At 42.9% G+C, this 285,362-nt stretch overlaps 20 protein-coding genes, 1 long non-coding RNA gene and 1 pseudogene across 32 annotated transcripts in view; 13 read left to right on the top strand and 9 right to left on the bottom strand.

Moving 5' to 3' along the window:
- LOC105896139 (vacuolar protein sorting-associated protein 13B) overlaps positions 1–739 on the top strand; it is a 338,344-nt gene extending 337,605 nt beyond the window's left edge. Inside the window, 1 exon segment of the mRNA XM_042709212.1 lies at positions 1–739. This exon segment is cut by the window's left edge and continues 947 nt beyond it. The gene's annotated coding sequence lies outside the window, so the exon portion shown is untranslated.
- Positions 740–3,300: 2,561 nt separating this feature from the next.
- Positions 3,301–15,288, bottom strand: LOC105896138 (regulator of G protein signaling 22; the record flags this gene model as incomplete). The annotated part of the gene is made up of 21 exons (XM_031575916.2): positions 15,038–15,288; positions 14,932–14,960; positions 14,630–14,692; positions 14,320–14,499; positions 14,091–14,176; positions 13,136–13,259; positions 12,711–12,765; positions 11,849–12,317; positions 11,511–11,672; positions 11,162–11,339; positions 10,748–10,849; positions 10,472–10,573; positions 8,978–9,172; positions 8,595–8,687; positions 7,950–8,116; positions 7,524–7,686; positions 6,486–6,644; positions 5,886–5,939; positions 4,507–4,677; positions 3,857–4,036; positions 3,301–3,435 (listed from the first exon to the last, which is right to left on the bottom strand). Coding segments are annotated over exons 1-21 (2,883 nt in total), but the record flags the coding sequence as incomplete, so codon positions are not given.
- A 205-nt stretch (positions 15,289–15,493) lies between these two features.
- fbxo43 (F-box protein 43) lies at positions 15,494–19,340 on the bottom strand. Its single transcript, XM_012822907.3, has 5 exons — positions 19,228–19,340; positions 16,584–18,076; positions 16,382–16,484; positions 16,063–16,242; positions 15,494–15,951 (listed from the first exon to the last, which is right to left on the bottom strand). Exons 2-5 carry the CDS (start codon positions 18,023–18,025, stop codon positions 15,703–15,705), a joined length of 1,974 nt encoding a protein of 657 aa, XP_012678361.2. The 5' UTR covers positions 18,026–18,076; positions 19,228–19,340; the 3' UTR covers positions 15,494–15,702.
- A 1,252-nt stretch (positions 19,341–20,592) lies between these two features.
- spag1b (sperm associated antigen 1b) lies at positions 20,593–34,136 on the top strand. The gene is made up of 17 exons (XM_031576912.1): positions 20,593–20,624; positions 21,159–21,178; positions 21,346–21,418; positions 21,500–21,612; positions 21,701–21,806; positions 21,991–22,121; positions 22,391–22,497; positions 22,718–22,829; positions 23,716–24,144; positions 25,969–26,068; positions 27,701–27,853; positions 28,466–28,623; positions 29,532–29,673; positions 30,656–30,782; positions 31,154–31,312; positions 31,604–31,942; positions 32,396–34,136. Exons 1-17 carry the CDS (start codon positions 20,593–20,595, stop codon positions 32,522–32,524), a joined length of 2,430 nt encoding a protein of 809 aa, XP_031432772.1. The 3' UTR covers positions 32,525–34,136.
- An 832-nt stretch (positions 34,137–34,968) lies between these two features.
- On the bottom strand, positions 34,969–64,168 carry LOC105896168 (E3 ubiquitin-protein ligase RNF19A). The gene is made up of 10 exons (XM_031575915.2): positions 64,016–64,168; positions 48,321–49,280; positions 41,268–41,476; positions 40,802–40,946; positions 40,421–40,583; positions 39,688–39,802; positions 39,177–39,338; positions 38,632–38,845; positions 38,062–38,205; positions 34,969–37,819 (listed from the first exon to the last, which is right to left on the bottom strand). The coding sequence occupies exons 2-10, from the start codon at positions 49,010–49,012 to the stop codon at positions 36,967–36,969; spliced, it is 2,697 nt and encodes an 898-aa protein (XP_031431775.1). The 5' UTR covers positions 49,013–49,280; positions 64,016–64,168; the 3' UTR covers positions 34,969–36,966.
- Positions 64,169–71,244: 7,076 nt separating this feature from the next.
- pabpc1a (poly(A) binding protein, cytoplasmic 1a) lies at positions 71,245–82,965 on the bottom strand. Of its 2 annotated transcripts, none has more exons than XM_012822890.3 (16): positions 82,756–82,965; positions 81,918–82,157; positions 81,440–81,633; positions 81,110–81,225; positions 79,853–79,992; positions 77,266–77,360; positions 77,034–77,171; positions 76,491–76,586; positions 75,759–76,031; positions 75,379–75,472; positions 74,975–75,091; positions 74,432–74,571; positions 73,831–73,915; positions 73,516–73,646; positions 73,225–73,321; positions 71,245–71,672 (listed from the first exon to the last, which is right to left on the bottom strand). In XM_012822890.3, the coding sequence occupies exons 2-15, from the start codon at positions 82,114–82,116 to the stop codon at positions 73,232–73,234; spliced, it is 1,908 nt and encodes a 635-aa protein (XP_012678344.1). In that variant the 5' UTR covers positions 82,117–82,157; positions 82,756–82,965; the 3' UTR covers positions 71,245–71,672; positions 73,225–73,231. The 2 variants fall into 2 exon arrangements, with proteins under 2 accessions (XP_012678344.1, XP_031431953.1); XM_031576093.2 differs by having other exon boundaries at positions 75,379–75,469.
- Positions 82,966–91,977: 9,012 nt separating this feature from the next.
- Positions 91,978–108,035, top strand: LOC116222398 (opsin-5-like). Its single transcript, XM_031576231.2, has 9 exons — positions 91,978–92,695; positions 92,905–93,034; positions 98,376–98,526; positions 99,369–99,508; positions 100,421–100,559; positions 102,758–102,872; positions 103,225–103,305; positions 104,092–104,611; positions 107,083–108,035. Exons 2-9 carry the CDS (start codon positions 92,908–92,910, stop codon positions 107,376–107,378), a joined length of 1,569 nt encoding a protein of 522 aa, XP_031432091.1. The 5' UTR covers positions 91,978–92,695; positions 92,905–92,907; the 3' UTR covers positions 107,379–108,035.
- Positions 108,036–108,856: 821 nt separating this feature from the next.
- iffo1b (intermediate filament family orphan 1b) lies at positions 108,857–121,035 on the top strand. The gene is made up of 9 exons (XM_031576165.2): positions 108,857–110,309; positions 112,784–112,844; positions 114,105–114,200; positions 115,597–115,737; positions 116,045–116,232; positions 116,401–116,527; positions 117,867–117,959; positions 118,255–118,385; positions 119,418–121,035. Exons 1-9 carry the CDS (start codon positions 109,300–109,302, stop codon positions 119,518–119,520), a joined length of 1,950 nt encoding a protein of 649 aa, XP_031432025.1. The 5' UTR covers positions 108,857–109,299; the 3' UTR covers positions 119,521–121,035.
- Positions 121,036–123,921: 2,886 nt separating this feature from the next.
- si:dkey-260g12.1 (tumor necrosis factor receptor superfamily member 3) lies at positions 123,922–129,930 on the top strand. 2 transcript variants are annotated; one of them, XM_031576166.2, is made up of 11 exons: positions 123,922–124,505; positions 124,748–124,817; positions 124,950–124,977; positions 126,134–126,244; positions 126,841–126,993; positions 127,186–127,291; positions 127,489–127,610; positions 127,797–127,910; positions 128,164–128,195; positions 128,358–128,481; positions 128,951–129,930. In XM_031576166.2, the coding sequence occupies exons 2-11, from the start codon at positions 124,749–124,751 to the stop codon at positions 129,208–129,210; spliced, it is 1,119 nt and encodes a 372-aa protein (XP_031432026.1). In that variant the 5' UTR covers positions 123,922–124,505; position 124,748; the 3' UTR covers positions 129,211–129,930. The 2 variants fall into 2 exon arrangements, with proteins under 2 accessions (XP_031432026.1, XP_031432027.1); XM_031576167.2 differs by having other exon boundaries at positions 123,922–124,817.
- A 1,527-nt stretch (positions 129,931–131,457) lies between these two features.
- On the bottom strand, positions 131,458–134,227 carry LOC116222451. Its single transcript, XR_006152686.1, has 4 exons — positions 133,737–134,227; positions 132,794–132,929; positions 132,283–132,411; positions 131,458–131,644 (listed from the first exon to the last, which is right to left on the bottom strand). It is a non-coding gene; the product is annotated as an uncharacterized LOC116222451 (long non-coding RNA).
- Positions 134,228–138,739: 4,512 nt separating this feature from the next.
- Positions 138,740–146,240, top strand: tnfrsf1a (tumor necrosis factor receptor superfamily, member 1a). The gene is made up of 10 exons (XM_012822871.3): positions 138,740–138,908; positions 139,369–139,464; positions 139,696–139,864; positions 140,971–141,093; positions 141,541–141,690; positions 141,879–141,960; positions 142,799–142,884; positions 143,242–143,411; positions 143,524–143,647; positions 144,215–146,240. The coding sequence occupies exons 2-10, from the start codon at positions 139,399–139,401 to the stop codon at positions 144,508–144,510; spliced, it is 1,266 nt and encodes a 421-aa protein (XP_012678325.2). The 5' UTR covers positions 138,740–138,908; positions 139,369–139,398; the 3' UTR covers positions 144,511–146,240.
- A 637-nt stretch (positions 146,241–146,877) lies between these two features.
- LOC116222428 (pleckstrin homology domain-containing family G member 6-like) lies at positions 146,878–157,463 on the top strand. Its single transcript, XM_042709211.1, has 13 exons — positions 146,878–147,409; positions 148,776–148,995; positions 149,457–149,588; positions 149,857–149,994; positions 150,585–150,733; positions 151,112–151,169; positions 151,212–151,361; positions 153,518–153,667; positions 154,225–154,362; positions 154,467–154,586; positions 154,973–155,105; positions 155,425–155,540; positions 155,750–157,463. Exons 1-13 carry the CDS (start codon positions 147,390–147,392, stop codon positions 157,175–157,177), a joined length of 2,952 nt encoding a protein of 983 aa, XP_042565145.1. The 5' UTR covers positions 146,878–147,389; the 3' UTR covers positions 157,178–157,463.
- Positions 150,760–154,830, top strand: LOC116222394 (pleckstrin homology domain-containing family G member 6-like). 2 transcript variants are annotated; one of them, XM_031576212.2, is made up of 6 exons: positions 150,920–150,966; positions 151,212–151,361; positions 151,498–151,608; positions 153,518–153,667; positions 154,225–154,362; positions 154,467–154,830. In XM_031576212.2, the coding sequence occupies exons 1-6, from the start codon at positions 150,922–150,924 to the stop codon at positions 154,707–154,709; spliced, it is 837 nt and encodes a 278-aa protein (XP_031432072.2). In that variant the 5' UTR covers positions 150,920–150,921; the 3' UTR covers positions 154,710–154,830. The 2 variants fall into 2 exon arrangements, with proteins under 2 accessions (XP_042565040.1, XP_031432072.2); XM_042709106.1 differs by having other exon boundaries at positions 150,760–151,361.
- A 1,406-nt stretch (positions 157,464–158,869) lies between the features above and the next one.
- Positions 158,870–163,530, bottom strand: LOC105896134. The gene is made up of 8 exons (XM_012822857.3): positions 163,282–163,530; positions 162,854–162,992; positions 162,287–162,489; positions 161,599–161,829; positions 161,034–161,390; positions 160,606–160,860; positions 159,977–160,101; positions 158,870–159,499 (listed from the first exon to the last, which is right to left on the bottom strand). Exons 1-8 carry the CDS (start codon positions 163,319–163,321, stop codon positions 159,380–159,382), a joined length of 1,470 nt encoding a protein of 489 aa, XP_012678311.2. The 5' UTR covers positions 163,322–163,530; the 3' UTR covers positions 158,870–159,379.
- A 9,174-nt stretch (positions 163,531–172,704) lies between these two features.
- On the top strand, positions 172,705–179,204 carry mrpl51 (mitochondrial ribosomal protein L51). The gene is made up of 4 exons (XM_012822894.3): positions 172,705–172,867; positions 173,303–173,392; positions 173,483–173,590; positions 178,852–179,204. Exons 2-4 carry the CDS (start codon positions 173,308–173,310, stop codon positions 179,046–179,048), a joined length of 390 nt encoding a protein of 129 aa, XP_012678348.2. The 5' UTR covers positions 172,705–172,867; positions 173,303–173,307; the 3' UTR covers positions 179,049–179,204.
- Positions 179,103–181,663, bottom strand: tfpt (TCF3 (E2A) fusion partner). Of its 2 annotated transcripts, none has more exons than XM_031575908.2 (6): positions 181,444–181,663; positions 181,109–181,333; positions 180,790–180,860; positions 180,610–180,679; positions 180,100–180,252; positions 179,103–179,971 (listed from the first exon to the last, which is right to left on the bottom strand). In XM_031575908.2, the coding sequence occupies exons 2-6, from the start codon at positions 181,331–181,333 to the stop codon at positions 179,897–179,899; spliced, it is 594 nt and encodes a 197-aa protein (XP_031431768.1). In that variant the 5' UTR covers positions 181,444–181,663; the 3' UTR covers positions 179,103–179,896. The 2 variants fall into 2 exon arrangements, with proteins under 2 accessions (XP_031431768.1, XP_012678347.1); XM_012822893.3 differs by having other exon boundaries at positions 181,438–181,658.
- On the top strand, positions 181,638–183,203 carry ndufa3 (NADH:ubiquinone oxidoreductase subunit A3). The gene is made up of 4 exons (XM_012822895.2): positions 181,638–181,732; positions 182,140–182,211; positions 182,401–182,478; positions 183,013–183,203. The coding sequence occupies exons 1-4, from the start codon at positions 181,723–181,725 to the stop codon at positions 183,102–183,104; spliced, it is 252 nt and encodes an 83-aa protein (XP_012678349.1). The 5' UTR covers positions 181,638–181,722; the 3' UTR covers positions 183,105–183,203.
- Positions 183,204–183,266: 63 nt separating this feature from the next.
- Positions 183,267–199,817, bottom strand: zgc:158689 (uncharacterized protein LOC791177 homolog). 6 transcript variants are annotated; one of them, XM_031575903.2, is made up of 16 exons: positions 199,264–199,817; positions 197,061–197,183; positions 196,671–196,746; positions 195,821–195,907; positions 194,406–194,467; positions 193,465–193,536; positions 192,140–192,277; positions 190,792–190,944; positions 190,175–190,354; positions 189,491–190,073; positions 189,070–189,292; positions 188,525–188,602; positions 187,786–187,972; positions 187,172–187,212; positions 186,834–186,874; positions 183,267–186,737 (listed from the first exon to the last, which is right to left on the bottom strand). In XM_031575903.2, exons 2-16 carry the CDS (start codon positions 197,106–197,108, stop codon positions 186,697–186,699), a joined length of 2,010 nt encoding a protein of 669 aa, XP_031431763.1. In that variant the 5' UTR covers positions 197,109–197,183; positions 199,264–199,817; the 3' UTR covers positions 183,267–186,696. The 6 variants fall into 6 exon arrangements, 5 of the variants coding, with proteins under 5 accessions (XP_031431763.1, XP_031431766.1, XP_031431764.1 ...); XM_031575906.2 differs by having other exon boundaries at positions 188,537–188,602; XM_031575904.2 differs by lacking the exon at positions 199,264–199,817 and adding an exon at positions 198,257–198,339.
- Positions 199,818–204,365: 4,548 nt separating this feature from the next.
- LOC105896131 (neuronal pentraxin-1) lies at positions 204,366–215,394 on the top strand. The gene is made up of 6 exons (XM_031576542.2): positions 204,366–204,518; positions 207,897–208,835; positions 211,255–211,657; positions 212,169–212,419; positions 212,943–213,122; positions 213,605–215,394. The coding sequence occupies exons 2-6, from the start codon at positions 208,173–208,175 to the stop codon at positions 213,812–213,814; spliced, it is 1,707 nt and encodes a 568-aa protein (XP_031432402.1). The 5' UTR covers positions 204,366–204,518; positions 207,897–208,172; the 3' UTR covers positions 213,815–215,394.
- Positions 215,395–225,241: 9,847 nt separating this feature from the next.
- Positions 225,242–227,330, top strand: LOC122133318 (kinetochore protein NDC80 homolog). Of its 3 annotated transcripts, none has more exons than XR_006152685.1 (3): positions 225,242–225,498; positions 226,717–226,818; positions 226,923–227,108. XR_006152685.1 is itself a non-coding variant. In XM_042709249.1 (3 exons), the coding sequence occupies exons 2-3, from the start codon at positions 226,839–226,841 to the stop codon at positions 227,261–227,263; spliced, it is 351 nt and encodes a 116-aa protein (XP_042565183.1). In that variant the 5' UTR covers positions 225,242–225,498; positions 226,717–226,838; the 3' UTR covers positions 227,264–227,330. The 3 variants fall into 3 exon arrangements, 2 of the variants coding, with proteins under 2 accessions (XP_042565183.1, XP_042565182.1); XM_042709249.1 differs by having other exon boundaries at positions 226,717–227,012; positions 227,087–227,330; XM_042709248.1 differs by lacking the exon at positions 225,242–225,498 and having other exon boundaries at positions 226,353–226,818; positions 226,923–227,012; positions 227,087–227,330.
- Positions 227,331–227,542: 212 nt separating this feature from the next.
- On the top strand, positions 227,543–232,031 carry LOC105896156 (annotated as a pseudogene).
- An 11,089-nt stretch (positions 232,032–243,120) lies between these two features.
- LOC116222510 lies at positions 243,121–254,958 on the bottom strand. The gene is made up of 10 exons (XM_031576911.2): positions 254,830–254,958; positions 253,977–254,105; positions 252,196–252,327; positions 251,984–252,005; positions 249,745–249,798; positions 248,968–249,021; positions 248,485–248,548; positions 248,196–248,249; positions 247,744–247,765; positions 243,121–243,195 (listed from the first exon to the last, which is right to left on the bottom strand). Exons 2-10 carry the CDS (start codon positions 254,100–254,102, stop codon positions 243,121–243,123), a joined length of 603 nt encoding a protein of 200 aa, XP_031432771.2. The 5' UTR covers positions 254,103–254,105; positions 254,830–254,958.
- Between the last annotated feature and the right edge of the window lie 30,404 nt (positions 254,959–285,362).

The raw sequence follows: 285,362 nt of genomic DNA, 5'->3' as shown, positions 1-285,362 counted from the left end.
ACTCCAGATCTATGGTGACCGAACTCCCCATCACCCCCATGAATTATTCTAGAACACTCAACAGAGAATGTAGAAGACAAGAAACTAAGACGTTGGCTGGATAGAAATCTCTAATGTACAGATCACCTCACGCTGAGTCTTGTGTTCTCGTGCCCTTTCAACACTAACAGCGGGGGAGTTCAGGAGGAGGAGGAGGTTAACCAGGGTTGGTGCTCAGTTCCCCTTCAGATGTGTGTCAGTGTCAGCATGTCACCTCTCTCCTCCTCTCGCGTTGAGATGGTTGTCCTGTGCGTTTAAACTTCGCCCGTGCTTCAGCGTGAGGAGCCCATGCCAATGTTTGTGCAATAAGTGTGTGTGGTTAAGGCTCGTGAGTCTGCGCGTCCTGGCAACCAACCAAAAGCTGAGTGAGTGTATTCCTGGGTTTTGTATATTTCCTTTTTAGAAGACGTTACTTAACTGATGTTTGATTTTTATTTGTGTATTTTTTTTAGATGACATGACCTAACTGACGTTTGATTTTTATTTGTTGTTGTTTTTTTTTCATTTTTGTACTCATTCGTCTCTGCCAACATTGTCCTTTTGCTAAAATAATGTTTTAATATTAAAAAAAAGCCTTTTTACTAGACCCTGTCAACTTTGTGGAGGAATCATCCTTTTGTAAGCCATCTGAAGCATTCGCAATGCTAACGACTGATGTATCAATAATGAAATATATCATTCTAATAAAATATTTAATTAACCTGATTGTCATGTTTTCCTTCCACGGAAACCGATATAGAGTATGTCGTCACGAGGCATCTCACACCGCACACAATGTCATTTTCAGTTGCTGCTCACTTTTAGGCAGAGCGGCCAGGCGTCTCCACTGGGGGACGACAGAGAGCAGGCTCCTCTTCAGAATGGCCCCCCTCTCGCCTTAGACCCTCAGGCAGACGTCAGCGGCCTGAAGCACAGTTGAACAAGTGAATCAGCTCCTGACAGTCAATGCAACCTTATAAAGCAGAACTGGAACATAAATCATGTAATAGTGAGTCTCTCCTGCACCTGTTCAGTGTGTGTGTACCTGTGAGTGTGTTGGCACCAGTGGCCTCTGGTTGTGTGTGTGTTCTTGGTGTGGTGGCAGGGTTGGGGCCTGGGGGCCTCCTACCGACCTCTGACCTCAGGCTGGGGGTATACAAGGAATCTGCAGGACCAGGAGGGGGATACAATTATACAACATGCACAAACACAGACAGATGAACATAAACACACACTCTTGCAGAGACTGTTTCGGTAAGCATGAACACCAGCGTTCACACTCACATATAGACAGACTATGACAACCAGAAATACCAATGAACACACACACACCATACACACACAGCAAAGACACACACACACATACACATCCTGCTCTGACAGGACATAACACAAACACACAGCCTGCTTTGAATAGCATTAACATATACACACACCCAAACGTCTATGGCAACGAGCATGCGCACACACACACACACACACGTGGCAGTGGTGGGCATTGTGGTGATGATGATGATGACCAGCTGTATGTGCAGGCAGGGCCCCTCCTGCGAGTGCCATTAAAAAGCCATTGGCAGCACGCTCCATTTAGCGCCCAGTGTTGAGTAACGACCCGAAGAGGCTCATTCAAGCACTTTATGTATTTTGGAGTGTGTGTGTGTGATGGCATCTGTAAACCCTAACCCACAGGTGGAAGACTACATGTGTGTGAGACACATTACAGTATATGAGCCTTAAAAATGCCATCACCCACACACAGCCCCGTGTGGCATTTGTAAACTGTGTGTGTGTGAGAATGATGGCATTTGTGAGACCTGCCCCACAGGTGAAAACACTGTCTCTGAGTGTGTGTTGCCTTTTCCTACCTCTTCCTGTGCTAAAGGAGGCATGAGCTTCTTCCTGCAGCATCTGCTTGCGTATCAACACAGACTCCCTCTCCAATGCTGCCATGTACTTGGAGTAGGACCAGGACAACTGGCAAAGACAGAACTCCATCATAATCAAGCACACAAAACATGAAGTTAAAAAAAAAAGTTAATAGCTCTAGTAATGTAATAGATTAAAACAAATACAGAGCTATTTGTTTAGTAAACAGAATGAATGTTGCATAGTCTGAAGCTTGTGTTACAGTGAAACTGCAGATCAGATACATGATAGTGTCTCCTGTACGTCGCTTTGGACAAAAGCGTCTGCTAAATGTAAATGTAAATGTCTGTTCCATGGATGCTAGGGTGAGACTCTCACCTGATCTATTGAGTAGAGTAGCTCATCATCCTCTCTTCTACCATCTCCATCCTCAGTAAGGCCTCCACCCTCACCACCCGTCTCCTGAAACAAACTCGTTTGGTGCCTGCTCAAGCCCTCCTGCAAAAATAGAGCCATCATTGTTACAACCCACATCATAAATGTCTGTGTTGTCCATGCATTTAAACAGTGACAGAGAGAAGCTAAGCACATTTAGTACTGAATTATTATTTGTCACTTTAGAACATTTAGAATATTCTAACCAAGACATTTCACCAATGTATTATTTATAAATAACAACCGGTCTGTATCCTTGATGTGTATCCAAAGGTTGTGTTGTAAGGGATAATGTATAATCCGCCGGTCAGTATTGGAAAATAAATCCTGACCCGACGAACAGGACGCACAGCGGAGGGGTCTTGTTTACGTCCTGAAGTGATTTATTTTCCGATACTGACCGGCACACTATACATTACCCTGCTTACTATATGGTTTCTTGCCAAAACGATAGAAGACATTCTTCCAAAAGACCTATTTTTAATTATTATGTTGCCGTTTCGTGACTTCCGCTAAGAAAAATAGTTTTTCATACAAATAGAACATTAAAGTTCCAGGTGTTGCATAGCGAACCCATTACTTACTGTCTTCAAGTTACAATGAATTTCCGTGACGTTAAGTGAACGGACCAATTGCGGAATGATATGAAAGATGTGAATTAGAAGCACAAAACCTGTTGCCAATGGCAGTGGTCATTAATCTTTTGCAGCGCACAATAAAAAGAAATATCAGACCTCCGAACGTTGGTCAATTGAGCTTTCTGCAAATTTCTGTGGAGCCATATAATAAATACCGATAAAAGCTTTGCAAGCAATAACAGCTTTGATAAATTACCAAGTAATAAGAAGGATACCGCCCACCCAGCTATAACAATATCCAGTTGGCTGTGCATTACCCCTTACTCATAACACCATATTACAATCCCAGACAAATATGAGAAACCTGAGCCTTCCTCTCCTCCTCCACTTCCTCCTCTCTCCTGCGCTGCAGTTCTCTCTCTCTCTGCCGGACTCTCTTCCTCTCCAGTAGCGACAGCAGGTCCTCCTCCTCTCCCACCCTGCTCTTGAAGTCCAGGAACTGTGGCCACAGCTTATACAGCTCCCCAAACACAGACATCTACACTCATGCCACACATATGCAGACACAAGTAGACATACCTTTAAACAAGCACACAGCACACGCATATACAGTATAGTACAATTACATTCAAGTTTTGTGCCTTTTACCCAGAGCAGCGTCTATTGGAAGTAATGTATGTATGTGCATCCATGTTACAGGAGCTTTATTCCCAGTGTAATATGCACCTTGCGACCTAACTCAAATGTATGCTGTCATGTACTTCCATTCTTTTATCTTAATGTATACATCCACTGTAATGTCAGTATGTCAGCATGTATGCTGTCTTGCCATGCAATTCATAACCATAGAGTTATAAGGCCCTTTCCACCAATTAAACAGTTCAAATTCTCCTTTACGGCCAGCAGCGATTAATATACACTGAGTTCATTTCTGTGTTCCCTGTCCTGTGAGAGCAAACCTGGGCCTCTCTGAAGACGTATGGTCCCAGCTCCCTCCTCCTGTCCAGGATGGTGCGCGCCTGCTCGGGGGGGATGCTGATCTGCAGGGCGGGGGGCACAGACGAGCTGATGAAGCAGGTGATTATGGTGCTGATCTTGTGCTGGATGGTGGCCTCGTCACAGTGCGAATGACACAGGTCCTGAGCACACCAGAAGGAGAGGAGGGAGAGAGAAGTTAGCTATTCAAGCAGGTTAACACAGATTGCTTTCCCTTTACCCAGGTCAAAATGGCTCGGACAAACTGAGAAAGGTGCACCAGTGTTAATGTGGCATGTCTGAAGGAACTGGTGAAAAACATAACTAAAATATGTTCCTGCAAAGGGACACATAATGAGAACAGGATGTTTTAGTTCTTTTATGATAATTGCTAGTTCACTGTTGGCAAGTTGAATAATTCTCTCCAGACCATTTCCCAGCTGCAATAAACTAATTGAAATGCTATGATTAATGCTACAATTGACATTGAAGTTAGTAATTAACATAATGCAATTTGCCAATTACTGATTGAAACATTATGAAAACCTTGATGATGACCTTTAGTGATTCAGCTTAGGCAATCTGATCATGTGTGCCCATGTGGGAGAGGATTAACTGACTGACTGGTCCTTGCCTTGTATCTCTGCACCTCCAGCCAGAAGAGCACGTCATTGTCGTAGAGGTCCCCCTTCAGGGACACGAAACGCTGAAACTGCAGGCTGGTGACAGGGTTGAGGAGGGCCTGCCGGAAGCCCAGCACCTCCCTGGAGGAGGCCATCCAGGCACCATCCGCCTGCTGAGAGGGCTGGGGTGGGTGGAATGAGAATACCCAAAATAACAGGTTACTGATTCTAAAACGTACCTTGCCCAGAATGTGGCATTGGGCAGGGCCAGGTCCATTTCAGCTACTATATGACAAAACACCCTCAATCATACAAGCAGTCGGTTTTAAGAGTGGTCATTCAACTGAAACCGTTCTTTTATCTGTGACTGAAGCATTGGGAGTAGCAAAAGCATCTGCTCAGTCATCAGTTCTGATTTGACTAGACTTGTCAGCAGCCTCTGGACCCCTCTTTTCTATCTACACAACTTCCTTAGGTGAGATCATCCTTTTGCATGGGTTCTCCTGTCACTGTTATTCAGATTATACTCAACTTTATTTGTCCATCCCCCCGGATGAATCCACAGTATCAGCTCAAATTTCTGCATGCCTCAGTGATATTTCAGTTTGGATGAGGAATCAACACCTCCAGCTCAATCTTTCAAAAAAGTACCTCCTGGTATTCCCAGCCAATCCGGCAATCCCACAAAATATTAACATTCAGCTTGGTTCATCTTCATTGACCCCAACTAAAATGGCACAAAACTTGGGTTTTATATAATTGATGACAAATTTAATTTCTCTGAGCATGCAGCTTCTGTCTAAAGGTCTTGTCTCAAGCTCTTAAATGCCATAATTCAGCGCTATTTATCCTCTCGACCACTTTGCTCCTCTGATGAGTGTCTGTTGTCTTTGCCTTCTCTCAGCAGCCAGAGATCTCAGTCAAGACTCTTTGCATTCGTGGTACCTCACTGGTGGAATGATCTACCTAATGCTGTCCATTCCAGTGACAGCCTTCTTACATTTAAAGCATTTATCATGTTTAACATTTTGTTATATATATACATAAATCTAATAGTATTATTTAGGATGTAGTAGACAGCAAACAGGTTTGCAAAGTTACACAAACAGGTTCATTAACATAACATTTAACAAGATTTGACTGTTATCCATCTTGTGCTCCTAGAGTAAAGACGATAATATAGCAGGCAACCCGATAATATAGCAGTTATTGAGGAACACTGTCTAAACATACAGCACAGGCATGATCACAAATGGGTCACCTCACAGACAGGGCTGTTAAAATCTCCAGAACATCAGAGCATCTGGTGAATCAGACCAGTTTCTGTATATTCTCTCTATCTTAGTGCTTTTATGAACAAACAACTGCAGCCAAAAAGAAGATGTCGTACCTTCCACAGCTGCTTCTTCCTGCGGTATCTCCTCCTGCGCTCCTCCACCTGGGGCTGGACACACACACACACACAACAGACAGCAGATCCAGAGTGACCACAGCACTACCTAATGCCCTCTTCAAACACTGATACACACTCAGGCAACACTACACCACAAGCTCAACATTCCCTTCAGTGCCTCTCAAACCACCCCCACCCTTCTCTCCCTCTCTCCCTCTCTCCCTCTCTCCCTCTCTCCCTCTCCCTGTCCTTGTCGCTGTCTCTGACTGAGTTAACAGCATCCCTGATGACCTGTAATGCTCCCTCATCTTCTAATGCTGGGCATATCAGTGTCTAAACACAGGTATACATGATAGCGTAATTAACACGACAGGGGGAAACAGGAGTGCTATTTAGGACGGCCGTAGGCGAAATGTGAGGAAGAGGCATTTTGAGGTTTCACGTTCGGTGACTGATAGACACAACAAAACACCACCAGCCTACACTAGTAGTAGTCCTTAGTCAGGTAGTGCAACATAAATGCTTAAAATAATGGATTTGTGCTCCTCTTTTGAAATGACATGAGAGTGGGTGGGTGGAGGGATCCGACAGACAGACCTGCAGCTTTTGGCGCTCAGTGAAGTCAGGTGTGGACAGGTAGACAGGCAGCCATTTCCTCTCAATGCGGTGCATCACAAGGTTCTGCATCTGCAACAGCGCATCACCTGATAGACCGCTCTGCAGGAGCTGGCCCCTGCCACCAGCCAGACGGATGACCTGAGAACGAACGAACGCGCGCACACACACACACACACACACACACACACACACACACACACATAAAGAAAGAGAGACACACATACAGAGATATACAATTATGTTTTTCATCTGAACACAGACACACACACACACACACAATTAGCTTTTAGTAGTCTGATACATGATATACATATAGCATTACAGAATGAACACCATAATGTGCCGTTAGCAATAGCATTGGCAAACACTGATACAGGGCTCGTAGTGGACATGGTGGAGACACATGTGAGCGACTGCTGCAAAGTCAGACAGGCCCACATAATAGACATTACTGTCATGACGACCCGCAAGCCAGCAGATGATTGACGCTGGCATCGGCGGGAATGCCGCACATATGGAAAGCCCCTCAGACAGGCCATCTCAAAACAGGAAGCCCACGACTTGCTGCTCGCCCCTCTCTCCCTTCCCATGCAGGACTTCCCTGCTGTTACCGTCTCCTTCCAGAACGTTCTGCCACTGCCAAACGCCCGTGGCTGTCAGTGTGTGTACTCTGAAGGACTGTCAAGAGCGCTTTTTTCCCCTTGAAGGGCTGGTTGAAGTCGGAGACGAGTAGCTGCTGTGATATGTGATCTGTTTTTTTTTCAACATCTGCGATTGTTTTGTCTTGCCGGCTGGCAACTGGTAGTGGTGAGTCTGCTTGCAGACAAATCTCTTTTGTCTGATGTCTCTTTTGTGTCATCTGTTTTGGGCTTTGGGGTTCTGTGTTTTGTTAGAAATGTCAATAAATGTTTGTTAGCAGAGGGGAGAGGCGGAAGCGGAGGAAAATCTGCAGGCAAGGAGGGGTGGGGACAGTGGATGGGAGCGGGCGATGGGAGATGGGGGGGGGGGGGCACAAACCTCCTCCTGCTGATGTTTGGTGGCGGGGCTGCCAGGCCCGAAGAAGTACTTCCTGTTGAGGTACTTGGTCTTGATGGCGTGGAAGCGCTGGGCTCTCTGCTCCTGCTTCTGGCTGGAGGTTCTCTTCAGCTGCTCCAGGTCCAGCCAGCACAGCAGGTCCATGCTGAACACAACACAATACCATCAAGGGACAGGCTTTATTTTTAATGGTGACACTTCAAAGGTGGGAAAATGGCAAAACACACGCATCGCAATATATAATCTAGTTATGACTTTAGTGTTGCCCTAGATTTATAATAATGATTTGAATAGCTTTGTAGGTGATTTGTTTTTCCATCAGCTTACTCCAGATTTGAGTCCAGATCAGAATTGTAATATAAAGAGAACTGATCCTAGACAACCTGGAAGTAGACACCCTGAGCTCACCTGGCAGAATTGTCCTCCAGGAAGGCCTGAAAGTGCTGGAGCTCCGTGCGGTTCCGGAGCACAGACACCAGACGGAACCCTCTGAACCGTTCCGGAACCTGTGCCCACGAGTCTGGTTCTCTAGGGACCTCTGGTGGCAGAGGGGCAGACTTGCGCTCCAGAGCCAGCTGTGGTGTACACAGCGGAAAGAGGGATTAATGTCTGCTGAAAACCACTGCTATGGGAGCAACCATCATCAGCAAAATATGTGACACGACTCCAGACTTGAGAGGGCCATAATGTGTTTACTCAGAGGCAGCAGTGGGCATTTCCCCAAGATGCCAGCGATGGTACAGATAGGAAACAAGTCTGGGTGCTTTTCATTCCAGCTAGACAAAAATCCTATTAAATAAATCAACCGGCATATTACAGCTGCCTTCAGTCTTCCCCCCCCCCCCCCACACAAGCCAGACAGAGATGTGTTTGCTTTAAACTTGCGGTTTGGTTCCTGGATGAATAAAAGGCTATCAAAACCAGCCAGGGTTGACAACATGAGTGTGAGTATAAGTGTTTTCATGTCATTGTGTGTGTGTGTGTGTGTGTGTGTGTGTGTGTGTGTGTGTGTGTGTGTGTGTGTGTGTGTCTAATATACTATGTCTGACTGACCTGTTCCACCCTCTGCACAGACTCTCTGTGCAAGGCTTGGAGCTTCCTGTAGTCTTCTGTGTCAACATGACGGGTTTCCTCCCACAGGTCAACCTGAAGGCCAAAGCCGTGTACACAGTTAGACAGTCAGACACAGACTCAGGCACACAAATGGCCTAGCAAGACTGCACAGAAACATGGGCTCATCTCTGAATCCACCCACATGGATTTGGAGCATATGTTTAATATAATATACAAAAACTGTGAATATACTATAAACTGCAGCATACTCCTATTTAGATTAAATTGCTATAATCAGCAATACTATCTGTAAATCCACTTCAATGATGATTAGTTATGATCAACCACACACACAGACTTAGACAGGCAGACAGAGAGCGGACCTGTTCATAGATCTGTGTGTCCTGCGAGGTGAGGAGAGTCCAGGGCTCCAGCAGGAGGGTGAGTGTGTGTTCCTCTGCGCTGTCAAACAGCTCCTCAAACGGAGGAGTCAAGCGTGCAAACACCTGCCTCCTACACTCCTCACTCACACTGATGCTTTCCTGGGATGTACTGCACAGGTAGGTCGAGTACAGCACCTACACACACACACACAGACACAGAGAGAGACAATCAGGCATTCGGCACAAATATTTAATAGGTAGAGAAGCACTTTCAGATATATAGCTGGCAAACTCAAACATAGCACAGCACAAACACACACAAACTTGGAGCAGTATAGACACACACAGACACACACACACACACACAGGCATATGAGCTGAGGCATATGAATTGGTCGTGGCTCATCTGCTAGCCTCAGCAGTGGCATGTCAGCACATAGCTCCCCATCAGGGAGGGCCATCTGACATCCATAGAGAGCCCACGCCACTTTCCCAGCCTCACGCCACGCCAGGCCAGGGGGGGTGGGCACCCTGGCGAGTGCCACAGCTGCCCCTGATGAGGTGCGGAATTCTCCCTGGCACCGCTGGCAGGCGTGTGTGCCCGTGTGGGCGATCAAACGGCCCTGGCTCCTTAGTGGCCCCTGGGGGCCGTGGCATTTGCCAGCTCCTGGCTCGCCTCAGGACACGCCAGCAACACTCAGCCTCATTGAGCACTACATCAGCGCACTCTCTTTCTCCCGCTCACTTCCTTCCATCTTCTTTCTCCAACTCTCTCCTCAGATCCCTCTTTCTTTCACTCTCATCATCCCACACTTTCTCTCTCTATCTCTCCTATCTCTTTTCCACTCCTATCAAATTTCGCTCATTCTCTCCCTCTGTGTACCTCTCCACTCTCTCTTTCTCTCCATCTCTTTCTCTCCATCTCTCTCTCTTTCTCTCTCTACCCAATGTTCAGGCTCACTGCCTCCTCTGTGTAAGGACAGAGTGACTGGTCCTGATTTGCAAAGTGCTTTGCTCTGTTCCTCTATTCTGATTTATGGGAGCTGGCCTGAGTCTCACTGTTTGCCATATGCCTGGTCTTGTGCCCAGACTTCTCTCCCTCTCCATCTCTCCATCTCTCCATCTCTCCATCTCTCTGTCACCATCTCTCTGTCTCCATTTCTCCATCTCTCTCTGGGCTCCATGCCATGCCCCCTGCCTACGTCCCTCAGGACGAATCACTCCTGTGTTCATGTGCCTGTGAAGGCGGATGTGTGTGACTGAGGACTGAACAGCACCACTGACAGGATGGAAGGAGGGGGGACAGTATGAAAGAGAGTAAAAAAATTAAATAAAAAAAGCATGGCACACCATGGACAACACATGAAGGATGAAAGAGAAAATAAAGAACAGAAAAGTAGTGTGCTCTTGTATATTGCTTTACGAAGGAAAGATGTAAAGATGGAGAGAGTAAGAGGAGACACCCGCGCTCTTTGGGGAGGTCAGTCTCCTCACCTGGGCCTTCCTCTGGGCTCTGTAAGGGTCCAGGCCGCCCTGGTAGAAGAGCTGCTGGTACTCCTGCAGATCCGCCCAGAAATGAATGGCACTGTCCCACAGCTGAGAGACAGAGGACAGAGAACAGAGGCTCCAGTCTCAGACACATGGACAGGCACCCGGCGGGAAGCCTAAGAGGAAACCGGACTGGACCAGACAGGCTGGCTTTGTGGTGGTGAGCCAACATGTGCCAGCCTGGTACGGCATTCGCCAGAAGGAGTGTGTATGTAATGGTACCTTGTTTCCTGAGAGCTCACAGAAGCGGGTGAAGTAGAAGCCAGTTCTGGGCTCCACGTGTAATGCCTGCAGCATCCTGTCCATGCGCCTGCCAGACAGTGGCTGAGAACACCCCACACACCCACACCCACACCCACACCCACACCCACACCCACACCCACACCCACACACACACACACACACACACACACACACACACACACACACACACACACACACGAGAGAGATCTGTAATCCCAACAACCTAGAAACAGAAGGAATGTGTAACCAAGCAGTAACAAAACGGTTTTCTAACATTCAGGCAACACAATGTGGATGAGACCAGATGTGCATCCACTGTTCCTCAGTCCCCTCTTCAGGGCCCAGAGTGTGACTAACTACGGGGAGTGGCGGAGAGGGCAGCCTGGGCTTTACCTTTCCAGCAGGTGTGGGTGGAGCTCTAGGGGCACAGGAGTGGGGATGCACAGGAGGCAGGGGGAGGTAGCTGGGGTTGGGCCCTCCACCAGCAGCTAAGTACAGATGACGCTTCTGCTGCCGGTCCACCAGGCCTCGCCTTTCACTGGCAGAGCTCACCAAACAGAAGAGTGGGCCCCTATGATGCAAACACACACACACACACTCTAGCAGCAGTTCGGCAGTTTTATTTTAGTAGTCAGTATTATAATGTGCTCCACCACAGTCACATGAACTACACAAGAACAGGTATAAGGAACCAATGTAATGGTGTGTTAGGAACCGGTGTCGTGTGGTTCCCCTCCCTCACCAGTATGTTAGCAGGGCCTCGGAGAGACAGGGCTGTATGTGAAGTAGTTTGTCCTCTCTCCAGCTCGAGGAACTGGCCAAGCCAAGCCTCAAGAGCAGTTCAGAACTTAGGGCTCTAAAACCACTGCTCGGCATGTACTGGTTCCGCATCTTCACTAAGTGCCTAAAACACAGAAGAAAAGACATTTCTCAGGTGAGTAGAGGCAGTAATTGTTTCATGTATGCTACGACATGAAGCAGAGTTGCACAAAGTTGTGGCCTGGTCCATAGACGGTCACTTAATCGATGGCACTGATTATTCAGACTGGGAACAGCAGACCAGCTGATGTCTAACATTACCTGTTTTTGCCCTTTGAGCTCTGTAGGGTCCTCAGTCTCTCGATGTCCATCCACAGATGCAGGACCTTCTCCCCAGGGGTGCCCTGTAAAAACCTCTTAAAATCCTCCAGGGACTGTCTGGAACCATGGAAACGCAAACAGCGACCCTTTCCTTCTATGGGCTCTCCCATCACACTGTTGTTATTGAAGGCATTCATTTCAGCTCCCACACAGTCTGTGTGCGTCAGAAGCTCTGTTGCCCCTGGTGCCTGTTGAGGGGTATCCAACCCAGCCTTGGCACTGCCGACCTTCAGCTCAGACACTGCCACCTGCAGGACATGGTTTACCAGGCTGGCAATGAGATGACACTCCCCAGTACCAGCTGAACCCGGGGGCCTGGATGGGGTCGTCTCCTTCCACTCTTCAGTCTCTGTGACGTACAAACAGGCCTCGGCCTCAGCTCTCCAGGCCTCTTCAGGTCTCTCGCTGCCTGTGGAGGAGGAGGAGGAGGAGGAGAGGAGAGAGGGGGTGAAACCTCAGGAAGCCTGGGACAGCGGCCAGCCCTGGAGTCATGTTTTTATGGCAGCCACATAAAAGAACAGACCCCCCCCCCCCCACCTCCCCTTGTGCAATGATCAAAGCGATGTACGGCTCTTTTCTTAGTTGTATTATATTTTTTCCCTTTCTGGTGACATTTGCTTTTTCTTTTCACGTACAAATAGCACCTGACAGGATTTATGAATGGTGAAAACATGTGATAGGTGAGCTGTCAGCCGTGTCATATATCTGACACCCTGGGTGAAAAATGGCACCGCTGTTCGCGGGCGAAGCTTCCTGACAGCTTTCAGAAGTTTCTCATTTCCTCTCTGGGCTCCTCACTTACCATTCCTGTACTCACAACCGGCTGAGTTTCCCTCTTTGATGAAAGACAGTCGATCCTGTGGGAGAAATCACATAATGTTTGTATGAGCACCGACACCCTATTAGCCTACTCTTTCATGTAACATAATCCACGTTCTCTTCTTGTGCCATCCTTGATGGAACACAAACAAAGTCTCACATACCTAAAAGTAGGTCTACCACAGCACATCAAACTCCAACACCCATAAGGCAAAAGGTTTGGTAAGCTTTAAAGCACAGAGCCCTCTTGCCATCAGCTAATGAATTGTGCTTTAATAATGTTTACGCTCTGTTAACTTCCTACAATTACATGGTAATCATTACATGACATCACCCCGATCAAAAGACTCAAACCCAAGAGGCCCGGCTTCATTAGTCTCAGCAAGATGTGACGAATTTCATGAGAACCTTGTTAAGAGCGTGTGCTGTGCAGCGAGGAGGGGATGGTGGGTAGACGGTGCAGGGAGCAGGGGTGGTGGCATCGTCCTGTCTCTGACTTGGACAGACCAGCTGGGAGAGGAGCTTCACCAACCTCAGAAAAGAAAGAGAAACAGTGACTGTGTTTAAAATGGACAATTACCTGATTAGGATGAAGAGTTCTGGAAGTATTTATCTTCTCTCTGGTCCCCCGATATGATAACAGGGCAGAAGAATATGCTGCCATTCGGTGTCATCCGATCTTAAAATTACGACAGTTGTGGCTTGTTCAGACATGCAAGTGAGATAAGCTGCCTATAGGCACATGTGTTTCGATTCATTGTGGGAAACCAGAACGTGGAAATGTAAAGGGGGTTACGTATACAGCTCATGATTACAGTGGCCTTCATATCATGCTGTACCATTACTATCAGTAAACTGTGAAGACAGTCACACAATTATGGGTTACGCTAAGGGATTTCTACTTTAGACACACATTCTCACATAGGCTACAGAAAATCTTCCTTTCATGTGACTGAACATGAAAATCCACATGACCCAAACAGGGACACAATTCCCAGCCTTTTCCGGAGTAGGGTCACACATTCAATGTAAATATAACCACTAACCACAAACCACACTACTCCAGTTTAAGTAACTTAGTAACAGTTCTCAAGAGGCAAGTTAATTATTACATTTAGACAGAGGAGGACTATGGTTTCTTAGAGGTTACAGCTGCCACCAGGCATTGAATGGTTGTGGTGGACTTAGACTAATACTGAGCCAAGTCAAGCCTACGGGACCTGAGCAGCTCTGTTAACACAGAAAAAAATTCTTAATTTTTAATATTTAAAGCACATCATAAAGGAAATAAAGTAAACATTACACAACTAACTTAAGACACACGTTCATTGAATGTAGCAATAATAATAATACATAATATTACCTGTATTCAAAGTAGTAGTCGCTTTGTAAAAACAAGGATAGTCTTGATTTCTTAACCCACTGCATTCCTTTTTCTCGGTCCAAACACTGGAAAATTGGACAATTTTTCATGTGGACTTTTTTTCCATGATAATAAAACTTACCACACACCACAATACATTTCTTTATTCATATGTTGACTCAAAGTACCAAACTTGTAAATATTTCCACAGTGAACATTAATCTCTCACCAGAACTGTGTAAGAGTTGTCAAACATGGGGACTGCGGTGAGCCGCGGAGAATCAGAGAAGGACTTGAGTTCATGTTCGTGCAAAGCTGCTCGAATTCGGCTGTGAAGGGAATCCGCTGCATCGCTCACCACCTCAAAAGCCCCAGTCTCCGTATTGTATTTTATGGTTTCGGAAAATGCCTGAAACGTACAGATAAATCACAGAAGAAAAGCGCAGCAATAGGCTCTCCAATGTTAGAGATCAACAGAGTGTATGTAGACTAGGTTACACTACTATTTGTACAAACAAAATCTTGACGGATTTCCTTACTGGGAGACTTAAAAATTCATTCAGGAAGTCCACTAGAGCATAGTCGTTGGCTAACTTGTCTTCCTACAAAAAGAAAACAACTGTCAAATAGCCAAAGACCAAGCTTTTTCATAAAATCAGATGCACGCGTTACCCATCACTTCACGTCCAAACACAAATAACACAGTAAATGTTTTCTTTCATGATTAATAAAGAAACAATTACATTTTGCCAAGCAAGGTTTTTCTCTATTTAGATATAGGCTATTTAATCATACAAAGTGTAAAATACAGAACTTGCAAACAAAGCAACAGGCCACTTACGAGAGCGCTGTTCAAAAGTGTCGATGAATCTAAAAGGGACGCAAAATATACGCAATCAGAACAGAACACAAAATAATGAAGTGTCATTGTTGGATGCGCTGCTCACCTGTATTTACCAACATCTCATACCAAAATGTAGTCGGGTTTTTAAAATGTTACGTTTGTCTACGGCTCTGCAAGGAATGTAGTCGCAGTTGTGATTGAACTAACTTCACTGAATTGGAATCACCCAAGTGGTTAGCCTACTTTCACATTTGAAGGTTGCCATGGAGGTAAACTCAATCACAAGAGGACCTGGCAAAAAGGATTAGGCAGGGTAAATCAGGTTTGTGACCAGCAGATGGCGCGGTTACCTTGTTTTTTTTTCTTACAATTTTACATGTCAGACGCTTTTACTCAAAACGATGTACAATTGGGATGAACTTACATTCCAAGGAAGAGTAGATTAAAGAGTAACTATTGAAAGGTGTGATTAACCAAAGTTTCAATTCCAGAATGTAGTAACTGACATGCAACACATGTGTTTAAAAGTGAACTTTATTAAAAGAATCTATGAAGAGCTGTTTAGGCATGAAGTCAATATATACATACACAAATACACATATAAAAACTCTCCACGGTACCACCAACATTCAATTGTGCAAAATAGCTGCCAAGTTCATTAGCGTCATCAGAAAAAATAGTGGCAAAATATTCTTAATGTCCATAAAGTCCATAATGTAAAAACACGTAAAACAATAGGAAAATAAATCTTCATCAATTTGACACCCGTCACAGTCGCTTGATGTTGCGTTTGCTCTGAGCGCTACCAGGAAGCATGTCTCTTTTGCTGCGGCGTTTGGCAGAGAGGTGGGCGCATTCTCTGGAGCCGTGGTAGGCGCAGAGGCACGCTGTGCAAAAGGTGAAGCCGCAGTCTGCCCTGCAGCACACGCCCTCCCTCTTTACTGAGTGGCACTTCGCAGGGTGCTGGCAGTGCGGACAGGGCTTCAGCCACTCGTCGCGGAAGAGTGTCTTCGCCACCTGCAGGGAGATATAATTGTAGATTAAATATAAACAAAAACAACAGTTTAGTAAATCCATTATCCTCATTCTAGCCACCATAGTCTGCAGGGTCATTATTGGAGGTCCCACCTGAAGAAACTCCTCCCGTTTACTTGAAAACTTTGGGTTCTGCTGGACCGGAGTCACAGATGTCCTCCCCGATGGAGTGGTGCATGGAGTCTTGGACTGGGCCTGGACCGACCTTAGCGCTGACCTACACCCCAGGTTCAACCGCGTCTCTGCATCTGGGACATGAACAGCACCGCCCATCTACAAAACGTGAGAAAGCCATTTAGAACCCTACACCGGAGAGCAGATACACAATTACACTCACTTCTAGCAGTGAGTAGTAGCAAACTCTAAACGAAGCCAGGGAGATGTAAAAACACAAATAGGCCTACGGCATTACCTCATGGTTCTTCTTCAATTCTTTCACATGAGATTTTCTCCTGTGACGGGCCTTCTTATCTTGTGTAATGATCTCATCCCAGTCATCAGACACCTGGCCAAAACTGATTCAGAGAGGTAAGAGACAATATTTAGCAAAACAATTTCCAAACATAACTATGAACCAATTATGATCAGACAGATTAACTGATGCAGTAACTCACTTGTGAATATCCTCAGCTGACAGCTGGTTCAGTATCACTGCCAGGATGTGCCTGAGGTTTCTGTGCTTGAGTTCAGCCATGACATCCATCTTGCCCAGGCCCATCTTCCTGCCAATGAGCCCTGCCAGTGGCATTTTGGGCACCACTTGGGCATCCTTCTCTGCAGAACGCAGAAGTTCGTCAAGGCTGGTCTGCTCAGGCAACATCCTGGCGCTGCGCTGGCTCATTGCGTGCACCACCTGCAGTGCGGGCGTCAGGGACAGGTCCTCCAGCCTCGACCTGGTGCTAAGTGGCGTCCTGTCCAGGAAGACGCCTTCTTCACTGGACAGGAATTGGGGTTGAGGTCCATTCGGCGGGGGTAGTTCTGTGCAGCTGGTCGCGTAAACGTCATCCTCGGACTGAGAGCCCCCTTCTTTGAGCGTGGACAGCCGACGTTGGCGCTCGAGCCGGGAGCACCGTTTCACCTCAGCCAGCCGCAGGGCCTCCTTGTCCTTGGGGGTGACTGATGGAACCAGCTCCTGGAAAGAATCATAGTCCAGAGAAGAGTTCTGGGACTTGTCCAGGCCCAGGGAGCTGAAACCGCTATCAGCACAAGCAGAGCTTTCAAGCTGGGAGAAGGGGGAGAGTGATGGGGTGCCCAAGATGCTCAGATTTTCAGAGAAATTTGTTGCCAATTTGTTGATGGGAGTTTTGAAATTGTCTTTGGCTGCTGGCATCAATTTGCCAAACTGAGGTGTCTGGGGGTCATCAGTCTCGAGTAGACCAGAAATGATACTTTCGTCAAGATCAGCATCGGGGACGATGTTGGAGGGCTTTCTCTGAAAAGGAGAGTTGGGGATGATGAACTCTCTATCTTCTAGAGTGGAGGTTCTCACATGAGAGAACATGGAACGCCAGCTTCTACCACACAAAGTAACAGTCTCAACTTTCAAAGTGCTTGTTGCAAAAGGCTCTACCATGCCTGTTTCAGGAGAGTCAAATTCCAAACAGCCTTTAAGCGGCCCTTCCTTTCTGGACCGGACTGACAAACCAAGGCAATGGCTTCCTGAGGCCTTTGAGCTGACCATTTTACAATCTGTTGCCGATTTGAACTCAAGCAAGCGCCTTCGTAGTGATGCATCTTTCTTGGAGACCTTGGGAGTCTCACACCAGCTGGTTTTAAGTGCATGCTCCTTGGAAGCATCTCTCTCTGGACATCTGGAGAGATCCCTTGACCTGATATTTGGCGTGTTGAAAGAGAGAGCAGACAAGCAACTGAGGTCGAGATTTTCCTTTGGTGTCTCTAATTCGCATTCCACTGCATAATGTCCCAAAACGTTATATTTGGCTCCAGTCATCTTCCGCACCGGCGTATGCAATGTGTTCATGTAGGCACTGTTGTGAGAACCTCTATGTTCACCATTTAAGCCCTTGGAATAAGTAAAAGCCTGACTGTATTCCATGTCCGCGTGTTTTACTTAAAATGTGCTGTGAATTATTGTGATCAAAGAGTCCTGCGGGGAAAAAAGAAATAAGGAATTAGTATCACACACCGATAACGCCATAATATTAAACTTGGCTATTTACAATTTACAAAATGAGCCAATTCGAAGAACGTAACATATAAAAGATATAAAGCATCACAAAAGATAAGCTATTGATTTTGTTATTTCTTTCTAACCCTAGTCACCCGTTAGCCTGCTGTTTTATTTAGCAAGGCAAGACTACCTAGCGTATCGCTAGTTTGTCAACCTCAAATTAGCCAGCAATAAATTACTATTTTCGTGACTTCATTCTCGATATGGGCAAACCTTACCCTGCAGAAATCAATTTCAACAATGTGAAATTATGGCAAAATGTAAACTTCCACCTAGTGGTAAACTTCAGTTTTGTAGTGGTTGGCTAACAGGAGGAATTAATATTGTTTTCAGTGCGCGTTATAATTTGGTTATGGCAACATCAACAACTCATTACTATGGTTATTAAAGAGCGCGTGCCTCAGAACCTAGTAGACTTGGTCGCTCGTGTCCTTTTAAAATGTGCGTCCACAGAATCCCCATGACTCCCAGCATCCCGCTCAAACTCCACCAAGGAGCGCCAAAGCCAGGCTATCCCCAGACACGTCCCCAGGGTGCGACCCACCAATAGCAAAACAAGACAGGCGGCGTATATAGCTTGCCAACTACTTAAGCTAATGTGTTTGTGTGCATTTCACCGACAAATACACATGTGCATTATTACTGGCAGTAAACAGAGCCACTGTATTGAATTGACGTATGACCAGTTTGGCATGATAAATGCCTTACTGCTGCTACATGCTTCGACAAGCTAATCGGAACCAACACTAACGTAACGTGGTCTAGCTAGTTGTGCTAGTGATGTAACTGAAGTATTTGCAAGGTATCCTGGGTCATACAAATTATCTGCAAGAAATAAATTACATGATTAACCGCTAAGCTATTAGAACAAAACTCTTCAGCCCTGTGCATCTGAACCACATAAGTTATGAGGTTTCGAAAATGCTTACGATGCTAGCTAAAGACACCACCATGTTTCCGCCTTCAGAACTGTGACATAAAGCAAATGTTACTTGAAGATACTGCGCAAAACAAAGAAAGCTAAAAGTAATGCAGATATTACTAATGTTTCAACTTCGTGTACTTACATGACGTGAAAACGGTGTTAAAAGACCAGTCTCAATCCCCTGCACAAGAACGATGGAATTGTTTGTGCAGACTGCACAGGGTACTTCTTAATAACAGCCCCTACAGAAATGAACCTAACAAGTCAGGAACGAACTGCCTTTCAAATTTGGTGCGGATAACTCTGATTGGTTGTGTGACGTATTTCCGAGTGTGTGGTTTCCAAAGAACATCCCTCCTACAAAGTCACATAGTCAAGAAGACCCAATGAAGTCTAAGTTTGCCAAAAGAGACTTTTCGGTGAAAAAATGCTGCAACATTAAAATATGTTTCTCGACTTGTCTGTTTCAAGCTTTTAATTCACCCTGTTCCCCCAGTTTTACCTTATTAAAACTTCAAGAAAAAAATGTACTGCATTGACTAAAATTTTAGGTTGTGTACACATTAACTCTTGATGTTTCAAGTAGCAGTGCTTTTACTAATAAAATGGTTTTACTGAAGCTCATTGGACGCAGTGGAAGGCACCAGGAAGCGCTCATAATTAATTCAGGTTTCCATAGAAACATCACGCTGTGTGGCTACTTCAAGGTGCGTTTAGCAGAAGCTAAGAAAAATTGTGTCCTTTGAACAAATCATTTTGGTATATTCAACATACACCAAAACCAATATTAACACGTGACAAGGGGCAACCGTATCCTGGTAAGTGATAATAACATATGCAGCTACTTAACTAGCTAGCAAGATAAGCGTTTCGATACTTAGCTGTTAACGTTACAACGACAGTTAGCATATGTTGTTAGCTAAGCAAGCACGACCTAACCGTAGGCTAGATTTAAAGGCTGGATCATCATATATGCGTTATTTTGGTGTTTATATTAATTAACCTTACACCTGACTGTTTAACTAATACGCAACTTATGTAATCGTATTTTTTTTTATTTTAATAGCTGCCATGAGTGCTGAAATGGTGAATAGTCTTCTGAACACAGAAGTGATCTATTCAAGCAAGATTCCAGTGGAACACCTGGATTATGCTTATATTGAGAAGTGCACTGACCTAGGGTACTTAGAAAAGATTTTAAAAGTTCTGGGGTGAGTGAGAAACAATACACTACTTGAAGCAAGCTGTCTAGAAAAGTTTTGTAGTCATGCTTCACCTGAATTAAGACAATTAACATGTACTGCGACAATTTATCAGTGCTAGCGTTAGTACGTGATATCTGCCTAATACATTTTTCTGCCATGAATTATTTAATTAAGTTCTGGAGAAGAAGGCATTTACCCTCATCTTATTGAGTTCTGTGAGAAACACGTTCAGAAGCTCAACCCCAAGAGTCGTGCCCTCCGAAAAGACAAACCTCCAGCCTCAGCTGCATCTCTCCCTAAAGATGAATGGAGTCAGATTTCTGACGAACTCAAGGTAGTTTTACATGATGTATATTATACACATACACAGATACACACACATACACACATTTGCACCCAATCCCACTCATGCACTTGTTTCACTCACATAGACTTGCACATTCTTACTCATTCTCAGAATCTAGAAAAAGCATTGTCAAGAAATACTCCCATCACTATCTCATTTGATACTGTGTATGAATGTATTTTGCCCTCTGGCTTTGTATTTGTAGGTATTCTATTGTGATGCACATTGTGTACATTTTTGAAAATAACAAATGTTTACTGACTTATGATGTGGGTGTGTACACGATGAGTACATAGTTAAGATATGACAAACATAATGTCCACCACATTGTCACAGCTTTAAGGAGTCATTGTCCCTTGAAACGGTCTTGTACTGGGCATTACAATATATTCCATTGATGTGGGTGAAAATGACCATATGTGTGCTTTGGACAGAGCTGGGAGACAGAGATGAGGGTGGGGGAGAAGCAGCTGAAACAGCTTCCCTTGTTCAGCGATGACGAGAATGTGCCGCCCATCCGAGGCTCAAACTGCTCCGTTCAGGTGAGCTTTTGTCTTCCAGAGTGTTCTGCTATGTTGAGGAAAGCAGGGGGTTGCCAAGGTAATTAGCACATAAAAGCAAATGTTAGGGATCATCCTTTAAATGCAAGGTAGTTGTTAAAGTCCCCTTTTATCAAAATGTAACAGCTAAATCTCACTTTGGTGAACAGAGCACATCTGCAAGTGGAGTGAAACAGATAAAAACAAGGATCCTGTTCCTCGTGATTACAAGGACTGGGACAAGTGAGTTGGATTTGTTAATCACTCCTTTTTTCTCAACGTGGCTGTTGAAACCATAGTAATGTCTATTACGTTATTTTGCAGATTTGATATTGAGAAAGAATGTGCTAAAGTTGATGGGGTGGTCACAAATAACTCTGCCCCTACAATCATCAACCGTGGCCTACCAAAAGTCCTAAGAAAACTAGACACAAGTGGTGAGATTGAATATTAATTTGATGATTAAATGATATCCTCTATGTCTAAAAATGTGGTGAATACTGAGTTCATTCTTACATAATCCAGCGCTGACTGAGCAGGAAAGGATGGTTTTGGCAAACCGTGAGAAGGACAAGGGCAATGAGGCTTTTAAAACCAGTGACTTTGAGGAGGCAGTGGCATATTACACAAGGTCTGTCTAATACTTTTATCCTCAGCACTTTTAATACACTTTACAGCAGATGTGGCGTTGTGATGTCCTTTCATCCTTTTCATTGTAACTGAATAAAACTGACAATTCTTCATATCACATAAGTTATCAGTCATCAGATGAGAGTGATGAATATTGATAGGGAATTGGGATGTACTGTCTGCAGGAGTCTGTCGGTATTACCAACGGTAGCCGCATACAACAACAGAGCCCAGGCGGAGATAAAACTGCAGAACTGGCACCGGGCCCTCAGCGACTGCCAGAAGGTCCTGGAGCTGGAGCCAGGCAATGCCAAAGGTAAGCCTCTCTGCAAGAACATCACAGACTGTACCCTTCTTAAAATATTTGTTGTTTTGTTGTTATTGTATTGTCAGTGTTGGTCAGAAGATGTTTTGTACAATAAAAACCTATATTAACAAAAGCAAACAAAGCCGATGGACCTACAGTGTAGTGTGTGTATATAATACACATACAGTGTAAGTATTGGACCTATTGTGTGGTTGATGGACCTGCAGTGTAGTTGACAGATGTAAGATCTATAGTGAGATGGCTGTGTGGATTTGCAGGTCTGTTGCGTCGTGCCACTGTGCAGAAGCACCTGGGAAACCTGCAGATGGCCACTGATGATGTCAACGCTGTTCTTCACATAGAGCCCCATAATGAGATTGCAAAGGTAAACATGTTCTCTTTTCAGGAAAGGAAATAATTCTTACCAAAATGAATAAAAGTTAGTTTGACATAGCCATGCTTTTGATTTACCTTTGTTGGCCACTAGATGGCAGTATATACTCATACCATATCTTGTCATAGTCATTGTCGTCACAGTCACAAATGTATTTAATAATATATATAACAATGATAATAGGTGTTCAGTAAGACTATTATTCCTTTAGAAACTTCTTAATGAGTTGAATAAGAAGATGACTAAAAGATCACCTGAGAAGCCAGCTAAGGGAAAGACAATCCTGATAGAAGAAATCGAGGACGAAGAGGAAGAGGCCAGTGGTGAGTGTTTGGGTCAGAGTCAGACCATCTCATAACAGCAGTACTTCCTGCTCAACTTTCACGCTTCGTCTTTCTCAGCAAGCATTCCTTAGAAGTTAACACACCTTCTCTGAATATTTACCCCAAGGCATACGCCCTTCCACATGCTACATGAAGCAAGCCTAATGTTTATGAGGTGGTGTTTCATACATGAAACATGAAATACTGTGGTGAACTTTAATATTTTAATTAAATCCAAGTGGTTTGTATAGTTGTGAAACCCCTGGTTAACAATGCAAGTCTACATGAAAGCAATGTAACAGGCCAGGCAGTTAAGATACAACAGGAAGCTTATATCAGTATTATTTTTATCTTTGTGTTCTAGAAATCTGTCTAATTGTAAAGCAGACAGGGAACTTGGGCCGCTGTTCACAACAAAACGGTGACTTTCCTGTTCCACTTCTCGCAGAAGGGCTGGCTGTGGGATTTACCCACTAATCCAACAGCAGAGTCAGTCACTCACACTAATGGACTGCATTAGCTCCACTAATGTACCCACTACAGCCGTAGTCTCTCTGTACCGCACAACTCTAGTTCATTGTAACACCAGCGGTGTTTCAGGACTAACAAGCCAGATCCTGCCCCTCCTCCCTCCCTCCCTCCCTCCCTCCGGTCCCCAACTTCTTGCGTGTGTGTGGTACATAGGAGTGCTCTCCCAGAGCTCCCTCTGAAAGATTTTCTCCCTGCGTCAGGCCCTTCCCCCTCCCTTCCCTTCCATTTCCGACCTCTCGCTTCTCTCGCTCTCCCTCCCCCAACCGTGATGTAATCACTAACTGCACTAACCCCTCCTCCCTCTCCCTCTCCCTCTCCCTCTCCCTTTCTCTTTCTCTCTCTCTCGCGCGCGCAGACGGTGCAGTTGAAAGCAGCAGTCAACAGAGAGTCGGTGGGGAGAGCTGCGCGGCAGCCGCTGCAGGAGAGGAGAGAGCCGACATGGGCAACGCGCAGAAGAAGCCCCACGGCAGGGGCGACGGCGGGGGAGCCAGGGGCAAGGGGGGCAGCGCCGACAAATACACGGTCACACCGCCCGGGCAGGCGAGGGACAAGGAGCGCCCGGCAGGGAGAGGGCTAGCCAACGGCAACAGCACGGCTCACCAGGGGGAGAGCACCAGCAGAGAGGGGGGGGAGCAGAGTAAGGTCAACCTGGACGCGCCGGCCGGGAACCTACCCCCGCAGCTGGCCCGCCTCAAGAATGAAGGCAACCACCTCTTTAAGAACGGACAGTTTGGGGATGCCATTGGAAAGTACTCTCTGGCTATCGACGGCTACACAGAATCAGGTAGAACCCCCCCCCCCTCTCCCAGCTAAGCTAATCCCGTGTGTGTGTTGGCACTTGTGAGACCTAACACAGTTGACTTTGAGCCGGGGCGTTGGACTGAATAAGGGAGATATGATGCTGTTGTTCATTCTTGGGTAATTCAAGGGGAAGCTTTGACATGCAGGGGCATGCTGGGAGGTATTCGTCAGTTCCTGGTTATTTTTAGAGTGGATGTTTTGAAGTGACATTACCAAACAGATTACATCCCTCTGTATGCTCTCTATCAGTGTATAGTGAACATCCATGACCATTTTTAAAGCACATTTTAGCCTGTCTGTTCAGGGTAGTGAGTCCTATAAACCAAATCAAAGGTTGAGTTTAGCACTGGCAATAAATATGATACTGCCACATATTTCAGAGAAAGCATGACTAATACCATTTACAATGAAGGGTAAAGAGTCCTTTGGATGTAACCTGTGTTCATTGACAGCTAGTGACCTTTTGAGCCCCTGTTTTGTTCTTATAAAATAATAATAGTGGACTATACACTAAAAAACATTTGGACATATGGCTTACTGAGCCTGTGGGGATCTGAAGTAAAACATGTTTTTCCTGCTAGAACAGTCCCATCTGGTGTAAGGCAGCAATTTGTATTTATTTATATATTTCTTTGGTTTATTTATTTATTTATTTATTTTTCACATCCGCGTTGAAGTCGTCCCCTCCTGAGCCTGAGTCATGAAAACAAGCTCGGCGCTGCAGTTCTCTCAGAGGTCATGTGACTCCTGACCGCGCAGCGTGAAATGAGATCGCCCTATGGCAACCGCAGCCATAAATCTGCCCCCTGTGCCGCCCACTCCTCCTTCATCAATACCCATCAGCCCCTACATCCGCACCCCCCCTTCCATCACCAACACCACTCACTCCTGGCATACTCAGACTTGCCATCTAATTACCTAAGCCTCTCCTTATCTCTCTGGAGTGAGTGACAGAGCATGGGAACCTCCATCTCTTTAATACAGAACCACTTTATATCCACCAGACTGGTTTGGTCAGGACAGGCTGGCAGGAATGCCAGTGAGGTGAGAGGTCATGCTATTGTGTCGGGAATGTTTGCATGTCAAGTCTATTAGCATGACCAAACTGGTTTTCCAGGCGGGAGGAGGGTGAGGCTCGATTACAGTCCCAGTCTAAGCAGACCTGACTCTGGCCCTGGGTGCTGAGGGCAGGTCCAAACATCAGCTTCTGAAGAGCAGAGGTGCCGACACACACGCACACACTGAGTCATCTGCCTCTTTCCGTACATACTCAGCGCTAAGTACGCTAAAGCATAGCCGTGCATCCTGGAGGTGCTGATGGGTTGCAGTTTGTTTGTTTTTGTTTGTTATCTTAGTTCATTAGTTACTTGTTTGTTTGCTTGGTTGTTTAGTTGCTTGGTTGCTGGTCGGGTGTTTTTCTGGGGTCAAAGCTGGCCCATCTGGGTCCAGGATTCTAGTCGGGTTCAGTTCCACTACGCAGAATCAGGCCTGGCTATGCTACAGAGCTCAGGATGTCCTGCCACTCCCACTCATCCTCATCCTCCTCCTCCTCCTCCTACCCTTCTATTGAACATTCAGGTTATTATCCAAAAGGCATACTAAGTGAGGCATTCCCTGCAGTGCTGCCAGTTCATTTCAGGACACAGGCCCAAGGCTGCAGAGCGTGTATTTAACAAAGAGATAGCTGACTTTTTAATACCTCCCTAATATTATATGGAGCTGGTGGGCGGAGGATGATTTGTTTTGTTTATTTCTTTGCTTGTTTATTGAGTGCCATTGTTTATTTGTATGTTTCCCCCCTGTTTAGGCATTGACAGTCCAGAGGACCTCTGCATCCTGTACTCCAATAGAGCTGCCTGCTACCTGAAGGATGGGAACAGCGCAGACTGTATTACAGACTGCACAAAGTAAGCCTCTGAGACTCACACTATTGCAGTGAGGGGACTTTGTTTCCAAGGGGTTATGAAATGCAGCTATTACAAAAACGGTTGGGGTTTCATAATTTTATTACCACAGACATCAATACTTACAGCAACATGTCAGACATATTTGCAAGTGGCAAATGCTCCCTGTCTTGTTAACAATATATCAAACCTATATATTCAAACACAGCTGGTGCTGGCCGAGGTAGTATACCCCACTCTTTGTAAAGAGTGTGTTGCTGTGCTGAGTGGTATTGTGGGTAAACCTCTTACCTTTGGGTTAGAGTACAAGGCTGAATGGAGAGGCAGAGATTAGGCACACACAGCAGACACAAACTGCACCGTGCCTCAGACTAGCAGGGTACAAAGAGCTCTGATTCACAGAGTCCACTGGGGGACATTGGGGGATCGGTCTGTTTGACACCACAGACATTTAAAGCAAACTGTCTATGTCATTTGTGCCGGTAACATCAATTAATGAGCATACATTACTTGCCACATGGAATATGTTTGGGCCTAAATTATGTGTGAACATGATGGGCCAAATTTACAAAGGGTGTGTTACTCTTAGATGCGGCTAATTGCACACTGATCAGGTGTTCAAAATGAATCACCAAATTACAAAGGGTGATAATCCAAGAGACCTTGAAATGTTAGCCACCGGTGATTAAATGACAGAGATAAAGTTTAGATGTCCATGGAGGCTTGTTTAATGGGTGTCTGGGTAGTGGACAAAATGGATGCATTGTGAATACTCAAGTTTGCTCAAGAGACAGAAGAACAGGTGATTCATTTTGAACACTTTTGATCATCGCTCTTTAGCTGTGCTCGTACGAACACGTTTTTATTAAGTGTTTGAGGGTTAGATGATGGCCAGAAAAACACAGGCTAAACACCCTTTGTAAATGTTATGTTAACATATTGTTAGTATAGGTGTCCTGAAAGCTGTACAGTACATTTGTCATACACATAAAGTATTTTTCAGACAGATTGAGAGATACACAGACAGGGTTTATTTATGTATTTCTGTCAGATTGCGGGTGTGTGCCTGCAGGATTTGAGCTCCTAGCTGAGGATTAACAACTAGCAGAGAAAGCCAGTTTTCCCCATTTTTATATAACATCCATTTAAGCCTCATCATGATGTTTTCCTACGTCTTATTGACCCGGGCTACGTATTGCTACCAGGAGAAGCAGCGGTGAGCCAACAGTTTAAAGGAATTGCTGTTCTGGGTAAAAACGTATCTGTCACTCGCTCAAGTGGCAGCGGTGGCATCTGAGCAGTGTCGTGTCAAGCGATTAAGACAAACACGCAGACACCAACACACGCCGGCCAGTGTATGAATGAGAGTCAGAGCTTAAGCAGTCTCAGTTGCAGCTTTGTCACACACACACACACCATACACACACACACCATACACACACACCACACACAAGCACACGCACACGCACGCACGCACGCACACACACACACACACACACACACACACACACACACACACACACACACACACACACACACACACACACACACACACACACACACACACACACACACCCACACACACACTCAGATAGGGCGTTGATTGATCCTCTCGTCCTGTTCTATTAATACCAGATCCTTGGAGCTGCAGCCGTTTTCACTGAAGCCTCTGCTGAGGAGAGCTATGGCTTACGATTCGCTGGAGCGCTACCGGAAAGCTTACGTCGACTACAAGACCGTCCTGCAGATCGACATCTCCACCCAGGCTGCCCACGACAGCGTCAACAGGTACTGGGCCCCTTCCCACAAGCCACTGCAAAGGCAGGGATGTTAACACACGCAAGGAAGGAGAGCGATCTGTGCTGGCGCCCACAGGCTGCTTCTGCCAAGATTCTTACCAAGTCTGGGTCTATGCCACACTGGTTCTATGGACATACTCACTTGGCCAAAGATCTTGTCTCAGCTGTTGTGTGGGAGCATACGAGTGAATGTGTGAGAAATGTTTCTCAGTGTGAATGAGTAGTCAACTCAGTTGCTATTCATGGTATGTTATTAAGCTCATACAACCACCCCCCCACCCACACACACACCTCCCCCATCTTGTCAGGCTCTCTCGACCACACTGAATTAGTCAGGTCAGGACTCAGGAGTCAATCTGCAAACACCACAAACGACCACGAGTGATAAGCTCCCGACGTGGACAGAATTACCTGCTGTCCTCTACGAGGCTATTTTGAAGAGCAACCACGTGTGTGTGAGAGAGAGAGCGTATTACGTAACGGTGTACAAGGATAACATCCAGTGGATAAAAGGTGTTTCTGTCCCCCCTCCCCCATCCTCTGTCTGTCTTCATCTTTCCCCTTCTCTATCTGTGTGTGTGTGTGTGTGTGATTATGTAAGGATCACCCGGGTGCTGATTGAGCAAGACGGTCCCGGGTGGCGGGAGAACCTTCCGGATATCCCACTCGTGCCCCTGTCGGCCCAGCAGCATCGCAGAGAAGAGCCGCCCAGCGCAGAGGAAGCCCAGGCCCGGGCCGAACGAGCCGTCCAAGACGCCGGTCAGTGTCCCCTCCGTACCCCCTCCAAGCAAGGCCATCCTGCTTCTGTGGCTGTCGCTGGGTTAACACAGAGTATACTGTATATAGCATGTCGTATATATAGCCAATGATGAGAAGACATCACACAACCATTCATCTGAATGACTCGACACAAGCAGCCCAGTGAATACAATGCAATATTCTGTATACGAGTACATTAGGGAATGCTGCTCACAATAACAGTAGGTGAAGGTCACTGAGCCGCATACACGATACTAGATATTCTTCTGTGTATATGCTATTATACAAGAGCACACCAAATTAGTGCTTATAAAAGTGTTTTAAAGAGCCCATAGAAATACTCACTAGCCCCCAAAGGACTCACTTAAGATCACTTAATTTTTTTTATGCCTACAGCTCAGATATATTTTTAGTAATTAAAAAGATTGATGCTGTAATTAGCCAAATGTGGGTCCCCGGGAAATCTTGCTCCTTTTCTGCATCAAGAAAGTAATTTAGTTGAGAGCCAAAGAAGCGGTATTCCCTGACCAAGCACTTTACCCCAAAGCCTCGAGGCCGTGCTGTCGTCTCCCATCAGAAGGAAAACAGTGCTGGCAGCCTTTGCTCCGAACTCACTATCGTCCCCATTGATTACCCGCTCCACGGTGACTAATTGCTCACATCCTGTGGCTGGGAACTAGCTAACGCTCTGAGCTAATGTCATCTAGCAGTGGAGAGAAATGGGCTGTTGGCCCAGAGGTAGTTTTGGTAAAGGGTTGAGCCCTCAGGACTATTGATTGCAGTTTTCAGTAGAGAATGGATGCAGTGGCCAAACAGAGTGTCTAAGCAGAAGTAGTGCGCAGACACAGACCTAGTCTGTTCTCCACGTCTCTTCCTCTGGTGGTGATGTACTTCTGCTTTCCTTTCAGCCCGGAAAGCAGAAGCGCGCTTCACGGTCCTCAAGTCAGACGGAAACGAGTGTGTGAAGAAAGGCCGGTACGAGGACGCGGTGGGGAAGTACAACGAATGCGTTAAACTGAGGTCCAACGAGTGCACCGTCTTCACCAACAGGTACGTGCCTCAGCCGCCACGACACCCGGACACACCTGCCGGAACATAAAACACACCCGTGCACACCCGCACAATACAAACGCGATGCATCTGATAAACACAGCTCAACATCTCTCATGCAGATTCATAGAGAGGTAGTGCAGCAGCGTGTTTATTTCCTGTCATTTTCATGTATGCGTTGTTAATGGGCTGGATCGCTCGGCGTCTACCTGATCCCTCCACCTGTCCCGTCAGGCCTTCGATTTCTTTGTTTGGCGCTCTAAAAATGGCAGCTGTGTGTTGTCCCTGGTGACAGAGAAGGGGCTGTGTGTCCGGGCCTTCCAAGGCCTGCTTAATCCACCCCCGCACGGCTCACAATATCAGCACTGTGAGGAGCCTGTGTGCTTATGGAGGAAAGGCTATTCACATGAGTCACCGGCAACGCCTTTGTTTCGCGTCCACAGTGGGTTGACTGACTCTATGCACAACAGCTTGCTTTGGAGTGTGTGTGTGTGTGTGTGTGTGTGTGTGTGTGTGTGTGTGTGTGTGTGTGTGTGTGTGTGTGTGTGTGTGTGTGTGTGTGTGTGTGTGTGTGTGTGTGTGTGTGTGTGTGTGTGTGTGTGTGTGTGTGTGTGTGTGTGTGTGTGCAATGCATACCAAGGCCAAACAAAGAGAGGTGCAACATAAAAACAGGGAAAGGTTTTTTTTCCACACAGCACCCTTGGAGCTGTTTTTTTCCATAAGCACAGCCAGCATGGTTTCCTGATAGTGAGGCAACGTCCTTACTTCTAGGTCGGAGTTTAATCCAGTGGAAAATGTCATTTTGTCATGTCAAGGTCACAATTAAATTGCAATTTCTTGATTTTCTTCTTATTTACCTGATTATTTTGAATTGTTCTGTTATGATCAGCTTATGAGTATGAATATATGTTTTTGTTTGTGGTAAAGCCCTTGTTTGTTGTGGAGTCTTGGTGGGTGATTTGTTCCCCTGTTTGTGGTGCAGAGCTCTGTGTTATGTGAAGCTGGAGCGTTTCGCTGAAGCTAAGCAGGACTGTGATTTGGCCCTGGCCTTGGAGCCCGAGAACAAGAAGGCCTTCTACAGACGAGCACTGGCCAACAAGGGCCTCAAGGTAACTCAGCCAAATGTCTGGGTGATGTTTTGCAGTGGGAACCTCAAGCTGCCCAAACCTTAGCTTGCAACTCTGTATACATTCCGTTGTATGGACAGACTCTGCCGTAGGCATACCAGAATCTAACACACTTCAACGCGTGATTTGGGGGAAATGGCTAACCTCATTCCCCATATTTCATGTTGAGTCAAATCTGTTATGAACTTTCCACACATATTCTGCTATCTGCAAGCATACATTTGTAGAGATTTTATACCTGAAAATATGAACTTGCTTATATCAACCTACAACTTCCCTATGCTGTGTAAATGTGTATCTGAATGTTTTGTGTGTTTGTGTGTGCCCGTGTACGTGTGTGTGTGTGTGTCTAGGACTACCTGGCATGCAGTACGGACCTGCAGGAGGTGCTGCGGCTGGACCCCAGCGTTCAGGAGGCGGAGCGGGAGCTGCAGGAGGTGACGGAGTTGCTCAGGCAGAGTCTGGCCGCAGCCTCACCAGGCAAACCCCGGCGGAGCGTCCCCATCACAGAGGTGGGCCTCCACAGGCCTCTCACACAGCACTCAGCCATCCACTGTCTTAGCAGTGTGCGGAGTTTTGGTGTATATCTAGAAAGCTTACTAACAGCCAACAATCTTGTCTACATGCATACAACAGCATCTCAGATTTAGACGTTATACAGTTATGCTCCATCTGAGTTGAGCAAAATGCCTATTTTAATCATTTCTGAGAAATGTTCATTTTCTTAAATACACACCCAAATATGATAATGAACAGCACCATAATAACTCGCCATAAACTCCCTCCACCGTCTCGTCCTCCAGGTGGATGACACAGAAGAAAGCGCCTCAAAAGGAGAGCAGGACTCTACAACAGGACAGAACCACATGGACCAGAGTAAGCCAAGCGCCATCACCCAGCCGGCCAACGCCTATGAGTTTGGACAGGCTTTAAGCGCAGCCCGTTCCCATGACGATACGGAAGCCTGTGCTAAGCTCCTCCACCTCGTCGCCCCGGAAACGCTCCCGTCTTACATCAGCAACCATCTTGACGGTCACACCATCGCATTTATTATGCAAGCGCTGGACGGTCACCTCCTGGAGAAGGCCCCCAGCCTGGTCTACCAACATCTTAACCACCTCCACACTGCAGAGCGGTTCTCGGTATGTACCGAACATCTCTGTCCTCCCAGGTTCTGCTGTATATCTTCATGCTTGGATTCAGGGTTTGACTAAGCCAAAATAACAACTCTGTAAATAATGAGGATAGCTGTAGGTCCTCAGGGCATAAGTACTGTAGGTTGGTCAGCACCAGACCAGATGAAGTTTAGTAGGCTAGGGTATGTTTTCGACATGTGGCAAAGGAATAGAAAGAAGTTGTGCCAAGATGTCATCAGTGCACTGACATTCCCTGCCACTACCTAATTTTCTAGTGACACTGAACTGAATGTAGTTATTTTCTGTGTCACATGCCAAGGTGACTGAATATTGAGACTGGTCTGGAGAATAATATGACAACCACCCAGGAACCTTGAATCCATGTCTTATTTCCTGGTGCCAGTAGGCCTAGAGAATGACACTGAAATCTGAAGACTTTCTTTTTCTTTCCGTCTCCAGGTGGTGCTGATGCTTCTGGACAAAGACGAGCGTCGGCAGATGACTCAGCTGTTTGAGCACCTGTCGGCGGTGGAGAGTGAGGACTTCTCTAAGAACGATGTGCAGAATCTCGCTAATAAATACATCTGACCATTCCCACACCCTCTTGCATGTGCTTCACCACAGAGGGATCTATGCAAACAGACCATCAAATCCACCTACAGCCACACAACGCGCCCAAAGCAATAAAAAATAACTACAAGACGCATCAAGATACTATAAACAACATACCTTCATAACCACAAGAATTTGAACTTACAAGACACAGTGTCCTGTGTGGACACTGTCAGTGGATATTTGCACACCAAATGAACTTCGCAGAAAGAAGCCATGTCTGTGTTAAGCCATGCTAAAGAAGCTGTGGTGGGGAGTGCTCGGTGAACAGGCAGGGGGAGAGAGAATGGACACTTATGGGACAGTGTTCTTTGTCTTCTCATGTGTCGTACAGGATGGGGGTAAGGCAGTGAGGTGGAGAGGGTCAGGAAAAGGAAGAACTCACGTGCAGGAGTGTAGCCTGGAGAGAACAGGAACCCAGTAAGGGAAAAAAAAAAAAAAAACACATTCAGGAAGAAAAAAGAACTGTGACTCCATTACCCATAGTTCAATTTCTTTTCATGTTCGTCTTGATTTCCATGTGGTTGCCCCCTTGGCTAAGAACCTTCCAGAGCCCTACTCCAGACTACACATCTGACTCTTCCTCATAAGAAGCAGCTGGCTGGCTGGGGTCCAGTGCTGATCTGGTCAGCTATAAGGGTCTTCCTCACTTGTCAACTTTGCTCCAAAGGGGACCACTCATGTCCTACGTCTGTCCATAGCTATATGGTTGATAAGGCACTCAACTCCACTCAGAGCATTCTGTACTGTCCATGGGATCCTGTAGGAACCCTGCCAACACATCCTATGGCTAAGGCCTTGAAATTTGGTTCAGGTTTGTATGTTTAACGTGGTCACAATCTTTAATTTGCATTAATCTTAAATCAATCACTTAGCTGAAGCATTTTTAGTGAGGGCCCAGAGGCTGTGAACTGATTTATCCGAACGCTTTCATTTCTTTTGAAAAAATAACCCCAAAAAAAACAGGCAAGGAGCAATCTGATCATTATATTTCTTTTAGACACCGCAGGGTCAATTCTGTGGAAGGACGAGTTCAGTGAGGAAAAGCAGTAGTGCATAATTTAATCCATACGCACAACAGGAGGAGATGAGCAGCATCCATGAGATGTGTGCCTTGAACCCTACAGGCTCAGCACGCAGGTTTCAGTACGCACCCCTCCCCCAACCCTCTCTGTGGAGATGCAGACTTTACATGTTTCATGAGTCTGTTTAAAATGAAATGGCAGAATGAAATATGTGTTTGGATGGCCGTTTTATTCCTGCTGAATGCACTGGGACTGAGGCGAGATCACAGAGGCTCACAGAGAGAAGCTGCATGTTGGCAGGTTTCTCGCTGTATTCATACATTCTTTTCTCCACTGGTTTTCAGTCAAACGAGTTCATTATATTATGACTGTAGCTTTACAACAAATATGTTTTAAAATTGTATTTTAAAAGTGCAGGTTTAAATTGTAATTTAAGGATACACTGGAATAAAAGATTCTTTATTGAGTCATATTTCTATGTACGACATGGACGTTTCAATGCATAAACCACTAAAGTTATGCAGTTGTGGTTGCCACAGAAATAAAAACATTTTATTTCTTGATATCCATTGCTTTTTTTCAGTTTACCTTGATAGTATTTTAAGGTTTAGAGTTAATAAGGATATGCCATAGTAAATAATTCAATGTATCTTATAGATACCTAGTTGTAACTGTTACTTTATTTGGAGATGTGTGAAATGTAAAACTTCTGATGTGTATTCTGGACCTGCCCTACATGAGGTGTGAGATAGCTACTATGACCTGGCCGGGAGGAAGTGAGAGCTGAGGTGCCTCGGCCTCATGCATAGATGATTTTGAGTTCTTTGATCATGGCTGGAGCTCTGAAACCCATTTGCTGTGTGAGCAAATGGGTCCTAGACTTCACGCCTCCCAGGTAATAATTGGATACATATTCATGAAGGGATTGACCTATGGGGTGACACCCCTTGTTTTAGGAAAAGGATAAAAGTCTGTATTGTTACTTTGTTTCCGCGACTCTTGGAGGCCGAGATTGCATTATGCTTTTTGACACAGGCGCGTTTGTCTCAATAACTGACCTTGCTTTACCAATAACACATAGGATTAACACATTTGAAGGGTTAGGTGGTTGTCACATTTCATTTGTCTAAGCCCATTCCATGACTTTTCCTCCTCTAGCTAAAGGGTTCTGGGTTCAAATTTAGGTGAATCCTTCGAGTGAAATAAGTCACTAAGTCTCTCTCCTCTGGTGTACATCATTGCAAGATTAAACCTGAATGGCTGATCATACCTCAGACTGTCTCCAATATATGGTATAAAATGAATACTATCAACCTGACTCTATGCGTTTCTGTGAAACTGTATTTGTCCGATATCTCATAAGAAAAGATAAAAAACAGAAAAAAAGACATCAAATTCTTCCTTAAATTTATTTCAGATATGCATTGACATGCATATTGTAAAGCAAAATGAAAAAAAAAAAAATCCAACACCATAAGCTTTTCTGAACCAATATTAGAAATGATACCAGGGGCTGGAGCACATAGCACTGCACATGAGCATGATGGGGAAAGAGTGGGATCCAGACGCGGAACAAACCCCTATACCAGAACAGCTCGGACCACAGCCTGTGGCGTTCACACATCAACCCAGATCAGGTAGGACAGCAGCACCAAGATGGCTACAAAGACTCAAATTACAAAATAAGGGTTTCATATAGTCTTCTCCACCCGGCCTGCTTTTGAGACGCCTCTAGTACGGAGATTACAACATCGGAACAAGTGAGCAGTGCAGATGTCTAGGCCGTGACATGGCTTCACAGACTCTCAAGCGGGCTTTGGGAAGCTCGTAAAAAAAAATACATGTCAGGCGTCAGGGAGTTTGTTTCAGGTGTTGCCGCAGCTGTGGTGTGCTACTGTCAGTCTCTGGAGGTGCAGACTGGCCTCAAGTAGTAAGACTGGGCAGAGGGCCTGAGCTGAGCTCTGTCTTTGGTAGGCGATTTCACGCACGAGTCTTTTTTTATTCAAGATGTCTGAGACAGGAACTGTTGGTTTCCAAACATTTGTTAGTGGGAGACATTCAGCTTAAGTGTTTTCTTCTTTTCTTTTAAACTGTTGCAAATTATAAGGAACAGACAGATGGGGAAAAAAAAAAAAAAAAGTTACATTCCAAAAGGCACCATGAATTTGCAGATATAGAAAAATCAGAGTTTCCGGAGATTCAGCAGAAACTAAACATCTTCTCTTTTTTTTTTGCATGTGGCAGAGAAACAGGCAGGTTTGGTCGTCATCTTATCTAACTGTGCCTGGCCACTGGAGAGTCACTGCTACCCTGAAAGCCTTAGAGACACAGGTGAACAATCTGTCCATCTCAGTCTGCCTCTGCTAGAGAGGTGGTGGCGCTGCTCGCTCCAGAAAGCAGTAGCAGCAGCTGGCCCTGAGGAGGATCCGGTACTCATCCGCCACAGATCTCTCCTGCTTTCTGGGTCTTTCTACTCCTCATTGTTTTCCCCACTCACCACCTATGAGGTGCATAGCCACATGTCAACCACCATTAAAAAAAGTGTAATGTAAAAGGAAACAAAATTAATAAATAAAGAGATTATGCAATGGACTTCACAAAAATGTGGAGATCATTTACAAAAATGAAAAAAAAAAAAGAATACCAACAATGACATTTTTTTCATCATAATAACAACAAAAATTATTGCGTGGTCCCTATGAAGATTAACATGGAGCCTGTTTGGGAGAGAGCTGAAACATGAGGGTCCTTGCATGTGTGTGTGTGTGTGTGTGTGTGTGTGTGTGTGTGTGTGTGTGTGAGATCTGCCCCCAACGGCAGCCTTAAACATGTGTGCATGTGTACGTGCGTGTGCGTGCGTGGCTGCTAGCAGTGGTTCTCTATCCAACAGAGTGAAGATGGCACATCCTCCAGCGTCTAATACTGTACAGCACAGTGCCCCAGAGTCTGCCTGCTACACCCTGGCATCACCACACCTCCTCACCAAATCTCACAGCGTCCACAGAAGCACTGCACTTGCTCTCTTTTTTATGCTTCCTTTGAATCACCATGGAGATCCCCGATGGCGACAGCAATCATAGCGTATGTTAGAAAGGAGGCGCTCTGCTAAGGACTCGAGAGGGCATGAACAGTGAGTTAGAAATGAGGGATTAAAGAAGCAAACCAGCTGCTGCACCCCATCTGTAAACCAGGGTGGGGGGTGGGTGGGAGCTTAAAGCTCAGTGAGGCACTGCAGTGCTGTCAGTCTGTGCAGAGATGGGACACGCGTGCGTGCGTGTGTGTGCGTGCGTGTGTGTGTGCGCGGGTGTGTGCGTGCGTGCGGAGGGGGGATGGCTAGTCTTTTTACAGCACTTGTGGTGTGTGTGTGTGTAAGTGTATATTTTCAAGTCTGATTCAGAGTTCGCTCTGAATGCAGCTGCCCCTGCCAACCCGCAGGTGGCGCTGTGGGCTGGGGCTACTGTTGTTGTCGTCTCCCCTCTTTTGCTCCTCGTGGCCTGCCCAACTGCGGGATTGCGGCTCGGCCGACAGCACCATACTCACATTCTCTTCCGCGATCAGGCACAACACGGGCGCCTCAGGGGAGCGGGGGGACCCCGATGCAGCCGGGAGAAGGACCCCGCCACCAGCACCACAACTGGTCTGTTCCGGGCAGCTCTCCAGCCGGTCGTGCTCCACCTCGGGCAGGGGGCTGACGGACGAAAAGCGCCCGTGCTGCTGCAGCTGTGCTGGGGGCCGAGGGTGGGGGGCCGGGGCTGGGGCTGGGGCCGGGGCGATGGAGATGGCGATGGCGGGAGCGTCAGGGCCGAGCTCGGAGGCGGCGCTCAGCTCGGACAGCTGGCTGCAGTGGGAGTCAGCCACGGAGGGCAGGCTGCCGCTGAGCGAGGGTGAGTCTGGGCCGCTGGAGTGGACACTGTGGCGCTCCAGCAGGTGGGCGTCCGGCTCCTCCCGCGTCTCGTTGATCTGCGTTCCTCCGCCTCCACCTGTGCTGCCTCCACTCTTCTTCCTCAACTTGCCTTTATGCTTCTTCCCCGAAGAAGACGAAGAGGAGGAGGAGGAGGAGGAGGAAGAGGAAGACGAAGAGGAGGAGGGATCTTTGGCCCAGCGTGCAGAGCAGTAGGAGTTTGCAGTGGATGATTGGCAGGTCCAGGCACAGCGGGTGGTGTGGTTGCTGCAGTCATCCGCACCGCTGATGTGCTGAGGCTTCTTGGTCTCCACGTCCACCTGTACCTCAACATTACTGCTGTCTCTGCAAACACACACACACGATTAAAAATACAACTATAGAGTATATTATTAAAAATGACTAAAATTGCTATAATGTATGTTCCAATGACTTTCTGACACGCGCGCACACACACACACACACACACACACACACACACACACACACACACACACACACACACACACACACACACACACACACACACACACACACACACACACTCGTACACACACACACACACACACACACACACACACACACACCTGTCCAGAGGTGTGTAAGCGTTGAGGATGGAGCCAGCCATGGCTTTGGTGCTGGCGTTGTCGCTGATTGTCCCGAGGCTGACCGTGGCCGACTCTCCACTCAGGCTGCATCGCTCCTTCTGGACATCCGCCTGCACCTCCAGCCTATCACAGGAGAGAACAAAGGTCAGGTCAGGTCAGCCACACCTACTGCTACCCGAGTGTGGTCATCTCACATTAGTGATCCCATCATGAAGGCAAATCAAACAGCTATTTGGCATCAGGATGCATCAAGTCTCACAATGTAAAGGGAGTTTAATTCAGTGATAAACCGACAGCAATATCGGCAACAAGGGGGTCAACACACCACAGGGGAATGTGAAAGTGTTCAGTGAATATTAGGCACCACCACAGAACACCTGGTCACTGACTGCCTTTTGTAGCTCTAGATAGATTCTGACTGAACTCTCAAAGCTCTACACAACTCTGCCATGATATGGATTGTAATGTAAAGGAACGGACACACACACACACACACACACACACACACACAATACAGTATTTATGGCTGCAGAGCTTCTCTCTCCTGACCTGTTGTAGCAGTTGACCATGGCGCTGCCCGACAGGCTGCCAGTGATGCTGGCCCCTGCCAGGGCGGTAGTGCTGGCCGTCTCGCTCAGGTTGTCCCGCATGGCACCCATGCGCTCCATGTGGCTGCCACTGGCGCTCAGGCTACCCGTCAGGCCCCCCACACTGCCCTCGCCCAGGCTGGGGTTGTGCCGCGTATCCGCCACCGACGTGGTGTCTGTACGCAGGAGAAGAGGGGGAGAGAGAGAGAGACTCAAATAGATGTTACAACATGTTGTATTAAGTGAGCCTTGAGTTTATTTTTTCATCTCCAAAAGGAGACTGTTTTACATAACATAATCAATCAATAACACGTTCAACATAACATATCAAACATGAACATAAAGATCTGGAATGACACGTATGTATTGGATCATCACATTTTTTTTAATAATAATTAAAATCATAATTTTGTCTGTATGGATATGTTTTTTGGATTAGAGCTACAATCCAAATGTTCCCCTATATAAACCCAAAGCTTCAATATGTCTGTGTGCTTCTGAACTCACCAGTTGCAGCCACCCCACTGCCGACGTTCATGTCATTCTCGTCGTCAAACTCGATGCGCACCCCTTTGCCGTTGCCCGTCGATACGCCACAGCCCCCACTGCGGCACAGCGAGATGGGCACCACCCCGTACACATAAGCCAACATGATGGGCACCCCAATACCTACACACACACACACACACACACACACAAACACGTAGCACAGACTCCATTAGACTTCAAAATGACCACTAGAGGCCAGTGTTTCATCAAGTGAGGGCTAACGCCGGGGAAGACAATCTCCTTTACTTTTGAGGAACACAAGAAAGAACAAACACGTCAAGACAATGGAGTTCTGTTGATGCAGTAGACAAACAAACAGAGTGAGTCATGCAGCTGCAAGACCTCCGAGGGCAGCAGGACCCCCCCCTCTGCAGCAGGATAGAATGCTCGAGAGGGTGTGGGAGAGATGACTGGGGTCGGTTAGGTTGGGTAGAGAGAGAGCACATGACAGGGAGCGAGTAATACTCACCGACTGTGACTGCAGCGACAACCGGTGACACGATGACAGACAGGGTCACGCCGCCGGCAATCACCAAGTTCCTCTTGTGGTTGGAGATGTCCTTTCCCTCGTATCGGTTGTGGATCTGCGTCAGTGTGAAACGCCATGTTCAGACATTACAAAGAGAGCTGAGACTCAGCTAAGAGGACAACAGACACGAGCAGATCAACGTTGGCTACAGAAACACAAACTCCGCTTTTTCAACTGGGGTGATTTTTCCATTGCGTGTTCATAATGTCTGGCAGCGATCAGACGGCCTGTTTTCCACTCCACTCATTTACAGAGAAGAGGCCCTGCCAAGATGAGAGCACATTGTGTTGTTGTTTAAATAAATAAAAAGCCCACGTGTAGTGCGCCAAAACTAAAATAATGTGTGTGTTTTGCACTTGGCTCTCTTGCGCCGACATCAACTGTAGAAACACGGCCCTGATGTTTTTTCATGTTTTTTGCTCTGACGTGAACGAAACCAGGCTGGAACTGGATGACTATCGTTTTCTTTTTCTTTCTTTTTTGATGGCAGTACTCTTTCGGTAGGAGAATGACTGGAAAACCACACATTTTAAATAGAGTAAACATTTTCCCCCTCAGCAACCAAAAACAGACTGAGGAACTGGTTCCTGCACGAACACAGTCGAGCATGATAAAGGTCAAAAGGTCATGAACATGCTCACTGATGTCTGAGAGGGTACTGGGGCACACTCACCTTCCTGCCCACGTAGACGGGGATGCCAATGATCATAGCTGGGATGGCGATGCCCGCGATGAGTGCGATGCCCACAGGCGCCCCCACCAGCGTGCCCAGTTGCCACAGGATCTTCTTCTTACGGCTCCACGGCTTCTTCCCCCAGAAAGTGCAGCCTGAGGGACTGGCAGGTTCAAATAAAGACCCTCAGTTAGTCTCAGTCAAAATGAAAGATCTAACACTATACTACAACACTGCAAACTGAACTATGGACAAACTCAGGATGTTCAATACTCCTTAAACTACAACATCAAGTGCTGTAAGATTAATGCACCACACATCAAATACAGTACATCTCTCTTACACACACAGAAGAGGAGTGCGGTGGGTAAGGCGTTTCACCTGAGATAGTGCAGGTCGGAGATCTCCTTCATGCAGAGCCAGCAGAACTCACAGCCGCACACGGCACACGTCATGTGATTGCAGCTCCCGTCGTTCATCTTGATAATGAAAGCAGCACAGCGAGGACAGGGCTTGATGTCATCAGCTGGAGACGAAGGCACAGCAATGTTATGAGGTTAGACAGGGCACATCCATGTTTGTGATCAGAGTTCCTGTATGTATGTATGTATGTATATATATATAAATATAATGTAGGTGTGGCTGCCTAATCCCAAGAGAGATATTCTAAGATCTATGCATTTGTGAGTGCTGGTATATATGGGAGTGTGTGCACATGTTTCGTACATGCAGAACTGCTCTCCTGGCTGGAGGCGAGTAAAGACAGGTGAATGGTCATAAGCCGCAGGTTCTGTGCTCTCTGCTCTAGGTGTGTGTGTGTGTGTGTGTGTGTGTGTGTTCTCCTTACATGCAGCGCCACTCTCCTGGCTGTAGGTGAGTGAGGACGAGCGGATGGTCCTCAGCCGTAAGCTCTGTGCTCTTTGTTGGCGGGCGGCATCACAGGTCTGGTTGGGGTGCCACAGCTGCTTGCAGTGATAGCAGAACTCCGTGCCACAGCCCTCACGGCCACATGTGATCTTAGGGCAACTGGCACAGCCAAAGGCAATCACGGCATACCTGCACAAGGGAACAGGTACCAGAGCATGAGACCTGTGCGGTTTTTCATCAGCACTGTTAGCGTTGCATCGTGCTAATTTGCATTTCCTTCTACCACATTGAGTGACACTGAATTAACAAAATCCACCTCTAAAGATACACTTTAGGAGAGGAGACTGGTATACACATACCACTTGTATAAACATAGCTCAAGCTTATAACTATGGGACCAAGTTATCTAGTTTAGTTGGCTACCTATCGATAGCAAATTAACTAACATTCTTTAACAACGTGACAGATGCCAGGCAACCCTCAGCCTCTCAAAGCGGTTCCTAAGTGGGATCATGGCTGCAAATAAGGAACTTATTATGGGGTGCTGCAAACTATTGCATCTTACTATATCATCAAGCTGAGGAGTACACAGATGTGGCAAATGTTAACTTGACGAACACCACATGGACAACACATCCCTTCTCTAAAAACATTCCATTTCATAATACAGTTAATTACTGTCGTCCTATTTACTGAAGGCATACATTAAATTAGTCCTAATGTAAGAGTCTTCCTGCAGCTGAGGTCTGTGCTGCATCTGTGGGAGTTTTTCATGTCCTGAGCAGGACCGAGGCATCGGAAGGAAGCCTTCATTACTCGTGTGGTCGTTACAGCCTGGCACTAATGGCTGAAAAATTCAATCTCGGGACAGTGAGAGATGGAGCTCCCGCTGTAGGCACGCTGACAGAGCTGGCCGCCATCCCACGCCGCCAGCAGCGCCACTGCTTAGTCTCTGGCTTTACCATGGCAACATCACTCATTTTTTACTAGCTGCCAGCTGGATCTTAATTGAATTGGTAGGTGAACTACATAACTAATGGCTTCTCCAGACATATCAGCAGAGCACTGTGGTTAGGGCCTCAATGAAAGTCTGTGGTGATTTGAGATGGAAATTAATCTAAATGCTGGTTTCTTTAGTAAGGTCAGGTCAGTAAAGTAAACCAAATCACAACCTGGTTTTTAAAAAGGCAGAAAACCATACCCAGGGTGCTTATGAGGGACGCGTATACCACAAACAATTTTGAATTTCACTCCACTGACTAAGGCAAGTTCTTAAGAAAGAGGTGTTAACCCTGGATCCCTGAACTCTAACAGGTGTCCTAGCGAGCGAGCGAGCGAGCGATCACCCTCAGACATGTTGTGCGTCACAGTAATGTGGATACAGGACTCCGTTTACCCTTCGTAAATTTGGCCCACTATGCACAAGGCAGCGATGGCAGTATCCATCCATCTGCTGTGAAGTGACCGACACCGCTGCCTCCTCAGACGACATTACAGCCCTGCAGCTCCACACTCAGTGTGCCAGTGGGCACAAGCAGCAGCCGCACACAGCCACCGCGCCCACACCCAAACACCCCGCCATATGCATCTGCCAGTCACACTCGGCTAATACCCAATATGCCGGCATCGCAGACACCACAAACCCCCACCACCCTCCCCCAAATCCACCAATCCGGCGTGGATGGCTGCAGTCTGACCTACATACTGTCCTCAAGAAGGAAAAGCGATCATTAATCCTGAGTCCGGTTCACAGTATTCAGGCACCGGCAATGTTCCCGGCAGCATGTGAGTGTCTGCTTGCTGAGTGCCGCCCTCGAACACTTCCAGGACCATGGGACAAGCTCCAGCTGTTTGGCCTGGCCTGGCCTGGATCAATGTTTCATGCGAGGCTGGGGAAAACTCCCTCTTTTCCTCAGCTTTGCTTCTCCTTCTCTGACCCCTCCACTCTTCATCCCCATCATCCTCCACTTGCTCTTTCCAGCAAATTTCTCCATCGCTCTCTCTGTTCCCCTTTCCCACTCACTCATGCTGCATCCTTTCTTTCCCTCTCTCCCCTCAACATTCTTTCCTTAGTGCGTTCATGCCTGATGTCTGTGGGAAAGCAGGACATGTGCTCAGGCTTCTGGCACGGGGAGGACGGTTGGGAGGAGAGGAGCAGAGCAGCCAAGAGTGGAAGCAGGTCTGGGAAAACAAAGAGGACCCAGTCTGACATGAGCACAAGGGCTGAATGAAGGACTACGCTTACTGGCAAGCAGGCACACATATGCACATGTACACATACATGGATGCACGTGCACACACACACACACACACACACACACACACACAATTAAAAAAAAAAAAAATACTGCCATTTCACTCCCCTCAATTCCTCACATCCTCTCCACAAACTGGGTGATGGAACATTAAAAAACCGGCGCGAGCTAACATGACTGACCGTGTTATACCAAACGCTGGAGTGTGAAGTGGATTTATGGTTCAGACACATTCATCTGCTGGGAGAGATGAAAGTGCTGGTTAGACGCAGAGCCTTTGGATGGGTGATGGCTCAGAGCCGACGTGTGCATTAGAGTCAGGCAGATGGAATTGATGACATGACCTTGTGTGTGAGTGAGTGTGTGTGTGAGTGAGTGTGAGTGACAGACACACACGCACACACATCCCAGAGACTGCTGTGTCTAGGGAACCAGTTCTAGCCTAGCATAGAGCCAGACGTGAGAGTTCCCTTTCTCTCAGTGGTGGGAGCGTTTGTGGCTCAGGTTAAAACCTTGGCACTGCTCCTCCCCACAGAGTGTCTGGGATGCATGGCTGAGGCAGAAACACTAGCAGAGCTTCACAGCAGATGAGCAGCGGTCAACTCTGTCAGCGGTGAGACATCAGTCATCTTTCAATGGTGAACATGTTAGGGCTTCAGCCTAGAGTTTGGCCACTGGCGCAGAGCAATGACCTGTTACGCTTTGTAGATTCAGTGTCAAGAGACAACAAGCGAAGGTCAACAATGACATCACGTGGGGCAGTGGAAGCTTTCTACAGTGAACATGGTAAATTAACTGCATTTATATAGCACTTTTCTACTCAGAGCACTCAAAGCGCTTTACAGATATCTACCCATTCACACACCGATGGCAGAGGCTACTATCTAAGGTGCCGACCTGAACATCAGGAGCAGTTGGGGGTTCAGTGTCTTGCTCAAGGACACTTCGACACTTGGTGAGGTGGTGTCGGGATGGGACTAGCAACCTTCCGATTGCTGAACAACTCCCCTACCTCCTAAACCAAGGAGATTAAGAACTCTGCATGTGGTTGAACTGACCAACCTTGTGTCCTGTTGACCCATTTACTGAAAGTACCAAATATTTGAAAGATGACTTCTGCCCACACTGTGGCCTTTTTCATGACATGCACCTCATCCAGATCATGGATGGATATTTCACAGAATGTGAACTAGATGTTTACTACAACATGCGTCCTGTACGTTTTAAAACTTGCCTAAGAAGTTACCCAGGAGGCTTAAATTACTTGAATTGAATGCCAACCCTGTTAAGTGACAGCATGCAGTAAAAAGCACAAAGCACCATCACTCTCCAAGGCCACCTGTGTCCCCCAGTGCCTCTTTGGTCACCCCCTCCTCCAGAGCCTCTCCAGGCTGTGTGCTGCAGTGGGTGGCCTGGGCTTTAGGCGGGCATGTTGACTGAAGAGTCTGCTGATGTGCTGATGGAGACCATCACCACCCCTCTGCCCCGCAGGCCTGGTGCTGAGCGTCTGGGTCGAGTGAGCTCACTCTGCTGGTGCTAGAGGAGGGGGGGGGGGGGGGGGCGTCTCAGTGAGCACAGGGTAGTGCCCAAGTTGAGCTGCTGCTGCTGTTGACGGCGATGACATGCTGCTCAGAGTCGGGTGGAGAATACCAGCTGACCCCTGGGCACAGGCCATCGCTGCTGCAGACACTGCCTGGCACGCATCCAAATGCTCAGGCCACCAGCGCAGCAGAAATGGCTTGGCACAGAGACAATGCCCCAGCACAGCAGCAGAGGGAGTGGTGAGAGCAGAGCAGTGTGACAGAGGAGGGAGAGAGTTACTGCAGTGCACAGCCACACACACACACACACACACACACACACACACACACACACACACACACACACACACACACACACACACACACACACACACACACACACACACACACACACACACACACACACACACACACACACACACACACACACACACACACACACACACACACACACACACACAATGATGAAAAGTGGTCAGTCTTTAACACCCTGACCGAATACTAGTATAGTATAGAAAATAGTATAAAAAGCTTCTAGCTAGTATAATTTAAATGATTTTAGCATAATGTTGCAACATAACAAAAAGTGAAGGGGTAAAATTCTTGTGAGTGCAGGATTTTTGTACCAACATGATGGGGCTTTGGAGGAAAAACTGAACGACTCGAGTGCCAATCCCACAGCAGACACAAGACTGCAGACATGAGCTTTCCTCCTCTCCGTTTAATATTTCATTCAAGCGTGGTATGAGGAAGGAGGAAAATGAATAGGCAGGAAGTATTAAAAGCAACAGCTGCTGGGACCCAAACTTGACTTCTGCCGAGTTTTCCTTGAAATAGATGGTCCACTGAATTGTGAGAGAGTCTGTGTGTGTGTGTGTGTGTGTGCGTATGCATGAACAAGCCTTCATTAGTGCAGGTGTGTGTTTGTGTGAGTGTTTGCGTGGACATGTCTGTGTGCTGTAGCATGACTGATTATTGCGTGTGTCATTATATTGGCCTCCAATCACAGCATCTCTGTGGCTCAGCTGAGGCAAATCTTAGCTGTGTGGTGGGAAGACTCAAGGCCTAGATATGCCGGAACAGGAGCTCTGGCTTGACTCTCCCCTCGACAGCTCAAGCCCAAACCCACAGAAGCCTGCGGCACAACGATCAATTCCACAGCACCGCCGAAGGACCACACTGTAGCCCCAGTGAAAGATGTCACCACCACCGCCCCCCCCCCCACCCCCCCCACCCCCCCCACCCATGTCTAAAACTGAAAGCACAGCAATCCTGCTTGTGGTTTTTCTTCTTGACAAATGACACAAGCAAACACAGCGACTGTTTGTTTAACTGTAAAGCCACAGAAGAGATTGGCTGGGGTTTAGTTTTGCTGGAGTAGCCAGAGGTGTAGTGGAGAGCCACTATGTAAAGTGTGTACACAAAGCTAGGGATACAGCAGGTCATTGGGGGGGGGTGCATGTGAGATTCCCAGTCTTCATGTGAGGGAGAGCCCTGCTCAGATCCTCTCCTTCAGCAACACTTGGCCCCTGCCACCACGGCAAACCGTGACCTTAGCCCAGCCCATGGGCAGAAACAGAAACAGAGCGTGCTCAGACAGCGTTGCACTGGAGTCCCCCGGCAACCTCCCAGCGCTGCCTGTGGCCTGCATGCCACTGCTGCCTGCTACTCTGGAGCAAAAAAAAAAAAAAAACGTACCAACAGAGGAACGCTGTCTGTTTGCTCGTGTGTGACTGTGCGTGTGTATCGAGCTTAATCTCGAGGTCAGAGCCAAGGTTGACCTGATAAGGTTTAACACAACATTATATAACTCAGTCAGATGTCAAATAAGATGAATTTACGTTGCCTTATTGAGCAACCCTTCATAATTTCTTAAAGCAATAGTGGCCAAACATCACATCTGGTCTTAAGTAATGACACACAGACACACTGTGTTATGGTGTGGAAATAGCTGCTAAACGTTTATGTCCAATTGTTACTCAATTCCCTGGCAACCTAGTACCATGAACAATTATCTTCTGACATTCTTGCATTGGGAATTGCAATTCAATTAACGTGATTGAGAAAGGTAAGGGGTAGGGGTTATTTCTCCCCACTCATCGGCTAACATTATATTGATATCAGAGTAAGGCCTTGCTCTGTGGATGTCCCATTATTTGTCCCAGAATTGTCAATGTGAAGCCATTTAACATCAGCTAGAAGTGGTTGTGACTAGTTTGAACCCAAGACTGCCTTTTATTGGTGAGCAGATTTTGAGAAATTAAACTTTGTGTTTGCTGGTTGCTATGGTTATCTAGTTGCTATGCTAACAAGCTAGCTAGCTAGGGACACTTTTTAATAACGATAAAAGGTTTAAATGGAAGAGTCCATTTGCATGAAATGATAGCTAGTTATCAAGCTGATGTTATGGTCTTATCGATTTAACTTATAATACGAAAAGGTAGCATGCTGGCAGCTGCCAACTGTTAAGATAGTTCCATAAGCTAGAGATAGTTAAGATAGTTAAAAAGCTATGAGCGGTAGAAACCCTCTGGGTGCCTGTGTAGCTTCATATTAACACAAGTTCATATTCACTTCGTATTAAAAAAAAAATCATATTACACACCTTAGCAACTACAAACTGTTACTATGGTTACCTAAGCTAGAGATAGCTAGGATAGTTCATAGCCAGGTTAACTGGCATGAGACCTATCTAGCACACCACTTGCGGAGGTTCACGCTCCATAGCATCCGATTACTTACAGTCTGGTAGGAATACACAACACCCCTTACTTTATAATTATGGAAGACCGAATGGGACAGTGTGAAAGAAAATGTGTCATCTATCCAATGTTGTTTCTCCTATGTGAAAGAGAGAGGGAGAGACCCCTTTATCTGGTAGTTACTGTGTGTGCTACTAACTATCAGGCGAAAATAACTGCATTGCCGTGTATAGGACGCACTCGAGTATTAAACGCAGGGCTGTAGAAATTTAGCAAAATCGGTTAATAGCCTGGAAATTGTGGTAAAAACACACAGAACATAGCTTTGCTGGGAATGGGAATGTCAATTCTCCACTAAGAATTCTCTCTCTAAGTACCCTTCTTCAGTCCACCCTTTCCTTCTTAATTCCATGGTCTTAGCCCAACTGAAGAGAATCTCTGCTGATATACCAACTCGAAAAAGAGGAGCCCTACAATCTGAACGCTCTAAGATGATGGTGGTTGTGTGGGGTGGGGTCATGTGCCCTTGACTCACCCGCAGTCAGGGGCGGGGCACCAGCGGCAGTCGGGGTCAGCCACGAGCCAGCGGCGCAGCATGAACTCCTCGTACTTGTCCGAGAGCGAGACGTCGGCGAGGATGGCGCGGATGTCGTTGGGGTTGAAGCGCTCGGCGCACTCAGGGCAGGAGATGTTGACGCGGCTCTCGCTGATCTCGATGCGCAGGTACTGCCGAAGGCAGTCGGCGCAGGAGCGGTGCGGGCATGTCATGATGTCGGGGAAGTTGTCGCGCGTGTGGCGCAGAAGGCACAGCGGGCACTCCAGCAGTTCCGCCTTGGACGAGGAGGAAGAGGACGATGATGACGCCGCCGAGGACGTAGAGGCGTGGGAGCCACCAGTAAAAGTGGAGGCCACTTCTGCCGCAGCCGGAGCTGCAGCCCCGGGCGGAGCCGCAGGCCCAGCCCCGAGGGCCTTGTCATGGTAAGTGTCCGAATGGATGCTCTCGATGCTGGCAATGCCCTCCACCCCTCCAACAGAGGCGGCGCATCCTGCAGACAACACCAAATCACGGGGTTTTCGCTTGGGCTCCCGGGGGCGCCGGCGGAAGAACGCTCCCAGGGAGAGGCGTCGCTTCTTGGGCGCCTTCTTGACGGAGGGTAGGCTGATGGAGGAGGCGGTGGAATGCAAGTCCCGCTCTGAGCCCAGTTGCATGTGCTTCTGCAGGCTCATTGCTCCGGCTTGGTCGCCACACCACTCACATGTGACAGAGATGAAGTGGGGAGAAGAGGAAGAGGAGAAGGAGGAAGAGGGTGAGGGGAGGTGGTGTCCAGGAGGAAGGGGAGGGGGGGGGGGGGAGTTGCAGGCACGCCGTGGGTTAGGACATGGCGTGGGCTCTCTGTGAATTAGCTGCTGGGGCCATTCGGGAACTCTGTAGTCTGTGAGAGGGGCTGAGGTGTGGGGTGGGGATACGCCCGCTCTCGCTCTCTACATTCAGCACCTGAAACACAAAAAAAATGTATTATTAAATAAACATATGGCCCTTAATTGAGCATGAACTGGACAGAAGATCATAGACAACGTTCATTGCAGACAAAGATGAGCTAACACAAATGAAACTAGCAATGTCTACCTCAATGTCCAACACAGATAGCATAGCTAGAAACAAGAAACATGATACCTGAAGACACCCACACCCGCCAATTAGTGTTCCTTAGGTGATAAAAGCCATATTTCAATGCAGTAACAGAGAAGGGGAAGACATTGATGTTTGTAAATTATCACACAGGGAGTGTTAAAGCCAGCAAGTAGACATTATCCGTACTTAATAACCAAACAGATGGCTTCCAATCATTGCTACATCTTTTCAAATAAACAACTTAATTGTATCTTTTTCCCCACATATATATATATATATTTATTTATTTATTTATTTATTTATACATACATACATACACACACACACACACACACACACACACACAAACACACACACACACAGACAGAGCCCCAACACCACCCAAACATCTAAAACCTGCTCACAGCTTTACCAGATTATTCTCACACCCACCAATGCAGCGCCCTACATGGGTCAAAAAACCATTCAGATATTTTCCCAACATAACTCAACAGAAAAAATGTATAAAAAGTGAGAGTGACGCAGGAAACACAATTCTGAGATAAAAACCGAAGCACTTCATAGCTTGATAAGACGTACTGGCAATATAACAGTACAGAACACTGTAAACCTGCGCACACTCTTGCCCTGCCATTTATCAGCTCAATGAAGCAGTCATAATGTCGGCTGACCTACATAAGACAGAGAGGAGAGAGAGAGAGAGAGAGAGAGAGAGAGAGAGAGAGAGAGAGAGAGAGAGAGAGAGAGAGAGAGAGAGAATCTGGATTCCAGTGACGTGTGGACAGAGACGAGAGTGACATCAAGGATCTCCGTTACCTGGCAACACCACTCGGTCCAAATGCAACGCAAATCGGTGAAAAAAAATGAGGCTAACCAATCTCCAGTCAACCATAAGCTGAGGATGCAAGTTCGGAGATGAAAGGTTGACTTCTTTGATGGCATTTACCAAATAAATGGATGACAATTTGATGTTGGGTTTTCCCCTCCCCTGCCTTCTCTTTTTTATTTTGGTAAAGAAATGGCCTTAAATATGTCACAACCTCTCCGTTCCTCTTTTCATCAAAACAGTCAAAGTTCTGTGACCTGACCCAGGATAAACCTGCTTGCGGTTGAGGTTGAGCAACTGGTTACATTAAAGGGGAGGGCCATGCATTGACATGGGTTGCAGTGACAAGATATTTTCCCAAAGTAAATTATCTTAACCAAGAAGAGTGAGTGAAATCGGTATGACTTTTAGAAAGCTTTGAGAAATAAAAGTGTAAGGCTTTCAGGGTAGTGGCAAGTAATACATTAATCAAAAGGTCTTCGAAAGGAACTGTTGGTGAGGTGAATCTATTGCAGGGGGGCGCTCAAATGGCTTTTCAAGCTCCAAACCAGGAAGCAGACCTACAGGGCACCTACACAGATTTCACCTGGAGGAGACAGAAGAGCATGGGAGGGAGATTTGGCCATTGCTACTTTAAATGTGTCATACTGTCTAAAGACAGCATTTGAACTCCTATTTTTTCTGAAACATTAGCCTTCAATATGACAATCTAGTCCTAGATTATGATGTATCTAATTAGAATGTTTTCTAGGCATCAACTATGACAAATGGAATCTAACCAATTCATACAAAAAGTTCATACACATCTGGATTAACGCAAAATTCATTTTATGAATGAACAAATTTCACCACACGCCTCCACTCAATGGCTCTCTAAAATTACTGTTTAAACCTCAACTCATTGACAAGAAAGTGTCAGACAGATGAATTATTACGACAAACATACAAACATCCAGTATCACAGACAGCCAATGAAACCGTACCAAGACTTGTCTACACAGTCCAGTCTGATATGGTGAGCATGTGTGAAAATACTTATATCCTGCACGGTGTCAACACTCATCTCTCAGTGCTATTTAGATCCCCCCCCCCCACACACACACACACACACCACACACACACAGACACAGACACTCTCAGTCTCTCATCACTTGCACTTGAGACTTCACACCTGAGGTGTAGCGAGACACTGGATAGCGGGGAGGGGGCGGGGTGTGTGTGTATTTACATACTCCCACCTGTTGAATCTAAGCCTTGTCAAAACAATACAACCAGCAACCTTTTGAATCTTCCTTGGAGATGAACTCAGTGAAAATGTCTCTACTCCTCTACTTCTTCTTCTTCTTCTTCTTGGTGCACTTCCCTGTGTTTCTGCTCTCTCAGTCCTTCCTCCCTTTGCTCATGTGAGTCTTGTGAATCCAGCTGGACAAGTAAGAAACGCCAGTCAGGAAGGCAGAGCCTGAGCTGGAAATGAATACCCATGAACACTCGAACCAGTTGACACCATCGCCACGTAACACTTGCCACATCAGAGAAAAAGAGCAGATAGTCAGCCACGGTATATGTGTGTGTGTGTGTGGGGGGGGGGGACGAGGAAGGAGGAGACCATTAGTAAGGGCTGATGGTGGTTCAGCAATCGGAAGGAGTGCTCTATGAGTATAAAAGCGCTATATAAATGCAGTCCATTTACCATTTAGTAAAGCAGAACAGTGATGGAAGGCCACTTGGGCAACACAGGAGAGTGGACATGTCCATGTAAACGGCTTTGTGAAACTCACAACTTCACAGGGAAAAGTAAAACCTTTCACTCAAATCAGAGAGCCATTTTCTTATAGACAGCCCAAACCACACTGAGCCGTGTAGTGTGAGGTGGTCAGAGGTAGGGGTGTAACAAAATATCATAGGGTTTGACTTTGTGTTGTGTTTAAACCCCGACCACTAGATAGAAATGTTGTAATCAAAGTTTATCATAACGCCAGATTCTTACCAATACACAGCGCTAGTCAGAGGACAATGACATCCATTGGGTTCAGTGGTCACTGATACAAATGCCTTGAAGCCTTTCAGAATTTCGCCATTTCCTTACAGACATGTCTGTATGTGGGTGGGGACTGGAAGTCACAAATCTTGCTCTTAGGGAGTACACACCTAAGCAAGAGTATGACATTGCCTGAGCCCAACACAAGTGCAAGGTTTCCAGGGGAACTCTCAAAAGAGGCCCAAAAGGTACACAGTTGGTGTAGCCTGTGTACTGAGCATACTAAGTCTGCGTTCAGGCCAAACACATGCCGCCAGATACACATGCAGACACCTGTGTACTGCAGCTTGACCTGCTGCTCACGGGACAAGTCAGAACCACACCAGGTTCAGATTTCACACATCTACTCAGCAGAGCAGCAAACACACATACACACGCACACACACACACACACACACACACGGTTGGGCATGCACTGCACTGTGCTTATAGGGCTCAAACTCAGCCTGCTGCCAAACTACACAGAAACGGAAAAAAGTCTTAAGTGTAGAACTGTCACATTGACACACCACTCGCATGTATGCTTGATGCCAAAACTGAGTCCAAGAACAAAACACACATTCCTCATACACATGACAGATAAGGTAGTGTAAGTGTATGCAGCTTTTAGGAAAATGCCTGACGCAAGCGTATCTTGGCAATGTTGAGAAACAAAGGGGGTGAGGTATAACGCTCACAGCTTCTCATGAACCGTCAGCCAAATAGCTAACATTAGCTACAATAACAATCTCTCATGACAGACTAAAGGCTATTATCACAATCTCTCATGGTGGACTATTCAGCGCTTTCCCTCAGCAACAGTATTTTCCCGACCATAAACCACAGTTTATACATTGATTTTGTAAAATATCTGCATCCCTGCGGTGCGGTTAATAGTCAGGAAAATCCGGTAGTCTTAGCTGTAGTCAGCCTTGGTTGAGACTGACTAGCTTTGGGCTCACCGTGACAGCCAGAAGTCAGGCTAGATAACCCTCTCAGCTGTGAGGACAAATGGCAAAAGCATAACGCTGTTGAAATAATCCTCATTTTCTAGCTTTGATATGCAAGAGGTGGAGAGATTTGGCAAGAGATGGTGAAATTTCAGTGCATTTGGGAGTGAAGGCAACGGGAAAGGGCCCTTATTTAGAGTGGTATTTGAAAAGTGCCTCCGGAGAGGATGATCTGACTGCGTGTGTGTGTGTGTGTGTTTTTCTCTTCTGAAGAATACCGAAGAGGTGTTGGCTTACACCTTACGTCAGCAAGGTCAGGACTATGTAGAGGTGTGTCTGTGCACGTGTGAGTTGGTCTGTGTACAGACTTCCAGTGTTACAGGTGAGCTCAGGGAAACAATGGGGAAACTTGATGCCACAATATGAAGTAGTAAAGCAATGAAGCAAGGCCACAGAAAACAATGATTCAGCCCAAGGGTAGTCCTGAGCAACTGAAATCACACAAAGCACAACAACAACAACAACAACAACAAGCAACACATTTCACACCAAAGACACAAAACCAAACCCATGGCAGCTGCCATCTTACTTGGTAGAGACAGACTTGAAGGGCTTGTTGTTCAAGGCCAGGCTCCAGAGAGCGCGAGCCACAACAGGAAGAGGCGCTGCAGTAGCGCTGCTCCAGGCTGCTACAGTCTTTTAAAGGCCCACGCTAATTTCCTGTCTTCTTTGGTGAATAAGCTCATCAAAGAGACCTGCTACAACAAGCCCTTCAACCCATTACTGTAATTCTGCTGACTGACTAGTCGAGAAGCATGCTCTTTTAGCATACAAAAACAAAACGCATACATGCGTTTGTGTTATTCGATTTAGAGTACACTGTTCAGGAAAATACATGGTACACTAGTAATCGAGTGGTCTCACATAATTTAAAATCGAAATCTCTAGGCACACTGCGCTGAAAAAAAAAAAAAAAAAAAGCACGTAAGCAAGTGCATTTGTGGGCATGTTTCCACTTGTTAGCATGCACACACAGACAGACACACGCACGCACAGGGAACAAAATTGTCACCCGCCGATGGCTTATAGATGTCTGTGTTGCTGGGGGAATGATGGTGGTTACAGCATCATTCTGGTGTGTGAAATAGAGGTACCAAAAAAAATGCTTGGCATATCTACGCGACTTCTGAAGAACTTCTACCGCTACCGCTGATGTTATCTGTAAGGCAGTCTTTAAAGATCGGTCTGAGTCATAGTAGAGTATTTGGTAGCTCACTAAACTGTATGATGCAACCTTTATCTAAACAAAGGTTAAGATTGTCTGAACTGTACGAATTGTATGATGAATTCCTTTTAGCTAAATAAATGACAGCCTATACTGAAAATAAAACTAGTCTAATTTAACTTCAATCTATTCCATATGTGGTTTACAATGAAATGAAACTTACACGTGATGGTAGTATATTACAGATACATACAAATTGTTATGGAAAGCCGGTTTGCCGGTTAAAAAAAAGAATGTGTGATATATATATATATATATATATATATATATTCTTATATTTGGCTGGTAGAACCAAAAAGTTAATTTTGTCCCCTGCACACATACACACTAGTGCCTGCCGAGCCCTGTTTGAGAAGAGTGGCCAAAGGGCCTAGCAGTGTTGACCTCCAACCTCAGCAGACCTCACAGCAGCTCCAGGTACAGCTGTTGGGGCCCCCAGCTATAAGCAGCTACAGTCTCACTGCTTGTCAAAGGCCTGACTGGCAAACGCTGTTCTGTACCCACAAACTAGCACACACAGTGTTTAAGCAAAGACGAAACTGAACAATTTGAATAGACAAACTTAACAAAACAACCTCAAACAGGCACAACTGAAAAACCATCGATTATTGTTTTTATCCTGACTTCAAAAGAACAAGGTATCCAACTTTGGGAACACGTGAATAACATGGACCCAGATTTGCGTGGGTTGCACAGGGGTAGCAGCAGTCACTACAAAACCTTGAGGCAAGTAGAGATACCACCGAGTGTCTTTAAGAGGACTACAGCACACTTGCCCTCATCATCAGTCACAGCGTGTTTCTATGAATGTGACAGGAGTACACATTCAGAGCGGGGGAGTAGAGAACCCTCCCCTCTATCTTGCACTTCTTCCTTCCAAGGAGCTCTCCAAATCTCCATCTCCATCTCTGAAGCCAAACTGAGCCAGTATAACTCTCAAGCCAGAGTGCACAGCACCATAACGTACAGGGCTGAAACCATGAGAGCGTTTATAAAAAAAAAAAAAAAAAAAAAAGAACTTCCTGTTAAAATGTTTGTTTATGGTCTCCCCTAGTGATGGAGCAAGTGCAAGCCACCGTTGTCACGGTGACAAAACCCCACAGACCTATGCTGACCTGCTGTTGCAGAAAGGAGACTGCCACCCATGTCTGATCAGCAGAACCAGATCGGGAGCAGATCCCAGTTCCAGAGACAGCAACTGTCTGGGACAGCGTTCTCCCTGTTCAATTTGCTGTTCAGGAGTTGCGAGAGTAGCTCTGACTGATATTCACGTGTCCCTTCAACCATCCCAGACATCTGAGGGAGCACTAGGTCTCATCTAAATCTAGAGCCCCAGAAGACGTCGAAGAACACAAGTTGTGATGTGTGTTCCTTTGGGGTCAACGTACTGACCCCTCTCGACCCAGGGTCTCTGCTTCAAAGCAGACTGAGGTTCAAGGTTCATGAGGGAAAGAAAAGATGCATGTATATAGACATACATGTATAAATACAGACAGCCAATAGAACACATACAGTATAATGTAGTGCAGTCTACATACTAAGAAAACACAGCACAAATCAACTCTCACCATCTTGAAAGCATTAGGCCTATATTGCCTGAGGAGATTTCAACTAGAACAAAGTCTTCATATTGTCCAACCCAATTACTAACTTTTATTTTTTCCCAAGTTCCTTCCAGTGGCTTAACTTTTGACACGAGTGTACGCTGTCCATCCTTTTTACAGTGATCTGTCCAACCCAAATGTAAACATCAAGGCATACATGAATAAAGTGCAAAAGCTCAGAGCAATTAAGACACCCTCTAAAGAAAGCAAGGGAGGCATCCCGATACAAAACATGGTCAGATAAATGCAGGGGAACACCGCTCTACACACACACAGCCCCACCCCCAAAAGACATTGACCACACAAAGAGGATCAAGGCTGGGGTGCGAGTGCCATGGTCCACCGGGGCCACATTCCTAGCCGCTCTCCTGGATGATTCCGTCTCCCGGCACATTCCAGGGCCACTGACTGTTCCACTCCCTGTCTACAGGTCTGATATTTTACAGGGGGTGTCTGGTGTGGGGATGACTTCCTAGTAAAAGTCAACCGCAAGTGACAATTAGGTCTTGGAAACGAGCTGGCCCTGATTGCACCTAAGAGATGTGTGTGTGTGTGTGTAGGTGTATGTGTGTGTGCACACATGTGCCTGGATGCGTGCCTCTTTATGTCCTTATGGGAAAATTGCACATTAGTGCAAAACAAAACAATAAGGAACACTTAGCCTGTGCTACACAATATCTCAAATACATTAAATCTGCAAGCAGGTCTAGTACTGCCTTTTAAGATAATTTACCCTAATCATACTGAGAGTCCATTTTGCCACCTCCCTGAACCAGGCAGGTTTATGCCTGGATTTTGACATATCCAATGTGCACATCTGACCAGCTAACTTTTGTGTTAAGATTATCAGGCCCTTCATTTTAGACTTAGACAGAGGAGAACTGGGATGATTAAATCCAAAACCTGTCATCACAATCTATAGTCAACACAAACATGTTACCCTAGCTCTCAACGCAAGCAACATGACTGGCTCTGCTGTCCCTCCCTGTCTCCCTCAACTTCAGAAAGCAGGAAATGATGTCAGAGCCCAGGAATTCTCAGAGACCAGTCTCAGAGTCAAAGCAAGGGAGAGAGAGAGAGAGCGAGCGAGCGAGTCTCTCTGGTATGGGGAAAGTATTTAATTCCCACAACCTCTTTTTACAACCAATAGGCATTTTGTGTTCACAAATAAATTCCTCTTCTCAGGGGTCAAACTGATGTTACCACAACTATATATGGAAAAGATGGATTTTAGCATAGATCTCACAACAAAAAAAAACAATAAATACAAACAATATACCTTCCCAAGAACAGAAATGGCAATTCATTACCCTTAGACGTAATTCCTCCTTTGTTAAAAAAAGATGTTATTTAATTGCTGGATTTAATTGCTCTTGTTTGTAGAATAGTATTATCCAGTTTTGTAACAATAGGCCTGTTCAGCAATATCTAGCCAGTCAGACCATTTCCATACCAACACTTCGTGAACTCAGCTGAAACACTTTAATACACTTCACAAATAGGACATCTTCCAATAACAATATGAGGGGTTTCTCCACACTACTTCCTTGCCTGTCCACAAGGCACCAGTCCTTTACTAGACTGGCAAAGTCCAGGCCTTAAAGCAGGTCAGGCCACACTTAAAAATATGTTGGGTTTGCCGTAACATCCAATTCTAAAAATATATGGGTAGGTAGATTGGGAGTAAAAAAACATTTACCCATCACCAATAAAATGTATCAAAGAGGACATATTAGAAGACTATTGTATTATTCTAGTCTTCTACTAGGTCTTCTAAGACATGGCAGTTGTGCCGGCGGTGAAATTCCTGTCCTCCTCCTACGCAACAGAAAGTTAGTCAGCAAGTTGGCAGATCAAACGAGAGAAAATAAAAACAAAAGTAAAAAATTAGGTCGGGCCCGAGTCATCGAGTCATTCGCGTTAAGGATGGGCACCACACTGTGAATGTGTAGGGATGCCCTCTGGCAGCACAAGTGCTCTCACTGGTTTGAGTGAAATCAGGGCCAATGGGCCAGTTAAATGAAGGCCAATGGGGTGCAATAACAAGTATTTCTTCCTGTTCGTAGATATTTTCCAGGAAAGTGCAATGCCCTCAATGCAGGCCAAAGTGTTGCCTTTCTCCTGATAAAACAGCAAGACCTGTCCTACCAGTAACACCTTTGTGGTCAACATCAAGGGGATTAGCCTCTACCATGCCTCACAAGACAGCTGGTGAAGAATAAGTGAGAAGGCCCCAGCTTCACGTTTGATTGGTTAACATATTTTGTCTATTCAGACCTGATTTGAGGCACCCCATTTCCTACTCGAGCTTTATGTTAAAGTAAATTAACATGGGTTAAAAAGGGAAGAGAAGTTCCGGGGGGGGTTCTTCTTTAGTAATTTTTTTTAAGCCCTTCCTCTATCAGAATAGAGATTACAAAACACACTTTGACGAAGTGAGAGGAGGCTTTCCACAACACCTCAGCAAACACCACAAGAGTCACTTAGGAAATGAGGTGAAATGATATTGACTTTCCTCCCACCAAGTCTGCCTCTTCATCTTAACAAGGCTGTCATTTACAGCAGCTGGTGACTAAGTGTGCATCTGGTCTGCACCTTGCATACCGCAGTCACTAGTCCAAAGGCAGGCTCTTCGTACAGGTATTCTATTCTTTTTGCATTTCACTATTAGTGGTCTACCAATACATCCAAAACAAGCATAAAAAGAAGAACTCACCAAAGTGTATTTCCCGGGACAAATTATGCCGCGGGGAATAATTTTGATGGAGGTGACATTTTGATGGAGGTGACATGTCACTGCCAAATATATTAAAAAAAAAATACAAATCTCAATCTTAAAACGTTTAAAATTATTTTCAAAGAATCTGATCAACATTGACACTATTAGGGTGCAAGTTCCTTCCTCCACCATCAACCTCACAAAGCCATGGCCAGGAGGACAGACAGACGTGGGCTTGAGTCCAAACAACGGTCTTCATGGTCGGGCAACATTGAAAGATGATTCAATCCACTAATGTCATTTACGGAGCCATTTGCCAGTAATCCCCACCTCTTACAAAGGGCCTACTCTTCCGGTTTATTAGCAGCAGATTGATTACACCTCACACTGTGCCACCAAGGCTTAATTATTCATGCAAATTTTGCCATCCCAAGCTTATATTCGTTTATTCTGAATAAACTTCACAGCAGTTTTCCAAAGAATTATTCCCCTATGACGGAGGCGTAGAAAACCATAAAAGGTGAAGTCGAATGTCAGAATATTACAGCTGGTCATTTAGCCTTGAGTTTAGAATCTCACAAGATTCTTTCTATTCCCTGTGCTATTATCTCTGCATGGGAGAGGACAGCCCATTAAAAAGGCTACTGCAGAAATATGATCTTTTCTGTGAGACAAGCATTTAGGAGAACACTGTTACTACAGAAGGCAAGGATAAATGCACTCAAGTCATTCACATGAGTTTCAAAAATCCTGTGACAAAAATACAGTCTAAGCTATAACACAGTACTAAACCAGTACTTCTGTAATGGTGGTCTGACACTGGAAGATGACAAAGACAGAGGTTACCCCCACTCCTTCACTAGATTTATCTCTCCCACAGCACACAGAGCCTCCCCAGCTCTCAGACCCCAAAATCCAACCAGGCGGCCAGGCTCGCTGGAACACCCACCTTGAATTCCAGAACACAAAGCCAGCAACTCGCAGCCCTTGGTTCAGTTGTTTACAGCTCATCACTGTTGCATTTATGGAGCTGGGACAAGATATCTGTGGGTGCTTTGATAAACACAAGTGTCAAAATATGGCAAGGAGTTCAAGGGGATCGTTTTTAAGAAGTTTCTAGACTGTGGCTACTCCTTCCTGCTCTAAGGAATACTGAAAAGGACATGTGGTTTCAGAGCCTCAGAATTAATCAGACTAAGGCGTGTCTGATTTTTTAACAGCAGTCATCCATTTCCCCACAGAAACATCAGTTTAACATAATTTTTGCACAAAAATGCAGCTGCAGAAAAATCCCCCATATGAAATCATCTGTTGACAGGTCCGGAGGGGTCAAAAAAGGGTGTTGCCCCTAGAAGCAGCAGCTAATAATTTGTAAAGGCCCCAGTCTAGCCATCTCAGGCACCTTTTCCATCCAAAGGAATGCCTGAGCGATGGGGCAATTGTTTTTCTCTCCCTTTGAGCGAAAACAAACCTTCTTGGGTGGGAAGGGCAGAGGAATTGCGATCAAGGACACCCTGACGGGCTACAGACATAGGCCCTGCAGCTGTGTTTATTCTGAAAAGGACAGCACAAAAGTCACACAAGGACCCTCACTAACATCGGCTCAGGGTCACCTGTGCAAGATAAAGGCCTCTGCAAAGATACACAAAGCTCTGCTTTCCTAATGCAAATGAACAACTGCATTTAATACAAATCTCTTCTTGCTTGTCCTACTGTTCTCAGAGCCAAAGGGTCAACGGCCATGAAAAAGCAAAAACATCTTTTCAGATCTGTAGAATGACAAGGAAAATTGATTTCTTGTTTTGTATGCTTGTTTTGTATGCTTATGCTTCCATGAGCATATTTATTAGAAATCGGCCTGAAGCAACTCGCTTCAGGTGAAGTTTTAGTGCCACAGACCAGGAAATACTACATCAGGTTTAGTGTAGCTGATTAGAAGTTAGTGTTACAGACAAGGAAAAACCAAAAGCCTAAATCAGGTTTATGGTTTAACCGACTGGAAGGATTCATACTCTTTAGTATAGCCATGAGTCCCAACACAAATATTTCCCCTAAGAATGAATCCTGTTCAGGAGCCTGACCGTCAAGCCTAAAAGCTAGAAGCTAAAATCAGCCATCTTGTTTAATGATCCGTGTGAAACATTTGAGCCATTTCTGAAATTCCATAGTAACCATCCAGTTGCCATGGACATTAAACTTAAACCAGTTAACGACTGAGGATTTAATATGTACACTAAATCTGTATATGTTGACATTTGTTTCCACTGCCATTTAAAACCTTTGATGAGCAAAACCTATCGATCCTCAACTACAACATGGGCCGCCGTTTTCAGGAAATTGAGAGATTTGTTATACTCTTTCAAAAGACAGCTTGAGCACAAAACCAAAAGTAAAAATGTTATACTTTATAACACAACCCATGGCATTTGCCACTAGATCCAAAGTCTAAATTATAGAGTAGTGCGAAGCCAAATATCAGGCCCATCAGCCTTACCTCACATCAACAACTGACAAAAATCAGGGCAGAACAATTAGCCATTTAGATCCCTTCCTTCGAGCAGTGGCACAGCAGGAGCTTTACATTCTACGTGGTCAATGAAGGGGTTTTAACTTCTGCCCAATGTAGGAAGCAGGCTAGAAACAACAAGAGAGGGAGAGTCAGTGGGCACAGGCACAGAGGAGGAGGAGGCCCACCACCGACTGCCGTGTTCTGCTGGGTCACACGTGCTGCACATGGGGCGTGGGTGAGTGGGCAGCCAAGCTCATTTGAGCCCTCTCTGGCTCCTCTGCCAGCACCCAGACATGTGGATCACGCGTGAGGGTGAGAGAAGACTCATTCATAGGCTGTATAATGGAAGACTGTGGACTGGATTAGGGACTCAGTCTACAAAGCTCAGACAGACATCCAGTGCTCATATCAAATATGCTTACTGGTGCTTAGCACAGGTGCTTAATCCTTACTTCTTTCCTTCAGTCCTATGGACTTCATAATCTAAAACCTAGGCCTTTACGGAATTATCTGTGTCCTTTTCATGGATAGATACCATTCATTATTTTGCCTCTTAAGGTTGCACATCACAAAAGCTTTTTCTATAAAAATACACAGTTAATGATGTAAAATAAAGACTAAGGTTTAGTTGGAAAGGGGTTTCAATATATTTGAAAATGACAGCATTCATTCACTATATGACAAGTGACAACAATTAACAGGTGGGTAAGGTTTGGAAGCCTAGGGGTGATGCATTACATACAACATATTCAGCTTCCATCTCTGGCTCTAGCCAAGGTCTGCCTGTTTTTCCACATCGCAATCCCATAGATCTCCATATGTGACAAAAAACATGCATCTTGCACAAAATCACAAAATCATACCTCTACCCATCTACCAAATCATACCTATTCCCCATTCTCTAATATCAACATACTGCACTTAACTGTTATGCCACCAGTCATCAATTTAGTTAGGCTACATAAAAAGCCAGTTTCAGTAAGACACAGGTGCTTGTCCCAATGAGTTCTGGATTCTTCATCCAGTTACTGAAACCAGGATTCAACTGCTGAGTCTGAAATCTAGACTAAAAGCTCTGTGCCTGAATAAACTGTCCTTGAAATACATTTGGTCTAACTGGAAGGCACACTTAGGTTGTTAGGTGTAAACAAATGTGACTGCAGTTCTCATAGTTAAAGAACAGGTGACACAGACAAAATGAGTTTCCTCTGGAATTTCCTTGTTAGAGATCTACTAAAAATAAAATAACCTTTCATGACAGCACACTGTTAACAACTACAACTTGCAATTGCTTACAACTGACATTTCAAAATTTAAGAAAAAGTTCAAATGTTGGCAACCCTCAGGCACCCCTGGTTCATAGATAATGATTCATTTTTGTATGGATTTAAGACAGGTCTTCACTGGCAGGACACAGTAGTACTAGCTGAATCATTCATCAATCGGAGTCTGACTAAGAGCGATAACAAAAGACAAGTGTTTGTCTTTCTCCAGATTTAGACTAATGCATAACTAATATAAGTCTCTCTCTGACCAACTAAGGATCAATATTTGGACAGAGGTAGTTAATAATCATTGACAACGAAGCATTGGACGTTGATAAACGTCTTGGCACTGGACACGTTAAGCAACACAAAAGGACACGGGGCAACTTTAACAAGGTTTTATCGACAACTGGTGTTGAATATCTGTCTCAAGTGTCAGGATAACATCCAGATGTTTACAGTTCAAGATTTTAGTGACACTAGAGGTAACGTTAGCATGTTAGTTCGTCTACTTGGTGGTAGGCTAGGATTTGGTCTCATCATTCTCATCCAACTCGTGTTAGCAAAAAAAATGCTAATGTAGCAAACTAGTTAGCTCACTAACGAACAGTACCTAACAATAACCAATAAGTACATTTAACGCGAATCTATTTGTTGGATGTAAATGGGATGTTAAAATAGGAATTGTTAAATAACATGAGCAGAAGTTCAATACGTTTGGCTCGCTATCTAACGTTAAGATAGTTGTGGTAACGTAACTCATAACTTTATCAAACTCAAGGATGATCTTTGTTACAGTAGCGCCATTCAAGTTGATTATCCAACAATGTTTACCTTACTTATCACTGAACAACCAAACACTGACCGAAGAACCAAACAATAGGAGGTCTGTTGTCTATAAATCTACACCAGGGCACCTGGCTATCTAACGTTAGCTAGGGAGGAAGCTAGGTTAAATGCTAGGAAGCCAGCTAGATATCCGAAAACGGGCGACTAGTCAGCCTGTCGGTCACACATGTATCATAACCTATTCCAAGGGAGGAAACAAACGTTAGCCATAAAGCAACTCTTACTAGCATCGCTGGTTATGTTGTCAGTGAGCATATTACGAATTTAACGTGAGCGTTTCCAGCTTGAAAGCCGATACAACCAAATATAAACTGACACCAAGAGTTATGAGTTACAATAGCTCACGTTACAACGGCAGCTTAATAGCTGCAATGACTGTCAACACTAAAATGCAAGGTCCAAACTAACAGTAGCTTACATTAACGAGTTAGCTTAGCGTAGATAACGTTAGCTGGCTAAGCAAACCACTCCAACTAACGTTAGCAGAAAAATGCCTGAGATATGTTCAGTATACAACCAGCTAGATAAGGAGGTCAATATGCTTCACACCTTTAACACATAAAGTAAAGTGACCTTCAAGAATGTTTTCAGAAGAGCACTTCCACTGTCCACATGTCCAAAGAAATCCTTTGCGGACCAAATAGTGTATGTACTTTCTCCAGTTTTAGCACAATCCAGCTTGTTTCGGTCCCACCCCGTTCGTTGATCTGAAGAGCTTGCAGCTGGTTTACGTTCTTTCTCTGTAAGGCTGTTCAAATAGTCTCGCGATAATACGCCGTCAAGAGAACTTTGTAAAAATCGAGTGAGAAGTCGAAAACTTTCTAGTCCCTGATCAGACATTTCCCCATGTAACCAAACATTATCCTATTCGTTAATTTAAACTATTATTTAAATTAACTATTAATTAAATTATTTGTATGAACCTAAGAATGTTCACGTTTTGCGAACAAATGAATTAAGGGTTAGGCCTATCTGCTCTTACATGAGTTGTAATTTTTGTCATTAAAACAACAAAATTATTATGAGGTTTAATAACAAAAAAAATTCATTTCTCACAACAAACATTGTACATTGCACCTTCAATAACTCACTTTGTTCCAAATAAGCCACCTATTGACTGAAAACAAGCAGGCAGTTATGTGGCTGTAGCCTATGGTTGTTGTATTATTCTTAGCTGCTATAAGTGGGAATCCATAGTCACCACAACAGATGCAGATGTTAGTAACATTATGCAGTGATACACAAAGAAAGGAAGAAAGACACCAAGAAGTTATATTTGACTAGCATAATCATTCGTACAAAGCGGAAAGGTTCTGCCTGTGGAAAAATCCATGTGTGTGTTGTACCCTCTACCACCAATATTTACATTCCTCAGAAATGTCTCCAACTGTCAAGAACAGTGATGCTTTTGGAACTGTCCAGGCCTCAAGGAATGTAGATGCCAAGTTGCATATGTACATGTCCCCTGAACCAAAATATCAGCAGCTAAAACTGTCCAGGTGTGAGCAGCGGTCCTGTCAGGTGGTTTCAGGAGTATAGTTCTCTGGAGTATAGTTCTGTTGAAAATGTGTGTCAGTGGTGTGTTGATGATCTGCTTGAAGTGGAACAAAACACTTAACCAATCCCACACTTCCTCCAAGGTGAGACTTTTACAGAATCAAATGCAACAACTAACAGAGGATTAGAGCCTGAGAAACATACCAGTCTACTCCATAGTGTTTTTTAACACTGTTGTAATTTCCCCCCCACTTTTATTCTTTCAGTAGCTGTTGTGACGTTAATCAGTGGGATTATGGGTTGTGTGGTAACAGTTTGTGTACGTGTGGCGCATTGCTGAGCACAGACTGGCACGAGTGCCCCTGCTATTTTCCCCTTTAATCCTGGTAATACCCAACTGCTGCCTTACACTAATGGAATCACTACCACCAAAAAGAGCCTCACCCCATCTGTGATATACCAAAGAGGGAGCTCATGTCAGCATCTCAGGCTTTTCAATAATGGTTTTAAGAAGCACAAAATAGGGAAAACATTTAATCCATTACCTTTAATTCCCTGTAAGATAAAAAAAGGACATGTCTGTCATTAAAATATGACTGTAAAAGTAAATGACTCATTCAAAGTTAAAAGACTCGTTATTTACAATGGAACAAAACAGAATATTTCCACAAAGCTGATAAAGCATTCTAGGTAGATATACAGGTAGATATTCTATTATCCCTTTGACTTTGTGTCATAGTGGTGTGATAAAAGCCTATTTAATTTTAATTTAGCTCTCTATTAAAGTGAGTAGGATGGGTTAGAAATAAGCTGATCACTCTTGCCATTCTTACAATGAGCTCACGGATATCACCAAGTAGGTATAATGGTATAATATCACCAAGTAAGTTCAAGCAATTTAGAAAAACGGTCAACAAATTTGATAAAACAAAAGAGAGTTCGGAGAATTTCTTCATTCGTAGTCTAAACACCTACTTGCACAGAAAACAGCACAGCCTTCCAGTTGGAGGATTTATGTGTAAACATCACTGCTAAATAAAATCAACATTGGTTGACGTAGTAATAATAACACATTATCCTCAGAAGTACTCCTTCTCCCCAGCTATGACGTCACTAATGCCAGTAAATATGATGTAAACAGTGATAGAAATAGTCTACTCCAGAGGACTACATGATGGGTCTCTTGAGTCTCTGTTTCCAGCACTATAGTACTTGATCATACTGGAAGTAAATCAACATGTTTTTTTAACCATAGGTTATGAAAGGAAGTGGATTTTGTGTCATTACATTTAATAGATTAAATAAATCAGCCAAAAAACTGGCACATTTCAAACAGCACCCTCATTTTCTAACTTTGTCATGGCTAAATGGGAAAATGACGGCTAACTTTTTTGCTTATATGATTATGGCTGCATGTTCATCCAACTAAATCTCCGACTGGACCACTGCGCATAACAAAAACATGGCACAGAATCAAGCTTAACAACCTCCTGTCCCTCTTTTCGTCTATTTTGTCAATTTTGTCATGATTAATCCTTAAAATATGCATGAGGTACTGTTTCAAAACCAAAGACTGTCTGAAGCCTGGAAATGTTTGTGTTGGCGTCTTGACAAGACATTGGACACTACAGAGCCCTTACAAAACATTTGAATGTAACCTAGAGCAGGTTCTTGCCTGTGTCACGGCATGACAAAGGAATTACCCAGGTCTGATGAGGGTTACAGTGGTGGAAAAGACTGCCCAGACATGTGGCAATGCTGGATTGGAAATACCAGTTTTCTCCACAAATAATCAAGCAACGGTGTCATGGTTTCAAAGTTTTGTGGCATAATTGCGATGTTTACTCTTTGGCCAGCTGAATGCCAAACATTCATCCAGTGTTGGTGCCCATATTTGGCTGTGTTTGAGGGGCTGACTGGAGACGCAGGTAATAAGAGTAAAGCAGCTGAACCACTCAAACACACATTAAAGCAAGGCACCCAAAAATATCACAGAAGTAGCTTTACCTCCCAGAATCTCCCAACACCAGCTAAATCGGGCCCACTTAGCCTTGGTTTTGAGGGAAGTGCTCACAAACAGCTTTTACAGTCGACAGTGTGGAGAGCGACATCTTATTTTAAGAGGCAGAGGGTAAACAGCCACAGCGGAGGGAGCAGTTGTTGAAACAGTTGGATGGTTACAGTAAACAAAGCCAACCCCCTGGGGTAAACAGAGAGAGCAAGCAAATGCCACCCCAATACTACCGCTGACTAATATTAGGCACTGGACGCATAGTGGATGACTGACATACTATATATTACATTACTGGGATAATCCTCAAGTCCACACAGAGCAATCAGGAGGAATTCACAAACCACCACCAGTCACTTCCACACATCACACCTGGCCAAAAATAACCCTCAAAACAAGGCTCTGGTCAGAGAGCGAATGCCCCGCATAGCTCCAGGTTCATAGAGGAAACTCCATACTTGCCAGCAGCCCTCCTCCTACCCATCTGGGTGACCTGACCGAGCCACTCAGGCCTGCTTTAGAGCAGCCTTCTATTTACATTTGAAGAAGCAGAAAAGCAAATCAGCTTTAAATTCACTTTCACAGCAGACCGAGCACAGCCAGGCTCACTGCCTGAGCTTATATTCACAAAAGCCCAGTTTCATGACACAGAGATGATGGCTGAACCTTTGACTGTCTGGGTTTATCTGGCTTTCGCTGTTCATCAGTCAGAGAGGAGGGGGAAGTCCAGCTGGACACAGACTGGACAGAGTGGCAGAGCCAGACTGTAACGCAACCTGTGCTGTATTTGGACTCTGTAGTGGTCAGATACTCTGGACGAAGTCAAGCATTATACTCGGAAGAATTCAACAGCACACATGACATTCCTGGTGACATTCCTGTCCAGGGCAGATTTGTCAGAAGCTACAGAGTAGCAGGGATTTCTGTCTTGCGCATCAATCACTGAAACATCAGAGCCTTTTGGAAAATATACTTTTAACTCAAACAAACCACAGCTGATCTGGTTTGTGAAAAAGACCTCTGAAATGCCCAACCAAGCAGATCACAGATGGCTTTCAAATAGAGAACTGTTTGTTGCTCTATATGTAGAAATACATAAAAGTTATATTTCAAGTTTGGAAATGTCCACCCAGTTTCATTCGCCACTGAAGATGTTAATTGAGAAAACGGTGACAAAGGTATACATTCATTAGGCTTTTTCGGTTCTGTTTTTCTGTTTCTTTTTCTATTACATGCCTCTTTGTTGCCACCTAGTGTCTCAAACAGGAATTCATTATTTGCTCTACATTCTAGACAGATTTCCACACACACCACATAAGGAACAGTAACACTTGTTATTTGAATGGTGAGTACATAGCACATAAAACCTTATATGAATGCTTCATAAAATATGAATTAGCATTCATACACAAGGTAAATTACTATGGAATACTAAGTTAAAAGATTTTGTATTCAAAATGAAGTCCCATTTTTGCGAATGTATTTTCCTGAATATTATCAAAATGACTTTGAAAATAACTGAACTGAAGATAGTAGATTAGCATATATTTTCAAAATGACTTGGCATGGCCCTTTCATTGTCATTGGCACTTCTGTTGTCTAAGTAATCAGCTATTTTCTGTGTCGGAGTAAAATAGGGTCAAAAGGTCAAAATCGAACTAAGAGGAAGTACCTTTCAATCCAATATTTCAAACAAAATGCTTTTAATACATTTATAAATCCCCCATTGGCTGTATAGTAAAGTGACACGCCAAGTAGCATTCATAAACTATTCATACATTATTTTCAAAGATTAGACAACACCTTATAGCAAAGTGACAACAGTGGTTATCCCTGCTGCTTAATGGAAGGTGGAGATTAAAGAAAATAGCTTAGATGGGCACCTGAAGTTCATAGCGTACAATGACGTATGTTCTCACCTATGAACAACTTTTGCAGCCAAAATTTCAAAGTATGATAAAACAAAAACTTTGTTTTAAATATAAATCATGAAGGCTTTTTCAGGTATGCTTATGTTCTCAATAAAACTGAAACTGTCAGAGTAGACTTGTCAGAGTAGACAATTAAGAATACAAAAAAGACAATTTTTTCTCAACATAAGCAGTGCCATCGCTTGTCATAAAAAATGTCCTTTCTTCCAGTTTGATGTTCTTTTGTCAAAATCTGTGGCTTACATTTTTGCCCTCCATCTTGTATGCCAGAAGGGGAGGCAGGAGAAGGGGAGGAGAGACAATCAGAAACAAACACGTATCAGGATGAGCATGCTAGCATACATCTGTTAAATGTACACAATACATACAAACATAACATGGTATATAAATGATGCATACAAAATTGATAGTGGATAAGGTGGGGAGAGAGCATTCAAGTATTGTAAAACAGCTTAGTGGGTATATAGTGTGCTCGTAGGTTACTATTACAAGGGTAAGTAGAGTAATGGAACAGAAAACTATGTTGATGGTGGCAATTATTTACATTGCAGGTAAAGCTAGCACAGAGTATGGGGTAGAATAAGTGCATGACTATGCAGTGGGGTGGGTAGGTGTAGGCCTAGGGTTTCTGCAAGTAGGTCAGTTGGAGAGACTACAGCGGCATTCCACAGTGAAGATGGCCTTGACTCGGAGGGGAGGAAAGATACAAAGTGAGTGGGTAGAGTTTGGCTACCAATGCGCATAGTTGCACTGAATGGATATGGTGATGAGGAACACTGTTTCCACAGCCATCGGCATTTGTGAGCAAAGGTAACGCTATAACAGAGAGAACATTTTGTTAGTAACATCAATTAGATGAACAGATAAAGAGATAAATGAAGGTAAACCATTAACAATAGGAAAATACGGTAGAGGAAGAGCCTGTCCGGCAAGGTGTATGGGAATTTTGCTATGGTTTTGTTTGGTTTCGTTGTGTTTGGCTGACATGGTGCATGCAAAGTTAAGTTAGGATAGCAAGGGTGGCAGGATACACAACTGTGCACAACTAGCTGGCAACAGCCGCAACACGCGCCATAAAGGCTCTCCTTCACAGTACAACATGCACTGTCTGTCATGCGCTGCCCACTTCTTCTAAACACAACATGGCTAACAAGAAAAAATTAAGAATGTTGCGACAGGTAATGGGTTTTTGATTTTATTCATGACTATGGGATGCAGGAGGAATGTCTTTAGAGAATGATTTGAAGATGGGAAGGGTGTCTTTTTGGATGGAAGGAGTATGATTATTCCACAGGAGTGGGGGCTCGATAGCAGGCTCTGCCTCCTATTGTGCTTTTTGATATTCTTGGAATTATTACGAGTCTGGGAACGAGTGGTCTTAGTGGGCAGTAGGGGACATGTAATTCCTTGAGGAAATTTGGAGCTAAGCCGTTAAGGGCTTTGTAATTTAGAAGGAGTACTTTAAAATCAACTCTATTTCTGAGAGGTGTGTATAGATAAGATATGTTCATATTTTTCAGTTCTAGTCAGTGTGCGAGCAGCAGAGTTCTGTATAAGTTGGAGGCCCTTTATTGAGTTGTTGCTACATCCAGACAGGAGGGCCCACGAGAATAACCTTATATCCGTGTTAAGAATCAGGAAATTGAGTCATCCATGCTTTTACATCTTCAGCTTCTATCTTGGGTATCTGTGCGATTTCATCAGGTTTCATGGATAGATACATTTGGGTGTCATCAGCATAGCAGATGAAAGCACCTAGGGGTAGCATGCACAAGAAGAGCAACCACGATAGGGCACAGCCTTTGGTGCCAACATGATGTTCAAGTCTCTGAAGCAGAATATGAAATGTGAAATTGTCGAAAGCAGCACTACGGTCTGGAAGAACCAGTATTGAAATTCACCCATGATCCAATGCAATTAGTAGGTTATTCAGGATTTGACTAAGGTCTTCAGTGCTGTGATGGGCTTTAAAGCAAGGTTGGAGATCTTCTTGAATATAGTTTTTTTGTAGAAAGGAAGTAAGTGCTATAGGCCTATATCCAACCTCCCTTTCCTGTCAAAGATCCTTGAAAAAGTATAATGAAGTGTTACCAAAGGAGCAAGCCTTAAATACAAATCATACAATGCTACCTTCTACTGTAATAATATATCAGAGTGGATTCTCAAAGCATGCGTCAGATTGGAATTCCCATAACATCCTTTTGTTGTGTAATATGTTCTGAGCATAATCTCAGAAAGGTCATTTTAGTGCCACTACCTGTAAAAAGCAACCAGGTGGTTGATTAGGTGTGTGCTTAACTAAAACACACTTTTCTCCTTGTCAAATAGTACACTGCACAGCAATAATATAGACAATGACACAGTTTACATTCAGTGTTTGAGATTTTATTAAAACAAGCAGTTCTCAATCCATCCACATACATCTCTCAAGAGCCCAGCTATCACATAGGATTGTTCTTCCACATGATATTCTGTGCATCCGTATAGTATTGGGAAAATAAGACAAAGCTCTCAATTTAAAATAATTTCTCAAACATCAAACATCATTTTTCATTTTTTTCTTCCTTTTTAAATTTTTGGTTTTTCTATGTAAATAATCAAAGTCGAGACATTTTCTTCCCAGACCTGGTAACACAATTCTTAAATTTCAGTCCATTTTTTAGCCATTTTTTTTTCTTTTTGCAATGTTTTCTGGATTTTAGGTTTTTCAATGTTTAATATTTTTCTTTCTTTCTTTCTTGTTTTTTTAAACTTCTTTTAATCTGTGAAGCAAAATGCAGCATTCCCATTCCTGGAAGACACAAAACATTGAAATAAATTACACCTCATTGAGAACACACTGAATACAGTCTGATGGATTTTAAACTTGGTTATGTGGATGGAACAAAGTGTAAGTCTGTAAACACCCTGGACAACTGTGCTGGGCAACATGACTAAAAGAAACACTGTATGAACACCAGGGAAAGGTAGCGCAGCTCACTTCCCTGCTCTGTATGCAAATTAACATGTACATAATTTCCGCTTGCAACAAACAAATGCGTTGCTTTCAACCAGCGGAAGGCAGCAATCAAAGAAAAAAAAGAAGGGAAAAAGTGTGTAGCCTACATGCCCTTAGCCTACATAAATATTCGCTGTCCGTTTACCTCTCAAATAGCCTACATTCTACATGTTATGGTTTCATACAGCCGCTAGGCTCAAGTCTCCCAGACACCATTAACGTATTTAGCACTAGAGCCATGGCGAGTGGGCCAAAGTAGCACTTTTATTTTCAAATGGGGGAGAAAAATGGCATGTATGTGTATTTCATTTTGAAAGTGGATAGAGGATTAATTTAAGGGGAGATCTTAAGAATCATAAGGATACTTGAACTTGTGTTTTCAGCTTATTTTGCATGACAGTGCCATGAATGGAGACTTGCTTCAGAAAAGATGAACCACCGTCAGTAAATCCAAGGTGCAACTTCATCAAAGACACAATACTAAGCTTTATATACATACACAAATCTTTCCAGACCTGACAGTGATTCATCTTTTCGGGGACATTAAAATATTGTTGTCTGTGTCACCCCATAAGTCCAGCTGCTGCATACACTGTGAGTTTGTGCTACGGTCATACGCTCACTGATTCTCTCTCGCCCTTGAATTATGGTATGTATTGTCTGTGCCATCAGTAGATTATATAGTTTCTCAGAAGGTTTCAAAAAGTTCCATTGAATTGAATGGGCCATCCCAACATTTAGAGGTCAGATATTTCTTTAAGTAGTTTTCAAGTAGTTCATTCATTTTTCAACTTGGTTTCAGGCTGTTCCCTGGGTTCCTTTACTAGCTAATTAGCTAGCTAGCTAGGGACACTTTTAAATAACCTTGAATGGTTTAAATGGCAGTACCATCTGCATGAAATGATAGCTAGCTATCTAGCTGATATAACAGTCTCCTCAGTACATAGACTTAATTTAGCAGCTAATTAGTTCATATTAACACACCCTGCCAATGGTTAAGATGGCTCCCTAAGATTAAGTTAGATAGCTAGTATAGTTAGGATTAAGTGGCATGAGACCTCTGAGAACTATGACTGTGCCATCAATTATTGCTCTATATTTTGGCACTATACTATAAATCTTTACTGGTAGTGCTGACTTGTCTCATCTTGCAATAGCTCACTATTCCATAACATGCTGTTTTATGTGGGAATGACAGAGATCTCTGCTGTGATTGACGGCTAAGTGCGAATGGCAGTTGGTTATCGGTTACGGATCGTTATTAATTTGACAATGTTACGGCTTTCATATGTGAAAGAAACTTAAGGTAGGGGAGGTAAGGGTGTTGTGCAGTAGCAGTAAGTACCTTGTCGTTAAACGGCTGGCACAGTTGGGCTAGGAACAGGCTTCTGGGCGGCTTCTTTAGCCTGGTGAGCCTGTAGCACAGCCACGGCCTCATCCACCTGCAACACAACAGAACTGCATGTTTTTACTCCAGAACTTTGACGGTTTAGACAAATGTACTCAACTGCAGGATTGAGTGAGTTCACATGTGTATCTATAAAGTGTGTGCGTGTGTGTAGGTGTGTTTAAGTGTGTGTTTGTATACGTGTGTGTCTGAATGCACACACACACACACACACAGAGGCCGACTGACCTTGGAGCGCAGGGACTCTGGAGACTCGAGCATGTGGAGGAGCTCGGAGTTGTCGATCTCCAGCAGCATGCCTGTGATCTTCCCCGCTAGGTTGGGGTGCATGTTCTGGATCATTGGGAACAGGCGCTCTCCTGAAGGGGTGGGGGGACACAGTCAGACGTGAGAGGGAACATTCCAGATAATCTCCAGAGAGGAAAGAAAGTAGCATCTAATGCCACAATGTGCACACACACACAAACAGGCATGCACAGATAGACAAACACATACACTTAAATGTGGTAGTTCTTATGAGAGAGAGTATAGACTGGTACTGACCTAACATCTGCTTCTGCTCCTGTGGGGGGGCTGCTGCCAGCATGGAGGAAGTCAAGGGCTCCTGGCCTTGGACATGGAGAGCGGGCTGCAGGGAGGGACAAACACAGCCAGCAAACAAAGGCATGTTACACACAGACGGGCAAAACACTGCAGTCACTGGACAGGGCGAAACAACAACACAGTAACGCACCGAGTCAGGGCCGGGTTCCCTATATTTATTGACTTATATGCTCACTATCTTCCTCGACCTAAAGTAGGCCCAATATGTTGACATGTACAACTAACAAATCTGAATACTATCCAATATTATAATATTTTAATCATTAGCATTCTTTGTGTGTTCGTGTGACTGTCATAAGCCTACCCTGAGGTGGTTTATTCTTTAGTTAGATATGCAGACAATTAGCATGTAGGTACTATTCAGTTCAAGAGGCAGCTGTGACATCACCTAGTATCACCAAATTAGGTGATATTTCAGCATTGTTTACATGGACAGTGTCCGTTGAGTATTACTTAAGAGCAGGGCACACGCAAAGCACAATTCGTGGCCATGTTTATCATGAAAGTGTGTGTGTGTGTGTGTGTGTGTGTGTGTGTGTACCTGCTGCATGGCTGAATGAGGCTGAGAGCCCATCTGTGGGTTCCTCACTCCTGCGGCGTACTTGTACTGGGGGACGCCGCGCACCGGGGGAGCGGTGGGAGCTGCAGCACTGGCTGGCCGTGGGCCAAGACCCTGAGAGGCTGCAGGAGGAGAAGGAAGAGCTCATTTCAGTAAACAGTACTCAGGTTTACTGTCAAAAGTATGGTGTACTCCTGATCCCTACATAAGGCATGTTTCATATAAATCAGAGTGTATCAGAATTTTTCATAGCAAACCATATAAGATCATGACCATAGTTGTTATATTACTCTTGTTATATTACTTATTTTCAAATGGGGGAGAAAAATGCCATGTATGTGTATTTCATTTTGAAAGTGGATAGAGGAGAGTAATGTAATGGAAATACCATTGCATTTACTTTGACTATTGTTGTATATATCAGAGTGTGGGAAGGTTATATGCTTTCATTATGACACAGCTGCAGTAACAAGGCTGCAAGGACAGCCTGCTTGCTTTAGTAAGGGGGCACTGGAGGACACTTACTCATGCGCTGAGATGTCACCATGCGTGGCACGTGGGCGGAGGCAGGTCTCACGGTGCTGAAGGTCTGTGGACGAGGCGCGGACTGCCGCATGGCGTTCGCTGGCATGCCCTGGAAATCTGCAGTGGCAAGAGGGGGTTTGAGAAAGTGTGTATGGTTCTATGAGAGAGAGAACTTGAAAGGACTGGCAGATCTATACAGTCAGTTAACCAGTAAAAGTAAACCACATAAAAACATCCTACTATAAAAGCAAACTATAAAAGCATACTATAGCTTCGAGGGCAACGTCATTTAGTCCACAACATGGTTGTATCCACAGAACACATTCGTTCTTTGTCATAAGTACATAAGTAATGCTAGGTGCATGGAGCTCTGCTGCATTGAAGAGGCTTGTGGGGACACTTACGCTGTGGGCGCACGCCCTGGGTGGCCCAGCGGGGGCTGGGTCTGAGCTGGGCCAGCTGGCTGGTAGGGTAGTAGGCAGCACGGTTCTGGGCCTGCTGAACACACACTCATGTTAAACATACACACACGACGATGCTGCTCAGTTTCTCTGCTCTAGCCATTTATCATCTGCATCCATAAGTGTCAGGACTCATAACTGCTTTGTTCCTGCCAGTAGATATACCTGCATAAGCTACTTTCAGTTTGAGTCTATTCAGGTACTTCATGGTCTCACACTGTGTGATCTCGCTGTGCAATGATGCAATTATAATCAAATCACAGTTTTGCAGTACGATGCAAATCTGTGGCAGAACAGTGTGGTGTGGGGTGAAGGGTCCTTACCTGGGGGATGGCGGCCATGAAGTAACCGGAGGGGGGCGCGGGCTGGTAGGGGTTGATGACTGGGTTGGGTACGGCCCGGACGGTGGCCATCCTCTGCATGTACTGGTTAGTGAGGTGAGCCTGGCGCTCCTCCTTGCGCTGTGCCAGTGCCACATACAGAGGCTTGGTGGCCACGATGCGCCCGTTCATCTCAGTCACTGCCTTGGTGGCCTCCTCCGGTGAGGAGAAGCACACAAAGCCAAAACCTTTGCTGCGGCCGCCCTCCATCATGACCTACACAGAGCAGGGAAAGAAGAGAAAATTTGAGAAAATGTGTGTGTGACTGTTTGCTGTGCAATTACAATCAATAAAACAGCTGATTGACCTGACTCTAGACTCTAGCTGATAATCATCTATGCATTATAATTGCCTTGATTTCAATCAGGTGTGCACGAAGCATAGTATCTGCATGGTGTCTACATGGCTGCCAATTAAATGTGTCAAGACAGTGCAACGTCTAGTAAGAGTGTACAGAGGGAGTAGGAAGGGGATTGGTGTCTCAGAGGTGTGATGGTGAATCTCGGGGTGAGTTCTCAGCTGGTTTGTTTTTGAATCTGGTCAACTTCCTTTAAAATCACATACGAGCAACAGCTTTGAAATGAATCCAAGCCCTATCAGTATGGACAATAAGTATCAGCTGCTACTAAGGGGAGAAATCCAGTGTAGTGAATAACAGGCAGGAGAGACTGGTACCTTGGCACTGGTAATTGTCCCAAATGGAGAGAACTCCTTACGCAAGCGCTCGTCATCTAACCCATCATCCAGATTCTTCACATAGAGATTCACACCCTGGAAGAAGACAAATAGGCTTTCATTTTAGTGACATTTTACATTTACACATCACGCCAAACCTTACACTACAGCACTCTCATGTTGTAAAGGTAAAGGCCCGGTATTTAGCAGACGCTTCTATCCACAGCGACATTTTGCGATTGGGAATCGAACCCGGGTCACCCGCTTGCAAAGGACAATCGCAGAATAGGGAACAAATATACAGTACATCAGCGTGACCACTACCCCTATGTGGATAACTTTGCAACTTTGCAAAATGCAAAGCTATTTCTGCAGTATTTCCATGTGTGGTAAAATGCCCCTCCCACCCATTTTAAATCTTTTCCATCTGCACCCATCTCAAAATTGCAAGTTGTGTTTGGTTCTTTCTTTTTTCACCTCATGGCTATGGGCACTTTCATCGGGGGCTTACTGGGCACATGATGACAGAGTGATGGTACAGACCTGGTAACGGGTCATGCGGTCCTGCTTCATCTGCTCAAACTTGCGCTTGAGCTCCGTCTGCCGTTCCATCTTCTTCTGGGCACGGCCAACGTAAACCAGCTTACCGTTCATCTCCTTCCCATTCATCTCATCCACGGCCTGAGAACAAACACACATACACATTAAGCCATTACACTTTAACACAGCAGTCAGACATAAGACACAACACAACCAGGCTCCTCGCCCTGCTCACCCTCTGTGCGTCCTCGTGTCTCTCAAAGCTGACAAAGCCGAATCCTTTGGACCTGTTGACGTCGTCCATCATCACCCTGATGCTCAGTGCAGGTCCTGAGAGGGGAGAGACAGGTCCACCAGATCAGATAATATGCCAACTCAACAATCTACCACAGGGTTCCCACCGATTTTCACTGACAACATTTCAAGGTCACTTATTGAAATTTCCATGACCTTTCACAAACAGCCTTTTCATTCCTTTTCTAACAGGCTAATTAAGCAATGTCAATTCAGATAGATACTGCATCACCCTGCAGAAATTCCCACAACAAAACCTTTTCAACGGAGGAGTACAATAAGATAATTCACTTCACGAGATCTACACTACTGGTCAAAAGTTTGGTAACAGTGTTACCTTGTTCTTGAAAGGAAATCACACTTTTCATATTCAAATAACCTACCATTCATCAGAAATATAGTGCAGACTTTGATGATGTTGTAAACGACTTTTGCAGCTGGAAATAAAAGTACTATTTTATGCCACCATTACTGGTGTTTCAATAGCACATTGTGTTAGCCAATCCTAAATTGTCATATTTAAAAAGCTAATTCATCTAAGAAAACCTAGCAATTATGTTTGTGAGACTGAAGACTGGCTTTGGTGCTGGAATATTATGTAATTTTAACAAAGCAAAATTAATCTTTAACCAGGAAGGCTACAACTCCACTTCACCATAACTCCATCTAGGGGTGGGCGATATGGCCAAAATCTTCTATCACGGTATTCGTAATTTTATATCACGGTTACGGTATATATCACGGTTTATTATACGTCGGGTGACCAGATTTTAGTTTTTTTAAAAGAGGACACTTCAGCGGTGGCGAAATGTGTCGACAGACATTTATTTATTGACCCTTAAGAACACTCAATAGGCTATTGGCCTAAGCAATAGTGGCCAGTGTACTGAACTTTTCCATTGAATCTTTAAATAGTAAAATTAAAGCCAAGTGCATGTAAAAAAAATAAAATAAATAAATAAATAAATAAATAAATAATAATAATCTTTCTGCGGCATTTAGTCCAGTGCTTATATGGCTTTCAGTGGTTCTTTAATGTACTTTCAGAAGATAACTCAAGTGTTAAAACTTTCTTTTCAATGTGTGTCCATGTGCAATAATGATGAGAAAAACATTTTCTTTATATGGCCACATATTAAAATAAGAAAATTAAGAAGTTGGCCATTACACAGACATATATACATAGACGCGTCATTGACCGCTTCAGCCCGTTGCTGCGACGTGCAAACGTCACCGCCATATTGGTGAGGTGAAGCGTGGCCTGTAAACAGACGCAAGTAAATGACGGAGCTGCGCCTTTTCTGGATAAAAAGCACTATAATATAATCGCTGCTATACGCTCACTGTTCTTGCGCTCCCACAGCTCATTCACTTTGAAATACTGAAAAGAAATCTAAACTATCAAAATCGTGCATCTTTAACTACTAATATTTGACCATCATTGAGTTAAATGGAACAGAATCTGCAAATAAATGGCTACACTAGACACTTTTCAGTCCATATTTTTCAGTATATTGAATCTTTCCCAGCAGTCGAGGATTACTCAACAAGTAGGCATGAAAGTCCTTGTAGGTTATGTGCTTAAAAATTGTACTGGGCATCGTATTATACGGCTCTTCAGAATGTTCAAAAAAGTTCAGTTGATTTGAATGGGCCACCCCGACGTTCGCAGGTCTGTAATTTCTTTATTTTCACTGCTGCAAAAAAATTATGACCGCTGTCATTGGCAACGGGTTTTGTGCTTCTAATTCACATCTTTCATATCACAAGTAGTCCGGTCATTTAACATAACGGAAAGTCAGCAAGTAATGGGTTGCTACGCAACACCTGAAACTTTAGAGTTCTATTTGCCTGAAGAACTATTTTAGCGGAAATCCCAAAACGGCAACAAAATTGTTAAAGAGGTATTTTGGAGGAATGTCTTCTATCGTTTTGGCGAGTAACCGGATAATAAACCGGATGATGTTTAGCGGAGGTCATTATCTAAAAATAAATCGATTGGATTTCAAAATAAGAGTATACGGTATAGCCAAATCTCTCCCGGTAGACACTTTTCTACCGTTGCACGGTATATACCGTCATACCGCCCAGCCCTACCTCCATCGCCATGTCATACCCTGTGGACGCCATTTTACCATAACTCCATGGCCAAGTCATACCCTGTGGACAGCATTTGACTGGAGCTAATTTTATCCTACAACAAAACAGAGACCCAAAGCATTGGTCCAAATTATGCCTATTTAGTGAAGAAGCAGTCAAGTAATGCTGAAGTGTTTGTAATTTCTGCAAATGGAGGATGCTTTGAGCAAAGCAAGTTTTCAAACACAAAATTGTTATTTCAAGGAGAAATCATCATTTCTAACATTGGCAACGTGACTATATCTTTGCACCTTGTTTTGATGGACACATTTTTTTCTCTAGAAAACGTGTCATACTGAATTTCATGACTTTTCTGGGCGTGCTAAATGGGACTTTAAAATTATGTGACTTTTTCCATGACCGTGGGCACCCTGCTCCCAGATACGCACCGTAGTGCGCAAAGATCTCACGCAGCTTCTCGTCATTCATGTCCTCGCCGAAGTTCTTGATGTAGACATTGGTGAACTCCTTGGCACGGGCACCGAGCTCAGCCTCTCGCTCTTTGCGAGACTTGAAGCGCCCCACAAACCTGTCAAGCATCAGTAGGAAAACATCAGTGGGGAAATCCACAGTGAGGGGGGCTCCACGCAGATTGTAGTGGAGGGTGTTACACATTAAGCAGCGATACCACACTTTCACAATACTTTGTCCATAATTACGATGGTATTGTAGTGCAGACACTGCAGAGAGTATTGCAATTTCAATCCAACTAATTTGCATATTTGTGTGCATTTATACAAATTTCCAGCCACTGTGTTATGCGAGCCATTTTCCCTATGCACAGCTCTTGGTTCAAAAGTTGAGGTTGTTATGCCAACTTTAACGGAAAATGAAATGATGTCAACAAATCGGACTTTATGTGAATAAACCCGTTTCCATCAACCTCAGTCGCATTATACCCTATGTGAATCAGGAGATAATCCACCTCCACCTAAATTCATTTCTTATTCGATTTAGAAGATTTTATGTGAATTTGTGTCCACTAAAAATGTCCTATTCACATCGTCAAAATTTGCATAGATAGAAACCAAGTTAATTATCTATGATGCAACATATCTGTAGCTTATGAGGTATTATCATTTTTCAAAAAGTAAGATTCAATCTTAATTCTATGTTCATTTACTGCTGGTATGGCACACTCTCTGAAGATTAGAGAACTGATTGGAGCCTATTTAAAATGGAGAACAAATACTCTTAGCTTGTCCACCCTTCCCTTGTGCTAGGCATTACCATGAAAAACTGGTGCTGAATGCATCTCAAGCATATCATGCATATACAGGGCACACTTTAGAAAAAACACTTTGACTTTTAGTTCAGGATAGTGTTTCTGTATTTTTCTCCCAGAATGACACTAGTGTAGGCTGGGAACAGGCCTTTGGATTTCTGTGTGTTGTGTCATCCCCTAGTTTAAGCAAGGCTGTTAGCTAGGCTAATATCATTCTGGGGTGGACATGCTGAATGTGACAAGGCCATGCAACTGGCTACTTTTAGAAATGTATGATATCACAAAAGCAATACCCTGCCTAAATCTGTGTTTAGGTAAGTTAAGCTGCAGGAAGCTTCTCTCAATCTGTGATTTAGTTCAACAAACTGACCCACTTTAAAAAAACAACAACAACAACAACAACATTTCAAATGCAACTCACACTTTGCGATCGTTAAGCAGCATGCCGTTCATTTTCTCAATGGCTCTCTCCGCCGCCTCGTGGGTCTCAAAGTGCACAAAGCCGTAGCCCTTCGAGCCATTCTCATCACAAACCACCTTGAGAAAAGGAGACTTGTGAACACTTAGAAGCCAGAACAGTGAGTCTTTGAATCGGCACAATTCGACAGTACAGTGACTACCTGATGGCTAAATTGTGCAGATTTCAAGCTATAGGTCAGACAAACCTCTAGTGGGGGTAAAAAACTAAAAACACAAGCTTTACATTCGTCACCCACACACACAAGCATGAGGCAACCCCCCAATCCATTACCTTGCAAGAGAGGATGTTGCCAAAAGCTGAAAAGGTGTCATAGAGGGCCTTGTTGTCTATGGACTTGTCCAGGTTTTTGATGAATATGTTTCCAACGCCACTCTTTCTTAGGGAAGGGTCACGCTGGGACCACATAATGCGCACAGGCCTGCCTTTGATGACATCGAAGTTCATGGTGTCCAGGGCACGCTCAGCTGATAGTAGAGAGGATATTTGGATTTGGGCAAATTTACAAACATTTCATTATGTATCAGTGACATTATTCAAGAGGGCTAGTTATTTGAAGGTATGAAGTCCTAAAGAATTCTTGAACTTCTGAAAATCTAGCCTAGGGCAGTCCTAACAATGGTGGTTATGTTACTGTACATTCAAAACAAGCACTTCAATTTAACAATTCAGTTTAGTTTAGCAATCGTGGAGTGGGCATGGTCTAAGCTCTTGTTTGACATTAGGGTTAGAGTAAAAACTCATCACCTACCGTCTGCCGGTTGCTGAAAGTTCACGTAGGCATATCCGAGAGAGCGACGTGTTATCATATCTCTGCAAACCCGAATCGAAAGTATGGGGCCTGCAGGACTGAATTTCTCATAGAGCATTGCCTCGGTCACATCCGAATGGAGGTCCCCGACGTACAAGGAGGCCATGGGGTAACTGGGAGCAGCAGCACTGTGGTTCATCTTGGCGTCTGTTTACACAAGGATTCCGACAGCGGTGTTGACTGGTGAAAAAGAGATGCTCTGTTACCAACAGCACGTCGTGGATGTCGTCTTAATGACCTGAATCATGAGAGAGGGTCTGTCTACAAGTCAGACGCTAGCTGCGTTAGCTATCTAACGTGGCTAGCTAGCTCGCAATTCACGGTCACCACTTCCATATATCTCACATTAGCTATAACGTTAGATACCTATGCTAGCTACCTTGCGTACTTACGTCGACAGACTAATGTTATTCGCTCAACAGTATCGTCAATCTAACGTTTACTAGTTAGCGAAAATCAGGTGACTGGCTCGCTAATTCAATTTTCTAATTTATCCGGGATTACAGGCGACTATGTTAACGTTACGGTTCTTCAGCGTCGAATGGTTTGTTCCTAAAAGTTAAGCTAATCCTAGCTAGCAGGCTAGCAAATGCTAAGTGAAAATTAACCACGTTTGAATAAGAAGTCGAAGGGTGACCGTGGTAGCTTAGGGGCTGATTCTTCCAAATCTCCCACAAGCAAGCGAGCTAGCTAGCTAGCGTTTTCAGACGACTGATTAGCTTTCTCTAAACACCGGTTGATGATTATTTTTAAAATTCCCCGTGGCTACCCAGTTTACCTTCTTGTCCACGTAGTTCGCGTTGTGTGGCGGTCTTGCTTCACCGGTTCTGGTATGAGATATTTTCTTATTTTTTGTATTTTGACTATTTTTAAATGATTTTTTTATGATTTTTTTATAATAAGATGTGAGCCGAGGCAAGCTTCGGACCACACGGTCACCACTCCAACTGCCGGGTGGGTGGAAGAGGGAGGCAGTTGCAAACAAATCAAAACCAACAAACGCAGAAGTCTCCTCCTACGTCATAGGAATGGACCATTCCTGTTCCAGACGCGCATGAGGAAGTGATGTGGGCTTTAAGATTGGCTGCTTAGTCCCTGGTATGATAATTACATCTTTAAGATGCTCTGAAACCAGTTTAACCATCTTTGGCCACATAATTGTAATGCAAATGAAATCAATTTCATATTGATTAAAACAAGAAAAATATTTTAAGTATATCCACTCACTGGCATCATTTCGTAGCCTGGGGTCATGCCATAACCTCTGTGTGGCACAAATTCTGTCGATGGTGTAAAGCGGATTATTAGTTTATAACACGATTTGCTATACTGAACCAGGTGTCAACATCCTATCAACTGAATGCTTTTGAGGCCACAACCCTCTGTTTCATAAGTTCAGTTAATATGTTCTCTCACTAGGTATCCTCCATTGTAAAATGCATAGCTCTTTCACGTCTCATATTATATTAATTAATGTTCACTAATGAGTAATCTCTTAAATTAATTCAGATGAAAAGTATGTCTCTATGTTCCAGTGCATTCAGTGTTGAAGGCATTTTATCAAAAAAAATTACTTTTGAAAGTCCTGAAAAAAATAAACACATGTACTGACCAAACCCAGGTATGCACATGAACATTGTGCAAGACTACTGTTTTTTTGGTTTTCAGTTCAGGGTCTTCAGTTGTTGTTTTGATGTGTGTATCAGTAAAGCAACTACATTCTACACGTTTAAAACATGTGAACTATTTCCCTCAAAAAAATTCCCTCATATTTAAGCAGATTTAGCTGGGTAGTGTGTATACCTGGGCTAGACAGACAGGTACCAGGATCCTTGACCAATCTTCTCCATGACTGTTCTTTGCCCGGCAACAGTATTTTACATCATTGTATGTTATTACTGATTGGTTGCTGGATTCCACAGGGATCATCTGGCTCCCGTCCACCCGGTACCAGGTGTAGTTGCTCACAGGTGGGTTTGCATCACTACTACAAGTTTGCTTCACAGAGCTGTCCATTTCCACTGAATCAGAGAGACCAAAAGACACCGTGGTCCCCTTTTGCCACTTTTGTTTTTCATAATTAAATGCACATGAAATCTCTGCAGGTGGATTGGTTTCAGTGGCACAGGTCAGTCTCACAATGCCTCCCAGCTGTCGTGGTACAGAGTCACAGGCTATAGCTTCTGAAACTGCTGGGGAAACAGAGAACAAAGGAAAAGACAATAGAGAAACAAAGAGAAAATACATCTTTTGCATGTAAATATGTTACTCTCTGAATAGGTTATTACATATATTGAAATATCACTTCAGTTTGGGCAGTCTCACCTGATGCAGTTTAAAAAAAATATGCACACTTAATATACAAGTATATAATAATAATACAAGTAATGAAAGTAGTAGTAGTAATGAAGTATCAGAATCAGAATCAGGTTTTATTGGCCAAGTAAGTTTGCACAAACAAGGAATTTGTCTTGGTAAAGTGGCTCTCAGGTGCTTACACATATTACACAGAATATACATCACAACACAAAACAATACAACAGTGCAATGGTCTAACAGTCCAAGGATATACGAGGAGGAATACGAGGAGGAATAGTGCAAAGAAATGGAGAGTCCAGGAAGTGCAGGGATAAATAAATACTATACGGTATGAGTATGACAGTTATACAGTAAGGGTGAAATAAATAAATATATAAATATGATTGTGGAAGTAATTGTACATTGGTTATTATAATGATCCAGGGTTATTTCACAGTGCCACAGTGGGTTAGCTGTTCAGTAGAGAGACGGCGAGTGGGAAGAAACTGTTTTTGTGTCTGGAGATTTTGGCGAACAGAGATCTGTAGCGCCTACCAGAGGGGAAGAGTTGGAATAGGTTGTGTCCAGGGTGTGAGGGGTCTGTAGTGATTTTTCCTGCCCGTTTCCTGACTCTGGAGGTGTACAGGTCTTGGATGGTGGGCAGGTTGGCACCAATGATGCCTTCCTTGTCATCTGTTTCTGAAAGAGCTGGCACACATCCTCTTCACAGACCGTCAGTGCAGGGGGGGAGTCAGGGGGGAGGTGATAACAGGGGGTGCAGATGATTGTGTGAAGTCTGAGTTGGAGCGGGTGAGGGGTGTGAATGTGGGGTGATCAAACCTGCAGTAAAACACATTCAGATCGTCAGCCAGTTGAGGGTTCTCCATGGAGTGGGGGGAGATTTTCCTATAGTTGGTGATGTCCTGCAGGCCTCTCCACACCGACGCAGGGTCGTTAGCTGAAAACCTGTTTTTCAGCTTTTCAGAGTAGCTTCTCTTTGCTACTCTGATCTCCTTTAGTCAGTGTGTTTCTGGCTTGGTTGTACAGGATCCTGTCCCCACTCCTTAAGGCCTCCTCTTTTGCTTGAGCTTTGCTGTGAACCATGGTTTATTGTTATTAAAGATGCGGTATGTTTTGGTGGGTACACACATGCCTTCGCAAAAACTGATGTATGACGTCACAGTGTCCGTGAGTTCGTCCAGTAATGTGGATGCGGCCTCAAAAACACCCCAGTCAGTGCAGTCAAAGCAGGCCTGTATGTCTTCTGTAAAAGGGTGTCTACTATTAAAGATGCAGTCCTCCATTCTGGCGCACTCAAAATGAGACTCTCAACTGAAGACTTCAGTGGAAACTCATCCATGACTGTCTGCAGGTTGTATGCTGTGCTACAGCCAATGGCGTGAGAGTCTGAGTGGAAATTTCAAATCTTTTTTCTTCTGAATTTTTTATTAGGTGGTTGGTACAGGTTCAGTTCAGTGGGCTTGGGATGAACCTCTGAGGACACAGACAGATGGAGCAAGAGGGAGACAGGCAATGATGCGAGCATATGGTAGTACAACATACTACGTTATATTGTACATGATGCAAGGTAGAACTGTATGATTTCTATAGCTTTTTCATTTCTGCTACATTATCTTTGGATACACTGGTGGCAGTTCAATTCAATTTTGTGTAATTCAGTTGAGCTCAATTACATGTAAGCTCAGTTTGGTTCAGGCATTTGGTCCCGTAAGTACATGAGACAATGACGCCACATAAATAAATACAACTGAATTGAAAAACATCAGCCACTGTGCTTTTTCATGTTATACAAGTAGTTTTTCACAACAACCAGATCCTGCCTTTGTCGGTACAACTGAACCAAACGGATGCACAGAACGTACATTTGTGTTGTCATGGAGCTGTTATGTGAATCATGCATATGTACTTGTTAGAGTCCAGTTAATTAGGAGACCATATTATGTCAACCATCCTTAACATTTGAAAGCAATCAGGAGTCACAACTGTCCAGAATGAAGGAAAGAGAATCCAGAACATGCTGTTTTATAACAGGCCATTCACCGATCAGTGATGGATAACAGCCCACAGGCCTGTGGCTACTTGATATTAAAGTGCCCAATAAGCAACAACAGTGACAGACAAATACCCTTTCTCTAAGCCTGTGAAGCATAGTACCATGGGACCAGTGAGGACATGCATAGGTTGCCATATGATGGAACCGAATATTGTTGTTTTCTTGTTGTGTCAGACATGAACTGAGTGCTTACATTATTTTGCATCATTTACTCTGTAACCCATGCCCCTGTAGTCACTCTGTCTTTGTCTCAGTAAGACCTGACTCATTATGAATTAGCATGCAGGAGAACCTGAATCCCCACATAAGCCATTTGAATTAGCATTCAAATGGCCTATGTGGGGATTCAGGTTCTCCTTTAACATTTGAATTCCTTCCCCCCAGGTAACCTCCTTCCTGCTGTGAACCCTATAGGGTGTGGTCTTATCACCACTACCCTATATTGCCTAGAGGGTGTCGCCACGCTGAAATAAACTCCAAAAATCCTAAATATATGTCTTCTGGTCCGTTCTTCAAGTTTGGCTCATCACATTCTAACACATACTTGTAAACATTTGCAACATTCCTTTACTACAGTGTAATAAGTGAGCTGAGTGGTGGGTGGAAAATGCAAATAGTGATGGCAGCCCAGCATGGGTTTTACACTCTTCCTTACCTGAACATTCCTCCTCAGTGTCTCTGCAGCTTCGGAGTCTGTAACATTTACATTTACATTTAGTCATTTAGCAGACGCTTTTGTCCAAAGCGACGTACAAGGGAGAGAACAGTCAAGCTAAGAGCAATAAAAAAGCATGGTGTAACAATAAATACTACTTTACATGAGAATTAGAAAAACAACAACCTAGAAAAGAGGAAAAAGAAGTGCAGGAATGTAACTGCTGAAGTGCAAGTTAAGCGCTAGTCAGGTGCCAGTTAGGAGGGGAGGTGCTCTCTGAAGAGTTGGGTCTTCAAAAGCTTCTTGAAGGTTGAGAGGGACGCCCCTGCTCTGGTAGTACTAGGCAGTTCGTTCCACCAACGTGGAACTACAAATGAAAATAGTCTGGATTGCCGTGCTTGCACGGACGGCAGTGCCAAACGACGCTCACTAGACGAGCGCAGCGTCCTGGGTGTAACATTTGCCCTTACAAGAGCATTTAGGTAGGTGGGAGCAGAACCAGTAAGCACTCTGTAGGCAAGCATAAGTGACTTGAACTTAATGCGAGCAGCTACTGGCAGCCAGTGGAGCTCGATGAGTAGCGGGGTGACGTGTGCCCTTTTCGGTTGGTTGAACACCAGACGCGCCGCCGCGTTCTGGATCATCTGTAGTGGTTTCACCACGCAAGCCGGCAGGCCCGTTAGGAGGGCGTTGCAGTAGTCAAGGCGGGAGCTCACCAAGGTTTGCACCAGCAGCTGGGTGGCATACTGGGTTAGGTACGGCCTGATTTTGCGGATGTTGTATAGCGCAAAGCGGCACGACCTGGAGACAGAGGCGATGTGGGCCGTGAAGGTCAGTTGGTCATCAATAATGACCCCGAGGTTTCTTGCTGTTTTGGATGGAGCAAGAGATAAAGAGTCAGTATTGATCTTGATGTTGTGGTGGATGACCTGTTTGGCTGGGAAGACCATCAGTTCCGTTTTGGCCAGGTTCAGCTGAAGGTGGTGATTTTTCATCCATGTGGATATATCAGCGAGACAGTCCGAAATCCGCGCCGAGACCGTGGTGTCCTCAGGAGGGAAAGACAGAAACCGTTGAGTATCATCGGATGATAGGGCCCAACGAGGTGGTGTAAATGGCAAAGAGAAGTGGTCCCATCACCGAGCCTTGGGGCACCCCAGTGGTGAGGCGGTGAGGTACAGACAGCTGACCTTGCCATGACACGTTGAACGAGCGCCCAGTGAGGTAGGATTCAAACCAGGAGTGCGCATTGCCAGAAATGCCCATACTTGACAGTATGGACAGAAGGATGCGGTGGTTGACTGTATCAAACGCAGCTGATAAGTCAAGCAGGACGAGAGCCGAGGATTGAGCTGCTGCTCTAGCTGTTTTTAAGGCCTCCATTACAGACAACAGGGCTGTTTCGGTGGAGTGACCGCTTTTGAATCCAGACTGGTTCGGATCGAGGAGATTGTTCTTTGACAGGAACTCGGTGACCTGTTTGGAAGCTGCCCTCTCAATGGTTTTAGATAGGAGCGTGAGAAGTGAGACCGGTCGATAGTTTTCCACCTGAGTGGGATCGAGAGACGGCTTCTTGAGCAGCGGCGTTACCCGAGCCACTTTGAAAAGAGAAGGAAATGTTCCAGAATTAAATGAAGCATTAATCACCTGTGTTATTGCCGGTAAGACGGCAGGCGATATGGCTTGAAGGATGTTGGATGGGATGGGGTCCAGCGGGCATGTAGTTGGACGGCTACCTGTTAGGATTTTGGAGACCTCACTCTCGCTGAGAGGGATGAAAGAAGGAAAAGATGAGCTATTGACGGTTGCGCCCTTAGGGGAGGGGGACAGTTGGTCGAACTGTTGCCCGATGGCTGCCACTTTCTCTGTGAAAAAGGAAGCAAAGTTATCAGCAGTGAGGTTAGTAGCTGGGGGGGGAGGACCTTCAATAAAGATGCCATGCCATCAATATCATTGAGTGTTTTTCCATTCAGTGACGAAACACTGGGTTTTACATTTGGAAATATCAGTCCCGGCTGAAATTAATTTTCTTGTGTGTGTACAAATCTCAGAATAACAAAGAGATTTCAGGATTTACAAAACATTAAAAACGAGAGCAACTTCAATACCATTGGCCTTTGAGCAAAGATATTACATGTATTGCAGTGTTTTCCTCTTTCTGGCATCTTTATTGCATCAGCATTAATTTTAAATTGAGTAAGTCTTCTTCTCTTTTATTCAAAGATTCTTTACTTTAGCCCATGATGACAGGCATTCAAAAACAATGGATAAATAATTGACATTCAGAATAACTTGTATTTTTTGTTGAAATGAAATAGCATTAAAAATCAGACATGCTAAGTTTCATGATCCCTATCACGCTCCTTCAGTTTCAAGAGAAAGACTGAAGGAGGACTGGATTTTACAGTGTTAAAACGCACTTCTCTGTCCTGTTCTGTGTTGATTTTCTCTTCTTTACTTTTGTTGGCTTCTTTTTTCTTCTTTACGACTCACTCTCTCTCAACTTTTTTGAGTCAAGCCATTTCTACATGACAACAAACTTTTTCTGTTCACTTTTCCCCAAGTGTATTTTTTTCCTGTCCTCTTACACGATCTGAAAGATTCCCTTAGCTCTCACTGGACGGTTCAGTTCGATACTGCATCCATTAGGCAATGCTGCATGAATAACTCAACCTGACAATGGCAGGGCCCATTACCATATGAACCTTTATGAAATATGCCAGTCAATGTTATTGACATCAGCAGAGAGGAGAGAAGCATGCAGGACCTGTGTGTGTAGTCTGTTGGCTTTATCATATTATCACTGATGCATATGCAGATAATGATGGTAGTGGTGCTGGTGAACTGTATGTAGGTCAGACTCTGATAGAAAAAGCAAATCCGCTGTCTTGTGCACTCACCTCAACCTCTCCATATTGTATCAATGGAGTCATACAGTGTTTATGACGACTAACTTTTTTATGTTTACCATACTGCTGTACAAACAATGTGATCTTCATAGTAAAAATGAGAATGGGAATATACTGAATCTTATACAGTTTAACAGTTGTGTAGTAAGGCATGTGTCCAAATGTGTAGCTGTAAGGGATGTGTCCAGTTGTGTAGCTGTAAGGGATGTGTCCAGTTGTGTAGCTGTAAGGGATGTGTCCAGTTGTGTAGCTGTGGGGGATGTGTCTAGTTGTGTAGCTGTAAGGGATGTGTCCAGTTGTGTTGTACACTGAACCTAAACACATGTATGCACCAGACAGTGATCCTACGTGTTTGTCAGGGACCGAGCGGTCACCCCACGTTATTGGGATGTGGCAATTGGACTTGATGGTGCAGTGGGGGAAAACACAGTGCAGGGAGATGGTGGCCCTTATAAAAATGCCTCTCAGGTTTTCCCAAAAACATGTGCCCACAAAATAAACAAACAAATCAAAATACAGACATTGCTCAAAGTACTCCAGCGACTAGGCACACTGGGCACCTGCTTGGCACATTCTAGGCCCAATACCGGCACAAGCTAGGCCCCAAACTATGCACAGAAACTAGGTACAGAAACTAAGCACAAAACTAAGCACAAAACTAATCACAGAAACTAGGCACAGAAACTAGGCACAAAACTAAGCACAAAAACTATATCCACACATCTAGACACATCAAACTTAACCTCACAGCAGGGAAGTGTTTTTTGTTCTTACGCCTTTTCCGGCGTCTCATGCCTGTCTCTCCGGCCTCTCATGCCTGTCTCTCCTGTCTCTCCTGTCTCTCCTGTCTCTCCTGTCTCTCCGGCCTCTCCGGCCTCTCATGCCTGTCTCTCCTGTCTCTCCTGTCTCTCCGGCCTCTCATGCCTGTCTCTCCTGTCTCTCCTGTCTCTCCGGCCTCTCATGCCTGTCTCTCCTGTCTCTCCTGTCTCTCCTGTCTCTCCTGTCTCTCCGGCCTCTCATGCCTGTCTCTCCTGTCTCTCCTGTCTCTCCGGCCTCTCATGCCTGTCTCTCCTGTCTCTCCTGTCTCTCCTGTCTCTCCGGCCTCTCATGCCTGTCTCTCCTGTCTCTCCTGTCTCTCCTGTCTCTCCGGCCTCTCATGCCTGTCTCTCCGGCCTCTCATGCCTGTCTCTCCTGTCTCTCCGGCCTCTCATGCCTGTCTCTCCTGTCTCTCCGGTCTCTCCTGTCTCTCCGGCCTCTCATGCCTGTCTCTCCTGTCTCTCCTGTCTCTCCTGTCTCTCCTGTGTCTCCTGTCTCTCCTGTCTCTCCGGTCTCTCCGGCCTCTCATGCCTGTCTCTCTACCCTCTCCTCATGGAATGAGACTCCCTTTAAATAGGGCAGCCCATTGGTCTAAATTTGTTCAATGAGGACCAACCATTGACACGGAGGAGCCCGGACCCAACCATTGTGGCGGGGGAGTCCACCCCACTTTAGGGCCAAACTCCTCTCCAACGAGTCACAGTGAGAAGGGGGGAAATTCACCTTCTCACAGTGTTATAGACAAAGTTGTGGCATTAGTGTCACATTAAGCCTTTCGCCTTGAATGTGAAGTCTTCTTTAGAATTTTCAGAATACGGTTTATCTGGAACTGCAAAAGGCTGGTCAGCCCATGGAAATGAATCAGATTGTGAATATCAATGAACTAGGGCTGGTGTTCAGATACACATAAACACATCACGCAAACAATCCCTCAACTCAGATTAATGGTCTGTTTTATCTATGTGTGTGTGAATGCATATGTGTGTGTGTGTGTATGTATATTAGAGTGAGTGAGTGACTGTCTGTGTGTGTTTGAGTGAGTGAGTGAGTGTGTTAGTAGTGTTTTAAGCTTCTCTCCTCAATTCCTTTAATAAGAGTGGGGATTGAGGATTAGTTGAGCTGTTTTTTTTATATATATTTTAAAATTATGATTTCTTTCTCCCTCTCTCTCTCTCTTTCTATCCATCTATCTATCTGTCTGTTTCTCTGTCAGTCAGTTGTCTATGTATTTCTCTCTCATCCTACTCCTCTCTCTCTTTTCTCCTCCTCTCTCTCTCTGAGCCTTTCTGACCTCTTCACTGTAAATGGTGCACTCTGGAGATTAAGTCCCAGACCTACATTAATCTTAATCTGTTGGCCAACAAGATGTGTGTCGCTAGGATGTCATTGCTCTTATTACTATTCTGTCTCTCCCTCCCTCCTTCGTGACATCATCCACCCACCATATGTACATCATAATGTAATAGCAGAGGGTGGAGCATGCAATTCCTCACAGACGAAAAGCAAAAGAGTGGATGGGAGGATAGAGGAGGTGTCTGTTAGACAAAAAAAGAGAGAGAGAAAGAGAGAAAGGGAGAGAAAAGGAGGGGGGGGGTACAATCAGGGAGGCAGGAGGTCAAAAAGGTTGACAAAGCTCAGTCCAATAATTCTCCCTTTCGTGCGTGCAGGCTCTTTCACTGGTCATCTCCTCACCAGATTGTCAGGGAAGTTGATTTACTCGTGACAGGGGAAAAAAATTCTACAGCAGCTTAAGTTAATATATAAAAAAGGAAAACAAATAAGAGTAAAACACTTCTGTCCTGACACGAGCAGATAAGGACAGCCTTGCTAAAGAAGAGGAGAAAAAGACAGAGCAAAGGCACTGGTTGCGGACAAGAACTGTGAGAGAAACTGCTCTCGGCTGTCTTTGGGGAACCTGACTGGTCTTCGATGCCTGCATTCTCCCTGGGACTTTAAATGAACTAAGGTAAGAACAGCTGCCACAGTGCTTATTCAGCTCCGATGAAGGAGCCTCTTGCTTGATCAGGGCTTTATTCTTGCCTCTCGAGGTAAGTTTGCATGAATTAATTTTGTACTTTCTCTCAGCATTTCACTTGGTCATACAGACCATGCTTTCTCTGTTTTCTTTTTCACTTTCCCTCTTTCTCTCTCTCTCTCGTTCTTTTTCACTCTTAGTTAATGTCAGTGGGAGAGAATGGTACATGGAGAGGGACTGTCTCCGTACCCTCTTCAATTCCTCCTTTCTTTCACTCGCAGCTGTCCCACTCTGCAGACCTAGCTGTGGCCATATTTCTCATCACCACAGGTGAGTCCAACAGGTAGAACTAGGGTACCTCGTTCTGAGACACACTACATCGGACACTACATTGCACCGCATGTCAGTGTAGTGTAGTCGCTCACTGCAACCGTGAACCTTTACAAATACAAAGAAAATGTTACAGTGCTTATGGAAGGATTACCCTATCATGGCCACTGGTGTGAAAAGTTTCAATATATGTTTTGCTGACTGAAAAGTAAAATGAGTCCTATCATTTATACTGTCACGCTTCGCCGTGTCTAATAATGTTTCGTTTCAGTGTTGGATTTGGCATTGGAATCACAATGTGCGGGTGCGTGTACATCAAATGAAAGATTATGTATTATGTATTGATTGACATGATGTGATGTGGGAGGGGGGGGGGGGATGGGACCATAAACAATCAATGAAAGCCGATTTGCACCACTGTGCCCACCCACCGAGATGTACCAGGATTTCAGGAATCAGCCAGAGGTCCGTGCATCTGTGCTGTTAATTCTCAGTCATCTCTGCCCCCCAGGCAATCCTTTTTTTCCTCTGCTCTAAGCATGGGATAGATCCCTCACATTCTCTCTTCGTGCTCTCTTTCTCTCTCTTGTAAAAACAAGTGGAAGCTTTGTGTTAAATAGAGCCTTGTGACTTCTTGTGTCTCGAAGCATTATCAAGATTTATAACATGTTAGCATTCTATGGCTTGCTAAATGGTGGAGACGTTGTCATGGGGTTGCTCAATCAGTCCATCCAGTTTTTAGCGATTTTGAGATTTGCGAATTCAACGCTAAATCAGCAATTTACCGCATTTTTTCGAGACGCTGCATTTTGTTCATAATTATCACATAGGCTACATTGTGCATTAAAATAGCATAAATAAGCTTTATGTTAAATTGCATTTTGTTTCCGTTTCCTCGTGCTTCCTTATGATGGTATAAGGTTATGCACAGTCTGTCTCAACCACTGCCACTGCCTAATGTCCCACTCGTTTATTGGCCGGTGTGTGATGGATTGACGACCGAGGTGAAGTTTGCTTGGTATTAGACATTTACGTGCACGACATATTCTTGCCTTGTATTCAGTTGTGACATTGTTAATAGTGTTTGAACATGCTATTGAAAGAAAAGGGATAACTGTCTTGCACGGAGATGGCGTTTTTTTTAAAATCCTGTTCCTATTCATGCACAGGACTATAGAGGAGTAATTTGAGTGAGTAGACTATCGACGAAGTAAGGCGAGAAATGGTAACTTCTAAATATGTAATTTTAAGGAACAAGGATCGTTTTTAGGGGTTTAATCAATGCCAGTAGAGGAAGTTTAAAATACTATTCTGTGTTTTTGATGGATGTATAGGAACGCTGGACCATTTACATCACACCTGTTTTGAATTATGCACAAAGATTGTGCCAACGGAAGCAGCCAATCATCTTTTAATCTTTCACAATTTCTATTAGCATGAGAACACCAGTAATCGAACCCTAGCTGGGCTGGAATGTTGACACAACTACTGAACAAAGAATACAAACTTAGTGTATGTATCTGGTACCTTGTTTTTTGAAGATCTTACATGATTCTATGATGTAACTGAGCTGCAAAAGACAAAAAGGAAGATACAATATTCAGTTATACTGTATCATACTGTAAAGCACTCCAGGCAGAGTGCTACGGACTATGCACAGAACTTGGATTGACGCACCCAGTATCACATGATTTAGGCGAAGGTCACGGATATAGACAAAAATTCTTACAGATAGGATGTCAAGTGATCACAACATAGTCATTCAGTGCATTGACATCCTTTCCTTGATAACACACAATTATTAAGTAGTTCCTTACTAAAAATATATATATATATTTTATGGATACAAATCTATAAAAATAGATCATCATGATGCTACGAAAGAACCTTATCCCTTGCATCTGTGCAAATCATTTCCAAGCAATGGTTGGCACTCTATAATAACAAATGGAACACAAATTATAAACATTCAATTGACTGAATTTAAAAAAAGGTACAGTATGCGGGATTTAGTGGCATCTAGCAGTGAGGCTGCAGATTGCAACCTTACTGAACACTTCTCCCTTTCCAAGCATAAATAAGAAACTACGGTGGCCATCAGGTGACATAAAAGTAAGAAAGGCCCTCTATAGTGCCATTCTGGGCTATTGTAGAAACATGGCGGTGCAACATGGCAGACTCCGTGGATGAGGACCCAACAGCCCATTTACACGTACGTGTTGTGTCAGCGCTTGTTGGTGGTTGAGTGCTCTACCAGTGTTACGACCCCCTGCACCCCTGCAGATGATGTAATGGCCTACAGGCAACAGTGGGGACGGACGATTGCTTGATTGACTGATTACCCACACCTGGGGAGGTGTGGAGAATAAAAAGAACCAGTGGACACCTGACTCTCTCTGTCTCTCAAGCTGGCTCTCAGCATACAGACGTATTACCCCTTAGACACGTCGTTTTGTGTTATGAATTGTATGGACTAAATAAATATGCGTTACTTTTGTAAGAAAACCGTTGTTGTCTGCCCCCAATGTTTATGTTGGATGTTCCAATGTTCCGGTCACGAGCCGGCTGTAACAACCAGCAAGTCACTTATAATGACTTCCTCCCCTGCATTTGCGGCCACTTTCCCATGACCGTGGCGATGCAGAGTGTCGTTGACTCCTAGCCCCACCGTCTCGGCTCACTTGTCCCAGGCAGCGTTCTGGGGACGACCAGGGAGATGAGGGACCCTGTGTCCACTATGGCCCTGCAAGGAGTGCCTTCCAGGTCGTAGTCAATGAGCTGGCTAGGCTGCAGCTGGGGGACTGGGCTTTGTGCAGTCAGTGCTAGGCAATGTTGAGTGATGTTTGACCGGCTCCCTACAGCAGCAGCGTCCCTCTTTGGACTGCTCCGCTGCTCTCCGTGTCCTTGCCACAGTCACTGTGGAAGTGTAGCGGTGGCTTGTTAGGTCACTTCTTCCCTCTCCCTTTCCTCCGCATCAACCTGGTGCAATAAAATCACCATTTTGGAATTAAACTAAGCAGGAGATGTACTTCTGTGAGTTTGCTTCGGCCACAGTTTAAAAAACTTGTCTCCTTTCATCACAGTGATGATAGGACTCTGTGAGAGTGGCTTGTTGCCAGCCACGCCTTCCTACAGGTTCCAGCGGGAAGCTTCACCAACCATTTGTCACCCAGTTGCCAGTTGCCAGCTGCCACTCTGCATATACGTATATGCTCCACCAAAGAGACTGGCTGGTTTTTGATGCATTCAAAAAGTTTGCGCTCTCAACAGACTTGAGGTTATATGTTAATACTAACTAATATATCACCTTATATAACCATGTATACTTGCCTTTGTGCTTGCTCTAGAGCAGGGGTTCTCAAACTTTTGCAAGCTGGGCCCCCCCAAAGCTGGTTAGGGGTAGTTGGGGCCCCCCCAGCGCGTGGCCCGCGGCCCGCCGCCACCACCCTCAACTACACCACGATAGATAGATAGATAGATAGATAGATAGATAGCATATTGTTATTGATAGGCCTGACATGTCAAGGTTAGGCTATTGTTAGGCCCATACAGACAATTATTATAACTATTTATTATTATTATTATTATTATTATTATTGTTATCAGTAATAGTAGGCCTATTAGTAGGCTATTCATTATTATCACCATCATTATGTCATTATTATTATAATTAATGATTATCGACCAATTATTATTGTATTATTATCATAATAATAATGAGTGTTATTATTGCTATCATTTGGATACTGTTATTATTATGGGCCTCTTGTGATCTTTACAAAAAAAATCCTACAGGTCTGTCAATGTGAGACATGAGCCTGCTTTGCACTGCAAAGGTTCTCAAATCTTGGGGCAATGTTTGACAAACATATCCTCAGGTCATCCTCCATCTGTGCGCGGTTGCGCAATTTAGTTTTGAGCGCAGTCAGTCTTGAAAAGCCTACCTGGCACAAATATGTCGACGCCAAAAGGAGGAGCATTTTTAAGGCTATGTCGCAAAGCTGATCATTGCTATCCAGAATGACGAAATAGGGGAGATGCTTAAGTCTACTGTCACTCTTCAGCTGCTCTTTCATGTCTATTGACAGCTCGTCTGCTGAGCAGAGAAATGGATCCCGAACTTAGGCGAATGAACGGTAGTCCTCTTTGAAATAGGACCCAAACTGATTTCTGATATTCGGCGTGATGCAGTGTCATTTGAGGGGTTTAGCTCCTGTCATTATTGTACACGTCTTGCGTGGCCGGTAAAATCAGTGTTTCGGCAATTGTATGGGGTTTGCTAAGCTTAGCAATTCTATGAGCAACATAAGATGCCTCCAGACACTGCTTGGAGACAGTGCTATGCTTGGGCATGGTGGTTCGTTGTTGCTGGAGGCCATCACGTTTATGTTTAAAGAAGTCCACAGGCTTCTCTTTCTGACTTTTACGAATCAGAAACTTGTCCATGTTGTGTTTGTTTGCTAATACAGTGTGTGTGAAGTTAATAAAGTTCTAATTTCAACGTCGTGTTCTTGTATGTGTGGTTGTGAACGACTTGCACACGAATAATGGATACGGCTGTGCTAGGCAATGATTCCTAACTAAACTAACTGTACACAATGTAGACAGGGACAGCACAAAATAGTATTCAAGTGCTGGTGTTTTATTTGTTGCAACACGGTGGATGATACAAAAATGTAAAGGTAGGTGTTAAGGAGAAAAGGACTAGCTGCAGTTGGAAGAAGGTAGCTAGGCTAGCTCTCGGGGCTACGAACTTTTTCAAAAGACTGGAGCAAATTACTCCTTAGAATAGGCTACGAATAGACCTACTGCAAGCGCAGTAAGGTATTACTAAGGAAGGAGTGAGTCTTTAAAAAGACTGTTTATAAAACAATGAATATCTGAATGATACAGGAAACAACAGAAATTGAACAAACTCTGCAGAGTGTCGTCTCAGGGTGAGCGTTTACCAATGCCTGCGGGGTTTTTTTATCCTCGGAAACTTTGGTGCAACTCGCGTTCAAATGATAAAACTCCATTTTGATTGGTGGATCAGGAGCAAAACCGTATTTGATTTGTTTGGGTCAGTCCAGCCCCTTGCATTTCGCCACTGAGGGAGCTTTCACTAACCAGTGACAGGTCGGCGGTAGTTTTTTTTTTTTCTCCGTCTGTGACATCGCGCCCCCCCTGGAGAGTGTTCCCCCCACTTTGAGAACCACTGCTCTAGAGTCTAGGGAGTTCAGGCTCTGGGCTCTGGGCTCTGTAAAGCACCTGGAGACAATTTTAATTAGATATATATATAGATAAAATTGAATTGAATTGAATCATGTATAATACACCCCCATACCTCTGTCTCTCCTAGGCGTGGTGTCAGTGATGGGTAATGGAGTGGTTTTGCTGATTTATGGGCGAAAGAGAAAGAAACTCAAGCCTCACGAACTGATGACCATAAACCTGGCGGTTTGTGATTTTGGCTACAGTCTTTTTGGTGCACCCTTCCCTATAACTTCCAGGTGGGTGAAAAGATGTGTCTCTCTCACAACATGTGTATATGTGCAAGAATGTATAAAGATACATATGTATCAGAATGAATGAGAAAGAAACCAGAGCAACTCTAGCATGATATAATGCTCTAGCAATATTTCAACCAAGCCAAACATAATTTTTAAATAAATGTTTTAGTCTGAAATTTCTCAGATTTTGATCTCAAATTTGAATTTGTTTCTATAATTGTAAAATTCCAAATGTAATGCTTACACAGTATATATAATCTTTCTGGCTTAATTTGATATCATGCCATACAGTATATTGGCACTGTGTGAAGATCCCCCATAGGGGGATGCTTTCAGCAACACTAGCAACATGTTGTTTCAAATCAAATCCATCAAACCGATTCCCGTAATCAGACGCCCGGCAGGGTTCCTTTTCACGGCTATGGCCAATTCAAAGAGAATTGGGGGGCCTTACTGCAGGGCAGCACGGACCCAGGAGAAAAGCTGGGTGTGTGGTTCTTCATTGTGGAGTGGAACTGCAATCAGGTTCTGCGTCATCCTGTATATATAAACACTGCAAGAACGCATTTATAAATATTCTCCTTGTAGTACAGCAATTTTACCTAGTTTACCAATTTTATTTTATTACTAAAAAAATACGTATCACTTGCTGTGCATTACTTATGTAGTGGTTTTAAATGTATTAGGATGTGCATCTGTCTCATTAGTAGTCATTGTAATAGTAACACTACCAGAAGAGTAGTAGGTAATAATGAAATAATTATAATGATTTTAAAGTGGTTGAATTTCCTTAATTCATTATGATGTGTGAATCATCCAGTTCTCTTTGGTCTCTGTGATAGCCTGTCGCATGCCTGGGTGTTCGGTGAGGCTGGGTGTCTGTTCTACGGGGTGCAAGGCTTTGTGTTTGGCATCGGATCTCTGATCACCACCTGCCTTATCTCTCTAGACCGCTCTTTCAAGATCTGCAGCATCCAGTATGGTAAGAGGCTTAAATGTGAATGAATCATCAGAGGCCCTATTGTCTCACACACATAACACTTTGTTGGTTATTTTTTTTTATACTTCTTAAATTTTTTTATAATAATGGGGCAAAAGGTTCCAGATAATTTCTCTGAGATCTCTTCTCAAATCTTTCAGTTTTAATTGAAACCATTTTGAATAAAGGAAGTTTGAGTAGCTTCAAACAATGCCGATTTCGATGGTCTGTTCACCATTTTTGGCTTGAATCATCAACGGGTTCCTCTCCGATTTTCACATTTATGGTCAAATATCCTTTGCAATTCATCTGATCCTTTCCGCTTTCTTAAGCATAAAATGCTTTCCCCCATCTCCCTTTGTTACCTTGGTTTCTATCTCCCGTCATGTATTGCATGTATTATCTAAGATCACCATAGGGATAGAGATTATCTTTGTTGCCCCGGTTATTATATCACAATGAAATGCACTGGTGTCATTATCTTGTCACCTGTGCGTAGTATGGAGCAATGAGATAAACTCTTAATTACCTGAACTGACTATAGTGTCATATTAACCCTGTGACAGATAATGAATGCACATAAACGGAACCCAGCTGTTCGACTTGTTAACTCAATGCCAGGTCTGATGTTAATAGTGTGATTCACAGAGTTTCAGTGTGGGAAGCAGTGAATGAATCATGATTGAAAAGTCATGTATGAACCTATGAGCAAAGTCTGTATTATTGTATGTTGACACTGTGGTCATTTGAATAAAATGATCAAAGATGCCTTGTCCCTATCAATTTTGCATTAAAAGTCTGCATAAATACTAGCCTATATGGGATGGGTAATGTCACAGTAGGAAACACTAAGATGGATGTGTTTTGGCTGGGTTGGTGATGCTACTTATCTCTCCCTCTCTTCCTCTGTCTCAGGCCAATGGATCGAAAGGAGACACGCATCTTATTCCATTTTACTGGTGTGGATCTATACCATATTCTGGGGATTACTTCCTGTATTTGGGTTTGGAAGCTATGGGCCAGAACCATTTGCAACAAGCTGCACAATTAACTGGTACAAGATGCATTCAATACCACACAGCTTTTCCTCTTAGTTCTCTGAAAGTTTTGTCTTAATTCTCTGAAAAATAGCTCCAAGTACACATTCCTTTTTCCAAATGTTCCCCTCTTTCTGACATATCACATGCCAATGGGAAAAGAGCAGATGTCTGAAAGGAAAACTTTCAAACTATTTTTAGATCTTCTTGGGTCCAAACTTTTACGAAGGTCAATTAATGATCGAATTCGGTCCATTATTGAGTTAGAACACAATAACCGGCAACTTGGCTAAACAATGTAATCCCATGGGGCATGCATCCAGGTCAAAGTAAACCGTTTTTTTCCCACCATTGAAGTGCTCAGAATGTAATTATAAATGTCTGACAACATGGAAAGGATCTCCACAAATATACACCGATGTCTGTTTACCTCAATTACTGTATAGAAACTACTGAAACTACTAAATTACTGTTTCATGTAATTTTCTACAGAAACCGTAGAAACATGTTTGGACCAAAAAAGATAGGAGTTTAACTCAGAGTCTCCCTTCTCCCAGTTTTTCTCAATTGCTTACACACATTTTTTGAAAGCATACCTCATTTTCTCAAAACTCTAAACACAAATCCCAAAACCACACACACAAAATGCAAAACCCTAAATATCTCCTGCAAAATGCTACTTTGCCTTCAAAACAATGTTATGTCTCCTCAAAATGGTATTTTGTGATCAAATGACACACACAGACCATCATATGAGTAGACACTTCTAAGCACCTGTTGAAAACTGATGTGCTAAATAGAAAATATTACTATGAATGGGAAAACACCAGTATGAAAGCCTTATCAGGAGCATTATATCAGTGTTACTGTACGCTTACTCCTGTTGTAAAATATAACTGTATAATGTTTTTACTCAAATATAAAACAACACACAAATATATAGTAACAACAAAAATATTTCTTAATTTTTTCTGTAGCCTATACATCACAGCAAACACAACTGGATGTGTAAATGATTTGCACAGAACAAACAATAGAAAATAGGCCAGTACAGTCAACAACACTTTGTATTTGTTTGATTGCTATAGCATTATATACCAGAACCATATTGACTATTGCAGTCTCCTGTTCAGCCGTCAAGACATGCTCCCTCCCACCACGCCGGGGTAATCTTTCAGTTCTGCAAAATTTTACAAAAACAGTACAATGTAAAATGCTCTAAATACAAGAATACTATGCTCCTGATAAGGCATTCAAACTAGTGTTTTCCTGTCATAGTAGTGTTTCTTACCTATTCTCTCTTCTGAATATCCGGAGAATGGATGCAACTGAGAAGAAGCTTGTGTTTGGTTGAACCCTCTGGCCAGCCTCCTGCATGGTCAGACCATGGTTGACCACATGGTCGACCACAGTGGCCCGAATCTCATTAGAGATAATGGCTTTCCTTCTTGCTCTTCCTCTTCCTCCTTTTCCTCCTCCTCTTACTCTCACTCCTCTGCCTCTCTAATCACCTCTTACTTCAATGTTGCCATCCATTGTTCTCCAAACCAGGAGCTCACCTGTGGCCCTTATATTGCTAAAGCTTTGATTCCAAATTGCACAACAGCCTTGGAAATGGAAGTTTTGACATTTGAATGTCAGTGTGTTCTGTCTGAACACAAGGAGATTTGGCATTGATGAAGTGTGCAAAATAAAAAAAGGATTGTGTGTAGTGTTTTGAAGAAAGTGTGTTTTACAATTGAAATCTTGGTCTAAAGCAGAACAATGTGTTTATAGTTCAGCAGAATCGGTTAAGGGAGTTGGCACATGAGTTACAGGTTGTGGTCATTGTGTCATAAGTTCCAGTTTCTGTGTGTAAACAATTGAGAAAAACTGTAAGTGAAGTGAAAACTGCACACAGTGCCGAGGACAGTGCATGATGGGTTTGGCAGGAATGGTGGTCTGACTTCATACAACGTGGGAATGAAACTTATTGGAATCTGAAGTAGATCACCACCTATTCTGTAGTCAGTTGGATTATAATAGATCAGTCTAAACAGCCGTACCACCAACTAACTTTGCGTCCAATCCAGGCTAAATTTGGGCCCCATCTGTCCACTGAGTCCACTGCTTCCTGGGCAGCATGGCTGCATACCATCTAGAGGTCTTCTAAAATGAAGCATTATCTAATTCTCGTCCAAACACGAATAACTGTCTTTCCCATATATCCCAACAGGTGGAGGATGAAGTCCTCTCTCAATGACAGAATCTACATCTTTCTCATCCTGTCTCTCTGTTTCGGAGTACCCACCTTCATCATCATCACCTCCTACATTGCCATCATGGTTACGGTAAGGGACAACGTTTTGGGATGCACAAAATGTATTCTGAGCACAGAAACTACCATGTGACAAACAATGTCTCATAACGAGAAAGAGAGCTCAGTTTGGCGAAGGGAGCCTGGTGGTAGATCAAATGAGAATGAGTGGAGTGGAGTGGGGTGGGGGGAACCATTTATCTGTGTATATATATATATATATTACCAAATATGTATACTGCAAAAATAGCTAGGTAAACTTGGCTAATAACTAGCAGGTAAACTTGGTTAAAAACTAGCGGGTAAATTTAAAAGATGGTCCATGATTTATGTGATTTTACGTCATCTCAGGAATGCAGTAACATGCTGATGTGCATCTTGTTTAGGTGTATCGTTCAAACCGCACTCTGGCATCCATTCCCTCATCAACAGTCACACACAGCAGCAAGGACTTAAGGCTCACAAAGGTGATCTTTTTCACATGTTCATTCTCTCTCACTATGTGCCTGGATCTATATTGTATTGTACTGCAGTGTACTGCAGTGTATTGTATTGTACTGTAGTGTTGTGTTGTGTTGTATTGTGTTGTGTTGTAGTGTAGTGTAGTGTATTGAAGGTTGTAGTGTGTTGTCTTGTAATGTGGTGTAGTATAGTGTATTGTATTGTTGTATTACAATACAATACACTACAATATATTTAGTGTATTGTATTTAAAGACCATAGTTTTGGGGTGTTTATAAGGCATTAATGCCCTAATACAACTCACGAGTGGGAGAAAGACAATCCTGTTGACCTCATACTCTTGCATTCATTTTCTGACCCAGAAACCACTGAAATCAAATTATCAATTATCAATTGTATGCAGAAAACAGAGAAAACCCCTAACCTAAGAGACAGAACAAAACATCTTTTGTCTTATGATGAATCTTATCTTGGCCGGAACATTAGATCCCCCAGGGTATAAAATTGGACATGGAACTGAAAACAGTAAAAGCTGTTTCAATTGAACCCTTGGTAAATCATGCCCCACTGTGCTCTGAAAAGCTTGACAGGCGTAGTAACAGTAACCAAGGGGGGCTGGACTTTGTGAAAGGTCAATAGCTATATTGTATAAGTATAAGTATAAGTATACTTATAAGTATAAGTATAATCTTCGTTGTCCTCTACGGCGACAATTTGAGTGAGTAGTGACTACATACAATATTCTCTTGATCAATGAACACAAACAAATAAAAAATTATCTTCCATTACAGATTGCTGCAGTGGTCTGTTCATCTTTTCTCCTGGCCTGGATGCCGTACGCTATCGTTTCTCTCTACTCTGCACTAACAGCCAAGGAAGAACCGGGAGAAGATCCAGGGATCCTGAGAGCTGGAGCTGGAATGACTGGGCACGTAACCCCCAAGCTGGTGGACTTCCTCGCCTTCCCCTCGCTTATCAACTGGACCTCCTTGGAAAATGACAGCACCATCTACGACTCACTGGACATGTGGAGCAACAGAACCATGCATTCCAACTTCAGGCCGGGCTACAATTCAGTGTTGGGCTCTGGTTCAGCCCTGGGAGCCCAAAGCGTACGGGCCGTGTCCAGCCTGCGTCCGGAGGTGACGCTGATCCCGGCTATGTTCGCCAAATCTCACTGCATGGTCAATCCCTTCATCTACCAGATCATGAACCGTGAGTTCAGGGCGGATGTGTACTACATGTTCTGTGGGAGAGGCTTGGAAAGAGAGAGGACGAGCAGAAGAGGAAGAGAGAGGAGTGATTCTGAAGGTAAGGTACACAGTGATTGATACATAGTAATACCCACACATAGTGAGACCCAGTAACCCAGTAAGATACAGTGCGTTATACCCACATCCAGTGTGACCAACTGTAAGAGAAAATCAAGTTAGAGTGAGTTCACCAACAAGCAGTTCTTAGTATACATACTAATTCCACGTTTCTAAGAAAGAGGCCTGGTGGTAAGGGAGATGTGGAATCTGACAGGGCCAGCTCTGGCCTCAGTGACTCACCATCTTTTAGGTCAGAAAGGCCAACACTGGACACAGACTAGATAGTTGTAGCATCTGGGGTGTGAGACCCAAGGTTTTTCTCTGAGGCTCTATTGTCAAAGAACTTGTTTAGTTACAGCTCCTCAGGGGATCCACGATTAAGCAACATTGTTGCGCCTGAGGGGTAAAAAGACTGGACTGTGTATGATGATGTCAGAATGCATTCTCCAGCCGAGAGGTGATGGGCTCCTGTGTGAACTGATCTCTCCGACTGAATGATACCAACACGTAGAATTAGTTTAAACTTAACAGCTAACTGCACGTCGGGGTCACCAGCTGTTAAGTTTAAACTAATTCTACGTGTTGGTTTGCAGAGAATCAAGTGAAGACCGCCACACAGAGCAAATAAGTTTAAGTTGAGTTTACTGAGTTTTGAGAGAGTACAAGATTCAGTCGGAGAGATCAGTTCACACAGGAGCCCATCACCTCTCTGCCCCTGGGTGAGCTGCTTATCATCTACGTTTATTAATTTAGCACATGCAAGGCACCACAGCCGTGGTGCTCTTCTCTCCCTAGTCTACCAGCTGAGCTACAGAAAGTCATAGGCAAAACATGATGTATTTTTGGTCATGGTGTTCCTATTTTAATCAGACTCACTTTTCATTGCTGAATCTTTAAAGCCTTTTGATCTCAGCAGGAGTGTTAGAAATAAACATCCCTCGGCAGTTTTCTGATATCCATATCTATCAGTGCGAGTGCATATTCATGAGTGATTTTGTGTGCTATCACTGAAATACTAAGGTGTCAGAATGTGCATTCATTATAGGGGCTCCTCAAAATATTCTCCACGCGATAATTCTACCTCCCTTTTCTTTTATAAAGGTGCCAGCATGCTTCTGCAACAGCGCCTGCGGCTTTTCACGCAGTTGTGTCGATGTACTCGTTTCAATTCATGGTTCCTAAAGGGTTGCGCGTGTTGCAAAGCAATTCACCGCCAGAACAATAGGTGGAGTAACGTTTTTTGTCGAAGACGACCTAGAGAATGACGTCTTTGTGTGTGGAAGTCGTTGGTTTCTTTATTTACCAGGTCTTGTTGTCCACACACACAGTGAACGAGGGCAACTGAGAGAGGAAGACGGATGATGGAGTTGTTGATCATTGATCATTGATCATTGATCATTGGGGTTGTATAAATGTTCATATCTCCTCACCTCTTTCGATGGACCCGACCAGCCGGGCCAGGTTCGACAAATATTTAGAAATCATACTAGGTCTCAGGTCGGACACATCAGCCCAATAAGGCGTTGAACATTCCATATTTAAAATATCTTAATAAGTAGTGAAGTCAATGTGTATGCTTCACATGATGCAGAAGTTCGTTTATTGACAAATCTTTTAAGGACGGCCACAGCGCTTTAAAACGACGTGTTTATAAGTTACATTTTTCAAAGGTGAAGAGAGAGAATCGCCAGGTGTACCTTCTCATTATGTGTGTGTGTTGTCAGTGTTTGTAGCCTATACAATGGTGTTGGCAGCAAGTTAACTCCACTTCGCGTTAATGTAAGCTTTTGTATATGAGCGGACCGGGCTCCATTTTATCAAACCACCCTGTCAATTTCCCCCTGCGGCAGCGTTTCTCAAAGTGAACAATGAACAGGAGATTTTCCCGTTGCAATGCCTTCCTTTATAGACAGTAACGATCATATACCCCCATCGCACTAAACAACCACACTCAAACAAAGAAATATTGTATTGTTAGCCGATTAAGTATTGTATTGTATTAATAAGCCTGACGTTGGCTTATTAATTGCAGCGGGACAATGGAAAAAAACTTTGTGTTTTAAGATACCTGCTATCGTGGATTATACAGTAAATAAATTGCGAAATGAAACAAAAAGGCATCACAGTTTAAGTTTTATTAGTATTGATTGATTCACATCGATATGAATGGATGACATGACTAACAAGTGGTGGAAAATTAATATGAAAGTATTTGTTCGGTGAAGTCCTCCTCCTACTGTTGCAACAATTTATTTGAAATGTTAAGTGCCATCAGCCTCTGCACATCTCTCTCCTTTTTGGAGAAGGGCTAAGGTTTATATTGAAGTAAGGCATTCATCAGTATAATATCAGCATACAGAATGATGAGCTTCATTTTCATACATATTTACAATAGACAAACACATATCTCATGACTGCTTAACACCCACCCACATCTGGCTTGTGTTTTTGTGTCATGTCTCTTTGCAGGCAATCAAAGCAGCATCAGCTTGTCTTACTGCCACAGCTGGAAGAGGAAGAGCAGCTCACACATCCTCAGTCACGGAAACAACGGGAAGAAGAAGCAGCAACAGCGTTCAGGGAGCGAGAAGGGGCCCCGTGGCTCCTGGCAAGGCAGCGGGTGCAGCGACTGGGCCTCCCTGGATGCAGCCATGTTGGACACCCAGATCAACATGGAGAGGGAGAAGGGTAGCGAGGGGGACAGAGGAAAGGAGAAGGAGCAGGGCGGGTCCACCTCCAGCAGTCTGTTGACTTGTGAAGACTGAGGTGATGATTGTGGTGGTGGTGGAAAAAATGGCTGTTAAGTATATTTATTCTTATATGAAGAGCTTTATGAAAAAGTATATATTTTATGAATCGTGTTTGTATGTCATTGATTTAGAATGCATGTCCTTAACACTGTCCCTAAAAGACTTCTTAAAATAGGCAATAGATTAATAGCTATCTTTGTAATGTACACATTCACATTTGACTCGATGGCTATTTAGATGAATGATGTATTTCATTTTAACACAGACCACAACAGCTCTGAATTATCACAAAGTAGCCCAATCTGGAAATGGTGGTCAGACAGCCTCGTGTAATAGACCTCCTGGAAATCCCCTGTTGGTGACAAATGATAAAAGCATGTTGTTTTGTGTTAACGTTGGGATTGGACATCTCATTGTAGGCGCTGTTGTTGCCAACTTTCATGGTTTGATTTACAGAATGGTGTTAAGACCCCTGATTTATAATAGGCAGTCATTTTAAATGTGATCCTTTGTGTCTTCTTGTTAAAAGTCAGTGAATGTGTCAGTGTAATCATAGTGCTGTTTTTAAATATTGGTCCTAATGCAGTGTTCAGTAAGCAAATGTATTTAACAACATACAATATTTAACAGCAGCGGAAAAGTTGATCAAAAACAATAAATGGTTCAACAAAAGAAAAGGCCAGCGATTTTGTTCATAATGTTAAGAGACCTAACCAACAATTGAAACCTTGAAACATGGTCTACAAGAAAGAATGTCATCTCTCTCAAGAAACAAATAAAAAGAGACAGAGAACACACACATGTTAATCACTGACGATGAACACTTCTGTTTTTTTTTTTTATAAAATGTTTTAATTCACATTTATTGCAAACCGTATACAAAACTCATGGTGACAATTTACTACATACAATATTATCTTGATCAATGAACACAAACAAATAAAAAATGTCAGCACATCAACCATGAAGCAACAGCAAAAAAAACAAAAACAATATCAAATAAATAATAAATACAATAAGATAGATACAAGAGATACTTACATAAATTGGAAACCAGTTCCAAACAACAAGGAAAAAGGATGACATTATTCGCCATTGAAGATTTCTCTGTACATTTTGATAGTTCTATTACTTTTGGTAGTGACTATGCTGTCCAGTGTTTCAGTGTATTGTGCAAATTCATATGAGAATCGGGTACAGTTGGGGGTCACCTCAGAATGTCTGGATTTGTGGATATGGAATCGATGAACACTTCTGGCTTCAAGACTTTTTAAAGACTATGACGTAACCATCACACTTGGGCTACCGTAAGTTTGAAAACATTATTTTGAGGCATACATTATACCAGGCATTCTACTATTTCTATCCACTCTTTTATGTTCCCATTTTTTGATCGTTGTATGGAAATTAAGACATTTGTCGTAAACACATAAGAGAGAAAACGAGCTAAAATTGTCTAATAAAAATAATCATGCGCCTTCTACTTTGGTCTTTACGGGAAATCCGCTCATGCTGCATTCGCCCGTGCACAGCTCTTCCTTCGTTTCAGACAAGGCAGGCGCACAGCAAAGCAATCTATTTTAATTTAATTAAGTCGATGCTCAAGAATAGTGCGGTTTGATTCCCCTCATCAGCTGTGCTTGGACGCTTTGCGAAACCACTGCCTGGATTTATTTTTCTTGTTCATTCTTTCAGTGTGAAGGACAGTGTTTGCGTTCTGTTATTAATAAAGCCACGGTAAGCGATAAGGCTACTGAACAGTTTCGGACTCCTTCACACGACAAACCAGTAAGGCTATTACTTAGGCTGCTTATGTAAGTACTTGTAAAAAATAGCGAACTCGTTAGCGTTGTGTTGTATCTGGACGGCATCACGTCAGCTATATTGTTATTGCATATTTATTTATTTAGTCGTTTGTTCCTCATAGCCAGTGTTCATGCCAGATCTGCAGCGCTTTAGGTTGTACAATAGCATGAATCCTTTGTTGGGAGCAAACGGGCTTCTTCAACAACAGCAACATTATCAAGAGGGGCCCAGTCATCCGGATTCACCATCGGGCCTTTTGCCCGAAGCTTATCTGGGTGGTCCAGATCAGTCCTTCCTCCTCGGGGAGCAATCAGGGCTGGGTCTAGAGAACATCTCATTTTCCGGACCATCCTCTCCGTCTGGTTTGCCATACCTGCATCTCGGTAGTTCCTTTTACCGCTCAGCGCAACCTCCTGCAGCTATGGCCTTAAGAAACGACCTGGGATCCAACATCAGTGTCCTGAAGACCCTCAATTTGCGCTTCCGATGCTTTCTAGCTAAGGTTCATGAACTAGAGAGGCGAAACAAGACTTTGGAGAAGCAATTACAACAAGCACTTGAAAATAACTGCAGTGAGAGCGGATGCGGCGACGATAGAAGGGGACATACCAGGGAGGTTGGTGTACAGACCGGGTTTGTTGGGACTATCCCGGTCAGACCCGGGACCCTCCCTTTTCTAAACACAAACAATTCTGTCAAACGCCCGACCAGTTTGTTTACACCGCCTCTCACGTCCGTGCTTAAACTGGAAACTAATAAATATGACGATGAAGCATCAAGTCCAAACACTGGATATACCAATTCGAACGCGAATCCGACCATCACTATCAGTTTGTCAACTCCGACGGAGGCCTCCGCCAATACCAACAACTCTAACAACGGGCCAAATTTCAGCAGCATCAGTACCAGCACAGCGACATCGCCAAATCCTCCACCAAGATTTCTACCAGGCACCATTTGGTCATATAACCATACCCGCAAACTTGGATCGGGTGTGGAAACCAGGGTGACCAGTCCTGGTGTGTCTTGGACCCACCCCGATGGGGTCGGTGTCCAGATAGACACAATCACACCAGAGATAAGGGCACTCTACAATGTCCTGGGCAAGGTGAAGCGTGAGAGAGATGAGTACAAACGCAGGTAAATGTGTTATGTATTTATTAAAACTCGGTTACAGTACCAGTCAAGAATGAAATTGATCTGTCAGAAACGTGCAGTTGTGCAGGCCCTATCAAGTGATCGATAGGCTATAGGTCTTGCTGTGAACACCTTGTTGTATTTGCAGACCAGTCAATGCGCTGCGGCAGCGCACTCAGCAGAAACTTTCCCCATCTGTCTCCGTCACAGCACCAGCAGCAAAGCCAGCTCTCACCGCGAGCTCCAGAGCGCTGTCCGCTCTCGCAGTGCTGGAATGAAGCAGCTCCATAAAGTTTAGACAGGCTGTTCCAGACACTCGAATTAGCTAACGTTTATCTGATCTCATTTATAGACCCAATGGATCTTGTGGTTAGTTGGGGTTTGATTTGGAGAGGAGGAGGCAAGCTAGGCCGAGCTAAATATAGGGTTTTGAATTGACCAGATAAGGCCTAACGCATTTTCTGGTCACACTCTAAACTGCACTGTTGGGATCTGTAAACTAACAAAAAAATTGCTGGACTGGCAGATTGTTGCGCAAAAGTTATCATTAGTTTTTAGATCTGTGTGATCGCCTAGTACAATTTCTGAAAAAATGTCCTCTCTTTATCACAACTATAAAGTTGCCATGTTTACAGTACCTCACACCATAAGGTGGTGATAACGTCAGGGAGGCATAAGGATGCAGGCAGCTGACATTTCTATGCTATCATTAGAAATCAACAGCTGCTCGTTGGAACCTACTCTTGCACACAGTTGCATCACAAATGACCAGCAGTACTTCTGATCCTAGTCACGTACTGCATGTGTAAGCGTTTTTGTAACCCTTAAACTATTCTAGACATGTGAATGAATTGAGTATAGGCTTTGTAATGCCATCACTCCTCTGATTATTCGTCCTTATGACTGAACACTGAGGGGAAAGACATTTTATAAGACAGTTCATATAGGCTGTCATCAGCCTCAATCAAATACAAACATAACCACTTTTATTAAGCTCTATTGTAATTCAAATCAGGAGTCCAGCCAGTTGAATACATTTCAAAAGCTATAGTGTACAGTAGGTGTAGAGAGAGATGAAGCACATGAGGGGAAAGAGAGGAAATGGAGTTTCTGCTTGAAAGTAGGTGGAACCACTTTGAAATGCTTCAGAAATGATTGATGAGCTTTAGATGTTGGTTGAATACACAGCATCTCTCTGTGATGAGTCTAGGCCTGCCTTACAATGAAAGTTTAACCAGATAGTTTGCCCGCAGGACACATCTATAGGTGCTTTATTTATAGCCGCATTCCTGCTGAGGTTAGCAGGTTACTTGTGAGCCAGTACACACAGTGCTGTGTGGACCTGCTCTTTTCTAAATGAAATGTGTTCTAAATGTTTAGGTCTTCACAGTGTCTCAATCTCTCTCTCTCTGTGTTCCTCTCTGCCAATCTGTTTCCTTCGCTCTCTCTGTTCTCTTCTCTGTCTGTCTTTCTTTCTGTGTGTCTCTTCTGTGCCCTCTCTCTCTGATTTCCCTGTTTTGCATATCACACTGTTATTCTCTTGTCAATGGTCGACCCTTTGATTCTCATAGCCTGCCTTTTTTTCCCGTCTTCACGTGCAGCCTACGTACCCCTCCTATTCCACCAGTCCCGTGTTTATTCCTCCCCCTCCCCTCTCTGCTGACCATCTCTCCCTGTTCTGCCCTCTCCCGTGCGCATCAGCGTGTCGCCACCACACTGTATCTGCATTGCAGCACATTCACTGGCCCTCTCTACCTGCTGGGTGGCTCCGGCGCACTCCCTCTCTCTCTCTCTCTGTCTCTCTCTCTCTCTCTCTCTCTCTCTGTCTTTCTCTTTTTTCCCCTTCCTTACTCCCCTCATTCCTGTTGTTCTCCCATTTCTGTTTTGTGTTTTTTATCTTCACCTTACTCATTCATCTCTTTCACTGAACTTGTGAGTCGGCATCTCAGCTGTGTTGTTAATGCATCGCCTTAACCTACCTCTGTCCAGTGAACTCTTTTCTAATGAGCTTAGGAAATGCTGCAGCGGCCTGAATGTTAAACAGGCCTTATGTAAGAGTGCACTGTGCTGTGAAGAGATGGTGCTGTTTCTGTAGGCTCAGCTCTGAATGCAGCTACTGTACTCGAGATTGGAGAGCATTCGAAAGTCGTGTTCAGCAGGACAGAATGGTTCTAGCTGGCTGGCTCTGTTAATACGTGCCACGGTCAAGCTCTCTCTCTCTCTCTGTCTCTCTGTCTCTCTCTCTCTCTTCCTCCCTTTCACCTGCCCTCTCTCCCAGACACAAACAACTGCAGTACATACACACTTTTTCTTGCTGGGTTGACTAAACCATGATAGCTTCATTATTCTGACTGTAAATTGTACAAGACATTCACCATGACAGCCTGTTTACGTGACATATACAATGCATCTGAAAATAATCTGTTTATCAGTTGTTGTTATTAGGAGGGTCAGGACTGTTTTGTTTTTGTTTTTAGATGGGAAGAAGAATACACTGTGAGGGTGGACCTCCAACAAAAAATTGGTGATCTGGAAGAGGTAAAAAGCGATTCTCTCTCAAACAAGCTCAGATACACCACACCCACACATAAGCACACACACACACACACACACACACACCCACACATAAGCACACACACACACACACACACACACACACACGCATAAAGACTTTGTTTTAATTCATCTGTAATTAAGATGTTTGGTGCAGTGGCCTCCACCCTGTTAGATACTCTGCAGTGTCCTCACTGAAAGTCTTGGCACAGTTTCCTCTGCCATGCCTCCTATGAATCGAATTAACTCCAATGCCCCCATGTGTTAACAGCTTAGGAACGGTCACTCCTAATGTAACACCACAGAAGGTGGGGGAGGCTTTTCTAAACTCTGGTTTGTAACTTTGCTTCCGGGCTGAATCAGTCTAAGCGGATAAGATATCTTGATCCCGCATTAGTCTGTTGTCATGAACATCCTTAGGTGACAACACTTGCTCAAGTTCAGGTTAGCTTTGGAATCAGTTTTAACCTAGGAAACTGTTTATGGAAAAGATATGAGGATTTAGTTGAGTAGTGGAGGTACTGCCAAATGAATGGTTTATTGTTATCCTTGCTGGAAGTGTTACTGTTGTAGCTGGGGATGTGGTTTTGAGTGAAACTCTGTATACTTTCCCAATCATTTTCCCGGAAACAAATGGATTAATGCCCTTCTCTAACTTTGAGAATACTTTTCATTTTTGTTTACGTTGACATATGTTCTTAAATTTCAACATATGACCAATACACTGAGAATCTGTACAGCTACTCAGATGACAGATGGCGGTGGAGCCGGCGCCTGTGCCTCGGGTGTAGCACAGATGAGTCAAATGCTATCAGCCTGTGGAAACAACAATGTTTACATCATCTCTTATCATACATACAGTACATCACTTTTTCCTACTAGATCTAAGATGGACGCCACTCTGAAATTAGCACCATAAAACAAATTCCCATGTTCCTTTAATTCCTACATTCTTATTCTTTACCTCAAAGTTTTTATGGATTTGCTCATGTTTTATGGCCACTATAAGCAATTAAACAAATATTTAAAAGACAAACAATGCACAGGAAAGTTGCACAGCACTGTTTTTTTTGTCATGCCCTCTGAATAACATAATTCGTCACAATTTTCAAAACATTTTTGGTTTTGAGAACAAAAACTACATCTTGCATATAATCTGTCTCAGAAGTTATCTGTATACCATGGCACCACATACTCACTGCAATGTTCCACCATGCTGATCCCAGTCTTTTCTCCTGCCTACAGGACCTGCAGGAGAGCGAGGTGTGCCAGGATGAACTGGCCCTCAGGGTCCAGCAGCTTAAGGCCGAGCTCGTCCTCTTCAAGGGCCTCATGAGCAACGTGAGTCTTTCATAGCATCCAGGAGGTTTCCTTCTGTGGCAGAATGGGCATTTGTGCATCTGTTTTAATGTTTGCGGTTGAATGAGTAGGCCAACATTACCACTACATTTGTTTGCTGATAACGTAATTTGTTCTGTCTGTGGTGTGAGTATTGACTTAAAAATATAGGTGCAGATACATTCAAACAGCCACAGATGTAGTTATCATTACAGTATAGAACAATGTCTTACAAGGAGAAAACATTATCAGCTGTCACCCTCATGCTACTGCGACTCAAGCCGTTTACATAGGACTGCCTGTGGAATCCTGCTGTTTAATGCAGAATATTTCACTGGGGTTAGCTCCCCCTTAAACATAGCAAATAGTAATACTCATCTAACTTCAGTTTAGCATGTGATTGCTGTCATTAGTGTCGACCAGTAAGCATAACATACCTCCATCAACATGCATGGTTTATACATGTTTGAGAAGAATATGGTATTTTGGTCTCTTTGGACTGCTTCTACCTCGAGCTGTGTGTGTGTGTGTGTGTGTGTGTGTGTGTGTGTGTGTGTGTGTGTGTGTCCTTAGTTGAGCTTTCAGACATTGGTCTCCCTTCATCGTTTGCTCTCCTTCTCTCTCCCTAGTGGATACACTGTCTCTTTATTTTATGTGTCCATAGAACTCATTTTCCAAATGGTCATGCTGAAATTCCCAGAATTGTTTGCGCTTAGTGTTCTAATCTGTGTTGAAATTATTGGCTCTAGTCTGACAAACATGGGCTTTCTCCCCATAGACTCAGAGTTTTTTATCTCTGTGATTTTTCAGAGGATGTAATATGTTTGTTTACAGTATTATTAATATTTGATCTCCTTTTTGGCTTGATTCTTTTGGATTTAATCTTCTATATGTGAAATTGTGGGGGAACTAAAATTGGCAAGTTTTACTTTCACCTTCTCTCCTTCCGCACCAAATTGTGATTTTTTTTCTCTTTTTGAATTGAGATCTGATTTGGGGCCTGTATTTAAACATTTCACCATTGTTTATGTTATTATATAGTCTGTATTGTGTGAATAAACAAATAGTGCATTTAAATTAAAGTTAATTTCCGTAATTCCGTTAAATCCCGTAATTCTGGCGAACAGTTGTATTTGAGTGCAACAGCCAATCAAATCAAATTCCCTTCTATGCTCCCGAAGCATGATTGTTTGGAAATGTTTATGGCTCTGTCCGAGTGCCTATTTTTTCTCTCATTTACAGAGCCAGATCAGTGTACAAACACCAGATTTCTTTTGAGCGCGAACACTGAACAGACAGTTAGAGTGTAGCAATTCACTGAATTTGATAAAAAAGTGTATTGGATTAGAATCGTGGACTGTACCATTAATTGCTCTGAATATGCTTTTGTCTGTTTTAGAACCTGTCTGACTTGGAGAGCAAGATCCAGGAAAAAGCGATGAAGGTGGACATGGACATCTGCCGCCGCATTGATATCACGGCTCGTCTGTGTGATGTGGCCCAGCAAAGGAACTGTGAGGACATGATCGGAATGTTTCAGGTACTGAGTCTGCACTCTGCACGCATCGCTGGTCTGTCTGTCTGTCTGTCTGTCTGTCTGTCTGTCTGTCTGTGCTGGGTTGGGGTTTATTAGGATGCAAGTGTCTTTTCACCTTGACACAAAGGTGTGCCCTGTATTTTGCTGTATTTTGCAGATATCTAGCTGGCTGTTTTGAACAATTGTGTGTTTTTTTCCTTGATGGGGTCATTTTTCAACAAATTTCTAGTTTTAGAAGTATCTGCATGGACGTTTATATTTAGTTTTTTTTTTCAACGATGTGCCTGGTTCTTTTCCAAAAATGTATCAGGTGCCCAGCACTCAATCTGCCATCAACTGTCGTGCTCGGAAACAAGCCCCTCAGCCAGTCAGTGGCAGTGAGACAGATGAGCCAATGAGCACCTCAGATAGCGATGGAGGTGGAGCAAAGGACGATGACATGTGCAGCGCTTCAGCCAATCAGATAAATGAGGAAATGCAGAGGATGTTGTGTCAACTGTAAGTGGCCTGATCAGGCAATTGACCATACAGTTCCCTGTTTTTAATTGTGAGCCGATGTGGTTTCCTGTCTGAGGACTGCAGCATGTTGACCACGGTTGTCATGAAGTTTGCATGTGTATGAACCACAGAGTGTGACAGCAGTGTGTGTTGGTGTGTGTTCGTCAGGAGGGAGTGTGAGTTTGAAGACGACTGTGACAGCCTGGCCTGGGAGGAGACGGAAGAGACCCTGCTTCTGTGGGAGGATTTCCCAGGGTGCACCTTGCCAGCCGAAACACACACACAGGGCGAACAGGTACACCTCCAATACAGTTGGCAGGGTGAAGGTCATGTGACCAAGTGAAGGTCATGTGACTGCATTAGGAGATGATATCTCTCAGTAATGGTGTGTTGTCAGGCCTTGTTTTTATTGCCATAGCTGTTAAATATAGCTTTAAATTCATAGGCCATGTAATATTGCAACACACAGCCATTGTTGTATTGTATGGGTCATTTGAAAGAGCCATTGAAATACATTAACAATGTTTTGCGTGCATGTTGATTGCAAGTTTGACACCATGTACAGCCCTCTCCCTGGCTCTGTATCGACGACTAATTGAGCTGCAGAAAGCAGAAAGCCAGGTCTCATGGCCTCATGGCCTCATTGCCCTCCAGATTGTTCTGGGCTTTTATGTGGCTTTGCTGAAGTCCTAAAGACTTCAGCAAAGAGATTAAGGAAAGCCATTAAATGGTTGTTAAGATAGCGATTGACAGAAAGAAAAACAAATCCCTGTCAAAAGCCTCTCCATACCCTCCTGAGCGCTCACGGCAGCAGCACACACTTCTTTTATTCTTCATCTCTATCTATTCTTTATCTCTCTCTCTCTCTCTCTCTCTCTCTCTTTTTATCTCTCTCTATTCTTTATCTCTCTCTCTTTTTCTTCTGCATCCCTCCATCCCACACTATCTTCTGCTTAATCTGACCCACAGCAGGTCTCGCATCTCAGCAAAAGATCACTCTGTTGATAGCATAAACAACGCAGGCCTGAATGGCAGATTAACATATGCCCTTGAGAGTCTCAGGAAAATAAAGAGGCTCTTGGTCTGACACACACTTACTGGCAAAAACAGAACCAGGGTTGATATAAAAGGGTCATTCAGAAGCACATCGCATGCCTCCCTGCTTAAAATTCTGAGACAGATGTAATGCTTACAAAGCGCAATCTTGTCTCCCACAGCTTGAGATTTTTTATTCCTGCCCTGAAATCTAATAAGGGGAAAGTACAGGCATATTTTGTCTGCTGCATCACAGCCACAAACACCACCTCACACTGAAAGAGTGCATAGAATGTGAATGCATCATCTAGGGTTAGGGTTAGGGTTATCACTTACTACAGTGTACTATATGGCTTCAGGCCGTCTGTGTAAATTTGATACCGTGCAGAGACATGACTGTCATACCAGCACTCACACACGCTCGCACGCACGCACACACACACGCACGCACGCGTTTACATACAGTCCAAAGCTAACTACTAGAACTGCTGTTTGTGAGTGATGGTCTACATCAGTTCTTTTGGTAGTTTGTTGTGAATTTGTGTGTGCTCGTGGCTGGCAATAAAGATGTTTGTGACTCTTCCCTCTTTCTCTCACAGCCAGAGGAGTGTTTGGAGAAGGTGATTAATGACACTGAATGCCTCTTCAAAACCAGAGAGAAGGAGTATCAGGAGACCATAGACCAAATTGAGGTGAGACACAGTGGAGACTGCTGTGTCTGTGTGTGTCTTTTGGTTTACTCTTTTGTCTCAGGCGTGTCTGGTCCCCTTTGTTGCTGTAGTTAACCTAGTTAGGTGCCCAAAACTCTCATTTGTACACTTTTGAGTGTATGATCACATGTCTTCCACTTGTTCCATGTGGACCACCAGCCCCGTCCATGGCTTACTTCGACAGGAAACAAAACGCTCCTTGGACAGTTTGTGTGTGTGTGTCTGTTTGGGTGTGTTCTCAGTGTGAGTTGTCTGATCTCCCCTCTCCTTTCTCCAGGTGGAGTTGGCGACGGCCAAGTCGGACATGAACAGACACCTGCACGAGTACATGGAGATGTGCAGCATGAAGCGAGGCCTGGACGTGCAGATGGAGACCTGCAGGAGACTCATCACCCAGACTGGAGACAGGTATCTAGCTGTATCTCTCTCGCTCTCTCTATCTTTCTGTCTTTCTCTGTCTTCCTGTCTATCTCTCCCAGTCTATCTGTTTGTCTTGCTGTTTCCCTCTCTCTCTCTCCCTCCCCATTTGTCTGCATACCTCTCCTCTCTCTCTCTCTCTCTCTTTTCTCCCCCTCTCTCTTTGTCTCTAAGGCTCTCTCTTTGTTTCCCTGTCTCTATGGTTTGGTGTCTCCTCTATGTCCCCCAGTAGTTTTCTGTTTCTCTCTCTCTCTGTTTCTCTGTGCTCCCATTTGTCTCTGTCTCTTTCTCCCTGTCGGTCTCTCTCCCTCGCTCATTCACTCACTCACTTACTCTGCAACTTTATCTCTTGATTATTGCTCTCCCCTTTCGCTAACCCTTGGTCAATGTCTCAGCATTCTTCTTCTGTGGTTTCATTGCCCTTTACCTCCTTTTAGTCTGGTTCTCTCTTAATATCTTTAATCTGTACTTCCCTCATTCTTTGCTATCCAACACACTCTCAATTTCTTTGAGTCTTTGCTTCTCTAACATACATACACACCCTATCCATTTATTTTTTCTTTGGGCAGGGAACTTCTCAAAGGGAATTTTATGTCTTTCTCTATGATGTGTCCTGCCAACAGTATTTTAGATTAATGTGTGCTGGTGCTGACTATCTCTCTCTTCTCTCTCCAACACCCAACCTCCCTCCTCAACCCTCTCTGTACTTTTCTTTCTGCCTCTTTCGTCCTCTATCCCCACTCTCCTCCTCTCCCCTCCCCTCCCCTCCCTCCTTGCCTCACTCCTCTCTCTCTCCTTCATTCCCTTTTTCCCTCTCTCTCCCTCCTCTCCTGCTCTCTGCCCCCCCCCTCATCCTCTCACTCACACTCGCTCACTCACTCACTCACTCACTCACTCGCTCACTCACTCGCTCACTCACTCGCTCACTCGCTCACTCGCTCACTTGCTCACTCATTCCTTCACTCACTCTCTCACTCCCTCATTCTCTCTCGTCCCCCTCTCTCTCCTTCTCTGCTGTCTCAGTAAATCTCCCCCTCCCGTCGCTGGAGGCCATGCGGAGGAGAACAGTGATGATGCGGAGAGGGGTGTGGCCCTGGCTCCTCCTGGCGAGTCCTCTGGCAGATAATACTGAAAGTCAACGAGGTCGTCCAGCATGGCAAAGAAAAAAAAGAGAAAAAGAGACAAGATTCCAGCCATCCCCTCCTCATGCCCCCTCTTCAGGATCATTCACATGTCACTCTGGCTTGTCTTCCAGCGGGTACCATATATCTCATATGCACAGCAGAGGTTTGCTTACACTAAGCTTTTGAAGGAAAGGTAACCTTGTTTATTTTTTTGTGGTGATTAAATATAAGTATGGACAGTAAAATCTCAACTGTGAAAATACTGAGATTTGTATTTTCACTTTGTGACAATGGAGTTGTCTGTACTTGTACTCGTGTGCCTATGTGGTATGTTTATTCACCTGGCATCTCATGTGGAGACTGCCCTCTGCTGGTTGGCTTTGTCATGGAGTGCCTACATCTTACATACAAGTGACTACAATGGCTCAGAATAGTGCTGCCCATCATAAAACAAAATAGTTATATTTTGTATCTCTAATAGTCTAATAGTTCATATTTTGAAATAGGTCAAAAACACAAATAACTTTCTTTTTGAAAATGCATCACTGAGAGATTGGAGACCTTGTTGAAAGCATGCATTATCCATCTCAGCACCAAGGTTGAATTTTTAAATGCTGTACAAAGCTTGTCATTTATAAGCTATGACAGAATATGGTGAAGAGTTGAAAACAATCCAAGCCCTTAACCCTGAGGACTAAAGCATCCCACATCACTTAAAGCACATGTAGGTTTCATTAAATATTAATGGCATTGTACATCTCAGTCTCATAGTCATCTGATACAACGAACAAAAAGTTAACACAAGCTTTTGCATTAACTTACGAATCAATTAACAAGCACCTCATCATGCAATAATCACATGAAGGTGTCCAGTGCATAAATCATCTCAGCACGTGTCACTGGATCACACCTTTGTATGTATATAATGTGTATAAGGATGTGTATATGCTATATATAATGCATAATATACACAGCTACTACCTGTAAAAGCTGTGCTGACCTTTGGTTGGGTCAGTACTGGGGCCTTTTCCTCACTCCCTGTGTCGCTGTGTATGATACCGTATGTTATAACGCTGTATAGAACATGTACAAATGCTTTATGAAAAGGCTGGAGATGACACAGAGAGTGACGTATGCATAAGGGCATGGACACCAGGAGTCTTAGCTGCATTGGGGTTGGATGTTATTTCTGACTGTGGGATCCGTGGCTTGGCATTTACCCGTGCGTTCTGAGGTCATTGGCCATGTGCTTATTGTCAGACTTCTGAGAGTGAGTCTGTTGATGGACAATGGGATGGCTCCCACATGTCAGATCTGTAGGGATGTACTTGATGTTGAAAAAAAAATTATCCAGGGCTTGTAACTTCCTGAAACTTTACTCGTAAGGCCTGGAATTGTGAATTGTAAGCTAGTGGTTAGTTTGTGCACTTGTTCTTTCCCTGCCTTCGAGCTTTTAGGGGTATTTACACTATGTGGAGGTATGAGATTATAGTTATGGCAAGGGATTAAAATTAATTTAAAAAAAAACATGAATGTGCACTTATATAAAGAGTAAACCCCCAAATAAAAGGGACAGAAAGAGGTCCACGCTCCACATTCATTTTAGGAACCTTGAAGTTGGAGGGATACTGTTAGCGCTGGTTGTAGTTTATATGATTTACGATTGGTTTAGGGATAACACAAATTGTGTGAGTCCTGCCACACTCACTCTTTATGGTCTCTGACCTTTAACCTTGGTCTACACTGGCAGGCACAGTTACGGACAGTTACGTGACCATCAGTGAAAGCTGATACATACAGTTGCTTTGATCAACTTGATACCGGACAAAAAAAGCTTAATAGGAATATATGCCATATAAGAGAGTGGTAATAATCTCTCAGGAAAGACAAAAACTAAACAAAAACTACTCAATAAATAATCAAAATGTTTGAAAAAGAATAACGTTTTATTTTTATCTCACCTTGATGGATGGCTGATGTCTGGGAGATGCCCATACTTCAACCCACAGGAATGGATTGTTTCTTGCGTGCCAAAATCTAGAGGTCATGAAGGTCACACAGGATGTCACACTAATATCTGCTATGAAAGCCAAACTTTCAATGGTGCTCAATTCCTATGTCTTTATCTATTTTTGAGCTTCAGAAACAGCAGTGAGAACAAAGCAAAGATGAACCGTGTACAGCAGCTTTTAATGTAACACAGAGTGAAGCTATTACAATGATGGGCAATTCTTCAACAGCCAAAGCCGATGAGATCATCAAGGTTGTTTATATCGTGCAGGTGTTAATTTGAGGTTGTGTAACATGTTTTTGTTTTATATGTTATGAAAACACTGATACAACCATCTGATGTTTTTTTTTCTTTTCTTTGTTGCTTTTTTTGTGTTGATTTTTACTTATGTTGTTATTGTTACTTTTGTAAAATAGCTACATTTCCTCCTGTGTGTATATTGCGATAAGGAGATATTTTTAGTTTATGGGGAGATGCTGCTGAAATGTGTGATGTCAGCTTAATATTGAGAGATGTGAACAGCAATGCTGTCAGGAGCCCAATACTGTTGATTCAGTGGAGCAGAAGCTGTGGCTTCTTAATGTTCAGTTTAATCTGGTCCCAAAATGTATTTAATAATTGGATAATAATCAGATGACTAGGGTCTAATATTGTAATTTAGTAGATGTTTACCCTAACTATTCCTATGGTTTTCATAAATGAAATATTCCTACAGCCCTGGGAAATGGCTGTGGCTCCTGACAGCATGGGTGGGTCGAAAACATCCTTCCAATGATAGCAAAGGAAAATATTCAAGAAAGGTTTGAAGGTTTTCTCTTTTTTGCTGTATTTAATATGCGTGTGACTGGACGCGTGTGTTTGTGTGACCATATAATGTAAGCATGTTGGCGTGTGTTTATTAATTTGGGTGTGCTCGAAATTTTTCTTTTATATATATAAATATATAAAAGGAGTTTACTTATTGTTTGACTGCAACATGAAGAATGCTGAACTTCTCAAATAAGCTTCTCAGTGCATAGAATCAAATGTCTTCTCAATCAGTCACTGTCAATTTTGAACTTTGCACAAAGTCTTAGATATAAACATGCAGTAAGCGCACAGCAGATAAAACCAGCTTAGAAAACCTGCTTAATAAATTCAATACAGGACTACTCATCATATTACATCTTCATAAAGATCTCAGAACAATAAGTGAATTCTTTTGAAAAATCACCAAAGTGTGTAATAGAAATCACATATAAAAAAAAAATGAAAAGAAGAAAATTGAATGCTTTACACATGATGTTACGATATGATTGTCATGATACTATACTCAAAGGAAATTGTTATGGATATATCAAAATGCTGGCTATGCAAGAAAGTTTGCCGTCTCTGTCAAATGCACTGGCTGTCTTGTGGGATTTCAGATGGTGTTGTGTGGCTTTACACCTTCAGCATGTGTGAGCTGAACAACATATGAGTGAAAGACTGCCATTGGTCCCCTGTAGAGTGATTCATAAACATGTACGAAGCATTCATCAGTTGTAAACATACACTGTCAACAGAGGTGTGCACTCCTGGGTCAACCAGGAATAGTGCTCCAGAGCGTTCCATTTCAGTTTTCTGAATGAGGTAATATACCCAATAATTCAACTAGCCAGCAACTACAGCAAGAGTTAGGCTATTAGTCCACTGTTACATGAAGTGTCATTATTGCAATGTAGTTAAGAATGTAATTAGTAAGATTACTTCTCACATAAACTCATATTATTACGTGTGGCTAATGCTAACCCTGACTCTAAATCCTAGCCATCCTGTCCTTGACTACTCCAGTCGATATTGAATTGTATTGACATGTTTGAATAAGAAGTACATGGTGCCTAGTACTTAAGTACCTACTGCTTAATACGTCACACTTAACTTTTAAATCAAAGTGGATCCATTTAATGTGCAGTTTCACTGTGCAGTATGTGCATTCTATTGGTGTCTGACCTAGAGCCTGCACACCTCTGCTGGACTGTGAATGTAATTACCTTTGGCAAGTGTTCTTCTCCATTCTTAATGATGTCCCACCCCACCCCCGTTCAGGGTTAAGGAAAAAGCTGGCATCTATTGATGCGTGGAGCTCAGTGGTGGATGTGAATAAGTGACTAGGTGTGATGTGTGAGGACAGGTGCATTTGGCATGGGGCTGGGCTTAAATCAACGTGTAAGTAACACAAAGACGAAGCAAAAGGACTCGCTAGCTTTTAAATGCAAGAGCACTGAACGACATTTAACATACCTGAGAATAAAGACACCGCTGAGCAATGACTTCGGCTGCTGCTGTCTTGTGTGTTTTGAGTTCTCATTCGGTGCATACAGTGGCAGGTGTGTGAAGTTCCCATACACAACTATGGTAGCTGATTAGATTGCACCAACGAGTTCAGATGCTGCTATCGGGATCGACCCTTTAAGTTTCTGTTTCTGGTATTCATAGAAAAACATATTTTTGAACAGGTTTTAAACCTGTCAGAATACGGACAAACAAGAAAGACTGACACTGACATTCAGAGCTCTATGGATACGATTTCACCATTAAAAAAAAGAAGAGAAAAAAGGTTTTTGCATATAATGCATGCACCAATGCAGTCATACACACACACACACACACAAACACACCCGTATGTACACAGCGTATGCTTTTCTTCACGACTGTCGCGCCACATTTTATAATAAACAATGATAGCAGACAGCAAGATCAGTGTAAATAAGTACATCAGGGAACGTGTGGTCATTGGAGAAAAGAACAAAGAGAAGAAAACGGAGAGAAATAAATAAACAACAGGTGATGAAAACGTAACACAATCAGATCAACGATAAGGGGGAGGAAGGGAGAGAGAGAGAGAGAGAGAGAGGAACGAGACACGGTTGAAGGTCACAACGGCAGACACATTAGGAGTGCTCAAAAAGACAGGCAAAAAACTGACGACAGAGCCCACAACTGACAGTGAAAGAGGTACGGTCTTTATATGGTTATAAATAATCTCAAGTCACCTCAAATTCGTTGTGTAATTCCGTTTTATTGCATTCAGATTGCAATTAAGTAACAGTTCAGACATGCTCTGCAAAGATACTTCGCTGTGTACATTGGAGTGTCTGGTGTCCGTTGCATTAGGCTACTTTAAAAATCACATTGCTTATACTGCGTGTTAGACAGACAATAGATTTAAGTGATTAATCACCTGTTAATCATAACAGCATGGGAGCGAGGCTACTCTTTACAATTCAGCTAATGCTGATGGCTCGCGGGGTTTCCGTACTTTCCGAGGTAAAGACACTTATTTCTTCTCCACGTTTCTTAGCAGACTTTCTGTGTGAGGTATCAGTTATGAGTTAAGCTCATAGTGTAACTCTCGGCGTAAGATTTTGACTTTCTTGTGGTTCTACTTCCTTTTACCAGCATGCAGATTGCAGGATTTGTGATCCAGGTAAGTTAAGTGGGTAACGGTGTGCGTTTCTGGCTTCTAGTGTGCTGTGCTTTATATAGACTTTACTTTTCTACATGCACAAAGGCATGTAAGCATGTCATATTCATGCAGCTGCATGGAGGTACCGTATGTGCAAGGGGCATTCCTTTTACCGGACATTTTACTTTTTGATTCTGAGAAATTGTGCGCAGGAAATCTATTGGTATCTATTCACCTGTACCGCATTTCCTTCTGTGTCACTGTTTGTCTCTACATATCGTCAACAGAGAATTGACAAGGTCTATCTATCTAAGAAGGCCACAAATGTGAGGTTTTTTTTACACCAAATAACATAAAATGGTATGATTTTGTGCAAAATAATTACAATATATTGTTTTTTTAAATAATATAAAATAAAATAATGTGAAAATAAATGGCATAGAATGGTGGTTATTCGATTCTGGATTTTCAATCTCAGTTGACAATATGGGCAGTATAATTATCTATCTATATATCTGTCTGTCTATCTATCTGTATTTATCTATCTATCTATCTGTGCATCTATCGATCTCCCACATTCTCACCATCTCTGTCTTGCTCTCTCTCTCTTATTATTTTTTTCTGTCTTTCTCTGGATGGAAAAGGCAGTGCGTGCCTTTATCAAGAAGAATAACCACATCCTTCATGAACCTACCTGCTTGTATGTCATATTCTCTTTATCTCAGACCCCAGGTTTCCTGTTGTTTTCTCTCTCTCTCTCTTTTTCTCTCTCTCTTGCTCGCTCCTTCTCTCTCTCTCTCTCTCTCTCTGTGCCCTTGCTCTTTCTCTCGTTCGTGCCCATACAGTCAGCACTTTGTGTGCGCTGTGGTCTCCAGAGGTAACTGTGCACAGGTGTGAAGTTGTGTTTCCACCAGCCGTTCTCAAGCTGCGTGAGCATATAAACCACCTCAGTGGAAAAAAATGACTCGCTGCACATGAATGAAATAGGCTTGCACAGAAAAAAGTTTTTTTTATGAGGAAATGGCTGTCTATTTCAGTGTAGTGTAACATCCTTCTCTGATCACCACTCCTCATTGAATTTCATCTTATATCTTTCTTTACTCAAATTCAAATTCAAAAGGCTTTGTGGCATGTCCGTCTCACCTCTAACACTGTACTTTCTTAATCTGTGTGGCAGGATTTTTCCAGAAGTCCTGCAGCATCTGTGACCAATGTCCCAATGGCACTTACACCCAGAAAAAAAACATGGAACAGCACTGCCACCCCTGCTCACTAGACTGCAGACCTGGTAGCATGACCTCCCATGATGACCATTTCCAATTGTTTAACAGCATGTTGCCCAGTAATAGTGAGAATCGCTAAACATGTGCAAATTTATATTACATGGCAAAGAAACAATCAAACCTTACTGAATGCACTGACGATCTCACATTTATAATTAGCAACATGACACTGGTTCATTACAATGCTGGTACCTTACACTTAACATATGTCCTTTAGTATGGGCCTTATTGTGTTATGATGATGTGATACAGTAGAGGCAAATGGGGGGTAAAGGAAAATGAGGATATAGAGCAGAGGATTAATTCTGCTGAATTCAAAAGAAACTAGTGATTCATTCCTTTCTATCTGAAAAATAGTGTTTTTTATTTCAGCATGAGGTTGGGCTCCACATTTCTGCAGAATAATAATTCTAAGAATCTTAGGTTAAAACATGTGCCACAGGAAATGAGTCAAATGAAAGTCCTTTGATGTTTTTATGTTTTGTCAGCCACAGCAAGATTTGACTGTATGTGTGTGTGTGTGTGTGTGTGTGTGTGTGTGTGTGTGTGTGTGTGTGTGTGTGTATGTCTGTGTGTCTGTGTGTGTGTGTGTGAATGATAGAGTTTAACATGGAGGTGGTTGAAGCATGCAGTCCCAAGTCTGACGTCAAATGTCGCTGCAAGGCTGGATACACATGCAAGAAATTTGACGACTACTCTAAGAAGTGTTCACGCTGTAAAAAGGACCTCACTCCCACTACAGTAAAAATGAATGGTACTGACAAAATACAGCATGTCTCTCTCTCTCTCTCTCTCTCTCTCTCTCTCTCTCTCTGTCTGTGTGCCTATATTTGTGTGTATGTGTGTGTGGGTAAGACAGAGAGAAGAGAGGGATTGAGGAAAAATGTGTGTGTGTATATTTGGTGTGTACGTGCGTGCTCTTAAACTTGCATATTTCTGGGTGCAGGTGTGTCTGTGATCTCATTTCATACAGTTACCAAGACCACAGTGAGGTTACCTTGTGGCAGAGGCCTTTATTTCAGTTCTTCTGGGCACTGTGAAAAGCACAAAGAGTGAGTTGCAACTTCAACACACACACACACACACATACACACACACATTCAATCAATCACATAGACAGAGAGAGACACACACACACACACACACACACTCAGAAACACGCACATTACCTAAAGTACACTAAAGACTGTTGCAACAGATGTTGGTTTAGAACACCGGATTGTGTTTATGTTTAATGTTTTTTTTTCAGCTGTGACTCTATAGGACTCAAAGTGCAAACAGCAGGAAACACCACCCACGACACAACCTGTCACTCACCTCAGTCTCCTCAGCCTCCTCAGCCTCCTCAGTCTCCTCAGTCTCCTCAGTCTGGTGTGTGTGTGTGTGTGTGTGTGTGTGTGTGTGTGTGTGTGTGTGTGTGTGTGTGTGTGTGTGTGTGTGTGTGTGTGTGTGTGTTTATCTGGTATAATACAGCAATATACTTTTTGCATTTGACTGTCTTTTCATCTCTCTTCCCCACTCTCTCTCCCTCCCTTTATCTCTCTCTCTCTTTCTCAGGTGTTGCAGGTTCTCAGTTGTGGTTGATCCCGTTGATTAGCATCGGAGTCTTTGCCGTTCTTATTCTGTTAGTCCTCTCTTGCTGCCGCAGAGAGGATGTGTGCCTTAAGCAATGTGAGCAGCATCTATGGCTTAACTCGGATCATATTCATGTATTGTCAGTTTTATACTACATGTGTGTATGTGAGAGAGAGTGTGTGTGTGTGTGTGTGTGTGTGTGTGTGTGTGTGTGTGTGTGTGTGTGTGTGTGTGTGTGTGTGTGTGTGTGTGTGTGTGTGTGTGTGTGTGTGTGCGTGTGTGTGTTTTTTTCATACTGCCCTGTGGGAAATGTGAAAGCCATAGCTGACTGTTTGTTTCCCATTTTCAGTGATGAAGAGTTGCTCTCCAGGCAGTGATAAAGTAAGTGTGTCATTTGGAGGAAAATACTTCAGAAATTAGATAATAACAATTAGAAATTATTATTATTATCTACTAAATACCTTGTTTACCATTTTGATACTGCCATAGACCATCAGCTGTGGAATAGGTTTTTGAATTGTGCTTTTTTTTTTATGTTCACAGGCAGCCATGAACGAAGCCATGCCCAGGGGGCCAACGGCAGCATTTCACATCCCAGAGACTCACCCTGATTCACTGCCAGCAGCCAATCACAGCCACGGCCCTGCCACAGCTACTGGGGCTTTAGGTAGACTGCTGTTCCCTATTGATAGACTGTATGAGTCTATAACGCCTATAGTCAGGTTTCCACAAATTTCACTCATTTCAAGTACAATTGTATTTAATGAAGCCATTAGCCGAAGAACAATTTTGACGATAATTTCTTTCAACGTGTATTTGAAGGATAATCTTCACTGTCTGACTGGCAGAAACTTTGCACTTGTGAGGGTAACATAGTTGTCATAGAACTATAAGTTTCAGGAGAAATTAAATGTTTCATCCAGATATCTGAAACTCTAGGTGATGTCTTTAAAACAAACATAATCTATATGGTCTGTTTTCTGTCTCTGTCTCTCTCTCCCCCTCACTGTCTTTGTTTTACCATCTTCTCTGTCTGTCTTACTGTCTCTCTCTTCTCTGTCTGGTGATTCTGCTTTTCTCTCTCTCTCTCTCTCTCTCTCTCTCTCTTCTCTGTCATTCTGCTGTTCATCTCTCAGGCCCTCTCTACATACACCACCCAAGCACTGTCTTTGTCAGCCTACTGAACCAGTTTGGCTTTGGAGGAGGAAGAGGAGGAGGCAGTGAGGAAGAGCAAGAACGAGCAGAGCATGGTAACCCGAAGCCTGAGGGAAGTGAAGTGCACACTCCCTCCTCTCCCATACCTCTATCCACGGAAGAAAGGAGCAGAGAAGACATCTCTGTCCCCTTTCAGGAGCAAGGGAAAGAAAGCCATGTGTCTAAAGAGGAAGAGCTCTGAGAAACAAAGTGAGAAGGGAGGAGAGAGATAGATAGAGAGAGATAGAGAGAGAACCACAGCGACACAGACAGATATACAGAGAGAGAGGGAATGACTGGGAGAGAGAGAGAGAGAGATTTGAACAACTTTCATCAACATGGTGCTCATAATTTTAGAAAAACGCACACCCTGTATCTTTTAAACTGCCTTTTTTTTCTCAACCTTTTTGGTCAAATTCTGCATATTTCAATCACCAGAAAAAGATTTGCACAGAATGGCTGTGGGCAAGTAAGAAGTTAGGTGTCAGAAGGTGTCTGCTGCCTGAAGAGACACTCTATGGACATGCTTCTGGACAATGTTACAGAAGGGCCTGTGTTTTTGTTGATGTTGTGGTAGGTGTTGATCTAAACTTTAGGTCAAAACACCTAACACAAGCATCAGTAAGACTAATGGCTGTACTGAGTTACTGTAACTCATAAATATGCCTGTAAGAAACAAACGTTTGTAAGTGGAGGTTGCTTTATTTATTTATGTTTTTAGTGCCACTAGTGCCAGACTGTGCTGTCTCACAGAAGTGCACATAAGTCCACAGAGACAGCTGGCTGGAATGTATCTAGTATTGATCTGACACAGGTTGGTCATGGGTCCATTCCAGTAAAGGATTTTCTCTATGGACCAAAGGAAGTTGCAATGCTTGTCATATGTCCTGTATATGGAAGTGCAATAAATTAATCACAGACATTTTGTTGACGCTTTTCATTTATTATTTACATTATTGATGTATTGTATATTTATTAAGTATGGGATAGCAGCACCTGCATAGTAACAGAAAATAATGCAAGTGCTAAGAAGTGCAATGTAAAGTGTAACTATTTTCAGGTACCCAAACACCACAGTGTATTATCCCTCTTATACCATGGTTTCCACCCTCACATGTTCATTTGTGGATATAATTTCCACATTCTTCTAAAATGGACTGTGTGTTTTGTGGCACAACTTCTTACGGCCACTCTTTTCTTATTGCTCTTGACAAAGTCCTTCCATTAGTTCTATACCTATCCTGGGTAAGCCAATATATCCTTTTGCCTTTCCTTAAACTTTCTTAAATCACAAAGGGATTTAGCCCTGATATAGTGTAACTATACTAAAAGTTATTTCAGAAATGTCCATTACTGTATGGTTCATTTATACTTGGTTTCAAATTGATATGCAAAGGTACTAAGGTAAAAAAAACTTCTTCATAGATGTGCAAATGTCAAAGATTTCTTGACATTCTAAAGACCATGTCACAAAATAAATACATTTCCTTCATATTACAGATACAAGATACACATAAAATATAGAAAAACATTTAGCAACTATAATGTACAAAATACAAATTACAAATGCATGTATTGTGTATTGTGTTTTTCATTTGCATAGGAGGTATGTTGCGTAAATGTTTGTGTGTCTGTGTGTGTGTGTATGTGTTTGTGTGTGTGTGTGTGTGTGTGTATGTGAATGAATGAATGTAGGTCAGTAAATATGGTTGTGTTCAAGACAAAATTCTCCCTCTAGTCCATCTTTTACTTCCTGGAGGTCTGAACATACTTCTTGTATGGGCACGGCCTCTTCTAGTTCTGTGCTCTGTGGTGTATCCTTTGAGGATGACAAATCTGTTGGGCAAAAACAGCATTATATTTAGGACCAGCATTGAAATACAGTGTCAGGCTCCTTCATGTACAATGGTGCACCCATAGACGTCGTAGACTCCTTAGGGATTCTAGGAGTGAGGTAGAAAAGGCACAAACCATCAAATGTACACCAACCGAGAGGGTCCAGCCTTTTGCGCATATGGACAAGGATGAGGAGGAGTATGCAAACACAAACTATCAGCACCAATGGAAGAAGCACTGTCTCTGAAACAGAAGAGGGAAAATACAGAGAATGAACAAAGAGAAAGACTTTGACTCAAAAACCCTTTAATACGTCATTGATTGGAAACATTCCATATCAGTGACACAAACAGCTCACAACTGAACTATGAGACCACCATTCACCCCACCTCCACTGACACACTGTAGGCTTTCAAAGCCTGAAAAGATAGTCGCTGTTTCACAAAATGTATGTTTCACCAATAGGAGAGAGAAAGAGAGGGAAAAATGATGAGGGGCTTGAGTGGATATATCTAATCTGTCTTTAACTTGTTCAGCTGTTAAAAAAACTAAACTAAATGCAATGGATACAATAAAGGGGAAAAGCACAAAAGCTCAAACTCTACCATGTCTCTCTTTGTTGACAGTTGTCTTTCTACGTTCTGTAGTTGTGGGCTGTTGTGTAGTGGTTACTTGGTCTTGGCCATGGTCATGGTCCTCCTTTTCACACTCTGAACATTCAGCATCTGTGCATTTATATCCTTGCTTGCAGTCACACACAGTGTTCTGCAGTCGCGAACAAGCTGCCTTCTGCACCTGGTCTACAGTAAGATACAAGTTGGAAAATCCGTCAGCCTGAGAGAAATGTTTTCACACACATTCATGCACAGTCAAATGAGAACACACATTTACACATACACACTCACACATGTACACACGTGTCCTCGGAGGGAGAGTAGAATGTTTGCGTGCATGTTTGTTTATTTGCACATGTGTGAGAGAAAGTGAGAGATAATGTGTGTGTGTGTGTCTCTCTCTCTCTCTCTGTGTGTGTGTGTGTGTGTGTGTGTGTGTTTGTGTGTGTGTGAATGTCTGTGTGTGTTTGTGTGTGTTTGTGTGTGTGAGTCAGTGATTTGAGCAGCACTGAGCACTCTGTTACTGGAGCCCACCCATGGGAAAGCCCCTCATAAAGCTGACCTTTTCTTCAGACACTCATTTCAGCCTGGCTGTCATCACATTTAATCTGGATTTCAGTTCTATTCTGAAATGTTTATTTTTTTTTAAACAAACACACTGTTTGTATGAAGAGTAAAGTACTGTAGCAGACAAGCAATAAGGTAGGTAACATAACGACAGCACACACAAACATACAGAAACAGACAGACAGACAGACAGAGAGACAGAGAGAGAGAGAGAGAGAGAGAGAGAGAGAGAGAGGGAGAGACAGAGAGATACTTACTTTTGCTGCAAGGTTTGCACATCTTGCATTGGGCGAGGAAATTGGGAACATCTGTATACATATCTGGGCTGCACTCCTGGCATTTAGTTTCTATGGACCCATCCTGGCATCTTTTTTCCATGAACTCACCTGCACAGATGTACGCGCACACACACATTTACAAGTGTGCCACACACACACACTTCGTCAGAATGATCTGAGATATGAAGTTACAGTTTTCTGAGCTCCCTATTGGCAAAACATGAAAGGTAAATAGGATTTGTGCAACAAACTCAGTCCATAAGCAACTGAGGTATAATCATTTCCAAATCATTCCATAGGCACTTTAAATTACATTTCATACGACGAATCAAATATGAGCACGAATCAAATATGAGCACAATTTGTGTCACGTGTGTCATTCTGCAAAAGACTGACAATTTACCAAATACTGTTAGAAACAGAACAATTTCGCAGCTATAATGACATACAGCTTGTGAGTAGTCTTACACCTGGGGGGGCTCAGGCTTACCTGGTTCGCATTTCTGGCAGCACCTTGTGGGAGAGCTGGCTGGCCACTTGTACTGTTTTCGTTCATTGCATGTCAGTGAGTGGACTAAAGAGGCTAGAAGATGGCAGAGGAGAACAGCTGTCCAGTAGACTCCCATCTGAGAAGGTGCAAGTGAGACAGAGAGAGGAGAAAGTGCAAGATGGAGAGAGAGAGAGAGGGAGAACTCAATGAGAAAAAAAATTGATAGTCAAGCTGCGTCACTCATCCGATCTCTATTTGAAGGGATTGTGCTACACCTTTGGGTCTTCACCCTTCTAAAATGACATTTTCTCCACCAAGTACTCTGCGCAACTGCATAGGACCAGGGGCTTACTGTTTGGTCCTAAGACCACTATCAGCACTATCAGCAATCACCATCCGTCTTAAGATCCCACATCCACGAAAGAATGGAAGACATCAATTACAATGTATTTTGGTGCCACTGTTTTTTTTTCACAGCTTCACCAACACATCCAACAATCAACAAACACAAACAAGCAATCAGCTTGATCAGAAAGAGCAAACCAATCACGACGTGACACAGCCCATTCATCAGCCGCGAACAGAACCCTACTGTATAGACATTGGTTCAAATGCCTACTTACATCTCACATGTATTCTGTAGCAGTGACTTCCATCACACATTAAGGCATATGGTGCTCCCTAGGAATAAAACCCATGACTCTTGGTTTGATGAGCGCCACTAGTTGTGCTACAGGAACACTTCATCTAAAAATATGTAACACTCTAACCAGAGTGTCAACCTTAATCAGTAACCACCATGTCAGGGTCTCTCCTGTTTTTGTTTTTTTTTATAGTGAGGAAATAACAAGATTCCCAACATCAGCACGGTTGTCAAAACAACCTGGGTAGGATGTCCCTGGAATCCAGAAACCAAGGGAACAGAGAGAAACCCAAGACTTACCCTGTGTGGAGCTGAAGGAGAGAAACAAATCCGAGAGCAGACCCCTGAGTGAGAGACTGTGTGTGTGTGTGTGTGTGTGACGGTTACAGCTATCTCGCAGTCACATTTTACACCTTTATCAGAAATGTCAAGTGATGAGTCATATACCAACTCTCAATGGCTCAGGGTTATCTGGGACCCCACACATCTCAAGTGTACCTCAGTCAGTACCCTCCAGTCTCTCCTTTACCTCCCCCAGACTGTTTCCATGCTCCCCATCCTCTCAGTATTTTGACTCTTAACTGCAATTTGAGCTTAAAAGTTCCAAAACAGTCTGGGTGCTCTGGTGGTACTGCCCCTTCACCCCCCCTACTTTTGTCTCATCTTCTGCTTCAACTGAGGGTCTTGCTTCTTCTAGAGTGGCTGACTCAGATACAGAACGACTTGAAAATGGTATCCAGTCATTTGGGGACTTGATCTGAGCTGACATGTGGGTTAGAGAGCTGACGGTATTTGGCAGCGAAGCTCAGATAGAACTAGATAAGCAAAAATGGTCTACAGTGTGACTGCATTTTAAGCAACCTTAACTCTTAACTTCTTAAGGAACAGTGTTGCTTTTTTGTTTCATCTATCTCTCCCTGCCTCTCTCTTTCTCTCTCTTTCTCTCTCTGTCTCTCTCTCTCTCTCTCTCGCTTTCTCTCTGTGTCTCCGTCTCAGATAACCTACATTTACAAGTGCTTTTTTTTTCAAGGGTGTTTTCAATGTTTGCAGAACAGTCATCCCCTCATGTGACCCCCTCCCCTCTTCTCTCAGCGTCCCGCAAGTGGTCTGACTCACCGTCAACCATCAAACCTCTTGGTCAGGTGACTCATTTTAATCTCAGGTCAGACTCAAATCTAGCGGTCCTGTAGAATCATTGCAGAAAATGCAAACTGGTTTCAGGCTGAGAGCTGCTTCACTCTGAGAAAGTAACGTGTGATCATACTGTCTCACCAACCACCCAGCCTCTCAACTGTGAACCTAACCACCCTTAAGGTGTGGTTCTACTGTAAACAGATAGTAATGATAATTATTACATGAGACAACATAACAGAGAAAGGCCACCACAACTTCACACCAGCAACCCCCCCACCAACAGCACCACAATTATCTCTATCATCACCTTCATCACCACCATCATCATCATCATAAACACCATCATCATCGCCACCATCACCTCCACCATCACCACCCCCACCACCCCCACCATCATCTTCTTCATCATCAAAAGCATTCAAATACACATTATTTTCCTAGGTTCTTCTTCTCCTAACATACTTCCGCCAGCAAAGTTGAGTTGACTTACACCAGCAAAGCTGTTGCCCAAGAACAGTGGCAGTGAGTCGGATGTGGGTTTTCAGAAGAAGGAAGTTGTTGACAACACTTCACTGGTTTTCTCAGCGTGGGTGACACATTTTACACAGCGGCAGCCCGTATTCTTAGAAGAAGGCACTGGCTGCACACAAATGTACTCTGCTATACTATAGTGCTATACTACAGTGAAGTGCTATACTACAGTGAAAAAGATGAGGTGGATTGTTATTATATTTCACGCAAGGGCACATTGCAGGGAGAAAGGCAAAGTGTATATAGGTTAGGTTAGGTGATATCAGTGATGGATGGGAGAATTTGATCAAATTGAGCCTCCTTTTAGCCAGTCAGAAAAATGTTGTCTTGCTGTGGTACAGACCAATAAGTAGCCTCTATCTATATGGGAGGTGTAATTTTGAAAACCAGCAAGAATATCTGAACCTAGTTACAGTGGACCAGGGGTCGATCACACTTTTCTAGAGCTGCAACATGTAGTTTTTTGTTGACATAATGAAAGTGACTTTAGATTTTAGCAGCAATTATACCCAGGAAAATAAATAAAGTATACAATGTCACCATTCACTGGTAACCAAGAGGAAAGAGTGGATTTCCCTTTAGGAAATCATTGTTATCAAATCAGAATCAACTTGTTAGTTAAGAGAGTTAGTTAGTTAAGAGAATCAGAATCAGAATCAGAATTCTTTTATCGGCCAAGTATATTTTCACATACATGAAATTGACTTGGTGTAACAGAATTAAAGACACAGACAGACAAACACAGAAGTGCGCACCAACACACCGTGGCGGCTGTAAAAGGCGCCATCTTGATCTTGATCTTAAGAGGAAACCAATGGGAGGTTTGGGACCAAATTTCTTTCTGGTGTCATTCCAAAATGACCACCCTGTCTTCAGCCATGAGCCGACCCAGGTATAGACAGGTATAGACAGAAGCAAAAGAAGTAAAGAAATGTAAAAAAGATATGATAACACTTGGGGGAAATTAAATGAAAAATAGTAGAGTAAGGACACTAATAATTAGTATATTATGAAAACTATTAGGAATGAGGCTTAAATATGTAATAGCATAAATGGCATCAACTGGTGGTGGTGTCATGTGATGCAGCCACTTTCAGTTGGCTCCACTTCGTGTGGTGCACAATGTTGCGTGTGTGCCTGTGTTTTGTGTGTGTGTGTGTGTGCAAATAGAGTGTGTGAGGCTGACGCTCGGATCTATTAATAAAAGGCACTCCTCTGCATCCTGTGTGGTTTGTTTCGTGTAAGGTATATAATGAATCGCTTAGACTAAAGGCTAGGGTAGACTGCTTGAGTCCTTGCTGTCAGGGGTTGATTCTGCCCTCAGAATCCACTATGTTGAACTATGCCTTTCTCATTTGTAGTGTTTGTCGAAGAACCTTTGGGGGGGGGGGGATATTAATAACAGAACACTTGGAAGGAGTTCAGTGTGTCAAAGTATCAAGAGTTTGATCATTTCAGCCTCATGGGCAATCAGGGCCTACTGCTGTGGTGAAATGACGGCTTTATCCAGCTTGGACCCCAGGAATGAGTTCCCTCTCTACTACTGTCTGCAGGTCCTTCCTTCAATACATTTATAAGCAGGTGGGAAGTGTCGACATACCCATCACCTCTCACGGGCCAGGAGAATCAGGACTGCCTTGATGCCTTGGCCCGGTCCATCCCCTTGTCCCAACATATATCAGCTCTGGCAAAGCACACAGCTCTTTTTTTCTTTCTGGCCTTCGGCAGCAGCCGTAGTTTTAGGCTTGATGTGAATGTCTGTAGTGAAGTAGGAGTAGTACAGGGACAGTCAGCCCTTGATCATAAAGGCCTGGGTCATCCGGCACTGGCAAGGAGATGTTTGGCCGTAGTGACCCCCAACCCTGGTGGGTATCCAGTTCCACCCGTTGCTGTGTGTTCAGCTCCCATAGGGGTGAACCCAGAGCCCCCAGCAACCAGGGCCCCCACCCCTCACCTGGTGCTGTGTGTTCAGCTCCACCAGGCTCAAGGCGGCTGAACCCAAGGGCACGACCCACTTGTGTGCAGTCTCTACTATGACAAGGAATGCTGGATCATACAGAAGATCTGTACGGTACAAACTCATGACTAATAGCGATTGTGATACATTAACAACTCATTGTTTTTACAGACTGTCAAAGTCTTCCCTCTTCTGTAGCATACAGACTAGTGGGTGTGAGGCACGGGGAAGGGTTAACATGTTGTACACTATGAAGTGGTATCATGTGGTCAATATCAATATGGTACTGAATATAAGAGTTTAATATTAATCTTACAAAAAGCCTAAAATGAATTAAATAGGTTATAAAATAGCTGTAACTTCATAACTTAATTGCAATAAAACCTCCTTTCTCCCTACCTCTCTCTCTCTCTCCAAACTGACCTCCTGACCTTCACAACTATTCTCCAAGATAACAACCCCTCACACACACTTACACATGCAGCCTATACAGCCTTACGATTCACTGCACTGTGCTGTGTGCAGTTACTGCATACTGACAGTATCAGCAGGGCCGCCCACAGGGGCAACTGTGAGGCGGCCTCCTTTACCTATTACACAGGGGATTCACTCAAAAGAAGGGAGAACAGTTACGAAGAGGTACATTTCAACTTCATTATCAAGGGGAATGTAAATACCTAACATGGACCCCTGTAATAAACATTACACACATATATTCCTCACATCAATTATGAAAACAAATGAAGCAATATAACGAAATAAGTAAAAGACAGTGTGTTCTGTGTCCTGATGGTGATCGGGGGTAAGAGAAAATTGATATCACAGTGTGTATATATATACATATATATATATATATATATAATCTATTCTATTTTAGGTAATCCATTTGTCTGCTTCCCTTAATCTGACAAAAGAAAATGATCGAAGCTGTGAAACAAACAAACAAAATAATATGCAAAATAATAAAATAAAATGGCTTAAAAGGTTTTTATGGTCTTTCTCAGTTTGAGTGAGCGATTACATGAAAATAAATGATGACCCTCTGACAAGAAGTCTACTACAGGATCATCTCTGGGCAAACTGGAAGAGACCAGAAACTGTCAAAGCCGCCCACTGGACAATCAGCATGGGGATGTTTTAAATGGACAAGTGTTTTAAATGGAAAAGTTGTTGTATGAATTTAGATTAATTTCTTTCTAAATTATTAAAAACGTAACGTAATATTAGTGTGCTTTTTTATTTGACAAAGCTAAATGTATAAAAACTGAGCTGGATTATAGAATATGCAACATTTTACAAATGGGTGCATTCATTGCATAAGGTTTTTACGATTTGAACAGGTACGTAACGATAATTGGTGAAAAGAAACGTACGAGGAAGAAGGTTGTAGGAATTATGCCGAGAGAGGCAAGACTCCGTTATTCCACAACAAGGCCAGGAGTTCAAAGTTAATTATCAGTATTGTTCAGGTCAGATTTAGGCCTATCAAGTACATGAATTAGGAGATAAAGTTTGGATGAAAGCGTCTGTCAAATTAATAAATGTAACCTTGTGTAACTGTAATGCATCAACTGCACCACACCTTTGCCATATTGTCGAGTAAACAGGGCAGTCTCATTTCTTCCCAGTGCTACTGTTGTTGGCGAGAAGTCCCGCGAATTGCCCCAGCCTGTTTCTCGTCTATTCACGCCCCCGTTTCTCGCTTCGCACTGAGACAGGAATTGAGCCGAACGCCCGTGCTTCCATGTCGTCTGACTTGTTTTAAGAGACTCAGTTGACATTTACAATTTTCTTCGCTGAATTAACCTTTAATTTGGAGTCGCTCTTTGTGGGATCAATATTTTGTAAAGGTAACATTTGGTTATTTCTACCTCTTTTCTGTGGGAGTAGAGATATATATCTTGATGTGGTTTGTGTGGGTGTAGCTCTAAGATATCGAAAGTAAAGAAAATAACTACGGCAACTTTTTAAACTATTTTAGGATGTAGCGACGTGAAAGTAACTATGTATTGTTATACAATGTTTAAAAAGTTGAAGTTAAAGTTTATTTTCAGACCATCATATGTAAACTATAATTTATGTAGAACATGTAACGTTATGGGAAAAATCTCGAGCACGGCTTGCATTTCTGCGATATTGCGAAACCTTCGGCTGTATCAGGAAATCAGCAGGCTGGGCAATAGAAAACTGTAAAGGCATTTCAAGTGAAACTAACATAGTAACATAGTAACAATATTGTGTTGTCTTTAAAAGTCTTGTAGGCCAACGTATTTTTTGCCAATCGGTCTCAATTTTGGTTTATTTTTGAAGATGGATTGAAAGTGACAGAATAATGCAAGGATGGACAGAGGTCGCCAGATGTCAACACGGGGAACCAACTTTGGACCGTGTCCTCTGATTTTCGTGGTGAGACATGGACTATTATTGTTATTTTAAATATCAAGCCATGCCCACAATGCCAATTTAAAATGAATTTCAGCGCTGCAGTATGCTAACGACAAATCAACATTCAACATAGGGCCTCTTATGTGACCATTATCAGTTAAGGCCTACTGTAGACCTGGCAGCAGAGGGAAAATTGTAATTCAAGTTATCTAGTTTCCTAATGCATACAATTGTTTAACCTCTGCTCGGCAGCTTCTGGTCCTCCAGTCCCATGCTTTGATGAGGCTGGAGGCTGCTGCAGGGCCATGGCTGAGCTCGACCTCAGATACTACTCCCACCAACACCAGCCACGAGGTCACTTGTGACGAAGATAAGTACCCTCACTCTGGGAAACAGTTCTGCTGTAACAAGTGCATTCCAGGTAAGAGTGCGCTCTCCTCACAGTTTTCAATGATCCTTGAGCAGGTGTCTAAATTTAGCACATGAAGGCTTTCTTTTCTGGTATGAGGGTGGGTAAATGTTATCAGTATGCAAACACTGGATCAAGCCAGCTCAGTTATTCCATTGGGGTAAGAATAATGGGTCATTGAGCCATATCTCAATCTGGGGGGAGACATTTAGGGGTGGGGTGTGTCGATAGCTGTAGTCACTTCCTTGCAGATGCACAGGTGATTACCATTTGATGCTGACAAGTTGTATTGTTCAACTCATGTGAATAGTTTATAACTAATCTTGTTTGCACTGTAAATATAGGTACCTGGGAATAAAGTTCAAGGAGATTACTGCGGCAGCTATAAAAATGATATGGATTAGGCCCTGCCCTTGGTACATTACAGCTTTACACATTTTAATTGTGTTAGTGTTGTGTTTAGTGTTGTAGAAAGACACTTATTGTGCATCTGGGAAAGGATTTCCAAGCTTGTGGCCAAGAAGAAGACTTGGGAACAGATACATTAAATTAGTAAAAAGATTTGAATTGTAATATCTTGTGACACACGTGGACTCCTGTGGGAAACTCACTGGGAGAAGAGCATAGAGGTGGTACTTTTTTGTTCAGTACAACAGCCATGGGCCAGTGCTGTTGAAAATATTAAATTATGTTTTCTAAACAAAGTTTGTGAGGAGCCCATAGGGATGATTGACAGCTGTCACTCACCCCACCCCACACTTAAAAAACCCAACTGTCTCTCCTCCCCTTTCACCTCCATTTCACTAGTGGTTCTAAACTCACATTACCCTTTATCCAAATCAACTCAACACTCTTATCCATCATTAAAATGAACTCTGTCTAACCCATCTCAGTTTCCTTCTCAAGTTAAAGAACTGTACTCTGCCTTCACTCATATGCCTCTGAAAACTATTTCTCCACTTTCCTCATGCCAATATTACAAACATTTGATCAGTATACACAGGTAACTAAATCAAGTCTCTGTGGAGCTAGTTTATATGTGTTATGTGAAACAGTGAAAAAGTTTAGACCAACATGCTGGTGATTTAGTGTAACTGTTTCTCTTTGCTCTTTTAAAGGATTTAAATTGCTTCAGGAATGCCAGGAACATAAGCAGACCAAGTGCACAAAATGCGAGAATGGGACATTCCAGCAATCAGCAAACTACTATCCAAACTGCAACAAATGCAATAAATGCAAAGGTGAGGAAATAAGGCTTGAGAACAACTTGAGGACCCCTCTTGTTGTGTACAGCTGCACCTCTGCAGGTGCACAGATGGTGCTCTTTAGAGTAGGATGCCGACTAGCTGGACTCTTTGAGCAGCTGCACAACTCATGTGAATAGTTTATAATTCCTCACCTGTACTCTGACAATTGGAAGTTCAAGTTCAAGCTCAACTGAGCCCGACCAAGCGTTTGGTTCTGGCGTAGAAAGGGATGTGGGCTGGGGTGGGTCTTGACCCGAATCAGTGGCAGTAGGGACAGTGCCAAGTGCCAAGGAAAGTGTCTGAGCTTGAACCAGTGATGTTCTGCTGTAGTAACTGGAACTGGAATTCATATCTCCCACTCGCTTTCTCTCTCTCCCTCCCTCTTTCTGTTTTCTCTTTCTCCTTGTGTCTCTGTACCCCCTCTCTATAATCTTCTTTCAGAGAATGAAGAAGAAGTTATCAAATGCGACAGCAAGACGGACAGAGTCTGTAAATGTAAGACACGTTACTACAAACATAAACTTAATGAACTAGACCACGAATGTCGTCTCTGCAAGAAGTGCGGCTCTGGAGAGAGAGAAAAATCGCCTTGTGAGTATGTGCATGTTTGTGCCTGTGTGTTTATACGTATGTGTGAAAGATAAAGAGAGAGCGAGATTGAGAGAGAAAGAGAGAGAAAGAGAGAGAGAGAGAGAGTGACAGAGATGCTCAGTTATGACATTATGCTGACAGTAAGCCATTTTAGTTCACACCTCATTTGTTTATTGTTTTCCTCACAGGTAAACCAGAGAACAACACAGTATGCGAGTGTAAATACAACCATTATCAAGTGAACTCCACAACCTGTAAACTTTGTAAGGAGTAAGTACCACAGTGTGCAACGACAAGTGTGTTGGGTATCCAAACTTCTATCCAAACACACCATACAAACACACACACACACACACACACACACACACACACACACACACACACACACACACACACACACACACACACACACATGCAAACATACGCACACACTTTCGCCTAATCAGAGCATAGCCCTGTCAATAGCTGGGTTTTCATTCAGCTCATTTCAATATTTTAAGTGCATTTATGAAAATTTGGCTGATAAAAAATGCGAGTCTGTTCACACTTCCATCCGCTGTGTTATGCAAATTGAAGTTCTGAACAGCTGTGGGTTCAAAACGTGAGGTTGTCAGGGCAACTTTAATGGAACCATGTTCTAAAACCTCCATCAGCCTTAGTTGCATTGTGCCCTATGCGAATTTGGAGTTATTTCACCTCCCTCTGGCGAATTAATTTCTTATTCAATTTTATGGGCATTTTAAGTGTTGCCACTCAGGATTCCCTATTCGAATAGTCAAAATTGGCAGTAAAACGTTGGATGGAAACCCAGCTAATGACTCTGGACTGGCTTTGGCTTTGGGCCAGACCCAAAGCGTGACTAAGGAAGATGCCATCAGATATTCCATCAGGTCTGAGGTTTTGCTGTGATTGCAGAAATGTTCTTCTCATTTTTCAGCTATTTGTACTGGCTGTTGCTACTGGGTGTTTGGTCAACACAAGTAGACACAGTTTGGTTTCGTATCCATGTTTTCTTCTTGGTAGTTTCTGTACTTGTATGTCATGCAAACACCTCAATGATTCTGAATCTGAATGGAACTGACCTGTTTTCCTCTGTGTGTCTCTGTAGGTGTGGCACAGGATGCTCCCACCTTTGTTCCACTGGTCCGACTACAACGGTTGTTGGTCCGAAGACTAAACATCCTGACGATCTAGGTATTTCTTCACTCAAACCTGACTCAAGCCATAGTATTTCACAGGGTGTTTGCCTGTGTGTGTGTGTGTGTGTGTGTGTGTGTGTGTGTGTGTGTGAGAGAGAGAGAGTGTGAGTGTGAGTAATGTGTATATGAGCGTGAAAGACAGAAAATGCTAGCTTCATGATATGCTTCTCACTCAGTATGGCACACATGTCAACTTATTATATCAAAATAAAGGCAAGTGGGGGATCTCTTTGAGAAGTTGAATTATTTGTGATACAGCCACGGAAGGACAATGTTTTCAGTCTTATCAATCAAATAAGTTTCAGATGCTTTCTTGTGTTGTTCTAATCTGTGGCATGTCTATTGTTTACAGTGTCCCTTCCACTTGTTCTGGTAGTTGTGGTTACTGCGGTGGTGACTGCAGTGTCAGTGATTTTATTTCTGGTGACCTCCATGGTCATCAAACGCAAATTGAAGCTGGCGAAAAACTCTCCGGCTGGCTCAGAGTCTCCTGACCCTTGTGAATTAGACACTTCCTCTGAGGTAAAAAGCCATCATAGATGATTTCTGTCAGTGTTGAAGTACCATGTAGTCCAGACTGAGAGATGTGTTTTATGCCTGTGGTAAGATGCTTAGTTGCCTTTTCTGTCTTCAGTCTCTTATCTTCAGCACAGCTGAGAGCAACATCAACAGTGACAATGAGAGTGTTCCTATTCCAACTGAAGTCCACAGTGAGATGCAGAATGCTTTACCTGACTGCGTACCACGAGAGATCAAAAGTAAGTGTGTGTGTGTGCCTGTAGGTGTGGGTTTGTCTTCTTGAGGTGAGTGTGTATGTCTGTAAGTGTGTCTATAAGTGTAGTTTGGTGTATATGTGAGGAACAGAGCAAGATGTATATATTTATAGAAGTATGATTTACGGTGTGTGTGTGTGTGTGTGTGCTGGTATTTGTGTATTTCATGGTAAAGAGGAACCCCATGCTTCCTGTAGTCACCATTTCCTGTGTTGCCTTTGGAAGGAATGTTGAGTGTGAGAAGATAACAGTCAAGCCTTGAGCACTTCCTCACTTTTTCTAATTGTAATAAAAAAAACAAGTTTTGTTTGTGCTTTCTCTCTCTGTATCTATCCCTCTCACTTCCTTTGCTCTACTCCTCTGTCTTTGTCTCGCTCGCTCTTTTTTGTTTCCCTAAACTCTTTTTCACTCTCAATCTATACTCCTTTCCCAATCACTCCTCTCTCTTTCTCTGACTCCATTGTACATGTTTTTTTTTCTGATTACTCTCTCTTCTCTCTCTCTCTCTCTCTCTCTCTCTCTCTCTCTCTCTCTCTCTCTCTCTCTCCTCAGTCAACAAATTCATCTACTCAGTTCTGGAGGTGGTTCCTGTGGCTCGGGTCACAGAACTCGTCCGTCGTCTCGGCGTGAAAGAGCAGGACATCGAAAGGGCGAGACGGGACAACGTCATCTCCATCTATGAGGCCCAGTACCAGATGCTGAAGCTGTGGAGCGACAGCGGGATACGAGGCGGCGCCTCCACCCTCCCTCGGGCTCTACTGCAGGAGCTGCTGGACACCCTGAGAGAGATGGGACTGGGAGGGTGCGGAGAGAGCCTGGAGATCGAATACGGCCTAGTGCAAGCATGATGAACACGCATTCATACAAAACAGAGGCACACACACATGGATGCATGTGTGGAAACATACACACACGGAGGCATGTGTGCAAAAATGTGTGCACACACACATTCTCACACTATCAAGTAGAGGGACACCATACCCTAATGTTCTCACAAACTGAATCTCATGGAACATACACTCTGAGATCTCAGCACCAAGCTTTTTGTATTGGCTTTGGACATATAGTAGACTTGAGAGAATTGTGTGTGTGTGTGTGTGTGTGTGTGTGTGTGTGTGTGTGTGTGTGTGTGTGTGTGTGTGTGTGTGTATGGGGTGGGGTTGCCCTATGTCTATGGTAGCCCCTCTGTTAGTAAGCCAATAGATAGAATGGATATTGTAGTCAATATACCCACCTGAATCCCAAACTTCAATTTTGATAGCCACTGTTAATATTCATTTGTAAGAAAAACCTTGTCATAAATAGCTACTTCCCTACTAAGCCTGGTGCTTAAATTCTGTGTAATACTGCATATCAATTATTGTTTGTGGTGAATCTTTTGGTGTATAAATGTTTGTAGATTCATGTACAGTACAGTAGGACTGTAAGTATATAAGTATATCCTAACATTAGTTTTATTCTACTAACATACCAAAGCAAATACAATATTATTTTGTCTTATTGAGGGAACAGTATAAAGTTCCTGAACGATTTTCAGGCAATCACATACTGTACCTTTAAAATTTTTGTTCTGTGTTCTTAAATTAATACATTCCACACTAATGTTTATGTTCCTGAATTCTATTGTCACGGCGATGCATTTTTATGTACTGCATGTATGTATTTTCTATCTATTATCCAACGTATGAATGATCAAACTATCAAGGGACATGATGATCTAGTCCTGGCACCCTTACCAGAGTTTTGTGCAATTACTGAGATATTACAACCTGCTTGTTAGATACTCTTTGGACTTTTTGATTTGAAGGGGTGATCCTAGATTCATTTGTTAAAGATTAGTTGTCCCTGTGATGTTTTGTCCCTTGGACAAAAATTGTAAGCATTACATGTCAATCATCTGTTTCTCATATATATACCCTATATATTTTTTTTTCTTCTTCTTTTTTTTCTGACTAATACCTCTAAGTCTATTATAATGGTGCATGGGAACACACTCTGTAATGTCTCAGACAATAACTGAGCCCAGTTTGTAGCCGGTTCTGAGCAGGGCCAGAACTGGGTTTGATGTGTTGCGGAGTCAAAACTATGCTGAAAGGGATTGGATCAGCCTCCCCTTTCTGGTTTTCAACCAAGAGTTTCCAGACTATTGTCACAGAGAAATATTAGGCGGGATGTAGAGATTCAATTCAATTCAATTCAATTGTATTTATATATGGTGGTTGGGGAATGATCAGCCTTCACTGTCGTTCAGGAATATGAATAGAATGATGAATAGAGTGTGTAAAGTTGTTTAAGTTATACTGCTAGTACTCCACCAAAGACTGTGAGTATGTGGGAAACGAGTATTTCAGCACTGGATTGGATAATTGAATCAAAATGAGTGTGCTGTTTCAGTAGGCCAGGTGCAATGTAGAATTTTTGATCATTGTATTAAATATTTTTTCATGTCATATACGTTCCATGCAGACCCAAGAACACATCAGAGCAGTATTCTATTTTCATAGTCATATTTTTTTAAGCATCAATATTGTTTTAAATCTGTACTTGTACCACATAAAATAAACGGCCTTATTTAAAACTTTGAGAGATTGCATTTGTGAAGTTATAGGAAATCTTTTTTTGTGTGCAAGTGTGTTGTGTCTGTGGGTAAGCATGTGTACTCCAAGTGGTATGCAGTCCAACTGCATTACTGTTTATTGTCTGTGTGACATATTTATATATTTCCGGCTGTTACCACCTCTAATTGCCCACCTCTGCATCCTCTTGGCTGTCTCTCCTCCCCTTTTGGCCTTTCTTCTGTCACACACACACAATCACACACACACACACACACACACATACACATAGGAAATGTGTATATGCACGCGTGTGTTTGTCCATGTGTGTGTGTATGTGTATGTGTATGTGTGTGTGTGTGTGTGTGTGTGTGTGTGTGTGTGGGGGGGGGTGCGTGTGTGTGTGTATCTCTCTGTGTGTGTGTGTGTGTGTGTGTGTGTCTCTGCGCCTGTGCTACTTGCCCTGTTCTGCCTGTCTAATCTTTAACAATTTAACTTAATGGTCCTCACTACTTTCTTCAGCCACGCCCTAAAACACAGTCACTCGCTGTGGTTTCCACATCTCTGCTGAAGTCATCAGCTCCTGAGTGACTCATAAGCCTTTTGGAAGCCTCATTACGCTTGTAGTCCTCAGCACCTTTGCTCAGAGTGTCTGTCTGGAACTGTGATTCACGCGTGTGACGCACCAGGGGTGCTCCATGCGGCCTGTCTTGACTGGCACTGGTTCTGCCTTGTGTTGCGTTATTGTGTTGGGAGTCCGGGTCGGTTCTGAGACAGGTTCTCACGGGTTCCGTTCCAGGGTCTGCTTCGACCTAGGCTGCTCCGTCACTCTGCCCTGGCAAAAAAAGCATTACTTCCTGACTGCTGTGATTCGCTGAGATTGTCAGAGAAGTTGGACGCGCGCCATTGTCGAGTGACTGAGCAGATCATTGACACCCATCGCCTCACTAGACAAACCCTCTTGGCTGGCTAATGAGCTCCAGGAGAGGTGAGGCGGGCATTCTCCCCCAGAGCCTGTCGGTCCTGTCCAGCCAGTTAGCAGAGAAAGGGAGAGAACTGAGGGGAAACAGAGGGAGGGACCAATTAATGGGGAGAAGAGAGTCAGGAAGCCAGGTACAGGACAGGGACAGAGCACTTGACACCTAGAGAGAAAAGATGATCGCCTGAGCGACATGGACACGGTGAAAACCAGGTAATTTACAGCTTCTCTTGCAGAGACTGCAATCAGGAGAGAGGGAATATGGTTAGGTTCCTTTGTTGTCTGTCTGTTAGGTTTACTTAATAGATCATGTTTAACTCTTGGTGTCTTGGCAGCACGAGAGCCTTGGGTTTGCGTGAGGTGTGTTTCAGGGGGCTTTGGCTTTTTTCACCAACACAAATGTTTTAGGTCCAAGCTTCGGATTAAACATGGAGGTGTCTTTGACTCCGATACTGATGGTCTCTGGTGTGTTTGAGGTGTCTTGTAAGGTATTAGCCTATCGTGTTGGAATCTATCACGCAAGCAACGCAGAGTGTTTTGATAGAGAGAGACAAAGACAGAGAGAGAGAGAGAGAGAGAGAGACACAGAGAGAGAGAGAGAGAGAGAGAGAATTTAATTTAATTTGAAAACTGCTTTTTTAAAGACCATACACAACAATACGAGAGAGGACGTTTCTCTACGTCACGTCTGTTAGCTCATGTCTGTGTAGTGATACTTCAGTTGACTCATCACTTTAACACTCATTGTTTCATTCTTTCGGTGTTTATTTCTTCTCTGAGCTTGTCATCCAGGAACGAGCGTAAGACTTGTGTGGGCTGCGTCAATCAAAAACAGATGGTTCTCAGAGACCTATAGGCGATGAATCACAAACTGCAGATGCATACCTAAGTATTTCCCAGGCCTCAGTCACAGAACCCAGGGCTGTGAATGCAAGCTTGAGAGGCTGATGGTGGACTGATTGTTGATGGTGGTCTTCCCTAGGTCTTAATGACTGGATGGAGACAGTGTATTAATTAGCTTGGTGGAGGGTTGTGACCTGAAAAATGAGTGTGATTACTGTGAGCAAACTAATCTGTGTCAGGAGATGTACAGCCTATATGTGACCTTTACTCCCACAGGATGTTTTCAAAAGTTTGACTACTTCAGGCTTCAGGCTACATTGATTTTTTCCGCCACGTTAGGTTTCTGTTCCGGCAGCACCTCTGGTATTTTGGTGTCTTTGGACTGCTTCTACCTCGGGCTGTGTATGTGTGTGTGTGTGTGTGTGTGTGTGTGTGTGTGTGTATGTGTGTCTGTGTGTGTGTGTGTGTGTGTTTGTGTGTGTGTGTGTGTGTGTGTGTGTGTGTGTGTGTGTGTGTGTGTGTGTGTGTGTGTGTGTGTGTGTGTGTGTGTGTGAGGTGCTGCTGTGTAGGCCCGAGCTGTTTTTTCCTGATTTCATGGGCTACGTCTTGACATATTCATCTACATTCTTGACTCTTGATATTTAAGCACCTAGTCACCTGTCTGAAAGGTAAGCCCCGTGGGAGCCTTTTAACAGTCTCACTATCTGTCTGCATTTCTCACAACAAATCACAACAGCCATCCCTCCAAGGCACCTAACCAGAACACAGGAAATGGTGTCCTTCCCCTGGAGGATATGACCTCCAACAACCAGAGGATGGATGCCCGGCCAGACACGTCAAACGAGGGAGATAGAGATGCTGAAGTGGAGTTGGATGGAGTCATGCCAGCTGCAGATGTACTCAATGACCACCAGGTGGCGCTAGACAAGCACAGATCCAACACTGTGGGCCCACAGGTGCACTCATGTTAAGCTTGTATTGACTAGTATTGATCACCTGTATAAAAAAAAACATGCAACGCAAATCAATTCCCAATAAACAATAAATGTGTTTATTAAACTAAATTTAACAAGAACAGTAAGCATTTGTTCTTCAAATGACAAATGAGTAAAAGTCACAAAGCCAAAAGGCCAAATGTCCCTGAGAAGTTTGTGCCTTGGTTAAGAATGTGTAACAACTGATAGCATTGCATGTACTCTGGACCTTGTAAGTGACTGCATACTCATAAAGGTAGCTATTGTTCATCCTAATACCTGAGCTAAGCCATTCAAATCGAAAAATAACATTTTGTAACACAGTTACTGTGAAGTTTTACTATAAACCCAGTAACAACAATTAGTATTAAAACTACTATAAAGTTTTTATATACTTGCCATTGATTTCTGACTAACTTTTGCTGCCTCTGCCACAAACCCAGAAGAAACACAGGCAGAAGGTTGTGGATTTTGGAACTGTAAGCAAGGCATCGGCTGTCAGTGTCAAACCCAGAACACCGCTGATCCAGAGCCTGTTCGCACAAGGAACATCTGACAAGACTACACTCACCGAGGTACGTGCAGCTTTAAGTAGGCAATGTGTATTTGTGTGTGTATTTGTGTGTGTGTGTGTGTGTGTGTGTGTGTGTGTGTGTGTGTGTGTCTTCTCTTTCTATCTCTGTCCTTAGCCAGGCTTAGGAGTATTGGGTTCTGCAGCATCTTGAAGCAATGCATACTGTTAATGGATCTATTTAAATAAATACAATTCAACTGGCATTAAAACTTTCCAGATTGATAATGTGACCTGGTAATTATCCCTGTGCCTGGTCCTCTTTTCCCCAGGATCGTGCATCTCTAGAGGGGCTGAAACAGGCTCTGGAGTCCTATGCAGTACCTGGAGATCTGACCTGGAGATGGGAAGAAGAAAAGACAGCCAACACACTGGAAGACAACTGGACAGAACTAGTGCATTCTCACTGGGTAACACACAGCACCACAAAGAAATGCGGAAGATGATGGGTGAAACAGGACCCTAAAAGGTCCTTATCTGAGGGTTTGAAAAATATGTTTCAGCGACCTGAAATAACCCTGAAAGAAACCCTTGCAAAACGTATGCATTCTCACTGGGTAACACGCAGCGCCACCAAAAAATGGGGAAGATGATTGGGGAACAGCAAGGAACCAAAGAAGGAACTCCATGCTAAAAAAAGGGGAAATAAGTGTAAAAAAAAAAGAAAGCTGTTTTGCAAAGAAAAGCCACTTATTTGTATTTATTTTGCTCCTTTTACACATTCCATATTCAATCTCCTCTTATTACTATTAATATTATTTATATGCTTATACTTATAATATAAATATATATTATTATATATTTTTGCTTCTTTTGATTTATTTTTCATCTATACAATATTTTCTGATTTATGATTATAAATGTCAAACTTTTACATGCGGAGAGACCATATTGTATGTTGTATGGGCCCAGGGGTGACTGAAACATATATTTTTTAAACCTGAGACCTGGCCTTTTTAGGGCCTGTTAGTAACCTAATTTCCTGTTTTATATTGTTTAGATGATGTCAAAGACACAGAGGCACCAGCAGGAGGCGCTGTGGGAGTTTATGCACACTGAACTCACGTACATCAACAAGATTTCCATCATCACCGACGTGAGGTTTCTTTTTGAAAGGCTTAGCACTAATCATATTTACATCAAGACTTAGTTGTAACACAGATTTGTCTGCCACAAATGTGTTAGTTGCAAATTAATCATTAACATACTATTAGCCAACTGTACTCTGTCATTCTTCATGGACTCAAATCAAATTTCCATTTACTGTAAATGTTAAATGTTATGCCTTTTGTCTGTTTTGTCTGTTACAACACATGAATTATGGTCTCTAGCTGGTGATGGCAGCGCTGTCTAACCTGCACCAGCATGGGTTCCTGTTGGAGGTCAGTAGAACATCACTTCTCACCATTGGACTGCATGGAATTCCATGTCAAAATCATTCTAAAACCACACTTCTTTTTTTCACATTTGCATTCTTTCTGGTTTTTTGTTTTGTTCTTTTGTGCTACTAATGTTTGATTCTGCAAGTAAAAGTAAAACTCACACACTGCACACATCTGCAGAAAGGGTGGAAAATAAGCTCAGGGTGTGTAGGTGTGAGGCCTCTTCATCTTCCTTTTTTTCTCAGGTCACGACAGAAAAACTATTCTCGAACCTTTCATCCATTCTTGCTGCTCACCAACGGTTTTGGCAAGAAGTGATGCGTCCCATGCTACAGATGGCCCGACAGACGGGGCGCCCATTTGACCCCCTGATGCTGGAGCCTGGCTGCTTGCAGGTACCTGCAAATAAACAGAGACAACTTCATACAGACACCATAAAAAAGCACCATCTCTAGTTTCTTGTCTAGTCTGTTTTGCTGCAAATTTCATGTGTCTCTCTACCTTCCTGGCAACCCCCCCCCCCCCCCCCAGTTTCAGGAGCGTTTCCCTTCCTATTTCCAGTACTGTTTGGAAGAGGAGAAGGCAGTGGATTTTACGCGCAGACAGATGGAGTCTAACCCCCACTTCAACGCCTTCCTAACAGTAAAATGAACTTTAATTAATTACAAAATTCAATAATTAGTTCACTGTTACGTAAGATGCATGCAGCAGCAGGTTTGGCAAGAAAGTCAAAAATATATGAGTGCTTTGTAAATGCATGTGAACACATGCATTGGATTACTTTTTTCATTATTTTAAATGCACACGTCATGATGCATGACTGTAGGAATAAATAGTTGGCAGTTGATCAAACTGAAACTCCCAAAGTTAGCTTTACTTGAAATAAGAGAAATGGAAGAGAAGGGAGATTTTTCGGGGTCAAAACACATTTCTCAGTTTCAAGATAGCAGTGACAAAACATTACTCAGCACTCAGCGTCATCCATTGCTGTCCAGCACTTCACTGCTGTGAGATACAGAATGACTTAGCAACCACACTCACACCATACAGCTTGATTCTGGTGGACTTGTTGCTGTTGCTGTGGTTTTCGTAGCTGTGGTCGAGTGTAGGTGTTGGGTGAAGCAATTACTTTTCATATTAACACTCCTGTTGTCTTTTTTGTTCCATTGTTTGTGCTGTCTGGTGTCTTCTGGCAGACTGATTCTGCTTCTATAATTAGCCTTGGCCAAGTTCAACCCACAGCTTTTTTCTAACAGGGGGGCTTGAGGGTCTCGTGGTTAACATGTTACTCACTGTTTGTGAAACAACCAAACTGTACAAACAATCACATTCAGATGCCTCCATGTTGTGGCCAGTGTGGAGGTAGTCTGTGCAGAAGTGCTAATCTAGCACCACCTGACTGCTGGTGCTCTGATGCACATTCATAATTGCCTACAGAATAGACAATTGAACCTTTCTAGATATAACATAATGGTCCTTTAAAGGTGCAGTGTATAGATTTTAGTGGCATCTATTAGTAGACATGGAATATAGTGCTCACAATTATGTTTGCATTAGTGTATTACTTGTCATTATGAATCATTGTGTTTTTGCAAGCTTAGAATGAGCCCATCATATCTACATAGAATCAGAATCAGAATCAGAATCAGGTTTTATTGGCCAAGTAAGTTTGCACAAACAAGGAATTTGACTTGGTAAAGTGACTCTCAGTGTGCTTACACAAAATATACAACACAATACAATACAATACAAACAAACAAACAGTGCAACAGTGCAATGGACTAAGGAGTTTAAGAAAGTATGTACAAGGCGGAATGGCTATATACAGTAGCTGTGAAATGTTGCACAACAGTAGTGCAAAGAAGAAGTGGAGAGTGCGAGAAGTGCAGGGATAAATATATAAATATAAATATATATGCTACAGTGGGTTAGTTGTTCAGTAGTGAGACGGCGAGGGGGAAGAAACTGTTTTTGTGTCTGGAGGTTTTGGCGAACAGTGATCTGTAACGTCTACCAGAGGGGAGGAGTTTGAATAATAGGAAGCGGATCCTCTTTTATGGAGTCTGCCATGTTTCTAGAGTAGCCCAAAACGGACAAACCTAAACACTGGCCTTTTCATAGGGCTTTGTTATGCCATTTGACACCACCGTAGGCACTCGCACACGCTTGTGAAGGTAAAGGTAGTCAGCTGGTTGCAATTCAGCAACCTCCCCACTAGATGCCACTAAACACTACACACAGTACCTTTAAGGCATCCTAAATAAGAATGTTTTCAGACCCATCATAATGACGTGAGACTGAAGGAATATTGAAAAGATCATACTCGATTCTTGTGTCTTGATTCTTTGTTAGAGGATTTTATGCATTTGTTTATTCATTTTAGGTCCAAAATTCTGAGAGGTCTGAAATACTGGAGGCCCTGATGATTAGACAGAACTGATGAAAAGAGTGTGATGCGCTCACACTGATATATGGGTGGTGCCTTACTCAGATAAATAAGTAAAACTGGTTCAAAAGCTGATCTTGATCCTAACCTTCCTCTTTCCATAAGTGGGTGGAGACACATCCGCAGTGTTCTCGCATGCGATTGGGCGACATGCAGGCGAAGCCACACCAGAGGATCACTAAGTACCCTCTGCTGCTGAAGGCCATCCTGAAAACCACAGAGGACCCTGAGACTCAGGACTCCCTCAAGAGGATGGTAATGTGAAGGCCCAGTATTGACGTTCCTATGTGCAGTATTATATTAGTACACTGCAGCGCTACACTAGCGTGTGATTTAGTTATTTTTTGCTAACATCTGGGGAATTTCCTGACTGTTAAGATGATACTCTGTGGTTCAGCTCCCATCTCTGTGACTGATGGAGATTTTCTTGGTATAAGCAAGGCAGGAGCTATTTGATGAGCAAGAGCTATTTGAAAGGATTATAGCATCAACATATAATTGTCAGACTTTAATCGCACAAGCGACACACTTGATCTTTATCTGATCTTCATGATGTTCTTATAGGAACTCACGCATACCTTGTGACAACTTATGCGCACAAATGAAACATGAGTCATTGTTTCTGAAATGGAGCTCCATGTAGCTACAGTTCTGTAAGGAAACTAGTGTTTGTTCTGTCTTGAGGTCAGTGTGTTTGGTGGTTGAAGAGGTCGAGACTGATCACTCTGCAGCCATCGGAGGAGCGCCTGTGTAACATCTGTGTAAAAGACTGACGATGTCTCCTGACCCCTTCTGTGTGGTACTTCCTGCAGCTGTCCAGCATAAACAACTTTGTGGACAACATCGACAATCACCTGAAACAGAGACACGAGGAGCTGGCCTTGTTTCAGTGCGCCCAGAGAATAGAGGGGTTTGATATGATGGAAGGAATGAGTGAAGAAATCGACAAGGTAAACGAGTGGAACAAGACATAGAAATAGAGATAAAGAGATATGGCCTCTGTATAGCCTGGAGTGTGTAACGATGCTGACCAATGTGTGCCTGTCACTCACAGCATGTCAGGGAGTTCTGCCAGTTTGATTTGATGAGTCCTGTCCGGGGGGCGGACCCTGAAGTCATCCGCAAGCTTCTATTGGAGGACACCGTCAAGATTAGAGGAAGAAAAGACAGCAGGGTTGGTTACAGCAGGCATGTCCTCTGTGAGGCATCCACACATTACATTACAAGTTACAAAGTCAAAGAAAAAAAAGAATTGTACAGCTTCTTTGAATGTCCTGTCAATCACATAGTACAGTAGAAGATTTAAGCACTAGGTTTAGTGTCCCTGTGGATTTATGATAGTGAATGATTTTGTGATGTTGTGGGCTGTCTGTCTGATGTTGTGATGTTGTGGGCTATCTGTCTGATGTTGTGATGTTGTGGGCTGTCTGTCTGATGTTGTGATGTTGTGGGCTGTCTGTCTGATGTTGTGATGTTGTGGGCTGTCTGTCTGATTTTGTGATGTTGTGGGCTGTCTGTCTGATGTTGTGATGTTGTGGGCTGTCTGTCTGACCCGTCCAGGCTGAAGCTCTGCTTCTGCTCTTCACTGATGTGGTGCTGGTGACCAAAGGCCACAGGAGGTCAGAGAAGCTGAAGGTGGTGCGCCCCCCACTGTCCCTGGACAGAACACGCTGCTCTGCCCTCAAAGACGGCTGTGAGTTACCATAGTAACAGTATGAAGTAACAGTCATAGTATACAGCATGCTAATGTAGTAATGGCATAGTAATAGTAAAATGACTGGATAAGTAGAAGACCCGAGATCAATATCTGTCTCGCTGCTTATCTTTATTTTTCCATCTTTTTCACAAATATGATGACAAAAGGTTAACCTCTTCTCCATCTCTCTTGCTCTCTCTCTCTCTTTGTTGCCCTCTTTCTCTGTCTCTTTCTCTCTCTCTCTCTCTTTCTTTCCCTCTCTTTCTCTCTCTCTCTTTCTCTCTCGTTCTTTCTCTCTCTCTCTCTCTCTCTCTAGACTCGTTTGTCCTGGTTGACGTGAGTGATCTGAGTTGTGCTGTGAGTGTGTATGCTGTCTCCACCTCCAGCCCCGAGTGCTGCTCAATTTGGGTTTCTGCAATACAAAGTGCCCAGGTAAGCACCACTACATTACACACACTAAATACTTGGGGGCAGCCTTTACAAGATCCTGCAGGTTTCACTGAAGACTGATGCAGGAAAGAAGCATGTATAATCACAGACACTTTTACATTGAATTTTACATTAGAAATGAAAAGCTACCTCAAACCACTCATGGGGCCAAGCATGTGATGATTAGAAACAGGTTTGTTTTTTACTGACAGGAATCTTTAAGGATGCTGAGAGGGAGTAGAGTGAGTGAAGGCCCAGAGGTTGTTCAGATGGACACATTGGAGTCAGACTCCATGGTGCAGCAGGAGCAATCACAGGCCAGTCACAGCCCTGCATTGGATAACATTGCTGTCAGTCCAATGGAGAGCCAATCAGAGGAAAGGATTACACCTCAGCAGTTAACAGAGGAAATTACATTAGTAAAAAACACAGATACAGTGTTACCGGGAAAACGGTGCAAGTTTAGTGACTCACGCAGCAAATCAGTATATGCCAATCTTGGACAGCCAGTGAGAAAGGGACAAAGTAATCCAAGGGCAGGGATGCTGACACATCCAGGCTCACGGAAGAACAGCGAGGGCCAGCTGGCGGGCTTGACTGAGATTTTCGTGCCTGGCATTCAGGAGAGGAGGGTCACCTGGAGTCAGTCACGTCAAACAGCGTCGAACACCCCTCATACTTTGCTGTTGAGTGGATACGCTGAAGAGGCGATCATACCCAGTGAATCAGCACCCAGCACTTTCTCAGTGATCACTGAATACGTCAGTGTTGAGCCTGACCTCAGCCAGTCAGACAACCTCTGGGTAAAGTCAACTCAGAGATCAGTCAGATCCGACCAATCAGACCAGTCGGAGGAAAAACAATCAAGACGCGACTCATGGTACAGCCAATCAGGTGAGGATGAGTCTTTGATTGAGTTGCGGAGGTTTTCGCGTAAACTGAAGTCTCCACGGCTACCAAGGAGGCGACCAATAAGCATCGAGCCGAACGTCCCACATCAGACATCACGCCGTGCATCGGAGGATTCTGGTCGTGCTCCAAGACACAAGAACACAAACTCCTCATCGAACTCGGACTCGGACAGCAGCAACCGTCGGCCTGGAAAACCCTCCCACCGCGTGCTCAAGCTGAGCTCCCTCAATAAGAACCGAGGCGTGTTCTGGAACGTGGAGGAACAGCCCAGGCTGTCCCCTGAACTGCACACGTTCTCAGACCCAGAACTGCCCAAGAGAGTGCCTAATCAAAAACCTCATAAACCTCCAATGAAGACCCAGAGGAGCTTGTCCACCCCAGATATGATGTACCAGGGACCTCCACACCAGTATCCACCTCAAAAGCACCCTAGGCCACCGCCCGTGCCCTCCCCGCCACCACGCGACTTCCAGCTCAAGGACTCTCCTCTGCAGAGCCTCCTGGAGCGTGCAAAAGAGCGAGGGAAGGAGCGAGAGGGTGTGAAAAAAGGTGACAGGAGGAAAGAAAAGCCCACTGCAACTTCCACCCCCTCTCCGTTGCCCAGCGATTGGGACCGAGAGACAGAGGGGGAGGAGGTGGACTTCACCAGGCTTCAGGTGACCAGGCTCTCCCACGGGTGGCGGGAGGGAAATGTGGACGGAAGCGATGACGAGAGGAAGAGCAGGTGAGATCAGATCAACATAGTATAGAGCTTTATGAATGAACAGGATATGTAATATATGAATGATGTGAAACTACCGGAATGAACATATGGAACTACATGAATGAATATGATATAGAACTGTGAGACAGTTGGAGTCTTCAGTTGGACTCTGTAGGAGTTGTACTTGCAGGTTTCTAGGGTAACATAAGTCAGTTTCAGTAAGCTGCACGATGTAAGCTGCAGAAATCATCAGTAAACCAATATATGTCAGCATCCAGTACAGGCTAGGAAAGGTAAGCTGCAGAAATCATGGGCAAAAAAATGTATCTGTCTCTGAAATGTAGTTTTCATAACACAAAAACTTTCTCTTAAATTATAATAAAATGTAGAAATGTTCTTGATATTGATATATGCAGTTATATGGAAACACAGAGACGATGTCACAGTTACTCAGTTATATGTATATTCATGAAGGGAAAGTATTATGTCAGGAATGGAAATTATCTTGAAATAGCTCTCAGATCACATTGTCTGCCGGTTCCACTGGTGATAATATGACTCTAACAATACCGGTTTTAATGGACAGTGGAAAGTTGCAATTGTAAGAAGTTTTTTTTTTTGTTAAGCTGTACACTTATTAAAAGTGTCATGCCTTGAAGACAGCTGTGGACATTTTGTCTTTTGTTAAATGTCACGTTGATGGAACCTAAACTGAACGCCCCCCTTCCTCTCGTCTTGTTTTTTCCTCTTTCAGCCCCGCGCACCCAGAGGGGGCTAGTGTCGACTGGCCGGGTTGGTGCTTCGATGATAAAGAAATCATTCACTTGTCCCCAGATAACGACGATGGTTGGGGCGACCTAGAGAGAACGCTGACCTCCATGGACGTCAGCTACAAAGGAGCTCAGGAAGAGGTCCAATGCAGTGAGGTCTAATGCGTATAGACCCCGTAGCTCAAGAACAAGAAGCACTTCGTCTAGCCCGGGTCAACATTTGACCATTGTCAATTTTTCCATAAATGTTTAGAGAAAAATCATTTTCAAATCTGTTTGTCTTCAGAAAGATGTGTTATTTCAAAGCGAAGAACATTTCAGAGTGTTTTTAGAGTGTCTCTTCAGCTGTCTTTCACTTTTAATGTGCATTAACGCCTTCTGCAATTTCCTTGTATATATTAAGGTGTTTGTAAATATTCTGAGTGGCTCTATTTTTGTAATATAATGTTGTACATCTTGTATATCAATTAAAACATGCTGTATACATCTGTGGATGTTTTTTTTGCATCTAATACAGCAGGAACTTATAGGAGTGTAACTAAAGTGATGTCATTGTATAAAGTTATTTCGCATACTTTCAGAATAAAGGAACATATTGGTCATTAACTGCACATGAATATGAACTGCTTTTATGAGTAAGAGGGATGTCAGAGCGCAATATTTCACCATGGGTGCCCTTTCAGCATACTTATAATGATGGTTCACACACACGCACCTCTTTCAGCATACATTCAGTGATGGTTCACACACACACGCACACACACATGAATGTAATTTTTAACCCTTTTCGAGGATAAACCTCAAGATTTCCAAATATTATTGGCTTTGAAAACAGAAAATGTAGTTCCTTTCAGTGTGAAACTTACATACTATGTCTACCATAATTTATTTAAGGATTATCCTTACAATTACCTTTGATTAGAAAAATAAGAAAAGAATGCAAACTGTTTGACTCAATGTAACTGTATTCCATTTGAGTATGATAAAGACATTATATAAATCTCATTAAAATGACTGTTTGGGGTCATTAATATATTTACAGGTGTTATAAGATATAAAACAATACATACAAATAATATCCTCATAAATGTTCACTGTTATTCGATTTTCAAAACCTTTTTTTATATACATAACAACATTTCTGAAGTGAACATGAGTATTAAAAACGTTAGAGACAAGATATAAAATATATGGCTGCTACATTTGTTTGAGCTTTTAGTTTCAGGATACTAATAATGAGCAAAGACTGCATGCATGCTCGCTCACACACACACACACACACACACACACACACACACACACACACACACACACACACACACACACACACACAAACACACACACACAGACACACACATATGGTTATGTGATATATATAGCAACACATTGGGTAGATAAACTTGATATAAATGTGTTGTAACGCTGAAGCTGGTGTGAAGTTATCTACTTCACAGCTGTTATTGCATTGGCTCAGTGCTCTTCTTCTCGTTCATTCGCCGCCTCTCTCTCTCCTCTCGTTTGTTGGCGAGCGAATGAGCAATGTTCTCCAGGGCTGGGTAGGGCAGGATCATTTTCCTCTGAAGACACACAATGAACACAAATTAGACTAGCCGTCTAATTAACTTAACTAGCTTGAATGAATATTAAGATAAAAATGAATATTAGGATAAAAAATTAACTAAATTAACAAAACATAATGTGTATAATGTCACATATCATCAACATATGTCAACATTTTTAAAACTATTCCCAACAATTCTGTAATTCTGTTCTGTTTAGGGTCATTTGTAGGTCCAATTGCACAGAGGATTACAAAAAAAAGACAGATTTTTTTTGTTTATTAATTAAAGATTAAGATCACTGTGAGTATTTTGTGATGGTCAATTCAACTTTAATTGTATCATTATGAGTCATTATGAGAGACTTTCCGAAACTAAGTGTTATTCTTCTTTTTTTAACTTTCCCAGCATATGCCCTCCTTAAACATCCATCTGCATTAGTCTAAGACAAAGATAAAGATGAGAAAGGTGTAAGGACAGGATGGAATCACTCACCCTGCGGTGGTTCCTGTACATCTGGAGTGCGATGAGGAGCACCAGAAGCACCAGAAGCACAGAGCCGATGGCCAGCGCCGGTCTGTTGGAGGTCTGCTCCTCCTGCCTCGCTGACTTCAGACCACCTACGGAAGCCCAGAGTCAGTGAGCGAACTCCTGAGTACACAGTCTGTAACTAGTAATCTATCTAGGCCCTCATAATGACAGTAAGGATCTTCTAATGAGAAACGATTTGTGGTTCGATGGAATGTCATTTCAATTTTCAGTTTCTTTGTACTATATTTTGCACATATTGCCAGTGTTTTTACAGTGACATTATTTATAAGTTATTATTTATTTAATGTCAAATAAGAAATGCTATTTTGTCCCCACATTATGTTGTGTGTCTGTAACTGATGGACTTAATACTTAATTAATTGATTCATGTCCATGCCATTACAAAATGTACCTCAACCTAGGGTTTGGATTAGGTTTGGGGTAAATAATATACATATGCTAAATATAAGTATGGCTACCATAATAATCACTTAAATTATTATTTTTGCAATACTATGCACTCTTTCATTTTTGTGCACTACATGTGCACTGCATTGCCATGACTGAAAATGAAGTGGGCCTGCTGTCCTTACCCATGATCTGTACGTGGTAGGTGACGTTCCCCAGTGGTCCTCTCTCTCCGTGGTAACGGCAGACCCACTCGCCCATGTCGTCTTCTGTCAGTTTGGGAAGCTTCAGAGTTTTCCCCTCTTCTACGATGGTCTCTTTGGCAACAGAGCCGTTGTCATGGGTGACACGGACCCACTCGTACCTGGTCACTTCTTTGTCGTTGCTCAGCTGACATGTCAAAGTCAGTGGAGTGGTCTTTTTAGATTGGGAAGTCAGCACTGGGGTCCAAAAGAACAGAAGATGATGTTTAGTTAATCTTGTCCAGTATAGGGAACTGTGTATTTTCCAGCAACAATTGTTTTTCAACTGTAAATTAATAGCCTAGCATTTATCTAATGGGTTTAATTTATGTAACAGGCTTAATTGCTGATAGTATTTTTTCCTCGCTCACCTCGAGCAGTCACCAGCTCCATCTCTCTCTCCACCAGCTTCCCCTCCACCTCTCCTGAACACCTGTAACTCCCCTCATCACCCACCTCCACCCTCTCCAGCCACGCAGACTGATCCCACGGAGAGAGGGAAGATGATGACGGACGAATGAAGGAGAGTGGAAGAGGGAGAGACAGATGACGTGAAAAGCCACGAGGAGGAGAAGAAGAGGGAGATGATGATGAGGAGGAGGACCCCTTGGAAAGCCTCTTCCAGGATGAGTTGAGGGTCACGCCCTGCGTGAACACGCAGGGTAGGGTGGCGTTGGAGCCAATGCCAGCGTACACGAGGGCTTTGTCAAATGGTGGGTTCTCTATGCCTGTGGGGAGAGAGAGTGGAGAGGTAGAGGAGAGAATGGGATAGAGAGAGAATGAAAAGGGAATGGAGCAGAGAGGACGTCACATTAGAAGAGAACGACAGAGACCAAAATGTATGAAGCAAACTCTTAAGAGTCAGATCCAATCCAAAATCCAATCACTGATAAAACACATGCTTTCATAGTGCATCGGATCTCATCGCCACGGCACCTTTTACTCTGAGGGACTGCGTCACTTCTGCAGTGGCGCCCCCGTAGCGGATGAGGCACGTCCAGTTCCCCTGGTGCATCTGAGATACCCTGAGTTTGCTGCTCTCTCTGTTTGTCTTGTAATCCACACCGTTGAGCTTCCAGCTGATATGCAGTGGATCTGGTCTCGGAGTAACGCTGCAGGCCATCTTCAGCGAACCTCCTTCTATGGCCTCAGGAGGTGAGAAACACACTAGAGGGAGAAACAGAAACATTCACTATATTTGCAGGTGCACACATTTCAGGTGCATCCTTTATTTAGTTGGGAAAATAATGCAACTATGTTTTTTTTAAGTAAGGAATGCTACAGGTTTTGAACTCCAAATTTTGCCTCTTCAAACGAGAAGTTCTGGCTGAGGAGAGATTTCTCCTTTGTTAAGTGGTCTACATAAAACCCTAAACCCTTTTTGAAATGCTAATCTGCATTTACGTTCTATAAAGCATACAGAACATTGTGCATTTATGTTCTATGCATTATGTTCTATATTACGTGCTAGACTGACACACAGTCTCTAGGAGGGAAAACTAAAATAGCCTCTGGGTTGGCTGTGTCCCAGATCTTGAGGAGATCAAGTGGAGCAGTGCCAGGTCCACTCCAGTGCCAGCTGCTGGGTGTAATTATAACTACTGGACCTCTCACCGAAGCTCACCTTTTATGATCCTTAGAATGACGCCGGTCCTGCCTCTGCCCGGCGAGCTGCAAACGTATTTTCCCGCGTCATCCTCCCTGACAGCGTCAATGTGCAGACTGTAGTCCCCAAACTGGGAGTCCGGGCAGTGGCTGCGCTGGCCGAGCTCCGTGTTGCGGTAGATCAGGCCACTCTTCTTCCGATGCAAAACCGTTCTCTCTGCGCTGAGGGGACAGAGGGATAGGATCACAGGGGTCAGGTCTGCTGTGAGGGACGGGGGGGGGGGGGGGGCTAATGGTTGGAGGGGTTATGGGTTATTATCGAATGGATGAGTGGAGGAAGAAAGGAATCATAAAGAGAGTCAAGTCGGGGCATGGTAGTTGTTGGGAAAAAGAGAGAGAGAGAGAGAGAGAGAAAGATGGAAGGGACGCTGCAACAGAAAAGCAAGCGAGAGAGCAAGAGAGAGAGAGGCATGCACTGAGAGGGAAAGAGTGAGCGTGAGACACACTGAGGGAGAGGGAGAGTCAGGGATCGATAGGGAAGTAGAGAGAGAGAGAGAGAGAGAGAGAGGGATTAAGAGAGAATTACCTCTCACGTATCCTGATCCAGTGGAAGGCAGCAAAATGTGACTGTGATGAGAGTGACATGACACAGGGCAGCACAGCCTGCGACCCCTCCTGTGCCACGACCTCAAGCCATTCTTGTTCCATGTAAGCACAGTTCCCACCTGTTCTCCACACACACACACAATGGAAGAATTATGATTAATTATTTTAATGAAGGGAATGTCAGTCACTGCAGGGGATTCCCCGCATCAGCAACCACTATTTCTGAGCAATTCTGTGAATTACTTGAAATGAGTTTGAGTTTAAACATTTAGTACAAGAAGTACAAACATTATTTTTTATAAAGTATTTTTTTAAGTATATTTTTTAAGTATATTTCAAAATAAAAAAATTAAATTATATTTCAGCTTACAATTTATATTTATTTCTTGTCATTCATGACCATCTCACCTGTCATAGCGAGTGCAACTCCCAGAAGTATTAACAGCATCTTTAAAGACTGCACTTTGTCTCTCAGTAACTCAGTTGTTTAGTCCTATATTTGTCCTTTTTAATTCACCGTAATCCACTCCTTTGCATCTGTCTCTCTCTCTGAACTCTTTCTCTCCTCTCGTGTGTGTGTGTGTGTTCTCTCTGGGGACTGTTTTCAGTTGAGAACCGTATTATATATTTGCAACTGTGGGTGGCGGCAAGGTTGAAGGTAGTTCCTCTGTGTGAGTCACATGACTTCTGCTTCTATGCCCCTGATGTGGTTTGAGAATCTCTCACTGACGCAACTCGGAAAACGAGAGAGGGTAGCAGAGAGGGTGACCCACACTCTCCCACGGAATCCCTCCTTCTCTCAGGCTTCTCATAACATGTGCGCACAGCCTGTCACTTTTGGTAATGGACGTAAATGGACACATTTGAGTGCATTACCTATTTGTTTGTTTTTTGCACACTTTGCACAAGTCTAAAAGTAGCTATTTAGTCCATGGAAAATGTCTATGACAGCAGGTTGACAAGGATGTTTTTTGTGAATGTTGAATTGGAATTAGAATGTAGAATTAGAACTATTTTCCCTTATGTATCGATTTAAGATTGCTTCTCTTGTTGTCTTAGAGAAGCCTCATATTCACCATAGTGCATAGATTTACAAACATGCTTTCAGCATGAATAGTAGCACCTGTTCCAGGAAAGCATGGAGTGAGGGGGTGCTCTGCTGTGAGTGCTCTGCTGCTTCCTAGGAGTATGCAGATGAGAATGACTCAAGTTCTCTCCTCCCTTCTCTTCTTTTTGCTCATATTTGATTTGTTTTCCCTCAATGCATCTGCATACTGCTGTGGGAACTCTAGATCTCTAAATCCTTGAACCATAATCTCACATGGATCATATAGCAAGATACTAGTGTGCACTCTGTGTGCGAAGTGACTCCATTGTAAAATGAAGACAGACAGATATACTGATAGTCAGATAACTACACAGAGTGCTAGATGGATAGATAGATAAACAGACCAGCAGCTTTAAGACTGAAGAATCTGGTAAACATTTCCCCGGAACACCTCTTTCACTTCCTCGCTTGTTTTGAATCTTCTCTGACCCCTTTACATCTCCTTTCTCCACCTCCTTCCCTCTGATGAGGTTTCAGTGGTGGAGGGGGAGGAGGGGCACAGTGAGCTGTTACAATGATGGGGTCTTTCCTACAGCTGATCTTTTGTTGAATTTGAATTGAAAGTGAGGTGGGCTACCAGGGTGGCCCCCAGGGAGAGATCTCCCTGTTATGGAAAAACATGAATGTGCGTGTACAAGAATGTATAAATAAAAAAGATATTTAAATAGCGCTTTGGTCGGAAAATATCAGCCAGCATTGAAGAACATTGAGAGCACCATGTCACTCACTGACAGAGCTCTCTTACTTTCTTCCTCTTTCTGATCATTTTCTTGCTAACTGTAACATTGGTCTTGCAGACTAACTGTAACACTGGTCTTGCAATAGATCTCATCTCTAGATGTTTCTGTAGAGCAGGGTGGAAAACTGTGGGACTGTGTTATCTCGATGACTCGATAAGGACATGGCCTCGGTGTGTGTGCACAGGCAGACGTTCCAGCCTGGTCAGCAGAATCTCCTACGTTTACTGGTGACACTTACCGCACACAGCCTCATTTCTACACCACTTGCAGTGCACGCATAACTGAAACATCCACATGGAAAATGCATTCAGGCTTTTGTACGTGGCATAAACAAGAAAACACGCACTACTCTCTAAGAGGCTAAATATGTCAGCAGGCAAAACAATACCATGGGAGATCCGACAGTGCCATTTGTGTCACGGAACAAACATTTTATATGAGCTTGCATCAAATCATCAGAAAGACCACATCGCTGATAATGCTATTTGTTTGACATAACAGATTATGCTTAAGATTGCATAGGACATCAAATACAGAAGGCAAGATTGTCTCAGTCTCTCAGCACTGTGTGTGTGTGTGTGCATGATGTTGTCTGAGCTGATATTATAATTTCATGCATCAAACATACAACCACAATGGGCACTCCGAATGTATGGTTCTGACTCAGCCTCAACAAAGACAAAAAGAATGGAAAATAAACTGACTCAGAAGTAGATGTTTTGATGGAGAGATTCGGTTGGCCTCAAATCTGAAAAGCAGTTCATTTAAATAAATAGTATACAAATGATATGCTGCTTATACCTAGGAAATCTTTTACTTAGGCAACTTAAGTATAAATACCAGATTTGCAGCATGATACACTAGTCTATATTGCTGTGAAAGCATCCATCATTCAAAGTAGTTTAACAAGACCCGAATATGCTTTTCTGATCTGATTTATAAATTGTGTTGTTTTAATAATATATATTCGTTCTGTAACTAAAGGGCAACCCAGCAAGTAATTTTAGTTATAAACACAATGTTAAATTCCTTGTGGTATTGGTAACCAACCATAGATCCTGAGAAGCAAGATACAACAATGCACAACTGGCTGGTGACAGCCGCAATACGAGCCTCTCCGTATGCTGTCTGTGGCCCACAACTGCTAAACTCAATAACATGACTGCCCAACCACAGAACCTGAGCAGCAGGATGCAACAACAACAAAGCTGCCTTTGTGAGTATTTCACTGGGGTTTTTTAAACAGGCCCCTTCCTTCATCAGTGTTTCATTGAATTAGGCCCATGACACCTCCAGAAGGCTCAACATCGGTGTCTGGCTTCCCAGAGCCACCCCCCTCCATACTCACGATGATTAAGGACACATGCCACTACTCAACTTAACCTCGACTTGTTTATTCTCAAACAAACACACAAATGATTTTAAGAAATGGAAGAAAAAGAATCATGTTCTACTGTTGCAATGCAAATCATTACAGCTTTGGCAAACATTCGCATGATGGGAGAGAGTTAGTTCACTCAAGGTCCGTCCGAGGCAACATGCAAAGGCATTACTACAGTGGGGAAAATAAGTATTTGAACCCCTGCCGATTTCGCAACTTTGGCCACTTGCAAAGAAATGTGTGATCTATAATTGTAATAGTAGGTGTATTTTAACAGTGAGAAACAGAATATCAACAAAACATTTATGACTTAATTTGCATTTGATGCAGAAAATAAGTATTTGAACCCCTAGCAAAACATGACTAAGTACTTGGTGGAATAACCCTTGTTGGCAAGCACAGACGTCAGACTTTTCTTGTAGTTGGTCACCAGGTTTACACACATCTCAGGAGGGATTTTGGTCCACTCCTCTTTGCAGATCCTCTCCAAATCCTTAAGGTTGCGTTTTCAATGGGAGGGAATGAGGGAATGAGGTTCAAGCCCAATATTCCACGTTACATGGCCCCATCCATAGTCCCCTCGATGCAGTGGAGTCGTCCTGTACCCTTGGCAGAGAAACAGCCCCAAAGCATAATGTTTCCACCTCCATGCTTGACGGTGGGTATGGTGTTCTTGGGGTCATATTCAGCATTCTTCCCCCTCCAAACGCGGCAAGTCGGGTTGATGCCAAAGAGCTTGATTTTGGTCTCATCTGACCACATCCTGTCTCCCAATCCTCCTTAGAATCATTCAAGTGTTCATTGGCAAACTTCAGACGGCCCTGTACATGTGCTTCCTTGAGCAGGGGAACCTTGCGAGTGCCGCAGTACTTCAAACCATTACGGCTTAGTGTGTTGCCAATGGTTTTCTTGGTGACTGTGGTCCCAGCTGCCTTGATATCATTCACAAGCTCCCCCTGTGTAGTTCTGGGGTTATTCTGCACCTTTCGGATGATCGCCGATACCGCACGAGGGGATATCTTGCATGGGCCCCAGACCTAGAGTGATTGACAGTTGTTTGGTGTTGCTTCCATTTACGAATAATCGCACCAATAGTTGTCTGCTTCTCACCAAGCTGCTTGCCGATGGTTTTGTAACCCATTCCAGCCTTGTGCAGGTCTACAATCTTATCTCTGACGTCCTTGGTCAACTCTTTGGTCTTGCCCATGGTGGTGAGGTTGAAGGTGTGAAGTATGATTCTTTGGACAGGTTTCTTTTATACACGTCACCAGTGTACCTTGTTAGGCCTAATGAGGACTAATCTGTGTGCTTCTTGGGCACATAACTGGTCATTGGGAGCCAGAATTCTTGCTGTTTGCTTGGGGGTTCAAATACTTATTTTCTGCATCAAATACAAATAAAGTCATAAATGTTATAAAATGCAGTTTTCTGGATTTGTTTGTTGATATTCTATTTCTCACTGTTAAAATACACCTACCATTACAATTATAGATCACACATTTCTTTGCAAGTGGCCAAACTTGCAAAATCGGCAGGGGTTCAAATACTTATTTTCCCCACTGTACATGTGAAACTTAAGTAAAAAAAAATATTACGTGCTTCGTGCAAAGACCCAAGCTATGGATTTTGATTTAATTTGATCAGGGAATTGGAAGGATCTGTAAGCATGGTCCAAATGCTAGAAAGGCAACATTTTGCAGCCCAGTACCCAGTCCCATACTTCTGCCATTAAATGCCTCGTATGCACAGCTTCACAGGTTTTAACATGGACTAAAATACATCATTGAACTGCTTTGATGATGAGGCATGGACAGTTGCAGACGGCCTACCCACGACACTATTAGGTAATATGGCAAACGACCAAGTCAGGACCAGGGGTGTCACTCTTTCACCCAAGGGAAAATGCCTGGTTGAGGGGCTGAACAGTTGATCCATACAGTATAGACTGCATCTCTTAATATTTATTACAGGGAAACTAGGGCATTTAATCAGTCGAGGAGTGTAACATTTGAGCCACACAGCATAAACCATTTTTAACACCATATTTGCATTGCATATTTTTTGCATGTCTGGTGGACATAACATTGATTCAAATGAACAGTGTAATTTGCAGCGCTCCTTGAATTTCCATTGACGTCAACGGTTGAGTGAGAACTGACACAGACAAGATTTCATTTTCTTTAACTTGAAGATAAATTCCGTTCAGCTGATCTGCAGAACATAACAAACACTGTTTACAGTAAGACTGAAACCATCATTTTCTCTCTCTCTCTCTCTCTCTCTGTGAGTGATACTGTTTTGGCATGAACCCAGTCTTCCATTCTCGCTACTTCATTCTTAGTTTTTAGCAGCAGATGTGAGTAGTAACGAGCTACGTTTACTCTGGTACATGTAGGCCCCCTTAAGTTTTTCCACTTACGTGTTTTTGCCATAAATTGTACTTATATGAGTACATTTAATGCAGAATCCTTTTCACTCTTACTCGAGTACATTTACGATTTAAAAATGTCTTTATACTTTAGGCTACACAGGTCTCGCTACTTTTATATACTTTGAATAATTTTACTCACACCTGCACATACTGCATGCATACACATGCACATGCCTACACATAGCCTATCCCTCCTGCTGCCGATGTAAGCATCTCATCTGATCTGTCATTCCTCTTGTAGACCTACTGAACTCAACAGACACAGCTTCATTTTGTTTAGTGCAGCACATTCTTTAATAGTAGCTAATTAGGTTCCGCTCACTTCAACTATGTTCCAGCCAAAAACAGTAAAAACAGTCCTCCCATATATAATCTTGGTAAAAGTCAAAATATGAGAACCTAATTAGGGTACCTAAACTAATTTGCACCATGAATCAACATATCATCAAACAGCATCAAGTTGGCAACATTTATTTTTAACTGAATATAAAAAAGATGCACAGTACGCAAAGGATCTAAGGATTAGCAAAATAAGTTATTGACATATCAACAGAATAAAGAAGAGAATATCTGTATAGCCTGGGTACAGGCCTTTTATTTGCTTTAGTTGTTTGCATTAACATTTGTGTGACATTTATTTTTGTGTTATTGTTTACATATTACGTATGGTAAGAGATTCACATTTATAACTATAATAATTATTATTTGTATTTGTATTTATTTATCAGTTGGGGGCACCCTAATGGCCAGTAGCAGCCCCAGCTTCAGCCTTCAATTTCATTTTCTTTTCTTTTTTCTTTTCTTTTTTTTCAAAATGTGATTTACTTGAACGTGCAGGTGGCTATGTTACATTGTGTTTATTAGACAAATGTTTTAAAATTTTATATTTTGGGCATGACCCCTGATTTTAATGTAATACATATAGGTGTAAAAATATAATCATATGAAGTTACTCACTACTTGAGTACTAATTTTATGAGATACATTTTTACAAGTTATTACATTCTACTTGAGTCACTATTATTATAAAGTAACAATATTTTACTTGAGTACAGCTTTTGCTTACTCAAGCCACCTCTGTTTAGCAGCCTGCTAATTATGACTGCTGCTTGGTGGTCATATAATGTTTGTCAAAGTAAAAAAAAAATCCCACCGATTTTTGGTTGACGATATCATATACTTCGACTACACCAATCCACACGAAACTTGGCATGATTGTAGCCACACATGGCTGATACGGAGGTTTGTGTCCCTAGGTGGGTGTTTCCCTTCGTGCTAACGCCCCTTGAAGTGGGATAGGCTCAAAGCACTTTTTGGGCAATAGCACGACAACTGTTTCACTGAAAAGTTGGAACTTTGGCAGCTTGGCTTCTTGGAGGCCTCACCTTAGCGACCATTACAACTAATTTGTGGAGCAATGCCACCTAGTGAATAATGTTCAATGCAAAAATGTAGCTGTTGGCCAATATGTTGGATATAAAGGTTCAAAGCTCATAAAATTTGACATGCAGCATCACTACCACATTCTTTGGATGTAAAATTTCGTGAAATTTCGTTCATAGGGGCACTACAACTTGACAGCTGTTTTGCCAAAAATTACAAAACTTTTAGGGCAGGTTAGCCTCTAGAGATGCATTATCCTAGCTCATTATGACTATTTTGTGGAGTAGCGCCACCTAGTGAATAATGTTCAATGCAAAACACTACCACTTAACTAGCCAATATCTTGTGAATTTCATCCATAGCAGGTGCTTAAACTGACAAGTTTCAGTATCTCAAAAAATGATGTGAGAAATGTGGATGCTTATGTTTGGCTACACTCTTTTGATGCATGCAGCTTACACATTTTAATATCTCAGGAACCACTTAAGCTTACATTTGGAAATGTGGTATGCTTATAATTGGCTACAATTGCTCACATCTTCTAAAGTTCCATTGGGCTTGCTCAATAAAATGGTTACCTGAAATTCAGCAGCTAATACATGGCCAATCTTAATGACATTTTGTAGGATCATTAATAATGGCATGTAGAAGCTATTTATCCAATTTAAAACAGATCATCCATAATATGTCACTAAAACAAGTTACACCATGATATGACATGGTTTGGTCTATCTTCAAAATTAATTTAGACTTTAAATTCTTATGGAACATTTACAAAATCATTCAATATTTGCTACTTGGTGCAGTTTGCACGTTGTACTTGGACCCAGATGATTGCTGCTTGCGGCTATTTTTCTTATTTATGATAATATGTACCCCTGTCCTGCGTGTGCACAAACAAATACTGTAATTACTTCACACCCTTTTAGTGTACAACTGACACAGTTACAAAGTGTAGTTCCTTAAATGTAATAAGCAAAAACTTGACAAGGTGAAATAAAAAGGTTGTAAAAAGGTTCCTGTTTGAAAATAAAAAGAACCAACCCACATGAAATTCCAAAGTGTTCCAAATGCGATGAACAATATTTGTTTTTGTTTCTAAAATATTTTTTTTGTGATCAATAAATTGACATCAAGGCCTGATGTATCAAATATGATACAATAAAACATCATATCTCTAAATGACTGTTTTCTTTTTTGTGTTTTGTAAAAAGGTCCCATAAACACTGAAATATTTGAATTTTCTGGCTAACATTGGATGTGTCAGTCTTTACAGGGTTAGATTACTCATATATATATATGTAGATATATATGATTCTGTCTTTTTATATATTTTTCAATACTGTTTTTATTTCCTAGTTTCACTTCATTCCTGCTCATTCTTTCACTTTATGTGAGTCATATTTCACACCGCTATCCTTTGGGCAATATGCTCTTGAAAGCTCTGACCAATAATACGACTTACTAAGTAATGGGGTAGTCCTTGATAATCATCCATCGCACCATTCCTCAAATTAAGTGAAATTCTCCTTACCATCCTCTAGCTGTCCAGTGTGTGTGCTAAACAAAAGCCAGTATTTGTTTACAGTCCTGGCTCTGTAAACGGGAAACAAACAAAGTGGCTTAGATCAAGCCATAAACTATTCCAGCCAATAAACGACAAGGGGCACTTGTGTTCCAACGTAACTTCTGGCACTGGGAAGAGTGGGTATATTGATCGGATGTTGAGCTCAGATAACAACAACCTTTCGCTAGGATCGAGTACCTCAACTTTAATGTGTTGACAATTTATTTTGTTGATGTCCCATGCACCGGGTCCAAACAGAGAAGGTATTTCTAGTGGACCACTGCCTCACTTCCAGTGGCCAAAGAAGCCTGTTGACTGACCTACAAAATGGACCAGACAAAAACAGATTGTTGCACAATAGCAGAGTGAAGTTTATGGGTAGGTAGCCGGTTCTAAAGTTAATTTTGTCACATTCATCAATTAGGTCCTTGTCCAAGAAACTGGTGTAGCTGCGTAGGCCCTCTGTAATTTGTCAGGCAAACTGAGGAAAATAGAACTTGGGAAATAGGTAAACTTGTTTCCTAATCACACATGTTTTTTCAAAAGTAAATGAACTCTTCACAGCCAGTGATAGTAAAAGTCTGGCCAGATTTGCATTAATGAATGCTTTCATGTTTTTCCCCTGACGTAGAGGTAGGCGTAGTTTCTTGAGGTTGGCATCTCAAGATGAAAAGGACAACAGATGATCTGTACCATGTTGTGGGTGGACTGAGTGAGACAGATAGTGGCACCATAGAAATGAATTCAAGAAACAATTCATCACATTTTCCCTTTACACTGGGTATTTAAAGCATTTGCTGAGTTAAACTATGAGTATACTCAATTCAGAATATTTCTTGATTTATTCTCCTGTCCATGTGCGTAGCCTATTAGACAATTGTTCTGTCTTAGGATCTGTAGACTGCCTCGGGTTTAGTTTCATAATAGAGGACAGCTGCAGCTGCTGTTTTAGACAATATCACGTGGAATATTGAATTAAATTAAATTGTCTAAAGAAGCTTTTATAATATATAAATATTACAGAAGAATATGCATTGCTATGCTTGTTTTCCGACAACAGTCACGCATTTACCTCCTTGCAGTACACAAGACGCGGAAAGTAAAGGTGACGGAAATGGTAAACCCCTAGCACACACACACGCTGCTGATTTCACTTGGCCTCGTCGCCCACCCATGGGCTCCCTCACCCGACCAGCATTTTTACCGATCTGCTTTTACCAAAGTTACGGTAGTTCGCAATGCATTCTGGACACCCAACTACATGCCCTTGCTAAATCTTAGATTCTTGAAGCTAACTTCTGTTGTCAACGATGTCTGTGCTGGTGATATTAATTTAGTTGTATGCAAAACCTTGTATATATTACCCTTGCTCTGAGGTCCTAAGGTAGGTTTAGTTGTATATCGTGTTCAAACATAGTGGGCAGGGATAGCTCGCTTAGATACGTTACTTAGACGTGCTAGGTTTAGCATAGATGTCATCTTGGGGACATGCTTGACAGAGATGTTAGCATTTTAGCTGGTAGGCTAGATGGCTAGGTTAGATGTGGTTTTAACATGTACATGCACCTAGTGTAGAGACGTCGTAAATTTTGTAAGTTAGTAAACCTCTCTTCGTATTCATATGTAATAAATGCTGTTCGGATTGTTCTGTTTAATTCATTAATTAATTAATTGATTGGTTAATTGAGGACGATTCAGTGTTCTGATTTCATGAATACATTTAATGTCAGAGATAAGGTAGTCTTACATGATTTGATGTCTAGTAGGTATGCGATTGCTAACCAGCATAAATGTCAATTAACAATTAACAATGTCACAGGGACGATGTCTGTCTTGGCGGCCTTGGTCAGAGGTGGACTCACCGTCTGCCAGTCATCAGTACAACAGTGCGCTAGACAGTTCTCCACAAGTAAGACCTTAAACGTTATTTGGCGTAGACTGTGTGGACAGCTCTAGGTCCAAGCTGGGTGACTAACTTTCTGCAATTGCTGCTATACAGGCATGTGTGCTAGAATACGGATGCATTCCATCCCCATGCCAAAGGTGGTCGACCGATGGACTGAAAAAAGAAGCATGTTTGGAATTTATGACAACATTGGGATTCTGGGTAGGTGCACTTGTGTTCATTTCATTCAATCATTTCAAAATTCAAAACTTCTTAACAGTTCTACAGTAAAGTACTGCACCTTTTATTTATTACAAGAAAAAGAGCTAGGAAGAAATGCAAAGTGCACGCTAAAGAATCAAAACAACTTAACAAACAATAATAATAATAACAAACAATAAAAGAATATGCAAATAAAAATTATATATTGTAAAATATGTTGCACGTGTAAAATAGTCAAAATATAATATGCAAAATAAATAAATAAATAGTGCAAATTAACTTGGTCTCAAGAACTATTTACATTCCACTCCCTATCATCACACTTCAAGGGTTACAGTGCAATCCTTCTAGCCTTCCTCGCTGCAAAGTCATAGAATCACATCATCGTATGAAATCTGACCACCAACCTCATGGTTAATACTGATAACAGCCAGACCACTGAGGCATTCTTGAGCCATGGTTGACCTCAGGTACGTTTTCAACAGTTTTAATTTAGAAAAACTCTTCTCGGCTGAAGCTACTGTTACTAGTAGCGTTGCACTGATTCGCAGAGCAATACACAAGTTGGGATATATTTCTGTGAGCTGCTTTGCATGTATGAATTTCAACAACTCAAGAGTTGTCATGCTCTTCGATGACCAGTAAGATAAAAGTATGTATTATCAACATTGTTGGGGAGTAACGGAATATATAGGCTGGCCTATTTAGAACATCATTTAGAATGCAAAAACATACATTTATATTCAGATACAGTTATAAATGAAATCTCCGGTGATAGGAATAGACAATTAACACTCAAAGGGGTTACTTTTTAAATCGTCATGTGTAGTCTGCTCTCAAATTCTAATATTCCCATAAACCAACCAGCCAATTCCCATAGGCCAGCGTTTCAAAAGCCGACACCGGTTCGCGTGAAGGAAAGTGCTACTCTGCAGAGCTCTGGTTTGGTTGTCTTTTGCCCGCTTACTTGTAGCCTTATTATGGCCCATCTAATATTAAATTACATTTAATTTCCAGTGACATCTGTAAAAGAAAAGGGATAATTGGCTAATAAAACTAAAATACTGAAAAACAACTAAACTGTGTAAGGCTCTCTGTTCAACTGTTCAATTGTTTCACTTGGGCAAACAATGAGAAACACATCTGGTGTTGACTGAAGAGAGCCATAGCTTTGATAATAATCTTAATTGGTTGTAGGCTGATGCTTAGTAAAACAGGGTAACAAGGTTATATTAAGGGTTGCTTTAAAATGACCTTGTTAGCGACAGTGACCGTGGTTACATGGATTCGAATAACTGCCTTAGTCGGACTGAAATCGCATTATCCGTTTCATGTAAGCACCTTAGTCGGATCGTAGTCGGACCGCACATAGTCGGACTAACACCCCTGGATAACTCGATCCGATCCAGTTGATAGTTCGACTATTGCGGCATGTAACGGTGAATTGGATAAGGAACTGGACTTTGCGTCTTTGCGCATGTTCCCTCTCTCCCTGCCAGGTCGTGACCCGGAAGACGAAATAGGGATAAGTTGTCTCACTGTTCATACTAATGACACGGTTTTTTATGAATATCCTGCAGACTGTCTCACAAGCTTATTCTTGTTGATTATGAACAAACATAACAGAAGAGGTCCGAAGATATGAGCACCTTTACAACCCCTCCTTAAACACGTATAAGGACGTTCCACATTTTATTTGCTTAAAACAACAGCAGTACTGTCAAATCAGCTGTCACTCGGCTATTACCTGACCAAGGTTCCATGGCAATGTTCCGAAAGCCCATTTTTCCGACAGCCCGCTGTTCCGAAATTGTGAGTACAGCAACGTGAACCACTATTGCCCACATGCACATCCCAATGAATCACACAATCATAAACATATAAATGCCTTTATTTCACAAGCATTAACTTGAATTCAGAATATTATTATACACACATGCATTTGCATCGCGATGATACAAAAATATTTGTATGATTGCCAACGCATGCATGCTTTGTCAGTGCTTGACAAGATCTGCGTAATGTCCTGCGACAATCTGCCGGTGATTTCCTTCGCATGAGTGGTAGCCTACCCCATATTCAAAACCAGAGTAGGCTAAGTTAACAAATATTGCCTAGGAAAAGTTATATGCGTTATATGCGAGGCACGCGTGAGTTTAGTTGTGTTCAGTTATCTGGCGCTGAAAAAAAACAAGAATAAGTACTGTTAAATCAGAAAGCAAATCAGCTGTCACTCGGCTATTACCTGACCAATACCTATCAAACTCGGTGATACTATTCACAACTAATATGTCCTTCATTCTATCAAATATGATGAAATTTGGTATTGTGCCCGCGAGGCACGCTTGACTTTAGTTGTGTTCAGTTATCTGGCGCTGAAAAAAACCACGAATTAGTACTGTCAAATCAGAAAGCAAATCAGCTGTCACTCAGCTATTACCTGACCAATACCTATCAAACTCGGTGATACTATTCACAACTAATATGTCCTTCATTCTATCAAATATGATGAAATTTGGTATTGTGCCCGCGAGCCACGCGTGACTTTAGTTGTGTTCAGTTATCTGGCGCTGAAAAAAAACCACGAATTAGTACTGTCAAATCAGAAAGCAAATCAGCTGTCACTCGGCTATTACCTGACCAATACCTATCAAACTCGGTGATACTATTCACAACTAATATGTCCTTCATTCTATCAAATATGATGAAATTTGGTATTGTGCCCGCGAGGCACGCGTGACTTTAGTTGTGTTCAGTTATCTGGCGCTGAAAAAAACCACGAATTAGTACTGTCAAATCAGAAAGCAAATCAGCTGTCACTCGGCTATTACCTGACCAATACCTATCAAACTCGGTGATACTATTCACAACTAATATGTCCTTCATTCTATCAAATATGATGAAATTTGGTATTGTGGCCGCGAGGCACGCGTGAGTTTAGTTGTGTTCAGTTATTTGGCGCTGCCCTCTAAATACAGAGACGTGACAGGTGGATCGAGATATTTTCCCGTAAATACCTTTACCTAAATACCTTTATAGACAACATCGATCATACACTCCCATTGCACTCAAACAACCACACTCAAACGAGGAGATATTGTATCAATTAGCCTATTATGTATTGTATTAATTGCACAGAGTTCCAGTGGCGCATGCAGCCGTACGCACTGTGCGTACCTTCTGCTACGCGAGAAGAAGAAAAATATATCATGAACGCATATTTATTAAAATGGGGAAACTATAAAATCGGAGTACAGACAACTAATGCCCAGCGTTGACGATGCAGATACAGAGCTGGAAACAGCTAAATGAGTTACGCAGTGAACTTTATCAAGCCCTGGAAAGTTCGGCAAATTTCTAGCCAAACATTCATTGCGTCCTGAAGGTTTGTATCTATCTACGAAAAGACTGACTGGACTTGCTCTCATGAATATTCACACAGATTTGGAAATCGACAGCGAAGAAGTACTAAAACAATTTGATGCAACTGGCAGAAGGGCAATGCGTTTAGGCTGTAACCCATTATTTGCGCGCGTGTGTGAATGTGCGTGCGTTTCTCTCGCCTTTTATCTTTCACCTTTGAATAATGTAACTTATAAACACATCGGCCTGGCAGAAACAAACAAACAAACAACCCAAGAGGCAACACGCATTTCTGGACCGATGAACAGACGCGATTCATGCTCAATCAACTGTTGTTGTTATTGGTAGTGGTGAAGAGGTCAAGCGGAAAGGGCTGTATCACCACTAGTTGTAATAAAAACAGCGCTACCTATCGTATCGGATATGACATGCTTTCGGCCAATGATTCGATTTATTCACTGCCATGTATTTTGGGATAATAGCACCTACCCTCGAAAGAAAGCATAGTCCGACTAAGCAAAGATTCGAATTATACCATCATGTAAACACACTGACTAACATGCATTTCCTCAATCCCTTTCGTCTGAAAATGTTTGAAAAGTTTAAACGCTAAAACGGTAATTGTTTTTTACTCCCACAAAACATCCATTGTCTTTGAAGGCCTAACCATAAAACCCACGGTCTGCCACTGTCCTCAAACAATTCCCAAAAGATGGTCTGGCATGGCACATAATCCTGCTGAAAGAGGCCACTGTTATTGGAGAACACTCCCTACTATGAATGGGTGTAGTGGTCAGCAACAATATTTAGGATCCAGGTTTTCTAGCAGAACATTGCCCGGAACATCACACTCCCAGCTTGTCTTCTCCCCACACTGTCCTTGTCTTGGTGCTAAAATTTCCCCAGGTAAACAATGCACACTAAAAAAACTTGCACTTCACATTTTTCTACGACTTGTGCCTCAGTAGGCTTTTTGTCAGTTCAGACTAGGGCTGAACGATTTGGGAAAATAATCTAATTGCGATTTTTTACCAAAATATTGCGATTGCGATTCGATATGCGATTTTTTTTTTATCCTCTTTTTTTCCTAACAAAACGTAATGAATGATTTAAATATGACCAACACAATATTAGATACATTTAGTGTAAAATATTCTTTCCCACATTTTACATTTTTATTTAACTGCTCATTACAGAAACAAGAACAACAAATCGGTGGCTTCGCCACTGTGCATTTAGGTAATTTAAAAAAAGTAATTTTAAACACTAGGCATGCACTTTTTAAACACTGTGTGCAAAATGTACCATCTTAAAAAAAAAAAATGTTTGTGACCACGTTTTTTAATCGCGAACGTTGCGGTTAGAAAATCGCGTTCTATCATATCGCGATTAAATCGCAAATGCAATTAATCGTTCAGCCCTAGTTCAGACCAAGGATAGACTATCTTGCCATGGCAGCCCATTGACTCATCTACAGGATGTGGCCTGTTCCCCCATCTGTTGGTAGGTGTGCGCCACTGCTGAAAGGGAGTCCCTCACAAATCGGTTTCAGTAATGGTTTGACCTAGTCTTGTGGCCATGACGATTTAGCCCGTCAGTCACGCAGGTCCTTACCACTTTCACCTGTGAGTGGTCATACTGTTTTGGCTTATGTTAAGTTGTGTTAACTGTGTTAAGTTATTTAACCTGTCCCATTATTTTCATGCTGCTGGATCCTGTAATAGGAATATCTAATACTAATGAATTATGTCTAATACTGAACAGATTGTAGGAAGTAACTAGTGCCATGTTTTACGTGGCACAAGGTGTACTATGAACTTGCTCCATTTTGTTCACTGTGCTCAGGAGGAGAACTGCACTAGTCTGATCAGTAATTGAATGGATTTGTGTTGGCACAGGAGATTTCAAAGTGCACCCCAAGGACACCGTAAGGGCACCTGTCTGGCTTAAAGGTTTCCGCGGTATTGAACTGGAACGCTTGATTCGGAAGAAAAAGATGGTTGGAGACAGGATGATGACAGACGATCGGCACAGCCTGGAAAAACGCATCCGTCACCTGTACCGTCACTTCAACCGTTATGGGAAGCACCGTTAATCTTATTAATGGATGTGGTTATGAATTGGACCGCTGTTGTTGTTTTTTTTTTTCCCCCCTCCAAGTTTGGTACAGAATGTTCTTGCAAAATTTGCGATTAAGATTCTGATGTACATGTCCTTTATATTTGTCTTGTAAATAAAATTATAGCCATTGCTAGAAGTGTCAGTATTTCATTATACTTGTACAATGTGAAACAAAAGTTTACAAATGCAAAGTTTATAAATTACAACAGGGTTATTACAAGTCAATCTGTTTTATATTTATTCTATTATTGGAGACTGACAGAAAAAATATTGCATTTTATCTTCAGTTTTGTTTACAGAAGTGTCAATGCTATCTATGCTTCTTGTTGGGTTGGGTCATGTTATGTGGCTACATGCTAACATAGTACAAAAACAAAAAAACCTTTGTTAGTGCTCAACAGCTAAAAAAATATTGCAAACACCACTGTAGAAGAGCTGTCACCGATCACTGACAGGTGGATAACACACAATATCAACTCAGATTCTACATCAACCCAAAGACGAGACTCATTTTTGTTTCAAAATTCATAGAACCACTGGCAAGCCTGGACACAGGGTCACAGTTCAGAAACTAGTTTTATCCTGGGATACAGCTTTTGATGTCCTCACTTGCCCTGCTGGTCAAAACTAGTTTAAATACACTAAACATGTGAAAAAATAGACTTTCTGTACTGGTAATTCTAGCACATCTTAATCCAAATATCTCAAACACACACACACACACACACACAAGATGTTCAGCAATGCATCAAGTGTCCATGCATTTTGCAGGAAGATTTGAAGGTGGCACATCGGGTCTAACATGAACTTGTCCTGAGGAGGTCAGTGCGAGAGTGAGTTTGGGCTGGGGAACCCTGTAAATTGTGAATCAGCAAGCATGGAGAGATCTGTGTCCGCCTGTCAGGGGAGGGAGGGGGGATTCATTAATATATAATAATCCACAGTAGTTTGATTACAAATTAGGTTATTAATAATACTAATTAATAATGCAGACAACATTACGCCTGATGTTATTTTATAATCACCTGTGCCTCTTTCTCTTTCTCCTTGGGAATGCGATGCCTCTTCTTCTTTGTCCCCGCAGTGCATTGTGGCAGAGAAGGAGAGGAACTGGCGTGGCCGTTTGGTCTGTCATCCTCTGCTCCCGGCAGGCACTCTAATGTGGCTCCAACATCATCCTGTAAATCACAAAAGCCGTAGTTCATAGTTCCAACATTCAATACACATGCCTGGCTGTAGCAAATCTTAAAAAGTTAATGTATGTAACACATTGGCAATCTCACACCATCAAATGTTTATATTATAACATCCAACCTCACTTAAATCTGTATTCAACCTCTAATTAAGACATGAACAGTGATCCGTATTGCAGATTGTAAGTCAACAAGTAATCATAAGTACTTCATTTACATACATTATTTGCAAAAATACGGCTTAAAAATTCAGGGTATTGGAAAGGGGATATTGTTTTCAAGCTTCTTCGTTATTAGACTGTTAGGGTTGTGTTCTATGCTCAGTGGTCTGATAAGTCTCACCTCGAGGAGAATGGTTAGCTGTGCATTCCTATAGTCGTCTCCATACGAGTCCAGGGTTTTCATCAAATACCTGTGAAGAGGCAAATAACTGAGACCAGCAGGTTCTTAAAGCAGTGACTGAAGAACACAATGATACTCAAGGATGAGTTAAAGCATCTTCCTAAAAAAAATCTGGAGCACCTCCTTTCTTTCTTCAGTCGCCGAGTTATTCTTTGTACCTGGTGGAGGCGTCCGAGAATTTTCTCGTTCACCTGCAATCAGAACAGGAGTAAATTCAGACTGTGAGTGGCCAACAATGCTTGCCAGTATGTTTACATCATACACCAAATAATTGCTACATGCTTTTAAAGACTACTCCCTCTCCTATTATAAAATTACAAAAAGTTGTTATGTGATCCTCAGGGATGAGACACTATTGCAACGCCTTATGTCTCTTCAATTGATGACTATCAAACACTATAAGTCTGGTTTTCAATAAAAGAAAGTTATTGTCACTTACCTGCTCTATCTCTTTGCATCTCTGGCTGAGTACTAGGTATTTCCTCTTGTCAAGCTCTCTTCTTTCCTCTTCGTCTGGCCCTGGCTCTCCACTATCTAAGAGCTCTCCTCCAGGTCCCAGCTCTACCTCCCCTGATCCGAGTTCTACTTCGTCAGGCAACTCCGCTTCGAGAATGTGGCCCCCAAAAAGAGGGGGCAAAGCCAGTCCTGAGAAGTCTTCCATCATCTACGTGAAAATTAATATTATGTTGAGTACATAATTAACCGATACCCACAATTTGATATACATATAATAAATACACGAATATGAAATATTATTATTTTGCCTACCTTTACCTAGCTAACGTGACTAACGTTACTGCTAACCACTTCGTCCTTTCACAATGTGTTCAAAACAATGCCATTCTCCACACTTTAGGATGTCACAATGAGCAGATAAATGAACGTGAATGCGTTCAACAAACAAATTAAAAGATTAGATTAGATTAAAATTAGCTTCCTTTTATTTCCCAGGACGTGGAAATGTTCATTTTGATCATTTCACACTCCGCGTCGAATATACACGACCTATCTGACTGTCGCTTTGTTTATACGTCATCACCAACCTGAAGAAACATGGCGGCCAGTGAGTATTAGCTTGGAAGTTAGCTTCAGTAAAGTTGTCATTTGTGTGAATAGACAGTGTACAGTTGCTGAACATAAAGGTTGATGGAACTCACTACACTTGAATAATAAGACTAAACTATTCAGGTCGAACAGAATTGTTTGAGATCTCAATGTTTTGATTGGTGACCTTGGGCTAGTTCTCGTTGGTTGACGTAAACGTTACCTTATGTCGGCTGATTAGATAGTACTTGCAGTTTTGCCCTTTATATTGTCATTAATATACTTTATGGGCAAACTAGACAATCAAGACAGACGAGATACTACAATAGTAATGAACGGTCTATTTAATGTTGATTAGAGGACCCGTATGCTAGGTGCCACTGCAGTCCTTCATTGGCTAACCAAGCTATCTAACGTTACTTTCAGTCGGAGCTTTCCTTAAAAATGCCTGGAATAAGGAACCTGTTATCACAGCCTCCTGTGGGATCGGGTTATTAGGTGAGTTGCTATTGAAAACATCTGGTATTAGGATTAACGGATCGTTATTTAGTAGTAGACCAGGTCCCTTTGGTATATGCTCTGTAATGTTATATTGCATTGTTGTGGACAAGGGTGTCCAGGTAGCATTGCAAGGAAATAATTTCTCAACGATTGAAAATTAAAACAGTGGTTTTCTTTATTCCTCAGCGATTATATTTCCATTCGTGAGCCCCTACACTAAGTATTCTGGCATGATAAACAGAGCAACGCCATACAACTATCCAGGTATGTTTCCAGCTACCTAAAAAGCACACACAAAACACGGTGTTAGTGCTGTCATCCATGCACCAAGTGTTTTCACAAAGCTAATGGTCAGAACATTAACACCTGGAACGGTGTCCTCTAAAGATATACCATGTATTTAATTTGTACAATGACTTTGATTTGTGAAGTGGCTGCCACTACTTACACTATTTTGTAAATGATGTCTTGACTCTTGTATGGCAAGTAAAGCAAGGCACACCTGATGCGGTGTTTAGTTTGGAAAACATTGCACAGTACCCTTGTTGCTAAGGAGAAGATGTCAGGTGTATATAGCATGTTGACATCAACCTCATAAGTGGTTAAGGTAATGTTAACAGTAAAAGAGGGAAAGCCTTTCAGCGTCCAGCTCGTGTGTATGAATCAGTGGAGCACTCGTTTTGTGCTCTATCTTGTGATCCAAATGCCATACTTCTTTAATGTGTAAAATATGACTCAGAAAACATTGCATGATATCTGTGGCTGATTCAACTGTTTTTCACCTATGTCCCTGTGCAGTCCCAGTCCGAGACGATGGAAACATGCCAGATGTCCCCAGTCACCCGACTGACGCTCAGGGCCCTAACCTGGAATGGCTGAAGAACCTATGAGGTTCCTGACATACTGACTCTGTATAGACCACATGCCCCCCCCCCGCTAAATGTTTGTGACTGGGTGATACTGAATAAAGTTCCTGTTATTTAAATACATTCACTGGGTTTGAGTACTTGACACTGAGTCCTCAAGTAAATTCACAACAGAACTTCAGTAACTGTAGTGATTAACATACTTTATTTGAGTTCATTTTAAAAAACAAAACATACAGAAATAATGGAGTAAAACAATCTGTTTCCGACTCTTGGGTTAGAGTGCTTATAGTATCTGTGTGACCCAGTGCAGAAAATAACGAAGCTTTGTGCTCTAGAGTGCACTGTATAGCTTCTCATACATCAGTTTTTTTTTTATGTCACCTATACATTGCATTAAAAAACTGACAAGAAATTTGTAAGTTACAATGGTAAAGTTCAGATCCTGATTTACTAAAGGCTTGCTTTTACAAAGTTCTTACTCCAAATGCATGTACTTACAGGGTGTATACAAGGCATGTTATTTTGCTCAACTGAAAGATAGAATGTTTCGTACACTCTGTTAGTGTTTTCATACAGGCAAATCTTTATCATAAAGTTCACACCATGATAAAAACTGTAAAGAAACATTTTGATGTTAAAAAGAATCCAGCATTCAGGGTTCTACACAGAGGGAGCTGAGTAATCACAGAGAAAAATGCAAATAGGTATTCCCATACAATTTAAGAGGAATCAAAAATAAACGGCTAAATGTCATCCTTACCGGTACTCTTCACTTATATACTCTGAAACATGGACCTGGATAGATACAGGTGTGATGTTTTTAACCTACAAATTCAAACAGATGCAAAGCACAGAATTATGCAAACTCCCAAATTATGCATCTTGAGGAAAATGGGTATTGTCTCACTTTGCATGTTTGCAGCTCTGGATTTCCTTGAAGAGATGGAGAAAATGGGCAAAATGGACATTGCAGGTTAACAGAACCCATCCGTTTGTAGGACCCATTTTCATGAAATGCCCTTGTAATTGTAATTTCAGTTAATAGCCCTGTAAGCAATAAAATATATTTGTTAACATTATCTAGCCCAGCATGTAAACCATTCTTTAGAAACTTCAACAGCTTAAGTTGAAAGACACACAGCAAGCATAATAAAAATCTATAGGCCTTTCTTGAGAACACAATGTATATAGGTTGTCTGTATCCAAGTCAATTTCTTGGCATAGACAAAACAAACAATGCCTTATTATTTTATGAGGGCATTGAAAGGTGTCCTACATTAAATAAAAACTCTAAAATGACCTCTAGTAGTTCTGTTACATTTTTAACCGTTAAATCAATGACTTTGTCGACTGTTAAGGCAAAATCATCAGTTACATGAATTATTAACCTGTCTGCTTTTGACACTGTCATATCAGCTTTAACACACAACACTAATATTTAAACATTTGTTTTCTTATGAGTCATGAGAGCTCCAGCAACAAACCCAAGGTGGCTGCCCATCCAAAAGAAAACGGTCAATAGACTGTACATATTTAAGAGTCTCAGAGAAGCTCTTTCAAAATTAACGGGACGGATTGTACATTTCACTCACATAAACTCTTAACCTGCCGAGAAGGCTTGCACACTACATCGTAAAACAGTACATTTACCTCACTCATGAATGTTACTCAGCTTTCTTATAGGGCAGGAGAGAAGAACACTGACAATGAAGGGAGAATAAGAATGCATAAATATCCTACGAATGAATCTAATCTGAACTCTACTTAACCTTAAACACTTACTTCTACACTTTTCAACATTCCAGAACATTCCACACTTTCTGAGTTACATTCCATTTATTACACATCTCCTGCCTTAGCCCTCTTACCACTAGCTTTTGACCATGGTCTACCTTCAGATAGCCACATGTGATATACAGGTGTACATCGGAAGATAGAATATGGTCTATAAGTTTCTGTTCAGTCCACACAGTTGATGAAAAAAAACATCTATCAGGTCTGACCTATGATAGTGATCTGAAAACAAGCTAAGAGTCAACAACAGAGACAGTGAGGGGAAAAACATAAAGACTAGTGCTGATATCCATCTTATTTCTTGCTTTCATTTTCAACACCACAACCAATAAAAATGTCCAAACGTCCCTTTCGAGCTAGATAAAACTGCATCTTTCCACATCCATCAACTTGCTTCTTCCCAGTGCCTCAACCATACAAGACAATAATTCATAAAAAAAAATTAGGTTGGCCACTTTTAACGAATTCAATACATTTGAACAATTTTGTCTTTTTTCTACTTGTGTAGGTAATCAAAATCATGATTGTTAAATTTAAGTCAACACTAAAAAGCATGAGAAAATTAGCAGATGATATTAGCCTACCATTGGCCTATGAATTCTGACATCCATGCTTTTTTTTTAAACTATTGTCTATGCTGAAACATTTCAAAGAACATAATTATGACGAAAATGTATTAACGCATATGTGATTATGAAAACTGCTAAACAATTTCAACTTCTATCTCCAATACTGTCCACTTAAGCAAAATATATGTGCTACATTTAAACAAAGCTTATAGGGGATGGATATATTTATAATTTACCCAGTATGAGGCTATACGTAGTGGACATAAACAAGACAAGTACATTTCATATGCAACACTTCAGGGGGGTATTCCAAGTATGTGGTTTAGTGACAAACCTGAGAAAGTTAACTCAGAGTAAGTGGGAAACCGCCTAAAAGAAGAGCCCTATAGCTTTGTTTTGCTAGAAGAATGAAGCCATGGGGCTCTTGTATTAGGAGGTTTACCACTTATTCTGCGTTAACTTACCCAGGTTTGTCGCTAAACCATGTACTTCGAATACCCCCCCAGAGGGCAAAAGCCTCACTTATGAAAGTGTCTCAAAAACAAAAACATATACCGGTATTTACTTTCAACAGCTCACCAGCCTTAGGGCTATGCTATACACTGGCTCGCTTGACAAACTATTCAGTTCTCCATTCAGGGCCTGGTCCCTGAGCTGACAGGCTGCAGGCCCCTGCACAATATCTGTTTATAAACTACTGTTCCATGGAAACAACAAATGTTAATGAAACAGCCATACCACAAAGCCAAACAGCCATACAGTAAGATTAGGCCAAAAAAGTATGATGTCTATTGCTAATTCCAGTGTGACAGTTAATAATTAAGTAAAGACATTATGCTTCTATAGCAAAAACTGTTAGCTATTATTAAATATGGTTCCTAATAGCTATTCAGTTTTGTCTTTTCTTTGTACAATTGCTTGATTTTTTGAATTTTCAAAACATTTTCCCAGTTTGGGAAAAAAGTAACTTCAAAATGAGCTAAGTTTGGAGATTAAAATCAACTCTTCGGATGCTTGATTCCTTTCTCTACCAAAGTTAGAGTATTTGACTGACACTGTCAGTATTGGACTTTAGAATGATAAGCTCTAACCACATCTCAAAGCTCTCTAGTCACAGAACAAGCATTTAGTGTGTATTAGTCTAAATTATTTTGTGGCAGCTTCGTCTAAAGATTTCTAAAGCCTGGCGAGTCGATCCATCTGCAGATCCGTCCCCTCCTACTCAATGACAGGTGCCGAGCGGTCGTTGGTCACCGTTTTCCTGAGGCGAACGTGTGCAAAGGGATTGGTCCTGTGTACGGGAGGATATGTGCGTTACAGGAGAAATGAGAGACAGTGACTAGAATGCCAAGTTTAACGAAAGTGTGTGTAACTGCTGTGTAACTACCTGGTTGGTGAGGGAGGCGGTGAGGCAAACTCAGAGGAGATCTATGGCGAAAGGAAGAGAGAGATAGATTTGGACAAAGGCTTAGATTACCTCTTGGTTTGTTCATGTTAATGGAGGATGCTGCTACATGTACTGCAGTAAGAGTTCTGGTGACCATTAGTGGTATGCTAGGGACTATGAGATGGGCAATATACTGGATTAACATTTCAAAAAAGCATTGTACACACACACACTTATCCCACAATTTTGCTGACAGTAAATCATACAAAAGATGCAAATCAAATCTCTGCTGCTCTTCCAAAGCGCTGATACATAATGGTATCACCTTCTACTCTTACTTGGCCCATCTGTAGTCTGTGGGCTGCTTTAGCAGGGGTTGCTGTAGGGCAAAAGTGAAGGGAGAGAAAGCAGAGAGAGAATATGCTACCAGGGTTGACTTCAGCCTCTGGCAAAAATAATCCCACAGAATAAAGGTCATGCATGAAAAAATGGGACTACAGTGCAATGAGCTTTATCATTAATAATTATTTTAGGGGTCACTTGTTTAATCCTGAATACATCTGATGGTGGCTGTGTTTACACTATGCATATCTACCTCTAAAATAGACCTTCTAAGACAAGATGGTCTGTGGGACTCTTAGGTTCTTTAGCACTTAAATGTTTCGGCCTAATGTGCATGCATCAACGAATCAGAACACTTCCAAAGGGAACCTTTCCAAAATCCCTGCATCCTTTAGTCTGCATGAGTGCAGCACATGGAGGGTCACATCAGTGACTATTTCTACCAGACGTTAGCAGGATCACAGTACTTACTTACAGCATCTTAAAGTGTTTAGAGGAGACGGGTAATGCAAACTGTAGTTCAATCCAGTCATATTACAGGATCGAGTTTTTAAAAATCCACATTGCCCAGCCCTGGATGAGTGATTTAGAGCGTGGTGCGTGCGCATACCTGGTTGGTGCCTGGGTTGACCATGCTGTAGGGCCGGGGCCTGAAGGTGCTGATCCGCTGGGAGGAGGAGACGGAGCCCTCGTCCTCCGAGTCTGGGCTCAGCTGTAGCGGGCCGGACGGAATCAGCTTCTCCAGTTTATCCAGCTGCCCGGTGCTGGTGCTGTTCACCTTGGACAGCAGGAGAGAGCTGAGGGAACGCAGGAGCGGAGAAGGGAGGAGAGGTTTGCTATAACAGGTGATACGTAAATGAGGGAAGAAAAAGCCTAGGGAGAATCTTTAGCCCCTGGCCTATAAAATCATGCATACAAATAAACTTATAGGGCAATGAGCTTTATCGCTTCCGTAAGTAGTAACCTTTTTTTCATGCTTTTCTTTTATTGATTTTACTGATTTATTTTCTGCATCTCAGGGAATGATACAGTGGTTTATTTTGTTTTCTCCCTATCCCCTGATCCCACAGGTGGTTAAAGCAGTCCTCTGATAACAACAATAAATGAGTAATACAGTGCAGTATTTAGTTACTGTATGAAACTGAAACCTCTATACTCCTGGTCCACGCAATTAAAACAGTTTCAGCAGAGATCAGTGAGAAGGACCTACAGATTTCCCCGCTATTTTGCCATGGATGGGAATGACAGAATACAGTGATTTATTTGTGTCGTTGTTTCCTGATAGAATGCTGCTCACCTTCCCTTGTTTTACCCTTTAAAACCAGACACACTCATGCTCACATACTTACGTATTTCCGTACCTTTGCTCCTGCTGATCAGCTGAGCTGGACAAAAGTCGAGTGTAAGAGAAGGGAAACCAGCCTTTCCTGCAGGTGAGATTAGTAAACAAAACAACAGCATTTAAAAACGTGTCAACTGAAACACAAAAAAGCTGTTGAATAACTTTGGATATACATTTTCTTTCCTCTAATCACACTGGCTTTCCTAACTGGGGTGAGGGATTAGTTAGCTCAAGTTATCAAATTATCCAAAATCTCCAATCAACTGATTCAAATCTATGGTATCTACATCCATGCTGTGTGTTTATGTCTGTGTGAACCAAAACATTAATCATCTTAAATATTGATACTGGGAGTATGTGCATATAACTGCACAAGCTCTCAAGCATATATTTATGGTGGTATGTGCTTGAATGAAGATATAATCTATGCTTGTGTGTATGCATATGTTTACATGTGATAGCTGTTTGGGTGTATATTGTATGTGTCTAAGTGAGCTGATATTTGTTTATGGTGCGTGTGTCTGTGTGTGGTTAAGGGAAGGGGCCCTGTACCGTCCTGTCCTCTCATTCTGGCCGTAGTGCCAGCCCTCCCTGGGCTCACTGATGAGAAGGATGAGCATGTCTCCTGGGAGGAAGGGCAGCAGACACGAGCCCCCACCCCCAACTCCTCTTCCTCCTCCCGGTCCTGCCCCGATGGAGGTGGAGGGGGCGTGGGCGAACAGGGCCTCCACTCGGGCAGGGGGCGACAGAGGAAGCACTCGGGGAAGGGTAGAGCCTGAGAGAGAGAGAGAGAGAGAGAGAGAGAGAGAAGTAGTAATGAATGAGGAAAAAAGACACATTTACGTTAACAGGATGAAAAACAAAAGAACAGTATTCTTGTTTAATGAGAATGCTTTGCCAGGATAACCCTAGGGATTTCAAAACCTGCTCCCTGTTTTATAGATACATGTGGATATTTAGAGAATTCCCTTACCCAGTCCTCCCATTCGTGCTTCACTAATGGGTCTTCTGGGCAGAGGCAGCGTGGAGGTGGCGTACACCTCCCCCTTCATCAACTGGGGGTTACTGATGGGCAGAGAGCTGCCGATGCCATGGTGCCCAGAGGGCACGGGGGTCATGGCCCTGGAGAGAGGGGCACTATGAGGCAGCGGAGGACTGTGTGGGGCGGAGGTGAGTGACAGGCCCTGCAGGGAGCTGTGTGAGGATGGGGGTCCGGGGCTTAGGGTCAGGACGGTGGACATAGACGTCAGCGGACACTGCAGGCTGGAGCTGCAGGAGGTGGTGATGTGCAGAGGGACATGCTGGGATAGGCTGGGTCCTCCAGAGCTGCTGGGGCTGGTACTAGTGGTCGTGCTGCCATTGCTGTTGCTGTGGGGGGTGTGAAGAGGGGTGCTGCTGGACGGTGCTGTCAGGGCACGGAAGGACTGGGGCCCAGGGGAATGCTGGGAAGGACTCTCACTCTGGGAGGACTGGGTGGTACGCTGTTGCTGTTGTTGCTGAGAGCGATTGCTGCTGTCGCCATTGAGTAGAGGTGGGACTTCCTGCACAGATAGCCTCTAAGAAGGAATGTGCAGGAGAAACATCATTCAAATATGGTATGATCAGTTTTTAAAACGTAAATTAAACAGGAATTGAAGAGAACTGATTGGCATCTCACCTGCTCCCCTGGTTGTGCTGCCCCCAACTTAGCATGCCGGAGGACCTCAGCTATCCCAGAAGCCCCAGGGGTCTGATGGGCGGTGTGACGAAGCAGGTTCAGCGCTCTCTCTGGAAGCTTTGTGGGCTGAGAGCATGACTGTTGCCATGATGATAGTTTCTGAGAAAGGAGCTCTTTCACCTGGTGGGAGTTAAGCAATACCAGAAAGGGCTGAGGGCAGAATGCTGGTAAATCTTTGGCAGTAAAGTTTCCCATTGAAACATTGACCAGGTCAACTGACCTCCAAAGAGGATGTGCAATCTTTCTGCATTTTGATGAAGTCCTACTTGACCTTTCACCCTACTGCTTACTGCCAGGAAAGGGAATGTTTACCCCTATCTACATTACCAAACATCATGTTGTCTAGTTTAATTTTCTTGAGTACCTTACATATGGAGGTAGCCAGCCAGAGGTTGTATCTAGTATTGGGTTGTATCTAGTATTGGAGACTTCTCAAATTATGAACAAATAGTGAATAGTGAGCCTTAAATTCTATAGAAGTAGTTCTTTGGTACTTTAGGTTTCTGACAGTGCTTGTGTGTGCAGTGTGCGGTGGTTCTCGTGGTTCCTTTCCTCACCTTACAGTGATAATTCATGAGCAGCTTGGTGACAGCACACTGCCGGTCCACCAGGAAGCAGTACCTCCGCCTCTCCTCTGTTAGAGCAGAGCGGTAACCCACGGCAACCAGAGTGTCTAGCTCCCCCTGTCGTCTGCTCATCAGCTCAACATACTGACAGAGTGAGGGAAAGAAAGAAAGAAAGAAAGAAAGAAGGAAAGTACCGCACTTATTGATTATACATTTACTATTAGAACATATAATTAGATGTACATACAGGAACATAAGAACTTCCATAGAGCTGAAACAGATATGCCTGTTCTTTTTCACTAAACATTTACACTAAGGGCTGGAATATACTCTTTAACAGATGGGGACCTAAATAGGAACCGATTAAGGGGAAGACATGACATCACATCCTGTCTGTTAAGCAATGATACCAGGATTTCTATTACAACCCCCCCTCAACGTAACCTTTTCTTACAGGGTTTACTCCCTCTCCCAGTCCTTTCTTTCCTGCAAAAACTATTCTTCTCTTTCTTTCTTTCTTTCTTTCTGTCCCTTTTGTCATGAACACACACACACTCTTACTCCTTCTAAATCTCAGCTTTTCACTCTTTGGCCTCAAATCAGCTGAGCTAGATTTCTGGTTAATCTCATCCTCTTTGCTTTGTCTGGCTTTGTCACACACACACACACACACACACACACACACACACACACACACACACACACACACACACACACACACACACACACACACACACAGAGAGAGAGAGAGAGAACAAGTCATACCATATATAAACTTGCCAACCTGCAACCTCAATACTATTAACACTCTTGGCAACAGTTTGAGAGAGAGTTTACAAATATTACAGACTTTTATAGGGAGTTGGCATAGTTTTTGGCAAATACAGCCTTTGCTCATAATGCAAGAAAAAAGAGACTGTTCTTAGCTCCAGAGCTTAGAGGTTTACTCAAGGATTAAGAAAGGGATACCTGCTAATACACGGCATACATTGCAGTTCAACAGGTAACCACCTCTAGCCTTAATACCCTTTAACCTTCCGTCAACACACAGGTGAATCACATTTGTGTGAAAGTACACTGCCCTTATCTGGACGCTTATGCAGACACTTGTAAAATGTTCCATTCAGATCATCCCCAAAACATGTGGCCTGTTCTGATCATCTTCTCATGCCCCAGTGAAAGGTTGGAGGAATGTTGGCCTTCATTTTAAAACCCTGCAGCTGACTTCTGTCTGAGAGCTAGGATAAGTCCAGGCTTAGGATAAAACATTGCAGTGGCAAACTGCTGACTTAAGATTGTGACAAAACCACTTTGGGTTCCCACAATGTCTTGCATGTACCTGCATCTCTCTGTCTCCATATTTGTTGGGGTGTCTGCTTCCCTGGCTCTTCCTGCGCAGTTTCTTCAGCTGGGATTGGCAGCGCTCGATGGACTCCACCTTGGACTTCCTCTCGCTCTGGTACTTCTTCAGCGTCGCCTGCAAATGGATATTTTTCATTTGTTTAACCTCTCCTTTATTTTCCCAGGAAGACCTTGAAATGATACTGAGTCTTTGGCAAGGCCGTACAATTCAGTAGGGAATGCTAAAATGTCGCTGTAAGGAGATAACCAAACTTCAGGAAATGTCAGTTTGAAAGCCACTGTTGAAGTAAGGCAAGAAAAACACGCCTGGTTGTTTTTGAGTGAACATTAATAAATGTTTCACCATGTTTCGCCACCCATTCCAACATCAAAGTGTAACTGTCCATCTGAGAGCAACTAGAAGAGAAGCAACTAGACTACAACAGCAAGTTCAAACGGACATTTGTTTAAGTACAATGTCTATCTGTGACCTCTCTGCCTTTCTGTTTAGGATTATGAGCAACTGTTGTGTAGAACAGACCTATTACATACCCCTGTTATATAAACATTTACTCTTATACATTTTACAAAATGTATGATAAATTCACAATAATTTCTGTTGTATTGGCAAATTTCAGAATAACACTATAATTCATGCCTTTGGGATGAGTGTGGTATGGTAGATATCATGAAAGGACAAAGTACTCAAAACTATTGAAATTTGTGCTGTAATATCTATTTTGTATGTATATTTTAACTACTATTCACAACCTGCCATAACTGATTTAACAATTTTGATTGGTAAGGGGTCAGAAATGATCAGTATCAGTATCAGTAAATGTTTAGTTCAAGAGTCAGTCAACAGCCAATAATATTACATCCACCCCTTTCATACTCCTGAAGCAACGTGTTGATTGGCTGGAATTGTTTATGGCTCAGTCTGAGCCACTATGTTTGATTCCCATTTACAGAGCCAAGACCGTGTACAAACACCAGAGTTTTTTTTGAGCACACACACTGATCAGACAGATGGAGGACCTTAAGGAGCAATTCGCTGACTTTGTCAAAAAAGAGGATTGGATTAGAATTGCGGACCCTACGCGACACATATCTGAGTAGCACTACATACAGAAGAGCAAAGCAGTCCAATATCTATCGGCCGATTCAATCTCAGCTGATGCTAATCAGGTCATGTGGTCAGTCTTTATTCATTCCAATTTCTTACAACAGTGTTACATAACAGCATTTTTTTTTCTTTTCAGAAGTGTGTGACCTACTGGTGTGAGGAGCTGGACTAGTATTCATTGATTCAGGCACACTTACAGTCAAGTATTTGATGTCCAAGTCTAACTTCTGCTCCAGCTGAGAGAGGAGTTCCGAATGAAAGAGCTTCAGCTGGCAAAAGACACAAAATGCAAAATGATGGCCTAATAATATGCACACATTCACTCTCTCTCACACACACACACACACACACACACACACACACACACACACACACACACACACACACACACACACACACACACACACACACACACACACACACACTCACACACAGAGGGATAGAGAAAAACAGAGACTTGGACAGTACACTGCATAAACTCATGAAAGATTTGGCTTATGGATTGGAAAGTCTTTGCAGTTTTCCCAGTAGATCTGATAACATGGAACATGAGTCACCCCGCATGTGTGAACAAATTATACAGCACCAACTGCCATGCCAATTTACATGGCATATTGGTAGATATTATATAGCAACCCTGCTGCATACGCTCCAAACTTGCTATTAAAAATATAATATAAATAGTCTGGATATGAATATTTGAGTTGAATATGTAACTGATAATATATATATATATATATATATACTGTATATACATATAATGTACCTTTTATAAAACCATATTACCCAGATGGAAATCACATAGCAGCTGTACTACACATGATCCCTCAGGAAACGACCAACTAATCTATTCGAAGGTACACTATCCTGTCATCATTTGTTATTGCCCAGAATGCAGCTGATTTTGACTCCAGCCCGGTTGAAGGCTGTGTCTTTTCCCGGTTGAGCAGCTGTGTCAGGTATCATCTGTTACCAAGGCAGGCCTGTCTCAGACAGTCCTTCTCCGTGGATTAAAACCTGACATGACCACGACTGAGGCCTGAGTGTGAGTGTGAGTGTGAGTGTGAGTGTGAGTGTGAGTGTGAGTGTGAGTGTGAGTCTGTTTAGGACATAAGACAGATCATCAGATGATACTCACCACATCCTCCAGCTGGACCTGGATTTGTCTGTGCACCTCTGCCATTTGGAACAGTGTATCACCTGGAACACACACACGCACGCACGCACGCACGCACACACGCACACACGCACACACACACACACACACACACACACACACACACACACACACACACACACACACACACACCACATACACACACAAGAAAAAAATAACATGCAAAACAGAAATTAACTCACACAGGGAGAGACGGACGAGTGAGCCATTGGAATTATTACAGGCAGGCTAACAGTGAAGCATTAGAAAGCAACAGTCCCTCTTTGCTCTGCATTGTTTAGCACTGATTGGCTAAGCACTATTTTGGGGAGCACAGTGATGGTGGTCTGGCATGAAAACAGCCTGCTGCGCTTGCAGTGGAAATGATGATTCCACCATAGCTCCAATGTTACTGTCCTAACATGTCTCAAACATCTGCTTTTAGCATGGCTGACTGCTCTAACCAGATAGCTGAGTATACACCAAAGAGCATGTGAGTGTGTGTCTAGCCACGACTAGGAGAGCTGAAGTACTATAAAATCCCCGCCTCTGAAGGGGCATGGTATGTAAGCAACCTGTCAGGACTTCAAAGAAAGCCAAACAAACGGCAAAGCCAATAATTTGCTTGCTTCAAACCACTTGTTGTTTACGGGATAATTTGTGACCAATATTAAATGAACCTTAACTTAGTCAGGACTCTGTCACTGGTCCAACTCTAACTAACCTTCATAAGAAGGAAAGGTTTTTGGCAGAGGCATTATTTTCCCCCCAATTTGTATTTTCTGCTTGATTTAGAGCACTCAGAGGCCCCCATATGGAAGGAGCTCTCTCCATGGGATCCAGAGTTATAGCCCCAGTCTGGAGGGTGCTGTGTGCATTGACTGGGACCCCAGGCTGTCTGAGCGTTCATTTGTAGGCCAGTTTGTTTTGGGTGTCATCCTGCTGGGCTGGTTGGTTAGCTGGGAGCTCTGAGCAGCGAGCCTCCCACTGAACTGGCAGTGTGTGGGGTTTGGCATGTCTCCCTTTCTTTCTTTCTTTCTTTCTTTCTTTCTCTCCCTCCCTCCCTCTCTTACTCCCTCTCTCCCTCCCCCACTGTTTAGAGCAGTACAATGAGATCATGTGGTGTTGTTAATCTCTCAACAATGTCCCCTCTCTCTCTCTCTCTCTCTCTTTCTCCCTCTCTTTCATTCCCTCACTCTCACTCTCTGTCTTCTTCCTTGGTTTTTCATTCACTCTCTTCCCTTATCTATGGAGACCTCTTTCTTCTCATATTCTTCCCTTATTTTCACTTATTCAACACTTGTTAATTTCTCTCACTTTTATTTTCTTTCCTTCCTCGCTTGTTATCTCACCCCTCCCTCTCGCTCCCTTTCTCTCTCTCTCTCTCTTTTTCTTACCTAGCTCCTTTGATCCTTGGCTGTCACTGGCCAGTTCTCCTAGTTTGACCAGTGCATCAAAGTAGCCCTTGGCAGCCACTGTCACTCCTGTGAAGAAGGCAAAGGAGACATTTTAGGACACTCTGTGACTAACGTTCCCTTTCAATAAAACCATTTGTTCATGCAATGTTTGTCTTTTGCTGTTTCCCAAATTTTTTCTTTTTATCTTTTCATAGGACATCAAGGGCACAATCAATTTCAAACCACCGTAAACAACATCAACAATAACAGCAATTAAGCCTCTGTCTGAATGAACGACAACAAAAGCTTCCTCAACATAACAAACAGTGCAACCAGCTATACATTAATTCAACAATGGCTCAAACACCATTCTGAGTGTGTAATGAGAATGCATGCATGTCGGAACCCCCGACCCATATGTTTAAATAGTTCCCACTGACTCATCACACTTCTCTTGTGTGCAAGTGCTGTATAAACTGGAGTCTCTTCAGGATGTTAATAGATTGTGATGAAGAGTAACTGAACTGAAACTGAAGGAATCCCAACATGATAGTGCCCAGATCAAAGAGACAGGTCCTAGTGTTTCAGAGTTGAATTATCTCTACTGAGGAGTGACATGAAGGAATGATATCTGCTATGGTATGGAATATGCTGTTTCCTGATTGGCTGTCCGATATTTATGCATATTCGGGACTATATCCGTGTTATGGAGTTCCTTGCCTCCAATGCACCCAGTGTTTTCGTAAAACAGAACACCTTGGCAGCCACTGTGACTTAACATGCTGCATACTACTATAACTCTGATATAGCGATGTACAGTAAAGCTTTTGTAAGGTGATGAGGCCCTTACCTGCCAGGGCTTTTTCATAATGCTTCCCCATGGCAACAAAGTTCTTCAGACTGGGATTGAATTGGTCAAGGATCCCCTGTACACACAAAATTAAACTAACATGATTAGTTTATAAATGACTGAGAGGATAAAGGTATTAGCTTCCACTGTTATAAATCTCAAATAAGGCAAAACACTTCTTTGAAGAATTTGTTTTTAAGAGCTTTGGCTGCACTATAATGCTAACTGAGGTCTCTTTTGAGGAGAGTAAGGTTTTAATGAAATAACATGATGATACAGAACATATTTGTTTCATTTTTTGAACGGCAGTGATTTCTGTACTTTTACTACATTAAATCAGTAATTCAAACTCTCATGCAAATCATCAGACAGGACATCAGACATCTGTACCTTGTAAACGTTTTCAGTCATCTTGTTGACCTCGTCAGAGCGAGACATGGTGTTTCCCCTGTTGTGCCCCAAGCAGCCTCTCAGACAATAATATTAGACGTTATGGTAGTGGACTGTGCACCCCTTAAAATAGGACATACAGACAGAGAACAGTCAGATCGCTTCATTTGAAAATCTGATGCAGTGATTATTTGATAGATACCATTAATCGATCAATCGATTTAGTATGACACATTCATGGACCTTCTGAAGCAACCCATAGGAAAGCAGAAATCAGTCAATCAATTAATCAATCAATCAATCAATCAGATATCAACTTGCAGATAGTTCTAATGATGCTCTATATCTGTGCAATGAACATTTACAATCACTGACCAATGCACTTGTCTGGAAGAGTCCCATACAGAGTGACAAAACCAGCAGAGCCTGACAAAAGCCTTGCAAATTCTTGATAGCACTCCACATAAACCAGACAGTTTCCCAGACGTCTCTTGTCCTGATAGCACAAGTATAACAGTCTTTCTCCTTTCTGTGTGAATGGTGGGAGTCTGTAACGTTTTAGTTTCACTCACAGTTACAAACATTTAATGTTTCAGCCCCTCATATATAATTAAAGACATACATGGTCAAACATTACATGTGTGATGTCACAACGACACCACTTCCTTGTGATCGACTTATTATCAACAATTACAAGCACAGCATCATGGGAACTGTCAAATATCACAAATGTGAGAAAAATACATATGAAAAAGAAACATATTACAAAAGGATGCAAGTATGCAAGTATGCAAGGTCACCAAATAACGAACATGATATGTTCAGTAATCATTTCTGCTTACATTACTATGGAAGGTTATCTTCACTTAAGATTGAATGACCCAGCCAGTATTATCAGTAAGCGTTAATGCTGTTATTTATTATACTTAGTCAGACAAGTCCTAGAGTCTCTGATGAGAACAATGGCCATGAAAACACCGGCACAAGTGTCAAACTCCTGAACAAACAGCCCAGCCTGTCACACCGTTTTCCTTTGGAAAGATCTGCTGGAATATGCCAGCCAAAGCCGAAATTCCAGCCGGGATTACACGATCGGATCTCACACAACCTCTCCTCCTTGGGTTCACACATCTGGCACTGTTGGTGTGTGTGTGCGTGTTATCTAAGTGAGATTACGGGGAAACTTTTGCCCGTACCGTAATAGAGCAAGGCCGAAAGAAAACATTCCCACTACTCAGCTTTCTCTCAGTCACCCTGACTCCCTCTCCAGTGCTATCTCTCTCCCTGTTTATTTCACTCACTTAGACACAGACAATCCATCCCCACCCCCCCACCCCCACCCCCGCACACACTCACACAGAGCGTACTGTTCTCCCCCAAACTTAACAGGGTGCTCACCAACATTCTCTGTGGTAGAACCCTTTCAGTCGCTTCATTAGCAGGCACTGATTCTTACATCTACCCTGAGCAGTTCCAAGGTTTTAGAACAGGGCTCCATTTGGCCCTGGTGTTTGGGTTAAAGCTCTTCTTTCTCCTTGAACTGAACCCCAGTTATTTTGGTGCTTGGTGGACTGCAATAAATCTCTGTGAGTCAGTACAGGTATGCAACCAACATAAATATTTGGGGAACAGAGGGGCTTTTGCAAGAAAACATGCTTTGTGCACTCTGGACACTGAAAGTGCTGATGAAACTGCAGGACAAAAAATGCCTTAAATCACTGATTGGAGTGTAAACTACTTCTGGGTGTAAGTCTTTCAGCTGTTAGTCTTGCACAGAAAAAGTCACAAGCCCATTGTTGAGCAGATATACAATTTTACACATGAAATCAGTCTAGTCCTATGTTTACATAGGTAATTTAGCCTTCCTCGTGGTTTTGATCTTGCACTTTTCATGGACAGTTGGACTAAATGCACTGCGAAAAAGAGGCCTTATGCATCAGCATTTTGGTACTTCTGCAGCAAGATCAGTCAAGAAGACACACAGAATCTGATTAAAATGTCATTATGGAAACAAGAAAATCGTCTACAGCAAAGCTTTGCATCAAGTAGCCTATTCAGCACGTTAGACAACTTTGAACATGGGCACTGGAAACAAATCCAGATACTAGCTCTGACACCACCTGTTGATTTTTATCAAACTGCCCACCGAATCAACTCACAGCCACTACTGATTGATGCAATCCGACTTTCAATGAGTGCTTACCGTCTCTCTGATCATCGTAGAAAAAGACGATTCGTTATAACTCCGTTCGGCTTTGTCTACTTTTTTTCACTCGACTCTCTAGCCTTCCACTTTCCCCCGTCGTTTGTGGGGGGTGGATGGTTGAACCCACCACAGCACTAAATCTCAATTTCCCCCCTTCAGTGCCCTCGTTCGCTTCAACCTCTCTCTTTCTCTCGCTCTCTCTCTCTCAAGCCTTATTGACTCAAATTGAGGTCAGATTTTTGGTGCCGTTCTGTACCTCTCTTCATTGTTGGCCAGATTAAACTCATGCCTCCACGTTCACACCGCCCGGTCAAAAGACTGAAGTAAAATCGCGGTTAAATCCCAAGATTTACATTCCAACTTCAAATAGTAATCTGTAGAAAACGATCAATAACGCGCAAAACCTCTGCTATGCATTTTACCTCTCTCCCTCTTCCCGGACAATGTCTTCTCTCTCTTCCCCCTTCACTATCCCTCTCTCTCTCCCTCGCTCACTCTCTCGGGTTGAATAACAATGAGCTAACGGGACTGCGGGCTGAATAGCGGTGCTGAGAATAATGACTTGAACTTTTTAACGCAGAGCCGCCCGGCCCTGTAGCAGCTCATCATTGGACCAAATCCACCGCCCCTCTCCCACTCTTTCATTCACGAACAGAATGAGCTAGTTTTGGATACTCAGAACAACTCTCACGGGGTCATTATTAACAATGTTATGTTTCTATCAGATGCCAAGAGCAAGCTGTATTTCACTGGTTCCTAAAGCATGCCACACTGACAGTGACATTATAATATCATATCAATATATATATGTATTAAATACATAAATATACAGTATATGAAATGTCGAAAGCTGTAGGCATAGTTTAAGTTAAATACAATTTGCATGCATAATGCATAATGACTGTTAAGCAAGGAACAGTTTTTTAATCCAAACAGTTTTCAGCCTGGTCCTAAACCAGTGAGTCCATCAGCATTCTGGCAAAATAGGCCTTGCATGTTGCTACAGCCTGGCCCATTGTCAAACAGCACTCTTCATAGAGCCCACCAATTAGTAGGCCCTGAATACTTCGATTGAAGTTCTCAAAAACAAGATTTAGTGTATAAAACTTAATTATTATTATTATTTTGTAAATGGATTTCCATCATATCCTACGATAAGCAAATAAAGCATGTGACACTAATGCTAAGATACATCTTATCAAAGGATATATCACGTAGTAAGGTGTTTTCCAACTGTAGGCCTACTTCCTGTGGCACCTGAGTACTACCTGAGGCTACCATGTGGCCGACTGATCTGTCAAACCTGATAGAACTCATTAGCTAACACAAATGTCCCCAGTCAGCCATGAACACACACTTCTAATGACCTTAACATGTCTGATAAGGATAAACGAGGGCATCAAAGTTATCTGATGTATTTAATCAAACATCAAAGCATTCAGTTAGGTGGGCCAAAGGAAACAGGGTTGCTAAATTGAAAGTAATCGCAAACCTTAAATAAAATAATCAATGGATTCATTAAAAGTTTAACATCATCAGGTTAAAGAGTTTTCTCTTGTATTCCATACCTGATCTTTTAGTTAAGACTATTATTGTACCCTTTCTTGTTAGAGGCAATGTGGCTTTGGCAAAGATGGATTCATAAATAAAAAGCGTAATAAATAAAATACATCTATGTGAACTATCTGTAATCTACTAATCTACCAGCTATGTATGGAATAAATCCAATCCCGGATAGGGCATGAGTCCAATAACATGCAAAGTCTTTAAGGCCCTAAATAAATACATTCCCATCTCAATTAAACAAATGTTTTTGTTGTTGATGAGTTCTCTGTTAAAAACAACCAACCTTACTTGTCACCACATTGATACTGCCTAACATAAGTCCATGTGCACATTTATGTACATGTATTGTGTGAGATTGATGGGAAGGTGTTTCCCCCCTGTGGTAGACTGGAGTTCCAATCCTAAAGTGTTTGTGGGTCAGATTGCAGGAGCAGTTCAGCATTTGTCCAGAGGGTTGCGTGTGCTCGCAGCACAGAGACATCAACCACATTACATGCAGACGCCAAGTTGAGAGAGTAGACAGAGGAAACACTATGTCGTGTGAATGACGTCAGGAATTAAGATGAAGAGCTGCACGTCTCACATTTAGCAGCTGTAACTTAATAAAAGTCATTGTAACTCCATCAAAACACTGTTAATGAAGAGAATAAAAGCAGTTTACAGAGGGACAAAACAATTCTGAGAATCAAGATATGTTGTAAAATGCTTGTGAGGAGATTGTATCACACTGTAGTGTTTAGACCCGGGGATATATTTAAATGGTTAACTGACTCACCTCACACAGTCCCTGTTGATGGGCCACTAAACTCCTGGTTCTTAATGTGGAACAATCAAGAGTAGATTAGAGTAAATTAAGAGTAGGTCAATTTTACCCCGGTGAAGATGGATTATAGTGAATGTTTTACCTAATTTGAAGGTTCCACCAGAAAGAATGTTCTGAGAGCACCTTTGTGAAGTGAAGTGTGTGTGTGTGTATGTGTGTGTGTGTGTGTGTGTGTGTGTGTCACAGCCGCCTGTTGTTGTACACTTCCTGTAATGAATTAAGGCACAAATTAAGGGGATTGCATGAAAGCATCCCTCTGTCTGTGCCCTACTACTTATTCTCTCTGTCCGTCATTTTATCCTCTTCTTGGAATTAGACCCTTGGCTTCCTCTGTGTTTCCGCCCCTACATGTGTAGTCTCTATCATTCATGACACATGGTCTGTCTGTCTGTCTGTCTGTCTGTCTGTCTGTCTGTCTGTCTGTCTGTCTGTCTGTCTGTCTGTCTGTCTGTCTGTCTGTCGGTGGGAAAGATATTAGAGTGTTTGGGTTAACATGTGTAGTGTCTCTTCACTTTTTGTGATACGTAGAGCTTTGACCCACTTGGCGTCCACCCAAAAGGTTATCTGCTCTACCAGCAGTGTGTTTGCATGAGATTAAGTGTAAAGAAATCACACACAAACACACAAACACACAAACCCACAAACACACATACACACCTGCACAAACACGCAAGCACACACACACACACATACAGTACACACAAGTCTCACACAGTCTCTTTGTCTACATTAAATGAATGAATGACAGTCCTCATTGGACAGTGTTTAATTTATGCATTGCTTGTGTCATATAGCACTGATGAAGACTGCCTCAATATTGCTCATCGGTTGAGTAAGTGCCACATTGTGCCTTGTGCGGTTTGAGAGTATCCTTCATTTTACACTGTCTGTATCGTCTACATCAGTGTAATACGGGTTTCTCTGAGAATTGTACAATGCAGCTGCATAAACATGTTTCTTTTGTCACCAGCTTATCTGTAAAAATCAAAGTCAGGCTGGTAGAGACTGTTGAAGGTTTCTATTTCCTTCAACAGTGTGGTGTTCTGTTGAGGCTGAACTAATGGCAGATTATCCTAACACCTACAAACCCTATCCTGTGAAGTAGAAATATAGAATATAGACATTTCTGAAGTGATCTAGCATACACTGTATTGCTGATCTGTGGAAATGTCAGTGTCTGCGAATACCAGCCAATGAAAAGCCATCTTAGCGTGACATGGATCACTGCACTATGACCTCCTACTCCAGTGCCACAGACATCTGAGGAACTGTGTCATGGAGTTCTGCCAAGGGGCAAAGGGTGATTAAAATGACGGCTGCCTTGGTGCTCAGAGACGTATGTGCTTCACTGATCCCTGAACCAAATAGCCGTTGTTCGGAAGATGGATGGGGAGTGTGTTATTTTTCATGAAAATCTGAAAATGTGTCTGTGTCTGTACAACCTTTCCCATAAAATGGATACTGTAGACCGATTAGTGTGTGCAGTATCTCAGGTACAAGCCGATATAAAAAGTGAATTTCTTTTTTTTCTCCTTTATATGTTGGAGATTTTATTGCTGTTCTTTAAATCCTTTTCATAATGTATTGAAAGTAAGACTACCATATTTTCTAGAAAGCCCAGTGTCTTGATGTGTCTACTCTCTTCCTTACTTATTGTAAGTCTGACCTGTAACAGTATTTAATAGGGCATAGGGTTTTATGTTCATTCTGTATGTTCTCTGCATTATAATGAGTAAATAACCAAGATGTAATAAGTATAATAGAAGTTATTATTATTAAGTGTCTTCGAGTTTCTTGAATATGGTGTTGGCATGCTGTGCTGTTCTCTTGTTCTGTGTGCAGTCCACCTCATTGGCAGGAATAACACCGGCCCGCAGTGTAAAGGGTACAAATGGAGTGTAATCAAAGCGATTAAAGTGCTGTTGGCATAGTCTGGCACCTGTGTTGTTCTGTAAATACTTTATTGTGAGTAACTAACTCTGACCATCTGCACACCATTTTATTATTTGTAAATAAGTCTGACCTGTCACAGTATTTAGCTGGACACACACACATGCGTGTGTGTGTGTGTGTGTGGGTGAGTGTGTGTGTGTGTGTGCGTGTGCGTGTGTAATTTACCAGTGTTGAACAAGCTGAGGTCCAGGAGTGCATGGATGACTGTGACCTGAATAGGGGTCCATCTGTCGCTGTAGTGACAGAGGCTGGATTAGTGCGTGGATAATTGGGCCAATTATCTTGTTAAGTTGCACATGCTAGTATGCTATACTGCGTCAAGAATAAATATAGTGCTGCAGTTCATTACGTTGGCAATATATGGTATTATTATTATTAATGGTAATATTTGAATAGCTTTTTACATATCACCGTGTTGCACTGGACTGTAAATCCTCTATGGTAAAACAATACAATTGTATAATGAAAACTTTGTTCGAAATTAAATGTTTCAGTCTTCAGTAAAAGTTAAAGAACTTCTTCCTCTGTTCCAGCTGTACTCTGCATTTGTAGAATCATTGTAACAAAATGTGATGGTTAATGATGATAAACATTCACAGCGCAGTTAGAATACAGGGCAACAACCATAATGACTGAAGAAATATGATTATGTCTTACTTCTCTCGAAGTGTCATGTGTCAGTAGTAAATATTGTAAACACAGAGAAAGAGGGCAGGGGGAGGGGGAGGAGGAGGAGGAGGAGGAGGAGAGGGAGAGGGAGGAGGAGGAAGAGGATCAGAAGGAGGGAGAGAGGAGTTAAATGATTCCACTGCAGTAAGGCTCCCTCAACGACATCAGTCACACAGGTGGACTAACTTCTTTACTCAGCTTTGGAGAGGCACTGCAATATTTCACGCCGGCCCATTTACAGGTAACTGCCCATCCTGCCATTTCTGACTGTGTGACTATCCTCCAGTATTCTCCTCAGATATGTGTCATTCCTGTTCTTCATTAGAATGTTTGGAGTGCAATGATTAGCATTTGTAGAAGTTAAGCTAATGTAGCTTTGGCATTGACATGTGTCTGAGATAATCAAATCAGACTGTATCACTGGCTACATAGTAACACACACTCCCTAAAGAAAGTTCCCTGTTAATGGTAACCTGTTGATTTTGAAGGCGCATTGCGAAAGTTTAAAGGACGTGGACATTTTATATCACAGGATTTAGTTTTACATACTTTCTGTGGAATCTTGTGGCTCTGGACAGAGATCTATAGAGAAACTGGGAAAATGTGAACTGAAGTGTGGTCTAGGATGAATGGTACAAACATGGGATGACAGATTTATCTATTGACGGGTATACTTCGCATGTGGAGAAAGATCAGTGGACTAAGACTCAGAATATCCTCATGGTAATGATCAATATGGGATGAGATGTTGGATACAAGACATTTTCATAGTACAACTGAAGAACATTATTGTCCAATGGAATGTATTCATTTGTTTAATTCTACATCCCTCTCTCTCTCTCTCTCTCTCTCTCTCTCTCTCTCTATCTCTCTGTCTGTCTGTTTCTCTCTCTCTCTCTTTCTTTCTCTCTCTCTGTTCCTGTACCTAAAGAGAGTTTGTGTAAACATGTTTTCTCAAGACCCCCAGTGGTTTATTTAACTGCTTTAGTCAAATTGCTACACTAATTCTATGACCTCTTTATCCACTTTTAATTAGCAACACAAATTTTAAGCATACGTCTCCAGGACTTTAATTAAGATTGTACACTTTCAACAGAACGGGCTACAGATATAAGGGCAGATCCTTAAGTCATAAAGCCCTCAACAGGCAGACTAATGACTTGGCCTCACCAGTCTCAGTAATTAGGTAAATTGGTTGGATGAACAGGGGATAACATTTAACGTCAGACTAGAAGGATGGAGGGGAAGAGTGTGGATTGACACTCTCAAACGCAGAGACCATCTGTGCTGGCTTTAAGCCTGAGGTGGCTGCACGGACACACACACACACACACACACACACACACACATTGACATACATACGCACACATTCATATAAAACACAAACACGCTGACACAAGCACACACATATGCTGACATCAGCCATACACCATACACAGCATGGAGTTGTGTGAGTGACTGACATAACCAGTGTGTATGACTGGTACGACTACTGTAGCTGGATGTATAATGACAAGAGGTGTTTGGTGTTGTAGTAAGTAATATTTCAGTAAAGTGTGGGGCCACGTCAATCATATATGGCATTGAGTTACACTTTGAATGACAGACCAAACTGGTATGAGTAAGCATAGTCAGCACATGCATTCAGAAACCAATAACAATACCAAGCCATATGATAATAATTATAACACCAAGCAGTCCTTGAGTCGGAGCATCAGAGTTTAGTGACAGCTACTGTCACATGAGCTTAGAAATGATCAGGCAATGTTTGAATGGGTCAGAATCTCTTGACCTGTGACCTGATTATTATTATGCGACCATCGAGGCAGACAAATACCATCTTGCAGAATGGACTGGTGGTGTGTTGCGATAGCGTCCCTTTAAGCTAACCTCACATATGTGGCTTTTGGTGAACAGTAAGGGACGTCACAGGGGCTTGTCTGCAGACACTCTTTCTTTAATCTCAAGGTCAGCCACAGGAAGCCCTTCCCACCACATGAGGTGCTGGCAGACTGACCCAGGGTCACCCGTTGTCTGACTGTGACAGCGGCAGGTGGTGTCCCGAGCCAAAACAACTAACAATGCCGTGTGATCTGCACATTGTTAAATAAAGTGACCTCCGAAATAATCTATCAGTGATTAAAGGTGTCTGATCACTTCAGAGAGATACGGTGATGCCAGGTTGTGGAAACAGGGGAGTGGTGGTAAAGCAGGGCAGTGGTTTAAGGCCAGGACATGCCAGCTGTCCATGGGAGACTTGGAGGAAATAGGAAGGGGGGTGGGAGAGTGCGTAGGAGACTGGCACAAGTACCCTCTGCCAAAAAAAGAGGACGAGCTTGTAACGAGACTCGGTGAGATACTGCATTTGTACTGTATTTCATCATGAAACCATCAGTATTCATGAGCCTGAGTTAAGATTTTAAAGATTACGCCTACTTTAAGGAAAAGGTTACTTCAGCTCACGTATTCATAATCTTAGCCTGATATTATATTATATCATATTCTTTTTTTTAGGAAAGAAAATTATAACTAAAAAACTAAAGTTACTAAAAAAAGGAAACATTTGCTGAATGAAACATGCTAAAAGCACTAGTAAACACAAAATATTCACGATGGGAACATAGCGGTTTTTGATGTAGAGGCAACAAAGTTTGCATTGCAGGTACTCAGGTTGAGTGCACATCTACAAACCTTTAGATTCTCTGCTGGTACAAGGCCAGTTCCTCAAGCAATTAATCCCCTAAACCAATTGACACATCACTTTGTGAAGGGGGATTGGAAGCCTACGGGACTACTACATTTGAGTCTGGAAGACAGGGTCGGATTTGTGCCACAACGTAGCAGTCTGCCTCTAAAGCTCTGGACTGTTTCCCAGCGCTTGGTGATGCCTGGCCGAGGTGCCTCATAGGCTCATCTGTTTTGCTCAGGAGGTCAAGGTTGGGAAGATGGGACAGTAGCCATGGGAATTACACACAAGGTTACGGCGCTGAAACAGCAACAGTGAAACAATACACTTGGAAACACAAGGTCAATGAAACACCACACAAAGACATTAGGCACTCTTTAATCCTGGATTGGTGAGGGGTCCATGCACATCAAACACATGTACACCACAATCCTCTAAAAGCCTTGATCAAGGATATAAATGGATTGGTTAGTTGATTTATTGATTGATTGCTTGGCATAGGTTTATTTGTCTTCTTAATGCACAGCATATTTGTGTGACAGCTGGATATCTGTGCCTTCATATAGTCATCAAGAGCACAGATAATCTGCTGGTATTATCTCTGGCCAATAATAACTGTGTCAATCAGCAGAAATGCACATGGTGAGCTTAAGTAGCTCTTTGGGTGAACGTCCTGGTTGTGAGCTTGCATGACAAAGGAGACAGCAGTATGGTAAGTGTAAGGTTAAGAGCAACAGCTGTGCATATTTAATGTATGTATGGTATAAGAAATAAAGAAGAAATAAATACAAAGGTAAATAATAAATGGCTTTAAATTACAACCTCAAAAATGATGTTGGCTACTGTAAGGTGTCGTGTTCAGGGGTTTACGTGAATGATATTGTTTCTTAACATGAACTTTATTCTGACACGTGTCTTTGTGTTTCTTGGCAGAATCTGGTGGCGGAGACTCCAGGACTGTACTACCTGATCACTGGACTGGATTCCACTGTGTGAGGGTGTCTGCCTCATTTCTTTGGAGACGCACACGGATAGGATCCTCCATCAGGTCTTTGAAGACATTCAAGATCACCTGGACTGGTCCCAAACCCTTAGCAAACCTGTCACATGACATCTGAAAGGTAAACAAACTCGTATCACGAAAGAAACCATCACACCCATCAATTAACCAGCAGCTGCACATAGAACCTGTCACTCCAGCCAGTCCAAATGCCAGGACTCGTGAGAGGCCCAAACCCCGGAGGACTGTTCCCAGTCTTCCTTAAGACTCTCCTGCTGGTGGCACTGTTCTGCGGCAGTGATGCCAGCGGGTCCGAGTATGAGTACGTCTCTCAGCCACGCTTCCTGTGCACTCCCATCCCCGCAGACGCCGACCCCGGCTGCTTCCCCATGGCGGCGGGGCCTCTGGGGTCCAGCACTGGGGCTCCAGGGGGTGGGCACCACAGCGGGGGCCACGGCAGCAGCGGGGGCGGCAGTGGAGGCGGCTGGTGGGGGCTGCCAGAGGAGGCCAAAGCCACCATCCTCCACCTACGGGAGAGCTTGGTCCAGCAGAAGGAGACCATCCTGAACCAGAGGGACAAGATCAGGGAGCTGACGTCCAAACTGGCCCTGTGCGAAGGCTTCGGCCGGGGCATGGGTCACCACGACCTGGGGCCCTCGCCTCACCTGACGCACCACACGCTGCCTTACCCCGAGAGCAGTCACCACGGGGACCCCGAGGAGCATTACCCGTCCATGGGCCTGGGGGGCCATCACAGGACGGCAGCCCTCGGGGAGAAGCACGGCAGCGAAATGACACCCTCGTCATCGTCATCGCCAGATCAGCTGGAGAGGATGCTGCACGCACTGAAGGAACGTCTGGAGAGTCTGCAGGTGAGAGCAGGAGACAACCAATCACACACAACCAATCACACACAACCAGTCATAGGGGGAAATACACACATGACCAGTCAAACCAGGGAATTAATGTGTCTGATCTAAAGGTAACAAAATTACCCTTTCTAAGTTCCTTGTGCAGGGGGAGTTCAACCCCACCCCTGCATATAGTTGAAGACAGGGGGATATGAGGTAACAAAAACAACAAAGGATGAAGCAGGGAAAATAAAGCTCAAAAAGCTCCATGAAAACGGGTGTTAAATGTTCAGGCTGAGTCCTGAGTCGTTGGCCCATCGGAGGCAGATATGTCCCAGGGCCAGCCGCTCTCTGGCCAGGGGCCAACTCTTCTGTCTTTAGGGTTTGGACAGATGGGTTGCCAGGTTCAGCATGTCACATTAAGTTTAGGCTTTGTGGCAACTATGTCAAGTATAAATCTTTAATCTAGCCATTAACATAGTAACACTTACACCTGTGAGAGGCCTGACCACGATAGTGTCAAACCATCACATGGGAGGAACTGAACACTATTCAAATACAAAGTCCCTAATTTTTCCTATAGTATTCTTGCATTCATCTTAATTTACCTTGACATCATACAATATCCCTTGAGTGTTGAGGCCTTAATGTGGGAAAAGACATTCTTATCATATTTTCTTCTTAATCTCAAGCTATCTGTTAGCCAACACCATTATTATTCCTGACTTAATGCACAAATCTTATTGTCTTGTGGAAACGGACTAGAAAAGTAAGGGTTTCATTGTCATAGTGGGGAAAGTACTGTAGTATGATATGATATTGTATTGTATTGTATTGTATTGTATTGTAGAATAGTCAATTGCAGTTTTCCTCATAACTTGACAAAATAATGAATAATTATTTTGGGCTCTGTAGATGCTTCTAATGAGAGTCAAAGGGAAAGAGAGGGAGAGGGAAAGAGAGGGAGAGAGAGAGAGAGAGAGAGAGAGAGAGAGAGGGTGAGAGAAAGAGAAAGAGAGGGAGAGAAAGATAGGAAGAAAGAGAGATATTTAATTTCCTTCTTCTCCTGTCCTCTGCCTCTTTCTTCACCTTTCAATGCCCCTCTTTCTTTTCGTTCTCCTTCATCCCTCCCTCCGTGTGGGCTCGTGAGCTGCACACAGATGTCAGGGACAGCAGGAGGTGGCTCTGTGACATCACAGTTGATTAGGGTGATCTCTCCTGACGTACAGTAAGCAGGGCAGCCGCTGAGCAGGAGCAAAGCAGGATTTACCTAGAGAGAGTGATGGGTAGTGAGAGAGACAGAAAGAGAGAGACAGAGACAGAGGGGGAGAGAGAGAGACAGGGGGAGAGACAGAGATAGAGACAGAGACAGAGACAGAGACAGAGAGAGACAGAGGGAGAGACAGAGACAGAGACAGAGAGAGAGAGAGAGAGAGAGATGCACGGGTAATGAGAGACAGAGACAGAGAGAGAGAGAGAGAGAAAGAGAGGGAGAGAGAGAGCGGGAGAGAGAGAGATAGATGCATGGATAATAAGAGAGAGAGAGAGACAGAGAGGGATAGAGAGAGAAAGAAAGAAATGGGTATTGGGAGAGAACTAATGGCAGACAGGTGTGGAAAGAAAGAGATTGATACAGAAAAAGAGAGACTTTTTGTGGATTGAAATAAGCCAACCAATCCAACGGTTCACAGTGATCAAAAGACAGAGTGGTTCCCCTCAAGGTTGGATCCCATCGCGCTCCTGTCTGTCCCAGGTGTCCAGAGGTTGAAGGGATCTTGACATTTTAAAGATTTAAATATTTACTTGAATGGTGCCCTTGTTGTGACCTATATTCTCATAGACTGTAATGAAAGTAACTGTGCCCCTCCCCCACCTCCCCCCAATACTGGGTCCTGATATGCAGTGAGTTTAGAGGGGTGCCTCAGCATTCTTAGGTCCAGTAGTACTTGGACTTTGGATCTATTCCAGGTTCTGCTAAAGCAACACTGGCCCTCTAGGAATAAACAACCCCCACTCCTGTGTTCAAACAACACAGTTATCAGCAGGGTATAGAGGCAGCTACAGACACGCTCTAGCTTGGTTCCAGTGGAGGTCCAAACGTATCCAGGCTCTCAGCGATGCTCAGTAGAGACGCAACGGCTTGGAGGATCAGCGCTGGCACAGACGGCGCAGTTGGCATAGCTCAGATGGTCAGTTCTGCGAAGGGTGCCTAGATATTCTGACAGCGGCACAGACATCATTCATTCTGAGAAGGGTGGGCAGTGATTCCAGATTTACTTTCTTTTGGTGGAGAGAGCTATATCATGGCCCAGGAAATCCAGGGTGTTTAATTGATGGCTATTTGTTGCCAATTCAAGGACCCCTGCATGTGTGCTGCAGCATGTATTGGCAGAGTGAATAGTGTATGAGGTGCTGAAACTGTTTGTGGTTTTGTTTGCAGACCCGCAACACCTCCAACACCTACTCAAATTCACTCAAAGACCTCCTGCAACGGAAGATTCAGGCTCTCGAGCAACAACTCAGCCATCACACCACCTCGCACAGCAGGGGCCGTGATGATGATGGACATCCTGACAACAGCCGCTATGATGGCGATAGCGACACTGACGACGATGATGACATACCTCATGACCTTGGACACTATGACGCGCACCGTGCTGACGGGAGTCACGACGACGGACGCCTTGGTGGAGATGAAGATGAGGGTGATGACAGTGTCGAAGACGACAATGAGACGGATGGTGCATACCCCTATCACACACAAGGACAAAGGACACCCAGCAGCCACAGCAGCAAGCTGGATGCTGTTCTGAACCACCTTCAGCACAGACTCACAGACACAGGTAGATAGGATACACATCCCTCCTTCACCTGTGTCATGACTTATGCATTTATCAGCTACAAGGCACCATGGTTTACAGAAAATGAGGCTTAGAACTGTTCCAGAATCAGTCTGAAATTGACATAGAGGCAGAAGTGTGTTTTGTATGGCTTGCATTTGAACAGGAAGCATCTGGGTCCATTAAAAGCAACACTAGGCAAACAAACTCAGACTCTGACATATGTTATTCTGTAATCACTTGCTGATGTGGATTTCCTAAGAGTTACTTTCCCGGGACCAAACGGTCAAATTCAAGATGCTTTCAGTTAAACAGTGACTGGTGCTATCATTGTAGTTTGGACTCTTAGTTCATACTGTAGTGTACCTACTTTGTACTCACAGTCCTTGTCAAAAGACATCCTCCTGACAGAACACAACCAAATTACAATATAAGTTTTTAGGAAGAAAATGAAAAACTTTAAGAAAAACTGATTTTCTTAACAAATAAATAAATGCTTTATCGCTTCTCCCAGGTTCCCGCAAAAAGACCAATGTCCCGGACGGCTTCCAGATCGGATTCCCTATGCGCACCAACTACATGTATGGGCGTGTGAAGCACACCCTCCAACATGAGATCTTCGCCCTGACCCTGTGTCTGTGGCTGAAGGGAGGGGCAGGGCCAGGGCTGGGGACCCCCTTCTCCTACTCAGTACCCGCCCAGGCCAACGAGCTGGTGCTGATCGAGTGGGGCAACAACCCCATGGAGCTGCTGGTCAACGACAGGGTGAGTGAGGGTGTGTGTGTGTGAGTGAGGGTGTGTGTGTGTGAGTGAGGGTGTGTGTTTGTGTGTGTATATGTGTGTGGAGGTTTTCTTCTGCATTTTTATGTATGTATGTGTTTGTGTGTGTGTGTGTGTTTACTTCTGCATATTTATGTTTGTATGTATGTATGTATGTATGTGTGTGTGTGTGTGTGTGTGTGTGTGTGTGTGTGTGTGTGTGTGTGTGTTTACTTCTGCATATTTATGTTTGTATGTATGTGTGTGTGTGTGTGTGTGTGTGTGTGTGTGTGTGTGTGTATGTATGTGTGTGTGTGTTTACTTCCGCATATTTATGTTTGTATGTATGTGTGTGTGTGTGTTTTCGGCTGAAGACAGATACAATCTGAGACATGAAGGGAGAGCCAGGAAATGAAAGAATCTTTGAGATTCACAGAGAAGCAACACATAGGGTCAACTATGAGCACTGAAAATAACCATTTTTGTCTGTGTGTGTGTTTTCCATATGTGTGTGTGTTGGTGTGTGTAGGCGGTCACCCTGCCCCTCTCACTGAGTGACGGCAAGTGGCACCATGTGTGTGTGACGTGGACGACTCGTGATGGGCTGTGGGAGGCGTACCAGGATGGCGTGAAAAGGGGATCAGGGGAAAACCTCTCCGCATGGCATCCCATCAAGGCAGGAGGAGTCTTCATCCTGGGACAGGAACAGGTGCGTCTGAGTGTGATTAAACAGGTCTGATCTTGACAACAGACATGACAAAACACATATTCATATCTAAGTAATGTAGAGACTCAATGTCTGACTCATGTAAAAAATGTTACTCAGGAACATCCAAAGAAACTGATGTAATCGCATCAGTATAGTAGCATAGCAGTAATAGTAATTGTAAACCGAATGCTATACTGATTACACTGATATATAAACTATTATTCCACTTATGGGTAAATACATACTTTCAGTATCTTTCATTAACATTAACTTTACAAGAACACACCAACAATGTCTACATTGATTAAAATAAATCATCATGTCTACATTGAACACAGTGATTTTAGTGTTTCTAAATCTTTGTGTCCACAATATTCAGTCAACTCACCAGATCAGGTCTCCCTAGTGGTTCTCTGGATCTTCTCTGGTGCTCTGGCAAATCCAGCAGTGATTGGAAATAACACGTCCTGCTCTCCCCTTAGGACACACTCGGCGGTCGCTTTGACGCCACCCAGGCATTCGTGGGCGAGATCTCCGACCTGCAGATGTGGTCCCACATCCTTACCGGCCACGACATCTACAGTCTGGCCTCCTGCAGCGGTCACATGGCCGGTGACATCATCGCCTGGTCGGAGTCTGCCCTGGAGCTGCATGGCGGAGTCACCAGCTACCCCTTTGACCCCTGTCACTAAGTTCACAGGTCAGAGGTCATCACACATAGGCTCCTGAGCTGATGACAGGAGTGAATCTCATGCCAGAAGACTGAGCTGGTAAAGGTGGCACACAAGGTCTTTCATATCTATATGCCCATTATCCACAATCAATTCAAACGATGGCCTTCTGAAGCTTTTAACATTATCCAACTGTCTGACGTGTGTGTGTGTGTGTGTGTGTGTGTGTGTGTGTGTGTGTGTGTGTGTGAGGGTGCATGTGTGTATGTGAGGGTGCGTGTTTGTGAGAGTGTGTGTCTACATATGTGTTTTTACTGAGTTGTTTTCTTGCACATACTGTATCTTGTCTTTGTATTTTGGAGCATCTAAGTTAGAAGTATTGTTGCTAAGTGTTTTAGTAACACATGGCAGAATATGTGACATATTGTCATTACAAAAGTAGTAGCCTCTAAATATCAGTGTAAGCTACCCATTGAAACTTTTTTTAATATATATCGCTTGGAAGTAGTAGGTTAAGTCAACATATCCCATGTTTGTCTTGAGACTGCAGTGAAAGGTAGGTAGATATGAAAAACTGATCATTCTAAATGATTACTTAAAGAGAAAGAAAAGATTTTTGAATAAAGTCTTCAAAGAATACAGCAATACCAAAGAAGTTACGGTAGTTAATTTTGTTATTCAAAATTATTAAATGACACCTATGAACTCCCTCCCCTTGTGTGTAGTTGCCATTCAACCAATTGAATACACTGCACCTAGTGTAGACCTAACCAGCAACTGGATGTGTGACCATATCTAGTGGTTCCACACATGAAATGTTCTGGATAGAACTTAAATCAAATTGTGTATAGATATGATTTGCAAATCTACTTTGGGTAATAGCTGCTCAAGGATAATAATTGTGTATATACCCAGAAGGATGTGGGAAAAGTGTTGTAAAGTCAGGCTGATAATAGTTGCTGGATGACCAGTTGTGTCTTTACGTCAAACTTGCAACTCAAATCACGTGTATGCATGTTTCTATGTGTGCATGTTCACAGAGGGTTATCGAACACATGTACTTCTTCAACCTTTTATTTGTGTTTCCTTTTTCTCTTTTTTTGTCATGTCATGTAAGATTCTCAGTCTGTCTGTGATTCATTTGCCCTGCCCTTCATGTTCCTTGGAGTGGTGACAATGGCCATTACAGTTAAATTCACTTAGGACAATTAAGCCATTGCAGTCAAATTAACTTTTAAGACAATTAAGTAATTTCTTCTTGTTAGGGACTGTTAACATAATAGATAATTTTGTATTTATTTTCATGTCTTTGGCAGTGATTAGATTCTGCATGCTATTTTAGTATACAATCCATGTACATCTATGTATAATTGAGTGTTTTGTTTCTCAAACTTATTGTGGGGTTTGTTTTTGTTTGTTTAAATGTTTGGTTTCACATTATTGTGGTAGTGTCCCTTCATTTGTTTATGTTTTGTCTTTCTTTCTGTCTTTATGGTGAATTGTGTGAGAATGCTGCATGGATCCCTGTGCTGATAAATGTTGGAAAAATATTATTTTGCATTTTGTAAACAATTGTAAATAAAGGTTTTCAGTAAAAAAAATATTGGAGTATTTGCCTTAACAATACTATAACCTTCATATTAAATTGAATTGTTCGAATGCTAATGTGATTCAAAACATTAGTCTGGCATGCTGGTTAAAAATGAACACTTACATCCAATGTAGTCTTTGCCGTTTCCCTATAAATCTACACACCTTTAAATCCAACCGGTGGTTGTGTGCCTTGCACAGGGTTACAGCCCCACCACTATCATTAATCGCATTAAGTATTAAAGCCCCTGGCGTGAGATTGTCCTCACCTGACATGCCCTGTCTGAGGATTTCCTGATGAAGAGTTTCTCAGCTCGGCCTGAGCCTGTGCTCATCATCTCCAACACAGTGGTACATCCAGGAGTCCACGCTGTACCGTTTTCAATGCTACACCAGATACATCGGCATGTTTTTCATGGCTGTCACCTAGTGGTCACATTCAGGCCTGACGTGCTCAAATAGTTCACAGAGACAAAAACAGCTTCACATATCATCTACTGACTTTCAACTGTATGAGGAGCATTACAAAAACATCACTGTCAAATGTTGCTGTCATTTTGGACAAAGAAATGTAATTTTAAAAATGTAATAAAAACACAGAGCTAAATGACCATACATCAAATCTAAAATGCTGATGCTGAGTTTATTATTTCCTTTCCCACAAGTAGGCTACTCCACAACCCAATTAAAGTCATAGGGAGGATGTTTGTCCTAAACAGAGAACCACGAGTAAGGAATGGAAACGATACAAAAAACCTTGATACAAAAATTCTAAACCGATTATCGATTCTAAACCGATTATCGATTATCAATTCTAAACCGATAAAACGATTATCGATGCATTGTGGAAGTTGCATTTAAAAGCAAAAGGCAATTCCTCAAGTTGAGAACACAAGTGTGTGTCTCGTTTATTTTACATGCAGAAAACGAATGAATGACAAGATGGCGTTGCCCTGTAATCTAACAAGCATGGGGCTCGACGTCATCACAACAATAGAATATTTAAAGGGACCGTGATCCCGGAACATTCATTTTTACGTGTATAACACATTACTTAAATAACTGCATGAAACAACAGTGTGTAGAACCACATGAAGTCACATTCACTACACACGTCCCCCCAGAATTCACCATATAAGAAAATAAATCATCGGCGAGGTGGTCGTATTAATCGGCCAGAACGGCTGTGTTTTACAGGGGGTCGAGAAGACACTACCGTGGCAGGTGTACCACCATGACACGGGCGTGGGGCATGGAGTGAGGGAGTTTTGGGGGGGAGGGGAGCAGGGGGTGGGTGCAGAGCTGGAGGACGCCCGCGTCGTGGGGGCTGGACCAATTCAATGGGCCTAGCAACGTCCAAATGAGCTGGTTTGAGGCGGTCAATGGAGAGTCGCTCCGGTTTACCACCCATGTCCACCACAAAATGTTTGTCTCCCGTCTCCAAAACACGGAATGGGCCCTCGTAGGGCGGGCGTAGCAGTCCCCTGTGAGCATCGTGGCGAATAAAGACGTATTCAGCCGTCTGAAGCCCAGCAGGGATGTGCGACTGAGGGAGGCCGTGACGGGAAGTAGGGACAGGTGCGAAAAGCCTCGCATTGTCCAGTAGTGAGGCCCGCTGGAGAGTCGCAGACCAGGGAACGGTGGAAGCAGGAACAAAATCCCCTGGAACCCGCAGTGGCTGCCCATAGACAAGCTCCGCGGATGAGGACTGTAAGTCTTCCTTCGGTGCAGTCCGGATGCCAAGCATCACCCACGGGAGCTTGTCGACCCAGTTGCTGTCTTTGAGGCCGGCACGAAGAGAAGCCTTCATCGACCTGTGAAATCGCTCACAGAGTCCGTTAGCCTGCGGGTGGTATGCAGTCGTGCGGTGGAGTTTCGCTCCGAGGCTCTGGGCCACCGCATTCCACAGCTCAGACGTGAACTGCGCGCCCCGGTCAGAGGATATGTCCGAAGGGGTGCCGAAACGGGCAACCCAGGTGCCGATAAATGCTCGTGTCATCTCGACAGACGCCAACGATGTCAGTGGCACAGCCTCGGGCCAGCGGGTGGTCCTGTCAACCATGGTCAACAGGTAGGTGAAACCATGAGAGGAGGGCAGAGGGCCAACCAGATCCACGTTAACATGGTCAAACCGCCTCTCTGGCACCGGGAACAACTCTAACGGGGCTTTCGTGTGGCGGTGTACTTTGGCCCGTTGGCACTCAAGACAAGTGGTAGCCCAGTCTCTTACGTCCTTTTTGAGGCCGTGCCAAACAAACTTCGCCGCCACCAGCCTCTGTGACGCTTTCGAACCAGGGTGGGAGAGACCATGGATGGCATCAAAGACGCGTCGTCTCCACCCCGTGGGGACAATCGGCCGAGGACTGCCTGTGGAGACGTCACACATGAGCGTGGTGTCGGCTTCACCAAAAACCACATCCTCTATTTTCAAACCTGTAGTCGAGGTCCTCAGGGTGTGCACGTCTGGGTCTGTGGTCTGATCCGCTGCCATGCGGCTGTAATCCAGACCAAGATGGACTGCCCCTGCCACAGCCCGTGACAGGCAGTCCGCCACCTGGTTGTCCTTTCCGGCCACGTGCTGTAAATCCGTGGTGAACTCGGAAATGTAGGACAGATGACGTTGCTGGCGGGCGGACCACGGCTCGGCCACCTTGGCCATGGCAAAAACCAGCGGCTTGTGGTCGACAAAGGCGGTGAAGTGTCGACCTTCCAGAAGGAAACGAAAGTGTCTGATGGCGAGGTAGAGACCCAGCAGCTCCCGGTCGAAAGTGCTGTACTTACGCTCGTTAGCGCGCAGCTGGCGGCTGAAGAAAGCAAGCGGCTGCCAGGCCCCGCCTACCCACTGCTCGTAGACGGCACCGACAGCGTAGTCCGAGGCGTCCGAGGTGATGGCGATGGAGGCTGTGGCTGAAGGATGTGCCAGCATGGTGGCCTGCGCCAGGGCCGCCTTAGTGTCAGCAAAAGCCTTGTCCCTGCCCTCAGTCCAGTCCACAGCGTGCGTGGCCTTACCTTTCAAGGCCTCGTGCAAGGGCTGCATGAGCTGAGCGGCTCGAGGGATGAAACGGTGGTAAAAGTTCACCATGCCGAGGAACTCCTGCAGGGCTTTCACGGTGAGCGGGCGTGGAAACTGTGTGACCGCCTCCACCTTTGATGGGAGAGGGACTGCACCGTCCTTGGTGACTCTGTGTCCCAGGAAGTCAATGGTGGAGAGACCAAACTGGCACTTGGCAGGGTTCACAATCAGGCCATGTTCGTTGAGCCGCTCGAAAAGTGTTCGGAGGTGCGACAGGTGCTGGGATTTGGACGTGCTCGCTACCAGAATGTCGTCCAAATACACAAAAAGAAAAGGCAGGTCACGTAAAACAGAGTCCATGAGGCGCTGAAAAGATTGGGCTGAGTTTTTAAGGCCGAACGGCATCCTTAAGAACTCAAAAAGACCAAACGGCGTAATCACTGCTGTTTTTGGAATGTCCAGTGAGTGCATGGGCACCTGATGATAGCCCCGGACGAGGTCTACCTTAGAAAAAATTACCATACCGGCCAGGTGTGCTGAAAAATCCTGTATGTTCGGGACTGGGTATCGGTCAGGTGTCGTTGCCTCATTAAGCCGCCGGTAGTCGCCACGTGGGCGCCAGCCATGCAGAACACAAGTGTGTGTCTCGTTTATTTTACATGCAGAAAACGAATGAATGACAAGATGGCGTTGCCCTGTAATCTAACAAGCATGGGGCTCGACGTCATCACAACAATAGAATATTTAAAGGGACCGTGATCCCGGAACATTCATTTTTACGTGTATAACACATTACTTAAATAACTGCATGAAACAACAGTGTGTAGAACCACACTAAGAACAAGGGTGAATTATGAAGTCACATTCACTACAGCATCTCGATTTTTAAAACATTTGAGTTTGCTACTCAGAGTCTCAAATCCCTTCCTACTTTGAGTTTGATAATTAAAGAAAATCAACAGATGAATTACCTTCTCTATTTTTTTATTAGAGAAAAAGTTTTTCCTTGTCACAATTATGACTTTCTATGAACAATGCAATAATCGATGCAGCTTGCATTTCAACACAAAATGAATGTGTAAAAAAAAAAAAAAGATAATTTTTTTTTGTATTATTATTATTAAAAAAATCGATTATGAACTTTTCTGAATCGAGACAGAATCGTTCTAGAGAGAATCGAGAGAAATCGAACAATCGATTTCCCCACCCCTATTAGTTACAGTATCAGTGTTTCTCAGATAAGCTGTTTGTAATTGTTTACAATTATGTCAATGCTTTACTCAAGATGAATGAGTATTGTTTTTACATTTATGATAAGGTAGGAAGATGATCAATCCTTTAATTAAAAAGTCGACAACAGCAACTTTTCAGGGAGGACGGTTTAAACGACTGGTCGCGAGCGGTAGTTCCGACCACCCAACCTTGCGACCAGGGCTGTAGTGGAGGGTAAACGCACGTAAACGCCGTTTACGCACCTCTGGAATTTTGGAAATAGCGTTTACGCACCTCTAAATAGCGTTTACGCACCTCTAAGTGGCGTTTATGCACCTCAAAGTTCCCTGCGCCTTGTATTCTGCCGTTGGAATAATCCGAAATAAATTTGGTATAATTTTAAATCACCTAAAACAAAGTTTCATATTGTTGAACATATAAACGCTGTAGTCTGAATCATTTTCATCTGCGCTGTATTATGGTCTGTGACCCTCCAATCAGTGCCTTGCGGCGACACCAATCAGGATCCAGGAAGTATGTAAACACGTACACGTTGTGGATTAGCCTGCCTGACTACCCGTTCGGAATTAATTCATTAGCCATGGATATCAGGCGATTTTTGAAGAGACCATCAAGTGCTTCCACTCACACAGATGCCCGCAGAAGGCCTCAAGTACAAAGTAAGACTGAAGAAGATCAATTCACATTTTAAAACGTTGTTTTGGTTCGAACAACATCGTATTAAGACAGGGACAAACGCTATTGATAACGTGCTTTCAAATACGAAGATGCAGGTAACAAGCAAGCCTTCCCTGTTCCATTTAAATAGGCCTAATAAAACGTAAATTATTTCAGCAATTGAAGATGCATGAGTAATTATCCTCACGCATATCGCTGCAGATAAGGCTATTTCATTGAAAAGTGTAGACAGATTCTTTGCAAGCCAGTTAGACATAGCTAAGTGAAATGTTTTAGCTTAGCTATAGAATCTTCCATTTTCGCGGTCAAGGTAAAATATAAGTGTAGAAGAAGAGCAACAGCAGAACAAGCATAAACCCGACTAGTGGGCTCTCGCACGCTCCCTTCATTGAGGCAGAGGTACTGTTCGCCTCCCCTTCGAGGTTTTTTGTCAGATCAGCAAGACAAAATAGGTTCTACGCATGCGCTCAACCCAGTTTGTGAGGGATTGCGCAATCTGAGATGAGGCACAGCTCGCTGCCTAACCGTCTCGCTGTCTCCTGTCTGTTTGAACAGGACATGCGCAAATTCAGCGATTTTAATTTAAATATTAATATTTATTTTATCGTTATTTGTTTTTTACTTTCATGATGACAGGTGAGGCTCTACCTCCACTGACCGCACGTCCGTACTCTCGCATAGAAACGTGAGCGGGGAGCCAAGCTGTTGCTTCACTGAATAGGCCTATATGCTTAATCAATACGTTATTTGAAGTCATGAAAGGTGTAAAGTAGCATGTAAGCGAAATACACTGGAAACATAGATTATTTGAAAACAAGTCAGTTCTCAATGTGACAAAAACATGCTTGTTCAATCCAGCACAGTATGTGAAGTCCTGGCTGGTGAAGCACATGAGAGCCATGAACCCCAGAACACGCCCCTGCAAGGCAGGTTTCTCCAATGGTTAAAGAACAGGGGAAGTGTTTAATTGCAGCATGGTTTCTTTTTGTATTAAACTTTTCAGGTGTATCACCCTGGGCCTGTTTCCAGAGACCTTCATTTTTTTTTAGGTCCTATAGAGGTCCTTTCTTTTGTCTCCCCCACCACCCCCTTCATTTTTGTGAGGCCTACACATACTTTTCTTTAATGTTTTCTTGAAATTTTATAAACTACAAACTCATCTATTCACTGTCATTGATTTAATATGACTTTAACTGATATCATAATGGAATATAGCCAGGACAGCCTTACAGAGTCGCAACGCTTTGTGTTGCGTTGCTTCGCGTCGTGTTGCATCGCGTCGAGGTCTGTCTGATCACAAAATTCATAGTTTACCCACCTCTAATTTGACCACTACAGCACTGCTTGCGACCATGTTTGGCGACTGATCGTTGGAACTCCGCTTTTCGAGAAACATTAAAACGCTGAACCACGGTTGTAAGGACGGAGGTTGTGCCGATGTTAAGACAACGGCTGTAAAGGTGCCAGTATGGTACTCAGACTCCGTTACGGATGGGCGGGCCGCCGGATAGGACGGATTAATTAGCATTTCTGTTGCCTATATGGTTCTCCGAAGGCTGGGGGTGCTGAAAACAATTCACCGCCAGAACAGTAGGTGGAGAAGCGTTTTTTTGTCGAAAACACGTTGCTTTGTTGCGTGTTTGTAAGTTTATCTCCCACCTCTCATCAAACGTGTGACCCTCCTTCCAGCTGTCACTAGTCAGACGGTAAGTGCAGCAGGTGTAGTCACATGATATTATATTGAAAAGTGTGTTTAATGCTATATAACCACCTGAAAGGGCAAACTTATCTCTATCATGGTTGGTATTATTTGTGGGGAAAATAGTAGCACTCTATAACAAAATGATATGCTTTTCTTATATACAATATTAAAACTATTAAAAAACGATTCCCTGAAATGAATACGTTCTTATTTTCTTTGGTATTTTTGTCATATTCAGATTTGCAATGATGATTGCTGGGTAATATGTATGTTGTGGTCCAATGTCAAGTCTCTATTTTATCATGTGACGAGACGATGATAGGCTATAGCTAGTTTAGGCACAGCATCTGAACGTCAAGACCGACAAGCTGACAGTGTTGTACAAGTTCACACCTCTCATGAACAAGTTCAAAGTTCAGTTCAAACAAGTAAACATGTATATTATGCAGAAGTTCGTTTTTGAGAGTAAATTAAATCACTTTGTGCACTTAACGTTTAAAAAAAAAAAAGAAACTGTCATCTGGAGAGTTTAAAACGACACTTAATGAGGGGAAATGTACTGTATGGAGATATTTCTGTCGGAAGACTTCATAGTCGATGTGGATTCTAATGAGGCTGTTTGATATGTCCAATGTAAGAAGTGTGAAGCTTTAATGAAATATGATTGATGCCATCTTCTTTCTCCACAACAACATGGATTAAACCTCGATGGTTGGACTATGTTGATAGTTTTATAACGAATGTGGCCATGTACTTAGCCTACATTTTTCAAGAAAAAAACTGATCTTCAATGGTAAGACTTGTTTTATTCGTGCCTCTTCTGGTGTAGCATATAACGTGAGTTTTATTTAGGCATATACAGATGCCTAGCGTGTGTAGGCCATTTCATTCCGATCTTGCAATGTGAATAATTTTATTTCAATATGCTTATCTCCCTCTTGTGCGCGCTTGTGAGTTTAACGGGGCTTGTTTGTGTGAGCGACTAAATATTTTACTTGCTGTCGGGCGTTTTTTGAGAATAAAATAACTTCACATTTAGGATAACAACCTTCTTCCTGTTGCGGGAATTTGTTTGTATCCTAGCTGTCACAACGTGATTACAGGCGGAAAATGCATCATAAAGCAAGTTTAAAAGAAATTAACTGTATGGAGATAGGCTATTTCTGTCAGATGGCATCATAGTCGATGCAGATTCTAATGAGGCTGTTGGATATGTCCCATGATATGATATGAATGAATATGTCCAAAGGTTGTTTGGACAAAATATTTTAATTGCTGTCTGCTCCTGCCGGGCTCTGGCACCTACTCTGTCAGATGCTGGCGCTCATGTGGGTTTTAAATATGGCGGTATTGTGATATATAGGGAATGAAACAGGAAACAGTCGCAGTCTTTAGTGTCCAGCTCTTCCGCTGCAGAATTGGCAGTCATTCGCGCATCTTTGTAATCTTTTAGCGATGTGTTATAGAGGTGAGGATATTTCCGGACCTCTTCCGCAATGCGCTCTTCGATGTTCGTGATCATAGACATATATATGTCTATGTTCGTGATCTCCATCTTCTTAAGTTTTTTTGTGGATTTTAAACATGGCGGTATTGTGATATATAGGGAATGAAACAGGAAACGCGAGGTCCAGAAATGTGAGATTCCGGAAATGATGTCGTTTGGAAATTATGTCGTAGCGGACCAATCACGGCCAAGGGGTATCCGTCGCTGTACAGCACGGCATGACGGATCGACAGGAATTTCAACGGTGCACGGGAGAGCTCTCTGAGGGCCCCGGAGACGACGGAGAGGGCGTTCCTGGGCGTTCCTTCTATGTGTAGGCCCTTCCCATGTGTCCGTAATCGTGAAGTACGGAGTACCATATAACGGCTATAAGGCTTCTGAATCAGCAACACTGAACAGTCGCCATCACCATGTACTTTCTGCTCCCCCATCACTCATACAAATACACTTGCTACATATATGCACATATTTTTTTATTTAATGTAATATTCTCCACACATTCACATACTCATTCTATTCCCTGCCACTCGTTGTGGAGCCTCCGAATACCTGCTGCGTCGGCTCATCTTAGCACTTTGAATAGGTGCCTAAAGCAACATAAAGGCAACTTGAAATGAGGAATGACTCAGTGTCGTGTCTAACGTCTATATGGGTTAGATGAAAATTACGTGAAAGTCTGAAAGTGATATGCTGTGTGGTGCGTTTGTCATTAACAATGATTGGGGGCTGGATTGCACGGTGATGGACATTGATCATGGACACCTGTGGGTAAAGGGGAAGCGTGCAAGCATTGGTCACGTAATTAATTGTCGCCACCGGGCGAGCTCTACTTAATTACTTGACCAATGTTTGCACGCTTTCCTCTACACCAGGGGTGGGCAATTATTTTCCCCAAGGGGCCACATGAGATAGTGGGACTGTTGTGGAGGGCCGGACCAATAGGCTGAACTCAATTCTGCTCAATATAAGTTGTATCTCTTTATAAAAAAAACATTAAATTGTATGGTTTTGATTAACTGCTACTGGTAAGAGTAGATGTTGCATTTAGGCTATCAAAATAATTTGGTGCAGGCATAGTAAAAACATTATTTAATCAACATGTAATCAACATTCACCAAAACGATTTTGAAAATGAGCATGTTTTTGCAGTATTAAAGGTGTTCCCAGACGACCAATACACATGGCACACACACACACACACACACACACACACGAGAGCAAGCTTGCAATGCAATAGTATAAGTATACAAATGAATAGTAATATAAATATTTATCAGCGCAAATGGTCGCAGGCACGCACGAATGTAGGCCTACGGAAATAAAAAAATATCCCGCTTATTATACGGTTACTTGCCAAAATAATAGAAGACATTTCTCCAAAATACCTCTTTTTAATGATTTTGTTGCCGTTTAGTTCTTCACGCAAATGCGAAGCAACCCACCTTCTGACTTCAAGTTTTAATGACTTTCAGTTACGTGAAATGACCGGACTACTTGCGTTGCGGAATGATATGATAGATGTGAATTAAAAGCACAAAACCCGTTGCCAATGACACCAGTCATACATTTTTCGCAGCAGTGAATATAAAGAAATTACAGACCTGCGAACGTTGGGATCAACGGAACTTTTTGGAACATTCTGAAGAGCCGTATAATAAGTACAGGTGTTTACGTTTGATTCCTAATTTACAATTGACCTCCACGGGCCGCACAGGGACAGCCAACGGGCCGCAAATTGCCCTTGGGCCGCACTTTGCCCAGGTCTGCTCTACACCCTCTCACAGCTCGACAGTCTGAAGCAGGAACAGTCCCGACTCTAGAACATCCTGGAGAACCAGAAGTTCACGCCAGCCGACATCGAGCGGATCAACCGGGAGCGCAACGAGCTCCAGCAAACACTGGACAGCTTGAGCCGCAGCCTGGAGGAGACGCAGCAGCAACTGTGGACCGAGGAGCTCGCCCTAGGCAAGGCTAAGGAGGGGGTGAGGAAATATTTATTAAAATAATTTGTGAGGTCCTTTTAATGAATTTCTTTTCCTCCACTGAGTGTTTGGAACCACACTAGAAATGTGCTGCTGTGCAGCAGTGACCATCCTTAAAGTGATGTTGGTTTGCCGTAACCCAATCGACTCAATCAAATTGTGCCTGACTTCAGAGCTCGACATTTACAGTTGCCCAGGTTTACCTTGGCAAACTAATTTAGGAAATTGTCAACCATTTCATTTTCACTCTATTTTTTATGATTATGAATAAAATAAAACAAATTTCTCAGTGATCTCTGAACAAATTCTAAGACCTACTACACTGCATTTCGCACAATATTAGTAGGCTATTGTAAAAATGTATGCCACTGTTTGATCCAAAACTGAAAAAAAACTGCAGTATATTGAATGAAGTCGTATCTTCAGTTAGTCTATGCGCTTATAGCTTTCTTTCACAAACAACAAGGTAACTTTAGCCTGACAGAAGGTGTAACTTGCTAACATAACTGGCCTTTTTTGGCAATGTTGGCAAAGTCTTCCTGCGAAGGCTTTAATGCTTGCCGTGTGTTCGGTCGCGGACCACAGAACTACGTAGTACATAGCCTGGGGAAGTAGTGGGAGAAACGTAGCGGCTGTTTATCTGTCCTTCACATGACCATTATAATACATTTGAAAATCACACCAAAAGTAGTTGCTTATAAAAAACATACTTCATAAAGTGGCACATTTTTACATAGTGTTTGAAACCAATTAGGCTAAATACAAAAGACAGTTCAATAACACTCACAACTCAAAATAAAGGCAGATAATGATGGCAACCATTTACTGCAAACTAATTTGGCAACCAAAAGCTAATGCCTGGTTGCCACGTTTTAAAAGTGACTGTTAAGCCCTGACAACCTATTTATTTATTTTTTTATATACGTTGTTTGATCTGCTGACTTGCCGACTATAAGTTTCTGTTGCGACTGAGCAGAGCTGGAATTTCACAGCATGATTTCTTAGTACTAGTTTCTTGTACTTTCATAGTCTTCTAATAGGTCTTCTCTGCTACTTGATTTGGTGATTGGGGTTTACATATTTTTTTTTTTTTAAATGTACCTACCCACTAGGTTTTGTATTCGAATTTTACACATTTTTGGATATATAACACATTTTTAAGGATGGCCTGATTTAAAAAAAAAAAAAATGTTTTGTTTGTTCGTTTTAAATCCACAGGCTGAGAGCTGGCCGAATACCACAAGCTTGCCCATAAACTCAAGCTCATTCCCCATTCGGCTGCCAACGCCTGCGGACACGACTTTGAGATCAAAAGCCTTTGTGAGTACCACACTGCGACCATGACTGAGTACAAAGCGCAGATGTTCTCGGCTGTGATTTGTATGTTTGTGTGTAACTTCTGTAATTTCTCCTTTGCTCATCAGAACCCCCTTAGAAACATGAGAACAGATGTAGAGGAGGAGTTTAACAAGCTGTCCAATAAGAAACTGAGTCTGATGGAGTCACTGGAGCAGGTATGTGACAGTCCAAGGTTACAGATTGAGAGGGGTCGTTCTAGAACTGGTCTCACTGCTCTGTTGCCTTGTAGGTGAACTCAAACATAGTGGACATGAAGCAGCTGGGGGAACGGAAGAGGAGACTGAATGAGCAGCTGAAGGAACAGATCAGGAGACTGGATGAGCAGCTGAAGGAACAGAGGAGACTGGATGAGCAGATGGACCAGGCAAGTACTGTCATCTGTCCTTCACACACAACACTAAGATGATGGACTACTGACTAACTGACTGACTAATTGATGATAAATAGCACTTATGGCCTCTGAGGGTAAGCCCACTGACTAACTGATGATACACACACACACACGTGTACACACACACGTACAAACACACGTACAAACACAGGTACAAACACTTGAACTGTGATGGTAATCATTAATGCTTTTGATTCACAAGTTATTCTCTCTGTGTTTATATTCACCTCTCTTACCCCCATGTGTAACATAATTACCCAACCCCATGTATGTACATGCACATGCACATGAACATTGGCCTGCTTCTTTTCCTGACCCCTGTATGACCTTACCTCTCACTCCTGTCCTAATGCTGCCAGCTGTTAGGAGACATGCGGAGCAAGGTTGGTCAAACATGTTCATCTCCTTTTACCGCTCTACTTATCTTTCTTTCTATTTCTCTCTTTTTATCGCTCTACTTATCTTTCTTTCTATTTCTCTCCTCTTTTACTTATAATTAGAAGTAATAATTTAGAATTAGGATTTGAAGTGAACTCTTTTCTGTTGGTTTCTGAGTGTGTAGACATGTTTGTGCATGCATGTGGACGCTCTCTTCGTGTGTCCCCCTCTGCACAAGAAGCCTAAACGGCGACGCTATGAGACGTATGGGATGTACTCTGACGATGACACCAACAGCGACGCATCCAGTGCGTGCTCAGAGCGCTCATATTCGTCTGGGAACGGCAGCAGCATCCCCACCTACATGCGTCAGACGGAGGACGTGGCTGAGGTGCTTAACCGCTGCACCTCAGCCAACTGGAGCGAGAGGAAGGAGGGACTCATGGGTCTCCAGATCCTCCTGAAGAACCAGCATACACTCAGGTATATACTCGCAGCACTGCATGTGTGTACACTCAGGTATATACACTCACAGCACTCACTGCAGGGATGTGTGTACTCAGGTATATACACTCACAGCACTCACTGCAGGGATGTGTGTACACTCAGGTATATACACTCACAGCACTCACTGCAGGGATGTGTGTACACTCAGGTATATACACTCACAGCACTCACTGCAGGGATGTGTGTACACTCAGGTATATACACTCACAGCACTCACTGCAGGGATGTGTGTACATGTGTTTTCAAGGTCCAGATCTCATTCAGTTAGCAGTTCGGACATGCACTCAGACAGATCTGTGTGTGTGTGTGTGTGTGTGTCTGTATCTTTGTCCGTTTGTTTAAAGAACACAGGGAACGTAGGCCTGCAGACAGAATAGGCTGGTGTTTCATCATCAGAATGGCAGCTTTGAGGATTGAGAACAGCTGGCAGAGAAAGATTCAGATAGGACATTATCATATCCCAGTCTAGCATTCAGGCCCCATGCAATTTTCTCAGTACAAAAGATTCCATAATAACTGCCTCTAAACTAACCGCTTGTTAATTTCCTATTCAGTCTGCACTCCATCAAAATCATCAAAAGATGTGTCATTTCAGATCTTGCCGTTAAAGAGGAAGCTAGAATGGTTTAATGATTCATCATTGTTGCCCAAAATAGTAGTAGAAAGTAGAAAGTGTGAAATTGGAGTGGAACTGCATTTTCTTCATCAGGTAGACATGTGAGACACACACCAGCAGGTGACACTATTGTGTTTTTTTTTTTTGCACTGTATGACAATGTTTTATAAGCAAGAGGTCACGTGCCATTAGACAGCCATAATCTTACATTTGTCAGAAGCTTTATGCCTATGTGTTCAGCTACATATAGTTATCTTAGTCTGATGAGCATTGGCCAATATGGTGGATCACCCATAACTTTGTTGTATCATATGAAACCCCCTTTGATGTTGGGAACATGAACCATTTTGTGTGTTGCTTTTATTATCCTCTTCAATATGTGTTTGTGTGTCTGTCCCCTTGCAGTCGTGTGGAACTCAAGAGGTTCTGTGAGATTCACGAGAATGTTTGCAGACCCTCAAAGCAAGGTATTACCGGCATGGAGAAAAAAAAAGCTCACACACACTCACCTGCACTTTCACACACTCACCTGCACTTTCACACACTCACCTGCACTTTGCACTTTCACACACTCACCTGCACTTTCACACACTCACCTGCACTTTCACACACTCACCTGCACTTTCACACACTCACCTGCACTTTCACACACTCACCTGCACTTTTACACACTCACCTGCACTTTCACACACTCACCTGCACTTTCACACACTCACCTGCTCGCAAGTCTCAAACACTCTGTAGTGGATTCTGCCGAAACCAAAGCCTGCACACTCGCTCAAATGTGTCACTCACCAACACACACTAGGCATGTACACACATTAATCCTGGTGTTGGGATGGGTAATAGCATGCCAGGGCCACTCTTTGGCCGGTTCTACATTTCCGTGATGGCACCTTGCGTTAGCGGTAAATAAATATGTGTCTCTTGAGCGTGCTGTCTGAAGGATGGAGATGTGGAACCTTTAGAAAACATCAGTCGTCCACATGGAATGTCCACAAGAGGGACACAGACATTCTATTATTATGAACTAGTTTTTCTCATACGAGATGTGTGTGTGTGTGTGTCTTATTTGTGTGTGTGTAGGCGGACTGTGGGCGGACGGCCCTTGATAATAAGACCTCCCTGTTGAACACTATGCTGTCGTCCAGTCCAGACTCTTCCTTGGGCTCCTCCTCGTTCGACTCGGATGGGAAGCCTCAGTCAGACGGTGAATGTTTGTGTGGGAGTGTGTGGAAGGGGGTGGGGGGGGATTTGTGATGTGTGTTGCTGCCGTGGGGTTCATTCCTCTGCACTGATGTGGTTGTACCCCTGTGTGTCTTGTGTAGTAGGTGTCGGTTGATGTGTAGATGGGTGGTGATGGGTGTGGGTCCTCCACTAATGTTTCCTCCCTCCGCCTTGTGCTTTTGACAGACAGCGGAGTTGACCAGTCAGAGGCAGTGGCCGAGCTGCTGAAGGAGCTGTCCAATCACAGCGAGTGTGTGGAGGAGCGCAAGGCGGCGCTCTGTGAGCTCATGAAGCTGATCAGAGACACACGCACACCAGCACTTCAAGACCTTGCTGCTGCTGGAGACGCTGGGGGATGGAGAGGTAATGGCCACACGTGCATCAGTCACACACACACGTCAAGTCCTGGACATTTGCATGATAAAGATTCTCTCTAAGAAAGTTAGATTACATTGTATTTTTTAGATGCTTTATTGTGTGTTGTCAAAATGTGTGTGTTTTTCATTAGCATGTAATCCGGGCGCTAGCTCTGCGTGTACTGAAGGAGATTCTGAGCAGACAACCGTGGCGCTTCAAGAATTTTGCTGAGCTCACCATCATGAAGACCCTAGAAGCACATAAAGACCCTCACAAAGAGGTACACGCACACACACACATGCGCGCGCACACACATGCGCGCGCACTAAACCATCATAAACTGAAAATGAACTTGTGACAAATTGTTGCCATTTATTTATTATGACAACAAACGGTGTGGCCATTTTCACCTGGCCACGTGCTGTGATTAATGCTATGAAATGTAACAGGACTCTTGTTAAATGAGTCAGGCGTGACATTTTGGTTGCTAGGAGTGGTCGCTTCAGCAACTGTAGTGGCAACACCTCAATACCTAACCCAAACTGTAAATATTATTGTCCTTCTAAAAATTCTGCAAGTTCTGACATTAGAAGTGACAAAAGTACACAATTGGTTACATCTAAAGATATCACAGTTGGTAACCTGTGTGTGTGTATGCACGTGCCTGCGCAGGTGGTGCGTCTGGCAAAGGAGATGGCGACCATGTTGGCAAACGCCATCAACGCAGACCAGTGCATCAAGGTGCTTTGCCTGATCATCCAGTTAGCCGACTACCCTATAAACCTGGCTGCTATAAAGATGCCGAGAGAATCTTATGCGGCTGCTGCCTGAGGTTGTTCCTGGGCTCATCCAAGTGAGAACAAACCCTCTTGTCCTCCTTCCCAAACCCAGAACCTGAGCCTGGTCTCGGCCTCGCCTCCCCTCATACTCTGGGTGGATCGTTAAGTCCATTTTTGTGTTTTTCTTGAGAGGTGATGTTCCTGTTCTATTTCAGGGCTATGATAATTCCGAGGGCAGTGTGAGGATGGCGTCTGTGTTCTGTTTGGTGGCCATCTACTCTGTGATTGGTGAAGACCTGAAACCCTATCTCAGCCAATTAGCTGTCATTAAGGTGAGCTCGCCTCATGTATTGCTTTCACACGTACCGCTCTAGTGCTGCAGGAGGAGGGGGGGGGGGGGGGGGGGCTGCGCTGCTGCGCTGCTGCTGATCTCTACATGATACTACTAGTGTATTATTGTGTGAATAAAACAATCTTGTTAAGATTCCAAATTGTATGGCTTCTCCATGAGTGCAATTTACACCCTCTATATAATCTCAAACAATGAGTGGAAAAACACATTCCCTTACAGTGTTAAGTATTTTGTGATCCTGTGGTTAAAAGCCTTTAAACCTGTAAATTAAAACCCCAAACCATTTAAAATGACTAACAAAACATTATTCATTTCAGTTCGTAGCCTTCATCTCACCTCTCTCTCTCTCTCTCTGTGGCCGTCTTCTCTTTCTCCCAGCTGAGACTGTTGAATCGCTACATTAAGCGTGCACAAAGTGGTTCCAGCGGCAGTGACCCCCCTCAGAATCGGGGCCAACACCGTAACTTCACTGTCTCTTCAGTTTGGGTTGATGACCAACCAACCATCCATCCATACAAGATTTTAACTTTTGTGCACACCCTGATTGACACTCACACCTCTAACTGAAGAAAGATTTTGAACTCATTTAGTTTAAGTACATTGATCAACTTTTTAGTGTAGCATTGAAGGGTGTTTTGTCTTTTTGTTGTTTCAGTTCAAAATGTCAGGTAGTTTTGTCCTTCTTTACTTGGTCATCTACACATTTATATTTAAGGTTAGGGAGATAAATATAAACTATACGTTGTAAAATGGGGTATTTGATCAATATGAGTTCAATTCAATATGTAATGTAGTTTTATCTTTCTTTGTTCACAATTTGGTTTGGTGGTGCAAGGATGGCATAGATCTAATGCTGGTTGTTAGTCACATTAGTTTGGTTGTGCTCGTTTCTTGTGGTAGTTTGTGTGAGCCTTAGCACTAAAAGGCAGTGTTTTTGCGCATCTCTTGGCTATCAAGGGTTTTAAAACAATAGGAGTTGGGGTCACTTGTATATGTTTCCAGAATTTGATGGATCATTTTTCAATTTTATTTGATAAAGGGTACTGGCGTAATTCAGCCCTGCATGCATTGTTATGGATACTCCTTTATAACTTGAGTATAACAAAATCTCTGTATACCGAGGTTTCAACTGGTTGTTGTCTCCATTTTCGAATCCTTTGTACATCAGAGGACCTAAAAGTTTGCTGCCATATCTTGCGATTGGTTCTATGACTGGTTTGAATATTTTGAGCCTTACAATTACTGAACACTGTACAAACCATACAGCTTTTCCTTTTAGATGACCCCATCTACATGAATGAACAAATGCCCAGTTAAAATACTACAAAATAATATTTTGCTCCCGGCCCCTGCAGCATTATAGGGGGGGCAAAAATCAGTGCATTGAGTTTTCTAAAATGAATACACAAAGGAAAAAAGACTAGTCTTAGAAATCTTATTTATGGTGCTGTGACCAAAATGTCTCTCATCCTCCTTACTACAAGTCTCAATATTCGGCGCTCCATTTCACACTGTTAACCTCCTATTCTGCCACTGACATACATTCAAACTTCTCATTTGTGTTTTTCGAGTTTATGTTGTTCTTTCTTCCTGTTGTTAACATTTGAAACTCTAAACATTTAGTACATCTGATCTATTCTTCACTAACAGTTCAACTTGCAGATACAAAATGCAGTTTTCTGCCAGATGATTTGGGCTGGAATCGGGCCTCCAAGTTCCCTGAGTGGTGCTCAGGAGCACAACACTTGTCTAAAATGTTCCTGCATAGTGAATTTCTTTCCCTGACCTCTGGATTTTTCTGAAAAGTATTTTTTCTTTTTTGGGATTTAATGGTCAGGACCCAAGTCTGCCAAAACATGTGTATGAGCTTCAGGTTCTGTTGTAGTCCCTCTGCTAATGGGGACAGCAAAACCAAGTCGTCTGCAAAGAGAAGAAATTTAATTTAGTGAGGTGCAAGTTTACAGCCCTGTCTTACTCCACGTCTCTGAAAGGAAGCTTCTGTTTTCTTTGTTCCAGCTTTAATTGAGCACTACCCATTAGTGTACATTGAATTTATCAGATCGTATGTTTTCCCTCTGATACCACTTTCAAGTAATTTTAGGAAAAGGCCGCTGTGCCAGCCTGAATCAAAGGCTTTTTGACAATTCACAAAACAGGCCTAAATCTTTGCATTATTTGTGTGCCCTTAATTGTCAATTACTGTGTTTAATGTGAAGCTATGATGTGTAGTTCTAAATTTAGTGTTGTGTGATGTTCTGTGATGAAGTCTATGATTCGTGAATTTAGGATGCTACATAAGACTTTTCCTACACCTGAATTTATATAGACCCCCCTTTTGTGGATCTGTCTTGTCTCCACTTTTAAATATGGGTGTTATCAGTCCTTCATTCCATACTTCAGGAAAGAAGCCGGTTCTAAGCCCTAAATTGAAAAGTTTGTTTTAATTGATTTGATTTGATTTGAATTCATAGTCTGCATGTTTAAGCATCTCATTTAGAATGCCGTCCGGGGCCCAGACTTTTCTTGTCTGGAGGCCTGTGTTTTTGGGTGGATAATTGTCTTAGTTTTTCCTAATGTTTTTTACATTCTGAGTCAAACCATTTTTCTTGCATTTTCTTTTTTTTAGGGGGTAGGTTTGGTTTTTGGAAAGGTAAGTTTGATTGTTGTGCCACAAGATGTGCTTTGTGGCTATGTTTACTCCTTCTTTACTGCTGTTCTTGAGTTTCATGGCTACTCATTGCTTCCTGATATTCAGGTATTCTGCTTTGCGCCCATCTTTATTGAGTTGTTATGTTATATAAATGACTGGAGTTAGAACATGGTTGGTTAGAGTGGAGTCTTTTTAGGTGTATTCTGAGCTGGTTATGGTCTGAAAAAGGGGGTTGTTGCCTGACTGTGACTGCTCTGAGCGAGAAAGGGTCCAAATATGTTAATGCGTAATCTGCTGTGCTACTGACCTGAAGGAGCCCCCTCTTAGGCAATTATTGACTATGTACAGACAGTGGGACCAACAGAGCTGCAGTAGTTCTTTCCCCATTTCTATTTGTTAATTTTATCATAGTTATTCCTTAATGGAAGAGTAAGACTGGTGTGAGTTTTGTTATTCATGTATTTGTCTCTGTTTGTGCTAGTAGTGTGTGCTTCTTCAGCTGTGTGTGCATACAGATCACCTACAATTAGGATGTTTCCCTGGGTTTGGAAGTGGGTGATTCAATTGGAGGGATGTAGATTGTCCATAGGAATATGTTTTGGGTATTGGAGCTCAGGTCTTTATTTTTATTTTTTAACTTAAGCCATATATAATTTTCACCTCCTCTAACAAGTTCAATATAATTTGTATATTTAGCTTTAAACCAGATAAGGATTCCATCCCTGAGGTCGTTCCCTGTGTCACTCCAGGGCAGCCATTTGGTGTAAGTGTCCCTCTCTCCCCCTCCCCCTCCCCCTCCCCTTGAACTCATTAAATAACTTGTTACTTTTTAGTCCAAAGGCTGATGATCTTAACCCTTGGACGTTCCCTTGACTAATTACAAAGGATTCGTATTGTTTCATGCTGCAATATGAGTTATTGAATTTGTTGTTGTTTTTTATACAGAGTGGAGTGCATTTCTTTGATTCTCGCTCTTCTGTATATCTCTCTCTCTGCATCTCTCTCTCTCTCTCTCTCTCTCTGCATTTCAATTAAATGCCATTGTCTTTATTGGCATGACTGTACAATACAACATTACCCAAGCACTTAAGCAGTAACAACAATAATAATAGTAATACAGGGAAAAATGTAATAATAATAATTAAGTAAATATAATTAAGTAAAGTTAAATTTCATAAGATATACATATAGCAGATACACGTAATGGACAGTTAGAAAAAGGGAAAACCCGTAGTTAATGTAATTTTCTTTATTCCTTTCTTTTAGCTGTTTCAGTTTTGAAGCAATGGTTGAATCTTTTTTTTTAATTTTTTTTTAGTTGAGCCCGTTTTTTTAATAGATAGGCTCTCTCTCGGGGTGTCCACCCCCTCTACTCAAACTTCACTACCATAACATAGTATTGGTTTCAGTAGTGAATCAAAAATGTGTAAGCAGTGTTTTATAGGATGGTTATATTTTAGTGATGAGTTCCTTAGCATGTAGTATGTTGTTCTTGCCTTTTCAGTTAAATATCTTATTGCACCATCAAAATGTCCTGTAGATGAAATCATTAATCCTAAATAACAATATATTTTTACCTGTTCAAGTTTTTGTTCGCCAGTTGTGATCCTATAAACACTATTAAGTATGGTGTGTCTTTTCTTGAATATCATGATTTTGGACTTATCCTGGTTAATTGGAAGGGGAGGCCTTGTTAGACTGTATTAGTTAAGAATATTTAGACTTTCCTGAAGCGCCTCTACACTAGGGGAGTGTAGGAGAGGATTGTCAGCAAAAAGCAGGCCTTTCATTTCTTCATTTAGAAATATAAGACCTGGGGCCGCAGATCTTTCAAGCTCTGTAGCCAAATCATTGATCTATATGTTGAATAAGGTTGGCCTTATTCAACAGCCTTGTCGAACTCCTTTTGTTGGTCAAAATACCAGTTATTCTGTTGTTCATTTTTAGACAGCATTTATTGTGTTTTATACCTGTCTTTAATGATGTCATACATTTAGCCTCCAATTCCACTATGAATTAGTTTCAACATAAGTCCATCATGCCAAACTGAGTGGAAAGCGTTGCTAAAGTCTATGAAACAACCAAATATTTGACCTTTTTAACATTTTGTACATGTTCCTCTATGAGTGTATGGGATGTGTATATATGAACAGTTGGTCTGTTATTTTGCGAAAAACTTATCTGGGATGAATTTATGCTATTATTATGATGGATAAATTGTGTTATTCTGTTGTTCAGGATGGCACAAAATAAGTTCCCCAAATTGCGGCCTTGTGTGAGGCCTCTATAGTTGTCAGGTTTATGTTTGTCACCTTTTTATGAATTGGTGTGATGTGGCTCACCTTTCCATTGTTCTGGAAAAGGGGTCTGACGACAGGATTAAATTGAATAATTTCAAGATTGTCTCTCTTAATTTAGGTGTGCTGTGTTTCAGCATTTGATTGTACCCTCCATCTACCCCACATAATTTTTTGTTCTTGAGGTATTTCAATTTTGTATTCAAGTTGTTTTCTCAACTGAGCATTTAAGGCTTTTTGTTCAGAATTTAGGTTACCTTTTTGTATAATTTTCAAATGTTCTATCCATTTTCTACCATCAACTAATGGGGTGACTTTTTTCTTTTTTTTTGTTCTATCGAAGTCATTCCAGTAGGTCCCGAATGTGTTGTCTATACACTGTTGCTTAACAAAGTGGATTTAACACCTTTCTCATCTCTTACTGTGAGTGTGTGTGTGTGTGTGTGTGTGTGTGTGTGTGTGTGTGTGTGTGTGTGTGTGTGTGTGTTTGTATGTCTTCAATGTATCACGCTGTTTTGGGATTAAACTAAAATATAGTCACATATTACACAATACCCCTGTTTTATTGTTTATAATATAACTATTAGTATACTGTGTATCTGTCTCTGTGTCTCTGTGTTTGTATGTGTGTATGTGTGTCTGTGTGTCTGTGGGTGCGTGCGTGTGTGTTGTTGAACTATAGCTGTTTTTGTTGAGCTACCATCTCATGAACAAATGTCTTATGGATCAAACCTTACAAAACTAAATCTTTTAAACTTGAATAAGCCGGTATCATTACCATTAGCCCATAGGGATTATGTATATATCATCTTAAAGTTTCCTATAATAGAGTGAAAGAATGCCATCTCACAGGCTGACAAGACCTTGCTATGCTTGAGCGCCTGATAAGTCATATGGTTTACTTGGGTAACACCGGTTTACGACATCATTCACCACAAAATTTCTGTTATCAACCCCGTGCTCACGCCTAGAGCAGCCAGCCATCCTGACCCCTGCTATGCCAACAGGATAGATCCTGGTCAGAAACACCATTGCTACGCCGGGAAATCTCACCCTCTCAGATAACACCTTACTATCAAAATGATTCACACCATTTGTGGGGGTCAACTGCCTGTGTGGAGGGGGGAGAAAGGGCAGAGGGCCGGTCTCATCCATCCAATATGACAAGCAAGCTGTCACCCAAAGCTAGATCAAAACTAACCATCCATCCGATTTGTCATATTAATAACCCTTTATGACCTTTATGACCCCTCATTACTCCAATTATGACACATACCCTCCTCTAAAGACTACTCACGTGCACTTCAACAGTCATTCATGAAGTTTAACTAAATCTCGAATGTATACACAAATCAAATGATTGGAGTCATCTGCAAAGAATATAATTCGTGGTGTATTTCATTTTCATAAGCATAATATAAAAATGTGTGAGAATCTGATGATTTGTGGTATTAAAGTCTTACATTGTCCTAAAGGCAGATCACGTCTTGTTCAAAGAAACTACATTTCCCACAACCCCCTTTCTCTTGTTAAGGATCATATTTCTTGTGAGGCCTGTAGTCCAGCAGCCACACAGATGTTCAGCAGAGGACCACTCAAGGTTCAGTACATGTTGCACATAAGTAAACCCTACGTGAGTTATGAATTAACTTATTCATGACAAATGACTCCCCATGTGTTTTATGCTGCAAATAGAAACATGAAATAGATGTGAAAATGATGCTTATATCTAACTGCTTAAGCATAATTCAACAAGCTTTTTTGAAGCAAGTGAACATGTTTAATTCTATACATTGAGGGGACACTGGTGCATAGAATCTTTAGCTTCACCATATTTAACCGGTGTTGCAGGCACTTGTATTTCACAAAATTTTAATGTGTGCGTTACAGATAATTATTAATCGGTCATATATTATGAGATTAGATGGTCAGTCGGTTAGAGCAGTATTCCGCTATGTATGCAGAGGATGAAATTCCTTTCCTGTCTTGCTTGTACCTGCTGTTGTCCACCTGAATGTTCCAAAGCACATGCCAGGCTGTGTGACTTGTACAGGAGAAAATGCATAATAGCCCAGGTTTTGGTCAATGTGGCACTCATGAAGTTACTGACACTGTTGATGATGGCAACTAATGGATGGAAAAAGCAGTCAGATGTACATCAAAGAAGTATGATTTTTACACGATGATGGACACCGTGAGGGATGGGGTCAAGAGGAATGTCATTTTTTCCTCAAGATGTCTTGGACACAGAAAAAAAGACAGGCTTGTTAAATTAGAGCTGAACTCAACATGTGGCCCACAGTCGACATCCTCACGAAATGTCGCCTATTAATGAAGTTTACATGAAGTTGTACTCTATTCATAAAAAAAAACTTGTGTCCTCCACAACAATGTGTCCTACAGTCTCATATGTCATATTTGCTATATGGAAAGAATGGCCAGCTTAAAACTCATTGGGTAGTCCACTAGTTCACAGAATGCAAAAGGCATTAGCTCACACTAATAGCATATACAGTATGTATGGAATTGAAATAACCATGGCGGAATGTGGGTGGGAACATTTAAAACAGTAATGCCACTTGACATTCAAAACCAATCCAAAACCCTCCTGAAGGTGTGTTTGGAATGAGGAGGAAGCTAAAAGAACACAGACTTGCGGAAGTTAAGGATACATTTTATACATTCATACAGTGGCATAGAAGAATTTAGGCACTCCTGATTTCCTCAGTTCATAATGTAATTAAGGAATGACAGTCAACAGGAACGGTGGAGGTCAGGTTAAGGTCTGGAAGATCAAGAACACTTTCTAAGAGAACTGCTCATAGGATTCTAGAAAGGCCCATCAGACCCGTTTGGCTGCAAGATCTTCAGGAAGATGATCCAGACCCTAGAGTGGTGGTGCACTTTTCTACTGTGCAACAACACCTGCATAAACATGACCTTCATGGAAGAGTCATCAGAAGACAACTTTTCCTGCGACCTCATCACAAAATTCAACATCAGAAGTTTGCAAAGGAACATCTAACATCAGGTTGGAAACCGGTCCTACGGACTGATGAACCAATTAAAGTCCTAGGAAGGATGTCTGTCCTAAACAGAGAACCAAGAGTAAAGTATGGAAATGATACAAAAAGCCTTGATACAAAAAAAACATGCTTCTCACCAGATGTTTCAGTTTCTCTTTAAACAATGGCTGACTTTGTAGTGGTCGAGAATACATACCGAAGACACGTTAGAATTAAATTATATTTGCTGTGAATACAAAGAGAAATACTGAACGTGGAATTGATCTGAAATTAAGCATCATCGATACATGACAAATTAAATATGTGGAATACTTGTGGAATACATCAGAATTAAAGAAGAGGCACCATGACCCCGACACACAAAAAAAAGGTCACCTTCATCCCGTAACACACATACACACATATACACTACACAAACGCATGGGCCTACTGACGAGGAAGGCTCTGCTCTTCTCTGTTGATATGTCTCATGTTGCTCAGGTTACAACTATCATATATTATGACTCTTTCTTTTACAAAAGAGGAAATGGTTGAAGGCAGGCACACTGGGGTACATGTCAGAAAGTAAGGACTCAAGACACTGGAGCGGCAATTCAATTACATTTTATTTTATTTATACAGCAGCAAAACTAAACAATTGTCTCAAGGTGCTTTACAGTGTCACGGTACCAGGCACAGAGTACAGGAGTAGAGGTGATGACAAATCTAATGTGTGCCAGTGATTGTGTTCCTAGCCGAGATAGAGATTATATGGGGGGAGGTGAAAGCAGTAATGATTCCTACATGATGCTCAGTTTCAGCACATTTCAATTCCTCTACCTAAACCACATCTCCATCATTTAAGTTTCTACGCCCTGTGGAAGAAAAAAAATGTTACAAAAATGATAATTTCTTATAAGTGACCACATAAATATAATTTAGAGTGGGCACATCAAGGGTACAGAAGATACTACTTCTGTAAGCCCAGCTTTGGCCTAGTCTGGGTGGCATCCATTCTGTGAACCTGCCAAGCCAATGCTGTCTGGGTGGCTGAACGTGGCCACTCCACAATGCCATCCTTACAGAAATATGACTGTGGTACATTTGAGTTCCTGTGTCCACACACTAAAACAAGCTCATCTTTGCTTAGGCTTAAAGTTGATCCCTTTCGAGTGGGTGAGGCATAGGGTGGCACCTGTGTGCGTTGCAGAGAGAGAGGAGATCATGTCTGAAGAATGGACTCAAGACCACTGGGTCTCATAGAAACTCATAGGCTGTATAAAGAGGCTTGTGTTTGCACACATTCTGGGCTTTGTAAATGGGAAACAGAGAAGGTGGCTCTTACTGTCACTGTACTCTTACTGTGGTTCTTACTACAGAATCGCAGACTGGACCTTTAAGTTTCAAGCTATTCATGTGTATTTGCTGAGGTATGTTTTGAATCTTTTACTCTTTGTATTCTGCACTCAAACTGAGAGGGTAGGTTCATGAGCGCACACGACACACATACACACACCCTAGGCAAACACATACTTACACACATATACTCTAGGCGCGCGCACACACACACACACAGAGAGAGAGAGAGAAATAAATAATACACGTAGAAACACAAACACACTCAACCTTTAGTCAATAGTTTGGAGAGGTTATTATACCACTAAAACATCACCACACCATCATATATGTTTCCACTATAAACCTCTATATACACAACAATGGCAACTGGTGCTTTCAAACACTGAAAGACAACTGTGCTGTTCATTTTCTAATGCCAAAACTATTACAGAAAGAGCTATTGGAACAGAGGCCCCTACACAACCAATGTTGTCTTAAGCGAATATTCCAAACTCCAGATGGAGCATGATTCACAGTGATCTGCTTCATAAATAACCCCTCAGCTGAGTGTGTGTGCACTGGAGACAGGAAGAGTCTTTAGCACGAAAAAAAACAAGAGAAATGGGAATTGTCTCTAGGTTACGCAAACCAAACTGGGAACGGCTAAAAAAAAAAACACCAGTCACGGTGTGAAGTGTGGATGCAACCAAGTCCACTAAAACAGCAGCAGTTACTGATAGGGAAATATGAACCTCTGACTTTAATCAAGTATGTATGTGTGTAAAATCATATGCCTTTGTTAGCTGAAACATGACCTTTTTGTTTCTGTATATCTTTGATTCTTAAGTGCTGACGTTTCTAACCCTGTGTATGTGCTTAAAAGTATACCTTCTGTGTGTGTGTAAGCAAGCGCTGATAAGAAAAACTACTTTTCTGCCTTGCTGATACATTACCTTGCAAAAAGCATAGTAAGATGACCTTGGACGTCAGAGACCCACCACGTGGTTATCCCTGCTGACAACGTGTTTTGGCGTCAGATAACGCTAAATTCTTTCTATATAAACCTTGTGTGATGTGTTTCATTGGCTTCTCTCTCGTCTGCTGCAGTCTGGGAGTGAGCCCAGGCTCTCTCTCTCTCTCTCTCTCTAAGAGTGGGTCCATGCCTCTCTCTGGCATGCCGTCCCGGTGGGTGAGCACGACAGGTTTGTTGTTGTTGTTGAATAAATATACTTATACGCAACTCTAGAGTCCTGAGGTAACTTGAGTGAATTTTCACCTAACAGTTACGGTGTTCACACAAGATGAGTTTCCACCCAAAAAAGCCAAATTATGTCATTACCAGAGTTGTTGCAAACCAACACAACCATGTAAACCATGTTCCAGTGGGTGTCTCACCTTACCTTCTGAACTAAAAAAACAGAACTACAGTGTTATACCCCAACATGGCCACGCTTGTCTTTGTGTTCAACTGGACATGAACTGGCTGGCTTTGTGTGTCTCCTCAGCTTGGCTTGATTAGAATAGTCTGAATCATCCATTTGATAAGCATCACATGTTCCTGCTGCGGATGGAGGAATGCACAAAGTAACTGATCAATGGCTGACTGGTCAGACACAACAAAATGTCAATGACTACACCTCAATAACCTAAATAACAACCTCGGCAAACAGCTGGCATTTGCAAAGGTGATCTGATCTGATGCTGGACTGTATTGAGGAAAGAGGAATGAGGAACGAGGAACTGTTTGTTTGGTGTACTAACACACCACTATCTACCTGAGGCATGATCAAAATGTGGAGGGGTACATTCTGTGAAGGGCAGCAGCGCCTCCATAAAGATGTTATGCAGATAAGTTGACAGTACACAAGTCTACACCTGTTACACATGAACACACAGGCTAATCCAGATCCTGGCACACTATAATCACAAGGGCCTACATTTCTGTGTGTCTGTGTGTGCGCATGTCTATGGTATCAGGTCACCACGACTACATTATGCGGCTCTGCAAAGCTGCTCTGCCCTTGATAACCTCAGTTGACAATTTGTTATTCATGTTATCAACCAAGATAACAAGGCCTATCCGACTTTTGAGAAAAATGCAATCAAGAAATATAAAATATCTTAACGCCTGCTTGTGTAACAGTTACTATGATAACAGCCACCTTAGGACTTTGATAAACACTGAGTAGGTGATATTTATGGGATTGTAAATCATTTAGCAAGGCAAGATGAGCTTTTGTATTTGCTGAATCCTACTTACTAACCTTTTCTCACAATAACGGTTAGGTGAAAATTCAGTCAAGATACCTCAGGACTCTGGACTTACATATAAGTGTATTTATTAAAAAACAACAAGCTCGTTGGGTTCACCCACGTTCCAGCAGGTCGGAGAGAAGCACGGGTCCTCTCTCAGAGAGAGGGGGCCCGGGCTTACTCTCAGACTGCAGCAGATGAGAGAAGAAATATTAAACACATCACACAAGGTTTATATAGATAGAAGTTTAGCGTTCTCTGGCACCAAAACAATACGTCAGCAGGGATTACCACGTGGTGGGTCTCTGACGTCCGAGGATATCTTACTAGGCTTTCTGTCTTGTAAAGATGTCAGTTCGACCCTTCTTATAACCTCTGGTCTAAAACATGCTCTTACACATATGCAGACTAAGTGGCACCTAATAATCTAAGTTACACACACACAGAAACACAGAAAAGCCATGTTCCTGCTTACATAAGCACATGATTCAGGTAATTATTAATACAAGGCACTTGATTAATATATTCTTAAGTCATTAACAGTGTTTTGAAATTATCTCTGTCAATGACATTCATGAGTTTTGTAAGGTTGCCATTTACATGCTATAACTGTTTGTGCCTTAAGGGCATTGACAACTAATATGTTTTGAACAAGCTCCAATCCGGAACAGGGTGGGTGGAGCTGGTGTTGCTGCTGCTGCAACAAGTTGTCGGTACACATTCAAGCAAAACACAGCTTTATACAAGGAACCTACTGCAGATGCTGCCAAGTGTACGACAGGTAGGCATATGATATTTTTTCTGGTTATGATATGGTCACATTGCCTTGACTGTTTTGAGTCCTAACCTTGCAAAACTTCCTTCTGTGTTGTATGATGTATCCTACAGAAAGTGAGGATTTGCAGAGCAGCAAAAAGTGAAACTAGATTGTCCTGTTGATCTGACAGGACACAACTGATCTGCAGGGATGTGAATTAATTAATTCTCAGCAGAATTTGCATTTCTGGTGCATATGCTAAAAACCTTAACCATAACGATATTTACTCATACAATTATTGCTGTGTCTGGGTATGTAATATGTAAACAGGAAGAAGCATGTGCATGTAAACAAGAAAAGGCAGTTGAAGGTTTTTACTGTACTGCCTCCTATCCTGTACTTTGTGTCACGGAATAAGACTAAGCATTTGCCTCTAGAATGTCAACTAGACTGCAAACGGTCCATGTTGGCAAGGGAGAGTGAGTGTATGTGTGTATGTACACATGTATGTGTGTATGTATGTACACATGTATAGGTGTATGTATGTACGCATGTATGTGTGTGTACGCATGTATGTGTGTATGTACACATGTATGTGTGTATGTGTGTACGCATGTATGTGTGTGTACGCATGTATGTGTGTATGTACACATGTATGTGTGTGTACGCATGTATGTGTGTATGTATGTACACATGTGTGTATGTGTGTATGTATGTTAGCATGTATGTGTGTATGTGTGTATGTATGAGACAGTTGAGTTGTTATTCATGCAGTAGTTTAAGCCTGAAGAGCAGGTGGATCCCGAAAAACCAGTTTTACGTATAGTTGCAAGAACCACATCAGTCTCTTAGAGTGCCGCGCTAAATATCATAAAGTTGCAGTGGAATGACAAACTGCATTTTGTAGAAGTACAGTGTGCTGTTTCTGTTCTGATAAAATCAAAGTACACTGGGTTACTGAGGACAGTTACGTCAACTAAATGCACTGCTAACTCCACATGCCATATCATGCATATCTCATTTCGTAGCTAAAACGGTGTTAAGACTTCCCCATCCAACGTCTGTGTTAAAGCAATCTAATGACATAAAATGAAACAAAGCATGGAAGTTTCAGATACGAACACATACTGAAAACACTGATAATAAAAAAGGACTGTAAAGGGTGAGGTTCGAGTATGGTGGTGTCATCCTGGTGTATTGGTAAGAACACCTCTGGTGTAGGCAGCTTACTGTGCAGGCAGCACAGTAATGCACAGGACTCAAATCAGGCATGGCCAACAAAATACACACACTTTTTGTGGTCTAGCAGAAAGGAAATAAATGACAAATTATACATTGGTTTGCATAAATAACATAAAGGCTTAATATGTACAGATCAAAAACACAACAAAGATTTTGACAACAGTACAATTGTAGTAGTTACTGTATGACAAGACTGCCCTCTACAGGTCAATCACGTCCTTTTTAGTAGTCAGGAATAATTCACTCTAATGCCTTAATGTGCTAGCCTGACGATGTCATACTCATAATTCTAGTCAGAATATGAGTCTGATATCGCTCCATTGGGCTGTGATTATGGGGCGTGTTTCAACCGAACCAGGAAAAAAAACGCATCTTCGCTCAATTGGATATACCTACAACCAATCAGAGTAACGTAGTATGACCATAACGTAGACCATCTGGGCCATCTGATACATTAAACTTTTACCGGATCCCGTAGGAAGGACGGCAAAAACATCTTTTCGATCGACAAATGCCTTGATCACGTTTCTCTGTTCCTCTTTCAAAATGAATGTGCTGTCAATGTCTTCTAAAACAGACTCGAATCTCCACATTTCAGCTCTCCAGCGGCAGCCATGTTTTTTGAAAACAAATTCAATCCAAGCGCTCTTTGGTGACGTGGTTGATTACGTTACGGTTGATCATCTGTCCATCATCGTATAAAGCCCGCCCTGACAATTTGATTGGTCTATCTATCTCCTCACAGACCAGCTGCTAACATCAACTACGTTGACAATAGGGAATTAATTTGTACGTTCATCCAACAAAGAGAACAAACGTACAGCTCGTCAGTAACGCACAAACTTGCAGGAAAGTAAGTAGGATATGTCTATGGTCACATATGTCTATATGTCTATGGGTTTTGCCCGGCGCCTAGGAAGCGGAGCTGCGTGCGCAACCTGCCTGGGCCGAGTGTGACATTGATGAGCGGTGCGCCTCCGCACCTTGCGCTGGAAAGTTGAGAATAGTTCAACTTTTAAGCGCATCTAAAAAACGCTAGAAAGACGCAACGCGTGGCGGAGAAAATGCGCACACACAAGGCGCGCCGTACCATAGGAAACAACGCATTTGCTAGCGTCCCGTTTTTAAAAACGCGTTTGGTGTGTTTCGGCCCATAGGAAACAATGGTTTTGCTAGCGTCACGTTTTTTGTTCACACACACACACACACACACACACACACACACACACACACATTATGTGTTTTATTGTGGCACGATTTTTTTGTACTTGTAATACTTCCTCTGTACTCATGTGAACTCATGAAGCAAGTGTGCTATTGGGATTGCTGAAGAGATGTGTGTGTGAGTCACGTTGAGTCATATCAGTATGTGAAATTTCACCATAGACACTGAATGACAGGAAGAACATTACAGTTGTCACCAACAACATACAATTCAGCCCACTGAAATTCTTGAAGCAAAAGCCTATTACATCACGAGATTATGTTTTTGGGAAACTTCTTATTTCATGGGACATAAGGTACAATCTTTGTCCACTAGATGGCAGTTGTGTTACAGTAGATTACGTTTAATTCAAGCTGCTTTGTAAAGCTTTGTAAAGCCTTAGGGGCTCATTTGTTTGGTAGGAGATTGATGGGCATTCCTGGAGTATTGTACAGACAGCAGACCATTTTTGGTACTTTCCCTGTCAGTGCCCCTGTTCACCTCCCACAGACAAGATGTGATTGTGAAAAACGACACCATCTCACCTTCTATGCTACACTTAATACGTCTGTAAAGTCTAGAGAGCACACATGTAGGCTTGCATGCAATGGTCTGTACAATATGTCTCCAAGATGGCTGACATAAACTCGTTTTCTGACCTTCTATCTCACGTTTAGTCTATTAGGCCTAATTGTGCTGCTTATAAACAAGGCCTATGCAAATGATTATTTTGCCTGTGTCATGCCAAAAGCATCCGAAACTATCCAAATATTTATTTCATGTTATGCAATAAATATTATGAATTCATGTGAATGATTTGACATGTTAGCCAAGCTGTGATTGTGAAAAACGAAAATGCTATATATGCTTCTATGCTATACTTAATAAGTCTGTAAAGTCTAGAGAGCACACATGTAGGCTTGCATGCAATGGTCTGTACACAGGTTATAGCTCTCTAACTCAATACTGGACTGATTTCGATCGTTTTTGTCCCTGCTACAAATTTGGACACAGAAAATCAAAAAAATATTCCAAAGTTTATTTACATAAAAAAAGATATTAAGTAATCTCTTGAAAATGGAATATGAAAAATAAAGTACATTTCACAGTCTCGCAAACGGCGAGTAGAGCTCAGACCATGCCGACAGTAGAATGAAAATGTCTCTGACTCGTGCCATTAACACCGGCTCCCCTCAAGGCTGCGTTCTTTCCCTTCTACTCTTCTCCCTGTACACCAACAGCTGCACATCCCGTCACTAGTCCGTCAAGCTCTTTAAGTTCGCGGATGACACGACTCTCATAGTGCTCATCTCTGGTGGGGATGAGTCAACCTACAGGTGGGAGATTGACCATCTGGTGACCTGGTGTGGACAGAACAACCTGGAGGTCAACGCTCTGAAAACAGTGGAGATGGTTGTAGAATTCAGAAAGAACACAGCCCCACCTAGCATCATCACCCTGAGAGACTCCCCAGTCGACACTGTGGAGTCCTTCCGCTTCCTGGGCACCATCATCTTCCCGTCTGCGGTTGGCCTCATCATCAAGGGGTCTCAATCTTACAAAAATCAAATTAGATCACTTAGCACTAATGATGCTTGAATTTTTCAGCATTGCAGTTTAATTTATTAAAATACAATCATTATTCAGCAAGTAATATACAGCAATTTTTTTGCCCTAACAGAAACAAATTAAGGCGCTGTTATACCTTCATACAGTATAGCAAACAGCCATATTTAAGGCAGGCCTGTGCAGCCTTGTCACGATTACCTGTGGCTTCGTAACATGGAAATGGCCTTGACCGTACTGACTGATACCAAAGCATTTTGAGAGTGACACTCGATAGGTGAAAAAGTCGCCTCTCTAAACAGACATGGGACCATGTTTTTCTTCAGTCTCCGCACAACTTAAGTTAACTGGTTAAATAGCATTGAAGCACCCGATTTACTCCAAACTGTATTTTATGTGTAAACATAAAGGGTACTCACTGCTCTGGATCAGTGGACCTCTCATTGGGTACCCTCTGGTGTTGCTCACGCTGTCTGAAATAACATCATGAGGTCAAATCAAATCTGTAAAATCTCTAGTCATCTATATCCTGATGTACAGTCAAATCATTAAACACATGTTATGAACAAATCTGGATTCACAAATTCAAAATGAATGAGACAATTCCTTTATAATGCAAGCATTGCAAGTATTTTATATATTATTATTATTTATATATTTATATTATTTGGTACACACATTTTATATAAATATATAAAATACACTCACCGGCAAAGCAAGAAAGCAACCAAAAAAACAACCAACAACATGACCAGAGGGACGCCTACAGCGGCTGTCCATGCAAAATACACAGAACATAAAAATACAAGGGTGATTATGGTGTGTTTAAATTACCCAATGTAGGATATGAAGATATGACAGAAAGTCATGTAAAGATGATAGATCAGTCTACAGTAAAAAGAAGTTAAATGACTAAGTCATGACCATGGAAATGTATGTCAAAAGCTTCATCACAGTATAAGGCCCGTAATCTCCCTAGCGCTTAAATCGCAATTTATGGTCATCCGTTGACGGGATGCTCCTAACAATTAGATACTTCCATCACACCCTCATCCATCACATACTAACAGCTCCAATAGCCTGGCTCAAACCAACCTTTGTCTTAATCTTTAATAGAGTTCAATAAAAAGTAAATGTTGACGGCAAACGTACAGCCATGTACACATGTGGCTCTACATCATCAAAACTTACCAGCTAACGTCAATTTACTCTGAGAGGTGGTTCCACCAGGTGAGGTAGGGCCCACTGCAGTAACAGACAAATATACAAAACAAATTACACCCTGTGAGAGAATGCGTTAGAGGGCAGTAGAATGATGATTTAAGTGACATTTAGATTAAATTTAGCCGGATACCTTCCTTATACTTTCTATCAAGACTGTAAATTCTGAAGTGCCTCCAATAAGCAAGCAGAAAAAGGGAAAAGGGAAACAAAAGGGAAAGGGAACAAAAGGGGAGTCATAGCCATTTTGTTTCTCTTCTAAACTTATCTTTAGTACACCATTTCACAAGTTAGAGTTCCAAATGTGCCTTAAATTCGAAGCAGGAAGCATGTTAGGCAGGGTCTCCTGACCTGGAACAGCTTGCAGGGTGTTGTGCAGAAATAGCTGTGCAGCCAGAAATGGTAGGCTAACAAGACAACAACACCCCAAAGGATGCAAGCAGTTGAGGCTTACTAGACACACCTGTGCATGGTTCAGTTAAATATCTAATAATGTCCAAGATTGAAGGCATTTGAGGATTAGTAGCTGAGTTTTTTAAATTGCTTTAACAAACAATTTGATGTGATGGAGAAGCTGCCAAGAGAGAACACCCCACTGTTGAAACTCAGTTGGTGTTAGTTGGTACAGGTTACATATGAAATTGACAGGTAGCAGATGTCTTTACCAGGTAAGAGTGGGTTTGATGGACAGTCAAATTAGGGAAAGGAAAAATATGTAAGCAATGTAAATAGTATGTGTGCTCCTACCAGATGTATTGGAATTAGTCTGTGAAGCGCTTCCACCTGGTGAGGCAGGGACCACTGCAGTGAAATACAAATGTGAAAACATAACATCATGAGAGAGGATGCATTACAGTAAAGTGCAACATAGATATCAAATTTTCTTCAGATGTTGTATAAACCACAATTATGGAAGCCATAATTTAGAAGGTTAATTTAGATCTTTTCAATTTAATCTATATTAATTTAGATTTTCTCAAGATCTTGACTTCAATATCTTGATATAATGAAACTGTCACACTGAAACGCCACCATTTTGTTTTAGCTTTAGGAGGAAACAATAAAACATACAAGGTTTGTTTTATTTCATTTATATCGGGTCGCCCATTAAACCTCCAGGCAGTAGATGTTCTTAGTTACAGTATCAGTGTTTCTAACAGATAAGCTGTTTGTAATTGTTTACAATTATGTCAATGCTTCACTCAAGATGAATGAGTTATGATTTTACATTTATGATAAGGTAGGGAAATGGTCAATCCTCCTGTCAAACTGACGCAATTCAAAAGTCGACAACAGAAACTTTTCAGGGACGACGCTTCAAACGACTGGTCGCGAGCGGTAGTTCCGACCACCCAACCTTGCGACCATGTTTGCGACTGATCGTTGGAACTCCGCTTTTCGAGAAACACCAAAACGATGAACCACGGTTGTAACGACGGAGGTTGTGACAATGGTACGACAACGACGCTTTCGAGAAACCCACCCCGGGACAAGACCGACACTAAATTGGTACCTTCAGTGCAATCATTTCAGATGTATTCCCCCTGTGAACACTAGTTCTTCTTTGGTTGGTTGTCTTCGCCTTTAGACGTTAGATATTGCAATCGAGATTGTATTCTCCCAATTGTGGTTCCTCAGTGGTGGAATGGCCAAGGCATACCTAATTATGTCTGGTATATTCCTTATAATCGTCTCTCTCTCATTTTGTTGTGGGTTGTTCCATTTGGTTTTATTTGGATAAAAGCCTCTGCTATAGGCCTACACAAACTTAAAATCTTGATCAGAGAATGAGAATGCACTGATGCAAGATGGCTGAGATAAACTCGGCTTCTGACCTTCTATCTCACTAGTGGCGTAAGGTAGTTACGACGGGCCCAGGTGCAGGCTTTTATGACGGGCCCTATAGTGAACGCTAATTACTATCGTAGCGTTCCCTTCTTCTGCCCCCGCGTCTAAAAAAAACGCTATACAAAGATATTTGGTATCGATATAAATAGTGTTTAATTAATCAACCTTACATATTTCAGAACACAATATTTGAGGGGCGAAAATTAGGGTCTGAGATTCTTCTGTCAGACGCAGTACTGGGGGGGGGGAGGGGTCCCCATAAATATGTCTATGGGCACGACTCACCAGCCCAGATGCGACTGCACCTGCTGCAACCCCCTATAGTTACGCACCTGTATCTCACGTTCCTCCCTACACTTATCCGAAACAGGCACATTAGGCCTAATACTGAGCAGACATAATTTACAGATGAACATTCAACGTCTATTAGGCCTAATTGTGCTGCTTATAAACAAGGCCTATGCAAATGATTATTTTGCATGTGTCATGTCATAACTATCCAAATCATGTTATGCAAAAGAATTCATGTAAATTATTTGACATGTTAGCCAACAGTAATTTTTAACTTTTCAACCCATAAATTGTGTTCGCCGACAGAATTGACCGGCCTAATAAAAAAGATTTTTGTAAACTTTTGATTTTGATCTATTTTACCTAAAACGTAAGTTATTATCTTTATGACAGTTTAAACAATTATAGGCTATTATAATTTCTAGTTTTAAGTCTCTTCCAAATTACGTCACTTATTCACTTCACAAAATATTTTACCATAGGCTATAAAACTAACCTAGTGCAAATCTAATTTCATCATTATTAGTGGCCGATGTTATGTATTGACAAAAACCAACATCCATTTAAAATATAGGCCTACATAAAATGATATCATTAAATGATTTTGTGTAACATTTTATCCAACGTAATAACACTTGCTATGTATTCGGTCAAATATGACATGAAAATTAGTCATAGTCTGACTTGAGGAAACTATCCATCAATCCATATCACCACACTATTTGAAATTATAGCCATTGGTTGAAAAGAAAAACATAGGCTATAAAAATACCTACGATTTGAAAACCTCTCATCAAATTTTATATTTCAGATCAAATAAACAAACAACGATACAACTGAATCTTACCATATGATGCTCGATATTTGTCCTGAAACGAATCAACAAAATAACATCATTAAATAAATCACATTCAAATAACAAATGGTTGTTTCTACTAGCTGCTAACCCTACTTGGGAAATAATTTAAAAAGAATGCTTAACAATTTACTTCCTATCAGTAGAAGATGCAAAAATGCCCCCGGTCTGCAATCCCGGGGAAATCACCAAAAGATACTTACCGAATATTTGCCGGAACAAGAGATAGACCATAACAGATTCACTGGTCTCTTCGTGACCAAACTGTTCCGTGTAACATTGATGCCAGGGTCCATGAAGTTTTTTTCTGGGTATTGTCCAATGCTTTTGTTGTCCTAGAAAAAATGAGAAAAGCAGGAAAACCATTTAATATGTTTAGATGTGAGAGCATTCCCGTGTGTCTGTGTGTGAGTGCATACAACATGTGGGGGGCACGGACCATTCATTGTCACATAATATTACGGTTGAAATATTTCACAAGTAATGTCCAAAGTCTAAGATTGTTTCGGTTTTGCTGCTTGTCCTTGCCTTTGGCCAATAGTTGTGCTGTGTCTTTTTGTTTTTCAACTACCTGGCTATGCAGCGTTTATACTCCTAACTAAAACGCCTTGACTGTCACGTCCACTTGGATTCCTCCGCGCACAATCTGTGCCGGACAGTTGGAATTGCCCGGCGCCCACGCTCAGAAAGCGTACCCTCACTTTTCTTTGGTCCTGATGCGTAGATTCCGATTTAACGGGAATATGATCGTATTCGTCGGCGTATCACTAAAGGCGTCCGATGAATAAATCACGACCCTCTCCGTCCGGTTGCATATTCCCATCACGGCTGTCTCAACGTTAATCTCGCCTTATTTATTTCCTCTGAGAAACTTGGCAACAACGTGGTGATTACTTACATTTAAACATGCTGACTCCCCCTGGTTACAGTTTCCTATGAAAACCAAGTAAAATGAAGAGGGGGTGGTCTGGCTGTGGTTTATAATTCTGGTTTAATAGTCAAATAACTTTCATTATTCAATGTTTCATCCTTTAAATATATTGCTTAGAAAGCTGTTTCCTCCTCTCCTGTTACAATTAGTTTCTCTCTTCCTAAAGCTTCTTTTTATAATTTAATAAACTCCTCACAATTATCTCAATTCTTTGCTTGGTGTGCTTGGTGACAAACATCCATGTTGATACTTAATGCTCTCACACATCTGAGTTCATTTCTGTATAATATTCTGTATAATATCTTGGTCTTTGGTTCAGTCTCTGGTATTCTGACCATAAACTCATCGAATGCAACTTCCACATTACTTCTCCTTCTCCTTTGGAGAAAATCTCTGTTGCCTATGGTGATGTTAGGTCTGTCAATCACAATCTGTTTGCTGATTCTTCAGTCCACATCCCTGTCAGACCCACATAAACTTTCCAAAACGTTTCCTCCCCTGCATGGCTTCCCTCTATAATGACACCATCTCTAGATTGCTTAATGATCTAGCCCCTTTTAAGAATAAGCTTGTCCCAGCCTCACACTCTTGTCCTTGGTTCACCCCTGCAGCTCAAAGTATAATGAAGGCCACTAACCAGCATCCTGAGTGCCTCTATAAGAAAACTGGCCTTACCGTCCACTTGTTATTTTACACTGAGCATATCCACAAGTGCTGCTCACTATACTACTCCTCCATGATAGATGGTGCTAAGATTAGGCCGACTGTTAAAAAACTCCTCCAACCTCCTTGAGGTAGCGTACCCCAATACAGCTGAGCACTGTTTTTTTTTTACATTCTTCTTTCTCTTCCTTTCAAATCTGATTTAAAGACTTTTCCTCTTCAGGAACATTTCCTCCTTTAACTGCTTAGTTTCCTTAACTTTCGCTATATAAAGTGACCTTGGGACCATGTGAAAGGTGCTTTATAGATATAACTTATGTATTATAGGCTAAAATTGAACACATTACGTTGACCACAGGCATGGGGTTACTACACAAGAAGTACTACTACCGGCACAGTGCTCCAGTCCTGCTCACACTCTGGGTGGTTCAGATGGGATTCTGGCACATTCTGCACAGTGCACAAGGTTGTCCCACTGGCAGCGATTGCAATACAAATTATTACTGGAGCAGCCATGGTCTGCAAAGACACAAACATGAAACAAAAGTAATTAATATCCATCCTTATAATAAACACACTGGTTTGTCAAAATAGAAAAAAAGCAGATACATAGCTTAAGGTCTACAGTAGGTTGGCACGGCACTTGCGTGTCCCTGGTGCAACATTATTTCCAAAGTTATGCCCTTAATGAATGAGGAAGATAAATTAGGAATAAAAGACATAGGTGGAAATCCACTTGATTCAAAGTTCACATTATTTGAATTTAGTTCATTTAACTTTAATTCATGTTAACGCATCAGGCCTTTGCTAATCCATAAACTATAACACATCTCAGCCCTGTCACCGTGCAGAGAATAAAAAAAAACGCTGAGTAACAGGGCATGGATGGGCATGAAGTGGGAGACAGCTCCTTTTCACAACCAAGTGAACCTGTTCACAATCTTGCGCAAAACTTAAGTAACAAATTTGCCCGACAAAGCGACATCTGTCAAACTTTTGACAGAGATTGAGGCACAAGCTGAAAATTTGAATGTAGCATAGTGATGCTATCACACATGTTGTCCCCGCTTTACACATCAAATTGCCGTATTACAACTGTACCTGGTGTCCGGCATATAGTTAAAAAAGCAAGAATGGCTACCACAAGCAGACATTCTTTTCCCAAAAGTATTCAAGCATTACACTAAATATCATATAGGCTATAAGTGTTAGGATAATAATTGTAAGATATTGCAATACAGACCAGTTTGCGACTGCCTTCTCCCAAAGTCAAACCGTATCTACACACTCTCACGTCACATGCACGAAAGCACCGACAAACGCCCACCGCGTCATCGAAAGATATGGTGCCTAACACATGCCTAGCATAACTTTCTTAGCGGAAGTCCCGAAATGGCCATACAATAATAAAAAAACTGTTATTTTGGAGGAATGTCTTTTATCGTTTTGGCAAGTAACCGTATAATAAGCGGGATACAATAAATATGCGGAATAATTGCCGTTGGTTTCAGTGTGACAAACGGCAGTGTCTGAGTGCATCCTCTGCCGAGGGGGTTCCTGGTGGCAAACGTGTCTTCCGTGTCTTCCAGTGAGAAAGGTCATTGACTGCTTGTCATTGACTGCTTAACTGTTTGTCATTTTGTATATTTGTATATTCAAATTCTCTCTTTCTCTAGCTCTCTCTTTCCCTCTCTCACTCTCTCTCTCTCTTTCCCTCTATCTCTCTATTTTTCTCTCTCTAATAAAGAGCCAAACACAAGGTAGCATGAGTGACACACACACACACATACCGAACACACACACACACACACACACACACATACTCTCACACACAGAGTAGGAGTGGAGTGTGAGTGTGTGCCGTGTTTCTGTATTAGCAGACCAGCTCTCTGCTGTGTGTGTTCTGTGTTTGCTTGGCCAATGGGTTCCTTCACTTTGTGTGTTTGTGTGTGTGTGAGTGTGTGTGCGTCCGTTTCCTCAAATTCAAGGCAGCTGCCTGTTGAGTGTTTTTGTAACTCTCCCTGACGTCTTTCTACACTAGCTGTATACTGTCATTAACTGGACATCGTGACTTGGGTTTCTATACTATTGTGAAAAAGGTGCTTTATTTTACTTGTGTGAAGGTTGCAGCTGATGGGATGGTCTGACACAAGTGCAAAACTAGCACCTTTATTTGCTGTACTGGGAAGGGTGTTGATGAAGCTGGGGTTTATGTTTAAAAAAACGGTTTGTGTTCAGTTGTGGGCACAGGCTGGATGGGTGGGAGCGTTATATGCAAATTCCTTTGTAGGGCAGGCCAAGTAGGCCATCCTTAAGTCACACACACACACATCTCATGTTTCATGTTGTTTGTTCATGAGCTCACTTGTTATCTCTTCCCATCTCCTTTCCCTTCCAGCTCCCTTCTCTCTCACTCTCTCACTCTCTCACTTTAGGTCATCATCTGAAAACTGCTGTAATCCACTGCTTGTGTTTAGCTTTTTGACAAACAGCAGCATGGCTGTGGAGGACAAAAACAAACCCTACCCGTCAATGTCTATTTTCTTTATTGCCGGTTCTGGTCTCATTGGCAGATCAGGTGCATTCATGTCCTCAGCCTAATGTAGGGTGGGTCTTGGCGGCTGCAGCTCTGTTGGACTGGATGTCCCACGCTCCCCCTCCTCTTCTTTCTTCTCCTCATCCCCTCTCCTCTTCTTTCTTTTCACCTCTTCTCTTCTCCTCTCCTCTCCTCTTCTTTCTTTTCATCTCTTCTCCTTTCCTCTTCTTTCTCCCCCTCAGACTGTAGTCTAAGCAGAATCCACAGCCTGATCACACTCTCTCTCTCTGTCTTTCTCTCAGACACAGCCTTACGGTGCTGAGCCCCATTGCTCAATCACATCCAGGGAACTTTCCATCACCCCCTCTCACTAGCTGTATTTCGGTACACGTTCTGTTCCCTCCCTCCAGTCTGGTTAATGTGGTGTAACCGCAAGGAGTGGAGAGCTGTGTCAAGGCTTCCCAGTCTTAGCCCCAGAAGTAATACATTAATCACATAATGACAACCTGCACTTTTTCATTTCGTTCATTTCATTTGTTCCGTTTAGGTCTCTCTCTAGGTTTAGATTTAGGACTCTTTCATGTAGTTTAGTGGCAGTTATAGGTGAGAAAGGTCAGGGGCTGTCCCATGAATCTCCTTTATCTTCCCTAAGATCTTACATGACGCCTCATGTGATTAGGCAAACAGTTTACAGTAAAAGCCAATCTTATTTAGCATATTTCTGACCCTTCTTTCTTTGCTCCTCGCAGCGGTTTGCAAACCTGGCCTTCAGGGAGAATGCCAACAGTCCCTTCTGAGTAAACCCCTGTTGTTTTTCATGGGACATAATATTTGCTCTTGATGAATCTTCCCTGAGAAACACCTGGCTGTCGTGTTCCCAGTTAGAGTTCCCAGTAGGTGTCGCCTGCCCTCAGGCCCCCATTTGTAAAGACTTGCATAGTAGGACATTGTGTTTGGAGCAGGCTAATAATTGTCTTTGTTTTAGTATTTCAGAGAAATCTTTCTATTTTTTTTTTTAAAACATAAAACTGAAAAATACCCTCCGTCAGAAAGAAAGATACAGATACAATGGGCAGGCACGGATAGGGACCAGTCGCCTATACTTGGTCAAAGCCCATGAAGTTGCTTCCAGACCATAATATCCTGGATTTAGATATTTCCCAAAATGCTGCTATTGTCACCTCTGGCCACAACAGTGCCTAAGGGGACTGGATTCACGTAAATGTGTTATTATACTGATTTAGCCCAAAACACCACACCCATCTCTCCAGCACGTAGGGTTCACTGAAGTAGGCCTAGGGAGATCCATCATGCTGAATGGCTCTTTGTGTCAAGTTCAGCGGGTTCCTGACAGCTCCTATATGAACACAGGCAGAGAGAGAGAGAGAGAGAGATGACCGTAAGGAAATTACTCAATTATATTGAGGTGATCTGGGTCTATAGGATTGATGAGTTTGTACAACTAACATTCTCATGCACCATGTCAGCCAACCATAACTAAACATAACTCATCAAAACTAAACATAAACAAATTCCCACACACAATGTCGGGCAGCCTAACTGGGGAGTCACACATGATGAGGGGGATGGTTGGGGCTGGGCTCCTCCTGAAGTCTCACATGTGATTCACAAAAAGCTCTCACAATCCTTTATTATCAAATGTCCTCAGCTCAGTTTCTAATCGGCCCATAATGAAAGAGAGGAGGAGGAGACTGTAGTCTTAGCAGAATCCACAGCCTGATCACTCTCTCTCTCTGTCTTCCTCTCAGGCACAACCTTACGGTGCTGAGCCCCATTGCTCAATCACATCCAGGGGACTTTCCATCACCCCCTCTAGCTATTTGTCTTTATGTACACGTTCTGTTCCCTCCCTCCAGTCTGGTTAATGTGGTGTAAGGAGTGAAGAGTTATGTCAAGGCTTCCCAGTCTTAGGCCCAGAAGTAATACATGAATCACATAATGACAACCTGCACTGTTTCATTTAGTTAATTTCAGTGGCAGTTATAGGTGAGAAATGTCAGGGCCTGTTCCATGAGTATCAATCTCCTTTATGTTACTGTATGTACTGATACATGCCAGCGAAGCAAAACACTTGCTTCACTTTGAGTGGGTGTGTCATAATGTGTGAAAATAGAACAGATATAACAGACTGGACTGGCGCGCTAGTTAGCAAGACTTGTCTTCATATCAGAACTGTCATTCTGTTAAAGTAAGCACATGAGGAAATATAACATACCAGGAACAAAAACAACCCCTTACAAGGCCCTCCAAGCTTTTCATTTGAGCAAATTACAGTTTTTCTCAATTGCTTACACACATTTTTTGAAAGAATACCTAATTTTCTCAAAACTCTAAACACATATCCAAAAACCACACACACAAAATGCAAAACCCTACATAGTATCTCCTGCAAAATGCTACTTTGCCTTCAAAACAATGGTATGTCTCCTCAAAGTATTTTGTGTTCAAATGACACACACAGACCATCATATGAGTATACATTTCTATTTTCCAATTGAACACTGATGTGCTGAATGGAAAACACTACTATGAATGGGAAAACACCAGTATGAAAGCCTTATCAGGAGCATTAAGCCTTTTCATGTTCAGTGTTACTGTATGCTTACTCCTGTTGTAAAATATAACTGTGTAATGTTTTTACTCAAATATAAAACAACACACAAATATATAGTAACAACACAAATATTTCTTCATTTTTTCTAAAAGTGCTATAGCCTATACATCAGAGCAAACACAACTGGATGTGTAAATTATTTGCACAGAACAAACAATAGAAAATAGGCCGGTACAGTCAACTACACTTTGTATTTGTTTGATTGTTATAGCATTATTTTCCAGAACCATATTGACTATTGCAGTCTCCTGTTCAGCCGATAAGACACGATCCCTCCCACCACGCCGGGGTAATCTTTCAGTTCTGCAAAATATACAAATACAGTACAATGTAAAATACTCTAAATACAAGAATACTATGCTCCTGATAAGACCTCCTCCTCTTCTTACTCTCACTCCTCTGCCTCTCTGATGACCTCTCACTTCAATGTTGCCATCCATTTTTCTCCAAACCAGGAGCTCACCTGTGGCCCTTGTATTGCTTAAGCTTTGATTCCAAATTGCACAACAGCCTTGGAAATGGAAATTTTGCCATTTGAATGGCAGTGTGTTCTGTCTGAAATCTGGGTCTAAAGTAGATAGTTGTGTTTATAGTTTAGCAGAATTGGTCTAGGGAGTTGGCACATGAGTTACAGTTTAAGGTCATTGTGTCATAAGTTCCAGTTTTTGGGTGTAAACAATTGAGAAAAGCGGTAAACGATCAAACGATGCCATTTCAAAACGTCACAATCGCATGCCTCCAACAGAAATGAATAGAATACAGAACTTTGCTTCGCTGGCATGAATCAGTACCATTATGGCCCACTCTTTCATTTGATACCCCTTTGTATGTGTGTGTGTGTGTGTGTGTGTGTGTGTTTGTGTGCAATTAGATTTGCTGGGGAATGAATGGTTAAAATGTCATGTCCCAACATGTCCTGTCACATTAAACACAGGACCCACCAACAACACCAGGCACAGCTGCAATCAATAAAACTTGAGTTTTCTAACACAGTCCTGCTTACTCTATTCATTACTTTCATAAACCGCAGAGAATGTAGGCCTACTCCATAAGAGCATGAAAGATGGAAGGGTGCTCAGAGCCATGGTGGATACTGCATGCATGTGACACGGTTACATGGTTACACACAGGAAATGGTGTTTCTGAGGAGGGAGGATAACTCACACTGTGCAGGAAGAGAGACCTAATAGGAGATCTGAGTCAAACTCACAATCTCTCTTTCGGAGATACAGAAAGCCTTGCAGATATTGCAGTTTTGATGGACAGTCTTAAACAGTAGAGTAGACCGTCTTTCTCTGTCTCCGACACACACTCTCTCTCACAGACACTCTCCCAGACACACACACACACATGCACACACTCTCTCTCTCTCTCAAACACACACACACACACACACTCTGAGACACACACACACGCACACACTCTCTCTCTCTCTCTCTCAGACACGCACACACTCTCTCTCTCAGACACGCACACAAAACTGGACTAGTCTGGACAAGTCTGGAAGCCCACTTGTAGTTCCATGTGCAAGGATCATACCCTTTCTGAAGTTCAAACTCTTTTCATTCAAACACACAAAAACTTATGAGTTTTGAGAAAATGAGGTATGCTAAAATGAGGTATGCAAAAATGTGTGTAAGCAATTGAGAAAAACTATGAATATCATATGCATGAGAACTATAAGTGTCATACATTATTTTGTCATTTCCGGATGCTCATTTAATCGCATAGTGTTGACTGAATGTAGGTGAAATTATTGAATTAAGCTGTTTCTACACGAAGTAATCATATGACATTTAATGATCATCTCTTGATGTTTATAAAACACCAAACATTTATGAATGTTTTTACATTGTGTTGGCGTATTATTCTTAAGTAAAATGAAAAGCCATTGAAAACCCTTTTTTGAGTGATATCAGACCTCTGAATGGCACAGGCTTCTAACTCAGTAAACAAAAGGTGGCAAACTCATCTCAGAAACCACAGAGAATGTAGGCCAACTGCACAGGGCCATATCACACACACGCCCATTGAATTCAATGGAAGGTTTGGAATGGTCTGAGGAGCCGTATAATAATTGTAGCAACTAGCATCTCTAAAGTTTCGTAATGTTTTGCTGCACTTTATCTCAGGTTGCTCGAGAGTAATCTGTGTGTGTGCAGGCGCCTGTCTCTGATTTTGGTAATATATTTGGTAACACCAGGGCCGGCGGCTATGGGTGCAAGGGATGCAGACACAACCAGGCCCAGTTTTAAAGTGGGCCCAAAAAAAAAATTATATCACATAAGTGATGACCTTAGGCAAGCTTTCTGAGTTTTCTCAGCACAATGAACAGTGGCAGGAGGTGTGACTTGAACTATCTAATGCAAACTGTTTCTTGCATCCAGTATCAGGTTGTGAGAAAATGAATGGTTAAGTAGGCTCATTTACATGTGTCAACATTTGAATCCAAATTATGTTCTCTAGCTCAGCACAAGCCTCAGTAACTGGAAGGAAGTCATTTTAATATGTGCAAGCACTTGACCACAGATTTGTCACGCAAGTTGTGTAGATTTTTGTTTTTACAGATTTTTTTTTCAAATGGTAGACATTAGACACACAAAAAAACTGCACCGTCACAGATAGACAGTTACACAGCATCACAGTACTGCTCCACGTGCCACACACTCGAACGTCCGTTCCGGTCTCAGGAGTGCTGGAGTGGGCGGACTCTCAGCCCACGCCCACTCCAGCACTCCTGAGACCGGAGCCTGGGTCGTGTCTCAGTATGTCTGCGAGGGACTCACTGTGTTGTGAGATCAGTTTATTTATGAGCTCCCCAACACCTTACACTCACACACAGGCTGTATCTGTTACGTGACGTTCGAGTGTGTGGCACGTGGAACAGAACTGTGATGCTGTGTAACTGTCTAACTGTGACAGTGCAGTTTTTTTTTTTGTCTAATGTCTACCATATGAAAAATAAATCTGTAAGACTCAATTTGGTGGTTTGGTAGCAGTATTGGTCTGCATGTGTTATGTATTATTGTTTGTGATGAACTTCAGTAGCTGGCTCATCTGGTTTAAATTCCCCCTCTTCCCCTTTCCACTGCAGGGCTGACTCAGGCCACTCTCCACTCCCACACCTTCCTCCTCTGCCCTCAACACACATAATGACTTGTTTGGGGCATTGAAGAACTGTCGACCCCCCCGAACAGAGAAACACAGAGCACATGCCACAGATGCAAAATGTAAAATCACATCTTGAAACAGGCAACCCTGAGCCATTACAGTCAAATAGTCTCTAAAACGTTCACATCTTGCCTGTGCACTCACAGACCAAAGCACACAACCACACTAATAGAACTAAATGCTCTCACCAAGTAGTTCAAGTAGACTTGCCCAACAAACATACATGAATGCCACTACACATACACACTGAGAAATTTAGGTGACAAACTGCATGTTAGAATTATTCCAGAGAGGATTTAGCTAGCACAGAGCAAAACAGATAAAGTTATGCTTACATTTTGGCAGGAGCTGACAAGAGGAATGAATGCTTTTCACATTCAATATTCAGAGGAAGCGTGAGATTTGTTTATTTGTTTAACTTGTTGTTTAACTTGTTTAACTTGTTGTTAAGGCTTGTTGTGTCAAGTAAGTGATTAGGGGGATGTGGTTTTAACTGTGTAAGGGGGAGGGATCTTCTTTTAAGTGGGTGGGAAGATGGTTTGTGGTTGAGTGTGTGTTGGTGTGCTCATTGCCTTGGTGAAAGGGAGCAGTGATAAATGTAAATGTTTGAAGATTGTTAAACCACTGTTCCGCACTGCACTCTTTCACAAACACACACACACACAAACACACACACACACACACACACACACACACACACACACACACACACACACACACACACACACACACACACACTTCAGTCACAGTTTGGTGTAGCTCAACTATTTCTCTCTCTCTCCCTACACTAGCTGCATACTGTCCTTAACTGGGCATCTTGACTTGGGTTTCTATACTATTGGGAAAAAGGTGCTTTATTTGACTTATTTTACTTGTGTGAAGGCTGCACCTGAAGGGATGGCCTGACACAAGTGCAAAACTAGCACCTTTATTTGCTGTACTGGGAAGGGTATTGATGAAGCTGGGGTTAAGGTTTACAAAAACGGTTTGTGTTCAGTTTTGGGCACAGGCTGGATGGGTGGGGGCGTTATATGATGGCGGACTTACGCGCACGCACACACGTGCACACACACACACACACACACACACACACACACACACACACACACACAAACACACACACCCATCTCATTCATTTTGCTTGTTCATGAGCTCACTTGTTGTCTCTTTCCAACTCCGTCCCTTCTCTCTCTCTCTCTCTCTCTCTCTCTCTCTCTCTATCTTTGTAGTAGGTCCAAAATCCTATTTTTACCCTGTTAGCATGGAGCCTCATTTACACACACAAAGGCACACAACAGTCAGTGAACCCTTGCACATTCTCTGAAAATGTATAGGACCACAGCCTGATTACTCTCTCTCTGTCTTCCTCTCAGACACAGCCTTGTGGTTTTGAGCCCCATTGCTCAATCACATCCAGGGGACTTTCCATCACCCCCTCTCACTAGTTGTGTATTTCTGTACACCTTCCAATGTTCCCTTCCTCTAGCCTGGTCAAATCTGTTTTATTCAAATTGTTGATATGTAGATGCCATACTGGAAGTTAAATAATCCTGCAGCACTGGTTAAAAGCATGGCTGCTGCATAATTTATTAATGTGGTGTAACCGCAAGGAATGACAAGCTATGTCAATGCTTCCCAGTCTTACGTAATTCATTAATCACATAATGACAACAGTGCTATCAACAACCCCACCTCCCTTCACCTTTTGTCCTCTGTTCTGGCTGTTGTCTTCCCAGTTAGGGTTCCCATTAGGTGTCGCCTGCACTCAGGCCCCCATTTGTAAGGACTTGCCTAGTAGGACATTGTGTTTGGAGCAGGCTAATAATTGTCTGTGAGTATTTATTTTAGTATTTCAGGGAAATCCTTTTTTTTTTTCTTCTTCTTTTTTTTAAAACATAAAACTGAAAAATACCCTTCGTCAGAAAGAAAGATAGAGATACAAAGGGCAGGCATGGATAGGTACCAGTTTCCTAAACTTGGTCAAAGCCCATGAAGTTGCTTCCAGACCATAATATTCTGGATTTAGATATTTCCCAAAATGCTGCTGTTGTCACCTCTGGCCACAACAGTGCCTAAGGGCCGGGGACTGGATTCACGTCAATGTGTTATTATACTGATTTAGCCCAAAACACCACACCCATCTCTCCAGCACGTAGGGTTCACTGAAGTAGGCCTAGGGAGATCCATCATGCTGAATGGCTCTTTGTGTCAAGTTCAGCGGGTTCCTGACAGCTCCTATATGAACACAGGCACAGAGAGAGAGACAGATGACCGTTAGGAAATGACTCAATTATATTGAGGTGATCTGGGTCTAAAGGATTGATGAGTTTTTACAACTAACATTATCATGCACCATGTCAGCCAACCATAACCAAACATAACTCATCAAAACTAAACATAAACAAAATTCCCACTCACAATGTCGGGCAGCCTCGCCCTCACCCTCTTCATCTCCTCTCATATTACACTGAAGCATTAATGGATAAAGTGGACATATTACCTATTGTTAATTGCTTGTGTAAATGTATCTGTTTATTTACTGTGAATGTACCTACTCTATTATGGCTACAGCAGCTGAGAATAAAGGGGCATGTGGGCGTTTAGTAGGCTTGTCATGTGGGCGTTTTGTCAAGCAGCTCAGCTCATGGATCATTGCCAGCAGACAACATGTGATTTGTTTTGTCATGATATCTGGCAATCGGTGAGATCTTTCTAGCACCATAATTGGATGTATCCATCAAATACACGTGACTGTACATCTTATGTAAATAAAGGCAGTCACTAGGTCTCGGTTGTGATTGGCTCTACATGACATCAAGCCACATTCATTCAGTAGTATACACCAAAGCACAAGACTATTTTGACTTCTAGGAATTAAGCAGGATGCAGCCTTATATATAAGGTTTTATACCTGCATCAAATGAGAACAAATATCCTTGATTTTTACTGAAAGTGAAATTTTGTTTTATTGTGTCAAAGGCTGGGCTCGAGAATGGGGTTGAGAAATAAAGGCCGGAATCAAACCCAGCATGTAGGGAATTTTGTTTATGTTTAGTTTTAATGAGTTATGTTTAGTTATGGTTGGCTGACATGGTGCATGAGAGTGTTTGTTGTGCAAACTCATCAATCCTTTAGATCCAGATCACCTCAATATCATTGAGTAATTTCCTAACGGTCATCTCTCTCTCTCTCTGCCTGTGTTCATACAGGAGCTCTCTAGGAAGCCTCTGCACTTAGGAGCCATTAATTAATATTTAGTCATTTAGCAGACACTTTTGTCCAAAGCTACGTGCATTCAGCATGATGGATCTCCCTAGGCCTTCTTCAGTGAACATTGCATGCACTAGCCCCATGTATGCCGGAAGCTTCCAACGCGTAACAGACACTTAAAAAGCTAAACATGACCCAACGGTGGGAAAGTTCAGGGAAACACTCTTAACCCTGCTAAAGAAATATGATGCGAAAATTTGGCTTTGCATGTTTGTACTGGTTCTAATCTCGCAAAAAAATGTTTGTGTGTATTTGTGAGTCAAACTGTCGCACATCCTAATAGGTGCCCATCGTGGTCTTAGTCCATCTGTGCCCAGGTCCACTACCTAAATCGCCCTACCCGATACGCCCAAAGATATTGCATCATACTAAAACTGCTCTTACTTTTTTCACTAACACGAAACACGGTATTAACGTAGATGTTATTTTTAATTACTGGGGGTAGGCCTACTGCATTGATGGGGACAATAGTATCAGGTGTTACTTAGTCCCTCTCGACATTACCATTGCCATTACAGCCTATCTAGTGCAAAACAAGCATGCTACAAGAAAGTGTGAGATTGTCAATAGGACTAAATGGTCTAACATGAAGTTTTACCTTTACATGGAAAATACTCTTTAATACTCGAAACAAATAACTGCTAACGGAATTTGGACAGAACCGTCAAACATCGTTTATCGGCCATACAGTAACTCTATGATAGAAGTGCATAACCGGAGCATGTCTGGCAGATAGATGAAGGTTAAAGTGCCCCGTGTTTAGACCCAAGGATTGATCTCATCATTGTAGTCCACTCGTGGAAAAAGTTATTTTCGCCCTGGCTCTTCCCTATGACTCACCCTTTCAGATAATGGCAGTTGTTTATCTTTGCTATGCAGTGTGGTGGAGTAGCCTAATCCGGTTTTGAAACAACAGCTAAATTAAACGTTGCATAATATATACCATTTTGTACGGAAGCATAGTGCATTCACATGAAAAAATGTAGTTTGTCCTGTTTTTTCTGAATGAACGAGTATGTCATCTCAAAAAAACAGCTCTGCTCACATTAGACTACTAGCTTGATGCAAACATGTCCCGCCTGTTTAGTTGAATCCAGGTTTATTTTGGTTTGGGTTTTGAAGCACAAACCTATAAAACTAATATGTTGGCAACAGTGGTAGCCCTTTGATCCCGAGTGGGCACAGCCTGAGTATACTTTGAGAACACATCCGTCATAACCAGGATATTCTCCCTACCATCGCTACACTGCTCTAAAGTGGTGAAATCAATAGCAAGGAATTAGTTTGGACTTGAAGCCAGCAGATGTGCCATAGGGGCACGAGCAGTAGGCCGAGTAGATTAAGCAGCCTCACACTGGTTACAATTCTGGCAGCACCGCTCAATTTCAACACTCATGCTCGGCCAAAAGCATTGTCTACGAATACGATCGTAGGTACGACCCCTGCCTGGATGACCATGTTCATTGTGCAACTGCTAAAAACACCAACCCCTGCAAGGCCTCTGGGAGTACCAGCTGATCTACCTCCTCCCCACCCCCTGGAAATGTAATGTGGCGATAAAGCACACCATCCTCCAGGGACAGTCGTGGCCACTGACAGAGTGTTGCCAGGCGTTCCATTTTAGTAAAGTGTCCTGCACAACGGGAGTGCACAGCTGGACACAGTTGAGACACTGAACACTGTTATTTCCGAGGTTACATGTGTGCTTGCTGCTACTGATGACTCAGATCCACAGGGAGTGAAAGAGATAGGGAGAGAGAGAGTTTTTCCTTCTGAAGCCAGACCTCTTGGCCAGAGGTGACAACAGCAGCATTTTGGGAAATATCTAAATCCAGAATATTATGGTCTGGAAGCAACTTCATGGGCTTTGACCAAGTATAGGCGACTGGTCCCTATCCATGCCTGCCCTTTGTATCTGTATCTTTCTTTCTGACGGAGGGTATTTTTCAGTTTTATGTTTTAAAAAAAAAGGAGAAAGATTTCCCTGTAGTACTAAAATAAATAAAACTCATGGACAACTGTTAGCCTGCTCCAAACACAATTTCCTACTAGGCAAGTCCTTACAAATGGGGGCCTGAGTGCAGGCGACACCTAATGGGAACCCTCACTGGAAACACGACAGCCAGGTGTTTCTCAGGCCAGATTCATCAGGAGCAAATGTAATGTCCCATGAAAAACCACAGGGGTTTACTCAGACAGACTATTGGCATTCTCCCTGAAGGCCTTATCTGCAAACCGCAGTGAAGAGCAGAGATAGAAGGGTCAGAAACGAAATGTGAAGTAGGATTGGCTTTTACTGTAAACCATTTGCCTGCTAGGCTCGGGCACTGTGTTTACACAAAACCACGTGAGGCATCATGTAAGATCTCATGGAAGATAAAGGAGGTCGGTACTCATGGGACAGGTCCTGACATTTCTCACCTATAACTGAACTGGTTTAAGAAGCCCTGCTATTTCAGTATGCACACGTTATTAAACACAATAGTTTGTTATTATGGCCCATGACATTCATGTGGCTGGAGGTCGAAGGGTCAGGGCTGTATTAAATTATTTTACAAGTAACACTACTTCCACGGTTGTACGAGTCCTTCCAGGCATTTCTCAGGCAAGTTTCATCAGGAGCAAAACTTTTTTGTCTACAAAATGAAAAGCACAACAGTCACTTCAGGGAATCATCATCGTGCAGTGAATCATTTTTCACTTTTTCCATTGTGAGGACGGGGGAAGGAGAGGGAGAGAGAGAGAGAGTGAGGAATGATAACGATGTTTATCCAGAACAAAGCAACTCAGCAACACAGGACAATAGGCCTACACTGGAATGCACCTCAACATGAGGACTATGTTTTAAGGATATTCTCTAACCACAAACATGACAATGACTTCCCACTAGCTGTTGGCAACGTCAGCTGTCGACGTAAACGGAGCAGAATAGATAATAAAAAGATCATTTTTGGTGTAACTGCCATTAATATGTTGTTTGACAGCTGGATAAACGTGGGGGTAAGGAAGTGAAACAGTGCACGTTGTCATTATGTGATTAATGTATTACTCTTGGGGCTAAGACTGGGAAGCCTTGACACAGCTCTTCACTCCTTAGGGTTACACCACATTAAAACATTCATACATTATGCAGTAGCCACGCTTTTAACCAGTGCTGCAGAATTATTTAACTTCCAGTATGGCATCTACATATCAACAATTTGAATAAAGCAGCTTTGACCAGGCTAGAGGACGAGAACATCGGAAGGTGTACAGAATGTGATTGAGCAGTGGGGCTCAGCGCCATAAGGCTGTGTCTGAGAGGACGAAAGAGAGAGAGAGTGATCAGGCTGTGGTTTCTGCTAAAACTACAGTCTCCTCTTCCTGTCTTTCATTATGGGCCGGGTAGAGACTGAGCTGAGGAAATTTGATAATGAAGGATTGTGAGAGTCCATACACATTACATTACTGCAAGTCCTATACGTTTTCAGAGAACGTGCAAGTAATCACTGACTGTTGTGTGGCTATGTTTGTGTAAATGACGCTCCATGTTAACAGGCATTTTGGAGCTACTACAAATTGTTCTCTCTCCCTCACTCTGTTTCTCCTATTTCACTTCCTCTCTCTTGCTCTCTCTGATATGAGTATAAACACTCACTCACATCTGCCTTATGTCATTTCATATAACAGAAACTCCTGCATTTTAACCTAAGTCCAATTAAAAGCAACAAATACAAATTAAAATAAGATTCATTGGATTATTGATTACTGTCAATCATTATTATCTCTGATCCTTAATTCTGATTTGCAACTCCTTTAGTTCAGTGCTGTTAAAATCTCCTCCCAGGAGTAAAATTTCCTCAGCTTCACAACTACATAAAACATTATCTAAAGTATTTAAGAAAACCACTGTCTTGCCTCTTTCTCTGGCTCCATTTAAGTTCAAAGAAGCAATTTCAAGCATAACTGGCACAGGCACAGCAGCCACCACTCCACATTCACTCCACCTACTAAGTCTATTTGTACAGAGAGAGAAGGGGGGGCGGTGCAGAACTGCAATTTTACATTCTTCAAACATTTACATTCATCTCTACTCCCTGTCACCTAGGCAATGGGCACAACACACACTCAATCACAAACCATCTTCCCACCCACTAAAAAGAAAATCTGTCCCCCTTACACAGTTCAACCACATTCCCCTCATCAGTTACTTTTCCAGCCAGCCACCACCTGAAAAGCCTGCAGGATCAGTTGAGCCACCCCCTATATCCTATTTTTTCTTCTTCCAAGTGGCCAGATGATCCCTTCATCAAGTTAAACAAACAAACAAACCGCACGCTTCTTCTGATCCTTGGCTGTGAAAAAGCATTCATTCCTACAGTCAGCTTCGGCCAAAATGTAAGCACAACTCTATATGTTTTGCTCTGTGCTAACTATATCCTCAACCAGTCTCTAGAATAATTCTAAGATACAGTTTGGCACCTACATTGCTCAGTGTGTAAAGACCTTGTGTGTACAGGACACACAAATAATTTGAGTCATAGCTACAATGATTTACCAGATCAGTAATAAGGATCATATTAGATCATATTAAAGTATTCAGATAATGAAATTGTTCCTTCTATGTACGTGAGTCTGAGAAAAGATACAATCTGTCTTTCTCCCCAACCCACCCTCTCTCTTACACACACACTCACACAATAAAATTAGCAAGTGTGAGTCATTGATTGTGTGCGAGTCTGTAGATGCTTAAAGAAAGTTAAATAAACCTCCATATACAATCAGCTTTCTATCATGAATCTATTGTAAGGTAGTTTTCTGTTGTAAGTGCAAGTTAGGAAGGGGAGTGCCAGTTAGGAAGGGAGGTGCTTCACCACGTCTGCCAGGTTATATAAACCGACGCGTGGCTGTGAAAATCTCAGTGTGAAGCCGCTGTAGTGCCATGGGACGGGACTTCGCAATCTTCTTTGGTAAGTTTTCGGACCTTAAGCGTCTGTGAGCAGGGCAGAAGTGCGACGACAGACCATGTCTTTTTAGGAATAGGTTGAGTTCTGGTCCGCCGTGACAACTTGTTTTGCGTTGATAACGTAGCCTATACCGCATGTGTTGGTTGATCATAACATCATTAACTTGTTGTTTTCACTTATAATACTGACGAACATTATGCTTTACGGAAGTCTTTGGAATGCGGCATTGAAGTGATTAAGTTCAGTTGCAGTTTGTTAAAATGGACAGTTGCCGGTCGCGCTGCGTTGTTAAAAAGGAGGAAACAGACGAAGAAAAAAACCGTTATGATCTTCTGAGTTTGCTTTTCATCAAGGTCGTCATGTTCAGTGTAATACATAGATGACACTTGGCATTGGTCCTCCAGCTTGTTCTCTCATGGTCTTCATTGTAATCGCTACATGCCTCACAGTAATCCAGCCTCCACATTCAGCCTTTATGTGTTTGCTTACAGCTGGCTCATAAAAGCGCTTTGCAGTATATGACCATATTGGCTAAAGAGCTTGTTCTTTAATGACTTCATGAGGCATTCCTTACTGTCAGAAGGACTAAATAGCTAACGTTGATTTGAAGTGGCCCTAACTTTATTGTGTTTTGATTTTTGTCTGATTTTGTCACAGCCTCTCTGGCACTGTTCTCCTGCATTAATCTGCTGCCAGCTGTGGCCACCACGGATCCTCCGTTTACAGGGACCCTCCAAGCAGATGGTTCGCTGAAGTTTACCCTGCCGCCCTCTTTCTTCATGGAGGTTCGCCACCACTCCTGTGACGCACAGTGGTTTGTAGACGTGAGTTAAACGCCTGGCACTCATTTTTCTTTACTGTGGTCTGTTTCCTTCATATGCATTTAAAAATATACTGGACTAGAAGACATTTTATTCCTTATACTGATATTTAAGGGGCTACACAAAGACTAGACCTCTGTACTACTCATGAGTGTCCCTGGACCTAAAGAACATGTCTACCCTTATTACCATAGAGCACTTGCCATCAACAATTCTGTCTCACACACTTTTTCTAGAGTGAGACGGTGGCTATCATAGACAAAGACGAAATCAAAAGAAAGCCTTTTGTGAAACAGTTGACCAATACTTCAATCACCGTTGACACCTGCTCCCACACCGCCAGATACTTCATTGAATGTCTTGACACGGGGGTAAAAATCTCTATTTGGTTATGTTTATCTTAACATGTACTTTTTGCTGACCTGCAATCTGATGAATCTGATATTTAAAAAGAGCCAATTCTGACTAATTTTCAGATATGCTCTCTTCACCCTTATGTCAGAGATTATCAAATTAACCTGCTAGAAATATGTGTTCAGTATTATGGTTAAATCTGGCACAGGCGTGCTACCACAGTGACTACATCACTGAATATGTGACATTTTCAGTTAAGGGAATGACTTTGGTCACTTTGTGGTGGTCTGTAGTTATTTTTTTATTTAGTAAAGGCAGATACCATCATGTATGGAGCCACAACCTTGAAACCCTCTGTTTCTGCCTCCTGAGTCACAACTAAAGTAAAGTATTCATAGCACCATAGAATGCTTCAGCCTTTGATTTGGTTTGAGATGTTTCAGTTGGTTCATTTAGTTGTAGGATTCTATAGATGCTTATTTATTAAGTGCACTTATTTGAATTTTTCTTTTTGACTTACAGTTCAGGAAGGACATAGTCTACATGTGTAAGTGTACTCCCTATTGTTTTTAATGTACTTTGATAATCTCACATGAAAACAATATCTGATTCTGTCAGCTATAGCTGACGCTAGCTAGCAAACAATTCTGTTGGTGCTCAACATTAGCTGGTTGCCTTAATAAGAATTTAGGTTAATTTACACTTGACTGAAAACACATTTTTACCTTGTCCACTTGAGCATCCTTCAATAGTTATCTTGATAATGTAATAGACTACTCTGTAAAAGATGTATTCAATTTCCCTCGGGATAAATAAAGTATCTATCTTTCTATCTATCTATCTATCTATACTCTGCTAACTACTACCTTCACCAGTTGGATAAGTTGAAGCAGTCAGTGGTCTCCTTCCACCAATTCACCTTGCCCTTGGTGACCACATAATCGTTCTGTATTACCTATTTGTATTAGCCATTTCACACAATTAGTAATTATAATGTTGGGGGCGACAGTGGTACAGGAGGTAGAGAAGTCGTTTAGTAATCAGAAGGTTGCTAGTTCGATTTCCTGTCGAAGCGTCCTTGAGCAAGACACTGAACCCCTAATTGCTCCTGATGTGCAGTGTGCCATCAGTGTAAATGTAAAATGTGTATACATTGTAAGTCACACATATGTAAGTCGCTTTGGATAAAAGCGTCTACTAAATGTAAATGTTATGAATGTGCGTTATTTGGAAGAAAGTCGAGGTGTGACTGCTATACAGTGGATCCCCCCCCTTGTCCATTCCATTTGGGAGACCCAAAGGTGAACTGTCGCCCGCGCCCCCTCCTCTTCCCCCTTCTCCCTTCTCACGCAGGATCTGTCCACGGCACCTTCTTAGCGAGCAGAGGCGCCTGCAGCTGCAGGGGGCGCCAATTTGCCAATTCCACACACAGTGATGTGATAGATAATAGAAAACCGCTTCGCGGCCCAGATGATTTTTTTTTTAAGTGCTCCTGCCGCCCCCCACGTCTTATAAAAAAGTGCCGCCCCGGGCGGCTGCCCGGTTCGCCCGTGCCTAAAACCGCCCCTGGTTTGGGGACCCGTATTCATTCCGATCAGAGACGGAACTTTGAGAGTGCAGGAATATCCCAGCTTTACCAGATTTATGGGGTACAAAAGACACACAAAACCCTGTATCACCCACAGGGGAACGGGCAGTGTGAACGCTTTAACCTGACACTCCACGACCTCCGAACATTGCCCTCGAAACAAAAGCGATCATGGATCACCACACATGAATAAACCTGTTACAGGGAATTTGGCATCCCCAATTAAAGTCTGTCTGCGTGGGAACAGACCCACTCTGCACTCCCTACTCCCTACAATCTTGTGAAAAAAAATTCTAAGCACACATCTCTCTTCTCATGGCCACCTGCTCTTTTCCAACAGGCCCATTTCATTCAATACACGTAGACAGACTGAGGGCTACGGAACAGAAAGACGTGGGCACCGAACTGAACACTGAACTAAACACAAAGAACTCAAATGAACACAGAAACCGAACAAAGGAACACGGGCTCGTAGCACTGGTTAAACTGAACAGAGCAATTGCAGAATTAACTGGCGACTATGCGCTGAAAGGAAACTCTTGAAAACTGAACGCCGTAGTGTGAAACAAAAGACAACGAGTCAAACTGGGAAAAGACTAAACGCAGATATGGAAGTATTCATCCGATCCTTATAATGTAACAGTGTCCAGTGTAACGGTTGTATGGCAGTCAGGGACGGAGACGGAGTTGCAGCTTTTCAAGATTTATTCTGTATCATACACAAATACAACACAGTTTGTTGATGTACGCGGGATCGCAGACAGGCATACCTCTTCTGTCTCATTCTATACAACAACACATCACTTAAAAAGTAAACCAGTGCACGAACAATTCAAACAACAATACACAAAGATGTAACCCTCTCTCTCTCTGTTGGCGGCTGGTTGGGCGCACCATGGAATTGACACGGGAGATGAGGCGGTTTGAAATGTTGGCGAGATTTATTTCCACCACAGAATCTAGAGGATTGATCGCTCTGGCGTAACAGTAGGCTAAACATATATGGGTACAGAGAGAGCAAACTCATGTGGTTTTTCAAACAGTCAGTCAGCCAGCTAATATATTAGGCTATATGACATTTTAAGGATGAAACATAATTTTTTTTAAACTAAGAAAAAATGCATAAAGAATGACTGAAAGATATGCAAAAGATTGAAAATAAAAAAATAGCAATAACGGAAGTATTAGGAAAGGCAAACCACTTAAGAAATCTGTTTTTAAGGCATGGCAAGTGGCAAGTATAGTCACTCACCCTAGTGACAGAACCTTGGGTTTGAACCTAGGTCATCATAATATGTGATACCTGAGCGGGGTTTGAGCTTCTCAGCTACAGCATCCCTATTAGTAGCTTCAATGGAGTTTCAACAGGATAATCATTGATCATTACCACCAGACTGCCATGGTCCCTTATATAATAATAATAATAATAATAATAATACAAATAATAATAATGATGATGAATATAGCCTTAATATATTCATTCATATATAGGCCTACATACATCCATACATACAACATGTATATAAAAGATCTATTGTAATAGTAACATTTTTGTAATAGTAACATTTCATTACATATATGTCCTATTTTCTCTTTCTATTTCCATCCATCATATATTTGCTAAGTGTTCCTTCTGTATCTTCCCCTTCGACATGGTGTTGGCCTTCAACATGTGCACCATGTCTTGAGACCACTGCCACCCAGCTTCCTGTGGTAAACAATTAGTGAGAGTTAGGTTAGGTTAGGTTTAGGTTAGTTATGACTTAATTAACTAGGACCTAATTAACACCTCTAAAGATCCAAAACATCTGATCAGCAGGTAGACAGTCCATCTGTGGAGAAAACCCCCGCAATTAACACAGCTGCCTGGGCTTTGTTGATATTTCAGTCAGTGCATATGTACTGTTAAATTATCCGAGGACATCCAAGGTACACCTCACACGGAGCTTAACTGAATTCATAAGCACAAGTTTATTGAGCACTTCAGCTTAGAACTTACCCAACGAGCTGCAAACCCTTTTCTCACTACCAACTGGCTGACCTAGTCTCTAGCTCCCAACAAAGTATCTCCCTCCCCAAAAGTCTACCTTTCTTCTTTTCTGCATCTTCATCTCAATCCTTATTTCAAAATAAAACCCCCTTCACACTTTATGTGCTTCACATATAACAAAAAACTTTCATGCTGACAGTCAATTTTGCCCCCCCCTTGTTTTGCAGACAACCCGATACACTCCCCTCGATCACTGTCCTTACTGTGGTTGTGGTCATGTCGTGTCTCCGGAATCGGCAAGGAGCTGATGGTCCCTGAAACATGAAGTAACACAACTGTTATTTGGCGATCGGACCAGAAAAGCATGATGATATAGTAGAGTGTATTCACATGGGGATGTTTTAACACTAATCTAGTTCAGTCAAATTTAACTAAGGTTGGGAACGTGGTTTGGTTCACTGGATGAAACTGAAGGAATATCCAGTGTTATGAACAAACTATTCAGAGCAGTTGAAATTTTGGTTCACTGTGTCAGGTTATATCAAATGCAGCATTGGGATGCATATCACAGAAAATCTGGGTACACTGACCATTCGGGGACACAGGGGACTTTGGAGCCGATGTAGGGGTCACACCTGTAAACAAATGTACACAGTCATAATCACAGTTATCCTGTTTCCAGATATTGTTTCCCTGTGAGATTATCAAACTACATTAAAAGCATTAGGGAGTACACTTACACATGTAGACTATGTCCATCCTGAACTGTAAGTCAAAAAGAAACATTTAAATAAGTGCACTTGATATAAAATGCATCTATAGAAACCTACAACTAACTGAACCAACTGAAACATCTCAAACCAAATCAAAGGCTGAAGCATTCTATGGTGCTATGAATACTTTACTTTAGTTGTGACTCAGGAGGCAGAAACAGAGGGTTTCAAGGTTGTGGCTCCGTACATGATGGCATATGCCATTACTAAATACAAATGTAACTACAGACCACCACAAAGTGACCAAAGTCATACCCTTGTCACATATTCAGTGATCTGGTCACTGTGGTAGCATGCCTGTGCCAGATTTAACCATAATACTGAACACATATTTCTAGCAGGTTCATTTGATAATCTCTGACATAAGGGTGAAGAGAGCATATCTGAAAATTAGTCAGAATTTGCTCTTTTAAAGTAGCAGATTCTAAGATTTCAGTGAAATTCCTGCACATTCAGATAAATCTGGGTCTGCAAAAATGACATTTTAATGTAACAGGTGGAACTAACCATAGGAAAAAGTTACATTAAATTTATTATTTAATTAGTTTAGAACAATTATGTCACACTGAAACACTTCCCGCCCTGCTCATGACAATACTCTAACAGACACACCTGTCCTACTCACCGGTGAGTTCGTCTAACTGAAAAGGGCACAATAACCAGAACACAAAATATCAATGCCCCGTGCCAACATACACTGAATCCACTGTGTGTTAATGACCCTAGCAACATACGGTATGTACACAAATGCAATATACTCCAAGTCAAGTTTAACACTCTTACTCCTAATTAAATGCAAAGACATTCAATTACATCATTCAAACCCATAACAGAAGTTCGTTTTGCACAATAAACATGTTTCACAATCAAAGTCCAATGTTTTCCACATTCAGTATGATGTTGACTGCAGTTCACTGTTTTGCACGTTCAGTTCAAAATGGTCGAGCCACGGTCCTCAAAGTGTATTGAACTGTTCCCAAATCGGACATTACCGTCCCGGACACTTTGCTGCTCGTTGACAATGTGGAGTCACATGTGGCAGGGTAATACTCACGAACCACACCATCTGTCAGTGGCGTGGGAGAGGGAGGGAGAGAGGGCAAGTGAGCTGCGGGCACATCAAGGGCCCTGTAGTGGCGAACGGCTAGCTGTCCAAGTTCCCTGGCCTGGTGAAGTCTCCGACGTTGGCGACGAGCTTGTTTCTAAATGTTTAACACTTCACTAACTAGCGAGGACATTCCGCCTCACACTACAACGTGCTATACTTTTTGACAGCGACACCGGGTGATCTTCAGTGCTGGTGGTGTAGACTCCTTCTTCACTCCAACCGTAATTATTCCGTAACACGGACACTAACAAACTTAATAAACTTAGAGCTAAACTTACAACTAACTGACTTATCTTCCTGTTATTCACTCACAATAACGTGGGAACTCTACGGGCGCCGCCATCTTCTCTCTCGTCATTCTCCGTCTGCCGCTTGTCCCGCCCCCTCCTCTCTCTCCATTAGCCAGTGCACCACCTTTCCAGGCACTGATTGGCTGAACCTACGGCCAAGTTCTGTGGTGCTATATGTTGTGGAACTTATGATTGACGTCCCAACGTAATCGCAGGGGCGGCATACAGAAATATGTCCACACTCTGGGTGTACCCCTACATTCCCCCCTTTCAAACCCTGCCACATCACAGACCTCTCCACAAGTTGGGGTCCCTTGGTAGTCCATGAGAGTCCAAGAGTCCATGCTCTCTTTTTTTTTTTTTTACAACAATAACAGAAGTACACACATAACTTTCAGCATATAAACACAACTTCAACATCACACACATTACATGAAATCATTACCCATACACAAAACAAACATTTGAACACTCATTTGGGTACAAAATCTTTAAACCTGCTAGGGAGCTGACCTCTGGTGCTTCTCTGGGGTCTGGCGGGCCTCTGAATAGCCTCACTATCATCCCCAGATATATCTGCTTCGTCTGACTGTACGCCTCCATGTGACCTGCCCTCCCCAGTGCTTGGAATCCCACCCTGTTCGCTCTGCCTACTCCTAACTTCCTCCCCATCAGTGTCAGCGGTGTCGTCTTGGGAGCTATGATGGGAGTATGTATTGCAAGCGTGTCGTGTGTGGGGATAGCTACGGGGAATACACACTAAGTCATAGGCATCAGACTCTGAATCATGGGATGTGGGTCTACGCTCTCGTGTGGGGTTGGCTGGTATAGGGGTCTCAAAGACACAGGGTTTCATTTGATCCCTATGTACCACTTTGGTAGGGCCACCAGCCTCAGGCTTGACAGTATACACAGGCATGTCTGGATGGTTCTGTGCGATGACAAGATAGGGGTCTGGTTCCCACTTGTCCTGGATCTTATTCCTGCCACGTGGTTTATGGTTCCTCAGCAGAACTCTGTCTCCAGGCCAGATAAGTGCGCCACGTGCCCGCCGATCATACAGCCTTTTGCGTCGCTTGGAGGCATCTTGCGTCGCTGCCCTTGCTGCATCCGCCGCCATCTTCAGTCTCTGATGATGATTTAACACCCAGTCATTCAGATTCTCTGCCCCACTGTCATCGAAATCCATTCCCCCAAGAATATCTCTGGGCAGTCGCGCGTCTCTTCCAAAAAGCAAATAAAACGGAGAGTAACCTGTAGATGAATGAACGTGGCTATTGTAGGCCATCACCAATTCAGGCAAGTGCTCCTTCCAGTTTCTCTTCTTGTTAGCTGGGAGAGACCGCAGCATGTCGTGCATAGTGCGATTGAATCTTTCGCACTGAGCGTTTCCCTGCGGATGGTAGGGCGTTGTTCTGCTTTTGGCAATGCCATATATATGACACAACTCCTTTATCACGCCAGCCTCGAAATTGCGACCTTGGTCGCTATGAAGTCGGGCGGGGCACCCATAGCAGGCGAACCAATGTTTGACTAGAGCGGCGGCTGTGGTCCGAGCTGTCTGGTCTTTGGTGGGCACGGCCACGGTAAATCGTGTGAACATATCCGTGAGGACTAGGACGTTTTCATACCCACCAGCAGATGGCTCTAGCAAGGTGTAGTCCATGGCCAGGACCTCTAACGGGACCGTAACATTGCTGCAGACCATCGAGGCCTGTGTCTTCGGGAATACATCTTTAGCTAGGATGCACCTTTTGCACTTCTGCACCCATACCTGGACGTCCTTGGACATTGAAGACCAATAGTAGCCCCTCTTCAACTTGGCCAAAGTACCCTTCACACTAAAGTGACCACCATGGTCATGGTGAGACTCATAAATGGGTTGCTGTAGCGACGTGGGCACCATCAGCTGACAGATTTTCACCCCGTCACGTGGATCTTGCAGGTCTCTGACCAGCACCCCCTGTTGGATTCTCAAACGTTCCCACTGTCCACACACTTTCCGCTTTGACAAGCTCATGCCTTGCAACTGTTGCTTGTTAGGCCTCATACCCATCTTCACAGCTTCCAGTACGGGTCCCAGATCCTGGTCCTTCATCTGGAGTTCCCGGACCTCTTCCCAACTATAACCACAAACTCTGGTTCTTCGGGCGGCCTGCACAACCTGGACCTTTCCTGCTTCCTTAAACTGGTCTTTACGTGCAGGCCACAAGCTAGCTCTCACTTCGTCTTCTCTGATCACCAGGAAGTCTTTACCAGTGTCTTCGGTCTCTGGTTCGATGGTCACAGGTAGGCGGGATAGCACATCTGCGTTCTGGTTAGACTTCCCTGGCTTATAGTGGACCTCGAAGTTGAATTCTGCTAACTGGGCCAACCCAGCCGACTGCTTGTGTCTATTCATCGTCTGGACCCCTTGCATATCATTAAACAGGCTGCGCAGATCAGCAAGGACATTCATCCCCAGTATTCCTGGAACTTCGCCAGGCCCCTTTCCACTGGTTGCATCGTCCCGCAGCACAAACACGCATTTTCCAGTCAGCCTCTTTCCGAAGCATTCAACATCAGTGTAGAGGCACCCGAGGACAGGGATGTCCAGCCCATTTGTGGCCGTTAGCTTTACCCATTTGGCTGGAGATAGCACCTTCCCCGTGAAGTGTTTCTTGAAATGGCCTTCAGACATTGTGGTGACCTCAGAGCCAGTGTCCAGCAAACAGCATGTTTTCACACCATCTATAATGACATCGACTGTGAAACAGTTGCCAAAGGCGCCCATGGGTGTGGCCCTGTGCTCGGTCACAAGTACGGATGTGGGCGTGATGGGGCCTACTCTAGCTGTACTGACTGTTCCTTCTGCCTGACCGTCATGGTCTTCACTGGTCACATCAGACACGAAAGCATTTGCCTGACGCCGCCTTCCCTGACCTTTTCTACACTCCCGACTTATGTGTCCAGGTTCCCCACAGTTGTAGCAAATCAATTGCCCAGTCTCATCTCTCTGAGGAAGTCTTTGCTGCCTACCCTTGGCGGTGTTTCGCATTTCAGGCCCCTGTACCACTCTGTAGAGCTCCTCTTGTCTTGCAGCTAATTTCTGGATGGATTCATGTAACACCTGTAAAGACAAGGCTGGAGGTGTCTCTTCTGTAACTACACTGCTAACAGCACCACGAGTGTGGCTTTTGTCACGAGTGGCTTGAGAGGTCTCCTCTTCCTCTGACCAATCAATGGCAGCCTGCATCAGCAAATTAAATATCTGTGTTGGATGCTCTTTTGCCTGTCTTTTCATTTCCCTTCTAAGGTTATCATCTCTGAGACCTAGCACAAACTGTTCTTTTAGCATGGAGTCAGGGTCAGAGATGCACTTGGAATCACGACGCTTCAAACGGCGAAGTTTCTCTTGAAGGTCATATCCATATGCCCGTATCCTCTCACCTGCCATTTGTTTTCTATCATAGAATTCCCTTAGCCTGATGCCCACTGGGGCCTTGTCTCCATATACCTCTCTCAGAATCTTGAGAACATTAGCAATGTCAGTCGTTTCATCTTCAACCATCAATTTCAACGTTACTTTTGCCTCCCCCTTTAAATGTTGCTTGACTAATTCAACTTTGTCTTCGTCTGGGATTTTGCATACTACAAAGTGTGATTTAAGTGCTGCAATCCATTCCTCAATACACATCTCACCTTGACTTTGAGAGCCGCTGAAGTCTGGGCATTTCCTGTCCCTTTGTATGAATACTGTGGTTGGGGTTTTCTGCTCTATGACCTGCTTTGCCAACGCCAGCGCCTCCCTCTGGTCACTTCTAGCCTGCTCCAGTAGAACCATCTGTTCCTTCACGTGTGTTGACTGCTCTGCAAATTTCTGTTGCAGCTCTTCAAATTGCTCCTTCAACACATCCATGATTACTTAGCCTGAGGACTGAGACCCTACCAAGGAATGGCACTGACTAATGACTAAACAGGGCTGGGATTAACAGAGGGGGTTGTAACTAGGTATGTATCCTGTTCGCGGACGCCAATATGTAACAGGTGGAACTAACCATAGGAAAAAGTTACATTACATTTATTATTTAATTAGTTTAGAACAATTATGTCACACTGAAACACTTCCCGCCCTGCTCATGACAATACTCTAACAGACACACCTGTCCTACTCACCGGTGAGTTCGTCTAACTGAAAAGGGCACAATAACCAGAACACAAAATATCAATGCCCCGTGCCAACATACACTGAATCCACTGTGTGTTAATGACCCTAGCAACATACGGTATGTACACAAATGCAATATACTCCAAGTCAAGTTTAACACTCTTACTCCTAATTAAATGCAAAGACATTCAATTACATCATTCAAACCCATAACAGAAGTTCGTTTTGCACAATAAACATGTTTCACAATCAAAGTCCAATGTTTTCCACATTCAGTATGATGTTGACTGCAGTTCACTGTTTTGCACGTTCAGTTCAAAATGGTCGAGCCACGGTCCTCAAAGTGTATTGAACTGTTCCCAAATCGGACATTACCGTCCCGGACACTTTGCTGCTCGTTGACAATGTGGAGTCACATGTGGCAGGGTAATACTCACGAACCACACCATCTGTCAGTGGCGTGGGAGAGGGAGGGAGAGAGGGCAAGTGAGCTGCGGGCACATCAAGGGCCCTGTAGTGGCGAACGGCTAGCTGTCCAAGTTCCCTGGCCTGGTGAAGTCTCCGACGTTGGCGACGAGCTTGTTTCTAAATGTTTAACACTTCACTAACTAGCGAGGACATTCCGCCTCACACTACAACGTGCTATACTTTTTGACAGCGACACCGGGTGATCTTCAGTGCTGGTGGTGTAGACTCCTTCTTCACTCCAACCGTAATTATTCCGTAACACGGACACTAACAAACTTAATAAACTTAGAGCTAAACTTACAACTAACTGACTTATCTTCCTGTTATTCACTCACAATAACGTGGGAACTCTACGGGCGCCGCCATCTTCTCTCTCGTCATTCTCCGTCTGCCGCTTGTCCCGCCCCCTCCTCTCTCTCCATTAGCCAGTGCACCACCTTTCCAGGCACTGATTGGCTGAACCTACGGCCAAGTTCTGTGGTGCTATATGTTGTGGAACTTATGATTGACGTCCCAACGTAATCGCAGGGGCGGCATACAGAAATATGTCCACACTCTGGGTGTACCCCTACATTAAGATAAACATAAACAAATAGAGATTTTTACCCCCGTTCCGTGGCATTCAATGAAGTATCTGGCAGTGTAGGAGCAGGTGTCAACGGTGACTGAAGTATTGGTCAACTCTTTTACAGAAGGCTTTCTTTTGATTTCATCTTTGTCTACGATAGCCACCGTCTCATTCTAGAAAAAGTGTGTGAGACAGAATTGTTGATGGCAAGGAGTGCTCTATGGCATCGGTTCCCAAACTGGGGTACGCGTACCCCCAGGGGTACGCGAAGTGGTTCAGGGGGTACGCGGGGAGAACATTTCCGCGATAACAGAAAACGGACGGAATTCGCAGAATGTAGGCCTACCGTTTGAAACAGAATTGCAACTTTCAAACGGAAACATCATTTTGTGCATAAAAATCGCCCAAATTCCCCTGTATTTTGTCCTGCAAGGCTGTATTTCTTTCTTATAAACACAACAACGATCGCAACGATGAACAAGCATTAATTAGAAAACAAAACCACTGAGAAAATGTCACGTCTGTGCTGAACTCCGCTCCGGCCACGCCCCCCTATTCAACACAGACCTCCTTAGCCTGTCAAATGGATTCGCTCATCTTCCCAATCGCCTGCAAATCATTTTAGTCTTCTGTTCTGTTGATGGCTGGCAAACAACAACCTTAGAAGGTTTGGGTCACTTGTGGCACATATTATTCACTCATTTTTTTTTCAAGGGGGGGGGGGTACGCAGCTGGAGAATAAATGTCTGAAGGGGTACGGGACTGTAAAAAGTTTGGGAACCACTGCTCTATGGTAATAAGGGCAATCATGAGTAGTGTCTAGTCTTTGTGTAGTCCCTTAAATATCAACATAAGGAATAAATATATTCTCCTGCAGTGTATTTTTAAATGCACATGAAGGAAACAGACCCCAGTACAGAAAAATGAGTACCAGACGTTTTACTCACGTCTACGTCCCACTGTGCGTCACAGGAGGGGTGGCGAACCTTCGTGAAACAAGAGGACGGTAGGGTAAACTTCAGTGAACCATCTGCTTGAAGGATACCTGTGAGCTGAAGATCAGGGGAGGCCACAGCTGGCAGCAGGTTGATGCAGGAGAACAGTGCCAAAGAGGCTGTGACCAAATCAGACAAAATCAAAACACAATCAACGTTAGCTATTTAGTCCTTCTGACAGTAGGGAATGCCTCATGAAGCCAAAGAAGATCAAGCTCTTTAGCCAACACGGTCATATGCTGCCAAGTGCTTTAGTGAACCAGCTGTAAGCAAACACATAAAGGCTGAACGTGGAGGCTGGATTATTATGAGGCATGTAGCGATTGCAATGAAGAGCATAAGAGAACAAGCTGGAGGACCAATGCCAAGTGTCGTCTAATGTATTACACTGAACATGAATAAAGGCAAGACAAATATCTTTCTTCGTCTGTTTCCTCCTTTTTTTAAACAACAGCAGTCATCCAAGACAAGCCAAATGCTGATGACACTGGCACCCAGAACAAGTGACCTATATGAAATGGTGGATACAAATTTCTATTCAGCTGGATTTAGCTTTGGATGTATGCATGTGTAGTCTACAGTCCAACATAATGCACCAGTCGCAACATTGTTCAACATTCAGATATTAAATGTTTCGCTTTAACAACCGGCCGGCAATTGACCGCAACTGAACTTAACCACTTTAATTCCAAAGTTTAATGTTAGTCAGTATTATAAGTGAAAATATCATGTTAATGATGTTATGATCGACCAACACATGCAGTGCCGCTGCTAGCCATTTTGGTGCCCTAAGCATAACTCCTTTATGATGCCCCCCCCCCCCCCCCCCCCCCCCCCCCCCGAGGAAAAAACTTTGTTTCTGCCAGTTTAACATTTTATTAAAACGAAAAAGGAAAATCTACTTTGTAAACACAGTACACAAAACAGCCAAAACATACATACACACAAGTATTGGGATGTGCAAAATCTTCTTAGAAATGAAATAGTCATCCATAAATACAAACTTAAAAGCAGAAGTATACAAGTAAGCAATCTTCTCCAATAAAGCAAAGACATAGAAGCGTCATTCCATGTCAAGTGGGCTCCCACTCGACCGTCTCAGATTTGGCTGAAAAAATTCAAGGTTCTTCATACACTTCTTAATAGGTATAGTCCCAAATATTAGCTCTCTACTGCCAATAGTTTTGTCACAAAGGATGTTTTAGGGGTGAGGGGGTGCTCTACGCTCTGTTGCAGCATCTTTGAAGGCCTGTGGAAAGCTCAATGTTAAAGCTAAAGACTTGACATTATACACAGATTTTATACACAAACGCAGTTTAAGCTCTGTGTTATAAACTTACCTTTTGTTACCATTTGAATATGCGTCCATAGGCCATTGAGGGGCGTGTACAAAAATCCCATATTTTCAAAAAAATATTTTGAGAAAACGAGGCAGAACACCATCACACATTTCTGATATGTTGACAACAAATATCTAATCTTTCCAAAATAAAATTGTTTCATGTTGGTAAATGCTGTCATTTTTTTTGCTATAGCTTGCCAAAAATTGCACAAAATGTTTTTTCATCCATTTTCAAGCTTTAATATCTTCCAGACCATTCCTCACATAGGGACAGTTTTTGTATAGCTTTAACATTGAGCTTCCCACAGGCCTTCACAGATGCTGCAACAAAGTGTAGGGTAAAATTCGGAAAGTTTGAAGGAGCTAGCTTAAATACTTTTCTAGTAATAGCAATTTGAAAATGGCTCTTCAGAAAACGCTGCTAAAAAAGCGTCTTAAGTACAGGCACCCCCTCCCCCCTAAAACATCTTTTTGTGACAAAACTATTGGGAGTAGAGAGCTAATATTTGGGACTATACCTATTAAGAAGTTAACGACCTTGAATTTTTTTCAGCCAAATCTGAGACGGTCGAGTGGGGAAATGTCCTTAAATTGGTACGTTTGGCGTGGAATGACTCATATTTGAGTGTGCCAACATTAGCAATAACGTCAGCTAGTTCGAGGTGTATTAAATTAGCAGCACATTTCCCGTATTTAACAATGATTAAACATGGACTTACCTGAAAGTGATGCACGGGCATCATCTCACAGTTTCAGACTCCTGTTGTCTTTTTG

This window comes from Clupea harengus, chromosome 11 (genome assembly GCF_900700415.2).
Source record: "Clupea harengus chromosome 11, Ch_v2.0.2, whole genome shotgun sequence".
NCBI classification, from domain to species: Eukaryota; Metazoa; Chordata; class Actinopteri; order Clupeiformes; family Clupeidae; genus Clupea; species Clupea harengus.
Note: the sequence above shows the minus strand (reverse complement) of the source record. Positions and strands in the feature narration are given on the sequence as shown.

Bases quoted from the DNA above. Each gene is read 5' to 3' on its own strand.
- fbxo43 (XM_012822907.3), bottom strand. From the start codon at position 18,025: ATGGAATACAGTCAGGCTTTTACTTATTCCAAGGGCTTAAATGGTGAA. The intron at 16,485-16,583 runs GTGAGTTACTGC...TCTCTGAATCAG, and splicing joins TCAGCTGAGGATATTCACAA to TTTTGGCCAGGTGTCTGATG. The intron at 15,952-16,062 runs GTGGGACCTCCA...ATCTCCCTGCAG, and splicing joins AACGGGAGGAGTTTCTTCAG to GTGGCGAAGACACTCTTCCG.
- spag1b (XM_031576912.1), top strand. From the start codon at position 20,593: ATGAATGGAGTCAGATTTCTGACGAACTCAAG. The intron at 21,807-21,990 runs GTCTGTCTAATA...TACTGTCTGCAG, and splicing joins GCAGTGGCATATTACACAAG to GAGTCTGTCGGTATTACCAA. The intron at 31,313-31,603 runs GTGGGCCTCCAC...CTCGTCCTCCAG, and splicing joins GGAGCGTCCCCATCACAGAG to GTGGATGACACAGAAGAAAG.
- LOC105896168 (XM_031575915.2), bottom strand. From the start codon at position 49,012: ATGAGCCTGCAGAAGCACATGCAACTGGGCTCAGAGCGGGACTTGCAT. The intron at 39,803-40,420 runs GTGAGTGTGCCC...ACACTGACGCAG, and splicing joins CCGTCTACGTGGGCAGGAAG to ATCCACAACCGATACGAGGG. The intron at 37,820-38,061 runs GTGTGTGTGTGT...GTGTGTTTGCAG, and splicing joins GCTTACACACCTCTGGACAG to AGACAGCAGTAATGTTGAGG.
- pabpc1a (XM_012822890.3), bottom strand. From the start codon at position 82,116: ATGAACCACAGTGCTGCTGCTCCCAGTTACCCCATGGCCTCCTTGTAC. The intron at 81,226-81,439 runs GTAATGGATTGG...CCTTTTCTCAAG, and splicing joins GCAACATCCTCTCTTGCAAG to GTGGTTTGTGATGAGAATGG. The intron at 76,032-76,490 runs GTACCAGTCTCT...TGCTCTGTGTAG, and splicing joins GGACAATTACCAGTGCCAAG to GTCATGATGGAGGGCGGCCG.
- LOC116222398 (XM_031576231.2), top strand. From the start codon at position 92,908: ATGTCAGTGGGAGAGAATGGTACATGGAGAGGGACTGTCTCCGTACCC. The intron at 100,560-102,757 runs GTACAAGATGCA...ATATCCCAACAG, and splicing joins ACAAGCTGCACAATTAACTG to GTGGAGGATGAAGTCCTCTC. The intron at 104,612-107,082 runs GTAAGGTACACA...GTCTCTTTGCAG, and splicing joins AGAGAGGAGTGATTCTGAAG to GCAATCAAAGCAGCATCAGC.
- iffo1b (XM_031576165.2), top strand. From the start codon at position 109,300: ATGCCAGATCTGCAGCGCTTTAGGTTGTACAATAGCATGAATCCTTTG. The intron at 110,310-112,783 runs GTAAATGTGTTA...TTTTGTTTTTAG, and splicing joins AGAGATGAGTACAAACGCAG to ATGGGAAGAAGAATACACTG. The intron at 116,233-116,400 runs GTAAGTGGCCTG...TGTGTTCGTCAG, and splicing joins CAGAGGATGTTGTGTCAACT to GAGGGAGTGTGAGTTTGAAG.
- si:dkey-260g12.1 (XM_031576166.2), top strand. From the start codon at position 124,749: ATGGGAGCGAGGCTACTCTTTACAATTCAGCTAATGCTGATGGCTCGC. The intron at 124,818-124,949 runs GTAAAGACACTT...TCCTTTTACCAG, and splicing joins GGGTTTCCGTACTTTCCGAG to CATGCAGATTGCAGGATTTG. The intron at 126,994-127,185 runs GTACTGACAAAA...TTCTGGGTGCAG, and splicing joins CACTACAGTAAAAATGAATG to GTGTGTCTGTGATCTCATTT.
- tnfrsf1a (XM_012822871.3), top strand. From the start codon at position 139,399: ATGGACAGAGGTCGCCAGATGTCAACACGGGGAACCAACTTTGGACCG. The intron at 141,094-141,540 runs GTGAGGAAATAA...ATCTTCTTTCAG, and splicing joins CAAATGCAATAAATGCAAAG to AGAATGAAGAAGAAGTTATC. The intron at 141,961-142,798 runs GTAAGTACCACA...GTGTCTCTGTAG, and splicing joins ACCTGTAAACTTTGTAAGGA to GTGTGGCACAGGATGCTCCC.
- LOC116222428 (XM_042709211.1), top strand. From the start codon at position 147,390: ATGGACACGGTGAAAACCAG. The intron at 149,995-150,584 runs GTAACACACAGC...TATATTGTTTAG, and splicing joins AACTAGTGCATTCTCACTGG to ATGATGTCAAAGACACAGAG. The intron at 154,587-154,972 runs GTTGGTTACAGC...TGACCCGTCCAG, and splicing joins GAGGAAGAAAAGACAGCAGG to GCTGAAGCTCTGCTTCTGCT.
- LOC116222394 (XM_042709106.1), top strand. From the start codon at position 151,095: ATGTTTGATTCTGCAAGTAAAAGTAAAACTCACACACTGCACACATCT. The intron at 151,362-151,497 runs GTACCTGCAAAT...CCCCCCCCCCAG, and splicing joins TGGAGCCTGGCTGCTTGCAG to TTTCAGGAGCGTTTCCCTTC. The intron at 154,363-154,466 runs GTAAACGAGTGG...TGTCACTCACAG, and splicing joins TGAGTGAAGAAATCGACAAG to CATGTCAGGGAGTTCTGCCA.
- LOC105896134 (XM_012822857.3), bottom strand. From the start codon at position 163,321: ATGCTGTTAATACTTCTGGGAGTTGCACTCGCTATGACAG. The intron at 160,861-161,033 runs GTGAGCGAGGAA...TTTGGACCCCAG, and splicing joins GGAGCTGGTGACTGCTCGAG to TGCTGACTTCCCAATCTAAA. The intron at 160,102-160,605 runs GTAAGGACAGCA...GGGCTTCCGTAG, and splicing joins CTACCACGTACAGATCATGG to GTGGTCTGAAGTCAGCGAGG.
- mrpl51 (XM_012822894.3), top strand. From the start codon at position 173,308: ATGTCTGTCTTGGCGGCCTTGGTCAGAGGTGGACTCACCGTCTGCCAG. The intron at 173,393-173,482 runs GTAAGACCTTAA...GCTGCTATACAG, and splicing joins CGCTAGACAGTTCTCCACAA to GCATGTGTGCTAGAATACGG. The intron at 173,591-178,851 runs GTAGGTGCACTT...GTGTTGGCACAG, and splicing joins TGACAACATTGGGATTCTGG to GAGATTTCAAAGTGCACCCC.
- tfpt (XM_031575908.2), bottom strand. From the start codon at position 181,333: ATGATGGAAGACTTCTCAGGACTGGCTTTGCCCCCTCTTTTTGGGGGC. The intron at 180,680-180,789 runs GTGCTCCAGATT...GCCTCTTCACAG, and splicing joins CGACTGAAGAAAGAAAGGAG to GTATTTGATGAAAACCCTGG. The intron at 179,972-180,099 runs GTGATTATAAAA...CTCCCCTGACAG, and splicing joins AGAAAGAGAAAGAGGCACAG to GCGGACACAGATCTCTCCAT.
- ndufa3 (XM_012822895.2), top strand. The intron at 182,212-182,400 runs GTGAGTTGCTAT...TTTATTCCTCAG, and splicing joins CTGTGGGATCGGGTTATTAG to CGATTATATTTCCATTCGTG. The intron at 182,479-183,012 runs GTATGTTTCCAG...GTCCCTGTGCAG, and splicing joins AACGCCATACAACTATCCAG to TCCCAGTCCGAGACGATGGA.
- zgc:158689 (XM_031575903.2), bottom strand. From the start codon at position 197,108: ATGTCTCGCTCTGACGAGGTCAACAAGATGACTGAAAACGTTTACAAG. The intron at 194,468-195,820 runs GTAAGAAAAAGA...TGTGTGTTCCAG, and splicing joins CCAAGGATCAAAGGAGCTAG to GTGATACACTGTTCCAAATG. The intron at 186,875-187,171 runs GTAAGAGTAGAA...CTTTCGCCATAG, and splicing joins ACAGACTACAGATGGGCCAA to ATCTCCTCTGAGTTTGCCTC.
- LOC105896131 (XM_031576542.2), top strand. From the start codon at position 208,173: ATGCCAGGACTCGTGAGAGGCCCAAACCCCGGAGGACTGTTCCCAGTC. The intron at 212,420-212,942 runs GTGAGTGAGGGT...TGGTGTGTGTAG, and splicing joins AGCTGCTGGTCAACGACAGG to GCGGTCACCCTGCCCCTCTC. The intron at 213,123-213,604 runs GTGCGTCTGAGT...CTCTCCCCTTAG, and splicing joins TCATCCTGGGACAGGAACAG to GACACACTCGGCGGTCGCTT.
- LOC122133318 (XM_042709248.1), top strand. From the start codon at position 226,687: ATGTTTTGTTTGTTCGTTTTAAATCCACAGGCTGAGAGCTGGCCGAAT. The intron at 226,819-226,922 runs GTGAGTACCACA...TTTGCTCATCAG, and splicing joins CTTTGAGATCAAAAGCCTTT to AACCCCCTTAGAAACATGAG. The intron at 227,013-227,086 runs GTATGTGACAGT...GTTGCCTTGTAG, and splicing joins TGATGGAGTCACTGGAGCAG to GTGAACTCAAACATAGTGGA.
- LOC116222510 (XM_031576911.2), bottom strand. From the start codon at position 254,102: ATGGCTGCTCCAGTAATAATTTGTATTGCAATCGCTGCCAGTGGGACA. The intron at 248,549-248,967 runs GTAAGTTTTGAT...TTGCATGGACAG, and splicing joins GAGTAAATTGACGTTAGCTG to CCGCTGTAGGCGTCCCTCTG. The intron at 248,250-248,484 runs GTGAGTGTATTT...ATGTTATTTCAG, and splicing joins GTTGCTTTCTTGCTTTGCCG to ACAGCGTGAGCAACACCAGA.